At 42.3% G+C, this 254,760-nt stretch overlaps 14 protein-coding genes and 2 pseudogenes across 27 annotated transcripts; 6 read left to right on the plus strand and 10 right to left on the minus strand.

The window, feature by feature from the left end:
* Positions 1 to 1,833: 1,833 nt before the first annotated feature.
* On the plus strand, positions 1,834 to 11,966 carry LOC124046026 (calcium/calmodulin-dependent protein kinase type 1D-like). Of its 4 annotated transcripts, none has more exons than XM_046365964.1 (11): positions 1,834 to 2,006; positions 4,240 to 4,348; positions 7,823 to 7,948; positions 8,067 to 8,141; positions 8,521 to 8,783; positions 8,988 to 9,063; positions 9,460 to 9,651; positions 9,914 to 10,001; positions 10,335 to 10,651; positions 10,811 to 10,914; positions 11,054 to 11,966. In XM_046365964.1, exons 1-10 carry the CDS (start codon positions 1,865 to 1,867, stop codon positions 10,872 to 10,874), a joined length of 1,452 nt encoding a protein of 483 aa, XP_046221920.1. In that variant the 5' UTR covers positions 1,834 to 1,864; the 3' UTR covers positions 10,875 to 10,914; positions 11,054 to 11,966. The 4 variants fall into 4 exon arrangements, with proteins under 4 accessions (XP_046221920.1, XP_046221922.1, XP_046221919.1 ...); XM_046365966.1 differs by lacking the exon at positions 1,834 to 2,006 and adding an exon at positions 2,102 to 2,144; XM_046365963.1 differs by lacking the exon at positions 1,834 to 2,006 and adding an exon at positions 2,239 to 2,585.
* Positions 11,967 to 17,290: 5,324 nt separating this feature from the next.
* LOC124046028 (G0/G1 switch protein 2-like) lies at positions 17,291 to 18,347 on the plus strand. The gene is made up of 2 exons (XM_046365967.1): positions 17,291 to 17,436; positions 17,684 to 18,347. Exon 2 carries the CDS (start codon positions 17,699 to 17,701, stop codon positions 18,035 to 18,037), a length of 339 nt encoding a protein of 112 aa, XP_046221923.1. The 5' UTR covers positions 17,291 to 17,436; positions 17,684 to 17,698; the 3' UTR covers positions 18,038 to 18,347.
* Positions 18,348 to 18,662: 315 nt separating this feature from the next.
* LOC124046888 lies at positions 18,663 to 25,576 on the plus strand (annotated as a pseudogene). Its single transcript, XR_006841078.1, has 8 exons — positions 18,663 to 18,836; positions 19,965 to 20,124; positions 20,311 to 20,409; positions 22,199 to 22,261; positions 22,758 to 22,883; positions 24,330 to 24,399; positions 24,578 to 24,720; positions 24,972 to 25,576. The product of XR_006841078.1 is annotated as a transcription initiation factor TFIID subunit 8-like (transcript).
* A 519-nt stretch (positions 25,577 to 26,095) lies between these two features.
* On the minus strand, positions 26,096 to 27,867 carry LOC124046030 (protein pitchfork-like). Of its 2 annotated transcripts, XM_046365971.1 has the most exons (6): positions 27,643 to 27,867; positions 27,423 to 27,559; positions 27,105 to 27,203; positions 26,743 to 26,876; positions 26,322 to 26,439; positions 26,096 to 26,222 (listed from the first exon to the last, which is right to left on the minus strand). In XM_046365971.1, exons 1-6 carry the CDS (start codon positions 27,659 to 27,661, stop codon positions 26,154 to 26,156), a joined length of 576 nt encoding a protein of 191 aa, XP_046221927.1. In that variant the 5' UTR covers positions 27,662 to 27,867; the 3' UTR covers positions 26,096 to 26,153. The 2 variants fall into 2 exon arrangements, with proteins under 2 accessions (XP_046221927.1, XP_046221926.1); XM_046365970.1 differs by lacking the exon at positions 27,643 to 27,867 and having other exon boundaries at positions 27,423 to 27,602.
* A 901-nt stretch (positions 27,868 to 28,768) lies between these two features.
* Positions 28,769 to 34,864, minus strand: LOC124046029 (V-type proton ATPase subunit S1-like). The gene is made up of 10 exons (XM_046365969.1): positions 34,700 to 34,864; positions 34,282 to 34,408; positions 33,281 to 33,355; positions 32,712 to 32,905; positions 32,549 to 32,586; positions 32,318 to 32,403; positions 31,867 to 32,111; positions 31,055 to 31,108; positions 30,315 to 30,546; positions 28,769 to 30,209 (listed from the first exon to the last, which is right to left on the minus strand). The coding sequence occupies exons 1-10, from the start codon at positions 34,822 to 34,824 to the stop codon at positions 29,994 to 29,996; spliced, it is 1,392 nt and encodes a 463-aa protein (XP_046221925.1). The 5' UTR covers positions 34,825 to 34,864; the 3' UTR covers positions 28,769 to 29,993.
* Positions 34,865 to 36,007: 1,143 nt separating this feature from the next.
* On the plus strand, positions 36,008 to 47,890 carry LOC124046032 (rab GDP dissociation inhibitor alpha). The gene is made up of 11 exons (XM_046365975.1): positions 36,008 to 36,298; positions 37,480 to 37,587; positions 37,828 to 37,927; positions 42,072 to 42,206; positions 42,352 to 42,550; positions 42,748 to 42,879; positions 43,090 to 43,189; positions 43,366 to 43,537; positions 43,765 to 43,909; positions 44,479 to 44,533; positions 44,656 to 47,890. Exons 1-11 carry the CDS (start codon positions 36,254 to 36,256, stop codon positions 44,806 to 44,808), a joined length of 1,344 nt encoding a protein of 447 aa, XP_046221931.1. The 5' UTR covers positions 36,008 to 36,253; the 3' UTR covers positions 44,809 to 47,890.
* Positions 47,891 to 47,979: 89 nt separating this feature from the next.
* On the minus strand, positions 47,980 to 71,234 carry LOC124046033 (annotated as a pseudogene).
* Positions 71,235 to 71,371: 137 nt separating this feature from the next.
* Positions 71,372 to 99,884, minus strand: LOC124046031 (6-phosphofructo-2-kinase/fructose-2,6-bisphosphatase-like). Of its 3 annotated transcripts, none has more exons than XM_046365972.1 (14): positions 99,733 to 99,884; positions 87,738 to 87,863; positions 87,516 to 87,609; positions 77,759 to 77,825; positions 77,364 to 77,438; positions 77,114 to 77,170; positions 76,894 to 77,015; positions 76,379 to 76,586; positions 74,286 to 74,432; positions 73,932 to 74,036; positions 73,250 to 73,379; positions 73,011 to 73,073; positions 72,877 to 72,941; positions 71,372 to 72,767 (listed from the first exon to the last, which is right to left on the minus strand). In XM_046365972.1, the coding sequence occupies exons 1-14, from the start codon at positions 99,782 to 99,784 to the stop codon at positions 72,708 to 72,710; spliced, it is 1,371 nt and encodes a 456-aa protein (XP_046221928.1). In that variant the 5' UTR covers positions 99,785 to 99,884; the 3' UTR covers positions 71,372 to 72,707. The 3 variants fall into 3 exon arrangements, with proteins under 3 accessions (XP_046221928.1, XP_046221929.1, XP_046221930.1); XM_046365973.1 differs by lacking the exon at positions 87,516 to 87,609 and adding an exon at positions 90,364 to 90,530; XM_046365974.1 differs by lacking the exons at positions 71,372 to 72,767; positions 72,877 to 72,941; positions 73,011 to 73,073 and having other exon boundaries at positions 73,937 to 74,036.
* A 4,373-nt stretch (positions 99,885 to 104,257) lies between these two features.
* Positions 104,258 to 108,913, plus strand: LOC124046034 (UDP-glucuronosyltransferase 2A2-like). 2 transcript variants are annotated; one of them, XM_046365977.1, is made up of 4 exons: positions 104,258 to 104,718; positions 106,579 to 106,736; positions 106,981 to 107,180; positions 107,354 to 108,913. In XM_046365977.1, exons 1-4 carry the CDS (start codon positions 104,706 to 104,708, stop codon positions 108,597 to 108,599), a joined length of 1,617 nt encoding a protein of 538 aa, XP_046221933.1. In that variant the 5' UTR covers positions 104,258 to 104,705; the 3' UTR covers positions 108,600 to 108,913. The 2 variants fall into 2 exon arrangements, with proteins under 2 accessions (XP_046221933.1, XP_046221934.1); XM_046365978.1 differs by lacking the exon at positions 104,258 to 104,718 and adding an exon at positions 105,363 to 105,501.
* Positions 108,855 to 110,962, minus strand: LOC124046035 (P2Y purinoceptor 1-like). The gene has a single exon (XM_046365979.1). The coding sequence runs from the start codon at positions 110,527 to 110,529 to the stop codon at positions 109,546 to 109,548; it is 984 nt and encodes a 327-aa protein (XP_046221935.1). The 5' UTR covers positions 110,530 to 110,962; the 3' UTR covers positions 108,855 to 109,545.
* Positions 110,963 to 111,825: 863 nt separating this feature from the next.
* ccn5 (cellular communication network factor 5) lies at positions 111,826 to 118,513 on the minus strand. The gene is made up of 5 exons (XM_046364389.1): positions 117,937 to 118,513; positions 116,697 to 116,913; positions 115,230 to 115,478; positions 113,697 to 113,896; positions 111,826 to 113,283 (listed from the first exon to the last, which is right to left on the minus strand). The coding sequence occupies exons 1-5, from the start codon at positions 118,006 to 118,008 to the stop codon at positions 112,966 to 112,968; spliced, it is 1,056 nt and encodes a 351-aa protein (XP_046220345.1). The 5' UTR covers positions 118,009 to 118,513; the 3' UTR covers positions 111,826 to 112,965.
* Positions 118,514 to 134,898: 16,385 nt separating this feature from the next.
* On the plus strand, positions 134,899 to 166,357 carry LOC124046036 (adenosine deaminase-like). Its single transcript, XM_046365980.1, has 11 exons — positions 134,899 to 135,060; positions 152,917 to 152,978; positions 153,311 to 153,433; positions 157,532 to 157,675; positions 157,951 to 158,066; positions 158,964 to 159,088; positions 160,465 to 160,536; positions 163,714 to 163,815; positions 164,724 to 164,791; positions 165,060 to 165,189; positions 165,342 to 166,357. The coding sequence occupies exons 1-11, from the start codon at positions 134,914 to 134,916 to the stop codon at positions 165,441 to 165,443; spliced, it is 1,191 nt and encodes a 396-aa protein (XP_046221936.1). The 5' UTR covers positions 134,899 to 134,913; the 3' UTR covers positions 165,444 to 166,357.
* Positions 166,358 to 169,715: 3,358 nt separating this feature from the next.
* On the minus strand, positions 169,716 to 188,017 carry LOC124046037 (cAMP-dependent protein kinase inhibitor gamma-like). The gene is made up of 4 exons (XM_046365981.1): positions 187,798 to 188,017; positions 172,739 to 172,802; positions 170,802 to 170,986; positions 169,716 to 170,365 (listed from the first exon to the last, which is right to left on the minus strand). The coding sequence occupies exons 3-4, from the start codon at positions 170,956 to 170,958 to the stop codon at positions 170,283 to 170,285; spliced, it is 240 nt and encodes a 79-aa protein (XP_046221937.1). The 5' UTR covers positions 170,959 to 170,986; positions 172,739 to 172,802; positions 187,798 to 188,017; the 3' UTR covers positions 169,716 to 170,282.
* A 5,387-nt stretch (positions 188,018 to 193,404) lies between these two features.
* Positions 193,405 to 197,905, minus strand: LOC124045148 (alpha-tocopherol transfer protein-like). Of its 3 annotated transcripts, none has more exons than XM_046364392.1 (6): positions 197,851 to 197,905; positions 197,006 to 197,294; positions 196,551 to 196,732; positions 195,746 to 195,939; positions 195,468 to 195,578; positions 193,405 to 194,925 (listed from the first exon to the last, which is right to left on the minus strand). In XM_046364392.1, exons 2-6 carry the CDS (start codon positions 197,284 to 197,286, stop codon positions 194,641 to 194,643), a joined length of 1,053 nt encoding a protein of 350 aa, XP_046220348.1. In that variant the 5' UTR covers positions 197,287 to 197,294; positions 197,851 to 197,905; the 3' UTR covers positions 193,405 to 194,640. The 3 variants fall into 3 exon arrangements, with proteins under 3 accessions (XP_046220348.1, XP_046220346.1, XP_046220347.1); XM_046364390.1 differs by lacking the exon at positions 197,851 to 197,905 and adding an exon at positions 197,639 to 197,800; XM_046364391.1 differs by lacking the exon at positions 197,851 to 197,905 and adding an exon at positions 197,570 to 197,790.
* Positions 197,906 to 199,403: 1,498 nt separating this feature from the next.
* Positions 199,404 to 229,801, minus strand: LOC124046038 (hepatocyte nuclear factor 4-alpha-like). 3 transcript variants are annotated; one of them, XM_046365984.1, is made up of 10 exons: positions 229,649 to 229,801; positions 205,042 to 205,216; positions 204,673 to 204,797; positions 203,934 to 204,040; positions 203,431 to 203,586; positions 202,006 to 202,093; positions 201,670 to 201,822; positions 201,235 to 201,471; positions 200,873 to 200,995; positions 199,404 to 200,384 (listed from the first exon to the last, which is right to left on the minus strand). In XM_046365984.1, exons 1-10 carry the CDS (start codon positions 229,701 to 229,703, stop codon positions 200,242 to 200,244), a joined length of 1,362 nt encoding a protein of 453 aa, XP_046221940.1. In that variant the 5' UTR covers positions 229,704 to 229,801; the 3' UTR covers positions 199,404 to 200,241. The 3 variants fall into 3 exon arrangements, with proteins under 3 accessions (XP_046221940.1, XP_046221939.1, XP_046221938.1); XM_046365983.1 differs by lacking the exon at positions 229,649 to 229,801 and adding an exon at positions 206,681 to 206,870 and having other exon boundaries at positions 204,703 to 204,797; XM_046365982.1 differs by lacking the exon at positions 229,649 to 229,801 and adding an exon at positions 206,681 to 206,870.
* Positions 229,802 to 231,247: 1,446 nt separating this feature from the next.
* On the minus strand, positions 231,248 to 237,415 carry LOC124046040 (peptidase inhibitor R3HDML-like). Of its 2 annotated transcripts, XM_046365985.1 has the most exons (6): positions 234,582 to 237,415; positions 233,538 to 233,879; positions 233,071 to 233,189; positions 232,808 to 232,910; positions 232,427 to 232,542; positions 231,248 to 232,188 (listed from the first exon to the last, which is right to left on the minus strand). In XM_046365985.1, exons 2-6 carry the CDS (start codon positions 233,862 to 233,864, stop codon positions 232,047 to 232,049), a joined length of 807 nt encoding a protein of 268 aa, XP_046221941.1. In that variant the 5' UTR covers positions 233,865 to 233,879; positions 234,582 to 237,415; the 3' UTR covers positions 231,248 to 232,046. The 2 variants fall into 2 exon arrangements, with proteins under 2 accessions (XP_046221941.1, XP_046221942.1); XM_046365986.1 differs by having other exon boundaries at positions 233,538 to 237,415.
* Positions 237,416 to 254,760: the final 17,345 nt, after the last annotated feature.

The following is a 254,760-nucleotide window of genomic DNA, read 5'->3' on the forward strand; positions in this document are numbered from 1 at the left end:
ACATGTGAAAATAAAAATGTAAAGATCTAAAGATACAATATGTACATTTAACAGCCTGACCCTTCCACGTTGTGACTGATGGATGGAAAAATACAGTGGGGCAAAAAAGTATTTAGTCAGCCACCAATTGTGCAAGTTCTCCCACTTAAAAAGATGAGAGGCATGCAATTTTCATCATAGGTACACTTCAACTATGACAGACAAAATGAGAAAAAAATTCCAGAAAATCACATTGTAGGATTTTTAATGAATTTATTTGCCAATTATGGTGGAAAATAAGTATTTGGTCACCTACAAACAAGCAAGATTTCTGGCTCTCACAGACCTGTAACAACTTATTTAAGAGGCTCCTCTGTCCTCCACTCGTTACCTGTATTAATGGCATCTGTTTGAACTTGTTATCAGTATTAATAGACACCTGTCCACAACCTCAAACAGTCACACTCCAAACTCCACTATGGCCAAGACCAAAGAGCTGTCAAAGGACACCAGAAACAAAATTGTAGACCTACACCAGGCTGGGAAGACTGAATCTGCAATAGGTAAGCAGCTTGATTTGAAGAAATCAACTGTGGGAGCAATTATTAGGAAATGGAAGACATACAAGACCACTGATAATCTCCCTCGATCTGGGGCTCCACGCAAGATCTCACCCCGTGGGGTCAAAATGATCACAAGAATGGTGAGCAAAAATCCTAGAACCACACGGGGGGACCTAGTGAATGACCTGCAGAGAGCTGGGACCAAAGTAACAAAGCCTACCATCAGTAACACACTACACCGCCAGGGACTCAAATCCTGCAGTGCCAGACGTGTCCCCCTGCTTAAGCCAGTACATGTCCAGGCCCGTCTGAAGTTTGCTAGAGAGCATTTGGATGATCCAGAAGAAGATTGGGAGAATGTCATATGATCAGATGAAACCAAACTATAACTTTTTGGTAAAAACTCAACTTGTCGTGTTTGGAGGACAAAGAATGCTGAGTTGCATCCAAAGAACACCATACCTACTGTGAAGCATGGGGGTGGAAACATCATACTTTGTGGCTGTTTTTCTGCAAAGGGACCAGGACGACTGATCTCTGTAAAGGAAAGAATGAATGGGGCCATGTATCGTGAGATTTTGAGTGAATACCTCTTTCCATCAGCAAGGGCATTGAAGATGAAACGTGGCTGGGTCTTTCAGCATGATAATGATCCCAAACACACCGCCCGGGCAACGAAGGAGTGGCTTCATAAGAAGCATTTCAAGGTCCTGGAGTGGCCTAGCCAGTCTCCAGATCTCAACCCCATAGAAAATCTTTGGGGGGAGTTGAAAGTCTGTGTTGCCCAGCAACAGCCCCAAAACATCACTGCTCTAGAGGAGATCTGCATGGAGGAATGGGCCAAAATACCAGCAACAGTGTGTGAAAAGCTTGTGAAGACTTACAGAAAACGTTTGACCTCTGTCATTGCCAAAAAAGGGTATATAACAAAGTATTGAGAGAAACTTTTGTTATTGACCAAATACTTATTTTCCACCATAATTGGCAAATAAATTAATAAAAAAATCCTACAATGTGATTTTCTGAATTTTTTTTCTCATTTTGTCTGTCATAGTTGAAGTGTACCTATGATGACAATTACAGGCCTCTCATCTTTTTAAGTGGGAGAACTTGCACAATTGGTGGCTGACTAAATACTTTTTTGCCCCACTGTAACCAATTTGACAAAAAAATGGTCCCAGTATTTATTTTCAAATCTTTAAACAACAACATGACGTTAGAGCGAAAGAACATATAGTGATGACTATCACTGCACTGCTCAATAAATGAACCCCTGTGACATCTCGGCACCGGGCCCCTCCCTCCCCGAACCGTTAACGGGGATGGAACTGCGCGACCTAATCTCTGACCTGAAAAAACGAGTTATTTCCGTGGCTGTCGACACGGTAATCTGTCCAGTCCTCAACCAGGTTTTGGCAGGAGAGTCCGAGAAGAGCTACCTTCAGCACCTACAGTATCTCACTGGTAAGTCAAAGAGAAATCCGCTCCGCCAGGGTAGACTAAACTGCCTCCAGGGTAGGTCTATCTCATTCATGGAAGTCGGTCCATTAGTGCTTCTCGGTCTGAATTGAAGGATTGCCGCCACGTCCTAGAATATAGCTGGTGGGTTTTCATATTAAAAAGGTAGTTTCAACATAATATTTTTATGCCTAATGATAGACTATTCTGCGTGTGGATGATATTCAGATCAAAAAGGCTCATAGACCTACAACTCAAGTTAAATAATGTATCTGTAAAAATATTTTTGAGATTGTATTACAATCAGAAAAGTGTCAAATAAGATGTTTTTAAACAGGCTAATTGGAGTGATTGCGCAGGTGATCCTGCAGCCAACTTGGTCCATCGAGCGGCTTTGAGTGCACAGAAAAAAAAACACTGGATGTGCGACGTCCCAGCGAATGTCGGTCTTTAAATACAAAAGAACACTCAGTCCTCTCGCATTTTCCCACGGCGTTTTCTACCAGTGTTGTCCTTGCATTGGCCGGACTGCCTGCATCCCTAAAGGCAAAACTACCTGTGGCTTGAGTTGTTATAAACTTTCAGGTAAGGCAGTCCAGCTTTAAAAGACACCGTCTGAGAACTGTCTTTAAAGTTTAAACTTACCAAGAATTTAAAGTAGCCTAATGTGATGATCAATAGATTTACAACATCCGTTTAGAGATTTTTTTGTTTTATAACAAGGATTGACACTAAGGAATTTATACTCTGTATTTAATTCTGGCGAAAAAATAGTCATTATATTGTATTCTGGAATTGTGTGTACCATAACAGATGTCTGAAGCTGCATATCTATTTTATGACATGGTATAATTCTATGTTTACGCTGAAACGCTACCGTTCCATGGATGTACTGAATCTGCACTGATCTGGAAGTACTGATGTTGCTGCTTGGGCTGTATAATGCCCACATAATGACAACATATTGATGTGGGTAGACAGAGGACTTTACAGTGTGATATCAGGGAGACAAAGGAACAAAAGCATGACAGGTGGCTGTGGGAGAGAGACTGAGAGGGACAAGACAGGGACAGAGCTTCATCTTTTATCATAGTTGGTAGTAGCCAGAATTCTAGACATGAGAGGAGTGGAATAGTTATTCAACATTTTGGCTTTAAGCATATACTTAAAAATCAATAATCTTATGCTTGTCATGTGGCTACTGTATTACCTGACTGAGTGACAGATTTGACAGATAATTTGTCCGACAGTCTTAACAGGTTCAGAGAAGTTTTCATTTGTCTACTATGGTTTTGTCTATTTGGATATCAATGGAACCGACTTCCGAAGAAGATAGTTGGGAAGGAAATGTGAGAGGTAGTGATGTCAAATTTGCTTCCTACTTTCAAGAGGATTCCCTTTGTTTGTCTAGTTTCACATAGGAAAATCATCTTGCTTGTTTGTTACCATGTTCAGGATATTGTTTTTCTTTGGTCTAACAGCTACACTTTATTTCCCAAGGGTTGTTTTACATGTAGAAATGGATTGTTAATTCTGTCAAGCGCTCTGGACATGTTCCATAAATGATTGAATCCTGTCCTTGGCTTGGTTTGCCTCTTACACTGACTATTCCTGGCAAGGTCAGGGTCTACGGATCAGAAGTTTGTAATCTCTTATATAACGGAAACGAGGCAAAGCTACAGGGTAACTTGGCTGCATAAACTAGGCCTACCATAGCAGTAATCTTTCCCAAACAGTTTTGGTTGATCAGCCACGTTACCTAATTCTGAACAGCAAAAAATAAATACGTCAGCTAACCTCTGTAGATATTGCATCTATGGCTGGTTTGGATGTTCACTCAGTTCATCTCAGAGTAATACAGAATAATGGATGCTCAATGATTTTACCATTGTCTATGTCAATCATCTCTCAATCAGATAACTAATGATTTAGCAGCCTTGTTAGACAGACAGCGGTGTCAGACTGTCTGGCATTATGGTGTGCTGTACACGGGCCAATGGAATACAGACGTTTAACCTGTGTGGCTGCAGACAATGTGTTGATTTCTCATGACTCTGAGAAATGTCATAATCCAACAGGACATTGTGAGAGTGTATGGGTGTGGATACAGAAATTAGTATTTTGGGGTTTCGCAATAGCACTGCAGAACATATGTGAGTAGGAATCTAGGCAACATTATTATACTCGATTCTGAAAACTGGTGTTTAATGACATTCCTCTTTTTTTCCCATTGTTACAGAAATCCCTTTTAAAGAAGCAGACATGGGTCGTAAAGAAGCCGAATTTGACTGGAAGAAGACCACTGACAACATTCAGGAGGTGTTTGACTTCATGGAGGTTCTTGGATCGTAAGTACAGCCCACACCCACCTACCTACCAAAGGACCATTTTCCCTACCTCCTTAGAACATGCATGTGACCTCATTGAGGAAAGAGAGAGTGACCCTCATGACTATCCACTGGCTGAGGTGCATATCATGCAGTAGGTGTGATTGGATTACCACGAGACCTGCTTTACAGGTGTCTTATAGACAAGTCACTGTGGCAGCGCTGAGGGTATCAGTCCTAGACCTTCTGATGACATCTAGTACATCAGATGGCTCATCAGATCATTTACAAAATGGCCAATAGAAGTCATCTATGGAGCCATCTTTTGCTTGATATTCATTCAGTTTCAAATTCAAAACTGGATTTTGATTGTCTTTGGTACAATCTTTACAAAATACCACAAGAACTCTTCAAAGATTTTTTCCCCAGATGTTTTTGATGGCCTTGTAGAAAAAGTGAGTTATTGTGACCAGTTGTGTAAAGTACTTTACATAAAAAATACTTTAAAGTACTACTTATGTAGTTTTTTGGGGATATCTGTACTTTATTTTACTATTTATATTTTTGACTATTTTTTTACTTTTACTTCAATTTGTTTTTTACTCCATACATTTTCAACTGACACCCAAAAGTACATTTCGAATGCTTAGCAGGACAGGAAGATGGTACAATTCACAAACTTATCAAGATAACATCCCTGGTTATCCCTACTGCCTCTGATCTGGCAGACTCACTAAACAAATGTTTTGATTGTGAATTATGTCTGAGTGTTGGAGTGTGCCCTGGCTATTCGTAAATTTAAAAAAAACAAGAAAATAGTGCCGTCTGGTTTGCTTAATACAAGGAATGTGAAATTATTTTATACTTACAGTAAGTATATTTTAGCAATTACATTTACTTTTGATACTTAATTATTATTTAAAAGCAAATACTTTTAGACTTACTCAAGTAGTATTTTACTGGGTGACTTTTACTTGTAGTTCTCTATTAAATTATCTTAACTTTTACTCAAGTATGCCAGTTGGGTACTTTTCCCACCACTGACTGAAACTAAGTAATTTGAGTAAATGTTACTAACAGTTTCAAACGATTTTAGATAGTTTGTGTTGGATAAATATTTTATATGCGCATTGATTTTGCACCAGTCAAAATTGCCTCATTTTAGTGTGTCAACCACCATGACTTAATCCATGGGGTCAATCAAATGTTCTTGACTGAGCTGTCCGGTCTTACTGAAACGGTCATGTTGAGAGGCTTAGGAAGCGGTGGTGGTGGATAATGAATCTGGGGCTGGGCCAGAGGTAAATAAAGGTGTGTAGGCTACTGCTGCCTAGAGGTCTGACATCACTGTACTGTGGGAACACAGACTTGGCTGGACCAAGGATTGGATATGCAGATAAGAGGAAGCAATGTAGACAAACAACATTTGTGTGAACATATGTTTTGGAGATCATCGCCTCTTAACTAAGAATGGATGTTCTTTTGGAATTTTCCTGAATGGAATCTTGATGTTAAAGGGAGAAAAAAATGTATGGCAGAATGAAGACACGTTGACTTATTGTTGCATGATAAGTGATGTAGGTGTAACTTGTTCTCAGCAGAGACCTACTTCAAAAAGTGACAGATCACATCTGGGGAAAATATCACAAAACAGAAATGTATAAAATAAGTAAAGTATGGGGAAAACATAATACAAGAATAAAAGTAGCATTATTTTCTCAGAATGATACAACTCTCTTCTCTTAGGGCTGGGTGATAGCTTTGCCTAGTCAGGAGGGGTTAGCTTTGTTCTGCTGGTGTCAGGCTAAGGGTGATCAGGTGAAGGGCAGACTGACACTGATAATCTTTCTCTCAGATTGGAATAAGGATCAATGAGCAGAAAGAACAGGTAAACGGATGGAGAAAGCTTGCACAGGTGCTCTATAGATCCGATTACTGTACAGTGAAACACCTGTATGTAAACCAAGGCCCCGTGTTCTCTTGTTTCCTCTCTATAGGCCTAATTTATATAATTAATTAATTAATTAATTATAGCATGCACACAGAGTGGTTACTAGACTACGGTGTTTGACGATCAACATATCACCATAACAAATGAGCGCAGAGCAGTCCCTACTGTATTTCCTTCCTATGTTCCATCACAAGGATCTATCTCGGGGAATTAGGGAGATCCATTGGACGAGGCTTTATAAAGCTGAAACCCACGGAACACAACAAAAACACAATCTAGTTCCCTGGCAATCTGACATACAGCACAGCATAGAGGCTTGCAGTCTGTCGTTACACACCCGTCTCACATGTAGATATCATCGCTATCCTGATCGGTCCCTTTATCGTGGCTTATTTCAACAGCTGATGATGTATTCCGTCCGTCTTTTGTGTTTTCAAACTGTACATGAGGAGACAACAAGCTGACAACGAGTCTGACAACAAGCTTACTAATAGCTGTCTTGCATCCCAATTCCTTTCCACGGATGCTGTTTGATCGATAATATCCCTTGTGGGTCATAAGGAGAATCATGGGGTTCTCTGGGAGAAGATGCTGCGTAGTTTGGGAGAACATAAGTACGTCAGCGTGTCTGACTTCCGTCCTGGGGCCTACCTCTGTGCTCCATTTGAATTTAATGAGACAATGTGAGATGGTGTGAGACACAGCTGTCATAATAACTCTGCCTGCGTCCATGCTATAAAGACACGTTGGGACTTGGGACTGTCTGCTGCAGTTGAAGCAATCTGTGCTAATTATCTTTAGAATTAAGTTGGTTCAATCATTTGACCTTGCAGTGCTCTCATCTTGCATATGTGTTCCTTATACCTTCTTCAGTGGGGTAACCCAACAGAAAGGGGGCTGCACTTTTTGCGGTACAGTGTCTTCGGTCAGCCTCTCTCTCCAGGTTGTGTGTGATCCAATATATGATCTGGCCGCTGCTTGGGGTAGAGGTCTGTTTGTGATGGCTGCATATGCTCCCATTTGTCCACACCTCAAGCCTGCCTGCCACAGTGTCTGTTGCGTAAGGGATAATCAGGCTCATCCCAGACAATGCTGAAGATAGCTCGGAAACTGTACAGAACACTAAATTGAGTGAGCCCTTAAGCCACTCAATCCCGTCTTAGGCCTTAATAGGACCTTTTTCCACAGTATTCTGTTTTGATATCCTGCACCTCTCTCTGCTCTAAAATCAAAGGGTGCATGTAGGCCACCTGATACCCGAAGAACAATAGAAACCATCAACGGTGTATGGCAAACATTTATAACCTACAGCAGGTCCACAATAACTGTAGCCTACATCACAGCAAAATGTAGCAATTTTGATGAAATTACAGAAAAGGAGAAGATTAATGTCAGAAAATACATCTCAGTATCTCATAACGGTGCCCTTCATATTTTATTATGGAAAATGTCAGTCCTCCTAATAGGGTAATAAGCTGATTATAATTATTATTATAATAATAATGGAACCAACACTTTGCCTATGTGTTTGTGTGTTCATCCAGGGGCGCGTTCTCCGAGGTGTTCATGGTGAAGGAGAGGAAGACAGGCAAGCTGTTTGCCATGAAGTGTGTGAAGAAGAAGCAAAAGAGTATTCAGAATCTGGAGAACGAGATTGCCGTGTTGAGAAAGTAGGAGTTCAAATTGTCATTCAGTCCCATTTCAAATTGGATGACTCTTCCATACAGCTACTGTGTGTGGTTCTCACATCTCACATTCTAAACATGACCTATATCTTCTCACTCCCAGGATCAAACACGATAACGTTGTTGGGCTGGAGGATTTCTATGAAAGTCGTTCTCATTACTACCTTGTCATGCAACTGTAAGTTCGACATGTTTTTACCTTCTATTACAGTAGAATGGAGAAAATATTATGATAGTTATTTCCTTTAAAACCCTTGTGTACGCACAACCTCCACAAATAATAGTTATTGCCCATTGATTTAATGACAGCCACAATGTTCTGCCTGTCTGAGTTTGGGATCAGACAGCAACTTAGCACGCAAGTCATACGGAGAAGCATCATGCTGAATGTTCCCAATGCTGAGCCTGAACATGAGCAGAAGCTCATGGATTGAAGAGCATATGTCATCCACAAATGTTAGGCTGAGCAATGTTTCCGACAATCACTTCATGGTTAAGGTTAGGTTGAGTCAGCTTTAAGGGCTCAAGGTTAATGGCTGTTGTTCTTCTACCGGTAGCGTTGCTGGGGGTGAGCTGTTTGACCGTATCCTGGACCGGGGGATGTACTCAGAGAAGGATGCCAGCAGGGTCATCCAACAGGTGCTCCAGGCTGTACAATACCTCCATCAGAATGGCATCGTACACCGTGACCTCAAGCCGGAGAACCTGCTGTATTACAGCCAGGATGAGAGCTCCAAGATCATGATCAGTGACTTTGGCCTGTCCAAGATGGAGGACAACGGTGTTATGTCCACAGCCTGCGGCACTCCAGGATATGTGGGTAAGGAAGGAGACGTTTGGCCTCTACGGATAATTAACTGTGTGTACGGGTGATACACTGGGTCAAAAGAACCACACTCAAACACATAAGGGAGACAACAAAGACATTACGAAACCTAATAGCCTGTCAAATACCATACAACACTAGTTGAGGAAAATGAACTGAACTTGGAGAATTGTTCTTACTATGTTTCCCAACCTCCAGCCCCTGAAGTCTTGGCCCAGAAACCCTACAGCAAGGCAGTGGACTGCTGGTCTATTGGAGTCATCACCTATATCCTGTGAGTATTGCTCTCATTGATGACCTCCGGATATGTCAATATTGGACCAGGTCTATCTTGGAAAAGAGATTTTATCTCATTGAGAAAAACCTGTATAAATAAATGTAAAAAAGTCTACTGTAAGATGTAGTTGATTGCATGTAAAGACTATGTATCTGACCATGCAAGAGTGCATTTTGGGTTTAAGCTTGTTAGTCTAATCAAGGGTTATCTTTAGCATGATGAAGGCATCGTCATACTAATTCATTAGTGGCACTGGGCCGTTCCCTCAACATATACTGTTACAGTGGTGGAGTTAAAGCTCCACCTTGTGGACATTTAACAGAGAGACAAACACACACACTATCATTTCGTAAAGACACAAACTTACACAGCATTATTATTTGGTTTCTCTAGTCTCTGTGGATATCCCCCTTTCTATGAGGACACGGAGACGCGACTGTTCTCTAAGATCATGAAGGCACAGTACGAGTTTGACTCTCCCTTCTGGGATGACATCTCTGAATCAGCCAAAGATTTTATCCGCAACATGATGCAGAAGAACCCGAAGATGCGCTTCACCACAGAGCAGGCTCTCAGGCATCCCTGGTGAGTGTCATGATCAACAACATTATTGCTTCATCTATTTTTGTCTGTAACATCTACAACAACATATTCTCTGTGGTGTCCAGTGTGAGGTGTATTCAGGCTAGCCTGGAAACGGTTTCAGTTTCAATGACAGGAATGACAGACTGAATTAGTGAGCTGAAACAAAGGTGAAATATAGCAGGATTTAGTCTAGATTATGAGGCTAGATTCAGGCTAAAACCTGTCAGGAGATTAATGTTCTTTTCGGTTGTCTTTCCTTCAGGATCATTGGAAATACTGCACGGAGCCAGGATATCTACCACTCTGTCAGTGTCCAGATCCAGAAGAACTTTGCCAAGACCAAGTGGAAGGTGAGCCTTCCTCCCATACCGCTCAGAAAGGGTTCTGGCTCTCTCCCCCATTTTAGACATAATCACAGTGTGTTGTTTGTGTGTACGACACATCTGATCTCTTTCCTGATTTAAGGGCCAAGAAATACTGTAAACATCTACATGTTATTCAACATCTCTGATTACTCATAATCAAGTCAATATCAAGACCACTATAAAAGATTCTATGCCCAAGCTTTTCCCAAATAAAACCACATCGCCTAACTCATGATGATGGCTGTCACCTTGGGAGCGCATACAGTACTTTTTCTCTTAGCATGTTTCTCATCAACTGTTGTCGGTGTGTCGTTACAGCAAGCCTTTAACGCCACCGTGGCCATCAATCACATGAAGAAGCTGCAGCTGGCCCACTCTGAGCTGGTGGTCAAGGCGCAGACCCTCAACATGCCCACCATCCAGGTTATCGACGTCTCCTCCCCCGCCAATTCCCACAACCCCCCGGATCCCGATAGGCTGGAACCCAAAGGGAACCAAATTACCCTACCAATCAGCTCCAGAGACACGAAGAGCCACCAGCCCTTAAAGATCAGCCAAAGCGAGCCGGCACACGCCCATACCCTCGCAGAGACAGGCAAATACGCCTACCACTCTGAGCCTGCGAACCTTAATACGTAAGGACTAACCCAAACTCCCATATTTTCCTAAAAAGACGACTAGCCTCCATTCACTGTGCCTGAATGACCATTAAACAGTGGGGAATTTCCCCGATTTTAGCCTTTGCGCCATCCTCTTTAACTATCTGATGGATGACTTTGCGTCCCCTGTTTTAGGTACAGGGCAACGGCCAACCGCAATGGCCAAGTTCTCCAGACTGGAGTGTGCTCTGTCATGTGAAGGATCTTTGGAAGGACTTTGCGTGGAATTTTTTTACTAGGTAAATATTGAACTATTACACATGGCTCTTTATTTTAGTGCTGTAACGAGGTTGCATTATGGTAGTTCTTATTAGTAATAGATATAGATCATCTGAAGGTGGGATTGTGTTTGACTAAGTGTGTGTCCCTCCTCTCAAGGTCAGTCAGCTGACTTGGTCATGTCTGCTTCCTTCCTGTGGGCCAACCCAGGCACTGATACTGACAAGTGGATTCTCAGGATGGCCAGTGAGATCCAGAATCTGCCGGGATTCTGAAAATAATTCTGAACAGTGCCTAGAAACCTCCTTGAACACATTCTGGACATACTGTACACCGACAGACGTTCACACACATACATGTATATAACAAGGTATTGCACGATGTCCAGAATCCCAGGGAGGAGGGGCACTATGCTCACTAGGGACTGGGCGATGTATGTATTATACCATGAAGAAACAATTATTCACATAAGAATTTTGTGTTATAACCCTTGAAGGAGTTGATGTCAGGGAAAGGTTTGTTTGCGTCATGATGCGATGATGCGATGTGGAGCAAAGTTGAAAGTTGAAAGACAGCCAAATAAGAAATAGGACTACTGTGTACATGACTATAAGACTGACTTAAGTGGTGGTGCTGTTCCATGGTGTGGGGAGATGTTCGAAACAGAAGGCAGGTTTTGATGTGGAATATATGACCAACCAGGATTTTTATCCCTATGTACATTGATGGGGGAAGTTGATGGGGAACATTGAGTAACTAAACAATAGTGTTATCCATGTGCTCACTGTCAACTCATTACCAGTGTAAATACCACTCTTAATGATTTGCCAACTCACCAGCACTCATATTAATGAAAGTTGAGATTGTAAATCTAATTTATCCTTGTGCTGAAGATATTTGGATACTATTATTATGATTTTATTACTGTATTGATATTATGCCTCCTTTTAATACAAGGAGGTGAGTTGCTTCTGTCCCAAGCTCAGCGGAGCTTGCTGTTGGTGTTTTGTAAATATTCTAGATTGTTTTCTCTCTGTAGCTTCATTGTAAATAAATAAAATATGTACACAAACAATCCTATGTCTTTGCATTTTCCCTCTCTCTACGCTCGGTCATGTGACGCAATTCAGTGACCTAGATCAGGGCTTCCGAACTTTTTTCTCCAGCACCCCTAATAAATCTGTTATTGAGATAGCCTATATTAAATAGACCACCAGCTAGATTTAGTTTAATCTGAAGTCTCAGAATAGATCATACAGTATGGTCGGCTGAGCTGCAGGGGATAACACCAGGGGTTATTGATGAGACTGGATCAATGGCTTAGCCAGATAACTTCATATTATGAAACAAGTCTATAAAGAGGTGTACACATTTGTATTGTTAAATTAGCTAAACCCACTCACTTGGCTAAACTATAATTAAGCAATAAGGCCCGGGGGGGTATATGGCCAATATACCATGGCTAAGGGCTGGTCTTATGAGCAATGCGGAGTGGCCATATACTGCAAACCCCCAAGGTGCCTTATTTCTATTATAAACCGGGTACCAACGTAATTAGAACAATAAGTTTGTTTTTTGTTATACCAGTGGTACACGGGCTGATATAACACGGCTTTCAGCCAATCCGCATTCAGGGCTCAAACCACCCAGTTTATAGTTATTAATTCATTTCACAGGGGCTACAAGTGAAAGAGAAAGTGATACAGCAGCAATACAGGACACTTATTATCAGAAAACACATATGAAAGATGTTATTTGTCCCTATTATAATGTGCACCAAGTCCCCCACTTTAAAAATGGGAGTTTGTGGTATATGACCAATATACCACAGCTAAGGGCTGTCTCCAGGCACACCGCGTTGCTCATAAGAACAACCCTTAGCCATGGTATATTGGCTAAGATTTCCCAATATACCATGGCTAAGGGCTGTTCTTAAGAGCAACGCGGAGTGCCTGGAGACAGCCCTTAGCCGTGGTATTTTGGCTATATACCACAAACCCCAAGGTGCCTTTTGCAATTATAAACTGGTTACCAACGTAATTAGAACAATAAGTTTGTTTTTTGTTATACCAGTGGTATATGGTCTGATATAACACGGCTTTCAGCCAATCAGCATTCAGGGCTCAAACCACACAGTTTATAATTATGACTACCGCCCCGTAGCACTCACTTCCGTCATCACGAAGTGCTTTGAGAGACTAGTCAAGGACCATATCACCTCCACCCTACCTGACACCCTAGACCCACTCCAATTTGCTTACCGCCCAAATAGGTCCACAGACGATGCAATCTCAACCACACTGCACACTGCCCTAACCCATCTGGACAAGAGGAATACCTATGTGAGAATGCTGTTCATCGACTACAGCTCGGCATTTAACACCATAGTGCCCTCCAAGCTCGTCATCAAGCTCGAGACCCTGGGTCTCGACCCCGCCCTGTGCAACTGGGTACTGGACTTCCTGACGGGCCGCCCCCAGGTGGTGAGGGTAGGCAACAACATCTCCACCCCGCTGATCCTCAACACTGGGGCCCCACAAGGGTGCGTTCTGAGCCCTCTCCTGTACTCCCTGTTCACCCACGACTGCGTGGCCATGCACGCCTCCAACTCAATCATCAAGTTTGCGGACGACACAACAGTGGTAGGCTTTATTACCAACAACGACGAGATGGCCTACAGGAAGGAGGTGAGGGCCCTCGGAGTGTGGTGTCAGGAAAATAACCTCACACTCAACGTCAACAAAACTAAGGAGATGATTGTGAACTTCAGGAAAAAGCAGAGGGAACACCCCCCTATCCACATCGATGGAACAGTAGTGGAGAGGGTAGTAAGTTTTAAGTTCCTCGGCGTACACATCACAGACAAACTGAATTGGTCCACCCACACAGACAGCATCGTGAAGAAGGCGCAGCAGCGCCTCTTCAACCTCAGGAGGCTGAAGGAATTCGGCTTGTCACCAAAAGCACTCACAAACTTATACAGATATACAATCGAGAGCATCCTGTCGGGCTGTATCACCGCCTGGTACAGCAACTGCTCCGCCCACAACCGTAAGGCTCTCCAGAGGGTAGTGAGGTCTGCACAACGCATCACCGGGGGCAAACTACCTGCCCTCCAGGACACCTACACCACCCGATGTCACAGGAAGGCCATAAAGATCATCAAGGACAGCAACCACCGGTGCCACTGCCTATTCACCCCGCCAGCATCCAGAAGGTGAGGTCAGTACAGGTGCATCAAAGCTGGGACCGAGAGACTGAAAAACAGCTTCTATCTCAAGGCCATCAGACTGTTGGCCCCCCAATGGTGGAACAAACTCCCTCACGACGCCAGGACAGCGGAGTCGATCACCACCTTCCGGAGACACCTGAAACCCCACCTCTTTAAGGAATACCCAGGATAGGATAAGTAATCCCTCTCCCCCCCCTTTAAGATTTAGATGCACTATTGTAAAGTGACTGTTCCACTGGATGTCATAAGGTGAATGCACCAATTTGTAAGTCGCTCTGGATAAGAGCGTCTGCTAAATGACTTAAATGTAAATGTAAATGTGTTAAACAGCCACCACTAACATTGAGTGGCTGCTGCCAACACACTGACTCAACTCCAGCCACTTTAATAATGGGAATTGATGGGAATTGACGTAAAATATATCACTAGCCACTTTAAACAATGCTACCTAATATAATGTTTACATACCCTACATTATTCATCTCATATGTATACGTATATACTGTACTCTATATAATTTACTGCATCCATATGTAATACATGTATCAGTAGCCACTTTAACTATGCCACTTTGTTTACATACTCATCTCATATGTATATACTGTACTCAATACCATCTACTGTATCTTGCCTATGCCGCTCTGTACCATCACTCATTCATATATCTTTATGTACATATTCTTTATCCCCTTACACTTGTGTCTATAAGGTAGTAGTTTTTGAATTGTTAGCTAGATTACTTGTTGGTTATTACTGCATTGTCGGAACTAGAAGCACAAGCATTTCGCTACACTCGCACTAACATCTGCTAACCATGTGTATGTGACAAATAAAATTTGATTTGATAATTAGTCATTCATTTCACAGGGGCTACAAGTGAAGGAGAAAGTGGTATAGCAGCAATACAGGAAACTTTTAGGATCAGAAAACACATATGGAAGACGTTATTTGTCCCTACTACACTGTCCACCAAATCCCCCTTTTAAAAATGCTCCTTTAAAGCAGCTAGCTAATGCAATGTGAAATGACTTTTTGCCTTTCCTCTCATGTGGTACAGATGAGAAGGTCCTCACACGAGTGCTACATGCAGCGTGTTAGCTTTCTTACCCACCCTTCCACCCCACCAACCACAAGATAGTTGACTTGGAGCACAGATAGCCGAGACAGATTGCCTATTCAGGCAAAAGAGCGTGGCACAGAACCTAGAAATATGGGGCAAAAGTCCCCAAACAGTCTAGCAGTTTTCCTAAAGTAGCAAACATGCCAGTCCAAAGCCACAGCTTACTGAAACAGGGAGTCTGTGTAGTCAGTGTGGTTCTCACCTCACACGTAATGGTCTTCCTGAAAGTGTAATTGCAGCCATATTACGCACCATCACTTCAAGGAAGACTGCCACGGCCAAGAACCATAAAGAGGGGAAAGGTTGAGTCTACTTTGCAAATGGCATGAGAATACAGAACATGAGTGGGAATCCCAGGATTCCAGATAGTGATGTGAGACAATGGAATTTTATAGTGGACTTTACAACCTTGGTCTGACTGGCAGTCACATTTTGAAGAATGTGAGTGAGACTGGAGTGTGAAAAGTAGCCTGTTTAACAGTCACCAAGGTCTGAAAATGTGACACGTGTTTATTATTGCCGAAATGACAACACATGGCACTCTGTGACTAGTGACCAGATTATTTCACAACAGAACCAGACGACTGCCTTCCTCCTCTTGTCCTGCTTTGGGAAATCATGTCAAAGGGCATGGTGTTTCGCACAAGCGCACGCACGCACACACACACACTTATCTAGAGCAACTTACAGGGGCAATTATGGTTAAGTGCCTTGCTCAAGGGCACATCGACAGATTTTTCACCTTGTCGGCTCAGGGATTCGAACCGACGACCTTTCGGGTACTGGCCAAACGCTCTTAACCGCTAGGCTACCTGTCACCCCACATCCAATTTAACTTCATCAATGTATCAACAATGTCAATATATACTGTAAATCCATTTGTTGTGGACACCCATAGGCTAAAGCACTGGAGGTCTAAGAGGCATTGGGACTTCCATAAAGCTCTCTGTACTACTTTGTTTGATTAGGAATTAACCTAACACTGCAGCATTCCAACCAATAAAGGGGTGGTACAGAGATAAATTGATTGAGGGGGTAGTACTCTAACATTAAATAATTCTCATTGGATACAGGTCAACCTCTCCTGATGGTGTTTAATGTACACAGCACATAAACCGACCAACCACACAATGGTCAATGTTCAGCAACATGTGTATAGTGTTAGTATTAGCTCTCTTTATTCTTCATTGTGGAGTTGTCAATTCCCTAATATAAAATAATAGTAGACACTTTGCAAAGACTCAGGAGATAGAGTATTGGAAGTGGGTTCAGGTCGAGCATAGCCACTGCTGGTGTTTGTCTTACTGTTTCACAAAATGTTCACCCTTAGGATTAACTATCTGCCTAGTTCAACTTCAAAGTTTTGCAAGTAGACGAGACCCACAAAATGGGTCAGATTTTCACCTTTGACATAATTAGACTTTCTTTATTTGATGACACATCAGCAAGCGTTGGACTGCATTGTAGAACTAACACTCATTGCACTGTTTAGAAGCAGCAAGATTGATGGGTTTCTGTAGTTGTATTACGTAGCATCATAGACTACTACGCTGACTAGATAGTGGCTGATGAGTGATGAATGCTTTTCAAGTTATAATACTGCAGTAATACAGTAGCCTATACAGCACTACTACACTTATTAAAGATGCATTCCGGGATCCTAAGCACTTACAAATTTGTAACACATTGAACGAAATGCATAACAACTAAAAATGTCAGGACGTAACATATCCTACGAAATGGATGATGTTCAATTTTCGGGGACCGTTTTGGCTCGTGAGCACGACTTTCAAAACAACTGGCTGAAATTCTACAAAACCACACAATTTGTACCTCTGTTTCATGACTAAAACACATGTGACTCACGTGATATTACTTGCACAATATATCTTGGCAAGTTTTTTTTTTTCAGTGACCTTGCCTTTGTACCGACTCTTGGCTGTTTCCAAAACAGCCCTGGCTGCCATTATAGAGTGCATCAGATATTGAAGACATTGCCTCAAAGCAGTTGACTCCAACACTGCACTTCCTCAACACCCATCATCATGAATATTCATAATTTGACACTTTGTGGGAGTTGATGTGGATGTCTCCTTGTGTATAAAACCCAGAACCTCTCATTGCATCTTTGCTTGGGGATGCTTGACTAAGACGAAATCTAAGGAAAGCATTTAACAAGTCCCTATACAGGTAAGTACATTTAAATATTTTCAGCTCTGTTCTGTGCAGTCTTCATTCAATCTTATTCAGAATTGAAGAATGTAATCTACATTGTCTGAATATATTATCAGTGATATATTATTTAATACATTATGAATATCATAAAATGTACAGCGGTCAGTACTAATAATTACGCTAATTAGTTTTAGTTTAATTGCCACATTTGCAGAGTCATTAAACAGCCTATTAATTATGATATTTCCTTTTCCCTCAATAGACTGAACTTAAGACAATGGAGACCATAAACGAGATCATTCCATTCGCTAAGGAGATGCTGAGCCAGAGGCCCAGTCGAGGCATGATGAAGGTGTACCTGCTGGGTTCTACCCTGGCGTTTTTTGGAGTGGTCGGTGGGCTGGTGGAAACGGTCTGCATGCCATTTTGTGAACAGGAGCCATTAGATGAGGAAATGATCAAGCTGATCACAGAGGAGAAGAAGAGGCAAATGCTGGAGCCAGAGATAACCACTGTCGAGCCTGATGTTGTGGATGAGTTGCAAACAGAGATTGATGCTAAGAAGCCCCTGGAAGGTCGTCAGAGGAGGGCGTCTATCAGGTCACCTGCCTGTTGAAGATGCACTGCAACAACCTCTCATGTTACACACACTAATGAAACCAACACTCAGAACACAAAATGTGGTGAAATAAGCTGTCAACCAGGCAATCAAAAGAGATTGCACTTGGTGATTTTTGTCATGATAATTTGGCCATGTTTAGGGACCCCTTGACTTATTAATAATGAGAAGAGAAGAGGCTGAATGGATGGATGGACTGATGAAACAACAAGCTACAGTGATGACTGGCTGCTGGGCAGCAGAAGCTCTGTGACTGATTGAGCATTTGTATTTTCTTTTGGCTTCCTAATAAACCTATTTTAGGTTACCACTGGGTCATGAACTGGTTAATGTCAAACAGTGCTGTGAGTAGTCTACTGTAGCCTATCTAATTATTTATATAAACCCTAGATGACTGTTTTAAAGCCACTGCACAGCTATTTTTGTACTCCATTGTAAAAAATATTTTGGAAGCTATAGAAATGCATTTATAAATATGTATATTCGTTTTTGCTAAGTATATTCTATTACATACACAATGATGCATACATTTCAATTGTATTATGTGAACTGAACATAAAAACAAAAAAAATAAAGACATTAATAAAAACATTTTCCTTAAAGGAGTTTTTTTCTACCGGAAATGATGCCAGTGTTTTGTTTTTCTGCCTGTCGTGTGCCGAGCAAGCTAGGCGAACACTTTCGTTGTCAGAAAGGTGTGACTTTGTGAAATAACGATTTGGGAGCAAATAAACAACATACCGTGCAGATGGCGGACCCTGCGGTGATGGCGGGTGGATTCAGTGCTATAGTCGGGGTAAATAAGATTGTTTGTCATATGTAAGCTAACATGGCTACAATGTTAGCCATCATCAGGCTAGCTTGTCAACATAACGTTAGGTTAACTACAATGGTTGTAAATCGCCTGTCTCTGTCCAAATTAAACTAGCACATTAAAACAAGACTTTTTCCCAGAATTTTGCCTCAAATGACATCCATTAGCTAGCTAAGTTTAAACGAATGTTTTTATTTATTTAAAGGAAAGTCGGTTAAGAACAAATTCGTATTTACAATGGCGGCCTAGGAACAGTGGGTTAACTGCCTTGTTCAGGGGCAAAACGACAGATTTGTACCTTGTCAGCACGGGGATTCGATCTCACGTAAACTCGTACATCGCCTTGGTCGGTAAAGCACAATTTCTCCCCTTTCCAACAGAACCAATTACGTGACCTAAACGCTGCCCGTTTCAGCATAATTCAAGCAGGCATGAGCCCAATCGGGTCTTTTTAAAAATGGCGGGTGTGGAAGCGAAACTAATGCGTGATGGTGAGGAGAGATGTTGTGTGGGAAAATTGCTTTTTTTCACTCGATTGTCCAACATGTCACCTTATCGCCTCTAAAATGTAAATAAAACAGTAAAGAGTTTATATAATGTGCCATTACATACCTTTTTGAAGGTTTGTGTCAAATTTGAATCAGGTTTTTAGGGCAGTGCTAAAGTGATCTTATAAGTAAACAGCGGCTTTGAGAATGATGATCGCATGCAATGATGACGAGGTATCCCCCCTTACCCCAGTCACTGTACATTTCTTGTTTTTAAAGAATGATAGAAGTGCTACACCTGGTGGAGAGAGATTGTAAGCCAGAAATTAGTTGCTTTATGCATGCTGTATGTTACGACATGACACGTCAAGATGTAACGGAGGGTCCGTTTTTTAAAACTTTTCTCCAATACTATAGAGCCATTACCATGTCGATCAACGCTTGAATAGAAACCAAGTTTCTAACCACTAGGCTACTTCCCACCCCCGTTGTTTACTTGCTGTTCACAATCACGTCATGCCATTTGCAAACTGGGGTCAGTAATCCTGTATGAGCGTGTAGGTAGCTAGTTGGCTAACCATGAGGGAAAGTGTTTTCACACTGACATCTGTATGTTTTACAGCGTTCAGGGTGTGGTAAGGCGACGTCCAGCCCGGCAGAGAATTACCAGCTTGCCCGGCGTCGCACCCTCCAAGTGGTAGTGAGCTCTCTGCTGACAGAGTGTGGATTCGAGAGCGCAGAGAAGGCCACTGTGGAATCACTGACTGAGATGATCCAGAGCTGTATGTAACCATTGTGTGTTGATGTTTTTGAAAATGTAATTCATACATGTTTTGGATTAAACTAATAACCCTTTGCTGGCTTGAATTAAACAACAAGCCATGTCAAGTGACAAGCCCTTCATGAAATCACCACAATTGTCTGTATTACTGACCTCTCATCTGTGTCTATTCCCTGTACATTTTCAGACATATCTGAAGTAGGTCGTTGTGCCAAGGCATACTGTGAACACACAGCTCGAATCACGCCCACCCTCTCTGACGCTGTGGTCACACTCAATGAAATGGGTTAGTTTAACCTCAGGAAAGCAAAATAATTACAGCTTGAATTAGGATTGGGCGGTATACTGTATTTTATGATATACCGGTATTGATGCAGGGACCAGTTTGGGTTTTTACTTTACCGGTATTTGAATGTTTGGTTTGTTAAATGTGATACGCCATGTGTAATCAATTTTTATAGTTTACTTCGCTACTTGAGTCATCTCTCTCCGTGCCACTTTCCACACAGACCTTGCCACGCCCCTGTCACTCAAAAGGAGCACATTTGATGTTCCTCAACCACGAGATACTTGTGTTCAGTCTGCATGGTCAATGTAGCACATGCAACAATGTTGATGACAACAATGCTGTTTTCAATTTGCTTCTTAATATAAATCCACAAGCGTTCTATAATGACACTAATAGTTTGTGTTTCTTACATTAGCAAACAGCTAGTTTGTCTTTTCTTAGCAAGTTGCCCTAAATCTTGTGAGATGCTAATTGTTAGCCGCTAATAAATGTACTGAGTAAGAGCAAATGTAGCTAGCTAATACAGCTTGATAATACCAGTGATGGTGTAGACTTAAATCAGCATGTTTGTGCAACAGTATCTTCTAAATCAAAGAGAAATATGCAAAGCAAGAATATGTTAGTTACATGAAGTAGCTAAGAGAAAACATTCAATGTAGCCAAAGCTTTTAGGGTCCACTAGGAAACACTTAACACTTCAGTTCCTACCCTCTCACAATAACTCCTCCCTGGCATTTTAATTCGTTGTCATCTCAAAACACAATATTCAAAGTGCCCACTTATATTCTAACTATAGAATTAGAAAATTCATTATATTTCCATGATTCCAACATTTGTTCTAATTGGCCAGTCAAATCGCAATTGCAACATTTGGTTAAAAATAAGTCCTAGATTATTTGCCCATATCGTGCAGCCCTACGTGGCAGTGTGGACCTTATCTCAATTGTGCAGTGGTGTAAATTACTTAAGTAAAGATACTTTCAAGTACTACTCAAGTAGTTTTCTTTTTTGGTATCTGTACTTTGCTTAATTTTTTTACCATTTGACAACTTTTACTTTACTACATTCCTAAAGAGAAAAACTGTACTTTTTACTCCATGCATTTTCCCTGACACCTAAAAGTACTTGTTACATTTTGAATGATTAGCAGGACAGGAAAATGGTCCGATTCACGCACTTGTCAAGGGAACATCCCTGGTCACCTACTGGCTCTGATCTGGGGGACTCAATAAACATGCATGCTTTGTTTGTAAATTGGGTGTTGGAGTGTGCCCCTGGCTATCTGTAAATAAATCAATAAAAGGAATTTGAAATGATTTATACTTTTGATACTTAAGTATATTTAAAACCAAATACTTTTAGACGTTTACTCAAGTGGTGTTTTACTGGCGGACTTTCACTTGAGTAATTTTCTATTAACGTATCTTTACTTTTACTCGTGTATGACAATAGGCTACTTTTTCCACCACTGCAATTGAGTGCAGGAAATACAGAAATGATAAGTGCTGAAATTTGTTTTGGTTGAATTGAACAGTATAACACAATCAATGGAGAAAGACTCATTGAAATCACTTAATGTATGCGTTGCCACCCTAGGATCACTCACTACTCATAAAGCAAATGTAGAACTTGTATTATTCATAAACTAAAAATACCGTCATACTGTTAAAAAAAGTTTTAAATACCATGATATAATATTTGGGCCATATCGCCCAGCCCTAGTTTGAATATGAAATCTCTATTTAATTTGTCTTCATTAACTTATTTGTTTCACGTACCACCACAGGTTTCAATGTGGACACACTGCCAGGGTATGCCAAGAGATCACAGAGGATGGTTATAACTGCTCGTGAGTCTTTACTGTTAGTAGACCCTCAAGAGGCTGGTATTTACCCTGCTCCGAAGAGGCTGCTGCCCTATATACATAGACATGGAATCACTGACCACATTAATAATGGCACACTAGTCACTGTAATAATGTTTACATTGTGCTTTACTCATCTCATATGTATATACTGTATTCTATTCTACTGTATTTTAGTCAATGCCACTCCCGACATTGCTTCTCCTAATATTTATATTTCTTAATTCTATCCTTTTACTTTTAGATTTGTGTATTGTTGTGTATTGTTGTGTATTGTTAGATACTACTGCACTGTTGGAGCTAGGAACACAAGCATTTCGCTGCACCCGCAATAACATCTGCTAAATATGTGTATGTGACCAATACAATTTGATTTAGACTACAACTGGAGGACAAAACACAAGAACACTATAGAGAAAGCTAGTAACTGGTCTTAGAATGAAAGTAGAAAGACGCTTAACTGGCAATCTGTATTTTTCAGCTCCAGTGACGAATGCTCCTGTGATCCCAAAGGCCTTGATTGCTGGACAGAAACGCACTCATCCCTCCCACATCCCCAGCCACTTCCCGGAGTTCCCCCGATCCTCACACTTACATCAAAACTCCAGTGAGTCAACCACACTTCTTACCGTTTTCCAAGCCAGAAACATACTTGACTTAGTATTTATATACGGACACTTTTCCGAGTGGTCTAGTGAAAAGATTAAGATGAACAAATTGGTGAGTTTCCTCGGTTGTCTTTCTATCAGACGTTTCGGGAGCCTGTGTCAGATTCTCTCTGAATGACCTTCTTGATCCAAATCAGTCAGGTTTCAAGACTAGTCATTCAACTGAGACTGCTCTCCTCTGTATCACGGAGGCGCTCCGCACTGCTAAAGCTAACTCTCTCTCCTCTGCTCTCATCCTTCTAGATCTATCGGCTGCCTTCGATACTGTGAACCATCAGATCCTCCTCTCCACCCTCTCCGAGTTGGGCATCTCCGGCGCGGCCCACGCTTGGATTGCGTCCTACCTGACAGGTCGCTCCTACCAGGTGGCGTGGCGAGAATCTGTCTCCTCACCACGCGCTCTCACCACTGGTGTCCCCCAGGGCTCTGTTCTTGGCCCTCTCCTATTCTCGCTATACACCAAGTCACTTGGCTCTGTCATAACCTCACATGGTCTCTCTTATCATTGCTATGCAGACGACACACAATTAATCTTCTCCTTTCCCCCTTCTGATGACCACATACGCATCTCTGCATGTCTGGCAGACATATCAGTGTGGATGACGGATCACCACCTCAAGCTGAACCTCGGCAAGACGGAGCTGCTCTTCCTCCCGGGGAAGGACTGCCCGTTCCATGATCTCGCCATCACGGTCGACAACTCCATTGTGTCCTCCTCCCAGAGCGCCAAGAACCTTGGCGTGATCCTGGACAACACCCTGTCGTTCTCAACTAACATCAAGGCGGTGGCCCGTTCCTGAGGTTCATGCTCTACAACATCCGCAGAGTACGACCCTGTCAGGTCCTAATCCAGGCACTTGTCATCTCCCGTCTGGATTACTGCAACTCGCTGTTGGCTGGGCTCCCTGCCTGTGCCATTAAACCCCTTCAACTCATCCAGAACGCCGCAGCCCGTCTGGTGTTCAACCTTCCCAAGTTCTCTCACGTCACCCCGCTCCTCCGTTCTCTCCACTGGCTTCCAGGTGGCATCCGCTACAAGACCATGGAACGGAGCAGCTTACCTCCAGGCTCTGATCAGGAAGGGCAGTTCATCCATCGCCTCCCTACCACTGAGGAAGTACAGCTCCCGCTCAGCCCAGTCAAAACTGTTCGCTGCCCTGGCCCCCAATGGTGGAACAAACTCCCTCACGACGCCAGGACAGCGGAGTCAATCACCACCTTCCGGAGACACCATGATAGGTTAAGTAACCTCTCACCCCACCCCCTAAGTTTTAATGCACTATTGACTGTCCCACTGGATGTCATAAGGTGAATGCACCAATTTGTAAGTCGCTCTGGATAAGAGCGTCTGCTAAATGACTTAAATGTAAATGTAAATGATTACACTCACACGCTTCATGGCCAAGACTGGAGAAACACAGAGCCTCTTCAAGGATGATGTCACTGCCTTCCCATGTGAGCTTGTTGTTGTTGTCAAGCATGATTCACATTCATGCTGTTGAATTGAATAATCTGCACAAAAATGCTTCTAATATGGAACAGAAGTTCTGTTCCCGTTGATCTTATTTCCTACTAGAGTGTTGGGTACCTGTGTTTACATGGGTAATAATACTGATGCCTTTGTGGTTGCCAGTGATTGCAGAGCGGCCCAGCTCCATCCCGTATCTCAGTGCCCTGCTGCCCTCAGAACTGGAGCTGCAGACTCTGGAGGAGACAGACTCCTCTGAACAGGACGATCAGACCGACAGCGAGAACACGCCAGTCAACAACCTCAATGTGAGTCAAGGACATGGGTCAAAGGAAATATTCAACTTTGAGTCTTTATGATCTGCAGTGCAATGTGGTTTGGCCTATACAGAATGAACTTCAATAGAATAATCAAGGCCCTCCTAATGAGGGTGTTTACAAAGCCATTCATTGTTAAGAGCAGATCTATATTAAAATGTACCTGGTGTGTTGATTGCTACAAAAAAAACATTTGTGAAATTAAGTTTGTTTTCCTCATCTATGCCTTTAATCAAATTTAGGATGATCCTGGAGCTGATAAGGAGAATTCCGTGCTTCTTGCTGGGGGCGTGGTTCCCTTGGTGAAGGTCAGTGAAGAAAACATGATTGACAACCCATACTTGAGGCCAGTCAAGAAACCCAAAGTGAGGAGGAAGAAGTGAGAGTTTACTACACTTAGCTACTAATTTGGACTTCTGTCAGCCACAACGAAGAGTGAATTGTAAGAAGCAGTTAACAGCTCTGTGCTTCTGAGAAGTGGACCCACGTGGACATCTGAGGTCAGGGACTCCAACCTCTCAACTTCCTACATGGCAAATACTGCTCATTATGACACCCTTCACCAGTTACATTCATGAGAAAACAGACATTTGCTAAATGTAATATTTTTCAAATTTGTGGAATGGTTCTGTTGTGAAAGAAAATGTAACATTTGCTAAAATGTTATTTTTACCCATTTCCAAATTATGATTTCAGTCGTTTGTGAATAATGAACAGGAAATAAAATGTTTTGATTTGTAAATTTCAACATTAATTTACCCAAATGACACATTTTAGCCTATCGCCAAATATACACTGAACAAAAAAATAAACGCAACATGTAAAGTGTTGGTCCCTTGTTTCATGATCTGAAATAAAACATGTCTCAGTTCTTCCATGGCCTGCATACTCACCAGAAATGTCACCCATTGAGCATGTTTGGGAGGCTCTGGATCGATGTGTACGTCAGCGTGTTCCAGTTCTCGCCAATATCCAGCAACAACTTTAGTATCTGGTGTGATACTGCCATTGAAGAAGAGTGGGGCAACATTCCACAGGCCACAATCAACACCCTGATCAACTAACTATGTGCTGCACGAGACAAATGGTAGTCACACCAGATACTGACTGGTTTTCTGATCCACGCCCCTACCTTTAAGGTATCTGAACAGATGCACATCTGTATTCCCAGTCGTGAAATCCATAGATTAGGGCCTTCTTTATTTGAAATGTACTAGTTCCTTATATGAACTGTAACTCTGAAAAATCTTTGAAATTGTTGCATGTTACATTTAGATTTTTGTTCAGCGTACATGAGGCAAGAATTGGGCAACTTCACTCCCCACTTCGTATACCTTCAGATATTGGTCAATTGTGAGGCTATATTAAAGCTGAGAAATAAAATCACTTTATTTATGCTTACATCAGATTGATATCCAGAAGAGTCAGGAGTAGAACAACTGTAGATATGCCACCCGACTTCTTTGCTTCACAAACTCCTTGTCACAAAGCAGCTATGTATGACAAAAATGAAACGCATGTTATTACTGACAATACCGGTATACATCTCCATATTACTTTGTATAGTAATGCTTATGCTTACTTAAACCCACCTCTGTCCTCAAGGCTTTCCTCTCTAATGTGGGCAGTCTACCCCAGTCTGGGGAACCAAATTTCATAGGCCATGACACCTTCTGGTTCAGAGTAGTATCATGAGCATATGTCCCTGGGCTGCATCATAAAAACAGCTGTTAGTAGTCAATCAATTTGAAGAATAATACATGCAATACATTGATACGATATTCCTCAAACTCAACTCTGGACTTTGAAGACAGTTCCAATGCTCCCCCCCATTGTTCCCCTCTAATCAGGGACTTATTTTGACCAGGTGGGTGCAATTAATAATCAGAACAGAAAACCAGCAGACTCCGAACCTCATAGTGTAAGAGTTGAATACCCCTGCAAGAGATAATCAGTGTCTTCCTATTATGGACAGTTTGGAAAGGGTGCCACTCCCAATTAGCATTCACTCACCCTGGTTTGAAGTCAGCTGTAACAGGCTTGGTCCTGAACCTCTTTGTGGTGGAGCTGAAGGGGATTCTGCCAGGAGGGTATACTTTAGACCAGGTTCTGTCCTGCTGATACCTCTGAGGGGAAGGAGTGATTGTCTGGGTGGTGGGAGGAAAACATTTAAATGAGAAGAATATTCAGAGACCTAAAAATAGAAGTAAATGTTACAATATGCCTATAAGAAGATCATTTTTCAAATTGCTTTCAATGTAATGGTAATAGGTTGACTAATTTCTCACGTCGTTAGATACACCTTAAGATTTTTCAAAAACAAGTTGGCTATCAACATAAATCATGCATATTCTCATAAGGCTTTAACATCATACCTGAGCACAGGGCAGAAACCGTGCAGACGTCCTTGCAGCAAGAGTGTATCCTTTCTTACTCTCAGGTCTCTTCTGTACATCATATAGAATGGTACCAACCTGTTGGAACAATGACTAACGTGAAAAACCTCACAAGAGAATGTAAGGATTTCCTAATGTTATTTGAACTGGCTGTTTGAGTAGCTTCTGCAATGCATTATTTATTACCATGAGGAAAATAACCAAATTGGTTTGAGATCAACAGGATAACAGATCTTTATGAAGAGTGTGGATAGGTCATTGAAAGAACATGACAGTAAGCTGTTCAGAAAAACTCACATGATTGTCATAGCAGCCGGGACCACGGTGTGGGGCTCCCTCAAGTGAGAGCTTATTGCCCAGCCGGTTAGGTGCACAGTGGGTCGGAAACAACTTCCGTTCCTGGCAGCTGCCAAAGGCAACGCACCGCAGGGGAGCTATAAATTCAGAGATAAGATTGGACATTTTTAATTGACGCTAATAGATAAAAACGCAATGGGTGGACGCTAATCATTTTTACCTGCATCCAGTGCCGCCATGTTCCCTCTTCCTTTTGTTTATATTCTTACCGGTAACGATGGGAACCAGGTGGATGGATGGTATAGAAGGGATCCAGTTTTTGTCAAATTAACGTCAAAGGTAGATTTTTTTGGTGGGTGGGGATTTAAACTAACCCTAAGTAACCCTTTTCTTAACCTTCTACTAACCTGCTACGAAAAGTCAAATCTGACGTTATTTTGACAAAAACTGGATCCTTCCAGCTATGACAGGATGGATGCGCGGTAAATTATGCAAATACTTGGCTGGAAACTTCAGGTTGACGTGAATAGCTACTCTATTCTCCACTTTCAACGAATGACAATTAACGTGTTTACTTTACTTTTGCAATTTAATAATGTGACCATAATGCAATATTCATGTGATAATTATAATCAAACATATGTTATTTGGAGGCAATGTTTGGACAGTGTGACCAGACAAATAAAAAAACGGTTACACCTGTTTAAGCCAAGTTTGTGGGACATTTTAAACTACCAAAGCAGCTGTTTTTATCTCAATATCAAATCATTTCTAGCTAACAATTAAGTACCTTACTATGATTGTTTTCAATATAAATTGTCAAAAAGAATAAATATATATATATTCTTAGCAAAGAGCAATTTCTCAAGCAAGAACTTTGCTAGGACTGTCTGGGAATGTTCTGAGTGGGAGGGGAAAACTGAAAACTAGCTGTTATTGGCAGAGGTTTGGAACTCCATTAACCAATGATGGTGATGACATCAAGCAGGCCAAAACTCCATCCCACCAAAACAGGCTGAAATTTCAGGCAGTCTTTTCAAGCACCTCTTACACTAAAAAGGCATGTATTATTCCAACCTCATAGTGGATATATACATAAAAAAAACAGGAAAAACACTTGACTCTACAGGGCCTTTTGACTCTACTGATAGTGTTTAAGAGGGACATTTTCTATTCTTAATAAATTACATGAGTTGCTTCAAGATGGCAAAGCATTGGATTTGAGTATACATTTGGTACTGTATGTGTAGGGGCATGAGGGTCACTGATAGTTTTGACATTTCATGTAATTTCAGCATAACTTTACACTTATCAATAATAATAAAAAACAGGCCAGCATTGTTGTGTATTGTTGCATTGTTGTCTTTTTTGGAACAAAGTTATACAAAACAATTTGCACAGCATTCTGTGATCTCCAATTCATCCCACTGGCATTCCCAACAGCAATATTTAGGGTAGGGCTTTGTCAATAGCATAAGTCTGCACACATACGTTCAACTTCATATGTACATGCAATTCTTTCATTATATTGTTATCTTTTTAAATTACACAGCTGAGAAACTAACAAAGCAAGTGAAATACATCTAAATCAGTCCCACAACATGCTACAATCACATTAATTAAATTGGCAACAAAAGCTTTTCTCTGACAATTAGCAGTATTACTTGTACAAACAAACCCCTTAATTGGCACTCATTGAAACATGTGTGATCTGAGAATTTATCAAGGCAAAAGAGAAGTATTGACAGTACATCATGCAGTTTCCTTTGGGCAAGTGCAGATGAGAGGCTATGGAATGTACCGCATTGCAAGATAAAAGGGTAACACAGACATAGAAACACATGGATGGTGTCAGGGGAACACAGGCCGTGTCAGGGGAAGGCCCTAAAAATTGTCTGACACCAGCTACCCAAGTCATAGACTGTTCTCTCTGCTACAGCACGGCAAGCGTTACTGATGTACCACGTTTGGAACCAACAGCTACCTGGCCTATCTGCATTGACCCTTTTTGCACTAACTCATGACTGATCACATAAGATGCTGCTAATGTTGATTATCTATCCTGTTGCTTAGTCATTTTATCCCTACCTATATGTACATATTTACTTCATACTCCTGCTTATCTACTCAGTACTGGTACCCAAGTTATCATTACTTGCTGTGTATTTATTCCGTTATTATTTCTCTCTGCATTGTTGGGAAGGGCCCATAAGAAAGCATTTCACTGTTAGTTTACACCTGTTGTTTACAAACCATGTGACAAATACAACATGATTTGACAAATGCTAAGAGGATGGGAATGCTCAATGCTGACAATCAGAGAACAGGGTGGAGGTGGCTAAAATAAGTAAGCAAATGACAATAGAACATATCGAATAACTCATGAGCAAATCAATGTGGAGGGAACATAAGTTAGGGGAGTGAAGGGGATAGCCTGGTTCCAGATCTCTTTGTGTCATCTTGCCAACTCACATTGTCACATGGTCAATGTCACACGACAATGACCATAGGGGTAGGCAAGACAGCACAAACGGATCTGGGACCGGGCTCAAGGGCGTTCTCTTGTCTTCATTACTCCGACTGAGGCACTGAGATTGAGGGGCCTTTAGGGTCGTCAAAGCGGTCCATGGAGCGTAGCTGCATGATCATGTGCATGCCGTAGGTGAGGATTAGCAGCATCAGCAGAGAGGTGATCAGGCCCATCCAGATCCCTGGTGTGAAGAAGCCAGCACAGTCACTGGCATAGGAGAAATCTGTTGTCCTGTTCAGTATACTGAAGCCTTGGATCTAGATGGGGAATGGGGGGAATAAGCCAAATGAGTAACAAGGAATTAGAGAGTAAAGACTGAACACTTTTTGTTCAATGAACCCTCTAGAACACTGCATCAGTACCTGGAAGTCAGTGAAGAGAATCCTCCACTGGGTAGCATTCGGAGTGCGGGGCACAAGCAGTGCATTACGGAAGTTGTTGACATTCTGGCAGTGGAAGGAGTACTCTGCGGGGGCGTAGATGCCCCGGCTGCCATTGTAGATGGCTGTATCAGCATTGAATAGCAGTTCCACTGTGTCCAGGGTGAACCAGTTCCGTGCAGACACGGGGTAGCGCCGCTGGCTCATGGAGAAGCTAGAGAAGATGAGACTTGGTGAGGGTCATGCTTTAATTAAGCAATAAGGCCCGAGGGGGTGTGGTATATGGACAATATACCACGGCTAAGGGCTGTTCTTATGCACAACACGACGCAGAGTGCCTGGATACAGCCCGTAGCTGTGGTATATTAGCAATATACCACAAACCTTGAGGTGCCTTATTGCTATTATAAACTGGCCAATTAGAGCAGTAAAAATAAATGATTTGTCATTCCCGTGGTATACAGCCTGATATACCACAGCTTTCAGCCAATCAGCATTCAGGGCTCAAACCCCCCAGTTATGACACATTTAATGTGTGTAATCTCATGCTTAATATAGGAGTGAGAATGTACAGGAATTCATTGTTTATACATTGGACAGATCGATACATGCAAGAGCAAGGTGGTGCATTTTCATAGGAACTGATGCTCTGCACTTTGGTGTAATTTTTTATAATACTTGTTTTGCGTATTATCGTGATATAACTATATTATAATACTTACATGAGACGGAAGAGATTGTATGTTGGAACAGAACTTCCATAATCAAGGACAAGCCTGAGAAAGACGAGCACACGTTGTATTCAAAACATCTGCCATTATTGCATAGTGTAATAGTAATAATGTCACAAATAAACAAATCCCAATTTATTAAATCAACACACAATTGGGTAATTTGCTAGTGCTAAGAGATGTAACACTTGTACCATAAGACACTAATTAACAGTGGGACTATACTTTGTATAGTACCAGTCAAAAGTTTGGACACCTACTCATTCCTGGGTTTTACTTTATTTGGACTATTTTCTACATTGTGGAATAATAATGAAGAAATCAAAACTATGAAATAACAAATCTATGAAGTAACCAAAAAAAGTGTTAAAATCAAAATATATTTTATATTTGAGATTCTTCAAAGTAGCCACCCTTTACCTTGATGACAGCTTTGCACACTCTTGGCATTCTCTCAACCAGCTTCACCTGGAATGCTTTCCCAATAGTCTTGAAGGAGTTCCCATATATGCTGAGCACTTGTTGGCTGGTTTTTCTTTACTCTGCGGTCCAACTCATCCCAAACCATTTCAATTGGGTTGAGATTGGGTGATTGTGGAGACCCGGTTTACTTTATTGGTTAGTACATGATTCCATATGTGTTATTTCATAGTTTTGATGTCTTCTCTATTATTCTACAATGTAGAAAATAGTAAAAATAAAGAAAAAGCCTTGAATGAATAAGTGTGTCCAAACTCTTGACTGGTACAGTAGTACATAACAACAAGTGTCATGTCATAGTAAAAAGAGAGTATGAAGCTCACCGTGAATTTGTTTCATTACAGAAGGACCCAGCCGTGCTCACAGAGCCACCGGGAGCAAAGGTCAATGGACCGAGGTCAATCCATTCCAGGTTATTAAAGCTGACGTTGAGATTCTGGGCCCAGAGCATGATGCAAGGGCCACTAGTAGTGTTAAACATCAAAGGAGGTTTGACCTCATCAACAACCGCCTGCAGCAAGGACCGGCCCATAGAAGACTGGCCAACCATGGATGGCTCCTCAATCACCTAGGGAACAAGAAGGTAAGTAGAACACAATAACGTTTAAAAAAAATGTAAAAACATTATTGATAAGGCGAGTAGAACATAAAAGAACACCACATCACTTTATTTTAAGTCAGGTGAGTGGACAGTAGGGACTACAATGCTGAAAACCTGCTTAAACACATCATGTAGATTAGAAGCATATGTTTGATTATTTTAAAGTTACTTACTCGTGAGGGCTTGAGTCCAGTGTAAATAGCAGTGTAGGGAACACCCTGGGCTTTCATGATGCTCAGAACTTTACCAATGACCTCATCTAAGCAGATAGGAAAATGCACCACTCAAACATACTGTATGACACATTGAGTCACAGAAATAAGTAGTTATTGAATACATAAATACCAATATATAAAACAACAGGATTTGGACAAGAACAATAAATGGTCAAAACTTCAACTTACCATTGCTACGCAGGACTTCCTTACAGGACAGATAAGCACTGGAACATAAACAAAGAGCATGAATATACAATACATGCTTAAGTTACTGTACGATAGTGAATCAATCAAATAGTATTTTTCCCAAAACACTGGACTCTAGAAATATTTGGTTGAATTGTATTACCCAGTAGAATAGGGCAGGATGATAAGCAGCAGAGTGTTGTCTGATGCATTGAATCTGAGATGCGCCAGTGTGTCTGGGTCTACGCTGAGTGGGGAGACACCCAGCTTTTCCTGTAGCAGACCTGGGACTGCACTAGCACCAAGCCATGACAGGGCAGGCAGCACCAATGGTGAAGAGGAAGACTGTAATGCAGACTGGGAGAGAGAAAGGTCAAAGTTAGTTATCAACCTACATCTGGGTCTGAATTTATAAAGTGTCTCAAAGTAGCGCTGCTGATGTAGGATTAGATCCCCACTGTCATTGTGTTCTAAAACCTCTCCTCTGAGACCCCCCAGCGGTTCCCTGTATGATCTATTCCAGAGCCAGCACACCTGATTTAGCTTGTCAACTAATCATCAAGCCATTGAATATGTGAATCAGGTGGGGGTCTGGGGGTCCCAGAGTAGAGGTTTGAGAACTACTGATCATACATCACCACTCCAACACTGAGATGACACTTTATGAATATGGGCACTGATCATATTAGGATCCCAATACCCAGCCTCACCTCAAAAGGATAGAATACTTACCTCCAGGTTGGGAAACGCACTCTCATGATTGTTTCCAAAAACGCCCCCATACCTTGTGAAGTCATCTTTGCTCAGCTATGTTAAAAAACAAAATGCATATCAACAATGTCAGTGTCACCTGCTTCAGAGTTTGAGATTCATTAAAAACAGTACAATATAAAAAGCTAAAACCGTTGAGCATAGTATCATTATTACTACATATCTAAAAACGGGATGGTCTGAGAATGGGAAGTAGTAAAGGGGAAGTGGCACATTGTCACACCAGAATGAGAAACACCAGGCCAAGGCATCACGGGCTTCATTGCATTTCCATACAGGATTCACCCGTGTTTTACCCAAAAGGCACAGGCTTTTCTGTTTCCATCTACGTGGGCTGGCACCCGTGCTCACGGTGCCATGGCTCCGGCAGACCTGCTCTCACTTCGGGCCAAAGACTGTCCCCTGGTACTTTTCAGCTGACATTTACATAACAATAGGCAACTGTGAACAATAGCTAACGGAACTCTTTTACAAGTCCTCACAGTCAGCCCTAGCTATGGAAACAATTTCCCTAGTATACACTAGTGTCTACCTCTATCACTCCAGTGTCCCTGCAGATTGTAAATATGCTACAGGAATGTACTGACCCCGTATATAGTACACTTACTTTCTCATGTTCTTCTTATTTCTATTTATCGTGTGTCTTTTTTCTACCTTATGTTATGTTTAGTATTGTATTTTTATTGATTACTGCATTGTTGGGTTTAGAGCTAACCAGAAAGGCATTTCACTGTACTTGTGCACGTGACATTAAAACAACTAATTACAGTTAAAAAGCATACTGCACTTTAGCTGGCCTAGCTCTGCACTACTGCTCTCTAAAGCAGGAGTACAGTAGGTTATTGAAATTTGACATTACATACTAACACTGGCATTGATCAGGCTTCAAATAGTATTTGCCAAGTAGTAGACCATTTTTCATGGTACAACTGAATACAATTATGATTTATCTCAGGCCTGACCTTGTCCTGTAGGAAGAGAAGCACGTTGTGTGGGGCAGACCCCAGAGCAGAATTTAGGTAGGACACCAGCTGGTCATTAGATATTATGTGACCAGCAGCTGGAGATGACATGGGTGGCAAGGTGTACCTGGAAATATGAACAAAATAGTTTTATATCAATAGAATAACAAGACATCTAACTACTACAGTTGGACATAAATCAACAACTAACATGGCAATGATTAGAAATACCTAATAAAGATCCACTTTTTTAAGAAAGGACAAATGCATTTACCCTGATAACGTCATACGTCTTGTAAAACTGAATATAGCTACAAGGCTAGCTAGCAATCCAGCTGGAATGGTTAGTTTAGCATGCTAGCTAAACTAGCACATTGTTTAAAATCCCTTCGCTTTCAAACTAATAATACATATTTACCCTTCACTGGACCACATTACAAGTGGTACTTGACTGCTGCAATGTCCAGTAGATAACATGGCAAATAAAAGAGCAATAAAGGCCATGATAGTACGCAATTTACTTGACGACTCAGATCCTGCCATGGTAGGTTTTCTTTTCCGTAAAGTCCAAGTCACGTGGGGTAAATCAGCTGACTGTCATGGGAGTCAATGGAACACTTCCTTCTCACGCAGCCTGCCCTGACCCATCTTTTCACAAAGACCACATTGAGCTTTGATCAATTATTTACAGCGAATGGGAAATAATAACTCAATTCAACGTTAACCGTTTTCGGGGCCAAGCAATGTCACAAGTTGCAATATGCAAAGACATTTGTTTTTTACCAATAAAGCCCGATTTCTTGTGGCAATTTATTTAGCACCACAATTCGATTAAGATCTGTAACATTATAGAATCTCATTAGGTTATGGTTAGTTTATTTAAGTCGTAGCAGATGTATAGGCCTGTGATTGTATCAACTGTCTATCTGTGAACACCTGACAATGTAATTGCAAGATTGTTTATGTCTAATCTCAGGATATTGGTGAATATGATATAGGACTTTCAAAGTTAAACGGGCGCTATATTGTCCGAGAAACCTTTTGCGCTCTCCGTGGTCCTGAAACTTGAACCTGAGTGGCCTGTCAGAACGGGTTAAACGTTCCAACAATTAACCTGGCATCGGTCCATGGTGCAGATATGGGTGACAGCTATCGTGCGCATGTTTCCGGTCATCATTTTCGGTCCATACAATGGAATAGGCCATATAGTAGGCTATACATACACAGGCTAGGCAGTTGGACGTTTTCAGGCGTGTCTAATCTTGAGGATATAGTCTATAGGGCTAAAATGAATGGCTTTTATATGCCACCCAAATCAGGTTGATGAACGATTTATAGGCTACACAAAGTAGCCAACACAATGCCTAAATAAGCAAGATGAATGTTATGTAACACTTCGCACAGCTGATGTTATACACAGGCTAAATACATAACTATTTTCATAGTCTATCTGAGCTTTTTCATAACAGCAGTGTTGGCGGAGGAATACCAGTGCATCCGCAATTGCTGCACTACATCAATGAAAAAAGGACTGAATGGGGAAATAAAAATTAAAAGTCTAATCAGTCAAAAGAAGATAATTGAAAAATGTTAAACCTCCGGGAACATCATAGCATATTTATGAATACGCAAGCCTTTAATAGCATAAGTATTTAATCTCGAGTGTAGTGTGAGGAGCAGACGCAAGGGATGTGCACTACTTTCCGACGCGAAGGTATCGTTGCTGTTCCACAGCGTTCCACGGTTAGGGCCATTTTTGGTAGTTCTCGCCGGTGACAGTGTGTGGACCAGATTCCACTTATCAATTAAAACTGTTTATAAATAAATAAATACAAACTTAAAACGGCATACACTTGCCCAAAAGAAACGGAGATAAATTGCGTTCGTTCTTCCACTGGGTTTCTTTTCCTGTCAATTTCCCTGAAATTTCACAAGGCAAAAGAGGGCGAGACAGGAGAGACGGTGATACAACATGGATGAGGAATATGACGTGATCGTTTTGGGAACCGGACTCACAGTAAGTGCTTCATATTAGGGCTTGGCTTGGTGATGTTGCATACTAAACTTAACATTTATGAAGTTTGCCTATGTTCCATTATTCATCCAATAATGCAATGGATCAGAGCAACTGCGTCCATGGCTGACTTTAAGGAAATGTGATGATAAATAGCCTATCTGCACAAAAGCTGATAAGATATCTTTCTATAATAAATAAAACGATATAGCTAGGCTATTTATTTGGATACATTTGTGTTGTCAATGCATTCTTCATTCGTTGTGCAGCATCTTTAGGCGTAACCCCTGTGTGATGGTGTAGTGGGCCTTCATTGAACAGTATTTGAGCAGGCCTGAGAACGGTTTTAATTAATAGAACCTCTCCGAAGAACTGTATAATGTGTCGCCTGTTATCGCACAATGTGTACCGACTTTACAATGACAAAGCCGACATCTTACGATGGATGTACAATGTCATATTTTTTATTTATTTTTGTTTAGACAAGTTAATTATATAGCCTGAGTGAATATGAACAATATAATATTCAGTACATATGAAAAGAGAGCACAAGTTTATTTTCTTTATTTACATTACAATGATTTGTTTTTATGAGTAGGATTATTACTATTATTCTTATGGATGAGACATCCGCTCACGTGTGCACACATCTTGTCCCTCCCTCCTCCCTCCTACACCCCTCCTTTATCTCACTACTTCCTCTCTGTCTCTCTCCCTCCACACATCTCACTACACACACACACACACACACACACACACACACACACACACACACACACACACACACACACACACACACACACACACACACACACACACACACACACACACACACACACACACACACATATTCTTTCTCACTCTTTCTATCTCTCTCTCTCACACACACACACACACACACACACACACACACACACACACACACACACACACACACACACACACACACACACACACACACACACACACACACACACACACACACACACACACACACACATATTCTTTCTCACTCTTTCTATCTCTCTCTCTCACACACACAAACACACACACAGATACATACACACACACACATATTCTTTCTCACTCTTTCTATCTCTCTCTCTCACACACAAACACACACACACACAATTGCTTTTCCAATATGAATGTTGATTCATATTTTTCTTTTCATTTTGTTTAAGGAATGCATCCTCTCAGGGATCATGTCTGTGAATGGAAAGAAAGTGCTGCACATGGACAGGAACCCCTACTATGGAGGTGAAAGCTCCTCCATCACCCCTCTGGAAGAGGTAAGGGCAGGGAACATTGTGGATCTAATGGTCATTACTTTGTGTGTTAATATCTATTCAAATATTCAATCATATTTCATGTATTCCAATGTTTCACTCAACCCTCCATTGTCTATGTCAAATAATTATTCTCTTTTACTTTACTTTTATTTCTGCCCCCAGGTTAATAGTTTGCAATTTGTTAGAAAAATAATAGTCTTCATTGATGTTTTCACTCAAGCATATATTTTCCTTCCATAGCTGTACAAGCGCTTTGAGCTGCCTGACAGCCCTCCAGAGTCTATGGGTCGTGGAAGAGACTGGAATGTGGACCTCATCCCCAAATTTCTAATGGCCAATGGTCAGTTGTGGGATTTGTTTTTAGTTTACACAAGAGAGAGAGAGATACCATTTAAACCATTAAATTCATGAATATTACCATTAGCAAAACCAACCAGTACACCAACAGCCTCAATCATGACTCCTGTTGCTCACTACAAGGCAGGGATCATTAAATAGATTCAGGCCCGGGGGCAATTTTTTTCTTCAGCGGATGGTTAGGGGGCTAGACTTTGGAACAGATTTCCAAAATTAAAGTCACATGGAGCTGATTTGATGGTGTTTTGAGAGTCTTTCATGTCCAACAATAATATAAACAAATTATATATATATACACAAAAGTTATATATACCAGTCAAAAGTTTGAGAACACCTACTCATTCAAGGGTTTTTCTTTATTTTTACTATTTTCTACATTGTAGAATAATATTGAAGACATCAAAACTATGAAATAACACTTATGGAATCACGTAGTAACCAAAAAGGTGTTAAACAAATCAAAATGTATTTTATATTTGAGATTCTTCAAATAGCCACCCTTTGCATTGATGACAGGTTTGCACACTCTTGGCATTCTCTCAACCAGCTTCACCTGGAATGCTTTTCCAACCGTCTTGAATGAGTTCCCACATATGCTGAGCACTTGTTGGATGCTTGTTGGATGCTTTTCCGGATGCATCAACTGATGCAGCACTCCATCACTCTCCTTCTTGGTCAAATAGCCCTTACACAGCCTGGAGGTGTGTTTTGGGTCATTGTCCTGTTGAAAAACAAATGATAGTCCCACTAAGCGCAAACCAGATGGGATGCATATCACTGCAGAATGCTGTGGTAGCCATGCTGGTTAAGTGTGTCTTCAATTCTAAATAAATCACTGACAGTGTCACCACCAAAGCATCACACATCCTCCTCCATGCTTCACGGTGGGAACCACACATGCAGAGATAATCTGTTCACCTACTCTGCGTCTCACAACGATACGATGGTTGGAACCGCCGGGAGGCTGGCATCTCGTCAGAATTCTTCTGTCCAGTGTCTGTGTTCTTTTGTCCATCTTAATCTTTTCTTTTTATTGGCCAGTCTGAGATATGACATTTACTTTGCAACTCTGCCTAGAAGGTCAGCATCCCGGAGTCGCATCTTCACTATTGACGTTGAGACTGGTGTTTTGTGGGTACTATTTAACAAAGCTGCCAGTTGAGGACTTGTGAGGCGTCTGTTTCTCAAACTAGATACTCTAATGTCCTCTTGCTCAGTTGTGCACAGGAGCCTCCCACTTCTCTTTCTATTCTGGTTAGAGCCAGTTTGTGTTGTTCTGTGAAGGGAGTAGTACACAGTGTTGTACAAGATCTTCAGTTTCTTGGCAATTTCTTGCATGGAATAGACTTCATTTCTCAGTACATGAATAGACTGACGAGTTTCAGAAGAAAGTACTTTGTTTCTGGTCAATTTGAGCCTGTAATCGAACCCACAAATGCTGATGCTCCAGATACTCAACTAGTCTAAATATGGCTAGTTTTATTACTTCTTTAAATCAGAAACAACAGTTTCCAGCTGTGCTATCATAATTGCAAAAGGGTTTTCTAATGATCAATTAACCTTTTAAAATGGTAAACTTGGATTAGCTAACACAACGTGCCATTGGAACACAGGAGTGATGGTTGCTGATAATGGGCCTTTGTATGCCTATGTAGATATTCCATTAAAAATCAGCCGTTACCAGCTACAATAGTAATTTACAACATTAACAATGTCTACACTGTATTTCTGATCAATTTGATGTTATTTTAATGGACAAAAAGTGTACTTTTCTTTCAAAAACAAGGACATTTCTAAACATTTCCCCAAACTTTTGAACGGTAGTGTATATACAGTGCCTTGTGAAAGTATTCGCCCCCCTTGAACTTTGCGACCTTTTACCACATTTCAGGCTTCAAACATAAAGATATAAAACTGTATTTTTTTGTGAAGAATCAACAACAAGTGGGACACAATCATGAAGTGGAACGACATTTATTGGACATTTCAAACTTCTTTAACAAATCAAAAACTGAAAAATTGGGCGTGCAAAATTATTCAGCCCCCTTAAGTTAATACTTTGTAGAGCCGCCTTTTGCTGCGATTACAGCTGTAAGTCGCTTGGGGTATGTCTCTATCAGTTTTGCACATCGAGAGACTGACATTTCTTCCCATTCCTCCTTGCAAAACAGCTCGAGCTCAGTGAGGTTGGATGGAGAGCATTTGTGAACAGCAGTTTTCAGTTCTTTCCACAGATTCTCGATTGGATTCAGGTCTGGACTTGGACTTGGCCATTCTAACACCTGGATATGTTTATTTTTGAACCATTCCATTGTGGATTTTGCTTTATGTTTTGGATCTTGTTGGAAGACAAATCTCCGTCCCAGTCTCAGGTCTTTTGCAGACTCCATCAGGGTTTCTTCCAGAATGGTCCTGTATTTGGCTCCATCCATCTTCCCATCACTTTTAACCATCTTCCCTGTCCCTGCTGAAGAAAAGCAGGCCCAAACCATGATGCTGCCACCACTATGTTTGACAGTGGGGATGGAGTTTTCAGGGTGATGAGCTGTGTTGCTTTAACGCCAAACATAACGTTTTGCATTGTTGCCAAAAAGTTCAATTTTGGTTTCATCTGACCAGAGCACCTTCTTCCACATGTTTGGTGTGTCTCCCAGGTGGCTTGTGGCAAACTTTAAACGACACTTTTTATCAATATTTTTAAGAAATGGCTTTCTTCTTCCACTCTTCCAAAAAGGCCAGATTTGTGCAATGTACGACTGATTGTTGTCCTATGGACAGAGTCTCCCACCTCAGCTGTAGATCTCTGCAGTTCATCCAGAGTGATCATGGGCCTCTTGGCTGCATCTCTGATCAGTCTTCTCCTTGTATGAGCTGAAAGTTTAGAGGGACGGCCAGGTCTTGGTAGATTTGCAGTGGCCTGATACTCATTCCATTTCAATATTATCGCTTGCACAGTGCTCCTTGGGATGTTTAAAGCTTGGGAAATCTTTTTGTATCCAAATCTGGCTTTAAACTTCTTCACAACAGTATCTCGGACCTGCCTGGTGTGTTCCTTGTTCTTCATGATGCTCTCTGCGCTTTTAACGGACCTCTGAGACTATCACAGTGCAGGTGCATTTATACGGAGACTTGATTACACACAGGTGGATTGTATTTATCATCATTAGTCATTTAGGTCAACATTGGATCATTCAGAGATCCTCACTGAACTTCTGGAGAGAGTTTGCTGCACTGAAAGTAAAGGGGCTGAATAATTTTGCACGCCCAATTTTTCAGTTTTTGATTTGTTAAAAAAGTTTGAAATATCCAATAAATGTTGTTCCACTTCATGATTGTGTCCCACTTGTTGTTGATTCTTCACAAAAAAATACAGTTTTATATCTTTATGTTGAAGCCTGAAATGTGGCAAAAGTCCGCAAAGTTCAAGGGGGCCGAATACTTTCGCAAGGCACTGTATATATGCACATTATATATATATATATATTTATTTTATTTTTTCTTCTCAGAAAACTTTGGGGCCAAATCAAAATCTAACGCCAGTTGGGGAACCCTGTTACAGGGTGACCAGACGTCCCCAATTTCTGGGGATAGTCCCCGATTTTGGTGTCCTCTCCCCAGCTAGAGCTGTGTCTGGAAATGTCCCAGATTAGCCCTCAGAATAACACAGCTCTGAAGTTATATTGAGGCTGATTTTTCAATAATCAAAAGGTGTATCCAATCAGGCATGCATGTGAAAAATGTTACCTGTCCCTGCAAAGGCTACCAAACTTGGATGATTCTAAAATTACTAGATAGGCTAAGATTAAGGAAACTGTTGAGGGATAATCAATTTCTGTGTTATAACTAATAAAACTATTTGAAAGGCCTATAGCGAAAAGTGATAGTCAAATATAGTTCCATACAAACCCCCAAATTGTTCTGCTTAGCCCCCCCCCCATTTCCAAATATGGTCACCTTAGCTACTAGCCTTACTCACCATACCCATATGCAGACCGTCACCACATCATAGGGATAAGACGGGAGATGTCAATCTTCATCTCCATCGTGCCTGTTGATGAAACACGGTGAAATCTTGGAGTAATTAAATGAAGACCACCCTTTCTTGTCTGTGAATCCAATAAAAACAGGTCAGCTTGTGAAGATGCTGCTATACACCGAGGTGACAAGATACCTGGACTTCAAAGTAGTGGAGGGTAGTTTTGTGTACAAGGGAGGAAAAATCTACAAAGTGCCCTCAACTGAGACTGAGGCACTAGCTTCAAGTAAGTTTCAATGTGCTATAGATTGTGATGTGTGTTCACTATATGTACTACAAAATATGTGATATTAGATTTGTGCTCTTTAATTAGTATTGTTCTGCTTTGTACAGTATAGTATATTATGTCTTTGTCTTCACTACTTGTCCAGATCTTATGGGTATGTTTGAGAAGAGAAGGTTCCGGAAATTCTTAGTGTTTGTGGCTAACTTTGACGAGAACGACCCTAAGACCTTCGAGGGCGTCGACCCCAAAGTCACCACCATGAAAGATGTGTACAAGAAGTTTGACCTGGGTCAGGATGTCATCGACTTCACTGGCCACGCCCTGGCCCTCTACAGGACAGACGAGTAAGAGTACTTAAATCTATTACTAATCACTAATCTCCTAATAAGATGAGGCACTATCATCCCTATCAGGAAGTAATCTGACATTCCAATTCAACATTTATGCATTGGAATTTCAGTTTACTTCTTGAATTTAAATGGAATTGACCCCAACCCTGACTCTTATTGATCATGTGGCTCTCTCTATCCCCCAACTCTAGCTACCTTGATGTGCCCTGTTTGGAGACCATCAACCGCATCAAGCTGTACAGTGAATCCCTGGCCCGATATGGGAAGAGCCCCTACCTGTACCCCCTCTATGGCCTTGGGGAGCTGCCTCAAGGATTCGCCAGGTCTGTGTGTAAAATGTGTAATCCCTAAATCCTTATGGCCTGTCTTTAGTTAGACAAAGCTCTCCATGTTGAATTCTGATCACTCTGTCACAGGATAAAATGATCAAACTGACTAAATTGTAAATGTAAAATGTCTTCAATAGTGTAGAGCATTTTTGCCATATTTGATAATATAGTATAAATCATAGTCTCTCTCTCATACATTTTTAGGTTAAGTGCAATTTATGGAGGAACCTACATGCTCAACAAACCAGTGGAGGAGATAGTAATGGAGGATGGCCATGTGGTGGGAGTGAAGTCTGAGGGAGAGGTAAAATCGCAATTGAATCCGTTTTATAAAATCACAATCTCTTGACTATATAGTAAAGTGGTCAAGACTGTTGATAATACACTGAGGGAAACATATACAATTGGTAGAAGAGGGAAAATACATTATGTGAATATATTCGATTGACATTGTCTTCTATATTGTCCCTCCCCTGTCAGGTGGCTCGGTGCAAACAGCTGATCTGTGACCCCAGCTACATCCAGGACCGAGTGCGTAAGGCAGGTCAGGTGATCAGGGTCATCTGTATCCTCAGCCACCCCATCAAGAACACCAACGACGCCAACTCCTGTCAGATCATCATCCCTCAGAACCAGGTCAACCGCAAGTCAGGTGAGGAGTGGACCAAGTACAGGTTTACTAAGATGGGATGTTTCTGACTTCCTTTTGTCATGATGTAGAGATTTTCTCTCTAACAGCAAGTTTACCTCACAGAGACGATAATAAACGCAGTTTTTGTAGAGGGGAAAAAGAGAGGAAAAGAGAGTTGGAGAGAGGAATGTCCAATTGTAAAATCTGAATTGAATACTCAATGTTCTAACGCGTGTTCTCTCCTCCAGACATCTACGTGTGTATGATCTCCTACGCCCACAACGTGGCGGCCCAGGGAAAGTACATCGCCATCGTCAGCACCACCGTGGAGACCAGTGAACCTGAGGCTGAGATAGAACCTGCTCTGGAGCTGCTGGAGCCCATTGACCAGAAGTACGTTTCTTCTCCCTCTTCTTCTACCCTTCTCCCTCTTCTTCTACCCTTCTCCCTCGCCTTCTACTCTTCTCCCTCTTCTTCTACTCTTCTCCCTCTTCTTCTACTCTTCTCCCTCTTCTACTCTTCTCCCTCTTCTTCTACTCTTCTCCCTATTCTTCTACTCTTCTCCCTATTCTTCTACTCTTCTCCCTCTTCTTCTACTCTTCTCCCTCTTCTTCTACTCTTCTCCCTCTTCTTCTACTCTTCTCCCTATTCTTCTACGGTTCTCCCTCTTCTTCTACGGTTCTCCCTCTTCTTCTACGGTTCTCCCTCTTCTTCTACGGTTCTCCCTCTTCTTCTATGGTTCTCTCTCTTCTTCTACCCTTCCCTCCTCTTCTTCTACCCTTCTCCCCTCTTCTTCTACTCTTCTCCCTCTTCTTCTACTCTTCTCCCTCTTTTCTGATTGTCTTGTATTGTCCAAAACTGTCTCAGCTCGTACAATGTGTGCTATCACAAATTAATGAAATGAATAGCAATAAGGACATTTTGGTGAAATAATAACTGATGTCTCCCCTCTTTATCTGCAGGTTTGTGTCCCTCAGTGACCTCTATGAGCCCACTGATGACGGTACTGAGAGCCAGGTGAGTCAAACACATCTAGATATACACTACCTTCTATATTTCTATATGACTATTTATGAGACATGTTTTAGGACAAGGCATTGGAGTGAAAGAAAACCTGTGGGATTTTGTGTCTCATTCAGATATTCGCCTCGTCAGCCTACGACGCCACCACTCACTTCGAGACCACCTGCAACGACATCAAGGACATCTACAAGCGTATGACAGGCAGCGACTTTGACTTTGAGAACATGAAGCGCAAACAGAATGATGTGTTTGGGGAGGATGAGCAATGAGGAGGGAGGAGCATCAGGGAAAGGGAGAGGCGGAGAGAGGAGTGAGAAGGGGTTTTTAAATAGAAAAGAGGCCATATCATAGAGGGTAGGACGGTACAAAGATAGGGCTAGGGTACTGTAGGGGTAGTGTATTAAGCTGGGTACTGTATTTGGGAGATAGTGGGGGAGTCGGAATAAGTGAAGGTTCTAGGTAATGGGTGGTGATGGATCTAGGGAGTTCTAGGAGGTTCTAGGTTCTGTGTGTGTGGTTCTGACTCCTTTTGCTCATGTCCCTCCCTTTCCTGAGGTCTCCGTACTCAAACACATTTGAAACACTCACACACATCGTTCCAAGACTCACATTCCCTATATCTATCACTGAAATGCAGGGTTGATATGGTCTTTCATTCCATTTTTGATTATCTATAAACTACATGTCTAAAATATTATCATTAGAGGTAGACTGATTCATTGTTGTGGCAATTTCAAAGTATTTTTCTCATATCAAGGTCAATGACATTGCAAGAATGTCTGAATTCTGATGTAAAATGAATGAATGACTAACTGTAGAAATTTGAAGTGGAAACTGTTTTTGAAAAGACAGTTTGGTCATAAATAGTGATTTGCCTCTGCTCTGGATGTCACCTCTAATCGACATGCATGCATATTTTACACATAGTAGGATTGTACATAGAACATGATGACACAGCAGCGTTCTGAAGGCTGGGCCATTCTCACACTGATCATTCCATCCTGTCAACCCTGCTTTCACTCTCGTCTAACTTATTGGTCTGTTGCCCATCTTACTTATTTACATAGATTGCTCCTTTTTCAGCAAATATCTCTCTCGGTCAGACAAAATGTTTAAAAATGAAAAGTTATTGATATATCAATGGGCTGTTCTGTCAAACTGATAGTGCTCACTTTGCAGTGCTGTTGTGTTCCCTGCGCTAGCAGACAAGCTAACCGGTGGCTAACTGTTCTGTTGTCCCTAAAACCACGTTTTCTTTCTCTTGTCTGTTGTGTGATGTCCAAGGTACAGTTTTGAACGGTTTACGTTTGTATTTACACCATTATGAGTTTTATTTCGTAATCTTTGGTGCACATTTTCACTTGCTGAAGTTATGAAGTTTACTGAATTTGACACGGAAACATGGACGGATACTCCGAAGTGGACTTTGAGGTCAAACACTGAAAAAAGGTCAATTGTGGTGCAGAAAAGCGAGAGAGATTTAACTGTGAGGGTCTGTCTGGAGGTTAGGCATGTTGGTGAGGTTTTATGAGTAAGTATGGAAGAGTTTGTCTCATGGAATGAGAGCGTTTTAATCAAAAAAGGGAGGTCCGATCAGAGCACGACACGTTGAGATGCGAGGATGGTGATAAGAACCAATGTAGCTCGGGAATGTCGCAGACTTGAGATCAGGAAAGTGTCACTTTTGTGTTAAAGACGGCAGACTGAACTCTCGGCTTGTCGTGAAAGGAAGGACCAGATCATGTAATGATCAAACTAACCCTTGTTGTGTATGTCACACAGAGCGACTAATTCCCTTTGAACTCCTGCCAGGCAACCTTACAGTGGCTAGTGGAGGGAAAAACTGACACTCCCAAAATGTAAAACACTTAACAGGATGCAGTATTACAAAACGTCCTGAGGCCATGGTATAAAGTGCCTCCCCAGAGTATGAACCAATATGCTTTTACTTGGTTTTAGCCTTAATTTGGGGTCTTATTCAATATGTTCGGGTTCTCTAAAAATGCGATCATTTCATTCTATTTAAAAAACAATGTAATCTGCCGATTATTCCTGTCCTCCGAGCGATAATTGATGTCAGTTGATTGACTTGATGCAGCAAATGTCCTGTGTATTTCATGACTGCTAACTGTGCACATTGTATTTCCACTAACTACTACCCACACATTATTACATATAGATAGAATCTTTAGAATTCCAGTCCATCTATTCACATGGTATAATAACTCCAGTGGTCCTGTGGACTTGTCTGTGCTCCTACGTCAGTCTCCCCCCTTTCTAGCTTCCCTTAACCGCCATTCTGTCTGATCCTTTGGAGTTAGCGGTGTTTTTCTTCATCTATGTTTCCATATGTGTGACATTGTTTTGAGGTGTGGATCAGCGGCGTGGTTACTTATTTTCAGTACAGTACATATCAAATGGTGGGCGGCAAACCTTACCCTTCAAACATGATGCCAGTAACACGGTGGAAGCTAGTGTGAACGATTGCCTCTCCCTTCCTGTCGTCCCTCCATAACTATATCTCTAAACGACGCAGTTATCACAAGTTCGGGGTGGCTTTATGTGTCTTATTATTATTATAATGGTCTTTATTTATTCATTTCATTTCACTTATTCAACGTGTTCTTGTGGTGGAAGGTTGAAGTGAAACGCTGACTCTGCTTCTCTGCTATTCATTTGTTATATTATCATAACGGAACTGATCTGAGAGGGATGCATACATGCAGATGTCAATGTTTTTGCTTTGTTGTCGTTTACTGTGTCATGTTTCACCTGATTTAGTGGTTATTATTAGTGTTACGTGGGTTACGCATTATTAACAGGTATAACAGGTTGGGATGGATAACGGTAGGACGATAGCAACAGTCTCTGGCCCTCGATCATCGGGTCCATTTCACGCTTTTAACCTTTCAGAGACATGTCTGAAGACTGTGCACAGTTTACACGTTGTGTGAATTTCATTCTGGAATCATGTTATCTTGGTGATTACTGGAATAGTGTTAAGTTTTCTCTGCAAGCTTATCTAGTTATATTTGAACCCTTTTCCCCTTCCTCACCACCAGATGTTGTCTTCTCTTTTTTTCTCTTTTTTTAAACAAACGCCTACAATGTGGTTGTACTGTATTAATTTAAGAGTTTTTGCCTTTGACAAATGTTATATCGATGATATCCCTTGACATTGACGAAAACATCGGTCAGTCTGAGTAGCAGACAACTCACAGTCCTTTGTTTGATCACTAGTATGTGAACAATGCCTAATAATGTATTGTGTAACAAACAAATAAAATGAAACTATGAACGAAATGATAGAAAAAAATAATAAAAGCACATGGCAAAACCTGAAAAGTCAAATCCAAAGTGTCTGTGTTTCAACAGAAGTAAATGATTTTGTGTAAAACTTAATCCGATAACACCACGACGAGTTCCATAGACAATTGTTTTTAAATAAGATTTAGTCCTTTTATAATTTATACTTCACAATAAAACTGAAACAATTAAAATACAACTCTGACCCTCTATATAAAATGACACATTGCTAAAAAATCAAATGATCTATTCATATATTTGTTATAACATTGGAATTATAAATTGTCCTCATGAAGCATATGATTTTTTTTGCGAATGAGAGTTTGGATTTAGCTGTATGTCAAGATCAAGCAGCATTTGTCTGCAGAGGTATAGAGACAATTAACATATCTAACTGTTGCCACGTTAACAGCAGATGAAGTCTGTCCCCTGTTGTTATTTCAGAAAGACATTGGTGCAATGACCTCATCCCATCTCCTATATTATATTTCCATGTCTGACACCTATGAGAATTACCTCATCATTCTTTAGATTTCTTACTGGACTCAATCTCTGTCTCTCTCTCTCTTTTGTCTTTGTTTGTCGTTGTATCTGTCTCTCTTTGTGTCCCTCTCTCTGTCTCTCTCTCATTTTCATAATCATGAACATGAATTCATGCACACTTTCAGAGGAGAGAGAGTAATAACCCACTATGTGATGTTGGTATTGAAGGCTAGCCAGCAGCACACTAGTCACAGTGCTGTTTGTCCTTGCAGAGACACTGTATTTTCCCATTGGCCTGAGCTGCCCAGCTTTGAGGTGTTGGTAGCTAGATGAGTGGCTCGGTTCCAATCTCTATACTAGCATACCACTTGGTATGAAGCAATGTACTAGGCATGTGTATTCTAAGTGGAGTGCTAATACTGGATGGACATTTGAAAATAGTATTTACATGTTATCCACCAGGTAGCTCTGGTATGGATGACCCAACAGTTTCTCCACCTGTGCCTTGGGCACGACCCAACACCTGCCCAGGTGACGTTTCCTCACTGTGTCCTTCAGGGTCTTGTCCTGTAGGGTGATGGGTACGTGAATCGCCCCCCAGCTCAGCACCCCCCTGGACAAGACCCCATCTTTACTAGGCTGGGGCGGTGTGTCACTAGGGTCCTTCACCGGCGTCACACTCATGTCCGCATGCTGGAACTGGCCTGTTGGAAAGAGGGGACAATGAGAGGGCAGTCACTCACAACATATGTATAGTATTTTCCCATAGCCTTTTATACAGCAACACTTTAGGGCCAGGTGTATTTAACAAGTCAAGGAAACTGGTTTAAAGACAACGTACCCAGTAGGCCTTGGGTTGAAGGAGAGAGGCCTTGTCCATCAGTGATATAGAACCCGAGGTGCGCCATCTGCAGGTAGCTGGGCTGTTTGTAGTGGTGGAACAGAACCAGGAAACAAATATCCTTCGCCAGCTCCATCCGACAGCTCTGATGGAAGTCATCTGTGGTGTCCACGGATACCGCCACACCCTGCCTCGTTACAGATCCCTGCAGATTAGTGGGTAGGGTGTCCCGTCCCTCCCCTTCCACCACCACGGCGTCCAATGAGAGTGTGATCACTATGCCACCCAGCCCGCCGCGCCCGCCCATGGCAGCGGAGATGGTTATCTTGTCAAAGTAAGTGCGGGAGCGGTCCTCTACGTCTTGCTTGGACGGAGCCCACATGAGATGGCCGTCCACCGTGATACCTTGAGGGGAAGAGGAAGGCATGGGTTAGCTGTGTGTGTGCGCGCATATGAGTGTGCGTGCCAACTTACAGAATGTAGGTGTTCTTTAATGTGATCCCATTTTAATATACTGTGTGCCTATAAAATGTTATGGTCCTTCTAAAGTAGATTATAGGGCACATTTCTTAAATTCAATGACATGCCACTAATATAAGACTACCGTTCTGGACTTTTGTTTGTGGTAGTCTGTGCTGACTAACCTCTCTCTGGGTCTTCCAGCAGTCTCAGTACGTCGTTGGCCCTGCCGTCCACCGTGAAACACAGATTCTGTTTCAGTTTGGGGAGCTGGACCATAAAATGAGGGTCACCATCAACTAAAATAAAAAACATTGAACATAAAGACAAAGGTGAGAAACATATTTTACAGTTATATGTTACGTTACTGGTTATGTTATGTTACTGGTTAAAGTGTAAGCACCTTACCAGAAGAGGAGAAGACTCTGACAGAACTCAGTCTGGAGGTGGGGCCTGGCACTGGAAGGACAACAGGTACAACTGAGACTGCGTGTTATCTTTCTGAAGCACTGAAACCAATGACAGATCAGAGCCTACTAACATATCTGAAGTACATTGATCTTATGCTAGACTACACAGAAAAACAATGAAATACTTACAAAGATTTGATGCTGATTCATCCCCTGAAAAGATACAAATTCCGAAAGCGTGTTAAATATCTGTATCAACTGAGGGAACGTACAAAGTATCCCTATTGCCAACACAACTAAATAGTTCTACATATTAGTCAACTGTGACTTACAGGAATCATAGTTGAGGTCGTAGTCTTGGTCGTAGGTTGCATCATAATCTAAAAGATCCAATCATATGGTCATCATGAGACACCAGACAGACACAGTAAAAAAATATCCTCTCCCTGAGTTGGTCTGAGGGGCTTTCATCAGAATCTCTATAGGAGGAAACGACAGCTTTGAAGATACAACAACATACATGCTGTTGCAATGAATTGGTTTTTCAATGCAGGGAAGTAAGAGAGGAACTCACCTTTATCCCGGTCCATATCTAAGGTAGAGAGACATGGAGAAAACACAGAATGAGACAGTGATACACTAAAGGACTACTTCATCACTTTTTAACCTCCTACCCATTATCTCTGTATTCAAATACAGCATGTATCCCTTTCAAGAATTATATTTCAGGACATTTGTGCAACAGAGCTGAAACAGAATGATGAAATCTTCTGGTATGGTTGATTCACCTTTTCTATGGATCTGGATGGATGTGGAGACATCTGGTGGAAAGAAGAGGAACATGTCACAATTCAGCCAGAAATGGTGGATTGATAGTGCCGGTGCTGCATTCAGCATTCAATTGTACTAATATTTACAGGTACAAGATATGGACTGTAAGTTCATTACCTGATGCAACACAATTCATATAATATGCAATACTGTTATTTAATTAAAAATGTATCCTTTAAGACGAGTATTATCAACTTTACTTTGCATTGTAGTAGTTGAAGTTACATTACATTACATTTAAGTTCCAAGTGAGATTGACAGAGAGCGAGAAAACCAATCTCATAAATGGTATTGTAGCATCTGTCAACAGACTGTGGGACGCAATGACTAACAAGGAATATTGTTCTGGAGGGCTGGTTTTTGTAATTGATGATTTGGATAAATCACGATATCACAGTGGCTCACATCTTTAAAATTTTGGAAGAGGAGGGGACATTCAGCCCTTACACTTGCAGAGAGAGACAGGGATGGAGCTACCGCCCTACTTACGCCCTTTTCTAAAATATCTACCCTCAGAACTTAATCAAGCACCTGTGAGATTTTAGTTCTGAGTTTCCAAGATTAGTGGAATACCAACCCAGTAGTCCTGCAGCCTCCCACAGTTTAGGCCCGTCTGTGATGCCTGGCATGGGGGCAAATGTGGCAGAGACAAAGGTGGCAATCTGTTCCACATCTGAGACTGAGTCTGTGTTACCTCCCTGTGGAGCTGGAGTAGGGGCGACGGACAGAACACTGTACAGGAATGTGGTAACCTGAGGTGGATGGGCATCAGTGGCAGACATGGTGGCATTCTCTGAAGAGGAGGAGGAGAGGGGTATTCTAACTGGAGGGAGGACTGTTCTAACAGAGATGGGAAGGGGCGTGGCGGGTTTCCAAGGCTGTAGAGCAGGGGTTGGATCGGTTCTGACTGAGGTGGGAGTGGTAGTGGAGGTAGTGGTTTTCACAGTTGTAGGGACTGTAGTCTTAACTGTGGTGGGTGATGTGGTAGGGACGGTCTTTACTATGTTGGGTGGAGGGGTGGTTGTGGTTTTCCCAGGTGCAGGAGCGGCAGCTGTTTTGAACGAGTTGGCCAGGGGGGGTAGAGAATATCCTGGCGGGAGGGGCAGGGGCAGTTTTAGGAGAGCTGGGAGGAGGGGTGGGATTTTTTCCCGAGAGAGGGGCAAGGACGGTTTTGGCGGCACTGGGGCTGGGGGTGCTAGTCTTAGTGGTTTTCTTTGGGGATGGTGGAGCCACTGTTTTTGCTGGGGTGGGTGGGGTGGAGGCCTTTCTGGGTTGAGGTGGAGGTTGGGGATGGGGATGCTTGGTGACAAGAGGGTCTGGCTTAGCTTCGTTACTCCTGGGCTTTTTCACAGGGATGGGGGGAGGCTATTTCGGTGGCAGTAGTGTGGGCAACTGTGGTTGTTGTAGTAGCTCTACTCGTGGTGTTGATGGTGGTAGGCTTGGTGGTGGTTGTGGTGGCGGGTTGAGCTGTCGTAGTTGACGCTGTGGTAGGAATTTCATCTGCATCAGGCTTGACTACAACAAGGGAAGTAACCGGCGTGACAAAGTTGAACTTGAGGGAGAGGTTGGTTGCCTTCTCGCCCAGCAGTTTCTGCATGACCAGGTCGGTGCTGTTCAGTTTGGCCAGCAGCAGCTCTTTGATCGTGAAGTAAGCCCAGAGATGACGTACGAAGCTGGATATCCCACCCATGCCCCCAGGGCAGCCCATGGAGTAAGCTGTCCCATTCTCCTCTCCTTTAGACACCAACACGTCGTTCTCGATCTTCACTTTCTGCTTAGAGTCACTGGCTGTCAGAGACACCTAAGAAGAGAATAGAAGAGAAGCAAGGAGAGGAGAAGGGAAGAGAAAGGAAGAGAGGAGAAGAGAAGGGAAGAGTAATGAAGAGAAGAGAGGAGAGGAGAAGGAAAGAGAAATGAAGAGAAGAGAGTAGAGGAGAAGGGAAGAGAAATGAAGAGAAGAGAGGAGAAGGGAAGAGAAATGAGGAGAAGAGAGGAGAGAAGGGAAGAGAAATGAAGAGAAGAGAGGAGAAGGGAAGAGAAATGAAGAGAAGAGAGGAGAAGATAAATGAAGAAAAGAGAGGAGAGGAGAAGGGAAGAGAAAGGAAGAGAAGAGAGGAGAGGAGAATGGAAGATAAATTAAGAGAAGGGAAGAGAGGAGAAGGGAAGGGAATAGAGAAGAGAAGGGAATAGAGAAGAGAAGAGAAGGGAAGAGAAATTAAGAGAAGAGAAGAGAAGGGAATAGAGAAGAGAAGAGAAGGGAATAGAGAAGAGAAGAGAAGGGAAGAGAAATTAAGAGAAGAGAAGAGAAGGGAATAGAGAAGAGAAGAGAAGAGAAGAGAAGAGAAGAGAAGAGAATAGAGAAGGGAAGATAAATGAAGAGAAGGGAATAGAGAAGGGAAGAGAAATGAAGAGAAGGGAAGAGAAATGAAGAGAAGGGAATAGAGAAGAGAAGAGAAGGGAATAGAGAAGAGAAGAGAAGAGAAGGGAAGATAAATTAAGAGAAGAGAAGAGAAGGGAATAGAAAAGAGAAGAGAAGGGAAGAGAAGAGAAGAGAAGGGAAGAGAAGAGGATAGAGAAGGGAAGAGAAATGAAGAGAAGAGAAGAGAAGGGAAGAGAAATGAAGAGAAGGGAAAAGAGAAGGAAAGAGAAATGAAGAGAAGAGAAGGGAATAGAGAAGGGAAGATAAATGAAGAGAAGAGAATAGAGAAGGGAAGAGAAATGAAGAGAAGAGAAGGGAATAGAGAAGGGAAGAGAAATTAAGACAAGAGGAAACGGGAATAGAGAAAGGAAGAGAAGGGAATAGAGAAGGGAAGAGAAATGAAGAGGAGAAGGGAATAGAGAAGGGAATAGAGAATAGAAGAGAAGGGAATAGAGAAGGGAAGAGAAATGAAGAGAAGAGAAGGGAATAGAGAAGAGAAATGAAGAGAAGAGAAGGGAATGGAGAAGAGAAGAGAAGGAAAGAGAAATGAAGAGAAGAGAAGGGAATAGAGAAGAGAAGAGAAGGGAATAGAGAAGAGAAATGAAGAGAAGAGAAGGGAATAGAGAAGAGAAGGGAATAGAGAAGAGAAGGGAATGGAGAAGAGAAGAGAAGGGAATAGAGAAGAGAAGGGAATAGAGAAGAGAAGAGAAATGAAGAGAAGAGAAGGGAATAGAGAAGAGAAGAGAATAGAGAAGAGAAGGGAATAGAGAAGAGAAGAGAAATGAAGAGAAGGGAATAGAGAAGAGAAATGAAGAGAAGAGAAGGGAATAGAGAAGGGAAGAGAAATGAAGAGAAGAGAAGGGAAGAGAAATGAAGAGAAGCAAATAAAACAAAAGCTTTATCAATATCAATATTTCCCCAAAAATTAAATGTTCCATCAACTCATGGTAAAAACAATGGACAATTACAACATGATGTTATACCAACCCTCAGATTCCTGACCCCTGGCTTGACCTTCCCAGTGACCACCAGCTCTGAGCCCTGGAAGTAGTTAGGGAAGAGGGAGCGGGTGACGTCGAAGGCCTGGTCGTCCAAGTAGGTCAGCTGGATGTCTGACAGTAGCGGGCTGGCTACCTCATCGTAGAATCCCTTCAACTGGAGTGCCGCGTCTGTGTCCTCGTACACCATCCTCGCCATGCCACGGTTGTCCAGTGCCAGGCGCCGCAGCAAGGGGAAGTCGGCGTCGTCTCCGAAGGCTAGGCCAAACAGAGAGGCGGAACCCAGAGCGCTCTTAGCGTTGCTAAGGATAGATTCGCCGGACGTCACGCCGATGGTAGCTTCACCGTCCGTCAAGAAGATGACCAAAGGGACCCGACGGAAGCCACCGGAAGTGGACGAGGAGGAGGCAGAGGGGTTGACCAGTTGGGCGGCTGAGAGGAGGGCCGCGTTGATGTTGGTCCCTGGAGGATGAGAGAGGGAAGGTGGTGTGGAGAAGGGAAGGTGGTGTGGAGAAGGGAAGGTGGCGTGGAGAAGGGAAGGTGGCGTGGAGAAGGGAAGGTGGCGTGGAGAAGGGAAGGTGGTGTGGAGAAGAGAGGGAGGTGTGGAGGAAATGGAGGAGAGAGGATGCAGAAGAGGAGACAGAAGATGGAATACAGACCGTGTTTTAGCGGTCTTGTCAGGTTGCTGCAGATATAATACAATTCGAGCACATCAGACTCAATCCCACTTACATCCCTCAGCGATGATCCTCTTGACAAATTCCTTAGCGTCTCGTACGTTATTCCGCGTGGCCCTCACTGTGCGACCCTTCTTCCAGGTGAGGACCTTGTCTGAGAAGGTGATGATGTTGAAGTGGTCCCCTTCACGAAGATCTCCCAGGATAGTGGACATTGCCTGCTTTGTCTGGTCCACACCAATACAGAGCGAGAAGAGAAATGATCATTTTATTGATATAATGTAGTGTCAATGTTGTCATTCTTGTCTAAATGAATGAGGTGTAGCTGGATGCAATTTGAGAGGGGTAAAACATCTACTGTACCTGTTTGATCTTGGTGCCAATCATGGAGCCACTGACATCAATAACAAAGATGACATCCTTGGGGACCACAGGAAGCCCCCGAGGTGCAAAGTAGTGGGCAAAGTATCCATCAAACACCTGAGGCAGGCCAACAGAAGAGAAGAATCCCTCATTGGATTAGATGATTGCCTCGCTAGATACCGTCTTTGTACAGTATTTGTTGTGTAAGAGTTTGGGCCTACACAGTGTGGAGTGCTTGCGCGTATGTGTGTTTTGTGCGCTGACCTGGATGTCTCCCATGAGGTCACTGAGCTCTACATCGTACTGGATGATGTAGTCAGCGTTGAGTCCCTTCGAGGTGACACTGCTCTGCTGCTGCAGGCTGGGGTTGTAATGAACACGGGCACAACAAGGGTTCTGCTGGATCTCAGTGGAGGCTGGGGCTTCTGTCTCACCTGGATGGGAGAGGAAGACCAGAGAACACCCATGTCAATGTGCATGTTTGAGGTGTACTACATGTACATTGCATCCTACTATACAATACCTACTCATCACTGTGATCCAGATGAGTGATCATGCAACTTGCCTTGTTCAAACTGATCCCCTCAAACACGCTGCTTGTGTCAAAACTAACACTGCTTACTTACTTTGACGATAAACAATAACTGCTGCCTTTTCCTATGTTACCTGTGACAGTGTTGGAGAGCCGTCGGCTGGACTTCAGCGGGAGGGCCTTGACGAAGCGGAGTCCCGTCCTCTCTGCTATGCTGACATCCAGGGTGAAATTAGTGACCAGTCCTCCAGGCCTCAGGCCCAGGATCAGTTCATAGCGACCCAGCCTGCGGGGCAGCAGCTCCTCGTAGGACAGCGAGAAGGAAATCCGGCTCCCTGAGGGAACACTCACCGCCATGCGGAACTTCTCGATCTCCCTCTCCCTGAGATGAAGACACAGCAAGAGAGAGGTATTGGAGTGGTGGCGGTGGTAACTGGTGAAAGAATGACTTGGAAAACTGTGGTGAAATGGAAAGAATTTGAAGCAGGCAAGTACAACTGATCTGAGTAGAAGTGCTAAAAGATTTAAATGAGTGTGGTGGGTGACGGGTGTCCATACGTCTACAATACAGATGCGTTGTTGTACTTTTCCCCCAGATAAAACAAAGAAATCCGAAATAAAACACATATCAAAGATGGATTGTGGTATGAAATACTTTCTCAGACTGACTTGGTGGCAACGAGTCCAGCTGTTTTTCCTTGCTTCTTGGCTGCGTCATAGATCTTCCTGGCCACACCCCTCTCCTTCACCTGGGCGATGTGCACTTTGCCATTGGAGGTGCTGGGGGCAGAGGGAAGGATGAGGTAACACGTGTAACTCGCAATGGTCAGACTATGTTAAGGAACATGCATTGGCCTCATGGACGGTAAATATCTAGGTTTATTTGCGGTAAACAAACCTTCCTTGACGGCAACTAACTTACACTATTAGTCACACGTTACAAGGCAACAGAGTACTTCACCGCATTTGTGTTAGATGGAGGACAAACGTGTATCGTGCTGGTTCACAAATTAAGTTCAAAAACATGCTAGAGAGGAAAGGTAGGGTGAAGGGAAGGGTGAGAGGGGGGAGTCATTCCCCTCTGAAAATATGAGCTCTGTGAGCTCTGGTCAATGATTTGGTTGGGAAATGGTTCGGTGTAGGTTCCGCGGAGGCCATGAAAGGGTCTCAGGACATTATAATATCTCTTTTCAGTAACAATTTCTGTATCCCAAATGACACCCTATTCCATATAGTAGACTACTTTTGACCTGACCGTTATGTGTTTGGATAGGAGACGCACCCATGATAACTGAAAAATGCCCCCTCTGTGGCCCCTGGAACCTACTCCATACCCAACCAAACTGGACCAGAGCTCACACACCCTAATCCAAACCATACAGTTCCTAAATTCTCACCGCCTTTCTGTCATCATGTGATGAAGTGCTAAAATAAGGTCATGTCCTTTGAAAAAAATATATTTAAATAAAAACCAACAGGGACCAACCAAAATAAATCTCCAGCCTTGAAGCAGGTCTTGTTCCGGACACAGAGCAGAAGGAAATGGTGGGTTTAGCAGGGTGGAAAATAGAGGGGCCTGTATGTATGTGTGGCTGAGAGGGAGTGGGAACTGGGAACGGCTGCACATGAGTGACCTACACACAGAACACAAGGCCCCTCAGTCCCACGTTGTGAAACGCCACTGAACTAAAGAAACACAGTCACCACAGTTATTTTCCTTCTGGGTTAATTGGTGAAGTGTCGTGTGTGTGTGTTCCAGCTTTCACAGAACGTTCTGAAAAACCAAAAGTTTATTAGAGCTTGGTGAGAGCGTGGTTGTCCTATGCTAATGATCCAGATAGTCAACTAGTCTAAAGAAGGCCAGTTTTATTGCTTCTTTAATCAGGACAATAGTTTTCAGCTGTGCTAACATAATTGCAAAAGGGTTTTCTAATGTTCTATTAGCCTTTTAAAATTATAAACTTGGATTAGCTAACACAACGTGCCATTGGAACACTGGAGTGTTGGTTGCTGATAATGCGCCTCTGTACCCCTATGTAGGTATTCCAGCTACAATAGTCATTTACAACATTAACAATGTCTACACTGTATTTCTGATCAAACCCTAACCCTAAGTGACCCCAAACTTTTGAACGGTAGTGTACATTCCCACAACTTCCAAGGATGTGTGTGTGTGTGTGTGTGTGTGTGTGTGTGTGTGTGTGTGTGTGTGTGTGTGTGTGTGTGTGTGTGTGTGTGTGTGTGTGTGTGTGTGTGTGTGTGTGTGTGTGTGTGTGTGTGTGTGTGTGTGTGTGTGTGTGCTCGTACGTGTGACAGAGAAAGATGTGTGTTATTAAATGCATGCATCAGAGAGTTAGTCCGCATGTAAAACTGTCTATTTTCAAGAGTTTACATCCCCCATTTGATTACATGTAAATGGATATGTGTGTTGGCTATGTGTGTCAGTATGTGTTTGCATGTGTGTGCGTGCAGGTCTGCGTAGCATGTGTACCTTGGCTTGTTTATATATACCTTGGTAAACTTCGCAGGTGAGGGGGGGGGGGGCACAGGGCATGCTTCTGTCATTTTCTCTACTAACTTTTTTACATATTTACAAAGCATGGTATTCATCTGCTTTTAAGATCCCCCAGACTCCTCCCTCTTCTGACCCAAACCCAACCCCAGGCTCCTCGTTGGGTCTTTAATGTTGACTTATTTATCTTGTTTATATTTAGCATTTTTTAAAGGAGAGTGGCAGAGTGGTTTCCAGCCTTCTTAGTAGTCAAATTATATGTCTCCCCTCCACACCGAACGGAATGTCAGTTCCTGACATAATTCCTCTGAAATTTTTATTTTGGGGAGTATGTCCGGAAACCGCAGACCTCACTGGCATTTGGGATTTATTTTGTTTATTTACTACCAAGCTTTACCCTCCTTTTAATTAAAAAAAAATCTAGGACCTCTTATCTTATACTTTACCCCCCTTCACAGACCAAAATAAATTTTTGACCCTGAAGAATATTAGCCATTCTGTGCCATTCTGTTTGTGCTATTATGCCAACTCCTTGTCACTCATCGTCAAGCAGCAAGAGTTGGCAACAGCGAAGAAACTGGCGCCCAGGATAGAGGGATTACATCATTCCAAGGGAAGGAACAATTAATTTGATTATAGGCCCACTTCCTGGGATGAAGTGACTAAAAGAAAAATAGAGGTGAGAGAGAGAGAGAGAGAGAGAGAGAGAGAGAGAGAGAGAGAGAGAGAGAGAGAGAGAGAGAGAGAGAGAGAGAGAGAGAGAGAGAGAGAGAGAGAGAGAGAGAGAGAGAGAGAGAGAGAGAGAGAGAGAGAGAGTGAGAACTAGCTGGCTGGTTCTCACTCATAGCCTCTCCTGCTGCCTGTGAGCTTGTGTGAGTGAGGGGTACAAAAAACAACATTTCCTCCTCTTGGGATAATAAAGTAAACTTCACTTGACTTAAAGTGTGTGACTGACTCACATTGTGAAGTTGGAGATGAATGCTGCTGAGGGCAGGTCCACCTCAAAGGCTGCCTCCTTGGTGACAGCTAGCTGGTTCCACACAGAGCTCTGGATGGTGGTGTGGGAGTAGCGAGACATGACAGAACACCTCACATGGTAGTCTGTCACCTTCAGCTGGGAACAGATGAATCCAGAAAACAGTCATCAAAGAACATTCACATTTGATCTGATGAAATCGTTATATGGCTACCCAAGTACAAAGCCAATAGCGACCTCAACAATAGGTTTGGACCTCTCGGTGTAATTGCTAAGGTGTTTGACTGACAGTTGCAGAGACGCAGGTTTGAGTACTGATGGGGATCTTTTGTGAATGAAAACCCAAGTATTACCAGGCTTTTTTTAACCAGACTTCAGTGCCTTGACAAGTTTAGACAAATGTTACAAAGCCACAGTCTGCAAGATATCCCTCCCACCCCGTTGTTTACTTGGATAATTCTGGGCCCTGCTGGGACCAATCTGGTCAGCTGGGCCACATTACTGCCAGGTCGGGACACAGCCAGACCTGAGCTACTGAGAGACTAACAGACTGGTTTCTAGATACTTACCAGTATCAAAGACAGTGGACAAGCTTTCTGATACAACGGACACCGAATGCTTGATGATCTACAATCTATCATTGGCAACATTCAAAGCATCAAATAAAATGATGGCTCCACTGAGATACAGTACTACTGTAGGGTTTCTCATTCTGTGTGGCACACAGGTTGAAAATACAGATTGCAATGAAAGTGATAGCTAGATCTACACTCACAGCATGATTTCCTCATAACCTAAAACTGGCATGTTTGATCATCATGTTTCTATCCAGATGTCATCAATGATGTCATTAAAGTCCCAGGATTGGCTTATTTCAAAGGGCTTAATGTGAAGCGTTTCTTGTATTGCTAGTAAAACAATGTAGGCTTGTCTTCTCCCTTATGGGTATACAACTGGCAAAAAATCATCTCTAGCACACATGGAGGTTAATGTCAAATCAAATCATATTAGTCGCATGTGCTGAATACAACAGGTGTAGACCTTACTGTGAAATCCTTACTTACGAGCCCCTAACCAACAATGCAGTTTAAAAAAAATACAGATACGAATAAGAAATACAAGTAACAAGCAATTAAAGAGCAGCAGTAAAATAACAATAGATAGAGTATATACAAAGGGGTACCGGTACAGAGTCAGTGTGTGGGGGCACCGGTTAGTTGAGATAATATGTACATGTAGGTAGAGTTATTAAAGTGACAATGCATAGATGATAACAACAGAGAGTAGCAGCGGTGTAAAAGAGGTTTGAGTGAGGGGGGGGGGGGGGGGGGGGCAATGCAAATAGTCTGGGTAGCCATTTGATTAGATGTTCAGGAGTCTTATGGCTTGGGGGTAGAAGCTGTTTAGAAGCCTCTTGGACCTAGACTTGGCTCTCCGGTACCGCTTGATGTGCGGTAGCAGAGAGAACTAGGGCGTTCCTCTGACACCGGGTGTTCCTCTGACACGGCCTGGAGGAGATGTCCTGGATGGCAGGAAGCTTGGCCCCAGTGATGTACTGGGCCGTTCGCACTACCCCCTGTAGTGCCTTGTGGTCGGAGGCTGAGCAGTTGCCATACCAGGCAGTGATGCAACCAGTCAGGATGCTCTCAATGGTGCAGCTGTAGAACCTTTTGAGGATCTGAGGACCCATGTGAAATCTTTTCAGTCTCCTGAGGGGGAATAGGTTTTGTCGTGACCTCCTCACGACTGTCTTGGTGTGCTTGGACCATGTTAGTTTGTTGGTGATGTGGACATCAAGAAACTTGAAGCTCTCAACCTGCTCCACTGCAGCCCCGTCGATGGAAATGGGGGCGTGCTTGGTCCTATTTTTCCTGTAGTCCACAATCATCTCCTTTGTCTTGATCACGTTGAGGGAGAGGTTGTTGTCCTGGCACCACACGGCCAGGTCTCTGACCTCCTCCCTATAGGCTGTCTCATCGTTGTCGGTGATCAGGCCAACCACGGTTGTGTCATTGGCAAACTTAATGATGGTGTTGGAGTCGTGACTGGCCGTGCAGTCATGAGCGAACAGGGAGTACAGGAGGGGACTGAGCACGTACCCCTGGGGAGCCCCGTTTTGAGGATCAGCGTGGTGGATATGTTGTTACCTACCCTTACCACCTGGGGGCGACCCGTCAGGAAGTCCAGGATCCAGTTGCAAAGGGAGGTGTTTGGTCCCAGGGTCCTTAGCTTATTGATTAGCTTTGAGGGCACTATGGTGTTGAATGCTAAGCTGTAGTCAATGAATAGCATTCTCACATAGGTGTTACTTTTGTCCAGGTGGGAAAGGGCAGTGTTGAGTGCAATAGAGATTGCATCATCTGTGGATCTGTTGGGGCGGTATGCAAATTGGAGTGGGTCTATGGTTTCTGGGATAATGGTGTTGATGTGAGCCATGACCAGCCTTTCAAAGCACTTCATGGCTACAGATGTGAGTGCTACGGGTCAGTAGTCATTTAGGCAGGTTACCTTAGTGTTCTTGGGCACAGGCACCATGGTGCCTATTTAAAACATGTTGGTATTACAGACTCAGTCATGGAGAGGTTGAAAATGTCAGTGAAGACACTAACCAGTTGGTCAGCGCATGCTCGCAGTTCACGTCCTGGTAATCCGTTTGGCCCTGCGGCCTTGTGAATGTTGACCTGTTCAAAGGTCTTACTCAGATCAGCTGCGGAGAGCGTAATCACACAGTCTTCCAGAACAGCTAGTGCTCTCATACAAATTTCAGTGTTATTTGCCTCGAAGTGAGCATAGAAGTACAGTTGATGTCGGAAGTTTACATACACTTAGGTTGGAGTCATTGGAGTCAACCCCTCCAAAAATTATTTGTTAACAAACTACAGTTTTGGCAAGTCGGTTAGGACATCTACTTTGTGCATGACACAAGTTATTTTTCCAACAATTGTTTACAGACAGATTATTTCACTTATAATTCACTGTATCACAATTCCAGTGGGTCAGAAGTTTACTTTCAGTAAGTTGACTGTGCCTTTAAACAGCTTGGAAAATTCCAGAAAATTATGTCATGGCTTTAGAATCTTTTGATAGGCTAATTGACATCATTTGAGTCACTTGGAGGTGTACCTGTGCCTCTTCGCTTGACCTCATGGGAAAATCAAAAGAAATCAACCAAGACCTCCGGAAGAAAAATGTAGACCTCCACAAGTCTGGTTCATCATTTGGAGCAATTTCCAAATGCCTGAAGGTACCATGTTCATCTGTACAAACAATATGCAAGTATAAACACCATGGGACCACGCAGCCGTCATACCGCTCAGGAAGGAGACGCGTTCTGTCTCCTAGAGATGAACGTACTTTGGTCCGAAAAGTGCAAAACAATCCCAAAACAACAGCAAAGGACCTTGTGAAGATGCTGGAGGAAACAGGTACAAAAGTATCTATATCCACAGTAAAACAAGTCCTATATCGACATAACCTGAAAGGCCGCTCAGCAAGGAAGATGCCACTGCTCCGAAATCGCCATAAAAAAGCCAGACTACGGTTTGCAACTGCACATGGGGACAAAGATCGTACTTTTTGGAGAAATGTCCACTGGTCTAATGAAATAAAAATATAAGAGACTGCTCTTCTCTGTATCACGGAGGCGCTCCGCACTGCTAAAGCTAACTCTCTCTCCTCTGCTCTCATCCTTCTAGACCTATCGGCTGCCTTCAATACTGTGAACCATCAGATCCTCCTCTCCACCCTCTCCGAGTTGGGCATCTCCGGCGCGGCCCACGCTTGGATTGCGTCCTACCTGACAGGTCGCTCCTACCAGGTGGCGTGGCGAGAATCTGTCTCCTCACCACGCGCTCTCACCACTGGTGTCCCCCAGGGCTCTGTTTTAGGCCCTCTCCTATTCTCGCTATACACCAAGTCACTTGGCTCTGTCATAACCTCACATGGTCTCTCCCATCATTGCTATGCAGACGACACACAATTAATCTTCTCCTTTCCCCCTTCTGATGACCAGGTGGCGAATCGCATCTCTGCATGTCTGGCAGACATATCAGTGTGGATGACGGATCACCACCTCAAGCTGAACCTCGGCAAGACGGAGCTGCTCTTCCTCCCGGTGAAGGACTGCCCGTTCCATGATCTCGCCATCACGGTTGACAACTCCATTGTGTCCTCCTCCCAGAGCGCTAAGAACCTTGGCGTGATCCTGGACAACACCCTGTCGTTCTCAACTAACATCAAGGCGGTGGCCCGTTCCTGTAGGTTCATGCTCTACAACATCCGCAGAGTACGACCCTGCCTCACACAGGAAGCGGCGCAGGTCCTAATCCAGGCACTTGTCATCTCCCGTCTGGATTACTGCAACTCGCTGTTGGCTGGGCTCCCTGCCTGTGCCATTAAACCCCTACAACTCATCCAGAACGCCGCAGCCCGTCTGGTGTTCAACCTTCCCAAGTTCTCTCACGTCACCCCGCTCCTCCGCTCTCTCCACTGGCTTCCAGTTGAAGCTCGCATCCGCTACAAGACCATGGTGCTTGCCTACGGAGCTGTGAGGGGAACGGCACCTCAGTACCTCCAGGCTCTGATCAGGCCCTACACCCAAACAAGGGCACTGCGTTCATCCACCTCTGGCCTGCTCGCCTCCCTACCACTGAGGAAGTACAGTTCCCGCTCAGCCCAGTCAAAACTGTTCGCTGCTCTGGCCCCCCAATGGTGGAACAAACTCCCTCACGACGCCAGGACAGCGGAGTCAATCACCACCTTCCGGAGACACCTGAAACCCCACCTCTTTAAGGAATACCTAGGATAGGATAAAGTAATCCTTCTCACCCCCCTTAAAAGATTTAGATGCACTATTGTAAAGTGGCTGTTCCACTGGATGTCATAAGGTGAATGCACCAATTTGTAAGTCGCTCTGGATAAGAGCGTCTGCTAAATGACTTAAATGTAAATGTATAACTGTTTGGCCATAAAAACATTGTTATGTTTGGAGTAAAAAGGGGGAGACTTGCAAGCCAAAGAACACCATCCCAACCGTGAAGCACGGGGGTGGCAGCATCATGTTGTGGGGGTGCTTTGCTGCAGGAGGGACTGGTGCACTTCACAAAATAGATGGCATCATGAGGTAGGAAAATTATGTGGATATATTGAAGCAACATCTCAAGACATCAGTCAGGAAGTTAAAGCTTAGTCACAAATGGGTCTTCCAAATGGACAATAACCCCAAGCATACTTCCAAAGTTGTGGCAAAATGGCTTAAGGACAACAAAGTCAAGGTATTGGAATGGCCATCACAAAGCCCTGACCTCAATCCTATAGAACATTTGTGGGCAGAACTGAAAAAGTGTGTGCGAGCATGGAGGCCTACAAACCTGACTCAGTTGCACCAGCTCTGTCATGTGGAATGGGTCAAAATTCACCCAACTTATTATGGGAAGCTTGTGGAAGGCTACCCGAAACATTTGACCTAAGTTAAACAATTTAAAGGCAATGGTACCACATACTAATTGAGTGTATGTAAACTTCTGATCCACTGGGAATGTGATGAAAGAAATCAAAGCTGAAATAAATCATTCTCTCTAGTACTATTCTGACATTTCACATTCTTAAAATGAAGTGGTGATCCTAACTGTCCTAAGACAGGAATTTTCACTAGGATTAAATGTAAGGAATTGTGAAAAACTGAGTTTAAATGTACTTGGCTAAGGTATATGTAAACATCCGTCTTCAACTGTAGCTCCTCTGGTAGGCTTGTGTCACTGGGCAGCTCTCGGCTGTGCTTCCCTTTGTAGTTTGTAGTCTGTAATGGTTTACAAGCCCTGCCACATCGACGAGCATCAGATCCGGTGTAGTACAATTCTATCTTAGTCCTGTATTGACGCTTTGCCTGTATGATGGTTCGTCGGAGGGCATAGCGGGATTTCTTGTAAGCTTAAAAGTGGCAGCTCTAGCCTTTAGCTTAGTGCAGATGTTGCCTGTAATCCATGGCTTCTGGTTGGGGTATGTACATACGGTCTCTGTGGGGACGACGTCATCGATGCACTTATTAATGAAGTCAATGACTGATATGGTGTACTCCTCAATGCCATCAGAGGAATCCCAGAACATATTCCAGTCTGTGCTAGAAAAACAGTCCTGTAGCTTAGCATCTGCTTCATCTGACCACTTTTTCATTGATCTAGTCACTGGTGCTTCCTGCTTTAATTTTTGCTTGTAAGGAGGAATCAGCAGGATAGAATTCTGGTCAGATTTGCCAAATGGAGGGCGAGGGAGAGCTTTGTATGCGTCTCTGTGTGTGGAGTAAAGGTGGTCCATAGTTTTTTTGCCTATGGTTGCACATTTAAAATGCTGATAGAAATTTGGTAAAACGAATTAGCATTTTCTTGTTTGCTTATGGCGGAATACAGCTCATTCAATTCTGTCTTAGTGCCAGCCTCCGTCTGCTGCGGAATAGTCACCACCACACATATTGATATGATTTAGAAGGGGATCAATGTTCAGTGAATGCTATCCAATATTATCACAGCCCGTCTACACAGGCAGTTGTTGCGTGTGTGCGAAGATATCTTACTGGTCTCGGTAATGATACATTCCACTGGGACTTTCCATGAAGCTCATACTCACCAAAGGTTTTGCTGGTTTGCTCTGGCGTCTCACTCTCTGGGGAGAAAAACAATACAGAGAAAGTTAATAAAAGTGTAATGAATCCTAACTATAGGGTTGAGCACAGCAGAGCTGTAGCGTTTGAGCGCAGCAGAGCTATAGGGTTTGAGCGCAGCAGAGTTACGGGGTTTGAGTGCAGCAGAGTTACGGGGTTTGAGTGCAGCAGAGTTACGGGGTTTGAGTGCAGCAGAGTTACGGGGTTTGAGTGCAGCAGAGCTATAGGGTTTGGGCGCAGCAGAGTTACGGGGTTTGAGTGCAGCAGAGCTGTAGCGTTTGAGCGCAGCAGAGTTATAGGGTTTGAGCGCAGCAGAGTTACGGGGTTTGAGTGCAGCAGAGCTATAGGGTTTGGGCGCAGCAGAGTTATAGGGTTTGAGTGCAGCAGAGTTACGGGGTTTGAGTGCAGCAGAGCTATAGGGTTTGGGCGCAGCAGATCTATAGGGTTTGAGCGGAGCAGAGTTACGGGGTTTGAGTGCAGCAGAGCTATAGGGTTTGAGCGCAGCAAGCGCAGCATAGCAATAGGGTTTGAGAGCAGCAGATCTATAGGGTTTGAGCACAGCAGAGCTATAGGGTTTGAGCGCAGCAGAGCTATAGAGTTTGAGCGCAGCAGAGCAGAATACAAGGTTGTAGTTTGTTATGTACACACCAGGGTCCTGACAGTAAAATATTGCTGGACTCCTGTAGTTTGGAAACATTTTAATTAAAACAAGCCTTTTGAACATTGTGCAAAGCTTAAAGGCTTTAAAGTCCAATGCAGCTGTTTTTATCTCAAAATCAAATCATTTCTGAGTAACAATTAGGTACCTTAATGTGATTGTTTTTTTTAAATGGTCAAAAATTAACAAAAATAGTATCTAAGCAAAAAGTAATTTCTCAAGCAAGAATTTTGCTCGGACTACCTGGGAGTGGTCTGAGTATGGAGGGAAAAACTGAAAACTGGCTGTTATTGGCAGAGAGGTTTGGAACTCTCTTTCTTATTGGTTTATTAACTAATTTACCACCTGGTTATGTCACCAGGCAGGCTAAAACTCTATCCCACCGAAACAGGCTGAAATTTTAGGCGGTCTTTTCAAACAGCTCTTGCACAAAGATGGCATCATCATTTTTACAATTTAACAGTATTATTCCAACCTCATAGTGTGGAAATATATATAAAACACAGGTAATTGACGTTGATGACTGCCCTGGCCCTTTAATAGATGTATAACAGCTTTATAGCAGTGATTTAAGATCATACAGTTCCCCTAACGCCATAGTAGAGGGTTGAAAAGTATTGCGTTAAAGTAGATTTAGGGTATATTGTTCATTCAAAGACTTTCAACACACCACACCATTATTATGTAATTTAACCTTCCACCCAATTCTGTCTACCCACATTTGTACTACTGTATTCTGGAAAGATTATGATTTAAAATGTAGTACATTTTGGTCATTATCTAATATAAGAAATTGTATTTAAGCGGGCAACTTGTCTTGGAAAAGTAACAAAATACTACCAAGTACTGTAGTTAGTTTACAAAATCCCCTCCTTTTAAATGAATCTCCAGGATCTATGTGTGGGGTTGGGTCAATATTTCTGTGTCAAAATAGGCTGAATCAAAGCTATTCATGAATGAAGGGGGGACTGGAAATAAATGCTGTCACTGTACACAGAGGGATAGTGAGGTGCACAGTGCACAGGCTCAGTTTCAAATGTTCCTTTTGCTCACAAATCACTGCTGTGTCAATCCATTATCACATATCCTGGAGATACAACGCAAACAAATAACATTAGAGGGTGACTGCACTTCTTGATTTAGCCTCATTTTGAAGATTGCCCGTTAAGAAATGCAAGCGGCCATGACTAAAGCCAAAATGAGAGTTATCTTGGGGCTGTGGTTTGATGTGTTTGTGTTATGTTCGCATATCGTACACTGGCAGGTACTGTTGTTTGTCCCTCCTGAGTCACCGTAGCAACAACATAGCTACTTCCTCAAAATAATCACTTCCTTAAAATAGCCAGAATAAGAAAATCTGTGATTCATTTTGATGTTTTTGCCAATTTTACATCTACTGTAGCTAAGGTATTTGGTGCAGTATTCCTCAAGTTAAAGAATGTGCATGAAAAACTAGTCAGTGCACTGCGTACAGTTGAGTGAGTAAAGTCTGGCTGCTCTAGCAATCACCGTCACAAAGCCACACCAGCCCCATTCGAGTTAGTTCTGAGCAAGAAAGTGTAAGCTATATAGAAATAATGACTTTAAAATTGAAAAATTATTCAACTAAATAATGACTTATAACATCCTAATCAAAGGTGTAGATTTCATCTCACAAAGGGAGAAATTTCAGTGCCCACAAAAACTGCATTTGAATTCAACATTCTTCCTTCTGTATCCTCTATGAAGTGCAGGACACGTTAAAAGGGAGTGTGACAAAATGTTTTATTTGGCCCCCATAAGAATATAGTTTTATAGCCCTGTCATAGCCCTTCTAAGGATAGCTTTTCCACTTCCTATTTAATCTTGTTCTTGTGACTGACTGGGTTTGAACCCGGATCTCCTGCATGTCACAAAACTATTAGTCTACTTAGCTCAAGCCCATAGGGATGAGTTCAGGAAGCTAACACAAGTCTTCAAGTCTCCAGCAAGGTTACTCATCAAAAAAGCGTGGACCTCGGTTACATTTCACCCCCTTTTGACTCACATTCACTCCTTGAAGGAGTGATCTCCTTGACCCAGAATCGCCCAGAATGCACTGCGCGGCCCATTGACGACACTGTAATGGAAAACTGTAATGTATACGGTAATTGTAGGTGTCATCAACAGTATAAAAAATAAAAAATAAAAAAAACTCTGAAACGTTTTACTGCAGCATACTATACATTATGGTCATTGTGGGAAAATTGCTGTATTTCGACCCCACAGGTTGTACCATACCGTATCTTGGGAGCGCCAAAAACCTTTTCATCATTAGTGGGTGCATGGCATTGTTGTTTCTGAAGCATTAACATATTTTGAGGCGTGTCTTGTAAGAGGCTCTATTTGTTGCACCCGTAAGTGAAAGCCTGTACTTGAACCGAGAATCTCTAGTGGCACAGCTAGCACTGTGATGCAGTGCCTTAAACCACTGCGCCACTCGGGAGCCCGGAGGCAGCTAGTCTTAAAACTGAAATGGTTCAGCATTTTGCCATGTCCTTTTGGTCTGTTTTTCCTGTAGTTGCTGCCAGTTTGGAAGCTTTTGTTAAGGCCTCTAGAAGTGACAGTAATATAAAACCCTAAATATGAATTAATACTGTAATGTGTAAACACTTTACCTAGCAGCCAACCTGCTTGCACCAATCCCTTGTAATTACAGTAACACACTGTGAAATACAAACTCTACACTGAATTAATATCATCCATTCATTCAAACTATGGTAGCATTGACTTTTATCAGTATAATACAGTCAATTCTACGATATTGTGCTGTATGTCAGTACACAGTACATAATTTGATACCATATACTGTATATTACAGAATGTATACTGTAATATTAAATACGTAATTTTACTTGTCACCGAGCTGCCTGTAAATTACAGTCAAATTCATGGTAAACCCTGTGGACCCATGGGTAACGTATAATGGCAGTAAATACGATTCAAATTGAGTTTCCCCATGTAAAGTCGTAATCTATACCCAACCCTCCAGTAAATCCTAAGGAATTTACAAAATGCCGTTTTGGATGATCAAAAGTATGCTATTTACACTTTGTAGTGAATTTTGACTCTAGGCTATTAATCTTTCTGACTCATATCGACGCCACAAAAATCGATTAAAACCAGAGAAGTTGGTTCGAAGCGGCAGTTGATCTTTATTAAAGAGAGGAGCACCTTTCAATGTGCAGGGCTTCATTCTGAAGTGAACATTTTTTTCTAGATTTTTTTGGGTAATTGAAACTTTATTTTTAATTCATGTAAATGTAGACTTTACTGTATAGTGTAGGCTATATCATGTGTTTGTTTCCAATGCGTAATTGTATTCACATCTGCCATCCATCCTATAGTAACGTGCAGTCCTGTACATGTTCTATATAGTTTACCCCTCACTTGAGTGCAACAAATACATATTGCGTGCAAAATTGAATGTAGCCTTGTATGAGGAATACATTTTTCGTTGAACTGGGAAAAAATGTTATTTTTTAAAATTAAACATGATTTTGTGAGGCTGTCATGAGTATGTTATATTTTTCCAAGAGTTTCCGATATTACTCGTCCCAATAGGAAGATAAAATCATTCGCACCTGTATTGGTATTTCTTTTGCTCCCAGGCGTGCTCCGTATTCCTCTGAAAATCCCCTCTGCACTGAGATTACGAAGAAAAATAAAACACACAGGATTTTTAAATCCACTGTCCCCATGTTCATTATACTTTTTAGTCTCCCGAGATGAAAAACGTTATGTTGCCAGTGGTCTCAAGTTGCCAGTCAGTGAGAGAGATCCAGTGCAGGTACGCAGGACGAGGTAGGACAAACCTCACATTTTCCTAGTTCTTTTTCAAGAGGCAGTCGACTCGTTCATCTCCCTCCCCTTTATTTTAATACATTTGAAACCTCGTATATAATAACAGAAAATACATTTATATAATACATACATATAATACAATTATAATTTATATCTGACAGACAGATAATCAGATGAACATTTTAAAGAATATCAGTGCGTGCAGAATTAGCAGGAGTTGAGTCCCTGTGAGTTCAATAGGGTAGCCCTCCTTACGTGTACATACTGGACATTTCGCGGACTGTTGCCATCGGTTAGTGAGCATGAAGAGAAATGACGAATTATTCATCAATGAATGTCGACAATTTGAAAGAAAAACATTCCAATCTCTCTTTGCTGTCGCCCCTTTCTCATTTCCAAAATGGGACCGTATAATATATAGGATATCCCACCCCTGACATACAAATGAGACATATGAGAAAAACAACTCTTTACCATTTGACTAAATTATATTCCATCATAGGCTACCCCACTCGTTCTTGAATAGTCAGAATATAACATCTCAAGTGTGACCCTATAAATTATAGCTTCAATTATCTGCAAAACAGATCTCTAAAATTGGTTATGCAATTTATTTTAATTAGACTATTTCACCAATCTAGTTCCAGTCAGTCAGTTTAATAAGCTCGTTGTCTTAACAATTGCGCTATTTTATACGTTTGTCACAGATATACTTATTGTCAACATGTTGACTCAAAAATATGTGACCAGTACAGTGTTGCACATCTAGCCAAGCCAAAGGACCCTGCAGAAAAGTTGAATTGCAACCAGCATTGTGTTTGTTTGGGCGCTGTGTCTAGGGTTCTGACACCTAGCTACCACATAAGTATCATCAATAATCACAAAATGTCTCCAAATATAATATTTCTTTATTCATTTAAAGGCCCAGTACAGTCAAATGTGATTTCCCTGTGTTTTATATATTTCCACATTATGAGGTTGGAATAATACTGTGAAATTGTGGGAATGAGGTGGCAGGTAGTCTAGCGGTTAAGAGTGTTGGACCAGTAACTGAAAGGTCGCTGGTTCAAATTCCTGGAGGTGACTAGGTAAAAGATCTGTTGATGTGCCCTTGAGCAAGGCACTTAAACCTAATTGCTCCTGTAAATTGCTCTAGAGAAGAGCATCTGCTAGATGATAATCTCCTTTTAGTGTAAGAACTGTTCGAAAAGACTGCCTGAAATTTCAGCCTGTTTTGGTGGGATGGAGTTTGTCCTGCCTGGTGACGTCTCCAGGTGGCAAATTAGTTAACAGACCAATAACAAAGCCAGTTCCAAACCTCTCTGCTAAATAACATCTAGTTTTCAGTTTTCCCTTCCCCAGTCAGACTACTCACGGACAGTCCTATCATCATTCTTGCTTGAGAAACCAGTCTTAGCTAAGAATCTATTTTTGTTTCTTTAAAAAATGGTTTTTAAACAATCACAGTAAGGTACATAAAACAAATAAAAACAGCTGCATTAGACCTATAACACTTCAATAGAATGGATTACCTTTTGAGCTTTACTTTCAATTAAGTATGATCATTTATCCTGCAGCCTAATGTAAGAATTGCCTGGGAAAATGTTTGATTGACAACATGTTGGGCCACTTTCACACTATGCCAAACTACTTCTGACACCACCTGTCTGACTGCGCCTCAGTAAATGTCTGGTATGAGACACCAGGGTCAGAGTGAGCAGACCGAGGCATATTGCTTGTACATTATAGGTCAATAAACAACACATGCTCATTCAGTAAGTTGCCACGGAGGAGGAAGAAATCAGTCAATTTTCCCCCTCAGTGTTTCCATATGCAGTGGGGTTTGTCATATTTGATCTTGTATTCATCCAGTCTTCTCCCTTGTCTTCCCCCCCCCCTTTGCCCCTTGCTGCCTTTGACAAGGTTTAATCTGAAAAGGTACGCAGTCATAACTGATTGAAAATAATGTTAATAGCATCATTATTGTCCTAGAGTCCATCTCCTCTAAATCAGGGGTGGCCTACTCCAGTCCTCGAGGGCCTGATTGGTGTCACACTTTTTCTCCATCCCTAGGAAACACAGCTGATTAATCAAATTTCATTCTAAACTGAAGATCATGATTAGGTGATTATTGGAGTCAGGTGTGTGAGCTGGGGCTGGGGCAAAACTGTGACACCAATCAGGCCCTCGAGGACTGGAATTGGCCTCCCCTGCTCTAAATCATATTCAAAAGTGGTCAGGAATAGTCTTCAAGGCCTCTTCTGGGTCTCTAGATACGTCCACATTCTACAACAACAATAAAACAAATGGAGTCAGTGTTAGATTTGTGGAATCTATTATAAAAAATAAACAAATATTGTGCTTGCAATAAATGTACATGTTTTGTAAAGCTCACCCCAGGTCTCTCTCTGTGCGTGTTGACTGCCTCAATATTTAGGAAAACATGCTCCACTTTACATCCTGTATCAGGAGCGAAAGAGCCATGAGTGAATTTGAAATTCTGAAATTATTCATTTGACAACAACTTACCATAGGCCACCGGTGTAAGTTTGAGCGCCGTATGAAGAGGACATTTTAGGTATGGCAACTCGTCTGGGGAGAGAAAAGGATGTACGTCTTAAGACCTAGTCTCTCCTGACAGCCTTGCAGCCAGCACACATGCAAGATTTGGTTCTGGGTGCTGAGATCATCTTTGACCTGACAAGCGTCATTATCTTAAGACAATACCAAATAAACCCATGTATTGTTGAACTGTTGTCCAACTGTACCTGAGGTTTTGTCTAGTAAGTAGGCCAACAGACAACGCATGACAGCTTGGTGACACACAACCAGCACATTCTCCTGTCTCTCCAGCTCCATAATCACTGGCTCCAGACGGTGGACCAGGTCTTCATATGACTGTAGTAGAGAGAAGAAAAAGAATCGGACCAAAAAATACTTTTCCCCACTATTGCACCAACCTGAACCATACCATGCAATACATTTTCTTTCTTGCCTTTCCAGCTCAGCTTGGCTCAGCATTGTGAATCAACCCAGAGACAGATAATATGGGTATGTTATGAATTATCTTCCCCAGTCACTCAGATCCACCATCCACCAAGTGTCACCTGAAATATTTCATTACAGTATTGTTGCAAATTGGAATGATAGCCCCGACCGGGACTCGAACTCAGTGGGTTCCTGCAACTGTCAGTCCAACACCTTAGCTGTTTCACCGGCAGATTCAAATCTCTTGACAAGGTAGTAGCTAGGTGTTGTACTAAGATCGCTAGGTGTTGGAGTAAGATCGCTGGGTGTTGGAGTAAGATCGCTAGGTGTTGTACTAAGATCTCTAGGGTCTGTACAGTACTAAGGTCGCTACAGTATGTCTGAGAGTAATGTACAGTGTATGTATGTTTTGTGTGTATTTGGTGAGCAATGGAATGTGTGGTGAATTAAGACGGGTCCTACCTCACCCTTGGGGTAACGGTAGCGGTACTTGTCCTGGTCTCTCAGTGCAAACTCCTCTGGGTGGTTGTCCTGGATCTCCTCATACGTCATCTCCTCACACACACCCTGACGAGGAACGGACGGTGCAAGGAAGTGGTCAATGAGTGGTACAGGCACGCACTATGATGAGTAACCTATCCTGAGACCCGAAAACTTCCGTTAGCTCATCGGGTTAATGCCTTATCTTTAGCTCAGTAGGCTACTACATACAGTCTTATGGTGTACAGGTGACCCAATTGGTCACACATTCACTGTGAACTGTATATACACTCACATAAAATGTAAGCTTAAACTCAGAAGTAAACATTGACTTACTGCATCAATCTCGTTGAGAGCCTTCCACTGCTCATAGGGGATCCCCAGATGCTCTGCAGTCTGGATGGTCCTCTTCATATGACTGGTCCACACCTTCAGATCCTTTATATGCTGGCTCTTTATGAAGGTTCCCAGGGCAGTGGCATACTACAGGGGCAGACCATGTTCACAGGGAATGGGGGTGATTGTTTACATAATATTTTGCTTTATTGTCCATTTTCTTTGCAGATAATAAAACTGTATATTTGTTCTTTCAACCTAACTCTCTTAGACATATTGTAAATGCCACATGCACCATGCTTTATGGCTTTCTCTTGTCTACTCAAGGGTGGGACTAATACATTAATACATTAAGGCATTGGGTGGAACAATAGAACAACTCATCAATGAATTTGGAAAGTATTCAGACCCCTTGACTTTTTCCACATTGTTACGGTACAGACTTATTCTAAAATGGATTAAATAACAAATGTTCTTCAATCTACACACAATACCCATAATGACAAAGTGAAAATAGGTTGACACATTTTTGCAAATGTATTAAAAATAAAAAACAGAAATACCTTATTTACATAAGTATTCAGACCCTTCGCTATGAGACTTGAAATTGAGCTCAGGTGCATCCCGTTTCCATCATCCTTGAGATGTTTCTACAACTTGATTGGAGTCCACCTGTTGTAAATTCAAATTGATTGAATATGATTTGGAAAGGCACACATCTGTCTATATAAGGTCCCACAGTTTACAGTGCAATATCAAAGCAAAAACCAAGCCATGAGGTCAAAGGAATTGTCCGTAGAGCTCAGAGACAGGATTTTTGCTGAGGCACAGATCTGGGGAAGGGTACCAAAAAATGTCTGCAGCATGGAAGGTCCCCAAGAACACAGTGGCCTCCATCATTCTTAAATGGAAGAAGTTTGGAACCACCAAGACTCTTCCTAGAGCTGTCCGCCCTGCCAAACTGAGATATCGGGGGAGAAGGGCCTTGGTCAGGGAGGTGACCAAGAACCCGATGGTCACCCTGACAGAGCTCCAGACTTCCTCGTGGAGATGGGAGAAACTCCCAGAAGGACATCTCTGCAGCTCTACACAAATCAGGCCTTTATGGTAGAGTGGCCAGACAGAAGCCACTCCTCAGTAAAAGGCATATGACAACCCCCTTGGAGTTTGCCAAAAGGCATCTAAAGGACTCTCAGACCATGAGAAACAAGATTCTCTGGTCTGATGAAACCAAGATTGAACTCTTTGGCCTGAATGCCAAACGTCACATCTGGAGGAAACCTGGCACCATCTCTACGGTGAAGCACGGTGGTGGCAGCATCATGCTGTGGATATGTTTTTCAGCGGTAGGGACTGGGAGACTAGTCAGGATTGAGGGAAAGATGAATGGAGCAAAGTACAGAGAGATCCTTGATTAAAACCTGCTCCAGAGTGATCAGGACCTCAGACTGGGGCGAAGGTTCAACTTCCAACAGGACAACAACCCTAAGCACACAGCCATGGCAATGCAGGAGTGGCTTGCAGGAGTCTCTGAATGTCCTTGAGTGGCCCAGCCAGTGCCCGGACTTGAACCCGATCGAACATCTCTGGAGAGACCTGAAAATAGCTGTGCAGTGATGCTCCCTAATCTACTTCACAGAGCTTGAGAGGATCTGCAAAGAAAAATGGGTGAAACTCCCCAAATACAGGTGTGCCAAGCTTGTAGCATCATACCCAAGAAGACTCAAGGCTGTAATCGCTGCCAAAGTACTGAGTAAAAGGGTCTGAACACTTATGTAAATTAAATATTTAATTTCTGTATTTATTTTTTGCACAAAACTGTTTTTGCTTTGTATTGTGTGTATGTGTGTATATTGATGAGGGGGGGGGGGGGGGGGGGGGCGTTTAATCAATTTTAGAATAAGGCTGTAACGTAGAATAATGTGGAAAAAGGGAAGGGGTCTGAATACTTTCCGAATGCACTGTATATCTGGATTAAAACAATAATGTCATATTAGTCTCTGTTGACAGCCTTAACATTAGAATGTTCACGGATTAGGTTCTGGGGGGGCGAGATACATGTCATAAAGACCGAACCTGTGTGGCCTACTGACCTTATGACCCCTGGGAGAGAGTCCGGAGTCTCCCCCAATGCGACCCAGCAGGTTCATATTGCTCTCCCCGTGGCGGCTCAGGTAGATGGAGCGCGGCGTGACATGGATGTTCATGAGGTAGTAGACTATCCGGCTCTGGATATGGTCCCGCACACAGTTCACCAGGTACCTAGAGCCCACGTTGAAGATTTTGATGTAAGACAGGCGCCTTTGTAGGGGAAATATAGAGAGAGCCACATAGGGAGACAATTATTCTCTCCGACAGGTGCATGACACGATTACATGTAGGGGAAATATAAGGAGACAGAAGAAGAGATGGATTTTTTGTTAAGCAAGTCTTTTTTTCAGTTGAGTTCTTACTCTTTCTCTAATTCATGGAGAACAGCTGTTAGCGTAAAGCTTGGTCCCAGATTTGTTTGTGGCAATGACCATACAGGAGTTGGCCAGACAGCACAAACAGATCAGGGACCAGGCTGGTTGGCATAATCTCGGAAGCATCAAGGACAGAACTCTACCTGTCTTTCTCATCGTCCAATGGCACGTAGGTTTGCTTGTAGCACTCGATACGTTTCAGGAAGTCTGCCAGTGCCTCCTCCTTGTCACAGTTCAGATAGTCTGGGCTGCTCACCTTCACATCCTGGGACAAATGTCAGTGTCACAGTGTAGAGTTTAACATCTTAGAAACATAGAACCCTCTGGTATTTGAGAGTGAAGTTTGAGAGGAGACTTTCTCACCGCGATATTCTGTGCAATGATGTCTGGATCATCACAAATGGACTCCACAAAAAATACCTGTGAGGAAAATTCAGTTGTTCAGAGAAAGTGAGCAGTGTTCATTATTCCAAAGTTTTTTTTTTCTAGAGTTCAAAATTGAGGTTTAATGTATATCACCATCTGAATATGTATCTAGCTGGTGCAGTTGTAGAACAGTTGTTTATTAATGATATATAGTAGCAGTTACAGGACTGCCTGCACCTGAACCTGCCTTATAGCCTTTTTCCTTGGCAAAGCTCACAATGGAGACCCTCCTCTCCCGTGTTGTGTTGGTGGCATCAAACACCTGGAGGGAAGAGGACATTCCACTCACTGTCGCAGAACTTTGTGGACTCTGATGCTAGGAGGAACTCTGATGCTAGGAGGAACAGTGGGCACAGTGTATTTATTTAACCATTATTTCATCTGTAACTCCCATAGTGGTCATAATCCCTTTTTACCCAGGAGGACCTTGGGAGTGTACAGTATTTGATGTCCAGTGTGTCTGTACAGTATGCGTGAAGTTCAATGCCCTGAGTACTGTCATTTTCACTCATATATGAGGTATGGTGTGTGTCTGTCGACTGTCAGCTCAGAGGGACAGTTTTAAGTTGTCCTCTTACTCACAGCTACTTGTCCATGTTCCTTTGAGAAGTAGATAACTACATCTTTAAGGGCATTTGAAGCACAGGCCCTGAGAAAGAAAATACAGGGCGAAATCATTGGATTAACAAACCACAGAGAAGGTAAATCGTACAACACAAAAGGACATAGCAAATCAATTGTTACATAATACTACACATAAACCACCACAGTCCTAAGGAGCCTTCCTCTGCCCAGGCGTTGCTGATGCATGCCAGATCTTACAATACCTGGACAGGTATTTTATGTATCAGCTAACCACATCATATGTTATAGCAATTTGTCAGTCGATGACAAAACTGATGACGTGGGCACGCAAACATTGGCCGGTGCAGTAGGAGAACGCTGCTATAGACTGTGTCCGAATTGTCACACCACAAATTTGAGATCAGAATTTTAACAACCACAGTGTAAGAAAGCCTGTTTCTTTATGCACTCAATGATGACGTCCCAGCTATCACAGGCTGGCAGAGTGTTTAGTGCATTACCAAGTGCAGCTCGCCACCTACTGCTGTGAACACAAATGTCAGTTTTGGACATTATTTTCTTTCTGACCAATTTATTAATCACTGTACGCGAGTACCAAAACTGTATGTAAGGTATACGTTTCTCCGATGATAGTTGTCAATAGTTTAAGAATATTTTCATCATTATTACAGCATTATGTGTCTCGTTTTTATGCAAGCTTTATTTTCGCCTGTAATTGTTAGCTGGTTAGTGTAATGTTGCTAGCTACTTGTATTTTAGTTTCAGTCATTGGATTATTATAACAGATGAGTTGTATCTTGTTTGTTACTGCTAAGTGAATGTGCCTCATCTTAGTATTGATGCCATTGTATTCATGTTTATTATTTTCAAACCACATCTTGTATGGATACATTTACATTTAATTGGATAATCACAGCTGAGTGACATGGCACAGAAGTGCAAACATTGTTCATCTCCAATCAACATTACAGAACCCTAAACTGAGGAACTGTCTCTTTCACCGTCTCTCTAATAGTGTAACGCCCAATGCGGGAGATGAGAAGCAGGTACAGGGAGTGAACCATTCAATATAGACGGACATGCAACGGAACAAGAACAGCGTCTGGACAGAAACACGACAAAACAATGCAACTTCAGGGAACAACACAAGAGGAGCAGACACACTACCGTTCAAAAGTTTGGGGTCACTTAGAAATGTCCTTGTTTTTGAAAGAAAAGCACATTGTTTGTCCATTAAAATAACATCAAATTGATCAGAAAGACAGTGTAGACATTGTTAATGTTGTAAATGACTGTTGTAGCTGGAAACGGCGGATTTAAAAAAATGGAATATCTACATAGGCCTGCAGAGGCCCATTATCAGCAAACATCCCTCCTATGTTCTAATGGCACGTTGTGTTAGCTAATCCAAGTTGATCATTTTAAAAGGCTAATTGATAATTAGAAAACCCTGTTGGAATTGTTAGCACAGCTGAAAACTGTTAACTGCTAATTAAAGAAGCAATAAAACTGGCCTTCTTTAGACTAGTTGAGTATCTGGAGCATCAGCATTTGTGGGTTCAATTACAGGCTCAAAATGGCTAGAAACAAGGGGGAAGTTTCAGAAGTTTCTTCTGAAACTCTTCTGAAACTCTTCTGAGGATCTGTTGACCCATGCCAAATATTTTCAGTCTCCTGAGGGGGGAAAGTTTTTTTTGTTCCTTCACGACTGTCTTGGTGTGTTTGGACCATGATAGTTCGTTGTCTCGACCCGCTCCACTACAGCCCCGTTGATGTTAATGGGGGCCTTTTCCTGTAGTCCACAATCACCTCCTTTGTCTTGCTCACATTGAGGGAGAGGTTGTTGTCCTAGCACCATACTGACAGTTCTCTGACCTCCTCCCTATAGGCTGGCTCATCGTTGTTGGTGATCAGGCCTACCACAGTTGTGTTGTCCGCAAACTTAATGATGGTATTGGAGTCGTGCCTGGCCACGCAGTCGTGGGTGAACAGGGAGTACAGGAGGAGACTAAGTACACACCCCTGAGAGGCCCCAGTGTTGAGGATCAGTGTGGCAGACGTGTTGTTGCCTTCCCTTACCACCTGGGGGCGGCCTGTCAGGAAGTCCAGGATCCAGTTGCAGAGGGAGATGTTTAGTCCCAGGGTAGCTTAGTGATGAGCTTCGTGGGCACTATGGTGTTGAACGCTGAGCTGTAGTCAATGAACAGCATTCTCACATAAGTGTTCCTTTTGTCCAAGAGCAGTGTGGAGTGCGATTGAGATTGCATCATCTATGGATCTGTTGGGCCGGTATGCGAGTTGGAGTGGGTCTAGGGTATCCGAGAGGATGCTGTTGATGTGAGCCATGACCAGCCTTTTACAGCACTTCATGGCTCCAGACGTGAGTGCTACAGGACCGTAATCATTTAGGCATGCTACCTTCGCTTCCTTGGGCCCAAGGACTATGGTGGTCTGCTTGAAACATGTAGATATTACAGACTCGGTCAGGGAGAGGTTGAAAATGTCAGTGAAGACACTGCCAGTTGGTCCGCGAATGCTTTGAGTACACGTCCTGGTAATCCACCTGGCCCCGCGGCTTTGTGAATGTTGACCTGTATAAAGGTCTTGCTCACATCGGCTTCCGAGAGCATTATCACACAGTCATACAGAACAGCTGGTGCTGTCGTGCATGCTTCAGTGTTGCTTGCCTCAAAACGAGCATGAAAGGCATTTAGCTTGTCGGGTAGGCCAGCGTCACTGGGCAGCTCGTGTCTGGGTTTCCCTTTGTAGTTCGTAATAGTTTTCAAGCCCTGCCACAGGGCGGCAGGGTAGCCTTGTTATTCCCTAGGGAACTGCAGGTTGCCTCGGGAAGGCACTTGAACCTAGCAGACTCAGACACCTGCTCACCACGCAGCATCTGAGGGAAACACGACACGACAGGGCGATACATAGACACAGCACGGTGAACAATAGACAAGGATCCGACAGGACAGGAACGGAAAACAAGGAGAGAAATAGGGACTCTAATCAGGGAAAAGGATCGGGAACAGGTGTGGGAAGACTAAATGATTGATTAGGGGAATAGGAACAGCTGGGAGCAGGAACGGAACGATAGAGAGAAGAGAGAGAGGAAGGGAGAGAGAAAAAGGGGAACGAACCTAAAAAGACCAGCAGGGGGAAAATGAACAGAGGGAAAAGCAAAATGACAAGACAATCTAAGACAAAACATGACAGTACCCCCCACTCACCGAGCGCCTCCTGGCGCACTCGAGAGGAATCCTGGCGGCAACGGAGGAAATCATCAATAAGTGAACGGTCCAGCACGTCCCGAGACGGAACCCAACTCCTCTCCTCAGGACCGTAACCCTCCCAATCCACTAAGTATTGGTGACCCCGTCCCCGAGAACGCATGTCCATGATCCTACGTACCTTGTAAATAGGTGCGCTCTCGACAAGGACGGGAGGGGGAGGGAAGACGAACGGGGTGCGAAGAAAGGGCTTGACACAGGAGACATGGAAGACAGGATGGACGCGACGAAGATGTCGCGGAAGAAGCAGTCGCACAGCGACAGGATTGACGACCTGGGAGACACGGAACGGACCAATGAACCGCGGAGTCAACTTACGAGAAGCTGTCGTAAGAGGAAGGTTGCGAGTGGAAAGCCACACTCTCTGGCCGCAACAATACCTTGGACTCTTAATCCTGCGTTTATTGGCGGCTCTCACAGTCTGTGCCCTGTAACGGCAAAGTGCAGACCTCACCCTCCTCCAGGTGCGCTCACAACGTTGGACAAACGCTTGAGCGGAGGGAACGCTGGACTCGGCAAGCTGGGATGAGAACAGAGGAGGCTGGTAACCCAGACTACTCTGAAACGGAGATAACCCGGTAGCAGACGAAGGAAGCGAGTTGTGAGCGTATTCTGCCCAGGGGAGCTGTTCTGCCCAAGACGCAGGGTTTCTGAAAGAAAGGCTGCGTAGTATGCGACCAATCGTCTGATTGGCCCTCTCTGCTTGACCGTTAGACTGGGGATGAAACCCGGAAGAGAGACTGACGGACGCACCAATCAAACGACAGAACTCCCTCCAAAACTGTGACGTGAATTGCGGGCCTCTGTCTGAAACGGCGTCTAACGGGAGGCCATGAATTCTGAACACATTCTCAATGATGATTTGTGCCGTCTCCTTAGCGGAAGGAAGTTTAGCGAGGGAATGAAATGTGCCGCCTTAGAGAACCTATCGACAACCGTAAGAATCACAGTCTTCCCCGCAGACAAAGGCAGACCGGTAATGAAGTCTAGGGCGATGTGAGACCATGGTCGAGAAGGAATGGGAGCGGTCTGAGACGACCGGCAGGAGGAGAGTTACCCGACTTAGTCTGCGCGCAGTCCGAACAAGCAGCCACGAAACGGCGCGTGTCACGCTCCTGAGTCGGCCACCAAAGCGCTGGCGAATAGACGCAAGAGTGCCTCGAACACCGGGATGACCAGCTAACTTGGCAGAGTGAGCCCACTGAAGAACAGCCAGACGAGTGGAAACAGGAACGAAAAGGAGGTTACTAGGACAAGCGCGCGGCGACGCAGTGTGCGTGAGTGCTTGCTTAACCTGTCTTTCAATTCCCCAGACTGTCAACCCGACAACACGCCCATAAGGAAGAATCCCCTCGGGATCAGTAGAAGCCACAGAAGAACTAAACAGACGGGATAAGGCATCAGGCTTGGTGTTTTTGCTACCCGGACGGTAAGAAATCACAAACTCGAAACGAGCGAAAAACAACGCCCAACGAGCTTGACGGGCATTAAGTCGTTTGGCAGAACGGATGTACTCAAGGTTCTTATGGTCTGTCCAAACGACAAAAGGAACGGTCGCCCCCTCCAACCACTGTCGCCATTCGCCTAGGGCTAAGCGGATGGCGAGCAGTTCACGGTTACCCACATCATAGTTGCGCTCAGATGGCGACAGGCGATGAGAAAAATAAGCGCAAGGATGAACCTTATCGTCAGACTGGAAGCGCTGGGATAGAATGGCTCCCACGCCTACCTCTGAAGCGTCAACCTCGACAATGAATTGTCTAGTGACGTCAGGAGTAACGAGGATAGGAGCTGACGTAAAACGTTCTTTTAGAAGATCAAAAGCTCCCTGGGCGGAACCGGACCACTTAAAACACGTCTTGACAGAAGTAAGAGCTGTGAGAGGGGCAGCAACTTGACCGAAATTATTTAATGAAACGCCGATAGAAATCAGCGAAACCTAAAAGCGCTGCAACTCGACACGTGACCTTGGAACGGGCCAATCACTGACAGCTTGGACCTTAGCGGAATCCATCTGAATGCCTTCAGCGGAAATAACGGAACCGAGAAAAGTAACGGAGGAGACATGAAAAGAGCACTTCTCAGCCTTCACGTAGAGACAATTCTCTAAAGGCGCTGTAGAACACGTTGAACGTGCTGAACATGAATCTCGAGTGATGGTGAAAAAAATCAGGATATCGTCAAGATAGACAAAAACAAAGATGTTCAGCATGTCTCTCAGAACATCATTAACTAATGCCTGAAAAACAGCTGGCGCATTGGCGAGACCAAACGGCAGAACCCGGTACTCAAAATGCCCTAACGGAGTGTTAAACGCCGTTTTCCACTCGTCCCCCTCTCTGATGCGCACGAGATGGTAAGCGTTACGAAGGTCCAACTTAGTAAAGCACCTGGCTCCCTGCAGAATCTCGAAGGCTGATGACATAAGGGGGAAGCGGATAACGATTCTTAACCGTTATGTCATTCAGCCCTCGATAATCCACGCAGGGGCGCAGAGTACCGTCCTTCTTCTTAACAAAAAGAACCCCGCCCCGGCCGGAGAGGAAGAAGGCACTATGGTACCGGCGTCAAGAGACACAGATAAATAATCCTCGAGAGCCTTACGTTCGGGAGCCGACAGAGAGTATAGTCTACCCCGAGGAGGAGTGGTCCCCGGAAGGAGATCAATACTACAATCATACGACCGGTGAGGAGGAAGGGAGTTGGCTCGGGACCGACTGAAGACCGTGCGCAGATCATGATATTCCTCCGGCACTCCTGTCAAATCGCCAGGTTCCTCCTGAGAAGTGGGGACAGAAGAAATGGGAGGGATGGCAGACATTAAACACTTCACATGACAAGAAACGTTCCAGGATAGGATAGAATTACTAGACCAATTAATAGAAGGATTATGACATACTAGCCAGGGATGACCCAAAACAACAGGTGTAAAAGGTGAACGAAAAATCAAAAAAGAAATAGTCTCACTGTGGTTACCAGATACTGTGAGAGTTAAAGGTAGTGTCTCAAATCTGATACTGGGAAGACTACCATCTAAGGCAAACATGGGCGTAGGCTTGTCTAACTGTCTGAAAGGAATGTCATGTTTCCGAGCCCATGCTTCGTCCATGAAACAACCCTCAGCCCCAGAGTCAATCAAGGCACTGCATGTAGCACCCGAACCGGTCCAGCGTAGATGGACCGACATAGTAGTACAGGATCTAGATGAAGAGACCTGAGTAGTAGCGCTCACCAGTAGCCCTCCGCTTACTGATGAGCTCTGGCCTTTTACTGGACATGAATTGACAAAATGTCCATCAAATCCGCAATAGAGGCACAGGCGGTTGGTGATCCTCCGTTCCCTCTCCTTGGTCGAGATGCGAATACCTCCCAGCTGCATGGGCTCAGTCTCTGAGCCAGAGGAGGGAGATGGTTGCGATGCGGAGCAGGGAAACACCGTTGACGCGAGCTCTCTTCCACGAGCTTGATGACGAAGATCTACCCGTCGTTCTATGCGGATGGCGAGAGCAATCAAAGAGTCCACACTGGAAGGAACCTCCCGAGAGAGAATCTCATCTTTGACCACTGCGTGGAGTCCCTCCAGAAAACGAGCGAGCAGCGCCGGCTCGTTCCAGTCACTAGAGGCAGCAAGAGTGCGAAACTCTATAGAGTAATCCGTTATGGATCGATCACCTTGGCATAGGGAAGCCAGGGCCCTAGAAGCCTCCCTACCAAAAACTGAACGGTCAAAAACCCGAATCATCTCCTCTTTAAAGTTCTGGTAATTGTTTGAACAATCAGCCCTTGCCTCCCAGATAGCTGTGCCCCACTCTCGAGCCCGGCCAGTAAGGAGTGAAATGACGTAAGCAACCCGAGCTCTCTCGCTAGAGTATGTGTTGGGTTGGAGAGAGAACACAATATCACACTGGGTGAGAAAGGAGCGGCACTCCGTGGGCTGCCCGGAGTAGCAAGGTGGGTTATTAACCCTAGGTTCCGGAGGCTCGGCAGGCCAGGAAGTAACAGGTGGCACGAGACGAAGACTCTGGAACTGTCCAGAGAGGTCGGAAACCTGAGCGGCCAGGTTCTCCACGGCATGGCGAGCAGCAGACAATTCCTGCTCGTGTCTGCCGAGCATGGCTCCTTGGATCTCGACGGCAGTGTTACGAGCATCTGTAGTCGCTGGGTCCATTCTTTGGTCGGATCCTTCTGTTATGCAGGTGAATGAGGACCCAAAAGCGACTTGGCGAAAACAGAGTCTTTAATCCAGTAAAGTAACTTTACAATCAAAAGGCATAATTCTACTCGTAATGACGAGAACAGACTGGAGACTTGATCAAGAACTGCAGGTTGCCTCGGGAAGGCACTTGAACCTAGCAGACTCAGACACCTGCTCACCACGCAGCATCTGAGGGAAACACGACACGACGGACTAGTAACCAAAAAGTTGCAAATTCATATCCCTGAGCTGACAAGGTACAAATCTGTCGTTCTGCCCCTGAACAGGCAGTTAGCTTTGTATGCATCTCTGTGTGTGGAGTGAAGGTGGTCTCAAGTTTTTTTTTTCTCTGGTTCCACATGTGCCTACTGGTAAAAATGTGGTAAAACTGATTTAAGTTTCCATGCATTAAAGTCCCCGGCTACTAGGAGCATCACTTCTGGGGGAGTATTTTCTTGTTTGCTTATGGACTTATAGAATTGGTTGAGTGCGGTCTTAGTGCCAGCATCGGTCTGTGGTGGTAAATAGACAGCTACGAATAATATAGATGAGAACTCTCTTGGTCGATAGTGTGGTCTACAGCTTATCAAAAGGTACTCTACCTCAGCGAAGCAATACCTTGAGACTTCTTTAATATTAAACATCGCTCACCAGCTGTTATTGACAAAAAGACACACACCCCCACCCCTTGTCTTACCAGGCGTAGCTTCTCTGTTCTGCCGGTGCATGGAAAATCCCGCCAGCTCTATATTATCCGTGTCGTCATTCAGCCACGACTTGGTGAAACATAAGATATTACAGTTCTTAATGTCCCATTGGTAGGATAATCGTAAGTCATCCATTTGATTTTCCAATGATTTCATGTTCGCAAGTAGGATGGCAGTGGGAGTTTACTCGCTCGCCAGATTCTCAGAAGGCAGCCCGACCTGCATCCTCTTTTCCTCCATATTTTCTTCGTGCAAATGATGAGGATTTGGGCCTTTTCCCGGGAGAGCTCGTTAAAGGAAAAAGCTTCTTCCACTTTGTGGTGAGTAATCACTGTTCTGATGTCCAGAAGTTATTTTCGGTAGCAGAAACATTATGTACATAATAAGTACAAAAATATAAACCATATAAAAAATATAAAAAATAGCACTAATGGTTAGGAGCATGTAAAACGTCAGCCATCCTCTTCGGCACCATCTTAACAGCGTCCGTCTCCTTTACACACCCCTGGTGTGGTTCCCTAACAAGTTCAATTAACACTTTTAGAGTTGATGCTGTTAGACGTTCTCAGTGTTATGAGATTTTTTTGTTAGTGAATGTGAATGTGACCATATATTAAACATTTCATAAGGCCTTTAGTTATGGCCTAGTTATCCTCAACATTGTGGTCTGAAAATCCTGTCTTACGGGCCACATCAGACATGCAAGTCACAATACACTGGTTTGTGAAGTGATTAGTGATTCCTATTGAAATCCAAGCAGAGGGAGGATATTCAGCAATTGGAATATTTTATCACCCACAACCTGCATTCAAAATGGGGTGAGGTGAAGGACTTGACAAATAAGATTACCCAACCCATCTAAACTGGAACAACCATCTCGGTAACAATAAGTCCAACCCCTACAAATTGTATTGTTTAATATAAATTAATAAATCAATGTGCATGAGGAAGCACAGATATTAAAACTAATTATTATAAAAGTAAACCTGCAACAAAGCATGCTGGGAAATATGATAATGAAGACCCTCCCATGTGTTTTTTACTAAGAGTTTTTAAAATGTAATTTATTTAACTAGGCAAGTCAGTTAAGAACAAATTTGTATTTACAATGACAACCCACTGTTTCTAGGCTAACTGCCTTGTTCAGGGGATTCGATCCACTAGCCTTTCGGTTACTGGCACTCCAACACCCTAACCACTAGGCTAGTTAACGGAAATGAACTTAACACAGTCGAGTCATAACACCATGCAATGTTGATTCCACTGCGATTGAAAAAAACACTTCATATATTCACCACGTGGTGTCAATTTCCCTGGTGTTAACCCCACTAGAATCAACACTCAGATATAGCACTCAAAAATATTTACCTCAACACCGAGATTTGAACACTTGCAAATTTGCTGTGAACCCTTTTCCCTATATACTGTTGTGCACTGCTACTTTGACCACGCACAAAAGGTAGTGGAAAAGTCTAGCATTATAGGGAAATAGGGTGCTAGTTCAGACGCAACCATAGCTTCATAACATAGACAGAGCAACCCGTCAAACCTGCAGCATCACGTACTTGCGAATCTGCATGGCCTCCTCATTGTCCGGTCTGAAGAACTCAAAGCTCTTGTAGCTCTGGACTTCCCTGCGATACTGGCCCAAGTTGAAGACTAGACGATAAGATGATAGACAATAGGGGCCGGAGAGTGAAAGACCATCAACTCCAGTCCTCAGTGACGTGCATGGGCATTCAAGCACCCCTCAGATCATTGAACTTGGCTAGTGTGTGTAAACTGACCTTTTGTGGGAACCCCTATCCAGTTGAGGTAGCGGGTGAGCTTCTTGGATATGTATGTCTTCCCCCTGGCAGGCAGTCCAACCATCACAATCAGAGTGGGGGAGTTGGTGAACTGAGGCACGGAGGCTGGGGATAAACAAGACAAACACCATAGGAATCTATTGTACATGCCTGGTGGGTAAATAGAAGGGTTATCTATGAACACTTTGACAACGGCACAACTCAATGGTGGGAGTAAACACTACATTCAAGTGTGTGTGTGTGTGTGCGCAAGCATAATGCTCTCACCATCTCATCAAGAGAGGGCACCAGGGGAGAGAGAGCTAAAATATCAGTAAACCAGGGCACACCTATCAGATCTGCTCCTGAGTGGAGGTGCAGTCTAAGGCACTGCATCTCAGTGCTAGAGGCGTCACTACAGACCCTGGTTTGATTCCAGGCTGTATCACAACTGGCCGTGATTGGGAGTCACATAGGGCGGTGCACAATCGGTCCAGCATCGTCCGGGTTAGGGTTTGGCTGTCATTGTAAATAAGAATTTGTTCTTAACTGACTTGCCTCGTTAAATAAAGGTTAACTAAATAATAATAGAAATACAAGATCTCCCAATGGAATTGATTGAGTCATCATTGTTACCATGCTATGTCTTACCAGAGGTATACAAATGTGTTCTGCATAATAATCATGGCCCAAGTAATTAGTCAACTCCTTTGAGAGTGTAGTCCTACCTCACTATACCCTGAGCACCACAGAGTATCCCATGCAGTCAGTCACATGGGTGACAACACCACCCTGAGGACAGTACAATACCAGCATCTTGTTCAGCATGCGATTTCATCATAGAAAGACAAAAACTGAAACAGAAGTGTTCCACGGGATATATTAGACCAGTCAATAAAGTCAAGCTCAAACTGCATATATCCATAAACTCCAGATATAATTTCTCATTTCAGAAATTTAAGCAGCTCCACTTACTCTAGCCTACTGACGGTCGATACTAATAGTGGCTAATATTTAACATGATAGAAATAGGAAACAGAGAAAGTCTGATAGCCTAGAATATATAACATTCGAGAGTGCCCATTCCTGCAAGTTAAAAGGGCCGTACAATTTAAATTCTCTATAATGTCACAGCATTTTATAAACTTTACTGTGGGAAAGTTGATATGATATGCTTTAGTTTGCTGCCATAGGACTGATTTCACATTTGTCTCTAGCGATTAGAAGGTTAAAGAGATTTAAAACAAGTGTCATCTAGGTATACAATTCCCTATCCAAACGGCTTACTCATTAACCAAGCTCTTATCAAGTTGTAAATTACATTGCATGGAGAATGGTGTAATTTCTATTTTTAAAAACATTCATTATTTCCTCTCGCAGAAAGGTGGTGGAATTCTTAGGGAATTAATTCAAGGTCAGAATACACATCTCTGCCACACCGTCATTTCTTAGATCTCCACCCCGAATTAATAGCGGGTGAATAGCATGCTATTCTCATGCTTAAATTCAAGGTCAGAATACGCATAATGAGAACATTTGGGACCATTGACATATACGCTTCACCTGGGTCACAATCGGGCCCCTAAGCGGGATGATTTACAGTAGGAGAACCAGGATATATAGAAGGATGATCCAGGTCCTCCCTGTGTACTCTGTATGAATGGTGACTGACTGCAGCGTCGGCATAAAGTATCCAGTGGTGTAAAGTACTTAAGTAAAAAATACTTTAAACACTTAAGTTGTTTTTTTGGAGGGTATCTGTAATAACAAAAAATGTACCTCACTAAAGAAGAAAATAATGTACTTTCTACTTTTTACATACATTTCCCCTGACACCCAAGTAAAAAATTGTCCCAGTCGTGTACTTATCAAGAGAACATTCCTGGTCATCCCTACTGCCTCTGATCTGGCGGACTACCTAAACACAAACGCTTCATTTGTAAATTAATGTCTTGAGTGTTGGAGTATGCCTCTGGCTATCTGTAAATAAAATTTGAACAAAATGTGTGCTGTCTGGTTTGCATAATATAAGGAATTTGAAATGATTCCATTTACTTTTAATACTTAAGTATATTTAAAACCAAATACTTTTATTAGACTTTTACTCAAGTTGTATTTTACTTTTACTTATTTCACTTGAGTCATTTTCTATTAAGGTATCTTTATTTTTAAAAACCATTTTAGTACTTTTTCCACCACTGACAGTATCCATGCCAATGGTGCCATCCATGCAAGTCACGGGACAGTGTTAAAGTAGGACAGCAGAGAGCAGCACTGTAATCCCAAGGCCCACTTATTCCATTGAGAGACAGATGCCTGCCATCGGCGTGATGAAGTTTATTCTCACGCACAGGGCATGGGGAGGAGAGAAGGAAGCTATATAGATATATGAGTGTCACAATATGAAACAATCAGTCTTAACTTGGCAACAAGAGCAACACTTGAACACTCATCCACCTGTTGTTTCAGATAACTTTCCCATGACTCGTACTAATGAATGAATTAAGAAGTTGAGAGGAAAGAAGCGAGAGAAAACAGACAGGAGAGAGGGAAATAGAGAGAGACCGAGAGAGAGAGAAAGAGAGACCTTGACAGAAAGCCAGGCTGAGTGGTTCTTCTCACTTACAGCCTCTCCTGCGATTTAGCTTGCAGCCTCCCATCCCCAACCATGGCACCCAGATCATGAGCAGCGGAGTCTGCGTGAGCTCATTCTTCTCCTGGTTTGTGGTCATGTAGGCATTCGGCAAAGCACAGACAGACAGAGTCATGCAACACAGCACAGTCCTCCCGGCCCTGTGCAGTGGAGCGAGTGTGAGTGTGAGTGTGAGCGAGGGAGACAAGAGGAGGAAGACAGAAGCTTGTTTCAATGAATTCTTGCACGGTCACCTGACTGTTGCCAAGGAGAACGAGGGGAAGTGGGAAGGTGAGGACCTCTAGGATAACGCCCCAAATGGCACCCGATTCTCAATAGTGCACCGTTTTTTGCCATGACAAAGGTTCCCTGAAGTAGTGCACTATGTAGGCAACATGGTGGATGTTGGGACATTATATATAGCTCTTTAGCTTAGCCTTGCTGTTTCACTGCTACTCAGCTGTTAGTGAGGTACATGGCCAGAGGAAACTCAAATATCCAGCCAGTAGGGAAGAGGAATCACACAGTCACACACATCTGTGTTGTGGTGGTGACATGGCACTAAAGCATTAAATATATCAGCCCTTTTGAGAACAAGCTCATGAAAAATGAACAGTTTAACCAAAGTTAACTCTCACTGTATAATGAACTGATCAGAACATTTTATGTCGTGATGCTATGGTTGATCTATTTCACTTGACAACATGCTGTATATATATCACTTGCGCTTAGAGACAGTGCGGTGTTACTCAATTATGCCACAAGGTGGCAGTTGGAAGTCAGAGTTCACAGCTCCCCTTGGAAACGTTGATCTAAAGTAGAGGAACGATCAACTGGCTCTGTTACTGATAGTGCAATGTCACCAGATGTGTGATTCCTCCTCTCTATTGGCTGGAGTTTGTAGTTTCCTCTAAAGTAGTGCCCTCTGGCCCTGTTCCTCACTAACTGCTGAGGAGCAGTGAAACAGCGTGGCTAAGGTACAGAGCTAGTGGACATCCCGAATGGCAACATATTCCCTAAACAGTGCACTACCTGAGAGCCCTATGGGCCATGGTCAAAAGTAGTGCACTGGTATATTTAAGCAACGAGGCAGTGTGGTATATGGCCAATATACCACGGCTAAGGGCTGTTCTTAGGTGTCACGCAACGCAGAGTGCTGGGATACAGCCCTTAGCCAGGGTATATTGGCCATATATCACAAATCCCGGAGGTGCCTTATTGCTATTACAAACTGGTTACCAACGTAATTAGTGCAGTAAAAACTCTGATATACCACGGCTGTCAGCCAATCAGCATTCAGGGCTCGAACCACCCAGTTTATAATTACATTTCGAAACAGTGTGGTGTTCATTAATTATGCCACAAGGTGGCATGTGAAAGTCAGAGTTCAAAGATAAACTGGCTCTATGGCTCTATGGCAAAAGAAACAGACAATATGTTTGCTGCTGTCTTTCAGCTCTGGTGCAATCATTCTCATTCAGACAATATCTGGTTTTGTTGACAGTAGTTCAACAAGTTGCTAAGGTAATAAGGCAACACGCTCTCACAGTCTCACGTTAGAATTTGACGTTCACCCATGTTTCTCAAATGACACATTTCAAAGTTGTTCCAAGTGTCAAATTTCAAAGTGTTTAAGATTAAGTTTAGGCATTAACTCCGAATGGTTAAGGTAAGGGTTAAGGTTTGGGATAGGATTAAAACAAAAATATCTAAAACAACTTTCTATCGCTGGATTCAAACATGCAACCTTTTGAACCAGAGCCAGATGCTTGCGCCCATCCACCATCCCCGTCCACAATGCCCTGCCAGTATCATGGGTGACCTGCCTGAATAAAGTACTAACCAGATTAAAGAATTAGACAGCCGACAGCCTTATATGAGACATGTGCAGTCCCTGATCTGATCTCATTACAACTCAATTAATCATTTACAAGCATTTTGCTACGCTACACCCGCAATAGCATCTGCTAAAGAAGTGTATGCAACCAATAACACTTGATTCAATTTAATCCAGTGGAATTTTAAAGGGAAGAGGATTATGGATTAGATCATGTGATAAATAGATCATATATCCTGCCAGCAGGCAGGGAAAATTGTTTGAAATGACTTCATGACAACAAGAGTACAACCAGTTGTAAACTGACATTTTCAACCAGCTTTGCCTGTATCCTCTGGCTGCTTATATATACAGTATCTTACACCTGACAGTTTTGTAGTCTTACATTTAGTGGCAACATTATTTGGATCATTTCCACTGTGGGGTTTGCTGTAACAATTGTGACTTACAACTTATCAAGGCTGAAATGGGCAAAAAAACAGGATACTGTTCAATAAAATTGTGGTCAAATTCTAGCAGAGACAGACAGACAATTAGTTTGTAAATGAGTCTGACAGCATCTTGGCCTGTGCCAGTACTCCCAAACAGGTAATGCCAAATAAAATACAATTTTATTGGTTACATGCACATGGTTAGCAGATGTTATTGCTGGTGTAGTGAAATGCTTGTGCCTCTAGTTCTGACATTGCAGCAATATCTAACATGTAATCTAACAATACCACAACAACTACCTAATCCACACCTATAAATATATGGATGAGCAATGACCGAGCTGCATAGACAAGACGCAAAAGATGGTATAAACTACATTATATACATATGTGATGAGACATTATTAAAGTGGTATTACTAAAGTGACTAGTTATCAATTTATTGAAGTGCCCAATGATTTCAAGTCTGTATGTAGGCAGCAGCCTCACTGTGTTAGTGATGGCTGTTTAACAGTCTGATGGCCTTGAGATAGAAGCTATTTTTCAGTCTCTCGGTCCCAGCTTTGATGCACCTGTACTGACCTCACCTTCTGGATGATAGCGGGGTTAACAGGCAGTGGCTCGGGTGGTTGTTGTTCTTGATGATCTTTTTGGCCTTCCTGCGACATCAGGTATTGTAGGTGTCCTGGAGGGCAGGTAGTTTGCCCCCGGTGATGCGTTGTGCAGACCACTCTCTGGAGAACCCTGCGGTTATGGGCAGTGTAGTTTCCGTACCAGGCGGTGATGATTCCTGATAGGATGTTCTCAAGTGTGCATCTGGAAAAGTTTGAGGGTTTTAGGTGAAAAGCCAAATTTCTTCAGCCTCCTGAGGTTGAAGAGGCGCTGTTGCAACTTCTTCACCACACTGTCTGTGTGGGTGGACCATTTCAGTTTGTCTGTGATGTGTACGCCGAGGAACTTAAAACTTTCCACCTTCTCCACTGCGGTCCCATTGATGTGGATAGTGTGGTGCTCCCTCTGGTTTTTCCTGAAGTCCACAATCATCTTTTTTGTTTGGGCGTTGAGTGAGAGGTTGTTTTCCTGACACCACACTCCGCGTGCTTCACCTCCTCCCCGTAGGCTGTCTCGTTGTTGTTGGTAATCAAGCCTACTACTGTTATGTCGTCTGCAAATTTGATGATTGAATTGGAGGCGTGCAGGGCCACGTAGTCATGGGTGAACAGGGAATACAGGAAGGGGCTGAGTACCCACCCTAGTGGGTCCCCAGTGTTGAGGATCAGCGAAGTGGAGATGTTGTTTCCTATCTTCACCACCTAGGGGCGGCCCTACATGGTCTCTGGACCTATTTGGGCGGTACGCAAATTGAAGTGGGTCTAGTGTGAAAGGTAAGTTGGAGGTGATATGATCCTTGACTAGTCTCTCAAAGCACTTCATGATGACAGAAGTAAGTGCTACGGGGTAGTAGTTATTTAGTTAAGTTATATAAGCCTTCTTGGATACAGGAACAATGGTGGCCACCTTGAAGCATTTAGGGACAGCAGACTGGGATAGGGAGAGATTGAATATGTCCGTAAACACGACAGCTGGTCTGCGCCATGCTCTGAGGACACGGCTATGGATGTCGTCTGGGCAAGAGTCATCCACGGAGAAGGTGAGCCCACAGTCTTTGGTAGCGGGCCGCGTCGGTTGCACTGTATTATCCTCAAAGTGGGCAAAGAAGGTGTTTAGTTAGTGTGGAAGCAAGACGTCGGTATCCGTGACGTGGCTAGTTTTCTTTTAGTAGTCTGTGATTGCCTATAGACCCTGCCATATATGTCTAGTTTCTGAGCCATTGAATTGCGACTCCACTTTGTCTCTATACTGACATTTCGCTTATTTGATTTCCTTGTGGAGGGAATAACTACACTGTTTGTATTCGGCCATATTCCCAGTCAACTTTCCATGGTTAAATGTAGTGGTTTGCGTTTTCAGTTTTGCGCAAATGCCGCCATCTATCCACGGTTTCTGGTTTTGGTAGGTTTTAATAGTCACAGTGGGTACAACATCTCCTATCCACTTCCTTATGAACTCACCCCCCGAAACAGCGTATACATCAATATTATTCTCTGAAGCTACCCGGAACATGTCCTAGTCCGCGTGATCAAAACAGTCTTGAAGCGAGGATTCCGATTGGTCAGACCAGTGTTGAATAGTTCTTGTCACAGGTACATCCTGTTTGAGTTTCTGCCTATAGGAAGGGAGGAGCAAAATGGAGTGGTGGTCAGATTTGCCGAAGGGAGGGTGGAGGAGGGTCTTGTATGCATCGCGGAAGTTAGAGTAGCATCGTGAGTGCTGCAATCAATATACTGATAGAATTTAGGTAGCCTTGTTCTCAAATTTGCTTTGTTAAAATCCCCAGCTACAATAAATGCAGCCTCAGGATATATGGTTTCCAGTTTGCATAAAGTCCAGTGAAGTTCCTTGAGGGCCGTCGTGGTATCTGCTTGAGAGGGGATATACACGGCCGTGACAACAATAATGAGAATTCTCTTGGGATATATTATGGTCAGCATTTGATTTTTAGGAATTCTAGGTCAGGTGAACAAAAGGACTTGAGTTCCTGTATGTTGTTACAATTACACCATGAGTCGTTAATCATGAAACATACACCCCAGCCCTTCTTCTTCCAAGAGAGATGTTCATTTCCGTCATCGTGACGCACAAAGAATCCCGGTGGCTGTCCCGACTCCGGCAGCATATCCCGAGAGAGCCATGTTTCTGTGAAACAGAGTATGTCGCAATCCCTAATGTCTCTCTGGAAAGCAACCCTGGCCCTAATTTAATCTACCTTGTTATCTAGAGACAGGAAATCAGCGGGTAATATACTCGGAATCGGTGGGTGGTGTGTGCGCGCCTCCGAAGTCTGACCAGAAGGCCGCTCTGTCTACCTCTTCTGCAGAAATGTTGTTTTGGGTCAGCCTCTGGAATCAGTGCCCGTAACACAGCTGGACATTCTTGTATCTTTAGTGTCAGACCTCATACCAACTGATACCGATTTTCCTAGTCGGCTACATTCTGGGCAAATAGAATTGTATGCCTATTGTCAGTTGGCATGTTAAAAAAGGTTATGTTATGTAACGTAATATTCTGCAGTAGCCTACAGACAGTGTTTATGCCTTTCAGTAATGATCACAGTGTCTAGATCTGTTTTTGTTAGTAGAGCCCAGGAGAGAGAGGAACATGCTATCCTTGCCGGCTGAGAGTTTGGCCTATTAGGAATTTAGTCTGGCCTCCCTGCTCCAAATAGAGTGACAGGGATAGACATTACTGTAGCAGCTGAGCTATGATTGGGCAGCAGCTGTAAACCACAGCTAAGTGCAAGTGTGTTCCTGGAAACACTGGGACCTCTCTCTCTCTCGCTCTCTCTCTCTCTCTGCTGTCTAAGAAAGCCTTTCACAACACACTGTTCTGAAGGACCACCATTGAAAAGTGTTTCTTCGAGTGGAGAGAGAGAGGGGAGAGAGAAGGATGGAGCCATAAGGGTGAGATTGAGAAATAATGCTTAAGTATCCATCATGATGTTTTAATGCACTTCAACTCTTTGATATTTACCAGAGCTGACTTCACTAAGTCCTGTGGATAAACTCTCACATTTTGCCAGTGCTGGAGTTTCAGAGAGCTGACAGAAATAATCCTAGCCTGGGGTGGCAGGTAGCCTAGTGGTTAGAGCGTTGGGCCAGTAACCGAAATGTTGCTGGATTGAATCCCCGAGCTGACGAGGTATAAAAAAAATCTGTAGTTCTGCCCCTGAACAAGGCAGTTAACCCACTGCTCCCCAGTAGGCCGCCATTGTAAATAAGATTTTGTTCTTAACTGGCTTACCTAGCTAAAAAAAGAGAACCCAAGATTAGAGTCATAGAGAGGAATCATCATTTGCACACGTTGGACAGACACTGTGGCAACACACCGGTCCATGTGGATAGAGGAAAAGTATGTCTGTATAATGTTGCATGTTCATATCTCTTTCCCAGTGAGAAAAACTGGTCGCAATGACATCAAAGCAACCTGGTTTCTGGTTGTAATGACATTACAGCCAGCTTACTGGGATATGACTTTACATACGTCTCTGGTGTATTTGCTCTAATATTTGCAAATATGTGTGTGTGTCTCTGTGTGCAAAGTGTGTGTGTGTGTGTGTTTGTGTGCACAGACACGTGTTCATCCCAGGTCTCTAAAGAGGAGACAGGCAGGTGTCAATATCTCCTCTGTGGCGTCCAGACCTGACCATTCACCGCGCCCCCGTCCCCGTCCCCCTCTCCCTAGCCCAGAGGCAGCCTACCTCATGCTCTGGATTCAGAGCTGGTACCCACAGCGGAAAAGTCTCATTGGGGCAGCTGCCTGCTGAGGCAACATGGGATCACAACGTCCTGTTCCCATCTTGCGTCTCACATTTCTGTGTCCCATACTGAGTTGTCATCATAACCTTTGGATATTACTAGAAGGGGTTCCGACATGAATTTCACATCTACTCAGTCCTGAAATATATTCTGCTGCTGTGTTGCTCTCCCTTCTTGCACGTGTTGCCTATGACAGACTGCAGGCTGTTCTCTCTCTCTCTCTCTCTCTCTCTCTCTCTCTCTCTCTCTCTCTCTCTCTCTCTCTCTCTCTCTCTCTCTCTCTCTCTCTCTCTCTCTCTCTCTCTCTCTCTCTCTCTCTCTCTCTCTACACACACAAAATGTTTACTTGGAACATAATGTACTTAAGGTGGTTGAGGTTCCATTCCATATGATGGCACGAGGTATAAGGATGGCAAGATGGTTCATGACATTTTGCAGTTGGTTGAGCAAGACAGACCGTCCCAGGACAGGCCCCAATGATCTGATCAGGTTCCATACGGGGAAGCATAAACATGTTTCCAGTGAGCTTGGAGGGTCCTGGTTGGGCAACTGGCCAAGTGTTGCTGACTAGCTTCATTCATTCACAGATAGTCTACTAGCATACTACACCGGTCCCGGACCATGTTAAGCATACTGTATGTCAACAGAGCACAGGACCAAAACTAATACTACTGGGTAGTTCAATGAAATTAGTGCATTTTGCATCCCTTTGATATTTTGAGTAGAAATTGTGCACCAATATTGACCACATGGAGAATTTAATCAATCAGCTTTTTAATATGAATCTTGACTCGTTAAAATGCCAAAATTCAGCAACCCTCTTTGACATAGTCAGGTCATAGTGTAAAAGCAGGTGAGCTGGTTCTACTCTTTTTGGCCATTTTGTGTTGTGGTGGAAAACTGAGCGGGTCGAGCATAACACGTCAACCCTGTTAACCCATACTGTACGTCCACAGGCTAGAAATATTTTAACAATTACAGTTTTTTTGTGTGAAGCTTGCATTTAATTGCCACTCCCTGTTGCCCACAACAAACTTCCATTACCCCTGTCAAAATGGGATTCATGGCTTATATAAGATGAAATCATCAACCCTGTTACGGTCAACCTTGTTACTTTATTTGGCACTTAGTACCCACTGGGCACACCAAGTCATTTCAATGTGGAAATTTAGGTCCAATTTGGTTGAGACGTTGATCAATGAGATTTCAACTTTTATTCACCCACTCAAAATACAGACAGAAATTTGTTGAATTTCCAAAAGTGTTATCACAGCGCTTTCAACCATTTAAAAGCACAACAAAGTTCAAATGTGAATGCAACGTCAGATATTTTGTATTTACTGTATTTAACAACTTACTGTGTTACTGTCTAATAGCATAACCAAATGACCTGGAATGCAATTGAGATAACATAAAAAATACATGGTGCAAGTGACCAATGCTGTTCAAACTTCTGGCAGATTATCATAGCAATTGTGAAGATCTCCGAAGACCTGCGACCTTTGCATGCTATCTTGAACATGCACACTTTCTATGATTACATAAGTAGTTACAGTGGGCTAACCTCAATGTGACTTAGCCTAATAAATCATTTATGTTGGATTTACTTCTCCATCACAACCAAACATCTACATTCAAGAATATGAGTAAATCTATTCCAACTTTAAATGCACTTTAAATAAAGTTTGATTTGATTTAGTTTAGTACTATTCTTTAACTTATATTTTTGGCTGAAATTAAGATGTGAATCCAACATATTAATGATTAACTTGAAGATTACATTTTAAATTAACCAAAGCTTGAAAACCTAGGCCTTTATTGTCTATGTTTAGTTGAAGCCTGGGTTGAACTGAAACAATACCTGATAATGACTTTACAAATGCTATATAGGCCTAAATAGTATTATTGATGATGACTTATAAAGTATGGTTGCATTTCATTTGCTCTGTTAAACCTACACTTTGGAATGACTTCGATAGCAACAGTGAATATGTTTAGTTATTAAGAGATCTGTCAATAATGATTCTCTCGATAGTGCATTGATAGTAGTCAGTGACAAATATAAAAGCTAAGCAGGGCTGGGTTTTTTTCTGACAGTGGATATAACGTTGAAGCTCTGACGTTGTTTCAAAGGTGAAAATTAAACATATTTTATAGGTTTGTTTATGTTGACAATTGGTTACAATGATGACAGTAACCCGTGGTTGAATTTAAAAAAAAATTAACCTCTTGAGATGGGAAAACGTGTTTTTTTTATGAAGTTAAACATGTGCTCTTAATGGCAGAATGTTAAAGTCAGGTGGAATCAAGTTACACTTCTCAAACGGCACCGAATTGGTGGAACAACCATTGGGGAAACAACAGAAGATAAGAGTTACCAGAGGGACAGACCTTTCCAAGTCCTTTCCCATTTGGTCTGTGTGTCCATTCTTTTTCAATTCAGGCGGCTCAAATTGAAACCCAGAGAACACGTTGTCCTGTCTGTTGTCCTCCTGTATATTGTACTGTCTGCATCACAGGGTGCACCAAGTCTATTTTTACTCACATGCACTTCTGTGCTGCTGGACTCAATCCCCTGAACAACAGGTGCTCATAACATGTGCATAGAAAACACTAAACCAGCAGAGTAAAGTTGGACTTTACTATACTATCTCAGAGCTTTTACTACTCCTCTCTCTCTCAAAAGAGATATTGCTTGTTTTTCAATGATCGGTCTCACCTGCACTGTCACAGCGGCGCCTCATCATGTATTCCATATTGGGCAGTTCCATCCCTGTCAATATTCTCAGTGTGGCTAAGAGCAGAGTGCACGGTCTGAAGAAGACTAGCGGGTGGCTATGGAGCTGCTGCCAGATGCTCTTCTCAATGTAACCAAACCTCTCTGCCAAAGCCTTTCCTCCCCCTTCACCCCCTCCTCCCTCTTTCTACGACACGTGGACATATGATAGTGGCACTGGGCTTGTCCTTTAATGTTTTCCAAGCCTTGGGTTCACAGTTCACAACCTACAAATACAGACACATACACACAGCCAGGGGAGTGAGCTCATAACAGGGGCAAAGGTCACCAAGGGGGTTTTAACCTTTTCAACTCTGTCGCTCCATTTATCATTCTGACCTGAGTTGAAATAATAGTTGAGATCTTTTAAATACTATTAGCGTTTGCTTCAGCCTGCCTGTAGTGCCAGGTGGGTGTAACGGGTGTTGTCGTCTGAAGAGGAATAATCGTACCAATGCGCAGCATGGTAAGTGCTTATGCTTTCTATTGAAACTGACCACTATAACAAAATAACAAAGAGAATAGCCGAAACCGAAACAGTCCTGTCAGGTGCAGAAAACACTAAACAGAAAATAACTACCCACAAAAACCATGTGGGAAAAAGCTACTTAAGTATGGTTCCCAATCAGAGACAACGATAGACAGCTGTCCCTGATTGAGAACCATACCGGCCAAAACAAAGAAATAGAAAAACATAGAAAAAAGAACATAGAATGCCCACCCAAATCACACCCTGACCAAACCAAAATAGAGACCTAAAAAAGCTCTCTAAGGTCAGGGCGAGACAGTGGGAGGGGTTTACAGTTCCGTGACTATTCTTTTGGTTCCATTGCACCAGGCAAGCTCAATCAAGCCCAGCTAGCTGACATATGGAATTGTTTTAAAGATGGTCATACTATGGATCATTTAGCTATTTAGTTTTTTTTTTAATGTACTCAGGAAAATATATATACAGTGCATTCGGAAATTATTCAGACCCCTTCCCTTTTTCCACATTTTTTTATATTACACCCTTATTCTAAAACAAATTAAATTAAAACATGTCCTCATCAATCTACACATAATACCACATAAGGACAAAAGTGAAAACAGGTTTTTAGACATTTAAAAAAATCTAAATTGAAAAAAATATACCTGTGTATCTTATTTACAGTACATAAGCATTCAGACCCTTTGCTATGAGACTCGAAATTGAGCTCAGGTACATTCTGTTTCCATCGATCATCTTTGAGATGTTTCTACAACTTGATTGGAGTCCACCTGTGGTAAATTACATTTATTGAACATGATTTGGAAAGGCAAACACCTGTCTATATAAGGTCCCAGAGTTGACAGTGCATGTCAGAGCAAAAACCAAGCCATAAGGACGAAGGAATTGCCCGTAGAGCTCCAAGACAGGATTGTGTAGAGGCACAGATCTGGGGAAGTGTACCAAAACATTTCTGCAGCATTGAAGCTCCCCAAGAACACTGTGGCCTCCATCATGGAAGAAGTTTGGAACCATCAAGACTCTTCCTAGAGCTGGCCGACCCATCCAAATTGAGCAATCAAAGGAGAAGCGCCTTGGTCAGGGAGGTGACCAAGAACCCGATGGTCACTCTCACAGAGCTTCAGAGTTTCTTTGTGGAGACGGGAGAACCTTCCAGAAGGACAACCATCTTTGCAGCACTCCACCAATCAGGACTTTATGATAGAGGGGCTAGACAGAAGCCACTCCTCAGTAAAAGGCATGACAGCCCGCTTGGAGTTTGCCAAAAGGCACCTAAAGGACTCTCAGACCACGAGAAACAAGATTCTCTGGTCTGATGAAACCAAGATTGAACTCTTCGGCCTGAATGCCAAGCGTCAGGTCTGGAGGAAACCTGGCACCATCCCTACGGTGAAGCATGATGGTGGCAGCATCATACTGTGAGGATGCTTTTCAGCTGCAGGGACTAGTCAGGCTTGAGGGAAAGATGAACAGAGAAAAGTACAGAGATCCTTGATGAAAACTGCTCCAGAGCACTCAGGACCTCCGACTGGGGTGACGGTTCACCTTCCAACAGGACAATGACCCTAAGCACACAGCCAAGTCAACGCAGGGGTGGCTTCGGGACAAGTCTCTGAATGTCCTTGAGTGGCCCAGCCGGTGCCCGGACTTGAACCTGATCGAAAATTTCTGGAGAGACCTGAAAATAGCAGTGCAGCGACGCTCCCCATCCAACCTGACAGAACTTGAGAGGATCTGCAGAGAAAATGGGAGAAAGTCGCCAAATACAGGTGTGCCAAACTTGTAGTGTCATACCCAAGGAGACTCGAGGCTGTAATTGCTGCCAAATGTGCTTGGTTGCGGATACAGGTATTCTGTGTGTGTGTGTTTCTTTTCTTTCCTTCTCCCCTCACAGGTGACAATCATCATTCCCCAATCAGTCGCTAATCAGAAGACACACCACCTCCTGTTTCCATTACCCTATCCCTGTGCCTTGGTTTAAAAACCCTGTCTGTTGTTTCCTCTAGAGCTCAATCTCTCTGTCAATGCCATCTGTCTGTTGATCTCTTGTTTGGTTTTTGCAACTACATATCACTTTGTCCCCACCTGTGAGTATTGTTATTTTGTTATGGTGTTTGTTTGATGGTGGGAAAAGGGGGAACCAAGACAAGTTGCCTATGGGCCTACACTACCCGTAGGACTACTTTGTCTAAGAACACTAGGTAGAACTGGGCGGACCACCCACTGTATTTTTGGTTAGTTAGCTGTTGGTGAAGTAGGCTAGTCTAGCTTAGGGGTATTTTTGGATATTTGTTTCTTTCCTTGGGTCCAGCTCAGCCCCTTTTCCTGCTCCCCTCATTACCGTGTGTTATCAAATAAACCATAAGTGTTTGACGGTAATTTAATTGTCTGTGGTTATTCCGTTCTCACTCTTACTTTTTCACTATAATTTGCATGAGTTATGTCATGGGTCTCGTTACCATCCCTCCCCTAGACAGTCGGGCCAAAAGGTATTCGTAACATGCTTCAACAAAGTACTGAGTAAAGGGTCCAAATAATTATGTCAATGCTGTTTTTAATTTTGAGAATAGAAAAAAACTGTTTTTGCTTTGTGGGGAGGGGAAAAAACAGGGGGAAAAACAATGAATACTTTCTGAATGCACTGTATATCGTTTTTTGATACATATTTAACCCCTTTTTTTGGTAGGCACAAAACTACCTTCATACATCCATTTGTTTTTTAAAAACGGTACCAGTTACCAGAAGACAACACTTCTGGGGGTCGTAGAGCAAAACGGAGAACACCATTGTTTTCGTGAGAGTCTCCCCTTTCCATAGAGTGGTAATAAATTTGTAGGTCAAACTGTTCAGGTGCTACAGACGTTTACGTGAGAAGACCGATTTTCGGGATGTCTTATGGTCTGACAAACACAGCTCTAGCTCTGCCACATTTCACCACAGAAATGTGACACTGGTGGATTCAGACGCATCCAATGCAAAAAAAAGAAGAAGATTTCTCTAGTTTAAACTGATTAATTTTGATGGTGATTTCTTTCTTATGTAACTTAGATTGACCGCACTGCTGCATCAATCGACTCTAGGGGTTAACCTGTCTCCTCCCCTTTATCTAAACTGATTGAAGTGGATTTACCAAGTGACATCAATTACTTGGATTCACCTAGTCAGTCTATGTCATAGAAAGAGCAAGGTGTCCTTGATGTGTTGTGAAATCAGTGTATGTCATACTGCGTTATACAGCATATTACTGCGTTATACAGCATATTACTGCGTTATACAGCATATTACTGCAATGCACATTGAAATGCATAGGCTACCATTAGCTGCATGTGTAACGTCTTCCACAAAAGCATGGTATTTCTGCAGCAAGTAGCGTGCACAAGCTATATTCTTGATGTGACGCCCCAAAATAATCCAGTGAAATCTTACCGCTATGCAGTGGTAATGCAGAAGACAAGGTACAGTGGTTTAGTTTTGCAGGAAAGCAAAACATCGAGCGTGCCTAGCTTTATAACCAAGACCCAAATATGCTGCTCCTATTGTAAATAGTTGAAAGTATTGACTTTGCGTTATGTTAGCCTTTTTGGATTAAGAACAGGCCTTTTTCTTCACTAAACATGTCTGTCTTCGTTTGTCAACATCACATCTACCAACATACTCCCCTCCCACACAGCCTTGGAGGGTAGCCAGGAAAACTCATCATAGCTCCTCTGGTTTTCCAAGAAAACGTTCTGTTGATCAGACATGCAGCTATGTAAAAAAACGTAATTTGTTTGATTTGAATCCCAGTCACACTCAAGTACTCAGTCAGGAATTTGCCTCCCTAATCTCAATAAGACAGTTAGGTGTGTTATGTTGTAATGACTTGCTAGCTGCACAATGTGTTACTGTACTGTAATGATCCCTTGGGCCACCACACAAGTATTGACATTAGATTTGATTCAATTCCATTTGGCGAGGGTTTGAGGCGATGGAAAGATATTCTTTATTCTTTGTTTGGATCCCCATTAGCAGACACCTTGGCGACCGCGAGTCTTCATGGGGTCTGAAATGTATATCAACAGAGAAACTGAGAAGAGGCCCTGGGTTTGGAAATGTTGAAGTCTGAAGATTAGAGTGAAACCTTTTCAAAACAACATCCATCCAAGAGAGGAAACGAGAGTACAAGACAGAAAGAAAGAAAGGCAGAGGAGAAGGGAAAGGGAGAGAACAACTGATGGGCTGCTATGTGCTCTCTGACCGTCGGATCTACTGACTGGGAGTACCCTCATCAGTGACGGACTTGACTGGCCTGAACAAAGTGCAATGATACAGTTAAAAGTATTCTTAGTGGAATTCATAGATGACATATTCCCTTTCAGTGTAGTTACTCATTCACTGTGAGTGAGGCTCAGACAGGATAGCTGTATGGTGGAGAAGAAGCAACCAGATGGATTTTAGAGGTAAGGATTTACTTTGCTGTATTTGTAAATGATCGTTTCCATTGGAATTCCATTATTTCCAAGGCCAAATAATATTCATCCAAATACTTGAATGACTGATAATGCTTGAATGACTGATGGTAAGTCCCGTTGACCATGTAGTTTGGGTCATGTAATAATGTTAGTGAGATCTTTTTTTGTGATATCCCAATCGGTAGTTAGCAGTCTTGTCCCACCACTGTAACTCCTGTGTGGAGCAATGCGTCATCCGAAACACTGCTTCCTGACACTGCTCGCTTAACCCGGAGGCCACACCAATGTGTTGGAGGGAGGACACACCGTACAACTGGCGACACAAGTCAGCGTGCATGTGCCCGACCGGCCAAACCCTCTCCTAATCCTGACGACGCTGGGCCAATTGTGCGCTGCCTCATAGGTCTACCTGGTTCGCGGCAGGCTGCGACACAGCCTGGGATTGAACCCGGGTCTGTAGTGACACCTTTAGCACTGCGATGCAGTGCCGTAGACCGATACGCCTCTCGGGAGGCGAGATCAAAGTTCTTTGTACATTACATTACATTTTGAAATGTATTAGAGCCAATCATTTGTTTAAAATGTCAATCATTTTACTAAAATGTTGCTTGTATCTGATCCTGCACATCTCTCTCTAAATCAGGTGGTTTGTGTTGAAACTTAATCATAGTGTCCTGTACAGTAATACTGTGCGTCATTAGATATAGTTTGGGGTAAGGACACATCCTGCAGCATAAAGAGGTCGTGTTCCTATCTGCTGCTGAATGACTGGTAAGGAATAGAGTGGGGTGTACTTTACACAATACTTACTGAGGACTACAAAACTCTTCTTGGCAGAACAACTGTGTCACATCAAATTAATTTAATCTTTGATCTGAGGCTGGGCTGGTCTTAGTTTTTTGGGGGTCCAAAGCAAAATTTTGCTTGGGGGCCACCCACCTCACGGGTAAAACATTTGAATGGTCCCCCTCTTGAGGTCAGAGAGACGCAATTGAAGTTTTAAAGAACATTTTCTGCAATTCTACACATTTTGCCATGAGGTGGAGAAAAATGTTGCAGGTTTCAAACTAATTTCATGCAATTCTACTCATTGTGCCATGCAACAGGCAGAAACCGTTTCAGTTTTAAAGCAAATTTTCTACAATTCTAAAACATTTTCCATGAGGTGGAGAGAATTTAGCAGTTTTTAGAACATTTTTCATGCAATTCTACTCATTTTTTCATTGAGGCGGGGAAAAGAATATGCAGTTTTAAGCAATTCTACACATTTTGCCATGACTTATTCCTTGATCATAGATATCTGAGTCAGAGTGACTAACAAAATCAATGGGGGCACCCTGAAGGTCAGGGCCCCTGGGAACATGCACTGCGTGCCTGATCAGTAATTCTGCCAAGAATACTGTAAGGTGTATTTAGCTAGCAAGACTAACTTACCAATTTAAAAAGTTTGAGCTGACATGGGCAAGACAATTCAAGAGAAAAACTGCTGACGTGCTACCAAATTTCGAAATTGCACCTTGTGTATTCTACGACTCTAACACTCAACAGTAAGTTGAGACTCCGACTGAATTCCTAATATGTATATATTTTTTTCTTTAAAAAACAGTTTATGTCGCTTATGCCAGAGCATGCCCTGATCTAAGACTCACTGACCCTTGTAAGCTTAATGTGAAAAATAACTATGGTGTTTAAAGTACATTCTTAGTTTATGGATGTCAATTTACTCATTTTTACTGTTGTGTCCCAGTTAAGTGTATTTCAGTGTCTTTACAATGTACAGTATTTTAGTGTGTTTACAGTGTATCTCAGTGTATGTCAGTCTACTTACCCCACTGTCTCTCTCCACAGTGATGAGGTCCTGTGTGGCCTTGGTGCCTGTCCTTCTGCTCCTATCCTCCCTGCAGCACACCAGTGAGGCTGGAAGGGTCCTAGTCTACCCTGTCGACGGCAGCCACTGGCTCAACATGAGGATACTGGTGGAGGCGCTTCACACCCAGGGTCACCAGGTCATTAAGCATGAGACAATCTCATGATATGAGAACAAAACAATATGTACATTGGACTTTAATTTTTTTTTACTGCAATACTATTTATCACATGACTGCCCATAAAAAATACAGTTGAATTAACATTAATATTAGGATTTATGATTTGCCATCGTTGAGAAACCTTTGAAATGTTGTTCAAATAAAAATACAAATGCAGGAATGTACCGAACCAAGAGCTGAGTGTACTGTCTTTCCCTTCCAGGTGACCATTCTGCGCTCCTCCACCAGCTGGTACGTGGCTGAACACTCCCCCCACTACACCTCCATCACTGTGCCCCAGGCTCAGCCCCAGAACATCGAGAGTCAGGAGTTCATGGCCCACTTCCTGAAGAGGTCGCTGGAGATCCAGCGGGGCAAGGGCTCACCCTGGGCCTTCCTGCAGTTCTGTGGGAACCTCTTCAGGTACAAATATAGCCCAAAGGCAGGACTAACAGAGCCAAAATTCCTCCCCAAAGCAATGGAATTGATGCCAATTTGCATTTTTGCACAAGCTAGTTCATTGTTTAATGCTAATACATGCCTGATGTTTAAATTGTGTTTTTGTCTGTTTACTTTGATTGATCTAATCTGTTCAGCATGCTGAGGCAGAACCAGGAGATGGTGGCCGAGCTGGTCGTCACCATGTTTGAGAACCAGACTCTGATGACAGATCTGAAAGAGGCTGAGTATGACCTGGTCCTGACTGACCCAGTGTTCCCTGCCGGGGTCCTGGTGGCCCACTACCTCCAGCTCCCCCTGGTTCTCAATGTGCGCTGGCACCTCAGCGGGGAGGGACATTTTGCCATCGCTCCCTCGCCACTATCCTACGTCCCTCAAATATTCTCCCGCAACTCTGACCTGATGAACTTTGCACAGAGGCTGAGTAACATATTCTACCACTGTCTCAGCTACTACATGTATCGTTACGTCTCCAACCCGCCTTACCAGGCCGTGTGCGACCGCTACTTTGCCCCTGATGAGGTGGACGTCATATCCCTTATCCAGGGAGCTGATCTGTGGCTGATGAGGGTGGACTTCGTCTTTGAGTTCCCTAGACCCACCATGCCGAACGTGGTCTACACTGGTGGGTTCCAGTGCAAACCCTCCAAGCCTTTACCTGCAGCTTTAGAGGAGTTTGTCCAGAGATCTGGAGAACACGGGGTGGTGGTGATGTCACTGGGGACTCTGTTGGGTGGACTGGGTCCAGAGATGACAGAGGTCATAGCCTCAGCCTTCGCCCGGCTGCCCCAGAAGGTGGTGTGGAGACACCTGGGAGAGAGGCCTTTGTCTCTAGGCAACAACACCCTGCTAGTGAAATGGCTGCCTCAGAACGACCTCCTGGGTCACCCCAAAACCAAAGTGTTCGTCACACATGGGGGCACCAACGGGATCTATGAGGCCATCTATCACGGAGTCCCATTGTTGGGTATCCCTCTCATCTTTGACCAGTTTGATAACATGGTGCGCATGAAGGCCAGAGGAGTGGCAGAGGTTATAGAGGTTACAACGTTAGAGGTGGAATCCTTAACACAGACTCTGATGGGCATTCTGGATGAAGAGAAGCCCTACAGAGAGAATATGAAAAGACTATCACGGTTGCACCACGACCGGCCTATAGAACCTTTGGACAGCGCCATCTTCTGGCTGGAGTTTGTTATGCGACACAAGGGGGCAGCTCACCTACGTACAGAGTCCTATAAGATGCCATGGTATGTCTATCATAATGTGGATGTTCTTGCACTGCTGCTGGGCTCTGCTCTGCTTGTTTTGGTGTTGCTTGTGTTTTCCTGTATGTGCTTGGTAAGAGGATTACGAAAGAGGAGAAAGTCCAAGTTGGAGTGATTATGTTACTTATGGCCTACTTACTTAGTTATTACACAGCTTACAATCCAAGCATACAGTAGATAGATATGGGGAAAGCAATTGCAATTGCAATTGTATTTTATGTAGAGAACCTTCCTAATATATCAAAGATATAGGTTATATATATTTATTACATGCACTTTTTGAATCAAGGTTTTTTGGGGTTATTATGACGCAATCCTGCATTTGCCGTGTATTTTCACTCATGTTATCAATTTTATAATACACAGTGTAAATGGTGACCATTTTTTATTTTGAATAAAATGAGAATACGTTCAAATGATGCGGAATAAACAGCGAAAGTCTTCTTGATAACTTTGCATTTTCACGTCAATACTTCACAAGCCACGTTTTAAAACCTTATGGTTCAGGTATGCATCAGGTCACCACACAGGAAATCCTCACGTGGCGATAACTCTACATCTTGAAAGCAGATTTACACCTTTTGTCAAAACAACGTTTCCTGTTCTTCTGCAAATGCATTCACAGCACTTGGTGTTTTCACATGGCTCTTATCGTATCCTTAATACAAGGCATCATAAACCAATACAGCCTACTGTGTGCTTAGTTGCATCTGTCTGGCAAATATTATACATTTACAACATCTTTACATCTATCCGTTGAATATACTGTATATTTACAATATATTTACATCTCTTAGATACAATGAATAACCAGGAATGTACACTCATGCAGATGACCATGCAAGGAATACAATGTACTTTCCATATCAGCATATTTTATAGTACAGCTGAGTAAACACAGCAAACACACAAGAGACCTATAGAAATCTGGGAACTGTACTTTGAACTTCCCTATTCAAACAATAATATGCACCGTAATAAACACATTAGAAATTGCTGAAAGAAAAGCAGAACGACTCTCAAGAAAGCAAACAAAGCTACACTGCTATTTCAATGTGAGTTCATAACGGTGGGGTTTGTGTCTGGATGCGATGGTTGAATAGCAGAGGCACAGACCGACGAGCTCGTTCCCAAAGCCTGGTGATATGTACGAGCAGGTTTCCATTGTTGTGGATGTAAACCAATGGGTTGATGGCACTGTTTAGACACACGAGTGATCGGCTGACTTGGTGAGCAATGTAGATGCCAGCAAACCAATCCTCACACGTGCCATTGCTTTTCAAAATCCTAGTCTTCAGGTTAAGATTTCTGAATATGTGATACGGTATGTAGCAAACTGAGAAGAGTAAAGTCACAATGATCACCAGTTTTAGGCATCTCTGCTTCATCACTTGGTCAATGTTGGGGTTGTTAAAGAGGACCACAGCCACGTGTCCATAGCATCCCAATATGATGAGCAGAGGGATGAAAAATCCAGCTACTGTCCACACAATACTGTAGTCCAGGTAAGCCTTGGTAGAGAAGTTGAAGGTGGTGTCAACGCATTTGACTTTCCCTGAAGAAGAGTTGAGTAATGTTTTGTCAAAGAACATATCAGGAATAATCTCAATGCAGACGAAACCCCACACTACAGCTGTGATGACTACAGAGTGGCCCCTTGTTATCCTGCCCATCACTCTCAGTGGGTGGACAATGCTCAGGTACCTGTATACACTAATACATGTGAGGAAACCAATACTGCCATACAAGTTCAAATTGAAGCAGAATCTTGTCATCTTGCAGAAGACTTGTCCAAAGGCCCAGTGACTGCCTGCTGAGTAGTATGCAAACAGAAATGGAAGAGTGAGCAAATACAGAATATCTGCAACTCCAAGGTTCAGAACAAAAATGTTGATATTTCCAAATTTCTTCCAGTTCGCAAACAAGGATTTTAGTCCCCAGCAGTTACCAACAAGGCCGACAATAAACACGGACATATACACTGTAGGTAAGAACGTGTGAGTAAAGTCCATGTTAATGTGTCCACAGGAAATGTTTGTCTTCATTTTCTTTCCTCAACAAAATATTTGATTATAAACAGGTCGGTCTTGCCAAAGATATTATAGCTGGATGAGTATAACCTGTATAAATAAATCAAGTTGAATGAAGTCAGATTCTCGGTTTCCTAGTACTCCTCAGTTCTTTTCAGTGCTCCGCGTCAGTGTTTTCTATTTAAACTTGTTTGACATTTCCTTGTGGTCTATGTGACAAACTGTATCACTGACTCATACATTAGAATTATGAGATCAATAGGGGTTGCTTTCCTGTTTCTCGGTAGGCATGCAGAAGAGCAGACACACCCAACTACACACAGAAAACCCATGTACGTAATAATAATATAATATATGCCATTTAGCAGACGCTTTTATCCAAAGCGACTTACAGTCATGTGTGCATACATTCTACGTATGGGTGGTCCCGGGGATCGAACCCACTACCCTGGCGTTACAAGCGCCATGCTCTACCAACTGAGCTACAGAAGGACCGTCACACACACACACACACACACACACACACACACACACACACACACACACACACACACACACACACACACACACACACACACACACACACACACACACACACACACACACACACACACACACACACACACACACACACACACACAGATAAGACAGCCTATAGGAAGGTCAGAGACCTGGCAGTGTGCTGCCAGGACAACAACCTCTACCTCAAAGTCAGCAAGACACAGGAGCTGATCGTGGACTGCAGGAAACGGAGGGCCGAGCCACGCCCCCATTCACATCGACAGGGCTGTAGTGGAGAGGGTCGAGAGCTTCAAGTTCCTCGGTGTCCACATCACTAAGGATCTATCATGGTCCAACACACACCAACACAGTTAGAGGGCACGACAACACCTCTTTCCCCTCAGGAGGCTGAAAATATTTGACATGGGCCCTCAGATCCTCAAAGAGTTCTACAGCTGCACCCTTCAGAGCATCTTGACTGGCTGCATCACCGCTTGGTATCTGACCGCAAGGCGCTACATAGGGTAGTGCATACAACCCAGTACATCACTGGGGCCGAGCTCCCTGCCATCCAGGACCTCTATACCATGCAAATTGTCAAAGACTACAGCCACCAAAATCATAGATTGCTTCTTTTTTTTTTTTTTTACTCATATCTCATTGTAACTATATTTGCACTGATACTGTGAGTCCAATGGAAGTCATTAGATACTGCAAATAAGAAGATACTGTACATGGCTTTCTGACTTTGGGAAGCTACGGCGTATATTGTGGATGTTAAAAGCTATCAAATAGCAACACCCAAATCACTAACAAGTCATAAAGGAGTTTTAAGGGAAAGTTACATCACAAATTACAACAATCGAATCTCAATGTAGTAATATCATTAATGAATAATATGCAATATACAAAGGAGCTCAAGCTTTACATAAAAAAGCATTGTGAATGGAAAACTGTTTAGGCAAAGTATAAAATCAGTGATACAATTGTACAATATTTCAAAAAGCATTTGAATAGTTTATATTTACAGCAACATTGAAAATAAGTGCAATTTCATCTGACTAAGAACACAAAATAGACACATTTATAAACAAACAAACAAACAAACAAACTGATATAACAGATGGCATTTGCATGTCAAGATACAGTATCTATCAACTCAAAGGTTGGTGTCATTCTGCAAAATAAATTCACTCAAATCAAAGTAACAACACTTGAGTCTAATCCACTCAACTAAGTCAGGTCAAGTGGTCAGGAGAACATCTGGGGCCTAAAATGAGTCAAGAAAGACAACAAATGACTGTCATCTGGTCTTCTACATACAGCATAAGACTACAGTTGGTCAATTAGTCATAAATGCATTTGTTGTGTTACAGTATTTAACTTACATATGCTAGATAGAGGCTAGTATTTTTCTGCACTCTTGCCAACTCCTCGTGGAGTTGCCGTGCCTAATGTTCGGCTTGACAATGACTCTGTTGTGGAGAGAAACCAGGCTAATATTGGGGTCAGGGTAGCTAACTAGGGTTTCCTGACCTATTCTTTTCCCCATGAGGTCACCTTCTGAGATGTGATAAGAGTGGAATAGAGTGGGAGGTCTTAGTGCAGACGGAGCTTGTCCATTCATATCAGGGCTTTCTTCCCCCGACTCAGTCACAGCTTATCACCTGGAAGATCTTTTCACTTCCCCTATCTATCCTATGAAGGGGGCTACACCTGCTGGATCAAGCCATGATAGACAGAGGCTCCGTTCAAATAATCATACTGGTATACCACTTGTATGGACATTGGAACACAGCAAAGGTGTTGCTCGCAGGTCCTGTCTGGACATGTCTCAGTATGAGCATGTCAGTACATGGAGAGGGGTAGGATAGGAGGTGGAGAGCCATCGTGGACGCTCCAGGTTCTCAAGGAGGCATAGGGCCCAGAGGATTGACCTGAACGTCAAGTCTAGCCCCACACGGCAGGGCTCCGGTGAGAGCGTGCGGAGCCTGAGTAGGGTGCCGCTGCATAGGGTCCTGTAGCGGAGTAGGGGCAGTTGTAGTGACAGACACAGGACTGGATCATCATGACTGCCCGGTGAAGACGCCTGCCGGTGGGGCAATGGAAGGCCACCATGGCCGTGCTGATCTGGTAGGGGGTACAGCAGCGGGCGTCGGTGCACTGGCCGCAGTACCGGGGCCGGTAGACCCGTGTGCTGTAGCAGCCCTGGTGCACCAGTCTCACTGGCACCACTGACTTGTAGCTGGGCTCACAATGCCGGGCCCACTGGGAAAACAGATCATCAACGTTAGGCTGCTAAATGAGCTCATGGTTGCTGAGAATAGAGGTTAATGTATGTATTATTAGACTGGGAATGAACTCAAATGTACTTATTGAAGAAAAACACATTTACCCTAATCCATCTACTGTACACATTCTTATATCTGTGAGAGATATTTTTTCCACCTCAAGCATTTTCCAGTATGACCATTTCACAGACTGAGCAATGGGCACTTTACACCAATATAGTAGAGTCTAGGTGACAGGAACACACATTTTAACACATACATGAGGCTTACGTATGTCTCCTGTTAACATAACCTATTAACCCCAAATGACACTTAAGGTTGGGGTAGACGTGGAGTTAGGGTAGGGGGGTAAAGACGTGGGGCAGAGAGTCTGGAAAGATATTAACTCACCATGGGGTTCCTGTGTGGCTGGAGTGCCTGACAGGGGCGGACCTTACAAAGACGGCTCTGCATCTCGAGCCGACAGGCTGGGTTCTTGTTGGAGACCCGCGTGGAGACCCCAGCGCCACAGGTTTGGGAACATGCACTCCACTCTGTACTCTGGTCTATACAGTTAGAGGGACCCGACAGGCCTGGCCACAAACTGGAGGCTGGAGAGAGGAAGCCAGGATAAAAATGAGACCGAATGGTGAATTTCCTGAAGAAAACTTGAGCTGTCTAAAATAAGAATAATAAGTACGGGGAATAACAGTAGTGTGCTTCGAGCAAACACACTAATGGGACAATGAGGAATGAGTGACTTGTCACGAGATCCAGCTGTTAACAACTCAATCAGAGCCAAGCTAACTCATCTGCCATGACTTCCCTGGTAAATAGGTTTTTATCAGAGTGTCTCAAATGTCATAATGTCTCTTAATGAATCAATTGGCCTAAACTTGTACAGGAACTTCCTGTCTTTTCGTAGCACAGAAAAGCAGTGCTATCTGGATGAAGATCAATCCCTAAGATAGCATATCTCCGGTCGAATCTGAGTCATAATAATCAGCAGTTTCTTTGGCATTGTTTCTGTAACACAGCATGAAAAAAACCGTCTAGGCTTTGAATTCAAGAACACTTTGAACAAAATGTTCCATTGCTATTGACATGGCTTGACTGTGTGACAGTGTCAGAAATTCCAGATGTTCTTTTTTTCCTTAGCGGTTTTATTTTCCTAACCCGTTTTTGGGACTATTTCAGACTCCTTGGGCTTATTGTGTTTAATTGTTGCGTCGCCTAGCCATGGGTCTTGTTATGAAACTAGGCATTGGTCCCAAAATGGCACCATATTCCCTATTTAATTCACTACTTGGTCAAAAGTAGTGCACTACATATGGAATAGGGGGCCATCTGGGACGCAGATTTGGAAACAGGGTCGGTGTTGGAACCGGGCTTGTTATTTTGACAATAATGTGCATTTTCATCTGGCCAGACTTTTCCAATGAAATGCGGGGGTTATATTTGGACATTGTGCCTTTTCATTTGGCCAGACTCACCACAATAAAATGCAAAAGATCCCTCAATAAAAGACCTCAGACTATGAGCGTCAGTGGCAGAGCTCATGTAAACGTGGGAAGCTAAATATTGCCCTACAGCTTGATCGACGGAACAACATTTGTCATTCTTATATTCAATAGTGTGTAAAAGTGCTATGTATAATTAGCTAACATCTAAGCTGGACAAACACCATATTCTTCATGACTGTCAAGCTAACACCAAAAAGAATGGTTTAGGATCCACAGGGAAGCATTTTATTGGTTCCCTCTCAAGATGGTCCAATCGAAATACGTAGCAGAAACCTGTGTCAGAACAGAGGATGACTAGCCTGGTACCAGATCTGCATATAGTAGCTAATGCCAACCACCATAGGGAGTTGGCTATACAGCACAAACATATCTGGAACCAGGCTAGAATATGACTGTTAAACTGGACTGATATCTCAGTTACCTGTGATGGCATCCTGAACGACTGTGTTGTCCATGTTCTCACAGACCCACTCCTTGCAGCACCTCCCAGGCAGCTGTACCCTTTGGGGGTGTGGGCAGTCTGGGTTGGGAAGATTGACGTCCTCAGGGCACAGGGGCACGCAAGTCAACCCTCCCCCCAGGCAGCGGCACTGAGTGGCACAGGAGGGCTGGAACACCTGGCCATCCTGATAGGAGACCCCGTTCAGCTCACAGCCCAACTCCTCCTGACCTGGAAGGGTGGAAACAGAACAGACCTGGTTTCAAAAACTATTTGCCTGCCTGGAGTGCCAGATGGGTAGGGTTTGCATTTTGGGACTATTGGATTACTTCATCAAACCATGAAAACTCAATCAAGCACAGATATTTGAAATGATTTAAACTATTATTTGAATCCAGGTCTGGGAACAGGACAGAGAGACCCTCTTAGAGGCTCTTTACCCTGGACTGGCAGCCCCACCCTATCCTTAACCCTAACCCATACACATACCCTGCACCCTGCTCTGTTCTGGACTCTGGAAAAAAAATACAATTACTCACAGAAAGAGAGAAAGAGGGAAAGAGAGAAAGAGAGAGAAAGAGGGAAAGAGAGAGAAAGAGAGAGAAAGAAAGAGAGAGAGAGAAAAGAGAGAGAGAGAAAGATAGAGAGAGAAAGAGAGAGAGAGAGAAAGAAAGAGAGAGAGAAAAAGAGAGAAAGAGAGAGAGAGAAAGAGAGAGAGAGAAAGAGAGAGAGAGAGAGAGAGAGATTGAGAGAGTGACAGAGCTTGTGTAAGAGTGAGGTAAGGAAACAAGAGGATAATGTCTACTGCCAAGACTCTGGGTTGTTATGTGATGTTATGGGAAACCATGCGTTCCCAAATGGAACCCTTTCCCCTATTTAGTGCAGTACTTCTGGTCAAAAGTAGTGCACTATGCAGGGAATAGGGTGCCATTTGGGATGCACCCCAGTTCTGAGGAGACTGAGGAGTCTGTTTTCCAATCCGTGTGTGTTGTCTCGGCAATGTATCATTCTCGATGGGCAGTCAGAGGAAATGTGCCAACAACACCACTGAAAATAGAGGTTCAGATGTTTTGGAGGAACAGTCAAACTCAAGCCCCTGCGCTCTGCAGGTGGCTGGATCAGTATATGCCCTAAACAGATTGTCTGTTTGTCCCTCTCATACAAACAGTCAGACATACACTTCAGCTCCATGTGCCATCCCTTTCTGTGTTTTTTTGTCTGCTAGCCTGGTCGTTTAGAAAAGGGTGATCACTGTGCAGAGCCTGTGGTCCAGTGGCAAAACTTCCGGGACAAGCACATGTGTTATGACCCTGGAGACCAGACAGGATTCAATCCCTGTGTCCACCCTTCCCACTGTTTATCCTTCTCATCTAACCCCCCCCCCCCTTCTGTTTACATTACTGTCGGTAATAAAGCCTAAAACAACAGGAGGAAAAGGCTGGCACTCACTGACACACTCTCCAGGGTCGCCGGGGAAGCTGGCGCTGTAGTCACACTGCAGTCCTCTCTGGCTGTCACACACATACAGATCGCTGCAGGCCTCGCCCTGCTGCCGGGCACACACCTGGCAGCACTGGCAGCCGTCCAGGACCAGAGGGACTCCTGCTGGGCACTGGGGCATGGGGTTGGGGCACTGGCATGGTCCCGGGCACAACTGACACCACACCTAGAGTAACACAGGGAGCAGAGGTTAGAGGTTAAAGCAGGCTGAGGTTAGAGCAAGAGGAGTAGGAGGTCAATTGGTTGTTGTTGTTGTCATTGTCATCATAGTCTTCATCATTACGACCATTATCATCATCGTCATCATAATCATCCTCATCACCATATTTGAAAAATGCTGCCGTTATGTTCTGAAATAAAAACAGCCTTTCCTTGACCAATTGTAAGCACATTAATATTTGGTAGAAGTACTTTGTTTGGGGAACACTATGTCCAACACTGTCTGGTCAAAATAGTCCTGCCTTCAATTACATACAGTTAATGGAGCCAAGCCACAGCAGGCAGCCTATGGACATACTGGCCGCAATTATTCACTGGTGGAGCAATGTCATGCCCCCATGGACTCAAAAACATAATTTGTCGTCTCTACCGCAACTATGCAATGCAACATCAAACATTCATCATTCATCAATATTTCTAAACATGTATCATTAATATTCATTATGATCTGTATAAAGTGTAAAAAACATTTTTTTAAAGACCATTTCTAAATGATAAAACACAAAATAATAAAATACTTAGCAGTGTACAATACTGTTACATCATGCCATGAATAGCTAGCTACTTGTACATATATTACATATTGGCTATGCAGTAAGTTACAAATATGGTAAATTGACTATGGAGTAAGTTACAAATATGGTAAATTGACTATGGAGTAAGTTACAAATATAGTAAATTGACTATGGAGTAAGTTACAAATATGGTAAATTGACTATGGAGTAAGTTACAAATAAAAAAAACAGCAATAACATAAAAACAAAATCAGTTCTATCAAAACAATCTTCAACCACAGCCACCTGAAAGCTTCTGATAGATCTTTCCGTGGAATCAATGGAATCGATCAATGGAATGCAGTTTCGTTGATTTCCACAGACAGTTCACATCCTGAGCAACAGGTGTAAGCTACAGGTACAGTTCACCTCCAGGTACACACAAATAGAAGAGCAGAATAGTCGTTTGGCCTCACCTGCAGTGAACCCACACAGAGCAGCAAAGCCAAGGCTATCACATTGTCACCGAGTTGTCTTGAAATTTCCATTGGAACGTCTTTAGGTTGATTGAACTGACCCGTCTGTCTAACCTCTGAAGTGTGATGGTAGTGGTGCTAGCTAGCTACCAGTGCTGCTTGCCTGTTTGCTGACTGCTCATTCCTCTGCATGGCTGACATTTATCGAGTCTATGCTGTGATGTCACAGGCTGACCGCCGTGTAAACAGTCACTGGAGCAGGAGCAGAAATGCTTCACATTCCTACTCCCTGTTGCCCATTTCTACTTCCAGACCTTTTTCTCCTCCTACCTCCTCCCTCCCATCTCTCTCCCCCTCTAGCTGTTATCGATTGAAACAGGGAGTTTGTTCGTTATTTCCTCATTTCAAAACCGCATCAGATGCAACTGAATTCAATGACGTATTCTAAATCAACCTGCAGTTGTAATAATGAGCCTCTTATAATTCCAACCTCGTCGTCCTCTGGTTGCCATGGTGCTGCAGCAGCATGTCTGATGTGAGGCTGAACTTGAGTCGATGTGACCAGTCCCATTGTGAAAGAGAGGAACTCAAAACAGAAACACTAGAGTAAAGTAAAGTGAAAGTAAACACTGTCCGAGAGTTCCATCCTCAGAGACCATGAGGACACAAATGTGCTTCTGAAACGACACCCTAATTCACTACAGAGTGCACTACTTTTGACCAGGGCCCATGGGGCTCTGGCTAAAAGTAGAGTACTATATAGGGAATAGGGTGCATTTCGGGAAGCACATGAGGACACGTACTAAGTAGAATTGCCCAGCAACCACAGCAAAGAAGCAGAAAACACTAACATCTAGCCTAAATTAGAGGCTGTTATTATGACTGGAGAGAATACTTGGGGCGGGTGAAAATTATTTCTGTAAAAGTCTAGATTATTTGCTTCTTTTATCAATGAAATAGGCCTACCATTACTTACCATTAGCGTTGAGGAGTAGTGAACTACATGTAGTTATTCAACTACGTTTTCCAGTAGCTTGGTGGTAGTTGAACTAAATTAAAATATTGGTATTTTCAGTAGTTAATTTATTTTTTGCCATGTAGCAGTGTAGCTAATTACTGGAACTACATACTTCTTTGTTTGCATAAATTAAATACAATTTGTGTTTAATACACATTCTGTTAACATCTGATACCAGAGTGATCTATCTATGACATTTCAGATTTAGATATGATACTTTTTTACGAAGTAGCTTGGATGTAACTACTTTTCCAAAGTAACTTCAGTTAAATAAACTATGTTTTTCTTAGGGGTAGCTTTGGTGAAGCTTCTTCCAGTGTGAAGTAATTGGTACTTTGGTCAACTATGATTTCAGAGTAGCTTCCACAACACTGTATACCATTGAAATATTTTTGGTAAAGAAATAGATCTGATAATATATTGAGTACTACTTGGGCATGAGTATTCAGGATTAATTCCTTGGTCCATTCTCAATCATGAGAATTCATGAAAACAGTTCACATGGAGAAAGAAGGGACTGGGGAATGAAAAGAAAGGAAAAGAGATGGTTTAAAAATAGAATGAGACAGATGAAAGTATGCATGTCCAATACAGGTGGGAGCCAGGTGGTTAGCCAGTTAAAGCAGACCAGACGTGAACTGATCGCCAGTTTGCTCTAAACTTTGTTCTCCCCTCATTTTTATTTACTTTTCATACTGTCCAAGAAATACAGGATTTGAAACGCCCCCAAGCATATAGGCAAGGCAAAAGCCCTGCTGTAACACACAGCGCACATTGGACATTTGGAGGAGACCTTGCTTCAGGGGCAGAAAACAAAGGGCCTACAGTATTCAACTTGTGGCAATAGTGTCAGGGTTGGGGAGTAACTGTTTACATGTAAAGTAGTCCAATTACTTAATCGTATTACATTACTGAGTTTGGGTAATCCAAAAGTTACGTTATTGATTCCAATTGTGGACAGGTAGCTAGTAACTGTAACGGACTACATTCAGAAAGTAACCTACCCGACCCTGAATATTGTTTTGTTTTGTAATAAAGTATGTATATTTCAAACAATGCTTGTTCAAACATACAGGTGTAGCAAAGATATTACAATGTTCAAGTTTACGTTTAAGTTGATTGGAAATGTCATTATTTGTCTTACTGTATGCGGTAATAAAAGGATGAATTAAAGTGATGACAAAAAAGACTTGCTTTAAAAGAAAATACAATCAAAGAAGCAAAACAATGCCATCGTGAGCATCAAATCATCATATACTTAAGTAAAATGTATATCTACAAATACCAAAGGATTGTGAAAGCCAAGTAAGCCCTACAATCAATCAATCTTTCCAAAACCCACAGGGTTTGGTTGGAAAGCTAAAGGATAATAAAGTATTACTGTGACTGAGTCCCTCAGGGCACAATACAATGACCCCATTCAGTTTAAGAGTGATATTGTTTTGCTATGTAATGGTATACAGGAGCCCTATTTGATTAAATGTTGATTCAATCACACATGGACTGTAGGGCAATGCTATGAAAATATTATGGCTCCTATCAATGTAGAAAATAAAGCATTGATCAAAGTGTTGCGAAATGTAAGCGAATCTAGCCTACTGTACCAAATCTGCCACTATGGAGCTAGCTAGAATGGCCAACATATGTTCAAGAAAAGGTTCATTCAACGTTCAGTAAATATCTAAAAACGGCATTGAATATTCAATAATGGTCAAACATTAAAAAAACTGTAAAATACAAAGTAGACATACAAAGTAGACATACAAAGTAGACGAAAAAGAGAGTTGCGGAAGCCATAATTGCATCCATTTATTCCACCGTAAATCAAATGTTCTCACCTCTCATATTTCTCTCATCAGCTAACCAAGCGAGTTGAGGTATTTATGGTTAGTGGGTTTGGGTGGCACTTAGTTGGTGTGCTCTGAGGGATCTGAATGTGAATGAAAGTCAATAAGCTGTGGCCAGCAACAGTCACAAATAATACACCTCACCTCTCCCCCAGGGCAGTATCTGACACACATGCACACAAACACACACTCACAGTGCCAAGTGCACTCTGAAGTTGGTGTCTAAGGTTTTGGCACAGGTGCATCTCTGAAACAACAGCCTCAGGCCATGTTTAAGCTGACAAGACTGGCAGATATGCTTGTATCTTCAAGATTCGGAAGACACATTGCCTCTCTCTCTCTCTGTGTGTGTGTGTGTGTGTGTGTGTGTGTGTGTGTGTGTGTGTGTGTGTGTGTGTGTGTGTGTGTGTGTGTGTGTGTGTGTGTGTGTGTGTGTGTGTGTGTGTGTGTGTGTGTGTGTGTGTGTGTGTGTGTGTGTGTGTGTGTGTGTGTGTGTGTGTGTGTGTGTGTGTGTGTGTGTGTGTGTGTGTGTGTGTGTGTGTGTGTGTGGTAATATTAGTTCAGAAATAGCAAAAGTGGTCCAGCTTCACGTTAGAAAATACTAAGCGTGTGCAAAGCTGTCATCAATGCAAAGGGTGGCTACTCTGAGTAATATAAAATTTAAAATATATTTAGATTTGTTTAACAATTTTTGGTTACTACATGATTCTATATATGTTATTTAATCGTTTTGATGTCTTCACTAGTATGCTACAACATAGAAAATAGTAAAAAATAAAGAAAAACCCTTGAATGAGTAGCTGTGTCCAAACTTTTGACTGGTACTGTACATTGACTCATTATTCCAGTGAAGCTCATGGCAGAGATGATGCCCGACATCGCGCTCTTACTGCCAACTTCTAAACTAAAGAGAAACTCACAGGCCAAGTATTCCTGATTCAGTGAAAATAAGCCTTAGCTCTTCCACATTCCTCACTCAGTCTGGAAGAATAAAAGCCCAATGAACGATGTGAAAGATGTGTTTTCCTCCCAAGGTTTACTGTAAATTCATCCAACTTCAACATTGAAACAATGTGTTCTTTCTTAACGGTTTAAGCTCTGAAATGTTACCAAATGACTATGCCTAAATCACTGTCGACCAAGAGTTTGTAGTATACATGATTACTGCAATGCATGAAGCCTCTCTTTATGTCTTTCCACCGAGCTAAAAGGTGCACCAAACAGAGCATCAGCAGGAAAAGGTGGAGGTCTCAGTCTACACATGGATTTGAACAGCCTGGTTAGGAATCTTGCAAGGAGGAGGATAGGGAGGTTGCAGGTGCAAAGTTTGGCAGGCCAGAAAGTGCTCTAACATTAGCATAAAGTAATGCACACCAGCTGGAGAGAAATACTATTTTAAGTTCGGGGTGTACTGTACTACAAGTGTGGCCCTGGACATGTGTTCCTGCGTGAAGATCGCTTGCTGACTTCTTGAAATCTATAGGAAATGGTACAATTGCATATTTGTTACATCATGCTATATTGTCTGTATATTGTCTGAAATTGGCACAGTACTGTCAGAAAACCCAAATAAATACTTTTCTGGTAACTGACAATTAACTAAGAAGAGGGAAAACAAAACAAGCAATGATACAGAATCAAAACAGGTTTAATAAAGCCACATTTTGTCAATCTTTAATCCCAGCTGTGGTCCAGATGTGCTTAGACAGTTCAGCTATGTAGACACAGAGAGCTCTCCAACTCTCCAACACGGAGGGATAGTCTCCGGCAGCCAAGATGTTTTGCTATTGAAGGAAATGACACCTAGATTCCAGGCATTCCAGTTCAATGTGTGAAAATCACATAGGCCTGTCACAGACACTCCGGAACAGCTAAACATTCTGATAAGGACAGTGTCCTGACCGGGAGGTCACCTGGTGACGTCAGTAGGGTGGGGCACTACACTCTCTCCCAGGTGTTGTCCCAAATCGCACCCTATTCCCTATTTAGTGCACTACTACAGGCCCCTGTCAAAAGTAGCCCATTACATAGGACATAGGTTGCCATTTGGGACGCAGGCCTAGTCTGTCTGTTCGGAAACTCCTGTCGACTACCAGGAAGCACCCGCCCACCCACCTTGATAGCCGCAGTGGCAGGTTTATTAGCTAGGAAGGTAGGAAGGCAACACTGTCTGTCTCATTTGGCACGGTCTGAGCAGCAACATGGATGGAAATATTTTTGTTCAGGTCTGTGAATGACAATCTGTGTAAACTATGATTTGCCCTGTAATATATAGAGAGTATATAGAAACAGGATGGTTAGAACAAAACCAGGACAAATAACTTGGACGCCAACCAACAAACTAGTCATTTTGGGCAGCCAGGGTTCTCAATTATTCATTTTAACATCTTACAGTGGGATTCACAGAATCTTTAAGTAGCTCGAAGAACCAATCTCACAAGTCTGTTGAGTCGCTTGCCCTCTGGGCATTTTCACCCCCCTTCCTCACAGAAAAGTTCTACTCTAGCTCTCCTCAGCACGACATGATCTGTTTTCCTGTTCAACTGGAAGGCTACGTCAACGAGCAAAGGTTTTTCAGCTTTCGTCTTTTGTGTTGGGTGAATTCACAGAAAGGAACCTTTTCGATTTGGTTAATCAGCTTTTCCGCTCTTTTTTCCTTTTGTCGCCTGTGGTGGCTATCGTGAGACTTGGCTAGCTAAGCTGCAAGGATAGCTATTCTACAACAACAAAAAATTATACCTGGAAGGATGGAATTACTAGCGCTTTCTCATTTAGGTCAACCCACTGACGTTTCGCATTGAATAGACTGACCGTCTGCTTATCAGACGAGAGCCACACTTTGGTTCATCGCAAGACCCACATGGTGCTAGCTTCTCTGGCTAGCACTGTGCTAACAAGCTAGGCTATTAGCTCAGGTGGTAAATGGGAAGGGGACCTCAATGATGACGATGGCATGAAAGACTCCCTCCAGGCAGCGGAGGAGGAAGAGGACGAGGAGGCGCAAGCCATTACCTCTAGACCCTCTTCTGCCCTTAGCGGGGCACCTGTGGCAGATGACAGATATTCACTTATCGATGTCTGCAAACGAGCAGCCGCCAGACTCAGCGTTGAGTGACCTGAACCCATGAGGGGTGGCAGTGCAGAGAGGGACTGGTATGATGGGAGGTAACTCCCCTCTCGCACCCTACCAGGCAAACAACTCCTCTCAGCTATTCCAGATTGTGTGGCAGATGCCAAACATAATTGGGACAAACCCTTGACTGGCAAGGTCCAAATCAGACTTTTTGACAGCATGAATGTCAAAGACATGGAGGAGCTGGGCCACGGCAAGCCAACGGTGGTCGAGCTGTCACTGGCCAGCCACCTCAACCCTAGTGCCTTGTCACCGACAAGCAATTCTCACCCTGATAAGACGGACCACTTCTCAGCGTCCTTCTACCAAAAAGTCAACGTTTCTGCTGCACGTTCTGTACGGCTGTCGAATGTTACATCCCTGCTGCTGGCTTACCAGGCTGATTTAATGCTAGAGATTCACAATCTCCTAGTTGTCGGCAAGCCTAACCCAGACATTTGGGATGAGATCTGTGTCATCACAGATCTCAACCTCAGAGCCTCCAGTGGTGCCATTCAAGGCTTTTGCAATGCCATGAGCCTTGCAGTGTTAGGGGAGAGAACCTTGTGGCTCCACTAGTCCAGCCTGTCTGACAAGGAGAAAGCAGACTTCCTTGACGCTCCTGTCGAGCCAAAGGAACTGTTTGGAGAAGGAGGTTGACCCCTTCAACTTCTGGCTGCCCTGTAGACCCGGGAATCATGGCTACCTGGCGTACACCTCTGTTGTATTCAAGCGTATTGCCAAGGACACCGAGCAGAAATACAGAAGGTGCTGCGGCATCACTAGTGAGCTAGAGTCTGTTGACCTGTGGGCTACTCACCACCAGAGCTGGGAACTGTCGCTCATGTGCAGTCCAGCCCTGGATCTGGTCCACGGTTATGAAGGGGTAGAGACAGCAGTTTGCTCTGAGTCCACCCAGTAGCAACTGGCGACTTGACACGCATACTAGAGCAGGATGGCTCCTCTTTATTACACAAAGGGGTTATCAGGGTGATACCAGCCGCCGAGAGCCACCTCGGCTTCTACTCCCGGTACTTCCTGGGTTCCCAAAAAGGGAGGAGGGGTTCTCACCATTATGCTTATGTTCAACGTGCTGTCTCTCTCTATTTGTCAAAGCAACTGTTTCCTCTCAGTTGACCTGTGGGACAATTCAAATAAGCATCCTGCCAGCACACATGAGATTTTTAAGGTTTGCTTTTCAAAGCACAGCCAACAAATACCTCGCTGTCCAATTTGGGCTGGCGCTAGCTCCCCGAATGTTCATCAAGTGTATAGAGGCAGCTCTCACACCACTGAGAAACAAGGGGCTGAGAGTCTCCGTCTACATAGACAATCATCTGCTTTGCTCCCCATCCCGGGAGCAAGTGTTACGAGACACGACTATCCCACGTCTCCGAGCCAGTGTTCAATATCAATCGGAAAAACAGGTGTTTTGTGCCAAAACAGGGAATAGAAGACCTAGGTGTGATGCTGGATTCTCTCTCTAATCAGGCAACACCCTCTGGCGACCGCATCGGGTCGTCCCAACGTTTCCTCTCCCTGTTCCACAGGGGGAGCTCGGGTCACATTCAGTACGTGCGTCTGAGTGCTGGGGTTGATGGTGTCCGCCATCTCAGTAGTACCCCTTGGCCTACTGAGGATGAGAGACTTCCAGTGCTGCCCAGCATCTGTGTACACAGCATCACCTCAACCGTCAGATAGAGGTGACCTCTGCTTGTCTTTCAGCTCTCTGTCACTGGAAGAGCCCCTTGGTCTTTGTTTTGGGCACTCCCCTAGGGGTAGTGGCAACGGGGATAGTGGTGACGCGTTACTTACGGGCTGGGGCGCTGTTCAAGAGGGGAATTCAATAAACGGACTGTGGATCCCAAAATGCTGAATTTCTCATATAAACTACCTTGAATTGCTGACAGTGTTTCCTACTCTGAGACACTTTCGTCCCTCCCTTCGAAATTATCACGCCTTGATTAAAACAGACAATACGACTGTGGTGGCATACATTAACCGCTAGGGTGGCACTCTCTCCCTGTGCTTACACAGACCATCAATCAGAATTATTCTGCTGAGCAAAGCACACCTACTGTCACTACACTGCGCGACTCATGTCCCAGGCATACTTAACGTAGGAGTGGATTTATTGTCCACAGGGAATCTCCAACAAGGGGAATGGAGATTCCATCCTCAAGTGGTGAAACAAATCTGGGAGAGATATGAACAAGAATCAATATATCTCTTCTTGTGATGCAAAAATCAGAGCAAAATGCTTGGCACACAGAATTAAAAAAGTATTGTCAGATATTATTCATCCTAATCAGACAGTTTTTTTTTACATGGACGATACATTGGAGATAATATAAGACAAGTACAGGAAACAATAGAACACTATGAAATATCGGGGACACCAGGCCTGGTTTTCATAGCTGATTTTGAAAAGGCTTTTGATAAAGTACGACTGGAGTTTATATATAAATGCCTAGAATATTTCAATTTTGTCGAATCTCTTATAAAAAGGGTTAATAAGGTTATATATAGTAACCATAGGTGTAAAATAATAAATAATGCCTACATCTCAGAAAGTTTTAAAATATCTAGAGGAGTAAAACAAGGTTGTCCACTATCGGCGTATCTGTTTATTATTGTCATCGAAATGTTAGCTGCAAAGATTAGATCAAACGATAATATTAAGGGATTAGAAATCCGTGGCCTAAAAACTAAGGTGTCATTGTACGCTGATGATTCATGTTTTCTTTTAAAACCACAATTGGAGTCTCTCCACGGCCTCTTAGAGGATCTAGATACTTTTGCTATCCTCTCTGGATTAAAACCAAATTATGATAAATGTACCATATTACATATTGGATCACAAAAAAATTCACATTTTACATTACCATGTAGTTTACCAATTAAATGGTCTGACGGAGATGTAGACTTACTCGGTATACAAATCCCTAAGGAAAGAAATGATCTCACTCCAATAATTTTTTATAGAAAGTTAGCAAAAATAGATAAGATCTTGCAACCATGGAAAGGAAAATACCTGTCTATTTGTGGAAAAATCACCCTGATTAACTCTTTAGTTATATCACAGTTTACCTATTTGCTTATAGTTTTGCCTACACCTAGTGACCTGCTTTTTAAATTATATGAACAAAAAATATTCAATTTTATTTGGAACGGCAAACCAGATAAAATTAAAAGGGCCTATTTATATAACGAATATGAATTCGGTGGGCAGAAATGATTCAATATTAAAGCATTAGACCTCTCACTAAAGGCATCAGTCATACAAAAGTTATACTTAAATCCAAACTGGTTCTCTAGTCAATTGGTACGAATGTCTCATCCTATATTCAGGAAGGGCCTTTTCCCCTTTATTCAGATTACACCTGCTCACTTTCAGTTGTTTGAAAAGGAAATCATCTCCAAAATATCTTTATTTTTTAAACAAGCCTTAGAAAGTTGGTTGCAATTTCAGTTTAATCCACCTGAAAGGACAGAACAGTACAACAAATATTGTGGTTAAAATCAAATATACCGATTGATTAAAAAAACTGTATCGAAGAAATTTTTAAAAAGGGTATACATTTAGTGAATGATATCATAAATAGGACTGGTGGAGTTATGTTACACATGCAGCTAACACAGACATGGAAATGTCTGCTCTACCCAAAATTACAACCGATTAATTGCAGCATTACCACAAAAATGGAAGAGGCAAGTAGAAGGGGGAAAAAGTAAGGAACTTGTATGCCGGCCCTATATTAAAGAACAGAAATGGTTAAAGAAAAGTGTGATAAATAAAAACACATACCGATTTCATTTAAGGACCAAAAAACTGACAGCTGTGCCTTATAAATTGCAAAATAGTTGGGAAGAGATATTCGATGTACCCATTCCATGGCACATGGTTTATGAATTGATATGCAAAACAACGCCGGATTCAAAACTTAGAAGTTTTCAATATAAATTACGATACAAAATTCTTTCAACTAATAGAATGTTATATATATGGGGGGATACAATCTTCCCAGCTCTGCAGATTCTGCTGTGAGGAGGCAGAGTCATTAGATCGTTTATTTTGGTATTGTCCATATGTAGCTCATTTTTGGTCACAGGTCCAGGAATGGCTGAAGAATTGCAACATTTGCCTAGAACTAACACTACAGATAACAATACTCGGTGATTTGAAAAGCCATAGTCAATCAATCAATAATATAATAATTATTTTAGCAAAAAAAAATATTTTAATTTACAATCTGCAGAAGCTATGAGAATAGGAAGGTTCAATTATTTTGTGAAGCATCACAGCACAGTTGAAAAATATATGGCAAGTAAAACTCCGAAATGGATGATGTTGAGAGACAGATGGGAGGGGTTGAGTGGAGCAGAAGGGTGAGACTAATAACAAGATAAACAATGTAGGGCATAAGGGATCTGTACAATGTATATAGGTTCGGAGATTTTGTGAAAGAGCATAGTTACAAATAGAAATCAAACTAGATGGACATCAGAAATAGAGGAAGGACTAAGAACAAACAAGAGAGAACTATTGTAAAGTCGACTGTGTCTGTAGAGTGTGTATACGATGTATGGATTGAAGGTAGAAGCAGAAGTGTTTATTAGTTTACTCCAATTGGGGGATCGGCGGAAGGGTTTGCGGGGAATAATAATAAAGGTATATCCTTTAAAAAAGTATGTATGTCTATACAGGTATGTGTATATATATATGTGTATATATATGCATGCGTGTATGGATATATATATTTACCCCAACAAATATGGGGGATTGGAAATGATGCAGACAATTACATTGGAAGGAACATTCTTTCCCCAATATTAAGCTGATCCACCCTCAAAAAAACAAAAAAAAAACATAAAAAAGATCTCTTCACATTGCAAAGAAAACTCCCCGTTGTTCTTCACGCTAGCAGGAGACACACCTCTGGGGGTGGATGCACTGGCACAGCCTTGCCTGAGGGTATTGCTTTACGCTTTTCCTCCCCTCAACCTCACACTCCCCACTGTAGCCAGAGTGAGGGACGAATGCTCATCCCTCATCTTGGTAGCCCCACAATGATATGGCAAGCTCTGAATAGGGGGGATTTTAATGCTGGATGCGACAGGCCTATCTCTCTGTCATGTAGACTTTCCAGAGTGCTAAGGGTTACTTCGCCAAGCTCACCGTATGGAAAAAGTTGGTGCGTTTTTGAGAAGCGGTGTGACCAAAAGCAGATCATTCCTTTCCAATGCTTTGTGTCTGAGGTTATATGCTTTCTGCAGGACATTTTGTACAGAGGGAGGGTGTTCTCCACTGTTAAAGTCTACATAGTTGCCATCACGGCCTGTCATATCGACATCGACAATAAGACTGTGGGTAAACACCCCTTGTTATGTCATTTCGTGAAGGGAGAGCTTTGCTAACATATCTATTCTTTAAGACTGCTTTACTGGTTGCCCTTCCATCCGCAATGTCAGCTCACCTCACCGTTGGTACCTGCATTTATGCCTAAGGTCAGCAGCAAATACAATTGCCATTGCCTCGCCTGTTTAAGGGCATTTCCTTGCAGGAGATTTGCGATGCGGATTGTTGGGCATCCCCTCATACTTTTCTGAGGTTCTACCGGCTAGACATCACTACACAGTCTTTGGCGCAGTGTCCTCAGTGTCCTTTGAGGATTGAAACCTTGAGAATACCTGGCTTCAGAAAGCATGTGCGATACGGGAGTTGGCCATATATTCCATATGTGAGATATTGAAACAAATAATTGAAAGAGAATATTATGATATTATGAGTGAGATATCCCCACCACATTCCCCTACTCACAAGAGTGGCTCTTTAGTATGAGATGAGGGGCTCCCTGATTCGCCACTTGACTTGTCTGTCTCTGACAGACATGTATGATTGATTCTTCAAGCTGCTTAGAGATTCGGTGAATGCCAACTGTGAGATATCTCACTCATAATATCAGAGTACCGGGGTTACGCAAATAACCTTCAGTACACAAAGGTATCTGCTTATGGAAAGATAACTACATCTGTTTATGGAAAGGTAACATACTGTAGAAATAGCCGTGTGCAATGCATTCAGACACACCTAAACCAACAACACATCCATTTCTAGCCGCAGTTACTACAAATAACTGGAGAACAAATAAATACGGTCCAAGGACCAAATTCATCTGTGAGACCACTTCCTAACATGTGGTGAGCTGTGTCAATATTTTTTAGCTGAGACTGTGCCCTTTACTACAGTGGTGGAGATGTACTGTACTGCACACAGCATACTGAAGACATCTAACACACTGAAACCACTGAGAATTCAACTGAGATTTAGCCTTTATTACAATGCAAACCACTGCTAAAATGAATGAACATGTGATGACAGATGTGTCCGGTAGTGGGCTGCTGTGAAAACGCATGACATATTGTGTGACACAATGCACATGGAATGTTATGGGAATGTTTCAGCCAACAAAGTTGCTGTGAGAGAAGCTCAGCTCGGGAACGTGTGTGATGGATCACACCTCTTTTCGTTGCTGAGGGCCCCAGAATGACACACACTGGCATTGAATTACAACTTGTAACTTACAATTTGAATGGCATTATCAATCATTCACTGTGAGTTTGAACTCAATGAGGATACACATTCAATGAGGGCCGCAACACTGTGTTATGAAGGTTTTATTACTCTGAACAGGCTATGACACAGCCAGTCAATGCTTTCGAGTTAATATAGTACCCAGTATAATTCCAGGTCAGGTGACGTTCCTTGTCTCTTGCCATGTTTTCAGTTCTTTTGTCATAAAATTGTTCAATTTGATTTGGCAAAACCATTGTCAGAACTAGTATCAACAACCATAATACTTAAATATCCCGATTATTTGCGGTTTTGGCTCTTTCTTGTCTCAGCCCTCACTCCAGGGAGGAGAACATGTGTACATGTTGTAAAGTGTGACATTTTTTATTTAAAGGGACAGTTCACTTCTTTAAAGTTTATTTTAGATGTTTTTATTTGTGGGTAACCACTATCACACACATGACCAGACTCAATCAACTTGAACACAAAACAAATCTCTGTTTTGTATAGAACAAAAACAACATGAGACATATACAACTGCTTTTTGATGTATCACACACAACACAGGTTAAACATGTACTGTGAATATGAAGCCTATGATGATCAGTTCATGTTGACAAAATGTGATACAGTAGGCTACCTGTATATCAAATACGTAGGAATACTACAGTAGATTACAATGATAAAATACATCTAAAGATGATCATAATAGTGAGGCTCATAAAGTTCAGTCATACTTACTGTATCTATGCAAATGTAAAGAGTTCCTGGTAGGACTAATACTGTAAGAAGTAGTAGTATTAAGTAGTAGTAGTATTTAACACTACTAGTACTTATTAATCTTACCAGGAACTCTTTACATTTGCATAAATAAGTATGACTGAACGTTCAAATCAAAATCAAATCAAATCACATGTTATTTGTCACATGCGCCAAATACCTTACAGTGAAACGTATACTTTACAAGCCCCTAACCAACAATGCAGTTTTAAGAAGAAAAAAAAGAAAAAAAAGTATAATAGAAATATAACAAATAATTAAGGAGCAACAATAAAATAACAGTAGCGAGGCTTTATACAGGGGGTTCCGGTACAGAGTCAATGTGGAGGCTATATACAGGGGGTTCCGGTACAGAGTCAATGTGCAGGCTACATACAGGGGGTTCCTGTACAGAGTCAATGTGGAGGCTATATACAGGGGGTTCCGGTACAGAGTCAATGTGCAGGCTATATACAGGGGGTTCCGGTACAGAGTCAATGTGGAGGCTATAATACAGGGGGTTCCGGTACAGAGTCAATGTGCAGGCTACATACAGGGGGTTCCGGTACAGAGTCAATGTGGAGGCTATATACAGGGGGTTCCGGTACAGAGTCAATGTGGAGGCTTTATACAGGGGGTACCGGTACAGAGTCAATGTGGAGGCTTTATACAGGGGGTACCGGTACAGAGTCAATGTGGAGGTTATATACAGGGGGTACCGGTCCAGAGTCAATGTGGAGGCTATATACAGGGGGTACCGGTACAGAGTCAATGTGGAGGCTATATACAGGGGGTTCCGGTACAGAGTCAATGTGGAGGCTACATACAGGGGGTTCCGGTACAGAGTCAATGTGGAGGCTATATACAGGGGGTTCTGGTACAGAGTCAATTTGGAGGCTATATACAGGGGGTACCGGTACAGAGTCAATGTGGAGGCTTTATACAGGGGGTACCGGTACAGAGTCAATGTGGAGGTTATATACAGGGGGTACCGGTCCAGAGTCAATGTGGAGGCTATATACAGGGGGTACCGGTACAGAGTCAATGTGGAGGCTATATACAGGGGGTTCCGGTACAGAGTCAATGTGGAGGCTACATACAGGGGGTTCCGGTACAGAGTCAATGTGGAGGCTATATACAGGGGGTTCTGGTACAGAGTTAATGTGGAGGTTATATACAGGGGGTTCCGGTACAGAGTCAATGTGGAGGCTATATACAGGGGTTCCGGTACAGAGTCAATGTGGAGGCTATAAACAGGGGTTCCGGTACAGAGTCAATGTGGAGGCTATATACAGGGGGTTCCGGTACAGAGTCAATGTGGAGGCTACATACAGGGGGTTCCGGTACAGAGTCAATGTGGAGGCTATATACAGGGGGTTCCGGTACAGAGTCAATGTGGAGGCTATATACAGGGGTTCCGGTACAGAGTCAATGTGGAGGCTATATACAGGGGGTTCCGGTACAGAGTCAATGTGGAGGCTATATACAGGGGGTTCCGGTACAGAGTCAATGTGGAGGCTATATACAGGGGGTTCCGGTACAGAGTCAATGTGGAGGCTATATACAGGGGGTTCCGGTACAGAGTCAATGTGGAGGCTATATACAGGGGGTTCCGGTACAGAGTCAATGTGGAGGCTATATACAGGGGGTTCTGGTACAGAGTCAATGTGGAGGCTATATACAGGGGGTTCCGGTACAGAGTTAATGTGGAGGCTATATACAGGGGGTTCCGGTACAGAGTCAATGTGCGGGGGCACAGGTTAGTCGAGGTAATTGAGGTAATATGTACATGTAGGCAGAGGTAAAGTGACTATGCATGGATAATAAACAGAGAGTAGCAGCAGTGTAAAAATGAGGGATGGGGTGGGTACAATGCAAATAGTCAGGGTAGTCATTTGATTAACTGTTCAAGAGTCTTATGGCTGGGGGTAGAAGCTGTTAAGAAGCCTTTTTAACCTAGACTTGGCGCTCCGGTACCGCCTGCCGTGCGGTAGCAGAGAGAACAGTCTATAACTAGGGTGGCTGGAGTCCTTGGCAATTTTTTGGGCCTTCCTCTGACACCGCCTGGTATAGAGGTGCTGGACGCCAGGAAGCTTGGCCCCATACCAGGCGGTGATACCTTTGAAACTAATAGATGACTGAAACCCTGTTCACAATTCAGAAATATTTCATTAGTGGCAATCAGCAGTAGAAATAATAACAAAGCATGCTCCCCACCCCTGTTTTGGAATGGGGGCTGAGAAATGTAACCCCTCTTAAACTCATAGACAGAGGTATGGCTGCAAGGACTGACCATACATGATATCAAAAGTATAGTTTTAACCATGCTTTGAGGCTGTATAGCATTTGTTTAGATTTACTTTGTTAACAAACACTGGAGTAAAACAAGTTTATATTTTGGGTTCTGATGGGGTACAACAGTTGAACTAAACTCATGAGGCATTTAAAAGTTATATTCTTCCAGAATCAATGGACACGTGTCATTAAGTCCAAAAGTGGATGTAGCAACTGCTGATTGCCCCTTTAACTGCATACTCATGGGAATTTAAATTGTGACAACCTCTCTTATCTATGTTAACATACCTTGCAAACCTAAAGGGTTGAATCTTGGAGGTCCCAAGGGCATTAATGTAATATGTGGAGGAAGCAACCTGTGCCGGAGTAGAAAAAAAACTACACAATTGTGAGGTTTGATTGAAGTTGGAAGTCATTGGCAGTCTAGTGTCTTAAAATGTGTATGTTTCCCATTGTACACTACAGTCACCGGTTTTTAACGGTATATACTATAGAACCATGTATATTTGAAGGCAGCCTTCAGATTACAACCACAGGGGGGTGCTACATCCTAATAGTGTTGTGAATTTCACACCACACTGTTTCACTTTTATAACCTAAATAATCTGTGTCAAATAATAGGCATTATACAAAAAAATATGCAACTGCAACTGTTTTTTCCCCGAGTGGCACAGCGGTCTAAGGTATTGCATCTCAGTGCTAGAGTTGTCACTACAGACCCTGGTTCGATCCCAGGCTGTATCACAACCGGCAGTGATCGGGAGTCGGGAGTACATCTCAGTCAGTTTATCAAGCACAACTCACAGTTAAGACTGACAAACATGGAACCTGTCATAATATGCTCATCATGCTGATCTTTAACTCAAAGAAGAGCACATTCAATAGTGGCCCCAGGGCAGGCCCCACAAGCTCCTGTAAGAGGACCTGACACATGGGTCCCATGGATGTACCCATTTCCCTTACACCACAGTGTGGCACCACCAATACAAATGTAATGGTTTTGATGTAACATTTATCATCATCAATAGGCCTTTATGTGTTTCCTTACCAGAAGTACAGTCCTGGCTATAGTAGCTCTGGACAGGATATAGGCCTAATCAGGTCATTGTTAACCCTCTACGCATTGGATTAACCTGTGCTGCTAATCTTACACACCACAACTATTCTACTGGTTACATCGTGGAAACATTGTAACCATGAAATATCCATAGGTCTTAATAGATGTATAGAGGTGGAGAAACTCGATTTACGAGCGCGTTTATGCCAAATACCGACTGGAACATGGAATAGCTGTTGAATTCACGTCTGTGCTCAGTGTTGTGGTGGGTTGGATCAAGGCGTGTCGCGCTAGCCATGTAGGCCTGCCTATATAATGGGAACGTTAGTCCTGGCCGGGAGAAGCTTGAAGTCGCGCCATTCATTCTGTGCTATCAGCAGTTTCACATTCATCGGCAGTCACAGGAGAGCTTTCACAATGGCAGAACACTTTACAGAGCAAATAGTATTTAACAAACCAAAGGTAAGTTACAAATGAAGAACATAATGTGTCAGGCAAAGCGAATTTTGCAGTAAATTATTCACTCGTATTACTCAACCACGTTCTTGTATTTAGGAAATATACCAGTTCACTCGGCTACTTTGTTTATATGGTAAGGTTTCACTTCGTTAATTCATCTGTTTGATTCTAAAACCCCGGATGCACATGGTTAGAAGAAACGAAAGGTAGTCTACAGGTTAGGAGAAATCACGCAGCAGGTTAGGAGAATTAGGTTAAGGTTAGCGAAAATGCTTTCCTAACACTGCTACGAAAATCACTTCGGACAAAGTGGCAAGTTTTTAAGGAGTCCCAGTCTACTACTACAGCAGAACTGCCGTCATTGCGCAATTAACCTATTAATTTGCACAAGCCTCGCCGAGCAACACGTTAAATGGAGAATGCATAGCCTAGATCGGTGTTACTCACTATTTTTTGTAAGGGGGCCACTTTGGGTTCAGACAATCATTCAGAGGCCGGCACAGAACTTAAATTTGTTGTACTTTTTCTACCAATATTCTCAATTGAGAGCAAATTCGGAGCAATAGAGCACATGCAATTGATTTGATTACAGCACATCACAAATATATAAACTCAGTAAAAAAAAACACGTCCTCACTGTCAACTGCGTTATTTTCAGCAGTCCTAACATGTGTAAATATTTGTATGAACATAACAAGATTCAACAACTGAGACAAACTGAACAAGTTAAACAGATGTGTGACTAACGGGGGGGCATCAAAAGTAACAGTCAGTATCTGGTGTGGCCACCAGCTGCATTAAGTACTTCCAGTGCATCTCCTCCTCATGGACTGCATCAGATTTGCCAGTTCTTGCTGTGAGATGTGAGATGTTACCACACCAAGGCACCTGCAAGTTCCCAGACATTTCTGGGGGGAATGGCCCTAGCCCTCACCCTCCGATCCAACAAGTCCCAGACATGCACAATGGGATTGAGATCCGGGCTCTTTGCTGGCCATGGCAGAACGCTGACATTCTCTTCTTACAGGAAATCATGCACAGAATGAGCAGTATTGCTAGTGGCATTGTCATGCTGGAGGGTCATGTCAGGATGAGCCTGCAGGAAGGGTACCACGTGAGGGAGGAGGATGTCTTCCCTGTAATGCACAGCGTTCAGATTGCCTGAAATGACAAGTTCAGTCTGATGATGCTGTGACACACCGCCCCAGACCAAATCAATCCTGCTCCAGAGTACAGGCCTCAGTGTAACGCTCATTCCTTCGACGATAAACGCGAATCTGGAACCGCGACTCGTCAGTGAAGAGCACTTTTTGCCAGTCCTGTCTGGTCCATCGATGGTGAGTTTGTGCCCATAGGCGACGTTGTTGCCGGTTATGTCTGGTGAGGACATGCCTTACTACAACAGGCCTACAAGCCCTCAGCCCAGCCTCACTCAGCCTATTGCGGACAGTCTGAGCACTGATGGAGGGATTGTGCGTTCCTGGTGTAATTCGGGCAGTTGTTGCCATCCTATACCTGTCCCACAGGTGTGATGTTCGGATGTACCGATCCTGTGCAGGTGTTGTTACACGTGGTCTGCCACTGCGAGGACGATCAGCTGTCCGTCCTGTCTACCTGTCTTAGGCGTCTCACAGTACGGACATTGCAATTTATTGCCTTGGCCACATCTGCAGTCCTCATGCCTCCTTGCAGCATAACTAAGGCACTTTCACGCAGATGAGCAGAGACACTGTGCATCTTTCTTTTGGTGTTTTTCAGTCAGTAGAAAGGCCTTTAGTGTCCTAAGTTTTTATAACTGTAACCTCAATTGCCTACCGTCTGTACGATGTTAGTGTCTTAACGACTGTTCAACAGGTGCATGTTCATTAATTGTTTATGGTTCATTGAACAAGCATGGGAAGCAGTGTTTAAACACTTTACAATGAAGGTCTGTGAAGTTATTTGGATTTTTATGGATTATCTTTGAAAGACAGGGTCCTGATAAAGGGACACACACACACACACACACACACACACACACACACACACACACACACACACACACACACACACACACACACACACACACACACACACACACACACACACACACACACACACACACACACACACACACACACACACACACACACACACACACACACACACACATATATATATAATAGGCTACGTCACATGTATAAGACCCATATTAAGGGTTACCTCAGCAGTTGGATGAGTGAAAATGTCCCTTCTGCTCCTTGACTGAATTCATTCTTAATGTTTCGTCTGTTGCTGCTATTCTTGTGAGGCAATCCAGATGTGCATTGGTCAGTCGGTTTCTCTGTTTTTGTTTCACAATGTACATTGTTGAACATTTTGCTTCACATAAATAAGTGCTGACAAAAATGTTTACCTTTTGCACACACTGCTTCAGAAGTGGATGCTTCAGAAGTGGATACTCTGGGTCTTACACAAGGCTCCAGAAATGGGTAACACCTGATCTTAGTTCACTTTGAAATGTGTAATTTGCCTGCAGCTCACTCTCTATGTCAGCACGGTCAGGACAGAGGGCTGTGATGACTGGGGTCAGAGATGCCATTGGCGCATGGAAGGGGTTCTCAATGAAGTTGAAAAACTCCTTGTACTCCATCATATCCTTGAATCTTGACTCAAACTCCAACTTCAACTCTTCCAACACACGCACAAATGCATCATAGCTAAAATGTTGCGGTATGTCTGGGTTGGATGTGGTGACTGCTTCATTTTGGGAAATGAACAAACTGTCTGTCAGTTATGAACAGTGTGGTGATTTTTATTTTGAAATGCTGTGACCACACGCAGCATTTTGTCCAGAGTTTTATCTTTCCCTTGGAGCTGGAGATTCACCATGTTCAGGTGGCAGGTGGTGTCAGTTAAAAAAGCCAGCTTTAATATCAACTGTGGATCATCCACTTTAGTTCTTCTCCTCTTTCTTGCAACAAATTCACAGATTTTGAGGGAGGAGAGAGGAATCTATCCAAAATTCTGCCAGGAGACAGACATCTCACCTCATTGTGAAATATCAAGTCGCCGTATTCTGTCTGGTATTCCTCCAGCAACTCACAGAATTTCCGGTGGACATGTTTTGTCAAAGTGGGCATGACGTGACTGGAAATGTCACTCTCTAAATGTGCTTGTTTAACACAATTGACTGCCTTCTGGCAAATAAGACAGTGAGCTAGACCCATCATGCAGTACAAAACAATACTTGTCTGTCCATTTCTCTTGGAACTTTCTGTGTTCTTCTTGAATCGACCGCATACCTCTCTTAGCTACGTGAGCTGCATTAGCTAGCTTCATTTCCCCGCCGCCATCTTCCTGATTTTCCTGGTTCTCCGGCGGTTGTTCGTTCATAGCTTCCCCCTCATTTTCATTGTCAATGGATTTACGTTTCTTTTTTTACAATAAATCGATCCATGTCGACCAGACTGCAAAATGAGCTAGTAGCAAACTGATATGTGTCAGTCGCTGTAGCTGAGCAGTTGTGTTCTATTTCGACCTTTATGTTCAACAGCTGTGCTATACTGCTATCCATCTTCCGCCCAGGGAACAATGGATATATTCAACAAAAGTGATTCAGGCCTGCATTAAACACATTTAATTGAAATTGCGTCATTGTTATGTATTATGAATGGAAAATAGGTAAATCAGAGCGAGCCACAAATTAATGGCTCGGCCTGCGGGCCGTGCAATGACTACCACTGGCCTAGATGGTCTACATTTTCTATTGATATATTTTGTCAGTCACTTACTGAGGTTTTACATAGCATGCAGTATACTTAAGGAACAGAGTACCACAGTATGAGTCATTGTACCAATAAAACCCATTGCGCAAACAGGGAAATGGTTCCAATCGTTTTTCCACTATTCATTTCTCCCATCTGGGATTTTAGAAACACTTACAATAAGGGCTGTTTTGTGTATGCTCGAATAAATAACACACGAGCACAATGATTAACACATGGGACTAGACCCGTAATCATCTGCGCAATCCTCAATGGCACAAAAACAGGTACTCGCACGCACCAACAAACATTGGAGCAATAATCGACCACCCAATGGAAACCAAATGGCACACTTATACAAGTACTAATCAGTGTGAATAGGGGACAGGTGTGCGTATTGAAAGTTCCGGAGGGATCCGTGACAGTTTGATTCCCACGGGGGACCAGTATGAAAAATGATGCACTCACTAATGTAAGTTGCTCTGGATAAGAGTGTCTACTAAAATGGAAAAATAATAAATAGACAGACCATTTCAGTTTTCACATTGAAATACATTGCATTTTCAAAGTATTTAAAGAAACTGTAAAACATATATCAAGCAAGTATTTTTATATTCCACAAATATTATCAGATTACCAATGTAATTAGACCAGTACACTTTTTTTGTCATACCCATGGTATATGGTCTGATATCAGGTCTTTCAGCCAACGAGCATTCAGGGTTCGAACCACTAAGTTTATAATGAGTATTAGATAACATGCCACTGTGGTGATGGATGGTTGAATTGGTATGTGCTTTACTGGTGGAATCAGACTGATTAATGTGTTAGGCTGTAGGATATGTACTGTGTATGTAGAGTATAACATAAACAAAATATAACACCAGTAAAAAAATTCCCCTCTACCTAACTTCCCTTCACAGGCCCTTCAGTTTCCCTTAAATCCCGTTAGGTTGGCTGCTCAGCCTACCTTAGTTATCCTAGCCCTGCCATTCCCAACCAATTAGAGCGCTTGGAAATGCTCATCTAGTAGACACTTGCACCCGCCCATTCAGGTCAGAGTGTTATCGTCTTCCGAAGGGAGAAGACTCATGTTTCAGATAACTTTTTATTGTCGACAGTGACACAAATGTCTCTGAATGATGTGCTTGCATTGAAATTTAAGTTGCAGGGGCGTTTTAATGGGGGTGTTGCATGCTTTCTAATAATAATAATTACCACTAATTACTTAATGTTACTTTGATAAGTTTCAACCATATGTTCTACTGGATGGCTGTAACATTTATTTGAATGTTAGAGTTGCCAATACTGGTTTGTGTATTGTTTATTGAATATAGTATTATTTTGTATTGCCATAAGTGTCTTTATTGCATTGATTGCACAAGTACTATTGTAGAAGTGGTTTAATTGTTGTATTGTTAAAACAGTAGGGCTAAAACGGTTCTCATGGTTCGGTACGATACGGTACAGTGGTGTCAAGGTACGGTACAGTGGTGTCAAGGTACGGTACAGTGGTGTCAAGGTACGGTACAGTGGTGTCAAGGTACGGTACGGTACAGTGGTGTCAAGGTACGGTACAGTGGTGTCAAGGTTCGGTACGGTACAGTGGTGTCAAGGTACGGTACGGTACAGTGGTGTCAAGGTACGGTACGGTACAGTGGTGTCAAGGTTCGGTACTGTACAGTGGTGTCAAGGTTCGGTACGGTACAGTGGTGTCAAGGTTCGGTACGGTGCAGTGGTGTCAAGGTTCGGTACGGTTTCAATGCATCGACAAAATAAACGCCTGAGAAATATGTCATTTGTATTTCCATTTTCCATTTATTATAATAGTAAACATGGGTAGCTTGAATTCCCAGGAGCAGATAGAAACAAAGGGACAACAAAAAACAGCAGTGCCTGTCTTATAACATGAAATTAAATAGTCATTTAAAACAGAACTTCAACAAGAGTGCATAGTCCAGCAGCATATATCAAAATTAAGTCCCATAGCAGTGTCTTAAACAAACGTGGACCACTTGAGACTGGTTACTTGGAAAAAATAACAACATTTTCATCAGATTTTCAAGATTTTCTTTAAGAAGATTAGTCTATCCACATTATCTGCAGCTAGCACAGATCAGCTTGCTGTGACAATGTCAGAGGGGCTGTGGAGAATATCCTCTCGCTAGGGACAGAGGTCCCAGGCACAGCCAGGTAGCACCTTGCTAACATGGCAACATGTTAACCCTTTGGTCTTCCACCATGTAAGTGGATCAGCATCCAGGGGAATACAGTCCACTTCCCTGTATGAGGTCACCTCCTCCTCTATGACCTTGACCTTTGAGTTGGTTCTCTGCTCCTGGGTCGTGAACAACTCCCCAAAATGCTCCGCCATGGCAGACTTCTTTTCTGGAGGAGAACGTCTGCCGTCTCTGGAGAGGGGTTGGCTCGTGGATCTGTGGCTTGACCCTGTAGAATTAAATTAGGAATTTTCATCTATCTTTTAAGTGCCTTTAAAAATATGATTTGTTGTTAGAAATATATATCAGACACTATTATGACAATTACAATTATTACTTTGTAATGAATTGTTAAATCACTAATTAATCAAATAATAAATGTCACGTGAACAAAATAAATACAATACCTGTTGTATGTTGGTCACAATCTCTGCTGTGAGTTCATTGTCGACTCTCAGACGAGCAGTAGCATCCAGGTGCAGCAGGGACTAGAACCGGGGGTCCAAAGCGGTGCTCTTGTGTAAGAAGTCTTAGACACCACCAGGGTCAGCATATCTAGGCTCCAGGTTAACTCTGATCACAGTCTTGACATCCCTTCCTGCATGTTCATCTTCATCGGATGCCACCGTTGAGTTCAGGATCATTGTTTTTCATAGGCTTGACCATGGAAACCGATGAAATGCTCTTGGTGCATATCAGTGTTGTGACTGTTTTGAGACGTTTGCACACTTTGATAACTTCCTCTGCTAGTCTTATGTCATTTTCAGACAAAGTCACTATCTTTGACATTCTTCCTCACAGCTTGATCAGTCAGTGTAAGAACACACTGCAACTTTCTGCTCAAGGTATCTCTCAACCATGTCATGGCTTGAAATCCATCTAGTAGGGACATCTTGAATTAGTTGGTAGTTTGGCAGCTCCAGCATCTCCTGTTGTGTCTTGAAAACATGTGCAGCAGTTGTGCTGTTATGAAAGAAGGATTACCACCCTCCTGATCTTTGCTAGAAGGCAAAATAATGGATTCAATGACATTGCTTTTTGAGATGCTAGATTAATACACGTTAAACATGTTTCTGAATCCCGTATTCTCTAACACAGAGAAGGGTCTCATATCTGCCGCTATGAATTTTGCTATCGCTGTGTTTCACCAAGCCCCACAGATTGGCACTTTTGGGTGATGCCGGCGCAAATGAGTAGTCATGTTACTCGTATTATCACTTAAATAGGCTATCGGCAATGAACAGAGCCTACATGTTGTAGATGTTTAATCCACCACTCGTTGGCCATCCTTGTTACAGTTTACAGGGAAACCGAAATGTTCCCAGATGGCAGACCTGAATGATACTGGGGTGTCTTCTAGTTCTGGCTCGTCAATGCTTGCCATGTTGCTCCTTTGCATGTAGCTAACTGCTAATTCCTTCGTAAGCCAATTGCTGCTACAACGGTCTCTCAGCTCTGTTCCTGCTGGAGTGAAATAACTAATGAGCAGAGCTGCATACAGCTACAAGTCGAAACTTTTTTATTTTTTTAAGACAACTTTATTACTTAAGTGGATATTTTTCCCACGTTAATTTATACGCCATTGGTTTATGCAATAATAAAAATAAAAAATTACAATTAAATATGTATATATTTTCCTAGCTATATGATTAATGTATTGTTCAGTTCGCAGTGTGTACAGTGCACCCTGGACCCTGTTCCGAACGGTTCGATAAGAATACACGAACCGTTTCACCCCAAACAGTCTTTGGCATGCACACGCTATCTCAGCTTTTTCCATAGTTGCCTTTTATTATCCAGGCTGTAACACATCTGGCCATGATTGGGAGTTGTCCCATAAAGCGGCGCACAATTGGCCCAGCATCGTCCGGGTTTGGCCGCCGTAGGCTGTCATTGTAAATAACAATTTGTTCTTATCTGACTTGCCTAGTTAATTTTAAAAAATGAAGAGGTTTATTGCCTTGGATGAGCTTCTAAATTCATCACAGACTGTTCTTGGCGCTTGCTCATGCTCTGAGTAATTTATGACCCTGTGGCACCTTGCCAGATCTGATAAAATTGCAGATTCTCGCACCAGGCTGGAGAGAGGTTGTCAATCCAAGTAATTTGTTTTTCTCTCTCTCCAAGAGTGAATGTTTATGTTGATGCTGTGTTTATAGCCCTTTATAGACATGTTGTAAGCTTAATGCTGTTTGTCAATTAATCATCTACATGTACAGTACCAGTCAAAAGTTTGGATGCAGCTACTCATTCAAGGGTTCTTCTTAATTTGGACTATTTTCTACATTGTATTTTATATTTCAGATTCTTCAAATAGCCACCCTTTGCCTTGATGACAGCTTTGCACACTCTTGGTATTCTCTCAACCAGCTTCATGAGGTAGTCACCTGGAATCCATTTGAAATGAATAGGTGTGCCTTGTTAAAAGTTAATTTGCGGAATTTATTTCTTTAATGTGTTTGAGCCAATCAGTTGTGATGTGTCATGGTAGGGGTGGTATACAGAAGATAGCCCTGTTTGGTAAAATACAAAGACCATATTATGGCAAGAACAGCTCAAATAAGCAAAGAGAAACGACAGTCCATCGTTACTTTAAGACATGAAGGTCAGTCAATCTGGAACATTTCAAGAACTTTGAAAGTTGAAACTGGTTCTCATGAGGACCACCACAGGAAAGAAAGACCCAGATTTACCTCTGCAGAGGATAAATTCATTAGAGTTACCAGCCTCAGAAATTGCAGCCCAATAAATGCTTCACGGAGTTCAAGTAACAGATACATCTCAACATCAATTGTTCAGAGGAGACTGTGTGAGTCAGGCCTTCATGGTCAAATTGCTGCAAAAAAACACTACTAAAGGACAAGAAGAAGAAGAAGAGACTTGCTTGGGCCAAGAAACACGAGCAATGGACATTAGACCGGTGGAAATCTGTCCTTTGGTCTGATGAGTCCAAATTGGAGATTTTTGGTTCCAACCGCTGTGTGACGCATAGTAGGTTTACAGATGATCTCCGCATGTGTGGTTCCCACCGTGAAGCATGGAGGTGTTATGGTGTGTGGTTGCTTTGATGGTGACACTGTCAGTGATTTATTTCGAATTCATGGCACATTCTGCAGCGATATGCCATCCCACCTGGTTTGCGCTTAGTGGGACTATCATTTGTTTTTCAACAGGACAATGACCCAACACATCTCCAGGCTGTGTAAGTGCTAATTGACCAAGAATGAGAGCGATGGAGTGCCTCATCAGATCTGGCCTCCACAATCACCGGACCTTAACCCAATTGAGATGGTTTGGGATGAGTTGGACCGCAGAGTGAAGGAAAAGCGGCCAACAAGTGCTCAGCATATGTGGGAACTCCTTCAAGACGGTTGGAATAGCATTCCAGGTGAAGTTGGTTGAGAGAATGCTAAGAGTATGCAAAGTTGTCAAAGGATGGCTACTTCGAAGAATCTCAAATATAAAATACTTTTTCTTACTACTGTACATGATTCCAGATGTGTTATTTCGTAGTTTGTCTTCAGTATTATTCTACAAAGTAGAAAATAGTAAAAATAAAGAAAAGCCCATGAATGAGTAGGTGTGTCCAAACTTTTGACTGGTACTGTATGTATATTGCATAGTTATAACCCTTAACTAATACTGTTTACATGTGTGCAGATATTTGTCTTCTAGAACCACAACAATAATAGTACAAGTCATTCGATTTACCACAATCAGACATATACCAAAGTATGTGGACAACCCTTCAAATTGATGGATTCGGCTATTTCAGCCACACCCGTTGCTGATAGGTGTATCAGAATCCAGCACACAGCCATGCAATCGCCATAGACAAACATTGGCAGTAGAATGACCTTACTGAAGAGCTCAGCGACTCAACCTGGGACCGTCATAGGATGCTACCTACGACCAACAACGGCTCAGCCGCGAAGTGGTAGGCCACACAAGCTCACAGAATGGGACCACCGAGTGCTGGAGCATGTAAAAATCGTCTGTCCTCAGGTTGCAACGCTCATTACCAAGTTCCAAACTGCCTCTGGGAGCAACATCCGCAGTACAACCATTTGTAGTGAGCTTCATGAAATGGGTTTCCATGGCCGAGCAGCCACACAAGCCTAAGATCACCATGCTCAATGCCAAGCGTCGGCTGGAGTCGTGTAAAGCTCACCGCCATTGGGCTATGGAGCAGTGGAAACACGTTCTCTGGAGTGATGAATCACGCTTCACCATCTGGCAGTTTGATGGACGAATCTTGGTCTGGCGGATGCCAGGAGAATGCTACCTGCCCTCATGCATAGTGCCAACTGTAAAGTTAGGTGGAGAAGTAATCATGGTCTGGGACTGTCTTTCATGGTTTGGGCTAGGCCCCATAATTCCAATGGAGGGAAATTTTAACGCTACAGCATACAATGACATTCTAGACGATCCTGTGCTTCCAATTTTGTGGCAACAGTTTAGGGAATGCCCTTTCCTGTTTCAGCATGACAATTCCCACAAACACAAAACGAGGTCCATGCAGAAATGGTTTGTCGAGATCTTTGTGGAAGAACTATACTGGCCTGCACAGAGCCCTGACCTCACTAATGCACTTGTGGTGTTATAGCAGCAAAGGGGGCAGCATATTAATGCCCATGACTTTGGAATGAGCTGTTCAATGAGCAGGTGTCCACATACCTTTGGTGATTGTAGTGTATAAACATATTCAAATGGTCCCCAACACACATAGCTGTTTCCAAGTGTTCAGTATGGGCCTCAACATCATGTTCTGACCAGACCGTACTATAGTGGGCAGAACCAAACCAATATGGGGGCATTCATAGCCGACTGCTCAGAAGGTGAGGGCATACCAGCCAACCGTTTCAACATGGTCCTTCTAGACGGATTTAGCTACCAACAGTTTTTTACATGGTCCTTCATTCCGCCAGATACACCGGTATACCATTATTAGATATAGGTAGGACAACCCGTGTGTGTGTGTGTGTGTGTGTGTGTGTGTGTGTGTGTGTGTGTGTGTGTGTGTGTGTGTGTGTGTGTGTGTGTGTGTGTGTGTGTGTGTGTGTGTGTGTGTGTGTGTGTGTGTGTGTGTGTGTGTGTGTGTGTGTGTGTGTGTGTGTGTGTGTGTGTGTGTGTGTGTGTGTGTGTGTGTGTGTGTATATAGAAACCCTGTATGTCCATTTGATTATGTTACACTAACTGTGTAAGGAGGTAGACCGTAAGAAAGGGGCAGGACAATGACTTGACACATTCACTCTTTCTCTTATCGACCACAGGTCAACTATCCATGTGACATAAGCATATACTGTGCATTACATAACATGTTGCGTCGTTTGATGAGTCTTGATTATGTATTCTGTTACTGCCATGCCTGCCTGTTACACACGCTAACAAGATAAAGTTGAAATAGACATTTTCTTTCGGTTCCTGTATCTATGTAAGTGGCAAGAGCACAGATTATAAATAGCTATCTTTTCCACTGCATGGACAATCGCGGGCAAATAAATTGTCACCCTTGCACTTTTCCAAAAGAAATCATGAACATTGCACTCCAAAACATCTTGATAATCTGCTGAGTTCATGATATCCTGCACACGTTCAAGGCCTCCAGTGACAGAGGCAGCAATGTGACCCAACAGCCACAGAGTTTCTAAAACCAGGTGCACGATTTCCAGAAATGCTTGCGAAGCAGACTAAGCAGATGTGGCCGGGGTTTGGGGTTTGAGAAGTGAAACATTCTTCCTTAAATTGTTCATGTTCTCTAAATCTAAAGGCAGAACCTAGATTGGAGCCAATGTCTTAAGTAGTTGAACATGTTATTGCTTCAACCTTGTGAAAGTGTTTTAGTCAAAACAACTTTTATATTGAAGGAGTGCCTTTTGATTTGACGGCCTGCAAACTGTGCAGTTTGGCGCGAGACGACCGTTTGACCGATGTGCGTGAGCTTAGCTAGCCAACGTCGCCAGGATATCGCCTAGCGTGATCGGGGGTAATTAGAGGCAGAAACTGCTTCTCCAATCTTCATAATGTACTCCCTTTTGAAACAGCATTATCAAACCTCCCCATGTTTGATTGTAGGGAGAATGTATGAATGGCTCAATTGGTCATTGGAAAAACATAGGAAGACCCCACTGCTGAAGAAGACAAAAGATTTGTACTTCTCAAAAACCCAATCAAACAAGACTAAATCGTGGGGGAAATGTTCTGTGGACAAGTGAAACAAAATGTGAGCTTTTTGGCCATACAGATCAGCACTGTGTTTACTGACAACCAAATGTAGCATTTAATGAAAATAATACCCTCCCTACAATCAAATGGGGGAGGTTTGCTAATGCTGTGCGGGTTGATTTGTCTGCCTCTGGTACTGGGAACCTTAAATGTGCAAGGCATCATGAAATCAGCAGATTATCAGGTGTTTTGGAGACCAATGTTCAACCCAGTGTCCAAAAACTGGGTCTCCGTTGAAGGTTGTGGGTCTCCCAGCAGGACGACCCCAAACACACATAAAAAAACACCCATGAATGGTTCAAGAAGAGGTTCTGGAGTGGCCAGACCTGAATCACATCCATAACCTATGGCGAGATCTGAAAACAGCAGTTGGTGGAGGTCACCCTTCAAACATTGAAGAATTAGAGACGTTTGCTGCTTAAAAGTCGGCCAAATTGCCAGTTGAAAGATGCAGCAAAATGCAAGGGTGACAATATATTTGGCCACAACTGTATGTCCCTGTTGCTATTGCTCATGGTTAGTAAAGTAGGAAAGCACAGAGGAATAGCCCATGAGGAAATAAGTTGTTACTACAATGCCAGAAGATGACCTCACCTCTAAATGACTTAAACAGCTGTCTTAAACCTGATCTGTCTATGTAGCCTAGAGTGGATTGATGCTCTGACATCATTGCCCATGTTGTTGTTGAGGTAGAGAAGCTCTCTGCTTGAAAGTCTCTGTGAGATTGTTTGTCTCCCAGCCTTGATAGACCTGTAATGGGCCTAAACAACAGAGACCGGAGAATATCTGTACTCCTTCAAACTCACTAATGTTATTGAAACACTGTCTTCTTCAAATCCGCAATGTATAACTCATTGTTCAAATTATACACATGACACATTATCTAAGCACACATTCCCTCATCCTTTTGTCTGTTTCTTTCTCGCAAAGGCATGTACACATACGCAGGCACATGCTCGCACGCATGGAGGAGTGTATTGAATAGGGATGCTGTAACAGTCATGGGAGACTTACACCCTGGGCATGTTGTCAGTGTGAAAAGTGGTTGTTGACAAAAGCCTTATTATAGGAACCTCTGTACAGCCGAGGATCACATTGGTGGTAAATAACCACATCATACTCAGTCTTGCATTTAAACCACTCTAGTGCTGGAATAATACATGTGTATTGACTGATAGGTTTTATGTCTCAATCCGAACACAAAACCTAATGGCTCTGTGAGGAGAGATTACAGCTGTTGCTGTAAATTCATGAAGGCCTTTTGGTGTACTCTGACGTAGTTTTACTAGGGTGTGTAGTACACTGTGAAGTCTACCGAGTCATAGCGTGTTCAGACAGGCTCCACATTCTTTCTAAGGATGTAAATCAGGGGTGTCAAACTCATTCCACGGATGGCCTAGTGTCTGTGTTTCCCCCCTTTTAATTAAGACCTAGACAACCAGGTGAGGGAAGTTCTTAATAATTAGTGACCTTGATTCATCAATCAAGTACAAGGGAGGGGCGAAGACCCGCAGACACTCGGCCCTCCGTGGAAAGAGTTTGTCACATGATTGAAATGTTTCTCAGGAACTGATTTTATTTCCCTATATTCCATAAGGTGACATCCAGAGAAAAATGGATGTTGTGTTCAACTAGTTAGGATTTAGCCTTCATATGGTAGGCCAATGCTGTGCCCAAGATAACCCTGTTGGAGACACATTTGTATTTACAGTGCAGTCTAAAAATATTCAAACCCCTTGACAGTTTCCACATTTTGTTACGTTACAGCCTTATTCTGAAATAGATTAAATATTGTTTCCCCCTCATCAATCTACAAAAAATAACCCATAATGACAAAGCAAAAACAGTTTATTTTTATTTTTTGCAAATGCACTAAAAAAACGGAAATATTACATTTACATAAGTACTCAGAGCCTTTACTCAGTACTTTGTTGAAGCACCTTTGGCAGCGACTACAGTGTTGAGTCTTCTTGGGTATGACGCTACAGGATGGGCACACCTGTATTTGGGGTATTTCTCCCATTCTTCTCTGCAGATCCTCTCAAGCTCTGTCAGGTTGGCTGGGGAGCGTCACTTGCCAGCTATTTTCAGGTCTCTCCAGAGATGTTCGATCAGTTTCAAGTCCTGGCTCTGACAGGGCCATTCAAGGACATTCAGAGACTTGTCCCGAAGCCACTCCTGCATTGCCTTGGCTGTGTGCTTAGGGTTGTTATCCTGATGGAAGGTGAACTGTCGCTCTGGAGCAGGTTTTCACCTAGGATTTGTCTGTACTTTGTTCCATTCATCTTTCCCTCTATCCTGACTAGTTCCCCAGTCCCTGTCAACTGTGGGATCTCATATAGACAAGTGTGTTCCTTCCAAATAATGTCCAATCAGTTAAATTTACCACAGGTGGACTCCAATAAAATTGTAGAAACATCTCAAGGATGATCAATGTATCGTTACTTTACTTTCATTAATCTGATGCCTGTTATTTATCTAATCAACTAACTATGTTTAATTGTTACCCAATTTGAATTAATAGTGTAATTCACTCATTAGGACTTTGGGGCACAGCGGAACGCTTGTAAGGCTCTGATTGTCCAAAAGGGGACCCCGTTTTCCGTCTTCTACTGTTGTTCACTCTGGAAGATGCTCCTTGGAAGATAGGATAGCCAGCCGTGTCGATGGTGATGAAAGTAGCGTACTACATTGATTTGAGAAGAGTAGTATGGTGGAATGGTTCGAAGAGTAGTAGGATGGTCCCACTTAAATTCACTTTTCTAGATATTTGTTTTAGGACAGCTAATCAGCTGTACCAGTGATTGTCTGAGAGGGTTTTCTTCTCCAAATCATGTTGGTATTCAGCGTTCAAACCACTCTGGCGTGAGCTGCAGCTCGACGCTTTTCTGGTCTGGGAGTTGAGTTTATTTTCTTCACCTCGTGTTGAGGTTCAAAGTTCCAATCATTTCAAATGTGTAGCTAACACTTCACGTTTTTTTCTGGTCTAATGTTAACTTCTTTACCAATCCTTCTATGCACTCTGGTAGAAGGGGGCGGTTCCATCAGACTGACACACTCTCTGACCTCACTCGGGACGTGGCTACTTACCATGTGTAAAGTTTATAGGAGACAAATTCTCATGGCTCCTAAAATCACATTCAAAACGTATGACAAATGATGAAAGTATTTTTGTTATTTCATTTACAACGTTAAGGATGGAGACTTCATACATGTAGTGTATATACTTTTCAAGTTACAGTATTTCCTTTATAACCTTTTTAATGACATCACAAAATATCAACCCATATGACATGACTATTATTTAGTTCACCACTGACCATTCCCCACATTCGTCTGTTAGAAATATTGTTCCAGTATTCGCTTTAGGACGTGTTAGGGTTTCGGCGGGAAGACTGTTTGTATAGATGAAGCACATCCCTCTCTTAACCAAATCACTTTCATAATTCATATTGCCCTGTTCACCGCCGAATCCAGGAATTTCACGTATATACATTCATGATTTCTTACTCAAAGCGGGCGACGGTTTGTGTGCAAAGTATATGGTTACTTTAGGTGAGAGAAGTTTCTGAATGTACCAATGTTAAGTGTCTCTGTCCCTTTTCCTCTCCATCTCTTCTTTAACAAGCATCAATGTTGTTGTCATTCCGCTATGGACCTGTTATCAGCGTATTACATCTCCAGTCAATAACCGGTGCGGAGTGTGTATGTTTATCCTGTGTTCCCATTTAATTAGCTTGTAAATAAATAATTAAACCAATTTGTGTCATACTGAATCATAAGTAAGCCTCAGGTTTTTGCAGATGCAAGGAGGCTACGACTGTTCAGAATGATATGATACGAGGTTATGATTAATAAGTTGACTGTTTATAGATGTGATGGGTAAATACCTTTTTCGAGTTTAATTCGGGAGATGGTAACTCTTTAAAGAACCACTCTCGTGGTGCCTCAGATCCTAATGAGTTACTTGTTACATAATTAATAAAAAATTGGGTAACAATTAAACATAGTTAGTTAATTAGATAAATAACAGTCTTCAGATTGATGTTAAAGTCAAGTCACGACACATAGGGCCTACCGTGATTTTTGCACTGTTAATTACATACATTAAATTATACTAAATTAGACCACCTTCACATTTCCTAGAGAAAACATATTAGTATTTCAAGGCGTTGGTTTCCTGTCATACCATTGTTAGTGGCCGGGATCATGTCAGACCATAATTATCACACTCGTACTAAACTCAATATGTAATAACCGTAATGGTATTCCCTTCAAGAGCCAACCTGTCAGACAGGTGTAGGATCTTAATTTAAAAAATAAATAATTTATTGTTGAATTTTAACTCTTTTTCTCCCCATTTTCATGGTATCCAATTGTTTAGTAGCTACTATCTTGTCTCATCGCTACAACTCCCGTACGGGCTCGGGAGAGACGAAGGTTGAAAGTCATGCGTCCTCCGATACACAACCCAACCAAGCCACACTCCTTAACACAACGCGCATCCAACCCAGAAGCCAGCCGCACCAATGTGTCAGAGGAAACACTGTGCACCTGGCAACCTTGGTTAGCGTGCACTGCGCCCGGCCCGCCAAAGGAGTCAACTGGTGCATGATGAGACAAGGATATCCCTACCAGCCAAACCCTCCCTAACCCAGACGACGCTAGGCCAATTGTGCGTTGCCCCACGGACCTCCCGGTTGCAGCCAGTTACAACAGGGCCTGGGCGCGAACCCAGAGTCTCTGGTGGCACAGCTGGGTCTGCAGTACAGCGCCCTTAACCACTGCACCACCCGGGAGGCCGTAGGATCTTAATTTGACCAGTATTGTCATAACAAAATAGTACTGCAGCAACAGGATTTGAACGTTTAGTCCATATGTACTTTCCGCCAACGCAATGTTGCTTGATCAGTGGTTAGGCTATTAGCTAGCCAAAATTTAAGCTACATGAACAGTGCAATACTGTAAAAATAACCAATTGTTAGTGCAGGTTTTCAGTAAATCCTATGGTGCAGAGAAAATTCCCAGCAATAACAGAGTAATCAAATTAAGATCCTACACCTGTAAACTGTAAGATGATAAAGATGGCTTAGAACTTTTCAAGGTTCTTTCCTGTTGCTCGTCTTGGAAGATTTGTTATTTCTTAGGAATACATTACCTATATTCTCAATCTCATCCAGTATGTGCCTCAGACGGTCAAAAGATAACAAAAACGATACATTATATACGTTCCCTTTACAATCAAATCCTCTGGTCATGTTTTATTAGTTGTAACTGAGGCTTGGGGTGACCACAGTCAATCTGCCCTGTAGTCAGCTGGTGTAGAGTAGCTGGGCAAGATTTAGCACTTTCATCTGTCAGCTCTGATGGAATAAGGGCCGAGCACTCAGTTGCTCTTCTTTGAACCTTCTCTGGCATCCCTGGCCTTTTCACCGACAGCAAAAACTACGGTGCCCAGTCATCCACACTGCATTCGTTATAGATGTGGTCCAGCCAACGTATTGCACTGAACCACATCACACAACAACACATGCTCTCTCATTTGCCAATGTTTAGTCTATTGATTTGTTTGAGTTCATCCTGATTGTCTGTACTTCAATTCAGGCTAAATTACTCTATAGGTCATTAGGTTAAAGTACATTACATTTTGAATTTTGTCTCATCTTCAGATTGAGCTGCATGTGCATCTTGATGGCGCTCTCCGAGTGGAGACCATCCTAGACGTTGCCAAGTAAGTCTATAAACCTGTTGAATTCTTAGTATTTTGTTTAAATAGTGTGTTTTATTACAGGTTTTGCAAGTTCTCTTTAAACATTAACTGTCAATTTACCTTTGGTAAAAGGGCTATTAGACTCAAGTGACATGGTTTATTAGGTTCATGTGACACATTGTTCTTTCAGTATCTTTCGTTTGGAACATGTAGGCTTAGTTATGGGGCTATTTTTAAACTAGCAATTTCCTTTAAGTCATTAATATAATTAATTGAAATGAACATTGAGCAGCTGTGGCTACCTATTGCTGGTTCTACTTTTAAAGTCCTCTGTTTCTGTATGTCTGTACCAGGCGACGTGGGATCCCCCTACCTGCATACACAGTGGAGGACATGAGACGAATCTGTGTGATACACCAGCCTGCCACCCTCACAGAGTTCCTCAGCAAGTTCGCAGAGTACATGCATGTTATTGCGTAAGTACCCTGAACATGAAGATGGCTGAGATAATGAGATGCTGACTACTGCACGAATCCCCTGAGCTTTTGCTTTCATACTGTTGTTATCACCGGGAGAAGTTGTCTCACGATGTCAAACTCAATAGCAGTGGTGGAAAAATTACCCAATTGTCATACTTGAGAAAAAGTAAAGATACCATAATGGAAAATGACTCAAGTAAAAGTGAAAGTTACCCAGTAAAATACTTATTGAGTTCAAGTCTAAAAGTATTTGGTTTTAAATATACTTAAGTACCAAAAGTAAATGTAATTGCCAAAATATACTTAAGTATCAAAATAATTTTGAATCCTTTATATTTAGCAAATATAAAGGCACGGTTTTCTTGTTTTAAAATGTATGGATAGCCAGAGGCCCAATCCAACACTGAGACATAATTTACAAACAAATTATTTGTGTTTAGTGAGTTCGCCAGATCAGAGGCAGTAGGGATGACCAGGAATGTTCTCTTGATAATCGCATGAATTGGACCATTTTCCTGTCCTACTAAGCATTCAAAATGTAACTAGTACTTTAATAGTTTTTTAAAAGAATGTAGTAAAAGTAAATAAAAAAATAGTAAAGCAAAGTACAGATAACAAAAAAAACTACTTAAGTAGTACTTTAAAGTGTTTTTACTTAAGTACTTTACGTGTTACAGCACAAGATGGTGTCAAGGGGCTAAACTACCAATCATAACTGCTGTACAGTGTGTTAGGAGTTAAGAGTTTAAATGTGTTTGCATGACACGGAATGCAATCAACAAGCTTTTAAAGACTGTCATTTAGAACTGTCATTTGTAATGATTGTGAATTGAGTGAGTTAAATAGCAGCCCAATTGAGGTACCTTCACTTTTAAGACCAGCACTTGATAGGTCTTCTTCCTGGTTTGTGAGTGAATGTAACGCAGACAGAGACAGTATTATACAATGTTTCCTCTGGTGGCCAGACTAGGGGGTCAGTTAGTTGAAATGCAGATCATGCAGCACAGAGGAGCACGTCATGATGCCAGCAGGTGTTTCTTTGGCAACCAACTGAACTCAGACAGAGTCAAGGTTGTTATGTATTCCATTCCCATTACAACACAACCTTATATTTAACCCAAAATCTACAGTACCAACATATTTCACATTTTGGCCCCCCAGATGGTACTTTTGAAAAAAAGCAACAATCCTAGTAAAAATCTAACCTCAAAACCAGTACATCACTGGGGCCAAACTTCCTGCCATCCAGGACCTCTATATCAGGCGGTGTCAGAGGAAGGCCCTAAAAATTGTCATAGAATCCAGCCACCCTAGTCATAGACTGTTCTTTCTGCTACTTCACGGCAGGTGGTACCGGAGCGCCAAGTCGAGGTTCCAAAAGGCTTCTTAACAGCTTCTACTCCTGAACAGCTAATCAAAGGGCTACCCAGACCCCTCTTTTACGCTGCTGCTACTCTTTGTTTATAATCTATGCGTAGTCACTTTAACTCGACCTACATGTACATATTACCTCAACTAACCGGTTGACTCTGTACCGGTACCCCCTGTATTTAGCCTTGCTTGTTATTTTGCTGCTGCTGCTGTTGAATTATTTCTACTTTTATTTTAAACTTTTTCCTGAACACTTTTTTTTTTTTTACATCTTAACTTCTTAAAGTATTGTTGGTTAAGGGCTTGTGGGTAAACATTTCACTGTAAGGTTGTTGTATTCGGCGCATGTGACAAATAACATTTCATTTGATTTTAACACGTGATGTTTTTATTCTCTGCCAGACTAATCAGCAACCTCCCACAACTATGAAAATAAACAATAATGGTTTGTAGTCGTAGCCTCTAGCCAGGACAGAGCAGCTGCTAGCTACCGGTTATGCTGAATAAAGCATTCTTTATGAAGTCCTTCCCTTAAAAACCTTTTGCTGCGTCTGGTGCTAACCCCCCCCACACACACACACACACACACAACAAAATGGGGAACTTGATAGCTGCGTTTGGCTCATGCAGGATTTTTGTGTGTTTAGATGGATGGATAAGCATGGGGGTGGGGGAACAAAAAGCATTCAGACCAGGCCAGTTAGCAACAAGCGTTCGTGTTTTCACTTCCAGTGTAAAAGCCGGAAGCAGTCTTTTTTTTTCTTTCAATCATGTGATGTGAAACAGAATCTGTGTTGTGAAGTCAAAAAGCAACAGAGAGGGAAACGGCGCTAGGAACATCTGAGTGAGTTTGCAGACATTTCCCACCACTCCAACATACCCATTACTCCACAGGGACTGTTGCAGAAATATAAATAGTAAATCAAAGTACAGATACCCCCCAAAAAACTACTTAAGTACTACTTTAAAGTAATTTTACTTACGTACTTTAGACCACTGCTCAAAAGTGAGCGTTCGATTAATCTCTTGATCAATGAGTGTTAGGGTGAGTTTGTTTTATGCTGGTAGTGTTACAGCACAAGATGACGTCAAGGTGCTGCACGACTCATTTGTGTTCGTGTCAAGTTCAGTTTACAGGAGGTTGTGCTCCTCCACCAAGCTCTTTAATCAGCTTTATTATTGCAGATGGCTCTTAGATGGAGATGAAAGTTCAATCTGTAGAGCGCCATGACAGGGAGGTGACATGTACTGTATGTACTGTTTACTTCCCTGTTTTATTTCAGCAAGAATCATAACTGCTGTACGGTGTGTTAGGATTCAAGAGTTTAAATGTATTTGCATGACACGCAATGCAATCAACAAGCTTTTAAAGAACACGTGATCACCTAATTTGTTAAATTACGGCTAAAATATGAAAGTGAGGGGGAGCTTTGTATTGGGACTGTCATTTGTAATGATTGTGAATTGTGTGAGTTAAATAGCAGCCCAATTGGGGTACCTTCGCTTTAAGACCAGTGCTTGATAGGTCTTCTTCCTGGTTAGTGAGTGAATGTAACGCAGACAGAGACAGTATTATACAATGTTTCCTCTGGTGGCCAGACTAGGGGGTTAGTTAGTTGAAATGCAGATCATGCAGCACAGAGGAGCACGTCATGATGCCAGCAGGTGTTTCTTTGGCAACCAACTGAACTCAGACAGAGTCAAGGTTGTTATGTGTTCCATTCCCATTTCAACACGACCTTATATTTAACCCAAAATCTACAGTACCAACATATTTCACATTTTGGGCCCCAGATGGTACTTTTGAAAAAAAGCAACAATCCAAGTAAAAATCTAAACTCAAACCTCACCCACTGCTCAGACTAACGTGATGTTTCAATTCTCTGCCAGGCTAACCAACAACCTCCCACAACTATCAAAAGAAACAATTATGGTTTGTAGTCGTAGCCTCTAGCCAGGACAGAGCAGCTGCTAGCTACCGGTTATGCTGAATAAAGCATTCTTTATCAAGTCCTTCCCTTAAAAACCTTGTTGCGTCTGGTGCTACCCCCCCCCCCCCCCCTACACGACAACAACAAAATGGGGGAACTTGCTAGCTGCGTTCGGCTCATGCAGAAGTTTCGTGTGTGTAAGTGGATGGATAAGCATGGGGGTGGGGGAACAACACACATTCAGACCAATCATGTGATGTGAAACAGAATCTGTGTTGTGAAGTCAAAAAGCAACAGAGAGGGAAACGACGCTAGGAACATCTGAGTGAGTTTGCAGACATTTCCCACCACTCCAACACACCCATTACTCCACAGGGACTGTTGCAGAAATGGGCACAATATAACGGAATGATATGCACTCAAAATCCAATGAAACTACTATTACAAATGACTATAATATTCTATTATCAATAGAATATTATAGTCTATGATCAGATTACCCTTCTGTCATTCAGAGACACACTACTACCCTTTTACTAACCCTGCAGGCAAAGAGGGAAAAGACGCAAAGAATAGTTGGCCGTTCCTAGAACATTTCCTTTGTTTTATGTGTGTCCTAAATCAAGTTGTTTTAAAAATTTATTTGTATCTGGATGAGCATAATTTGAGGAAATCCCCCAACAACGTAGGGCCTTTTGTTGCTGACTAACAATTAGCATTTTACCCGCCATCTTTGATTAGATATTCGTGTTGTTTCTCTTGGCCTTCCACGGATTTTGTATTACCTTTCCAGTGGCGACAGAGAGGCGATCAAGAGGATAGCTTACGAGTTTGTGGAGGACAAAGCCAAAGAAGGGGTCATCTACGTTGAAGTTAGATACAGCCCACACTTGCTGGCTAACACTGACGTGGAACCCATTCCATGGAACCAAGAAGAGTAAGTGGATATGATATGTTTCTGAGTTGGTAAGGTAGCTGGCAGAAAAGTGTGAATTTGAAACATACTGCATTAGCGATTGTCACACTTGAATATATGGACATGTGCAATACAGTACTTCTTTGAGTTCCTTGTGCTCTCCAATGGCAGAGTTTTGTATTGTTCATCTCATTTGTATCTGTTCTTGTCCTCAGAGCTCAAAACGTATAACATTCAACATAGAAATGCATTCAAGGATTCTCGCGGTCTTGATTTCACTCGCTCTCTTCTCCCAGAGGTGACCTGAGCCCAGATGAGGTGGTTCACTTGGTGAACCAGGGACTGGCCGAGGGAGAGAAGGCGTACAAGATCAAAGCCAGGTCCATTCTGTGCTGCATGCGCCACATGCCAAGTAATGCCCTCACTGTCCTGTTCATGCTCCTGTCCTGTCTGTCTGGCACGACACATTCCCTCCTCGTTGTCTGTAGTTAATGTCTGTGATCCTTATCACACTGTAGGAGGTTGCAAGCCAAAACATCTCACATTTAAAAACACCTCCCACACATTTCTCTCGTTTCATTCCATCCCCACTCAACTGTGTTGATCTATACTTGACGATGGTTGTGATGCTGTGCACATTTATTTATTTTTCTCCTTAGCTGATGTTACCATTTGCAGACAGTAAAAAAGGGGCTCTTGTTTGTGTATTGTATCACTGAATGAACAATTGAAAGTCTCATCTCCTACGTTACAGTACAGAATGGAGCTAGCATTGTCTCCCATACAAAAGATCCCCTTTCAGGGCTTCCCAAACTCGGTCCTCGGGACCCCAAGGGGTGCCCATTTTGGTTTTGGCCCTAACACTACACAGCTGATTCAAAAGACCAAAGTTTGCTGGTTAGTTTATTACTTGAATTAGCTGTGTAGTGTTAGGGCAAAAACCAAAACGGGCACCCCTTGGGGTCCAGAGGACCGAGTTTGGGAAACGCTGCAGGTATTCGTTAAGTCATTTGGATTGATGTAACTTTCTGACTTACCAGAGCATAGTATTTGTAATTACATGTAACAAAATGTCAGTGGCTATTTTAGGCAGACATTCCATACATACTTTTAGCTTTTACTGAGATGCTTGGCCTATTACACATTCGTGGACTACAGCAGACCATTTAGATAACCATTAGGTCATAAATCTAGCATGAAAACATTTCAGAAACATCCCCAGAAATCAAACATTGTGTTAAAAAAAATCTTATCTGTTTGACCTTACTGGGTTGCTACTGCTAATAAACGTGTGTGTTGCGTTGCACAGGCTGGTCCATGGACGTGGTGGAGTTGTGTAAGAAGTATAAGAAGAACGGAGTGGTGGCGATTGATCTGGCAGGAGACGAGTCACTCAACTGTGAGGCCTTCCCAGGACACAGGATGGCCTATGAGGTAACTGCCTAACTTTGAACCCCTCCTATCCAATTCATACTGTATGTGCTCTAGTCAACTGTTTTATCATTGTCATGCAAGCATGCATGGTTAACGGAAATGCTAAAGGACTAGAGTTGTCTTTAGCACATCGTATGCAGGATATGAGGTTAACCACTGTCCTACTATCATGCAGCATACCATGCTAGGTTTTATGGCTTAAAGGTGAGAGCTCAAACTCCAACTTTCTCAAAACTTAAAGGAGTGGGAGCATAGAGCGAAGGTGTTCTGAAAACACTAAGAATTATTCACATTTGATTGTTGCAGAACCGATGTTGCAGAACATCCGGACATGTTGCAGAACCGCAGACATTTAAGTCCTGCAATTGGTTGATGTATTTCCTAACGGGCCAATTACTTGCACCTTTCTTGTCTTTATAATGAATGGAGTTGCTCTGTAGCAGAACCCATTCAGTACATAGAGGCATGACGGTCACTTTAGAGACACATTTGATGGCGAGATCATTCTTGTGAGCCATTTCTTGAAACCCAAAAACTTTCTTAAGAATAACAAAGGACTTTCAACAATAAAACTATTCGCGCTGTGGTAAAGTGAGCCAACTTTAGAAATACTATAAGTCGGTAATAAATGTAGTAATAACAAGCCGACCAAAAGTTGACATATGTCATTTCAACAAGAATTTTGTTCGTACTGCTTGCATAGATCTATTTTTCATGTTTGTGGTGTAAATGAATACGAGACCGTTAAATCATTCCCTCAGGACAATATCTGGAAACACTGTGGTAAGTTTGACCAGAGGCTGGAGTGATACATTTGGACATGCCAGGGCAAAATACTAGGGGCTGGTATCTCAGAGCCAGATTAAGCCTAGTCCTGGACTAAATGGCACTTTCAATGGAGAATCTCCATTGAATATAAGGATGCCTTTTCGGCCAGGACTAAGCTCCATCTGCATCTGGGCAACTGGCCTTAAGAGAGTATTAAAAGAGAGCACTGCACTAATAGAGACTGTTAACATAACTGAACAAGCTCTAGATGGATTTTTTCTTTTTTTTGAAGCGTTGCTGGAGTTTGTCAAAATCTGATGTTTCTCAAATGTTGTTGGTGAGATGAAGTCCTTTTCAGTCTAGCCCTTGGCAAAAAAAAGAAATAAAAAATATCTCCCTACTCGTGACAATAGCACAAGGTCTTGGAATCTCTGAGGTCTTGGAACAATCTTATGACTGTAGGTCATCCATGTATAATTACATAGTTTCAAGACAATGAAAAGTATTTAGGTCAGGAACTAACTGCATTGCTAATGTAAAACCCAGATAGTTCTCTGGTTAACTTGGTGTTGATGCTTTTCATTGACCTTGTTTGACCTTGTTGACAGGAAGCAGCAAGATGTGGGATCCATAGAACAGTCCACGCAGGAGAGGTGGGCCCTGCCTCGGTGGTGAAAGAGGTGAGCTTTCCTTTCCTTTATAGTCTTTGGGGAACACTAAATATGTCAATTTTAAATTACATGTCTAATGGCTGTTCAGCTTGACCCAAGACTTCCTCTACTGCGCAACACACAGCAGCATTATTATGTTATAAGTGATTGCATTGTGAAAACCTTTTATAACAACTTAAATATGTATTTCAGATGGAAACAACTAAACAACTCCGTACACACAGCACACTATCCAATTTCATGTCTCCCGGAAAGTCTTCACTAGCCTATGTGACTTCCATTCTATGGAAGCCATCTTTTAAAATGTTGCAACCAAAGACAGCATATTACCAGGCGTAGGGTGAACTCATTTGAATTCAATCACTTTTTGACAGCACCCTTTTTGATTAGAACGAAGCCTTCCATACATATTTGCCCATTGTAGAAGTGCTCAAAAAGTTTACTGATGCCGGCTATATTCAACCAGCAATAGCCAGAGCGAATTTACCAAGTACCCCATTTAACAATGTCCATACTCCAATGTCCATACTCCAATTACTTCACAAATAGTACAGCTAATGCCATTACGCTGATAGAACTCTAACATCAATACACTGGTGTATTGAGCTAAATTGTAATTATTCACCTGCCTCATGCCTTTTGCACACAATGTATATAGACTCCACTTTTTTTCCCTATTGTGTTATTGACTTGTTAATTGTTTACTCCATGTGTAACTCTGTGTTGTCTGCTCACACTGCTATGCTTTATCTTGGCCAGGTCGCAGTTGCAAATGAGAACTTGTTCTCAACTAGCCTACCTGGTTAAATAAAGGTGAAATAAAAAAATTAAAATATTCTTCATCTGCCAACTCACAATTACATCCCTGAATTCTCTAAGATTGGATTTTTTTCTTTCAGCAGGGCCGAATTGGTAGAATGCTTATGCGCTTCTATTAGTGTTTTTATGGCTTTGTTCGTGTCCCTCTCTTCTATGAATTTATTTCCGCTCCTCTCTCCTCAGGGTTTTAATATATGCCAGTCTTTTTCTGAGACTATCTCCCAGATCCTGTAGACAGTCATATAATGCTTTAACCTGATCTCTAACAAATGATCCATAAAGAGACCACTCTTGAAACTACAGTATGTACTTCTACATACGGGTTGTTTAAGTTGCATCTCAATGTACTCCGAGTATTACTAATCGATTAATCACACTTTTTTTTCTCATTCATGTTTTTTTTCATATCTTCACAGAATCAATATATTATCACATAGGAAATCTAGTTTGGAAGTCTAGTTTCCATCTGGCTCACACAGGTTTGGATGGTTCGGCCCCCAAAGGTTCTAGCTATACATCCGGTACACACAGATTTGGATACTCACGTTCTTTTGATCATAACCAGCTCCCACAGGTTTGGATGCCATTGTTAATTGGTCATACTGACCCTAGTCATCATCCGATACACACAGATTTGGATGTTAACGTCAGTTTTCTCTCTCTCTCAAAAACAAAATGTTTCTAAGAAATGTCAGTCTCAGCCTATTTATCTGTCTCTGTTCGGAACACCGTAACCACCCGCCTGACACCCTCCTTCAGATCCTAGGCAGGCCCCGTGCACGGTTAAAACCAGGTCCTCAGGAACAGTCAGCAGATGGAGTTATATGTCCCATCTGGGTCGCCAAATATTCTGGTGGAATTTTCTAATCAAGTGAGAGAGACTTTGTCATTTCTTCAATCATCTTTATTCAATATCGATTTAATTCTTGCAATAATGAAACCGTCGACTCAGCAGCCTTGACTGTTGAGTCGAGAGCCTACCCTTTTCAGACAATGCTGTTCCTTATACAACTCATACCAAGATTGCTCAGTCATATCTGGTTCAACTCCCCCCCCCCCCCCCCCGTATAGATTGGGGGCACCTTAAGCCACTTTGGGTTCATCCTGTTGTCATCTGCCTCTGGTGCTGTCTCCCAGATGCCAGGATAATTAGGAATACTGAGACCTTATGTTCCTCCAGGCTCTTTCTCTCAGTGAGACCCACCACATCTGATCTATGGAATGCCAGCTGTAGGTTTTTTTATCACCAAACCATCAGCCCAGGCTCCACAAATACTCCTCTCAGTTAACTAGTGACTGGGTGTATTGATAAACCATTCAAAGTGTAATTAATAACTTCACCATGCTCAAAGGGATATTCATTGTCTGCTTATTTTTTATTTTTTTACCCATCTACCAATAGGTGTCTTTTTTTGTAAGGCATTGGAAAACCACTCTGGTCTTTGTGGTTGAATCTGTTTTAAATGCAATGCTAGTCTGAGGGACCTTACATATAATTGTGTGTGTGGGGTACAGAGATGAGATTGTCATTCAAAAATCATGTTAAAACACTATTATTGCACACAGTGCGTCCATGCACATTTTCTCTCCTGAACTTATTTACTGTAGGCGTGCCATAACAAAGGGGTTGAATACTTATTGACTCAAGGCATTTCAGCTTTTCATTTGAAATACATTTGTAAAAATTTTGAAAAACACAATTTCACATTATTGGGTTTTGTGTGTAGGTCAATGACATCAAAAACAACAACAAAAATCACAATTTAATCCATTTTCATTTTAGGCTGTAACACAACAAAATGTGGAACAAGTCAAGGGGTTTGAATCCTTTCTGAAGGCACTGTATCAAACTCAACCATTGATCTTTTCCAGTGATGAAGACATGGATGTCTCCTAGTAGGGTGGGGTATGCAAAAATGGGTCAACTTTAAGCACTTCTATGTTTTGAAATTCAGGTCCAAAAGGTCCTTTTCTGACCACTTCTTTCATGGGCAAACATGTATGGAAGGAAGGTTTCGTTTAAATCATATGGATTTACCCAACAGCCAGTAGTTCTGTTGACGTGTAAATTAAGATATTTGTACCTGTTTGTGCATAGCTGCGGAAATTAGGGGTGCTGAGGGTTCTGCAGCACCCATTGATATATCACAATTTAAAAAAGAATGATAGAAAAATAATGATAGAAAAAATATATAATAATCACAATTTGGGCACTAGGTCTTTATTACTCCCGTATGAGCGGATAACAATGTACTTGAGAGCAGAGCGGGGAGAGATATACCCCTCCCCAGCCCAAAACATCTTTAACATGATTCCTCTGCCATGCCTTTGAATTGCTTGGTGACCCATATCTGATGTCTTCTTCAGGCTGTGGAGGTCCTGAAAGCAGAGAGAGTAGGACATGGATACAACACACTGAAGGATCAAGTGTTGTACAAACAGCTCCTGGAGCAGAACATGCATTTTGAGGTAAGAATGTGCACGTTACTTTTCACCTCTAATGAAAGTTACATTGAGCTTTGTAGACACAGTATATTACATGATGTATCACTCACTTTATCTCATAAAACAAGCCATACACACTGTGTACAAAACATTAGAAACACCTTCCTTAATATTGAGTTGCACCTCCTTTTGCCTCAATTCGTCGGGGCGTGGACTCTACAAGGTGTTGAAAGTGTTCCGTAGGTATGCTGGCCCATGTTGACTCCAATGCTTCCCACAGTTGTCAAGATGTCCTTTGGGTGGTGGACCATTGTTGATACACACAGAAAACTGTTGAGAGTGACAAACCCAGCAGGGTTGCAGTTCTTGACACTCAAACCGGTGCACCTGGGACTTACTACCACACCCTGTTCAAAAGCACTTACATCTTTTGTCTTGCTCATTCACCCTCTGAATGGCACACACACACACACATAATTCATGTCTCAATTTTCTCATGGCTTAAACATCCTTTTTTAAACTGTCTCATCTACACTGATTGAAGTGGATTAACAAGTGACACCAATAAGGGATCATAGCTTTCACCTGGATTCACTTGCTCAGCCTGTCATGGAAAGAGCAGTCATGTTCCTAATTGTGTATATCCTACCATGGATGCCTGTATGGCAAGCTAGTGCACAGGGACCTCTGGTGGTCACGGAGAGACATCACACATCTCATCCGCTAGCAGTACATCTGACTACGTCCCGATTCACCCACTCCTTATTTTGAAGTGTGCACTTCTACACTTTCTGGCATGGATTTAACAATGGTGGAAACTTACACCAATCATATGTTGTTGTTTTTTTACCAATGAGTGGGAGTGTGCAAGGGCACACTTCTGGAAAAGGTTGGCGACTATAGGTACATGAAGGAATGCTGTGTGATTTCAGGTGTGTCCCATATCCAGCAGACTGACTGGAGCCTGTCATCCAGACTTCACCGAGCATCCTGTCATCACGTAAACTGTCTTTCACTCCCTATATTATTTGAATGATACGTCTTTGGATCAAGTTTTCACCAATTCATGAAGATCGCAGTTAAAGGCTCAGCTTGTTTCATTTTCGTTAAGGTTTACTTCATCGCCTCGGAATGACGTGTGTGTGTGTGTGTGTGTGTGTGTGTGTGTGTGTGTGTGTGTGTGTGTGTGTGTGTGTGTGTGTGTGTGTGTGTGTGTGTGTGTGTGTGTGTGTGTGTGTGTGTGTGTGTGTGTGTGTGTGTGTGTGTAGATTCAGGAAGGATAAGGCCAACTACTCTCTGAACACAGATGACCCTTTGATTTTCAACTCCAACCTGCACTTAGACTACAGCACTGCCCAGGAGTACATGGGTTTCACTGAGGAGGAATTCAAGAGACTGGTACAAAGCAAATTTGAACTCTTATTCCAATTTGGCATTGTAGTTTAATACCGTGAAATACAATCTACCACTGTTGATGATACCACGTGTCAAATACTACAGTATACTCACCTTTGTATGGTTGAATGTTTCTCACTCACCTTGTTTTCCAGAACATAAACTCCGCTAACTCCAGCTTCTTGCCTGAGAAGGAGAAGAAGGATCTTGTTAACGAGTTGTATGAAGCCTATGGGATGGTGGAGAACACCATCTGAACACCACTGATCAGATCCGCTTAAATGGCAACACAACAAACCAGGAACCAACCACTTTAAACTCTTACTTCCACTCTGGAATGTCTATGCTCCTATGTGTACATACATTGAACTAGCAATATGTTATTGTACTGCTGTACATAGCTTAAACGCTCTCATTGCAATGGAGAAAAAAACCCGGTTAATTAGTATTCCATCTAACTGTGGATCCCACTGATAAAGCAGTTGTTTGGCCTACTGTGGAATTGGTGCAGAGATATAAAGATGTTCTTAAATGATTTATTTCAACCTGATGGTAAACAGTACAATCTGTTTGGTCATTCTCAAAGTGAAACTAACAACTTACCTTGCCTCATCAAACAACAAGCACTTTATATGCCTCAGTCAATTCTCAAAGTACTTTTTGCATCCGGTATATATCATATATCATTAATTGAATGTAATAGATGTATACTATCCATTTATGCTTAAAGGTAAGTACTTTTCATCTACTGGTGGTAAAGGAAAGCTATTGTGTACTATATATGAGTTGTGCCTAGGTCAAGTGAGATAGGCCAATAGACCGTTTGAATCACCATGCCCACAACTTACTTTTTTTTTTTAAATGTGGGGATGCATGAGGTTTACCCGCTATATACCAAATATTTTCTAAACATTTAATGTTGTTGTAGTTATAGTTGACCACTAGGTGGCGAACTATCTACTAGCCATTTCATTGTAAGACCGCCGACTAAAGTGGTCTTACAGTTTGAAGAATAACTTATGTAATATGTTTTTCTCTGATTTTGTAGCGTAACACATTTTATATATTTTTACTAATTTGAAAGTAATTCAATGTACTATACATCTCTTCTGTGGAGGAGAATGATGTTAAAATACAAGCAATGTCTACAATGAAACACTTTTGCATCAAATGGTCTTTTCATTCTTGAAACGTATCAGTATAAAACTACAAGATCGACATCACCGCGCTATACACAATGTAGTTCAAATGTAAAACCACATTTCATGGCAACCTCCGTATTGAATCTCTTACTGGAAATGCACACATATGGAGAATCAGCAGGACCCAGGCACTTAGAGAGCTTCCTGATGAGTAACACTTCACTAAAACGTGCTTCTTCTCCTTTATCGAATAAAGACTTACTGTAAATGGAAGTTCAGGTGCTCCTTCCTATTGGTCGAAATGTAACCATTGGCTTCCTGTGACCATTCCAATGCACACAAAGCTGTTTATGGTCATAATTATAAGTGCAAATATTAAACTTCCACCAGTCTTGTGTTTCTTTGAAGGGGCTAACGCCATTGTTTAAAAAAAGAAGAGTGGAACCCCCTAAATATACACTAAACAAAAATATAAACGCAACATGTAAAGTGTTGTTCCCATGATCCATGAGCTGATATAAAAGAACCCAGAAATGTTCCATAATTAAAACATCTCTCTCATTCTGTGCACAAAGGTGTTTACATCCCTCTTACTGAGCCTTTTCTCTTTGCCAAATAATCCCTCCACCTGACAGGTGTGGCATATCAAGAAGCTGATTAAAGAGCATGCTCATAACACTGGTGCATCTTGTGCTGGGGCCAATAAAAGGGCACTCAAATTTTGTTTTCGCATTTTGATGGAGCGTGCAATTGGAATGCTGACTGCAGGAATGTCCACCAGAGCGGTTGCAAGATCATTTAATTTCCATTTCCCTTCGATAAACTGCCCCGAACGTTGTTTTAGAGAACTTGTCAGTACGTCCAACCAGCCTATCAACCTCAGACAAAGCGTATTGCGTTGTGTGGGCAAGTGGTTTGCTGATGTCAACTTTGTGAACAGAGTGCCCCATGGTGGCGGTGGGGTTATGGTATGGGCAGGCATAAGCTACAGACAATGAACACCATTGCATTTTATCAATGACAATGGGAATGCACAGAGATACCATGAGATCCGGGGGCCCATTGTCGTACAATTCATCTACTGCCATCACCTCATGTTTCAGCATTATAATGTACTGCCCCATGTCGCAAGGATCTGTACACAATTCCTGGAAGCTGAAAATGTCCCAGTTTTTTTCCATGGCCTGCATACCCTCCAGACATATCACCCATGGGGCATGTTTGGGATGCTGTGGATCGACGTGTACGACAGCATGTTCCAGCTCCCTCCAATATCAAGCAACTTTGCACAGCCATTGAAGAGTGGGATAACATTCCACAAGCCACAATCTACAGCCTGATCAACTCTATGTGAATGAGATGTGTTGCGCTGCATGGGGAAAATGGTGGTCACACCAGATACTGACTGGTTTTCTGATCCACGCCCCTACCATTTATTTTAAAGGTATCTCAAAAACAAATGCATTTCTGTATTCCCAGTCATGTGAAATCCATAGTTTAGGGCCTAATGACAACTTAAATTGGCTGATTTCCTTATATGAACTAACTCATTAAAGTCTTCAATTGTTGTTTATATTTTTGTTCAGTATAATTAGCATAATACAAAAGTCACCATAAAAATCTGTCCATTTAAGAGAGATGTGGAGACCCCTTCAAATTAGTGGATTCTGCTATTTCAGCCACACCAGTTGCTGAAAGGTATATAAAATCGAGTACACAGCCATGCAATCTCACTGCTCAAACATTGGCAATAGAATGGCCTTACTGAAGAGCTCAGTGACTTTCAACATGGCACCGTCATAGGATGCGACCTTTCCATCAAGTCAGTTTGTCAAATTTCTGCCCTGCTAGAGCTGCCCCGGTCAGCTGTAAGTGCTGTTGTTGTGAAGTGGAAACATCTAGGAGCAACAACGGCTCCGCCTGAAGCGGTACCTCCGAGTGCTGAATTGCTTAGCGTGTAAAAAATCTTCTGTCCTCAGTTGCAACACTTAATACAGAGTTCCAAACTGCCGCTGGAAGCAATGTCAGCACAATAACTTTTCGTTGGGAGCTCCATGAAATGGGTTTCCATGGTCGAGTAACCACACCCAAGCCGAAGATCCCCATGCGCAATGCCAAACGTCGGCTGCAGTGGTGTAAAGCTTGCCGCCATTGGACTCTGTAGCAGTAGGAAACGCATTCTCTGGAGTGATGAATCACGCTTCACCATCTGTCCGACGGAGAAATCTGGGTTTGGCGGATGCCAGGAGAACGCTACCTGCTCCAAAGCATAGTGCCAACTGTAAAGTTAGGTGTAGGAGGAATTAATGGCCTGGGGCTTTTTCATGGTTCAGGCTTGGTCCCTTAGTTCCCATGAAGGGAAATCTTAATGCTACAGCATTCTGTTGTAAAAGTTTGGGGATGGCAATATCCTGTTTCAGCATGACAATTTCCCCGTGCACAACACGAGGTTCTTACAGAAATGCTTTGTCGAGATCGGTGTTGAAGAACTTGACTGGCCTGCACAGAGGCCTGACCTCAACCCCATCGAACACCTTTGGGATGAATTGGAAGGCCGACTGCGAGCCAGGCTTAATCGCCCAACCTCACTAATGCTCATGGCTGAGTGGAAGCAAGTCCTCGCAGCAATTTTCCAACATCTAGTGGAAAGCCTCCCCAGAAAAGTGGAGACTGTTATAGCATCAAAGGGGGGGGACCAAATCCATATTAATGCCCATGATTTTGGAATGAGATGTTCGAGGATTAGGTGTCCACATACTTTTGGTTATTTAGTACATCAGTTTTTTTGCATTGGATGTGTCTCAATCCACCGCATCCGCCGATGTCACACTTCCGCATCTGCAGTGAAAGGTGGCAGAGCTGCAAAACTATTATGACCCTTCTATGGAAAGATGAGACTCATGAACAAGATGGGGTTCTCCGTTTTGCTCTACGACCCCCATAAGTGTCTTGGGACTCGTCTGAATTCAGTACAGCTGATCTGCCAACTTCTGTCTGTAGCGTCCGAACAGTTTGGGCTACACACCAATATGACCCCTCTGTGAAAAGGTGAGACTCTCACGAACATGTTGGTTGTTTTGTTCTAGGATGCACACAAGACTTGTCTTCAGGTCCCTAAGTACCAGTTGAAAAAAAATGAATGGAAGTATAAATGGAGACTGTTTAGTGCCCAAAATAAGGGGTTGAATACAATGTAAAAATTGTATTTAAAAAAATATATTTAATCTCTCTCAGTTATAGGATAGGCACTTCAGTCCCCCCCAAAAAATCTAAAGGAAGTTTGTTCTGTTGTTCCTTGTAGTGAATCTGCAATTCAATTAGTTTGTATGGGCTAATAGCAGTAAAGACAAAAAAAAAAGTTTTTTGTTAAAACAATTCCATATAGCCTAGCACTTACTACACATTTTATTGCACAAAGAAATTCCAATTACAAAGATATCAGAGAACCATTTGAAATAAATATGACCTCCATTACAGTACATTGTAATTGCAACTTCATGTGTCCTTGTAAAAGAAAGGGTAAACTAAGGAACATTTTTAACTGGGCCACAAACATACACATAACAAAAGGAGTAACAAATGATTATAGATTCTGTATAGCTCTTCTTCTTGATGGGAGTTCGGTCCAAAGTTCTGTGCTTTCTCATAGTCATATGAGAACATTTCCTTTACCACTGTATTCCAGCAGCAACTATAGGCCAGGATCAGATGTAGTCCTACTTGTCAACTGTCAAGTTCTGTCAACTCCATTTCCCACAATGCCAATTGATAAAGGAGAAGAAGTATCATGCAACTGGACCAGCAAAGCTCCATCAGAGCTACACAGTGAGAGATTATGTCATCGCTGTTGAGGAGTAGGATTCAGGCAGGCAGGACAACCAGTAGATCCCCTCTCTCCATGTCTCCTGCTGTCCCTTCCTGTCTGTGTCCCTCTCTCCTCTCCTGTGAGGTGGTTTACGATGGGCCCTTGACTCCCTGGGCCTCTTGGCTGGTTGACCCTTCACCCTCAGGGGCTGGTGATGCACCAGTCTCTCCTTCTGAAAGACAAGAGGAAACATGGTCCATTAAAAAACACAGGAACCACAAAGGATATTTTTCCACATAAACTGTTTCATACGGCACAAGTGAACAGCAAATAAGGTATCGTTTAAAAAAAATGGTAATAAATGTGAAAAAATTTCAAAAAAACTGTTGTCATTATGGGGTATTGCAATTTTAGAATAAGGCTGTAACGTAACAAAATGTGGAAAAGGGGAAGAGGTCTGAATACTTTCCGAATGCTCTGTATAAGTCTAATATCTATATCCATGTTTTACAGGTATGTCAATTGTAAAGTAATTTTGTCTAATGTATTTTTCATTATATGTTGGACCCCAGGAAGACTAGCTGTCGCCATTGGCGTCGGCTAACGGGGATCCTAAGAAAATCATAAACCATAAAGACACCTCCTGGTTATATAGCATATATGCTCACCTGCAGCCTTCAGGTCCATCCCTTCCATGCCTTTGGTTAATTCACTGGTGCTGGCTGCTGCCCCCTGTCCCTGGATGTCAGGTACTGCGTTCCTGCGGCCTGTACGATCACAATTGATGAAGTCAGAGTACGACGTTGTTGTCTCCACATCCATCATCTGTCCATGACCAGAAACCTCATTACACCTGCAGAGAGAGGGATAGAGAAAGTGGGAATGAGAGAGAGAACACAGATGATGCAAAAGGACATCAATACACACTTGGGCTTTTCAAAGTCCTACTACCCTGCCAAACACAGTAGTAGCCTGGTTATGCATCCACCATAGCAGCTGGAACTGTGTAAAAACGTAAAATAAACCGTTTGGTTCTGGTTGACACACTAGTCTGAGGGGTATGACTCTGTCAATGTTGAGCCATACAGGTCTGTGCCATTCTGTAGCAACAGTGAAGGAGTTCATTATTGCCATTTGTATTTCTGCACAGGGGCTAATGGAGCTGGTGTCAGTGTTAACTCACCAACCTAATTACAAAAACAAAAGAACAGAAGCGCTGATCTGGGACTCAAACCTTCAAGCCCAGCACTCACTTCGGCCGTCTAAAAACTACCCACACAAACAATGCAAGCTTGCAGGAAGTTCCTCTTTATAGGAAATAAGGAGCTTTTATTGAAGTAAAAACACAAGAAGTGATCAATATAAACCAAAGTGTCTGACTGTGCTTATAAAGCCATTCAAAAGGGCGGTGGCCGGCCGGGGGAGAGAAAAAAATAAAGAAAATAATGAGCTCAGCTCACATTAGCTATCGATTCCTCCCTGCTCAGTCTTTTTCTTCTTAGGCCATATTAAATTGGGTCATGGATCCTGCCAGGGACTACAACACTGTACAACTGGTGGTTCCTAGGAGAAAAGGAGGGTGGAGGAGAGAATAAGCTGCTCTAGAAAGAAAAGACAATCATCTACTTTTCAGAGGAGGGGCCTTTCCTCTGGAAAAGAGATGGAGACTGAATCCATGAGCTGGTTAAACCAGACTGAATCCATGAGCTGGTTAAACCAGACTGAATCCATGAGCTGGTTAAACCAGACTGAATCCATGAGCTGGTTAAACCAGACTGAATCCATGAGCTGGTTAAACCAGACTGAATCCATGAGCTGGTTAAACCAGACTGAATCCATGAGCTGGTTAAACCAGACTGAATCCATGAGCTGGTTAAACCAGACTGAATCCATGAGCTGGTTAAACCAGACTGAATCCATGAGCTGGTTAAACCAGACTGAATCCATGAGCTGGTTAAACCAGACTGAATCCATGAGCTGGTTAAACCAGACTGAATCCATGAGCTGGTTAAACCAGACTGAATCCATGAGCTGGTTAAACCAGACTGAACGCTGCACTCACCATTGTTTGAAACAACTGTGACATGTAGCAAAAAAAATGTGGACGCCAAGCTATGAATTTGTTGGCCCGGTGTGTCGGACAATTACAGGCAGCCGAACGAGTGGACCTATCCTACTCCCACACTTCCCTCCTCCTCCAACCACCATTAAGAATCAGCCATGGTTGGCCTATGGTCAAGAGCCTCGTAGTGGCACTCAAAACAGCATTACAAAGAGTTGATAAGAGAACTGAATGTCAATCTCGAGCATAACAAAGTTCTACATAGTTTGATAGTCAAGGTCGGGTCGCCACAAATAAGCAACTTTGCCTGCCAAAAAACAACAACAACGTGTCAACGGATTCAACAAAACATTGAACCCTGAAGAATTCCTGGAGAAAAACTAAGTTGGCAGCAACAGCATTCTCTCCTTCCATTTTAGCAGTGACACAGTAACCCTGGGTCGGGTGGTTGTCAAACACTTCACTCACATTCCTTTAGTATCACTCAGAGGACCTCATTCAGAACGGCTTCCTCTCTACAGATATTATAAATATTATAATTACCCAGTGTCCGTCGGTATGGGGCAAGGGCAGCTGTGTCTCTGCTGCTTGAAAAAAGAGGAATGAGCTGCAGGGGAGAGAGAGACGAATAGAATTAGATTACTAGAAAAGACATTTGCATTCAAGTCAACACTCTAATGGGTGGACCGGTGACCTTATTAGTCAAATTGTCATGGTCTGAAAGGTTTTATCCGTCCTCCCCTCCAGGAGAGGACAGCACCCCAGGAAATGTCACTGAGTGTAGGGCTTCCCTGGGCTAATCCAGAGCACTCATCATCCACCCATCAGCTAGTACCATGACCATGCTTCTCACAAAGAAACATCCAAAAATAAAACTAAATACCTCCTCTAATCTATTTTCTCTGCAGACAGAAATTGTGTTTAAAATGTACCTTAGATCAACATTAGAAAACTTGCTAATGCAGCACTTTCTCGGTGAAAGATGTTCCGTTGTTGTCTGCCTCGCAACAGCGTTTGGGACCTTATCTAATTGCCATTTTTGTGGTCTCATGAGGACTTACCCACACATGCTGCTTTTCAGCCTCACACACACACACACACACTTGATCATTAACAAGCTGGTTTCCATGGAGGGATGTTCTGATGTTCTGCCCTTTAGCACATTTACTCTGCTCTGTTCCATGCTGCTGTGGAGGCTTAAGGCTGCAGCATCTCATTGAAACTACTGTGTGTATGTGTTTGTGTGCCTAATCTACATAGAGTATACATAGACGTGTTATTATAATGCATGGCACTGTCTGCTTGAGGCAAACAGTTTGTTACTGTAACCAAGTTCTACCTCAGTTCGCCACTTCACTTTCACTGTAGTCTATGGCTTAACAGTTTGTTTTCCCAGTGCCACAGTTTGAAAGTCACAATGGTAACTCAATACATTAGCCTTAAGGGCTCTCTTTATGTCCTGAAAGGGCAGAGCAGGGGAGGAGAGGAAACTGTACCCAGCTGCAGCTTTTAACATTACCAGAGGTCAAATGTGTGCTTTCAGCCCAGACAAAACACCTTAACTCTCTACGGGAAACGACTACTGTAGAGTGCAGTACCAGTCAGTGTGATCTGTTAGTTTAGCTCAGTGCTCGCTCTACTGCAAGACACTAATGTGTGTTTACAATGTTCTGTGAATCTGAGGAAGCTATGATTCTCGGAACAAGAGGCGGAGCTTTCATTGGCTCCATTTACAATACATCACTAGTTGAATTTGTGAGAGGGGGAGAGAGCAACCTGAAATCAGGGGTAGATGTAACATAGTAAACGTAAAGCCGAGAGACTAATTGGTATACGTTACATTTTGCATGGCATATATTAATTTGTGGATGTTCATTTCGTATGGTATTTGTTACGAATTGCAATTTGTACAATATGTTACAAAACTTGCTAAATGTATAATATGTTACGAATTCCGATTTGTTGTGGCTAAAGCTGTTAGCTAGGTGGCGATCATTAGCTGGGTTAGGGGTTAAGATTAGGAGTTAGGTAAAAGGGTTAAGGTTACGGGAAGAGTTAGCTAACACGCTAAGTAGTTGCGACGTAACTAAAAAAGTAAGATGAAGTTGTTGCAAAGTTGCTAATTAGACAAAATGCTAAAGTTGTGACGAGATTTGAACACGCAATGTTTGGGTTGCTAGATGTTGGCGTTATACGGCCAACCAACCGTACTTTCGTTTTGGCCTTAAGTAACCTTAGTCGGATCCCCGAGCTGACAAGGCCAAAATCTGTCATTCTGCACCTGAGCAAGGCAGTTAACCCACTGTTCCCCGGGCGCCGTGAATGTCGATCAAGGCAGCCCCCTGCACCACTCTGATTCAAAGGGGTTCGGTTAAACGCAAGACACATTTCAGTTGAAGGCATTCAGTTGTACAACTGACTAGGTACTCCCCCTTTCCCTTACCAAACGTAACATACAGTCTGAGTGTCCTGGGTTTACGTTTACTATGCTACGTCTTTGAAACCAGGCTGGAGCGAGAGAAGGCTCTTGATTGAATAAAAGGCTTTGTTTACAGTATATGAACATCACTGACAAGACAACATGATGTAATAGGACCACCACCACACACATGCACCAATAATCATCAACAAATTAAATGACATTGTATTGGTCACATACACATATTTAGCAGATGTTATTTTAGCCTGTGAGATCAGCCAGGGAACCGAATGGATATGAGTCAGCAGAATGTCCATAGTGCTTTCACTGGCCATTAGGGAGAGATGCTGGTCCAATCACACCGGAGCCTTTTAAGCCTGATCACTGTAATAAACTCTACATTACCTGCAATAACCTGCACAAAGAAAAGCCGCCTTGCTGTCTTCTAAACCCCATTAGGGCAGTCTCCTGCCCAATTTGAAGTCCGGCAACTATTTCACTGCATTTATTGAGTAGAGGGGAGAAGGCCTAGGCTACACATGACTTAATCCAACTCTCTCATAGCAACAAGCTAATCTTCTGTGACTATTCTTAGCTCCTGCCTGGTTGCTTTGGGGATCTGTTCATTATATTTAAGCTAGAGTAATGGAGAAAATTTTTTACAGTGTAATTATTATAGGCTAAACATGTTAGCTAGACTATAACAATGATCAAAACAAGAGCCCTTCACTTTTAAATAGCAGAACAAAGGGTATGCTTTGCTGATATTGGGATGAGAAACCATAGGAAACCATGTGCAACCAGCTGAGTAGGACACTCAACTTCCCTAATATTCCTGTTAAAACAGGAATGCCAAGTCCAGCCAAACACCAAAAAGCCTTTATAATCAAACCATATGCCACATTCATTCAGACTTTTCAGACAGAAAAAGTTCTACAAGTTACCAAAAATAATTTGAAGTAAACAAACATGTTTTATTAAAAATAAAAAATAAAATGTTTTGAATTTTACCCCTTTTTCATGGTATCCAATTGTTTTTAGTAGCTACTATCTTGCCTCATTGCTACAACTCCCGTACGGGCTCGGGAGAGACGAAGGTTGAAAGTCATGTGTCCTCCGATACACAAACCAACCAAGCCACACTGCTTCTTAACACAGCGCGCATCCAACCCGGAAGCCAGCCGCACCAATGTGTCGGAGGAAACACTGTGCACTGCGCCCGGCCCGCCACAGGAGTCGCTGGTGCGTGATGACCTCCCGGGTCATCCTGGGTTGCGGCCGGTTACGACAGAGCCTGGGCGCGAACCGAGTCTCTGGTGGCACAGCTGGCGCTGCAGTACAGCGCCCTTAACCACTGCACCACAAACTCCAGTTTTAGAACTCCAAACTCAGTGTGTGTAAAGCAGACAGCAGTCCATCGAGGCTCTCTCCTTCCCCTCCTCGGAGCCAGGGCTTCACCGAGACACTGGGAGTCTGGGTGCTGGCCGTTCTCATTCCGTCAGCAGCTACTGCCTGCCTGTGTTGACTACCAGCCCATTCCACAACACTGAGTTGTAGTATTTCCTCCAGCAACAGGGTTAGCATTGTTGTTCTACACAGCGCTTCCATTTCTTAAATAAATAAAATCAATAAAACAGTGTCTATTGAAAACTGGTGGCGAGTATGTGCTCTGTATATCCTTCCTCTTTTTATGAGGCCGCCGGACTTTGGTGCGAGTACTTCATTTCCCCTGTTAGTAGTGAGAAGTATAAAAGTTAAATCAGAAAGATAGCCTGGTGTGAGTTGAGGGAGAACTTGCAGCAGTTTGCGTTTGTGAAGTAACAAATTCCCTGACTGACACAGGGAGGCTTAGGCTCCAACATCTTTGCCAAGTTTAATTTAGAAGAGTAACTAAGGGCTTTTTCAGAACCTCACAACAGCAGTTGCCCTCATTGCTCCCTGTGGCGCACTATGTAAATCCCTATGTAAATCTAGCCAAATCGTTCCCATAGCTACAGACCTAGCCTATCATTAAGGGATAATACACTACTTAATGCAATCTGTTTTCTCCCTCTTTTGATGCTGAAGAAACCATGTTGATTGGCAATATCAAATGAACGATCATTTGGATCATTGTGTGTTGGCAATAAGTGGTGGGGTGAGCTGAGCAGTGCTCTGAGGGAGTAACAGTGAAAAGGAGAAAAGGAGTTTGTGTTCAGCAGCGCACGCTGTAGCAAAACATTTTGCAACAGTAAACAAAATCTTTGATCTTATTGGACAAGTTCCGCTGGTAATTTACTGTTTCAAAGGGACTGTTTCAAACAACACAACCATTCTGCTTTAGGACCTTCAGCTGGAGGATGACATCACTGGGGCTTCACCCGTCGTCCTTCACATGACTCACCACATCTCAGGAAGTCCTTCATAACTTCCACATATTCTCAAGGCGCCTAATCAACTAACACAGCTTCCCTGAAAAACTTGCTGCTCCCAGGCCCACTGAATAAAAATCAACCTCATCTACTGTAACACACCAATGGCAGGCCTGACATCCACTCGCGTTCTGGAATTTTGACTACCTGGAAACTCATACATTAATTAACATCTAAACAGCCTTTTGAATCTTTTAAAATCCTAGTAGGCCAATGATCCTGAGGACGTCAAACTAACACAAAGTTTATTATTCATCTTGCTTCATAGGTTCTTCAAGGCATTTCAGAATCCTCCTTGATGCCCAAAACCAGAAGGCAAAGTTAAGGTCATGAATAAGAATAAAATAGTCTCACAATACATTCTTTACAGTAGGCCATTCTGTTCTCTATGTTGGCCTAGTTCAGTGTGTTACAGGCTACCGAAAGCTAGGTCAATATCAGTGCCTGTGGACCACGGGCTTAATGCATTATAACAATGTAGGGCCCGTGGAGATGCATAATTGTTGGTCTTCTCACAATGCAACCACACCACATGACCACAATGGAATAAAGTGACTTCCATCTTGAGGGCAAAGCAGCACAAAAGCAGAAAGTGTATAGTACCTCTGGTGAATGAATGTCCTCCATGAGTGGAAATAGAGAGGAGAAAGGAGCTGTACAATTAAATAAGCTTTTCTATTATCTTCTCCAGAATACATTAGAGGGATACGTGTGTAGATTACCCTATAACCCTGCTCCACTTTTTGTAGGCACTAACCGAGGCTAACTCCACCCTGGCTCAGTGTCCAAAGCCTATGGGGAAATTTATGGGTGTTTTGGTTAAATGACTAAAATAAAGCCTGTGGTAAACACAGGCTGAGGAGATCTTATAAGTTGTGTTCTATAAAATAATCTTTATCGGCTAACGTCAGCTAAACAATTAAAACGCTAACGATGTGCTAACATTTAAACAATAAAACTATAATTCTGGTTGCATGCCTTTCACGTCTAGCTAACAGGCTTCGCTTGCCTTATCAGACGGCCTCAATGTCTCCTCTGGACAACATTGTTCAGGAAGCGATAAAACGAGCACCTTCCCTCTGAAGAGATATGGTTGCAGCCTGGAGTAAATCAACATACTATCCTTGCGTTTTCGTTCAAGCTGGTAAGCAGAAAGCTAACTAAACTAACTAGCTTTTTGTCAGACTAGTGGAGCGTAGACTAGTTTGCGTGGTCCGCGTTGTAACGTGAAAAAATATGCGACTAATGTTGTAGTTCCATCCATCCATCTCTGGCCGTTAGCGACTAATTAGTAAATAGCTTGAGCACATAAAGGCTTCATAATTCATAAAAAGTTCATGTTAACTGACTATCTCATAGAACAAAACATACAAGATCTTCTAAGCCTGTGTTAACCTCAGACCCTATTTTCGGCGTATATCCCAAAACACTATTATTTTCCCCATTAATTTCCCCCACAGGAATAGCCAACGAACCAGAGATAGAAAATACTAACTTTACTTCGGTTTTTTTAGGACTACACGCTGGCGAGCTCTATACGTGTACTGTAGCAACATGGCCTGCCCAGACCTATAGAGCAAGGGGCTTCCCCAGTCCGTGTGTGCGTGTGGAGGACAGCCACAAATCACAGCTGAGGCTGAGTCAGAAGCAGGTGTTAACAGCTTTAGAAGAAAACTGCTGATGTTAACAGTCCAAAGAACTCACTCATCTCTGGACGTCATAGAAAAGCTGCATTCATATTGGAACTGGTCTCCCCCCATGCTGCTAAATCACCATCGATTTACCATCGTAAATCAAAATGTTTAATGGGGATTAAAACATTTTTAATGTACTTTTGAGACAGACTGGGAGGATAAGCAAAAGGCACAATCACTTACACTCTCCTCTTTTCTGTTGCAGAATGAGTTTATAGGAAAAAGCTAACGAGTCAGGACACCCATAATGTGAGGCACAAAGGCTCTGGTCAAAAGTAGTGCACTATATGGGAATTAGGGTGCCATTTTGGATGCGGCCAGAAACTCACTGGAGAAGAATGTTTCTGATATGAAATAGAAAAAATCTCTGAAGTTCTCCTGAAGAAATGTTCCTAAAACAACAGTGACTAAAACAACCTTGACAGAAAGTACAATTTGTGCTGCTTTTCTTTAGAGTAAATGTCATCGTGCTATCTTTCTAAGCCAGCTAAACAAACACAGATCTGTTTCCGCCAAATGAAATATGATATGGCCTACCTAACAATGCTGAACATGTGCAAGAGTAAAGTTGAGGATGACATGTTTTTTTTTTACGAACATTTACCAATAATCCCCGTTTGTTACTTTAAATTGAATGCACATGTATACGTGTCAAGCAGAGCCCAGGTTTCCACGACAACAATTTAGGAGTGTTTTAATGACGCATCTTCCCTTCAACAACAGAAACCACTTTGTTACCAATTATTTTTCACTAGTCTTGTTCAACTAAAAACGTCTCATCTCCACTTTTTAAGTCACTCAAACAAAACGATTTTGAGGTACATTTATAAAATATTTTGCCATAGGTGCATATATATATATTCTAATAAATTATATCCATAAACATTTTTATATATATACATTTTTTTCTCTGACCATGTGGATTATTTATCTTTAAGCTCCCATACTGATATAGATCTCTCTCTCTCTATATATATATATATATCTCATATATATATATAGAGAGAGAGAGATATCAGTATGGGAGCTTAAAGATAAATAATCCACATGGTCAGAGAAAAAATATAATCTATATATATATAAAAAAAAACATTGTTCAGTGGGGCAAAATGCCCCCAGGGCAATCAACACAAGTCAAATGGTACCTATATTAGCATTTTCCAAATCATGTCCAAATCATCTAAGTAACATTGAGTTACACAATCAACAGATTGTTTTTGTCCAAATCATCCTAAAATATCTGTTGATTGTGTAACTCAATGTTACTTAGATGATTTGGACAAAAACAATGTCAAACTATATTAATGTGCAATTTTTTTTCTGTCAGAAAACAGACATTTCCCTTAAGTTACCTTACTGATAGGACAGAAAGAAAAAAAGGAGTGCTGCTCTCTGATCAGCTTCCTCTATTCAAAACTTACCTTAACATTATAATTATTTCACAATACTAATGACGGATCAGCTCCTAGAGAGATATTGCCACCTTCGGCTGCAAATATTGAGGTGGCTTATTCTAATGCTTACTCAATAAAAATGCAGAAAATCACCGATTTGGCACATCATTGCGCACGTTAGGCTACACACATCATGCAAAATATAGAGACAAATTACACAGTAGCCTACAAGTAGCAAAATAGTGATTGAACATGAAATATATTTCAATATGATTGAAAAAGGCCAATACCGTTTATTTTAATGCAGTCATATCGGATTTCATTTGAAGCTTCTCTTTAAATGCCGCTTGTTTGTATAAATTGCAAAGACATTGGCAACTGTGTGTTTGTAGTCAACTTCGTTCTAAAGTTATCAGAGGTCACAGAGAGAAGGCTAAATGTGATTCTATGTTTAGCAGAGATTTTCTGTGTATGAAGTGAAGCGGGGGAGGGGGGGGGGCAAATAAGCATCTAATGACGCACAGCTGTTCTATGAGTGGACTGAGGAAGGCGTAAGATAACGAGTATTTTCAAGTGAAACGATAAAGGGGAATTTCAAAAATGGTCAACTTCATATTCATTATTTCCATCACTACCTGAATATCAACATACTGTATGTGAAAATGGCACATCTATATTTTGTAGTGCAATTAGTATGCAATTAACAGGCGATACCTACTCATAATTGGTTAAAATTACAGGATGCACACCGATGTCATTGGAAACACTTATCGTCTATCTTTTTTACTACAAAACATAGGAACGCTCCATTTTCACATATGTTGATGTCGGGGTGATGCTGGAGATGATGAATATGAAGTTGAAACACTGACATTTCCCTTTAATACCGATGATTTTGGGAAACAGCTCTGAGATTTAATGATGCTCCTACAAAAGGTTCTAAAGGTCAACTTACATGCTGACCACACCACTCACATTGCCGAATAAAATGCACACATACATATTATTTAATCATTGCACCACACTGCTCACGAGCGTCTGCATGGCCAGGCACTAAAATAGCTTCTATTTGTGACGCTCAACGCGCTGAAAGTCCGGCCTCTCCCATCTCCTCATTGGTTGTTAGTAGCACATACACACGTGGGTAATTGAGAGATGAACTGAGGTTCCTGAATGGCGCAGCGGTCTAAGGCACTGCATCTTAGTGCTAGAGACTTCACTACAGACACCCTGGTTTGAATCCAGGCTGTATCATAACCGTCCGTGATTGGGAGTCCAGTAAGTAGGGCGGCGCACAATTGGCCCCGCGTCATTCGGGTTTGGCCGGTGTAGGCAGTCATTGAAAATAAGAAATTCTTCTTAACTGACTTGCCTAGTTAAATAAAGGTTTTAAAAAAACTGAGGTCCACACTCCAGTCGGTTGTGGTAACGCACCGAAAGTTGGTGGCCAACCGCCATATAAAGTCCAAAATATGAAGAAGCCTGAAGGAAGGAGAGACGACTGGAAGCCGTTTTATCTGTGGATTAATTGTCGGAGTAGAGGACCTTGTGAATTTTAGGTAAAATAACAATCCAATGTTTATATCCCAGGACAAATGAGCTAGCGACAGCAAGCTAGCTAGCTAAATTGCCATACATGCTTAATGCTTTTCGACCCGTCCCCAAATTAATATAAATGGTTCAGATTTGGTTTTGATATTTCAACCCGAATGTCCTGATCGCATCCGGTGTGGGTGGGCAAAATCAAATTGTCTGGTCAGCATGTTAGCCTTAAGATGTTTTTTGGAGGGGAAACCGAACACAGGCGACATTGCAAAGACGAGACAAGCAGATAACTCTGAGAAGGAGTCAAGAGAGTGGGAATATTTAGACGTCCCTTTAGCTCTGTTCACTATCACGGTGGTAGAAAGGGATCATGGTGACAGACTAAGTAGATTTCTGCTCCCATATTTAACATACAACTCTGCTAGAGTTGTTTATGGACTAGCTTATCCAAACCACCCCGTCAGACTTCAAAGTAAAAAGAGGATGGGACTGAACAGGACCAGCATGCTTTACTTCTTAGAATAAACAAGGGGAGGGAAGAGAGGAAAGAATGCATGTTTATTATTGTGGTTGTGGCCAAATAAGGCAATCTGTTATTGGATCATACTGGAAAACACCCTGTTATGCATGTATGTGTATAGCGACTGAACTGGTATCTACACAAAACAACTAGTAGGTTGCAGCTTTTTTTCAACACCTGTTACCGTAAAGGTCCTCCCCAACCAAACTGAACACATCTCAATCACTTACCGGGGCTAAAACATATCCACAGCTGCACCAGGTCTCGCAGCCGCAGCCTTGTCCTCTCCAACAAATCTACCAGGATGTGGATGTCTAGTGATTCAATATGCTTTGTAAAGAATGAGGAGGGTGGAAGTGAAGGCACAACATTCCCCGTAAGCAGCAAGTCTTGAAACAGCAAACTTGGGTCACCATTATGGTTTGTTAGAAGTAATCAAACCACCTCTTCACTATAATAACTACTAAATGTAGTACATGAAGATTATTGAGAAATGTAATCTTAGTTGCTAGTTATTTACTCAGGTTACCCAGTCATGTTAATGAGTTTTTAAAGTCAATCATTAGCATTATTCTAAGAGGGCCTCAATCATACCCGCTTAGCACTAACTAACCAACCCTTTACATGTTCTTAATGACTAAGCCTACCTAGTTATTTTGCTAAACCAATTAGCATCTAGACTTCCTGAGAAAGTTTGAAAACACAAAGTGATGTGTAATATGAAAATCATGACTCAACTTAACTAAAGTAATGCCACGATTAAGTTAGAGATTTAAGCAGCAAACAAGCACATTCGGACAAATCTTAAGTCTGGTCTACAGACGAGGTGTGTGTACGCGTATCTATGATGTCTTTGTGCAGTAAAATACATTTATCTTCCTGCCAGTCATTTGGTCATGAGAAAGTGAAGGAGCTAAAAACAGACACACAACCAATGGTCCTCCAGTCTGGTCTAACTACAGAGCATATGCTCTACAAGTCCATCAAATTTTCAGAGAGGGCTCACTAGTAATTTTGAAGGTAAAATAAATTATGAGCACCACCAACACAGTGAATGGGAAAATGGATTCAAAGAGAACTCTGCTGGTGATTTGCTGAATGTACGCTACTAAAAGGAGGGCTGCGATTGGTTAATGACATACACTACCGGTCAAAAGTTTTAGAACACCTACTCATTCAAGGGTTTTTCTTTATTTTTACTATTTCCTACATTGTAGAATAGTAGTGAAGACATCAAAACTACGAAATAATATATGGAATCAGGCAGAAACCAAAAGAAATAAAGTGTTAAATCCAAATATATAAGATTTGAGATTCTTCAAATAGCCACCCTTTGCCTTGATGACTGCTTTCCACACTCTTGGTATTCTCTCAACCAGCTTCATGAGGTAGTCTTTCTGGAATGCATTTCAATTAACAGGTCGGCCTTGTTAAAAGTTAATTTGTGGAATTTATTTCCTTCTTAATGCGTTTGAGCCAATCGGTTGTGTTGTGACTAGAGGTCGACCGATTATGATTTTTCAACGCCAATACCGATTATTGGAGGACCAAAAAAAGCTGATGGCGATTAAATCGGCCGATTTGTATTTATTTTTTATTTGTAATAATGACAATTACAACAATACTGAATGACCACTTATTTTAACTTAATATAATACAGCAATAAAAATAAGTTTAGCCTCAAATAAATAATGAAACATGTTCAATTTTGTTTAAATAATGCAAAAACAAAGTGTTGGAGAAGAAAGAAAAAGCGCAATATGTGCCATGTAAGAAAGCTAATGTTTAAGTTCCTTGCTCAGAACATGAGAACATATGAAAGCTGGTGGTTCCTTTTAACATGAGTCGTCAATATTCCCAGGTAAAAACTTTTAGGTTGTAGTTATTATAGGAATTATAGGACTATTTCTCTCTATACGATTTGTATTTCAAATATCTTTGACTATTGGATGTTCTTATAGGCACTTTATATATATTATTATTATATTATAGGCACTTTAGTATTGCCAGTGTAACAGTATAGATTCTGTCCCTCTCCTCGCTCCTACCTGGGCTCGAACCAGGCAGACATCAACAACAGCCACCCTCGAAGCAGCGTTACCCATGCAGAGCAAGGAAAGACCAAAGAAATGCTTCAGAGTTCAAGTAACAGACACATCTCAACATCAACTGTTCAGAGGAGACTGTGTGAGTCAGGCGTTCATGGTAGAATTGCTGCAAAGAAACCACTACTAAAGGACACCAATAAGAAGAAGAGACTTGCTTGGGCCAAGAAACAAGAACAATGGACGTTAGACCGGTTGAAATTTGTCCTTTGTTCTGGAGTCCAAATTGAAGATTTTTGTTGCCAACCACATCTTTGTGAGACACGGTGTGGGTGCTTTGCTGGTGACACTGTCTGTGATTTATTTTGAATTCAAGGCACACCACATCATTCTGCAGCAATACGCCATCCCAACTGGATTGGGCTTAGTGGGACTATCATTTGTTTTTCAACAGGACAATGACCCAACACACCTCCACGCTATGTAAAGGCTATTTGTCCAAGAAGGAGAGTGATGGAGTACTGCATCAGATGACCTGGCCTCCACAATCCCCCGACCAACCAAATTGAGATAGTTTGGGATGAGTCGGACCGCAAAGTGGAAAGGAAAAGGAGCCAAGAAGTGCTCAGCATATGTGAGAACTCCTAGAATGTTGGAAAAGCATTTCAGGTGAAGCTGGTTGAGAGAATGCCAACTGTGCAAAGCTGTCATCAAGGCAAAGGGTGGATATTTGAAGAATCTCAAATATATTTAGATTTGTTTAACACTTGTTTGGTTACGACATGATTCCATATGTGTTTTTTCATAGTTTTGATGTCTTGACTATTATTCTACAATGTAGGAAATAGTAAAAAAATAAAGAAAAACCCTTGAATGAGTAGGTGTTCTAAAACTTTTGACCGGTGGTGTATGACATATTTTATACGTAGAATATCTTTAATAGTACCTGAGAGCCCACTATGGAAATGTAACACGTCTAAAGAGTATTTTGTTCCAAACAATATGTCTAAAAAAGGTACTTTTCCGATAGTAATATGAATGTTTAATGTTGAAAAAATGTATGTAAAAATTGTTATTTAAGAATCTGGACATACTCCATATTTGAGAGCACACGATAAGGAGTATAATGACACCAAGATGTCGTCTGTATCATGTACAGTTCACAGATCATAGGGTCTTGCATGTATAGCTCTAAAAGGGTCTAAAATGTCCACTTTTATCATGATATTCTCAAACACTGTGACACAAATGTAAAAAATACATAAAACATCCTTCCTCCCAATTAGGTTCTTCTGTGAGAATTGCCAGAACAACCAGAGACACCAAAAATAAGCCTATCCTGGCGTGGGATCACCCAGGTAACCAGATTTACACCAGAGACTAAAATAATGTGCTTCCTGAGGGAAGAAAGTGATGGCCACCACACCCAAAACAACAACCATACACAACAACACAACAACCCAACAAAACACACACACACAGTACTTTACACTCGCCCAGAGTAGGCCTACTCTACAGTGGATTCAATCTGAATTTTTTCAGGCTTATAATGTTATAGTTACCTTGGCAGCTATCAACATACACACAGATATGACATCCATTAGCTGAAGTGGGAGTTGTAAAAGAAAGAAGAGAGTGGTTCTGCTGGTGCTACTGCAGATACACAGTACAGGCTTACAGTACATTAGCATTATTGTTGATCCATGAAGCCTTAACTTCATCTGAAAGATAGAAAATGACTCATGCTTTTCACCCCTGGTCTTAAAGGTGTGTGCAGGCCTTTGTCCAAGTTCATATCATCTGATTCAGCTAATGGTCTTGTTTATCAAGTGATTGTGCTGCTGGCCTTGGAACAAAACCCTGCAAATACACATGGCATCCCTACAGATCCAAGAGGGAACATTGACCAAAGCAAGAGGGCTATATTTTTCTAGCAGAAACATGCAGAGGGTGTATCCACTAGAAACCAAACGACAAGTGAACTTGTCCACTAAGAAATTGTTTTTTTGGTTACAGTTCACACTAATTAATACACCCCAGGTTCACTGGGGCCTCCCTTCATCTACTACTGGGTCAATAGGCAACATCTCTATTTACACCAACACACCCAAATGATAATCATGTGTTCATACAGATAACCAGATACAGCTGTACCTGAAATCCCCCAGCTGTACCAGAAATCCCCCTGTCAAGGCAAATTGTAAACTGCATATGCAAATGTGATGATCATGATCTTAACAGAGGGTATTTGTTGTGAATGGTTATTTTAAAGAGGACTATGTGAAAACACCAATAGCAATCCTCTTTAAAGTGAACTCTTGGGGTAAACAAAAATAATTAATAAAATAATAAAAACGCTGTTCTCTTTGTATTGATGCTGCCCTTGCCTTTGAAAGAGGACTCAACTCTTTTCCCAGTTTACTTCACCATTTTGTGGTCCGAGTCCCCTTTGCATTCACTATGTTTAGAAAGGAACCAATATTTTTTTTCCAACATTCACTCAATGCAGGACAAGCCATTCCGTCAGAACGTGTTATTGGACAGCTAGATATACCTACTTACATTTTGGAAGCTAATAGATGGCGCTTATTATTTGACCCTGCTGGCCATGTATGAAAGTTTGAACATCTTGAAGAACAATCTGGCCGTAATGCCCATGTACTAAATCTCCACCCCGCACAGCCAGAAGAGGACTGGCCACCCCTCAGAGCCTGGTTCCTCTAGGTTTCTTCCTAGGTTCCTTTACCTTAACCATTTAAACTGTCAACTTCAATGGGGTCCCAGGAATCCCAGATAGCAATTACCTTTATTTTGTACGCTATTTTGTGACTCTCACCAAATATGTTGTCGTCTTCTCACACTATTCAAACCCCACAATCGCATAAACAGTTTATGAAGCTCGCTTAACATATAGAACACATAGTGCAAACTAATAATCTGAATGTATTAATGTATCAAAACGACACATATATTTCGGAATTTCTGTGCATCCAGGCGCTAAGTTGACAGTCGCTAACCAATATCCCAAAACAGCACACGTTTTCTTCGAAGTTCCTTTGGAATGTTCACACTGCACACAAAACATGACTCGAACTGCACTGACTTCAAACAAATTGGCTGATAGGGGCCAAGTGTGAAAACGCCCATTCTTTTGAATCTGTCATTTTACAGGATCAGTTTTATCGGTGCTGAAAGCTGAACTTATTTATGTGTTTACATGATTATGGTGCGCAATACGCAAAACTGAATCGAATGTTGAAATATTGGACGAGTACATAAATCGCCCAGAATACTGAGACAATAATAGGCATTGATAGGCTATTTCACCAGACGACAGTACTTTCGGGTCAGATAATATAGCCGCTATATATAGGAACTCCAATGAGCAAAGAAACAAATAAAACGTCCCTCAAATCCCCAAATGCTTGTCGCTTTGACGAACACACGGCCTGCATCAACATAAGAATTGTAGGCTAATTGCTCTTAGTCTAAAAGCACATCGGCCGAGGTCGTGCCGCTACAATCATTTTCACAACAATGTGTTATACTGTAACCAAAATACACATTTACTAACCTTGATTCGCAAGCCTTTCTTATCTACTTGTTACAATCGGATCAAACACCAATTAAGTTTCCGGGATCATCTGCAACACGTAATGTAAATCTTATAAGGACGTTGGTCTGGATTAGTGATAAAAAAGTATCCGAAAGCGGGATGTTTCTCTGGGAACCTCGGGGAAACAATGAGGGAAGGGTACTTCTCAAACAGCTGTTTCCAAAATGGAGTTAGCCACCCCACAGCCAATCAAACACCGTCTTGTGTTTCAGGCGTATTATTGTATTGTGTTCTGTTCTGGGCCCGGTTTCCCGATATCGATATGGAATTTAGTATTTTCGTGATCTTTCCTACAACGGACCGAACGATTTAGGCAGAGAAAACGGTCGTTGTTGGACCATGTGTCAATGCTGACAGGATCGAAATAAATGGAGTGCTGCTCTCAGATTAAAATATTTCCTTAACATATAAAACGTTTAAAATTGATTTAACACACGAATCTTTAGGGGGCATTTTGCCCAATAGACAGGGGCGTTTTGCCCTTATAGTGGCGCAAATAACAACATAAATTGTCCACTTTTTCCCTTCAAAATGTTGTTGCCCAAGGATAGCCAGTATGCACATATCTAAATCTTACCAAAAGTAGCTTTTTTTCTAGCCTCCTTTTTTCAATTTTCGCCTAAAAGACATACCCAAATCTAACTGCCTGTAGCTCAGGCCCTGAAGCAAGGATATGCGTATTCTTGGTACCATTTGAAAGGAAACACTTTGAAGTTTGTGGAAATGTGAATGTAGGAGAATATAACACAATAGATCTGGTGGAAGAAAATACAAAGAAAAAAACAACCAGTGTTTTTTTACCACCATCTTTGAAATGCAAGAGAAAGGTCACAGTAATAGTGGTTGTAATTGTCCACAAGTGTCCACAAGATGGCATCTTAGTGTCCACAAGATGGCAGCAGTGCATGTGCAACGTTTCAGATGGATAACTTGAAGTGTGACTGAACCTCAAGACTTTTAGTGTGAAGTCCCCAGGTACATTTGGACAAATCGTGAAGGAGACATTCACATTAATATTACATTTTTCTGCAAGAATATCATCAAATCAGTATACTTGGACTTTGATTTAGCTTTCCAAGTATTAGTAGCCATATCATAAGCTCAAAATTTGCAAAACAAACAGTTTTCATAACTTCATAACTCTGAAAGTCCTTGTAATTTTTATCCAAAATGAAAAGGCATGTGATTGTACAATGTTAGTAGCTACATTTTACAACATATACATGGTGTCCAGATACTCCCATAAAGCCCAGCTCATTGACTATCTAGCTAGCTTTGCTTGGCCCCGATTGGTGCTTATTTGACAAAGATACAGTCATTCAAGTGATGGCCGCCCGAGTAATCGGCGTGCCTTGAAGGCGTCGCTCTCTGACCAAATATGGTGTCCTATAGGATATACTACATCCCTAATGAAATAGTGAAGTCATGGTACCTTCTAGGATCTCTGAGGAATAGATACGAATGTGATTTTAGTCGTTAAAACAATGTTTAGGGTGAGATTTTCACAGATTCCTTTCATTGCAAATTGAACAAGTAGAAATACAAAATCGATTGTGCATGCTATATGGACCTTTTTAGGATAAGAAAAATCATTTTATCTCACAAAACGACACTTCATGTTATCTCTGGGATTCTTTGGATGATAGATCAGAGCAAGATTTCAGAATGTAAGTACACATTTCACCTTCAGAGGTGAATTTATCAAACCTATCGCAGTGAAAAACTGTTTTGTTGTTAGGAGCTCTCTTCAAACAATAACATGGCATTTTTTTCACAGTAATAGCTACTGTAAATTGAATAGTGCAGTTATATTAACAAAAATTTAAGATTTCAGTTTACTGAAATATATTGTTTCTCTAAATTCTGTGATCTTGAAATAACATGCTGCATGATTTACAACTGTCCTGTTGACGGGACACCGATCCTAAGAAGTTTTAATTTAAGGAGAACAGTTTCCCCCAAGTTACCCTACTGATATGATCGAAAGAAAGGGACTACTGCTCTCGGATCAGCGTTCTCCATTCAGATCTTACCTTAACATTATAATTATTTCACAATACTTACGATGGATTAGCTCCTAGAGATATTACCACCTACAGCTACAAATATTGAGGTGTCTTATTCTAATGCTTACTAAATGCACTAAATTACCAATTTGGCACATCATTGTGCACGTTAGGCTACACATCAATGAATCTATTGAGACAAGTGACAAACAGTAGCCTTCAAGTAGAAAGAAAGACATTTCAGTGTGGTCTACTTGTGCACCTGACATTAAAATGAGAAACTTAAAATAGAAGTCAATTCAAAATGCAATGTATTTCAATATGATTGAAATATGCCTATAGTCTACTGTTGATATTTTAACACAGTCATCTCGGTTTTCATTAGATTATGAACATTTCAAGTGCAATGTTAATAATGGTTTTGGGAACCATCTCAGCAATTTAACGAGAGGACTATGGAGATTATAATGATGAATTTAGCCTTAATTAAGGATCTGACCCTTTTTTTCATTTTTTTTGCCAAAAATGACATACCCAAATCTAACTGCATGTAGCTAAGGACCTGAAGCAAGGGTATGCACATTCTTGATGCCATTTGAAATGAAAAAAATTGAAGTTTGTGGAAATGTGAAGCTAATGTAAGAGAATATAACACATTAGATCTGGTTAAAGATAATATGAAGAAAATACTGTTTTTGTTTTTGCATCATCTTTGATGAGAGAAGGGCCATAATGTACTTTTCCAGGTTATGCACAATTGAGCTTTTGGCCATTAGATGGCAGCAGTGTATGTGCAAAGTTTTAGGCTGATTCATTGAACCATTGCATTTCTGTTCAAAATGTTGTATCAAGACTGCCCAAATGTGCCTAATTGGTTTATTAATACATTTTCAAGTTCATAACTGTGCACTCTCCTCAAACAATAGCATGGTATTCTTTCACTGTAATAGATACTGTTAACTGGGCAGTGCAGTTAGATTAACAAGACTTTAAGCTTTCTGCCCATATCAGATATGTCTATGTCCTGGGAAATGTTCTTGTTACTTACAACCTCATGCTAATCACATTAGCCTATGTTAGCTCAACCGTCCCACGTGGGGACACCAATCCCGTAGAGGTTTTAATATGCATTTGGAAGACCGGTCCATGTTCTAGTCTTCATATGCATACCCTAGGACATGGATCATCAACTAAATTAATTTCCAGGACAATTTTTACTTGGCCAGAACATAATTACAAATCATTTCTAGACTGCAAAATTGACCGCAGGAAGCCCATGCATATATAACATTGGACTAAAACATAATCATTTTAGACCTTGCTTACGTTTGTATATGATCACATATTATGTGTGGGAATACTTCGGAACCGATTCCCAAATTTAAAATCACTTGGAGCCGATTTGCTGGTGTTTTTAGTCTTTTATGTCTAACAATAAAATAAACACTTTTTTTGCTCAGAAAACTTGGGGGGCCAAATAAAATCCCCCTTGGGCCAAATTCGTCCTGTGGGCCGCTAGTTGGGGAACACTGCCCTAAGATCTCTATGTGCCAACCATCCTCTAGGCCTAATGGACATGTAAGGGTTTTGCAGAATACATAACATCTGCATTTGAAATTAGTTTATTAATCTTTTGATCAATATGTTTACTCTACAATATGAGGGAGGACATCTGCATTGCATTGCAGACATGCTTAGAAAAATACATGTTTTAGCTAATTACAATATAAAATTGTGCAATGTAACAATGACAAAATAAAATATTTTAAAAACACTTTGGCCTTTCATAAAATAATGAATAATAGGCCTATATATATATATATATATATATATATATATATATATATATATATATATCCAGTACCAGTCAAAAGTTTGGACACACCTACTCATTTAAGGGTTTTCCTTTATTTGTACTATTTTCTACATTGTAGAATAATAGTGAAGACATCAAAACAATGAAATAACACATATGGAATCATGTAGTAACCAAAAATTGTTAAACAAAACAAAATATATTTTATATTTGAGATTCTTCAAAGTAGCCACCCTTTGCCTTGATGACAGCTTTGCACATTCTTGGTGGCAATATAACCTAATCTATAAATGACCTGTGGTAATAATAAAATATTTGGCAAAAACTGACATATAGCTCCAGTGTTGCTGGATGGGGTCCCCTATAGAACTGGCTTCTGTACCCTGGGTTTGCAATTAAAACAAAACATTATGGGCTAGTTTTCAAATCACAGATTAGGCCTAGTTCTGTACTAATGGAGAATTTCCATTGAACATCCTTTTTAGTCTAGGACTAGGCTTAATCTGTGTGCAGGAAACCAGCCTGAAGTGTTGTCACTATTGGTATAATGCAAAGAAAACATAAAGCAGGTATCTGTCTGTAAATATGAAAATAATGATCTGTCTGTGGATTCAAACGTATCTAGAACAATGCATTAACTAGGCTGTTTCATGTAGATAAATGTCAGCTATGTTGACGTTAATATGTAATATTGTAGTTACTATTTTTGAACTATCCACTATCTACAATGCTAGTGGGTGAAATCAAATCAAGATGAACAAGAAAAAAACAACCTGGACTCAGGGGTAGATGTAAGATAGTAAACACAAATCTGTCTCCCCCCATTTAATATATTGGCTCCCAAGTGGTGCAGCGGTCTAAAGCACTGCATCTCAGTGCTAGAGGTGTCACTACAGACCCTGGTTCGATCCTAGGCTGTATCACAACCGGCCGTGATCGTGAGTCCCATAGGGCGGCGCACAATTGGCCCAGCTTCGTCCGGGTTAGGGGAGGGTTTGGTCGTCATTGTAAAATAAGAATTTATTCTTAACTGACTTGCCTAGTTAAATAAAAACAATTACAAAATATGTATGGTATGTATTAATTTGTGGATGTCCACAATCCATTTCTTATATGTTACAAATTGCAATTCGTGCAATGTCTTACAAGTTGGCGATACATATGATATGGCCCGTCTGGTGTTCAACCTTCCCAAGTTCTCTCACGTCACCCCGCTCCTCCGTTCTCTCCACTGGCTTCCAGTTGAAGCTCGCATCCGCTACAAGACCATGGTGCTTGCCTACGGAGCTGTGACGGGAACGGCACCTCAGTACCTCCAGGCTCTGATCAGGCCCTACACCCAAACAAGGGCACTGCGTTCATCCACCTCTGGCCTGCTCGCCTCCCTACCACTGAGGAAGTACAGCTCCCGCTCAGCCCAGTCAAAACTGTTCGCTGCCCTGGCCCCCCAATGGTGGAACAAACTCCCTCACGACGCCAGGACAGCGGAGTCAATCACCACCTTCCGGAGACACCTGAAACCCCACCTCTTTAAGGTATACCTAGGATAGGATAACTAATCCCTCTCACCCCACCCCCCCTAAGTTTTAGATGCACTATTGTTAAGTGACTGTCCCACTGGATGTCACAAGGTGAATGCACCAATTTGTAAGTCGCTCTGGATAAGAGCGTCTGCTAAATGACTTAAATGTAATGTAAATGTAATATGTTACGAATTCCATTTTTTTGTGGCTAACGTTAGCTAGGCTAGAGGTTAGGGTTAAGTTTAGGGGAATGGTTAGCTATCGAACATGCTAAGTAGTTGCAAAGTTGCTAAAGTTGTCTGTGATGTGGTTCGATACATGTAACCTTTGGGTTGCTAGACGTTTGCGTTATACGCCTACCCATCCTCCCCACTTTAGTTTTTGGCTTAAGTAACCTTCTGTCTTATGTAACCATACCAAATGTAACATATCATACTACTATAATTCTAGTGTCACAGATTTATGTTTACTATGTCACGTCCTTGAAGCCAGGCTGTATTAAATGATCAGGACTAGTAAAATGTGTCTTAATAAGAACGAATGCACATGTCATACTGTAGGCTAGGGCTCTCAGTAACTCAGACATTACAGGTCTTGAGTGGCTCAGTTAGTAAGAGCGTGACACCACCGATTGCAAGTTCATCACTGGTTTCAATTCCTGCAGGGATCACATACACATGCTAAAATTGTAGGCTATCCACTCATTGCACTGTAAGTTGCTTTGGATAAAAGTGGCAACCTTGCATGGTTACAAATTAAATCCCATTCATAACCCCTTGCACATCTATCATCATCGAAAATAGATTAAGGCAAAGTATGGATCCAGTAAGGCTACAACATGGTGTTTGAATACAACCATGCAGAGGAAGTCTAACAGGAACAGCCTCAGTACATGTATTCTGAGAAATTAAGGAGAAAGCGGAAGTGAGTGGCATTTTAAATGGGCACAGTTGATCGTCTTCCTCTATAGGAAATAAATGTAACACTGGAAATGGTTTGAAACCGATAGGCAGCTCCTATTAAGCATCTTTGCCAGAACCTGAAGCTGCCTTATGCTTGGCCATGTAGCAGGCCCTGAACTCGTAAAGCGTCTCCCATGTCCATATATTGTATTAATTATGATCTCAAAGGTAAAAACCAATCCTATATCAGCACACCTACTCTGAGACGCTTTTTGAATATGGGCCCAGACGACTATTTAGCTCCTCCTGTAGTGATTTCTACTAAATAACATTGAAAACTTGCCCCATGGGACCATGATAAAACATAGATAAATGTTTCAAAAGAAACAGTAGTGTTCTCATAGCCTAGTCCCAGATATAGTTGTGCTGTTTAACCAACTCCTATGGCCATTGTCACATAAAAGACTATAGGCGTTGGTAAGACAGCACAAACACATCTGGGACCAGGCTAGTGTCCTCACAGTAGTTAAACGAGAGAGAGGTGATGGTCAGTATCAGTAACAGTAGTAGAGCTGAGAGCGTAGACCCCTGAAGGTGTCATCATCCTGGGCAGCACCACCAGGCTGCTGCCCTTCATACAGCATGGAGTTTGGGAGAACTACGCCCTCTAGAGGATCTGGCTGGCAGAACTCCACTATAAACTCCTCCTCCGAGTCCAGTAATGTCTTCGACCAGGCTGACATGTCGAGGTGGCCGGCTACCCCACCATACTCCTCTGGCAGGACGGATCGAGGGATGTTGCGGTGCAGAGAGTGCAGGTCTGACCCATGGAGAACGTACTGTATGAAAAATAAAGGGAATTATGTTAAGCTGATGTGTCACAGAATCACAAAGGAGCATACAGTACTTAAAGTACTCCTGTTCATTTGATTAAGTTAATTCATCATGGCTTTTAATACATTTGAATTCACTTCAAATCATATCACTGTTAACCCCTGTATATAAAAATAAAATAAAGGAGAGCAGCACACTCTAGGAGCTCAGATGCAAAAAATGTTATGTCCAACGTTTCGACAGACACGCTGTCTTCATCAGGGTATAACCCCTGTATATAGCCGTGTTATTGTCTTTTGTTGTGTTACTTTTTAATTTGTATTTAATTTTTTTCTTTAGTTTATTTAGTAAATATTTCATTAACTCTATTTTCTTAAAACTGCAATGATGGTTAAGGGCTTGAAGTAAGCATTTCACGGTAAGGTTTACACCTGTTGTATTCAGCACATGTGACAAATAAAATGTGATTTTATAAAATTAAATCTGAATGCAGTGATCAAAATTCAAAAGGCTACTGTGTACAGAAAAAAAGGAAGATAAGACTCACCCTCTCTGCCATCTTCTCCTTCAAAAAAGGCTTGATTATTGCAAAGATCCCTTTGAAAATCCGGGGTTCATTTATGATGTTAACAGCCTTGATTCTTATTGGGAAGCTATCCTGAAATGCAACATTGAAATTCAAATCAATTTATATTATTTACAAAATACACAAGCCAAGAGTATCTTCCTTAAGGGTGTTTGATAAGATAAATATTTGAGATCTGATTTGAGTGTACTTTGATCTTGTTGTTATGGGTGATAATATCAGAACAGTAATAAGGTTACCTGAAGGATGCTGACAACCTTCTTGGCCAGGAATGGGCCCGGATTGGATGCCTGAGACAAGCCCACCCCAGTGTAGTCTGCTAAAATGACGATCCCATTAACCTGAGTCTCCTCTGGCTGAATCAGCTTCTCCAGAGTCAGGTAAATTGCCCGGATGTTGTCCTCAAATGGATAATCATTCGCTTTCCATTTTCCTGTTGTAAAATAATTTGTATTTAGTAACACCAAAGAAGGTCAAGCATAGGACAATTTTAATCTGTTATATCAAGGCTATTGGCAGACATGTTTTCAAGATTCCAATTTTTGTTTTTGCTGTATATGTTTATGAGCAGCTATTAGCTCCTATGTCATGCATTATAGTGTATTATAAACTGGGTTGTTCGAGCCCTGAATGCTGATGGGCTGACAGCCGTCATATATCAGACAGGATATCAATGGTATTACAAAACATTTATTTTTACTACTAATTACATTGGTAACCAGTTTATAATAGGAATAGGGCACCTCGGGGGTTTGTGGTATACAGCCACTCCGCTTTGCGTCGTGCCTAAGAACAGCCCTTAGCTGTGGTATATTGGCCCTATACCACACCACCCTGTGCCTTATTGTTTCATTATACATAGCCCATAGGGCATTGTAAATGATCCATTTCCATCCCCTATGGATTAAATAAAATGAGATTCTATTCTTCTATTCTTCTACGATGAGTATGTCCATATGAAGTGTTACCAAATAAAGATGAAAAAAAAATAGAGCCCTTCTTGGACATGGAAATACATTAGATAGTGCGAGCTAACACACTGACCAGGTCTGAGACAGAGGATGTAGCGTCCATTAGGGTCTGGATGGGGCAGGACAGTGAGGAAGCCCAGGTCTAACACATGTTTGATAGTGGAAGGTTTCAGGTCCTGGAAGACCTCAGGCCAGGCCCGCCGACTGGTATGGTAGTTAAGGAGAAGCTGCATGGCACGGTCATAGTCAAACTTCCTGGTGGTTGGACAAGGACATGGGACAGGACAACATTATGTTAGCTTCAAGATAGAACATCTTCAATAAGAAGAAACCAGGGCCCATATTCATAAACAGAATTAGAGTATGAGTACTGATCTAGGATCAGTTTTGACTTTCAAATCATAATTACATAATTATATGGACCGGGGGCCTGATCAGAACAGAACAGATCAGAACTCCTACTCTGAGACGCTTAGGGACAGTTACCCAGAGAATTGTGGCTAGGTACTGTAATACATCATGACATACCTGGCCCGTAGGAAGCGCAGGAGGAAGGCATCGTCCAGCCTGGTCCGGAGGTTAGGCTGCTCCTTCAGCACCATGTCCCTAAGGGCCTGCACGTCTCTCAGCCTCCACTCGGGCTTCTCCTGTAGCTCCTCCCGGGCTTTGGCTACCAGCTCAGGGGTCAGAGTGCAGGAGTAGATGGGTGGCGGAGGGCCGGGGAACCTGTAACCAGCCGCTGGTGGTTCCAGAGCAGGAGGAGACCCAAGATCAATGTGCCTCATAGGTGCACTTTCCTCAGACATCATTTTGGCCACTAAAATATAAACAAATACTAAATACATGTCTGGATAAAACAACACAGCAGAAATATTCGTGGTACAAGAAAACCTGGACAGTAGAACCACATGAGAAATACCACAATTACCACAGGACATCTCTAAGGTTGTTATCAGCAATTAGTCATACACGGTAGCCACAAAATTGTGTGTATTCTCTAGTCTAGCCTACAGCAGTGGCCTAAACAACATAAATGTCACGACAATATCTTGAAAACACTGTATTGTAAACACTATCCTGCATTTCCCATACATTCTGCTTTTGACCGCGCTGCACTCGAGAAGCTGTGCTTGCAAGCCACTGCGGATTCTGAATACCAACCAGTATGACGATGTTTTTTTTTGTATTTTCAGAGTCAAAAGTGTCCTCCAGACGAATGCTTAGTAAATCAAAACAGAAGCTGCCCACAACAAACCAACATTTCTGGGTTTCCACTAGTTACCACAGCCACAGACAAAATTGGCTGTATCGTAAAAATGAATTAAAACAAAATTTGCATTTTGGTCTTAACTTAAGGTCAGGGTTAGGCATACCGTTATCAGTGTGGTTACTGTTAGGGTAAGGTTTAAAATCACATTTTGAGAAGGTAAATTGTAGAAATGGGCGGGGTTTAAAACTTTGTGGCTGTAATAACTTGTGACGACCTTCTTTCTGGCGCAATCCGCGGCGAGTTCCGGGTGGCGCGAGATTCTTTCTCTCTTTGGTTACTCTGAAGCATGTGATGAGCTGCGTCATTCAGTACTTGCTATAGTACATTTTAAAAACAAATCATCATCAAAATTATACATCACCCCCTAAATAGGCTATTAATGAATTGTGTTGGCTTTAGTTTTTTTATTCGGATACATATTTATACAGAGGAAATTTAAATAAATGTATGCACTTTATATTTAATCATCATCAGAATAAAATGGTTAACCTAGGCCTTCTATAATGTGAAGTATAGTCCATGCGCGTGATATGCACCTGATAATGGGCAGGTTTTCTGCGGTCATTAGATCCGATAGATGGCGCAATTGCACCACAAACGTTGGTTGATTGGCCTAGAGACTGAGCAGGCCTAGAGACTGAGCAAATTGGATTGAACGCTTGCGTTACAGTTGTCCCATTTTGGCTTCAATTGACAGGTCATAGAAATTCTAAATAGACAATAGCCTTTTATATTGCATTGTCGCTGCTACACGCTCCTAAACATGCCTGTAAGACCACACTACTCCACACACTGGACCGCAATGAACTGGTAAAATATTTTATTTCACTACACTTGTTAAACAAAACTCGATGTTGGCCTATTGCTGTAACGAGAAATGGAGGGAAGGTGACAGAGATAACCAATAGAGCCTGGAAGAAATGGGTGCACCAACAAACACAAACATGTAAATGCCTTGTCTTGAACCTATCGATGAAGATATTACTGACTTTTTCTTTAGCTTACTCAAGTAGAAAAATAATCTATGAGAAGCTTTATTTCACAGCTATCTGCAATTACTTTATGACATGTTATCAGCCTGAAGAAACACCCCGTGTACTATTTATCCTGACCATGCACTGCCACGTATGCCACGGCTTTTCATTCGTCAGAGACTAAAACAGCCGACAATCAATTCAAGCTGGTTTTGAAATGTCACTTTAATTCTTTAGCCAGGGTTAACCCGTCCTCGATAAAGAAACATTGAACATCATTATGGTCATTGACCATTATCCATATCATAATACCATGCTAATAATAATTGAGAAATACACATCTTGAGGATTGTAGGCTATCTTCAATACCATAGCTTAGTAATAACTAAGAACAGTAAAATGAAGATAACAAATCATCTAGTTTTCTCATTCACTTAACTTGTTGTACAATATTGACTTTGCCAGACAAATGTGTGATAGATATAGGGTGACAGGAGGAGACCTCTGAAATAATGTAGCAAATTATTTTTTTCCTTCTGACATAAAATCAGGGTTTATTAACAGTGGATAGGCTATGCCTTCTACATTTTTAATTGAGATGGTATTGGTCTCATACCATATAAATAAAGGTTCCATTAAGTACTTGTATTGTGTCATTTAAATAAGGGGCAGTGCAAAGTGATTTAAAAATAAACATGGACATTTTATTAATCTTCACATTGTAAGGTGAACCATATTGCCCATCTTTCCAGTGTAAGGCAGTATTGAATGAAAGGCACAGTTTATTCTGTAATTTAGTAGTTATAATACCATGACACAAAAGGATTCTATAGTCAAACAAAATACACTAACATGGTCTTTACAGTAAAACTGCAAATATTTTGTTATATCTAAACACCAATGCTATGCATTTATTTCAAATGGGAAAACATTGTGAGTTCCTCAACCTGTGATTGTCTTTAAGCTTTTATGAGGTGGCTCCACAGAAAGTGTACAGCATTAAATGGACTGAGCTGTTTTAATTCAAACATTTAAGCACGTTACTACAGAACTAAATAGCAATGTTTTAGAACATATAGACAGGGACATATTAAACCATATTAGACAGGGACATGTTTCAATGAAACACAAATCTGTCATACGGCAAGTTGAATAGAACTTGAAAAAGTAAAAAATAATAATAATTCTGAACCAATTGACTACCTATTATATAGCTATGTCTGTCACATTATTACATTATTTAAAAACATGACAATGTCATTTCTCATCTCTTGTCTGCTTGATACTACATTGTACATGTAATAATATTATTGGGCTTATGTACCTCTGGTGGGGGTCAGTTGACTAATGCATCCCAACTGTACAGTACACTCCTGAGATTTGTTGAGAATAAGTGTTTCTCACATATGAATTGTTTTTCATCTATATACTGAGTATGTATAAAGAAATAAGAGATACTAGCGAAGATTATGAAATTGTGAATGCTTTGTTGGATGGGGTTTGTGGGGTCCAATTCTGTGTTAGATGGCTTCTTGTTTGGTGATGGTTGGCTGCGGGACAGAGCTAGTTTGCTTGGGCACGGTGGCTATAACCCCTTGAGCCATCTTATAGTGTTCTGAACTGGAGGCTGTGGGAGGAGAGGGAATTGGAGTTTCAGGAGTGGCTGCAACAAACCAGAAAGAATCAGTTAGTGGAGGAATAACACTGAACTACGCAGTCAGTTAGGTACACAGCAAAGCAGCATATTTACCTTGTGGCATGACATTACTTGGAAAGAAAACTCTTTTTTTTCAGACAAGGAATAAGCACTTTTGTGAAATTTCTGAGGGCATTAAAAATGTTTTTAAAAAATAACAGACGTTTTCTTTGACAAAGTAAGCCTGATTAGTCTCTCTGAAGAATTTAGTGGATTATTCTGCCAAGCTTGTTTGTCCTTCCAACTACCTGACTGTTGCAAATGGGAGTGGATTGATGCCACTGAGCCCATCGTTGGTTGAGAATCACAGGCATTTTTAGGTACATTTTGTGGTCGGTGTCCCAGGCACAACTTTCAGTGCTTTTGAATCCAGGACTAGGCTTAATCTGTTTTTGGGGAACCTGCCCTCAGAGCTGGACATTTAAAGTCGGGCATATGTGGTTATTGATACTCACACATTTGGACGTTATGGATGGGAGTAGCCATGTTGCTGGCCACAATGACATTGTTGCTGAGGTGTTCCTGAACCAGATGTGGATGCAGAGAGTGAGGTGTGTGAGTTGTCTCGTTAGCAGAACCTGAGGGAAACCACAAAACATGCAAAAATCACACAAACAGTTAGTTTCCTCATTCACTGTGACACTGTCCATTGGTAGTACAGTATGATAACTAACTAGCATGTTATCCTATTGAAGAGTGTACACTTCTTTAGACAATAGAACTCCTGGAAACTAGTTTGTACTCAATTCTTTTGGCATTACTTTTGGCCATAGATTTAGAATGGTTGTTTCTCAGTAACAATATCAAGACGGCTAACCTCCTAAGAGCATCTCTTGGAGCAGGTTGTCAATCTTGGCCATCCCAAATAGCTTGACAAACTGTATCTGTTCGATCATCTGCCAGGTGATGCTCTGTAGTGTGGGCAGCAGCAGGAGCAGTTCTCCAAAGCGCCCCCGGGAGTCATACTGCCGGTCGTTGATGTAGTCCTCTAGGCTGACCTGAATCTGGTAACGCATCCGCTTGATCTTACTGGGGTCACTCAGACCTTTGGCATCTGGAGCAGGAGAGAGTAGGTGTTTGGTCAATAGCTTGGTCACTCACTGCCTGGTCATATTGCTCGTAGAACAACCATTTCTAGTCAATAGTTTTGTTACTCACGGGTAAAATCATTTTTTATTTTTAAACACAAAAGTTACTGCCCTCGAAGGATAGTCTGTTTATTTTAAAAGTGATGTTGTGTTTCATGTAGTACCTGGATCGAAGAAAACAATGGCTTTCAAACAAGCATATTCATTGTCGTCTATCTGGTGCTCCTGGAAGGACAGCACTAGCTCGTCCAGAATCCTAACTGCTACCCGGATCACTTCCAACTCGGGGCAGTTCCGGGGAATAATGTGGTCATTTCCTATAAAGAACAGAAAAAAATAACTGTCTTGTAGGGTAGGATCACTATTATTACTATTATTACTAGTATCACTATTATCACTAGTATCATATTATTGCTATCATAAACTATTCTGACAATTATAACTAGTCTGTTATATGACATATGTGATGTACTGTAGCTAAGATGTTATCTTGACTTTACCTAATAGCAGGAGGTCCTTGTACAACATAGACCTCTTTGCAACTCCAAGCAGAAGATGCTCTCCAGCATGAGCTCGTAGCAATGCCACCTGAAACAAAGTAAAGTCATTTCATTATTAGCTTTAACCTTGAAACTGTCTTGCAGCAAAACACCTCTTACCAGCATACATGCTAGTCTCCATGTTAACTGTCTTTTCTATGAAACCATGTATTTGATAAGACATGGGAAATATTCAGGGTTGGGGAGTAACTTATTACATGTCATCTGATTACAAAATAGCTTACTGTAATCAATTGTTACCAGCAACAATATTGTAATCAGATGACAAATACTTTTAAAAAACTAGATTACTTATTGGATTACTTTTAAATTCAGAAAGGATGTTTGTCGAAAAAAATACATTATGTTTTCTCAATTACATTGAATTCAGCATTGAAAAATGTTTTAGTTTGTTCCACCTGAGCGAGTCCACTATGAAGACACACCAAATGCGTTTGATTTATTTGAGATTTTTTATTGAACCAGCAGGGAGTCATACAGAAGAGCCCTGTAATTATGTTTAGGAAGAATATTTTCACAGTTTGATGGATCCTTTTTGTCTTCTTGTAATGCCTCTTAAGGGGAAAGTAATCAAAAGTAACTAAAAGTAATCAGATGACGTTGCTGATTACAATTTTGGACACATAACTAGTACATGTAAAGGATTACATTTAGAAAGTAACCTACCCAACCCTGGAAATATTATACCTCTTATGCCACTTATACCTAACCATTAAACAAGGAATCTTTCCCACCACCTTTTAGGTCACTGAAGAGCTGACCAGAGTCAAGTAAGTGTGTGAAGATACACCTGTTGGATCCCTCACTAATTCAATTTCAGCAAATAAGTTACCAAGCCCTGGTCATCACAGTGTTAATGATTCTGGAATGGTTCTGAGCACGGATAGAACTTTCAAACCAGCTCATCATATTCTAACTGGTGATTCAAATACATTAACCCCTTCTTTGAATTCAGAGGTCTTTAAAAACAGCAGCAGCACTCCCTCCTCAAGATGCTGATTGGAGAGATGTATATTCCCTGGACACATAGCTTTAAGTTGTTCTTTTTAGGAATGACAATAATACTCCAACATCATTTAAAAAAAAAATCCCAGCCCCCGTCCCCAAAGGAGGCCTTTTGCTTCTTGCTAAGCCTCCATTGTAAATATAACTGTTGTGCTTAATTGACTTGCCTGGTTAAATATAAGTTTAATAAAATACTTGAATTATCTATCAGACTGGTTTCCTGCCCTATATTGCAGGCTTTTTAGTCCAAGACAAAATGGCCCATAAAGTGCAATACCCCAGAATAAGAGTAGTATGGTTTAGTCCAACCTAGTTTAGTCCAGTCCACTAGACACTGTAAAGTCTAGTGCAATGTCTTACCTGGTCATCCAGAGGCAGATCACAGAAGGCAGGGATGTACTTGGCCCATTCCACCAGCACCAGCAGCTGCTGTTTCATTGATTCACACACATCTGTGATGGTCGCTATCTTTTTCGTCCTGATGTCACCATTCAGTATGGGCCCAGGTGAGGATATCTACACACACACACACACACACACACACACACACACACACACACACACACACACACACACACACACACACACACACACACACACACACACACACACACACACACACACACACACACACACACACACACACACACACACACACACACAATAATAAATTTGCATTTGCTCTTATGACTTACAAATTGTACCTATTCATAGACAAGTTATCAACATCACTTATTTAACCAAAATAAATTCAATTCCATTCCTTTCAATACAATTTTTTTTACCCATTCTGGGGCAATTTAAAATGACTTTAAAATGCTTACAATGATTTCGATTGAAATAGCCATATCCATGGGCCTTACCTGTCTTGAGAGTACATCTGCCTGGATGAGTGCATTGATAGATGGTAAACTGCTGTCTTCATAGCTAGATCTTCTGGTGCTGATTCTGTCTCTTTCGTTCTGTACAGCTGAGAAACAAACAAACCATAGCTATCAGGAGAGAATAGATCCTTGATTGTCTATTATTCACCAGAAACTGTTCAGACAAAGCACTCCCCATACTGTCATTCTGACTCAACTTGACAAACCTTCAAAGTCATACAACTCAAATGTGCCATTCTTTTCATAATAAATGGTGCATACACTATTATCTGACACTCATTAACAATTATTATGGGGATATTATCATTGACTTTAGAGGGAGACAAAAGTCTCCCAAGGTTGATGTGTTTATCAGTATGTGTGGCTATAATTCCCCCACAGAACTGTTTGCTCAGCATAAGCTGGTCATAGACTTTAGTGCATCATGGAGTCAACATTAACAAAGTGCTGGTCTCCTGGCTCTTGCAACATACCTCATACCTCAGTCCCAATGGCTCTGCTTGGCTCTACAATGTTACGATAGGGACTGGCTGATAAAAATGGGACGTTCTAGTTCTAGGATATCCTTTATCAGAGATTTTGAAATAATAACTGCTAGTTTCATCACGTTCTTGTACAAAAAAAGTAGAGACTGAGCATAACACGTACTACCACAATATGACCACATAGGCCTCAATCATCTCAATCATTTTTTCAATCTTTCACTCTTGTAAATTACCATTTGAATGAAGTTGAATGAATTGTATACCTTCTTTTTTCATGCCAGCTCGAAAGCATTTCTTCAATCGACAGTATCTGCATTGATTCCTTTTGTCTTTGTCCACAATGCACTGTCTGTTGAACCTGGAGAAGGAAGTTAGAAAGAACGCTTTAGATGAATTGTGTTGCAGTAGAGAGAGCGCTGTTGTTGAATATGCCAGCGTCATTATTGCAACCGTCTGTTTTAGTCATTCTTTCGTTGTTATCTCTGGCTCTAAAGGCATCAATCAGCAATTGCAACTTTGTCATTATTCTTGCAAAATGGACCGGAATACGGTGGCTCTGTTGTTTGCCCTTGCGTATAATGTACTATAAGCCTGATCCTCACCTGCATGAGTACATGTGATTTTTGCGAACACTCCGGCGGAAAAAACCTTTGCAGCCGTCACAGCTGGAGGCCCCGTAGTGCTTTCCCGTGGCCCTGTCCCCACATATGGCACACAGGGCGACCACACCGAGGTGGTTGGCTGTGTTCATGTTGGCACTCTCAGCCGGTGAGGAGTCTGAAACAACAGACAGAGCGATATTGTGGGTGCTAGACTATGTAAAGCATTTTGAGCTGTGGAAAAGTGCTATATCAATCCAGTCTTCCTCTTAACGTCAGGAGGTCTTTGGGTCATCAATGTTTGACTTAGGGAAGAGGATATGTATGTGTGCAGTGGGATAAGTAGTTACTAGACATTTTTGATGACTGAATGAAATCATTCACAGCTTGGAACTTTTTGGAAGTTAGCCTTTTAGTATAGGGATGGATGGTGTGGAGTGACTAGTTGAAAAGAGTTAGAAAGGAAATGTTATGTGATGCTGAAATATTTGTTATTTTTAGCAGAATGTGAAAAAGTCATGTTCGACTCTTAGCTCTCTCTCAGTAATTGGTCAATATAATGACATAATATTATATTCAGTCATTAACTTAACATATTTTCAAAGCAAGCAGATACTTTGATTAGTTTAATTTAAAAGGTGAGAACACCCGGCATCAAATGATTGCATTATGATCAGTGTCATTGCTTGTTAATCAAATGGGCTAATAGGACTATCATCAGGCTACGGTCTATTACAGTAGTATTTACTGTCTATCTGAGTAGTAGCTGAAATCCCAGTCAAGGTAAACAGTAACTGATCCAGGCTTGATTACCTCTGGAAAGGCAATCAGTGGAGACAGGCAGTCTCACCCTCCCTCAAAGTCATCAATGAGATGACTGGTTCAATCAATCATACAGTATGGAAGGTTTCTGCCAACACTTTACATTGAGTTACTCACAGTTATACCTGTGTAGTAAAGCTGTAATTATACTAGTAAAAACATTTATTGTTGAAATAAACTAAATACCATGTACTGTATGCTGTTTACGTATCATTAAAAATCTGAATATTTATGTGTATAAGCCAGTACAATGAGTAAGAAATAACAAAGATGATATTGGCCATGCAATTCGATTGTCTTTCAAGGGTCATTGCCTTTTCTTCCTCAGACGAAATTGTTTAATTTCAGAATCAAGTTCACAGCCGAATGTCATGGGAGACTAGAAAGGCCAATCTTTCACTTTCAAAAAAGCTATCATGCTGTCAAAGAACTCTGAGAAATGCTTTTTCTTATTGTATGGACCTTGAAATGCGTGGGAACATGAATCATATAATGAATATCTATTCGTTGTAACTATATTTTAGGTCAAATATACAGTCTACAAGTTACAACAGGATAAGGTCATTCTCTACCAAACAGTTGTTTCACCACCAAATCATCCAGATGCATTGGGTGTATTGTGCAAAACCCCTGAATGTTTTACTATTGCAACAAAAGGTGATCATATTATCAGAAAAGCACATTCTCATCCTTTTGCATCCAATACAAGATTGGACAAATGACAGCTACTTTTGATGACATCAACTTAAACCCTCTGTCCAAATGTTTAGTAGCCAAAAGTCTCAAAAGTTCAACCAGGCAACGTATGACTCTGACTCACCTGTGCCCATGGAGAGCACTTGCATGTTTTCAAATTCCAATGTGGTGTAGGCTGGGTCCAGGGCGTCACTATAGTCTGCCATGTCCATGTCTACCAGTGCTTTGGACAAAAAAATTCCCTCTCAGCTACCTGACAGTTGATCAAAAAGACTTGTCCATGAAGCTAAGTGCCTTCCCTCCTCACTCCCCAACCCCCCCCCACCCCCCCTGCCCACCCGATTATTTGGCCAGGCTCCTCCTCCTAAAAGTAAAAAGAGATACCCCTATGCAATGGGGACAGTCTCTCCTCCAGAGCTCTGGAGGAGTAGGCCATGAGAAGCCTGGGTCAGACTGACAGGAGGAGCTTCCTCCCAGGCTCCCAGGAGGGGTGGGGTGGAAGTCTGGTTGATGTTTAACTAGACTCCTTCTCTATTGGAGAATCATGGTTGTTTTTCTCTCAAACATAAATTGGATCTCTCACTCTTTTCCGCATCTCTCTCTCTTTCTCTCTCTCTATCTCTCTTTCCCTCTTTCTCTTTCCACATTGCTGTCAGTAATGGATCAACAATTATATCATGAGAGACATAAAATTAATGTTGAATCTCAGCCAAATCATTGTGCTTTACTTGCTTGAAATCACCTCTTGTTGTTTCCTGCCATTTAAAACCATCAGATACCTAAATGTCTTTGACCAAAGAATTGGAAGCTCAAATTGTAGGCCAAAGCACTCTTAGCCAACTCCTTCATCAGGGCACCAAAGAGCATCTTTTCATATGAATTCTTATTGCAATCTGAGAGCATACAGATTATTTTGCCTTTTAGCTAGATGTTTTAATCAAATCTATACTCAAACTGAAGAGGGGTGCAGCTCAACTGGAAGTACTGCATCATGAGGACGACTCTGCCTACAGTCTGGATTCAGACCTACAGACCTATTTTCTACATTGTAGAACAATAGTGAAGAAATCAAAACTATGAAATAACACATATGCAATCATGTAGTAACTAAACTCATCCCAAACCATCTCAATTGGGTAGAGGTCAGTGGATTGTGGAGACCAGGTCATCTGATGCAGCACTCCATCACTCTCCTTCTTGGTCAAATAGTCCTTACACAGCTTGGAGTGTTGGGTGTGTTGTTTCATTTTCCTGTTGAAAAACAAATGATAGTCCCACTAAGTGCAAACCAGATGGGATGGCATATCACTGCAGAATGCTGTGGTAGCCATGTTGGTTAAGTGTGCCTTGAATTCTAAATAAATCACCAACAGTGTCACCAGCCAAAAACCCCAACACCATCACACCTCCTCCATGCTTCACGTTGGGACCACACATGCAGAGATCATCCGTTCACCAACTCTGCATCTCACAAAGACACAGCGGTTGGAACCAAAAATCTCAAATTTGGACTCATCAGACCAAAGGACAGATTTCCACCAGTCTAAAGTCCATTGCTCATGTTTCTTGGCCCAAGCAAGTCTCTTATTATTATTGGTGTCCTTTAGTAGAAGTTTCTTTGCAGCAATTTGACCATGAAGGCCTGATTCACGCAGTGTCCTCTGAACAGTTGATGTTGAGATGTGTCTGTTACTTGAACTCTGTGAAGCATTTATTTGGGCTGCAATTTCGGAGGCTGGTAACTCTAATGAACTTATCCTCTGCAGCAGAGGTAACTCTGATTTTTCCTTTCCTGTGTCGTTCCTCATGAGACATTTTCATCATAGCGCTTGATGGTTTTTGCAACTGCACTCGAAGAAACGTTCAAAGTTCTTGAACTTTTCCGTATTGACTGACCTTCATGTCTTAAAGTAATGATGGACTGTTGTTTCTATTAGCTTATTTGAGCTGTTCTTTCCATGATATGAACTTGGTCTTTTACCAAATACCTTCTTCTGTATACCACCCCTACCTTGTCACAACACAACTGATTGGCTCAAACGCATTAAGAAGGAAAGAAATTTCACAAATTAACTTTTAACAATCACACCTGTTAACTGAAATTGCATTCCAGGTGCCTCATGAAGCTGGATGAGAGATTGCCAAGAGTGTGCAAAGCTGTCATCAAGGCAGTGTGTCTACTTTGAAGAATCTCAAATCTCAAATATATTTTGATTTGTTTAACACTTTTTTATTCTACAATGTAGAAAATAGTTTAAAAAATAAAGAAAACCCCTTGAATGAGTTGGTGTGTCCAAACTTTTGACTGGCACTGTACGTCCACATGTAATATGTCTGGTAAATCTCACTTAATTCTTGCATATTAAACCAGATAAATAACTATTTGCTGGATTTTCTTTTGTTGCCTTTATGTAAAAGAGTTAATTGTTTCACAAAATTCTGTACGCACATAACAAAGTAGTGTGACCCAACTCTTCCAAAACTTTTTTTTGTTCTAAGAAACTTATGGTCAAATGTAATGCTTTTTAGAGTGCTGTTTGGTCACTAATGTCATTGGTTTGTCACCACTATCCGGCATCCGCCCAGTACCCTGCCCTGAACTTCAGTCGCGGTCACTAGCCGGCTACCACCCGGTTACTCAACCCTGCACCTTAGAGGCTGCTGCCTATGTACATAGACTTGGAACTCTGGTCACTTTAATAATAGAACACTGGTCACTTACATACTGTTGTAACCATTTCATTTGTATATACTGTATTCTAGTCAAGGCCATCATATTCAACTATTGCTGTACATATAGTATTCTATCCACATATTCTTCAAATATACTACATATTCTATCCACATATTGTCCATAATGTCTTCACATCCCATCCCATCCCACACACACACACACACACACACACACACACACACACACACACACACACACACACACACACACACACACACACACACACACACACACACACACACGTACATATATATACAGTGCATTTGGAAAGTATTCATACCCCTTGACTTTTTCCACATTTTGTTGTTACAGCCTAATTCTAAAATAGATGAAATTATTTTTTCCGCTCATCAATCTACACACAATACCCCATAATGAAAAAGCAAAAACAGGTTTTTATAAAAAATGTCAAATGTATTCTAAATAAGAAACTGAAATAACACATTTACATAATTATTCAGACCCTTTACTCAGTACATTGTTGAAGCACCTTTGGCAGCGATTACAGCCTTGAGTCTTCTTGGGTATGACGCTACAAGCTTGGCACACCTGTATTTGGTGAGTTTCTCCAATTCTTCTCTGCGGATCCTCTCAAGCTCTGTCAGGTTGGACGGGGAGTGTCGCTGCCCCTCTATTTTCAGGTCTCTTCAGAGATGTTCGATCGGGTTCACCTCTGGCCTCTAGCTGGGCCACTTAAGGACATTCAGAGACTTGTCCCGAAGCCACGCCTGCGTTATATTGGCTGTGTGCTTAGGGTTGTTGTCCTGTTGGAAGGTGAATCGTCACCCCAGTCTGAGGTCCTGAGCACTCTGGAGCAGGTTTTTTTATCAAGGATCTCTCTGTACTTTGCTCCATTCATCTTTCCCTCGATCCTGACTAGTCTCCCTGTCCCTGCCGCTGAAAAACATCACCACAACATGATGCTGCCACCACCATGCTTCACCGTAGGGATGGTGTCAGGTTTCCTCCAGACGTAACACTTGGCATTCAGGCCAAAGAGTTCAGTCTTGGTTTCATCAGACCAGAGAATCTTGTTTCTCATGGTCTGAGAGTCCTTTAGGTGCCTCTTGGCAAACTCCAAGCGGGCTGTCATGTGCCTTTTCTGAGGAGTGGCTTTGGTCTGGCCACTCTACCATAAATGCCTGATTTGTAAAGTGCTGCAGAGATGGTTGTCCTTCTGGAAGGTTTCCCATTGCCACAGGGGAGCTCTGGAGCTCTGTCAGAGTGATCATGGGTTCTTGATCACCTCCCTGACAAAGGCCCTTCTCCCCCTGATTGCTGAGTTTGGCAGGGTGACCAGCTCTAGGAAGAGTCTTGGTGGTTCCAAACTTCTTCCATTTAAAAATTATGGAAGACACTGTGTTCTTGGGGACCTTCAATGCAGCAGACATTTTTTTGGTACCCTTCCCCAGATCTGTGCCTCGATACAATCCTGTCTCGGAGCTCTACGGACAATTCCTTCGAACTCATGGCTTGCTTTTTGCTCTGACATGCACTATCAACTGTGAGAACGTGTATGGACAGGTGTGTGCCTTTCCAAATCATGTCCAATCAATTAAATTTACCACAGGTGGACTCCAATCAAGTTGTGGAAACATCTCGAGAATTGTCAATGGAAACAGGATGCACCTGAGCTCAATTTCAAGGCTCATAGCAAAGGGTCTGAATACTCACAGTATCAGTCAAATGTTTGGACACACCTACTCATTTTGAGTAGGTTGAGAGAATCCCAAGAGTGTGAAAAGCTGTCATCAAGGCAAAGGGTGGCTACTTTGAAGAATCTCAATTTTGATTTGTTTAATACTTTTTTGGTTACTACATGATTCCATATGTGTTATTTCATTGTTTTGATGTCTTCACTATTATTCTACAATGTAGAAAATAGTCAAACTAAAGAAAAACCCTGGAATGAATAGGTGTGCCCAAACTTTTGACTGGTATTGTACGTAAATAATGTATTTTTGTTTTTATATTTAATACATTTGCAAGCATTTCCAGAAACCCTGTTTTTGCTTTGTCATTATGGGGTATTGTGTGTAGATTGATGAGGAAAAATTGTTATTTAATACATTTTTGAATCAGGCTGTAGCATAACAAAATGTGGAAAAAGTCAAAGGGTCTGAATACTTTCTGAATGCACTGTATGTGTGTGATGGGATGTATTCAAATTATGGACAGTATGTGGATAGAATATATAGTATATCTGAAGAATACGTGGATATTATACTCCGGACTCCTAATATTTCTATATTTCTTAATTCCACTATTTTACTTTTTAGAGTTTTGTGTATTGTTAGATATTACTGCACTTTTGGAGCTTGCAACACAAGCATTTCGCTACACCTCGCAATAACATCTGCTGAACATGTGTATGTGACCAATAACATTTGATTTGATTTGGTAGGAGCCTATGTTTTTAGGACCACATTGGGATTGGGATACGAGTCTCAAGCCATAACGGGTTCATTTTGGGGAAAGCAAGCACCGTATTAGAAAGCTTTCAGCAGGATTTACCAAACTAAAGTGGCTTAACAAGAATTTGAGAACAGAATGCGCTGCGAGAAAAGTATTATAATACTCGAAAGTGTATCATAAGTTCATAAGACGACATCATCTTTAAAGGTCTAATACAGTCAACATTTATATAAAGCAACTGATTTTTAGAAAAATGAAATGTTGCAGAATACGCAAATAAGCTGGCCCCACTGTGTAAGTAAATGTGACATGGTAAACAGCAGTGTTGTATTTGAAGAAGGAAGGTGCCAGTACAAAGCGATAGGTCAATGATCTTGGGTTCGCCGAGACCTCAGAGCAGTAAAACGCAGACTGGTGAAGTTGATAACTTCCCACCCAGAGCATATATAGGATTCAGCAAATAAAATCTCCTCCCGAATCAAAACATTCCTGTGGTTAAGTCGGTCACAGTGATACGCCTGATTGTCCACTACAACCGGTCAGATGGATGAACACTGATTTAGAATCACAAAGAAAATGTCACTGAAGAATCTTCACACTTCTTTGAGCTTGAGATATGATGATGTGTAGCCTGCCACAAATTGTTTTATCAACGGATGACACGAGGTGGTCAAATAGAACATGCGACTAATCTAGGGCCTCACCAGAGCTACTAGGTGTATATCATACAAGTAAGTCTGAACAGAGGTCATTACAATTGATTACTTCTCCACATCTTTGGTAGACACAGACTCTAGTGGAACACCCCTCAAGTGCCCATATTTGTTCATATTTGCTTGAGCACCACGGCAGCAATGATCATGAAGCACTTCGTTTGAGTTCCCAAACAGCACTCTATTCCCTATACAGTGCACTACTCTTGGCCAAGGCCCATAGAGCTCTAGTCAAAAGTAGTGCACAGGGGAATAGGGTGCCATTTGGGCCACAAGCCAAATACTGTTAGAACGCCCCTCAAGTGGCCATATTTGCTCAATCACCACGGCAGTAATGATCGTGAAGAACCAGAAGGTAGCGAGAGGGAAATCTGTGTGACGGAATGAGGGGAATGAGTCACTTAGAATACATCTTATCTCCTTAGCCATTAAATGTCTTTATTATCACCAGCTCCTATCTAAATTTTCTGTGAACTCGTCCAAGAACAGTCATATACTGCTCTATAAAGTGTAATCTGCAAGGTTAAGGTTTTCTTATTCACACTCAGGCAGTGACAGACTCTTCGGGTATAGAAAGATACTGATTGCTACTTTTTGGATCCTCACCTTAAACTGACATAACTTGTCTACGTTTTAGTAACTTTCAGTATTTTACTAATGATCATTTATCTCATGTTGTGCAAATGGGAGATTTTTAACTAAATGTGGGAGTTCTGGAAATGTCATTTTCATGTCATTCACATGCTGCTAACACGATTCCATGTCATAGTACGCTAAATATAATCGCCAATGATCATTTATCATCTCAGTAACTATATGATCTGTCATGCTTTTTCAAATATAGAGAGTGCTATTATATGATGTCGTATGTTTAACATTAGTTCCTGTTAACCTGTATGTCGTACATTCCCACGGCACAGAAACGGCAACGATGGGATGGGCAGAGGTTATCATAGAGCAGCCGAAGGAGCCTCCTGTGAGTATCTTATCACAGAGTAATCAGAGAAGCCTGCTGATTTAACCAGTTCACTTTAACCTGTTTTAACCTGCACCGGCAACGACCCTAACACAAAAGTCAGGAGACTAGATCTCTAGCCGTAACATGCAGTCCATATAAACGCTCAAAGTGAAATTTATTCTAGACAAGTCATTTATTCCTGTGAAACACACAGGCATTTTTTTCAATGAGGTTATTCCAATTTTTTTTTAATGTTATGAAGGGTTAACATGACATAACGTGTTCCCTCACGATCCCTTTTGACACAGGCAGTCCTCGTCACATGCATATGAAGTAGCCATGTTCATCTGTCTATGACGTGTGTATGGAAGTCTTGTCCTGTCAGTCTTATAATCAGTCGCTCAGTCTTATAATCAGTCGCCCAAACAGCCCGGGGGCTAAAAGTCAAAGGACTGACTGCCGGAGAGACCTGATGTAACACCAGTGTAATTCTCCCCTTTGAAGCTAACTTCAAACTCCAGTTTGTGAACAAAGTCCTGTCTGTCTTCTGAATAGGAATCTGAATAGTCCGACCACTGACCAAACTCCATTTGTTAACCACTGCCTATTTGTACCTTCCACTGAATGACTCTTTTTCATTCCACACGTCCGATCCCAATGGAAAGAGCTAGTGAGGATACAAAACAAATAACTGGAGGTAACAGCCGGGGGAAACCAAGAGTCAATGATATTTGGAATATACTCTATATGGGAACATGTTATTTTTAGGAGAGCTTCAAGCGCAGGGACAATGTAAGTGTTTTTGATGTGTGTACGATACAGTGCTGTAGATATTGATAAGAAGAGTGGAAGCGAGAACAAGGAGGCAATGTGCTCGTAGCAGCATATTTTAGGCCAGTGTTGAGCCTGCGCTGCCTCTGTCTGTCTGTCTGTTAGATGTAGGAGATACCATGTGAGTAGTAGTAGTGTCATGGCAGGCGAAGACCTTGTCAACAGATGATAACTATCTGCAAATCACACATCTTGTGCAACTACAAGCCCCTTCGGCTGACCAGTGGGATTATCACTGTGTCTGTACTGTTGGAACATAGTTGACTGCATGTCTTCATGTTGACATTGGTTGAAATTATTCTTATATTTGGTGTTTTAGTGGTTGCTTTAGTGTTGATGATACAATTGAAATGTTGTGTTTACAAGTGAAGGTGACAATGTTGACTTGATTCTCCTCCCCTCTGTTTTAGCTAGCACTGACCAACACTAATTCCTCTTGTGACTGTTTGTTAAAACGTACATCAGAAAAGAAACATTTCATTTTTCCAGATATGCTGAGGTGAAATATATATATATATTTTTTACTCAAAACAATTTTGTGCAAATTCCTTGAGCAACACTGAAGCTCAAACTTGCAGTGGTAGTAGACTCCCAGAGGCCTACACAGTAAGAACATGTTACTCTTTTCAATGTGCCTTTGTTTTTAGACAGCTTTTAGTCTGCCACCTCAGGTTGGAGCAGAGAACCACAGAGAGTTATGATTGTGGCACCATTGGTCAACTTCAGAGATTTGAACGTGTATAATTTGGCCCAAGCTTTACCATTAATTCAAGTACAGAGGAGGAAACAGCAAGAAAAAGTGAAAATGCATACATCTTCATACGAAAAACAACTGAGATTGTTCAAATAGTTATCTGAAACAACTGAAAAGTTGTCATAGACCTGACCCATGACTGTTTGTTCTTAGGGTAATGATAAACTACTAGGATCTAATTTTGCTCAGCCCCCATAACCCCAATAGTATTGGGAAATAAACACATTTGCAAATAGAGCTTCAAATGAGCTAGAAATTGAGGAAGATTATTCCTTGCTCACAGTCCCACACTCCAATTTACCACAGAGAAATCCTATTTGTTTGTCACTGGAAATCTCTAAACAATACAAGAGACTCATATTATTGTAAAAGTAAGGTTTAGACTTCCACTAGATAATCATAAATCATTTGTTAAAGCAAGATTCTCTACAAAATAAAACGTTAAAAAAAGGTGAAGTTATAAAACTCCTTCACTCTGTTTCTAGATAACTTTCAACAGTCAAGGATTTGACATGTAAAATGTAGACTACCGTCTACACGCAAAACCTTCGAAACTAAAACAGACCACCATTGGAATATATTCTTACACATCCACCACTAGTTGTTTTTTTCCACCATGCGAGAGGAAAACTCAAGTAGCCCCATGTCTGTACACTAAATAAGTAAACAATTGCATCAATAAACATTTAGCGCGATGCTCCACGTAAATCAATTGCAGTGTCTTGATAAAGCCCTTTAATCATTAACCACTGTTTTGCTGAGAATTCATTTTGCCTCTTCCTAGCCCAATCCTATCTGTCAGCACATGGCTGCCGTGACCGGTTATCTCTGTCTGCTGTAATAGGTTCTTTCTTCTGTCATCAACCAATCAATAGTCATTTGACCTCATGATCAGGAAGAAAACACAAGATACTATAATAGAAGGATTTCAACCTTATCCTTCATCTTCACAAGAATTGTTTTAAAATGAACAAATACCTAAGTAGCATCAGAAGCTAAGACAGCAACTGACATTGGGTGCCTCTTTCATAAACTCAACATTCAAACAAACTAATTGGCCCCATTATGACAGTTCATCACCCTTTCACCTATATTCTACTGACTGAGCTTGATGAACAGTTCAACTCTATTGGAGTTGAAAAAGGAGGCCTAGTGATGAGAAGGCCTAATGTAGGCCTAATGATGAAGTAGATGTCACAGACTGACCTGTATAATTGAGAATGGAATCACTGGGTTGCAGTGACACCTTGTGGACAAAGGATTCAGTATCCCATTATTTTTGTAGGTGATAGCCATTTGCCCAGAAGACAAGTCATGTGTGCATACATTCTACGTATGGGTGGTCCCGGGGATCGAACCCACTACCCTGGCGTTACAAGCGCCATGCTCTACCAACTGAGCTACAGAAGGACCACAACTTTGCGGGGGACGTTCAGCTTTTAGAGCAAATTAGTTCATTGGCAGTTTTCCCATTTTTTATGAATAATCTCAACATAGAAGGTAAAATGATACACAACAACAATAATACACTGTATAACTTTACCTTTTACATGACCAATATGGTATCACCACATCAATAACTACTGACCTATCATAATGTGTCCATTTTCATACACAGCAAAAATGATCAAGTCAGAATGTGTTAATTCAACTAACGAACGACACGAATCTTCGTTCTGTGAGCAATCCGTCCTCAGCTTTACATCGGCTGCTCTTGGAACACAGTCCCATGGTTTGAAACGTAAACAAACAGCCAAGTTGCTTGTTGTGTGTTGGAGTTAATCTACCGTACACACTGATTAAATTCCTCTCTCTGTAGCCATCAGCTAGGTACAAGTATGTGTAACAGGTCATATGGTCAATATCTGTTGAGCGGTTGTAGTCGGAAAGTTATAGTGCTACAGTACTACAGTCATAGCACAACAGTTCTAGAACTACAGAATACTTGTCTGTTACATGTGTTCCTGACTGTACCTGGAGTGGTGAGGTGACCATGTAGTGTTCCATGCTTCTCTCCATACATCCTCCTGACTGTGGATAGCTGAGCCCTGACAGTGACCAGGCCCAGTGACGAGACCGTAGACCAATCAGCCTCCCTCTCCCCTCTCACTGGGAGCACACTACAGTGCTCACCCAGGCCCTGCCCGGCCCTACACGAGCAGAGTGAGGGTGAAAGAGTGTGTGTGGGAGTTTGTTTGTGAGGGACGGAAGCTATGGGGCTGTAGCCGGCGGGGATGTAGGGCCATAAGCTAAGCCACTTACCCAGTGTGTGTGTGTACGTGCGCGTGCGTGTGTGTGTACTTGTTTTTCTACCATATCAGGACCCCAGTGACCGAACAATTCACCCACATGTCCTGACAAGGAAAGAAAACTTTTTTTGAAAACTTTTTTGAAAAGTGTGTGTGTGTGTGTGTGTGTGTGTGTGTGTGTGTGTGTGTGTGTGTGTGTGTGTGTGTGTGTGTGTGTGTGTGTGTGTGTGTGTGTGTGTGTGTGTGTGTGTGTGTGTGTGTGTGTGTGTGTGTGTGTGTGCGTGCGTGTGCGTGTGTGGGGGGGTGGGGGTGGGGGTAGGGGTAGGTAATCTTATAATGCCTGGCACAATGAGATTTGATTGGAGTGTAATACCCCCCATCCATGCACACTGCTAATGGGGAGATCTGCTTACCTGGCTTTAACACTAACACACACACATCTAAATGTAGATGTGTCTGTAATTTTGTGTGCTGCTATTTTGGCTAGGTCTCTCTTGTGAAAGAGATTGTTAATCTCAATGAGACTAATTTTGTCAAATGAAGGTAAAATAACAGAAAGAAAGAAAAACATCTAGACCATGTTAACTTAGTATATGAGTTGAGCCCAGATCTTGAAAAGAAATGCCAGTCTCAATTTGACTTCTATGGTTAAAAATAAAGGATAAATAAAACTAATGCACGCACCACTGTTCAAAAGTTTGGGGTCACTTAGAAATGTCCTTGTTTTTGAAAGAAAAGCACGTTTTTTTGTCCTTTGAAATAACAAATGTCAACAGTGATGAGGCGACTGGGATGCTGGCCTTCTAGTCAGAGTTCCTCTGTCCAGTTGTCACGACTTCCGCCGGTCGTCGTGACTGGCTTTCTAGCTGCCACCGATCCACGTTTCTTTTTCCATTTGTTATGTCTTGATTGTACTTACCTGGTTCTCATTACGTTATTATTATTTCCCTATTTAAGCCTCTGGTTCCCATGATGTTTTGTGCGTGATTGTTCCTGGTTTTGTGTTAGTCTTTTGTGTTAGGGTTTGTTTTCCCTGCGTGGATTTATTGGCTGATTATTTTTCAGAGTAAAGTATGTTATTTTACTCAGTTCTGTGTCCTGCTCCTGACTCCGTCCTCACGCCTGCACAACTGACACTTGACACCAGTGTCTGTGTTCTTTTGTCCACACTGTATTTCTTATCAATTTGATGTTATTTTAATGGACAAGAAATGTGCTTTTCTTTCAAAAACAAGGACATTTCAAAGTGACCCCGATATTTTGAACGGTAGTGTACATGGCGAGGAAAAGTTCAAGCATGTAGCCTGTCCAAGCATAGAGAGCTGTCATGAAATAGCTGAAGAATGACGAATGAGATGGTTTTGAGATGATGAATAGAGAGAAACAGGATGTGTCTGTCTGTGACCTAAAGCATACGTCTAATGCTCCAGATTAGAAAACTCTCTCCACTTTAGAACTGTGTTGTGCCCAGTGTCTCTTTCCAAAAACCCTTCATTCACATCCTGTCATTCTCGTTAGAGGGATTTGTTTTAATTTTGATTGATGACAGTATGTACTACTGTAAACTGAAGTGATTGACACGATCAGCATTCACAAGCACTGCCTCCTAGCAGACAACAAGGTGTATTTGGGTCGTACTGTATATATGGCCCGTACGCCAAACCTTATTAAATAAAGGTTAAATACATATATATTTTTAAAATTACATTCTGACTGACAGTAAACATACAGAAATTGCAGATTGCACCCAGTCCTAAGCAATATAAAGGTGAATTAAATTGCATTCCACTAACTTTAATTATATGTTAACAAATGTGAGGGCTGGCCTGTTTGAGGTTACTTGAGTTGCTTTTGTTCATTCTTGTCCTGTCACTGATAGGGCAGGAAGTTGACTGGTTCAGCCAATCAGAGCCCACCACAAAGTCATTCAGCATTTTGGGTAAACAGATCCGTTCGCTGAAGGGCTGTTCTATGGCTTTTGTTGTGTTTACATTTGCCAACTGATTCTGCAAGCATCAGAGCGCCAGTAGTAGTTTGTCCAAGTTGTGACGGTTGAGCAATTCATCTCAATATATGACCTGAAGCTAAGTGAAATATACATTTGAATTTTACACTTGAACGTATGGTGGCTTGTTGCCTCAGTCAGCAGTACAATCGGTTTGAGAGGAGGGTTCATAAATGACAAGAAAACCCTCCATCTTAGCTGTTTATTATTGTTATGTGGCTGTTGATAATTGTTTATAGTGTTGATATTACTGTTGAGGAGGGACTAGCTCTGTCCAACCCCATAGAGACGCAGACATATCACGGATATTACAGATATTACAGACGTATCTCCTTAACTCAGTTCAATAACAGGAACATCTATGTAGATTCACTTCTCGGTTTGATCATTGCACTGCTTTTAGCATGGTTGTATTTACTCTATGTGTGTAATAAACTGTTAATAAATAATGGCATAGCCTTCCATCTCAAATGACAGATCTATCCTGTCCAAGTCCAGAAAAACGGATGTTAATGTCAAAAGTCACATCCCAGGATGGCTGATAGGGCTTCTGATTTGGCACCCTATTCCCTATATAGTGCACTAAATCTGGTCAAAAGTAATGAACTGTATACTGTAAAGTAGGGGTATTTAACCAGGGGTCGAGATACTGCTGGGGGTCCGTGAATATATACAGTATATATTATTATTGACTTTTTCCACATTTTGTTACAGCCTGAATTTAAAATGGATTAAATGTAGATTTTGTATCATTGGCCTACACACAACACCCCATAATGTCAAAGTAGAATTGTTTGTTGACATTTTTACAAATGAATTAAAAATGAAAAGCTGAAATGTCTTGAGTCAATAAGAATTCAACCCCTTTGTTATGGCAAGCCTGAATATACTGAATAAAAATATAAATGCAACATGTAAAGTGTTGGTCCCGTGTTTCATGTGCTGAAATAAAAGATCCCAGAATTGTTCCATATACACAAAAAGCTTAATCCTCTCAAATGTGGTGCACAAATTTGTTTATATCCTTGTTAGTGAGCATTTCTTCATTGCCAAGGTAACCCTTCCACCTGACAGGTGTGGCATATCAAGAAGTTGATTAAACAGTATGATCATTACACAGGTGAGCCTTGTGCTGGGGAAAATAAAAGGCCACTATAAATGTGCAGTACAAAACTGCACATTTATAGTGGCCTTTTATTTTCCCCAGCACATTACACAGATGAGCCTTGTGCTGGGGAAAATAAAAGGCCACTATAAATGTGCAGTTTTGTCACACAACATAATGCCACAGATGTCTCAAGTTTTGAGGTGTGCAATTGGCATGCTGACTGCAGGAATGTCCACCAGAGCTCTTTCCAGATAATTGAATGTTAATTTCTCTACCATAAGCAGCCTCCAATGTCATTTTAGATCATTTGACAGTACGTCCAATCGGCCTCACAACCGCAGACCACATGTAACCATGCCAGCCCAGGACCTCCACATTTGGCTTCTTCACCTGTGGGATCGTCTGAGACCAGCCAGCCGGGCAGCTGATGAAACTGTGGGTTTGCACAACCGAAACATTTCTGCACAAACTGTCTGAAACTGTCTCAGGGAAGCTCATCTGCGTGCTCATCATTCTGACCAGAGTCTTGAGCTGACTGCAGTTTGGCGTCGCAACCGACTTCAGTGGGCAAATGCTCACCTTCGATGGCCACTGTCACGCTAGAGAATGGTGCTCTTCACAGATGAACCGGTTTCATCTGTATCAGGCAGATGGCAGGCGTATGGGTGAGCGTTTTGCTGATGTCAACATTGTGAACAGAATGCCCCATTGTGGAAGTGGGGTTATGGTATGGGCAGGCATAAGTTACCGACAATGAACATAATTCCATTTTTATCGATGGCTATTTGAATGCACAGAGATAACATGACAAGATCCTGAGGCCCATTGTTGTGATTCTTGCTACGTAAGCTTAACTTTCTGAACATTCGAGACGTGTAGTCCACTTGTCATTCCAATCTCCTTTGCATTAGCGTAGCCTCTTCTGTAGCTTGTCAACTATGTGTCTGTCTATCCCTGTTCTCTCCTCTCTGCACAGACCATACAAATGCTCCACACCGCGTGGCCACGGCCACCCTAATCTGGTGGTCCCAGCGCGCACGACCCACGTGGAGTTCCAGGTCTCCGGTAGCCTCTGGAACTGCCGATCTGCGGCCAACAAGGCAGAGTTCATCTCAGCCTATGCCTCCCTCCAGTCCCTCGACTTCTTGGCACTGACGGAAACATGGATCACCACAGACAACACTGCTACTCCTACTGCTCTCTCTTCGTCCGCCCACGTGTTCTCGCACACCCCGAGAGCTTCTGGTCAGCGGGGTGGTGGCACCGGGATCCTCATCTCTCCCAAGTGGTCATTCTCTCTTTCTCCCCTTACCCATCTGTCTATCGCCTCCTTTGAATTCCATGCTGTCACAGTTACCAGCCCTTTCAAGCTTAACATCCTTATCATTTATCGCCCTCCAGGTTCCCTCGGAGAGTTCATCAATGAGCTTGATGCCTTGATAAGCTCCTTTCCTGAGGACGGCTCACCTCTCACAGTTCTGGGCGACTTTAACCTCCCCACGTCTACCTTTGACTCTTTCCTCTCTGCCTCCTTCTTTCCACTCCTCTCCTCTTTTGACCTCACCCTCTCACCTTCCCCCCCTACTCACAAGGCAGGCAATACGCTCGACCTCATCTTTACTAGATGCTGTTCTTCCACTAACCTCATTGCAACTCCCCTCCAAGTCTCCGACCACTACCTTGTGTCCTTTTCCCTCTGGCTCTCATCCAACACCTCCCACACAGCCCCTACTCGGATGGTATCGCGCCATCCCAACCTTCGCTCTCTCTCCCCCGCTACTCTCTCCTCTTCCATCCTATCATCTCTTCCCTCTGCTCAAACCTTCTCCAACCTATCTCCTGATTCTGCCTCCTCAACCCTCCTCTCCTCCCTCTCTGCATCCTTTGACTCTCTATATCCCCTATCCTCCAGGCCGGCTCGGTCCTCCCCTCCCGCTCCGTGGCTCGATGACTCATTGCGAGCTCACAGAACAGGGCTCCGGGCAGCCGAGCGGAAATGGAGGAAAACTCGCCTCCCTGCGGACCTGGCATCCTTTCACTCCCTCCTCTCTACATTTTCCTCCTCTGTCTCTGCTGCTAAAGTCACTTTCGACCACTCTAAATTCCAAGCATCTGCCTCTAACCCTAGGAAGCTCTTTGCCACCTTCTCCTCCCTCCTGAATCCTCCCCCCTCCTCCCTCTCTGCAGATGACTTCGTCAACCATTTTGAAAAGAAGGTCGACGACATCCGATCCTCGTTTGCTAAGTCAAACGACACCGCTGCTCACACTGCCCTACCCTGTGCTCTGACCTCTTTCTCCCCTCTCTCTCCAGATGAAATCTCGCGTCTTGTGACGGCCGGCCGCCCAACAACCTGCCCGCTTGACCCTATCCCCTCCTCTCTTCTCCAGACCATTTCCGGAGACCTTCTCCCTTACCTCACCTCGCTCATCAACTCATCCCTGACCGCTGGCTACGTCCCTTCCGTCTTCAAGAGAGCGAGAGTTGCACCCCTTCTGAAAAAACCTACACTCGATCCCTCCGATGTCAACAATTACAGACCAGTATCCCTTCTTTCTTTTCTCTCCAAAACTCTTGAACGTGCCGTCCTTGGCCAGCTCTCCCGCTATCTCTCTCTGAATGACCTTCTTGATCCAAATCAGTCAGGTTTCAAGACTAGTCATTCAACTGAGACTGCTCTCCTCTGTATCACGGAGGCGCTCCGCACTGCTAAAGCTAACTCTCTCTCCTCTGCTCTCATCCTTCTAGATCTATCGGCTGCCTTCGATACTGTGAACCATCAGATCCTCCTCTCCACCCTCTCCGAGTTGGGCATCTCCGGCGCGGCCCACGCTTGGATTGCGTCCTACCTGACAGGTCGCTCCTACCAGGTGGCGTGGCGAGAATCTGTCTCCTCACCACGCGCTCTCACCACTGGTGTCCCCCAGGGCTCTGTTCTAGGCCCTCTCCTATTCTCGCTATACACCAAGTCACTTGGCTCTGTCATAACCTCACATGGTCTCTCCTATCATTGCTATGCAGACGACACACAATTAATCTTCTCCTTTCCCCCTTCTGATGACCAGGTGGCGAATCGCATCTCTGCATGTCTGGCAGACATATCAGTGTGGATGACGGATCACCACCTCAAGCTGAACCTCGGCAAGACGGAGCTGCTCTTCCTCCCGGGGAAGGACTGCCCGTTCCATGATCTCGCCATCACGGTTGACAACTCCATTGTGTCCTCCTCCCAGAGCGCTAAGAACCTTGGCGTGATCCTGGACAACACCCTGTCGTTCTCAACCAACATCAAGGCGGTGGCCCGTTCCTGTAGGTTCATGCTCTACAACATCCGCAGAGTACGACCCTGCCTCACACAGGAAGCGGCGCAGGTCCTAATCCAGGCACTTGTCATCTCCCGTCTGGATTACTGCAACTCGCTGTTGGCTGGGCTCCCTGCCTGTGCCATTAAACCCTTCAACTCATCCAGAACGCCGCAGCCCGTCTGGTGTTCAACCTTCCCAAGTTCTCTCACGTCACCCCACTCCTCCGTTCTCTCCACTGGCTTCCAGTTGAAGCTCGCATCCGCTACAAGACCATGGTGCTTGCCTACGGAGCTGTGAGGGGAACGGCACCTCAGTACCTCCAGGCTCTGATCAGGCCCTACACCCAAACAAGGGCACTGCGTTCATCCACCTCTGGCCTGCTCGCCTCCCTACCACTGAGGAAGTACAGCTCCCGCTCAGCCCAGTCAAAACTGTTCGCTGCTCTGGCCCCCCAATGGTGGAACAAACTCCCTCACGACGCCAGGACAGCGGAGTCAATCACCACCTTCCGGAGACACCTGAAACCCCACCTCTTTAAGGAATACCTAGGATAGGATAAGTATCCCTCTCACCCCCCCTCCACCTTTAAGATTTAGATGCACTATTGTAAAGTGACTGTTCCACTCGATGTCATAAGGTGAATGCACCAATTTGTAAGTCGCTCTGGATAAGAGCGTCTGCTAAATGACTTAAATGTAAATGTAATGTAAATGTTGTGCCATTCATCCACCTCCATCAACTCATGTTTCAGCGTGATCATGCACAACCCCATGTCGCAAGGATATGTACACAATTCATGGAAGCTAAAAATGTCCTAGTTCTTCCATGGCTTGCATTCTCACCAGACATGTCACCCATTGAGCATGTTTGGGAGGCTCTGGGTTGACATTTAGGACAGTGTGTTCCAGTTCCTGCCAATATCCAGCAACTTTGCACAGCCATTGCAGAGGAGAGGGACAACATTCCACAGGCCACAATCAACAGTTTGATTAACTCTATGCGAAGGAGATGTATCGCGCTGCATGAAACATTTGCTTAACAAGTCACATAATAAGTTGCATGGATTCACTCTGTGCCATAAAAGGATTTAACGCTTGATTTGTATTTTTTTATTGAAACATTTTTTTAGTGCACCAATTTCGCGGTATCCAATTGATAGTTAAAGTCTTGTCTCATTGCTGCAACTCCCGTACAGACTCAGGAGAGGCGAAAGTCGAGAGCCGTAGTCCTCCAAAACACAACCCAGCCAAGCTGCACAGCTTCTTGACATGATGCCTGCTTAACCTGAAAACCAGCTGCACCAATGTGTCGGAGGAAACACTGTACACCTGGCAACCGCACCCCGCCTGCCAGAGGAGTCACGAGTGCGCAATGGACAGAACATCCCTGCAGGCCAAACCCTCCCCTAACCCGGACGATGCTGGGCCAATTGTGCACCGCTCCGTGGGTCTCCAAGTCACGGTCGGCTGCGACAGAGCCTGGACTTGAACCAGGATCTCTAGTGGCACACATTGCAGTGCCTTAGACCACTGTGCCACTCAGAAGACTTTACCTTGATTTTTGAATTACTACCTCATTTCTGTACCCCACACATACGCTTATCTGTAAGGTACCTCAGTCGAGCAGTGAATTTCAAACACAAAGACCAGGGAGGTTTTTCCAACGCCTTGTAAAGAAGGGTACCTATTGGTATATGGATAAAATAAAATAAAAGCAGACACTGAAAATCCTTTTGAGCATGGTGAAGTTATTAATTACACTTTGGATGGTGTTTCAATACACTCAGTCACTACAAAGATACAGGTGTCCTTCATAACTCAGTTGCTGGAGAAGAACGAAACCACTCGGGGATTTCACCATGAGGCCATTGGTGACTTTAAAACAGTTATAGAGTTTAATGGCTGTGATAGGAGAAAACTGAGGATGGATTAACAACATTGCAGGTACTCAATAATACTAACATAAATGACAGAGTGAAAAGAAGGAAGTCTGCACAGAAGAAAAATATTCCAAAACACGCATCCTGTTTGCAATAAGGCACTAAAGTAAAAATGAAAATAATGTGGCAAAGAAATATACTTTATGTCCTGAATACAAAGCATTATGTTTGGGGCAAATCCAACACAACACATCACTGAGTACTACTCTTCATAGTCTCAAGCATGGTGGTGGTTGCATCATGTTATGGGTATACTTGTCATTGGCAAGGACTACGGAGTTTTTTTTAGGATAAAAAGAAACGGAATAGAGCTAAGCACAGGCAAAATTCTAGAGGGAAACCTGGTTCAGTCTGCTTTCACTGGAAGACAAATTCACCTTTCAGCAGGACAATAAAGACAACACCAAATATATACTGGAGTTGCTTACCAAGATGACATTGAATGTTCCTAAATATTTTACAGTCCAGGTATGTAAAGATTTTAGAGATTCATCCAGAAAGAGTCAAAGCTATAATCGCTGCCAAAGGTTATTCTCACATGTATTGACTCAGGGGTTTGAATACTTATGTTATTGAGATATTTTGGTATTTCATTTTCAAAAAATGTGCTAACGTTTCTATAAACATGTCAGGGTGGCAGTTGACCTAGCGGTTAGAGTGTTGGGCCTGTCCTTCTGCCCCTGAGCAAGGCAGTTAACCCACTGTTCCCCGGTAGCCTGTCATTGTAAATAATAATTTGTTCTTAACTGGCTTGCCTAGTTAAATAATATTTAATTTGTCATTTTAGTGTGTGTTGATGGGTCACAAAATAAATATATTGAATTCATTTTGAATTCAGGCTGTAGCACAACAAAATGTGAAATAAGTCAAGGGGTATGAATACTTTCAGACGGCAATGTATTTAAATACAGTACCAGTCAAAGGTTTGGACACACCTACTCATTGAAGGGTTTTTATTTTTACTATTTTCTACACTGTAAAATAATAGTGAAGACATCGAAACTATGAAATAACACACATGGAATCATGTAGTAACCAAAAAAGTGTTAAAACAAAATTATTCAAAGTAGCCACTCTTTGCCTTGATGACACCTTTGCACACTCTTGGCATTCTCTCAACCAGCTTCATGAGGTAGTCACCTTGAGTCCATTTCAATTAACAGGTGTGCCTTGATAAAAGTGAATTTGTGTAATTTCCTTCTTAATCCGTTTGAGCCAATCAGTTGTGTTGTGACATGGTACCGGTGGTATACAGAAGATAGCCGTATTTGGTAAAAGACCAAGTCCATATTATGGCAAGATTAGCTCAAATAAGCAAAGAGAAACGACAGTTCATCATTACCTAAAGACATGAAGTTCAGTCAATGTGGAACAGTTCAAGACATTTAAACATTTCTTCTAGTGCACTCTTCAAGTGCAGTCATAACAACTGGACTACCGAGTGGCACAGCAGTCTAAAGCACTGCATCTCAGTGCAAAAGGCATCTCTACAGTCCCTGGTTTGAATCCAGGCTGAATCACATCTGTCCATGATTGGGTATCCCATAGGGCGGCGCACCATTGGCCCAGTGTCATTTGGGTTTGGCCGGGGTAGGCCGTCATTGTAAATAGAAATTTGTTCTTAACTGACTTGCTTAGTTAACTAAAGGAGGATAAGTTCATTAGAAGTTCCAGCCTCAGAAATTGAAGCCCAAATAACTTATTTGTGGAGTTCAAGTAACAGATACATCTCAACATCAACTATTCAGAGGAGACTGTGAATCAGGTTGAATCGCTGCAAAGAAACCACTATTAAAGGACACCAATAAGAAGAAGAGACTTGCTTGGGCCAGTAAACATGAGCAATGGACATTAGGCCAGTGGAAATCTGTCCTTTGGTCTGATGAGTCCAAATTTGAAATGTTTGATTCCAACCGCCTTGAGATGCAGAGTAGGTGAACAGATGATCGTTGCATGTGTGTTTCCCACCACGAAGCGTGGATGAGGAGGTGTGATGGTGTGGGGGTGCTTTGCTGGTGACACTGTCAGTGATTTATTAATAGTCATAAATAGTCATTTACAACATTAACAATGTCTACACTGTATTCCTGATCAGTTTGATTTTATTTTAATGTACAAAAAAATGTGCTTTTCTTTCAAAAACAAGGACATTTCTAAGTGGCCCCGAACTTTTGAACGGTAGTGTATTTTCATTCGTTGAACACTTTTTTTGGTTACTACTTGATTCCATATGTGTTATTTCATAGTTTTGATGTCTTCACTAATATTCTACAATGTAGACAATAGTAAAAATAAAGAAAAACCCTTGAATGAGAAAGTGTGTCCAAACTTGTGACTGGTACTGTAGGTCTGAATCCAGACTGTAGGCCGAGGCCCCTTCATGATGCAGTACCTCTTGACTTGGACATACATTTTTGCCAACATATTACTAACCATTGTTTAACCAGCTAAACAGCTGCTATATGCGAATGTGTTTGTAGTAGGGCTGGCACAATTATTGTATAATAGTCGTCGTAATCGTCTTAATACATTCATTTTAGGAGAAGGGGGGGTTTAAACTTTATATTCAAGTATTTATAGTTTAACCAATAGCAGTTTTTCATTTTTACATGAAGTTGGTAATCATTTTATGAGCAGAATGGCACAGTTGGGAGGAGAAGCCTCCTTTCCAAAAGTGGTCAAAACTATTATTTTTTGAGACGGGTGTAACCAAAGCTGTGTTGTATTAATTAAGTACTGTATGTCGTTGTTGTATTCAGTAGGTATGTCTTTCAAATATGCATTATGATGCATTACAAGCTCAAAATATTTTTAAAAAGAAGACAATTATGCCAAAAAACTGTTCATTTACATGACAATTCATCATTACCCAAAATTCCATTATCGTCACAGCCCTAGTTTCACGTTACCTTTCTAGTATAGGCGATCTTAGAGTTTACACTTCTTCCAATTAGAATGTGGGGAGGTCAAAACCATGAAAAACTATCTACCAAATCTATTCATTTTGAAATGTTGATTTACTTGTCCTTGCCATTATAATTCACCGGATGATAAGACAAGATTTTTTTTAAACAAAACATGTTTTGCAAACATGATGGGAGTTTAAGACACTGCTGTAAAGAAATAAGGTGCAGCCCAGGTAATGTCCACCAGGGACAAGAACTCATAACTGCAGGTCATGGCTGTGACATACTAATGCCAGAATTAGTCTCCTGATGCATGAGACATTATGTCAGCACTACCTCAAATTAGGAGGAGTGACCTTGTGACATTGTGATCTGCAGCATTTTTATGTCTGCATAGAGAAACATAGTATAAAGATATACAGTATAATAAAACCAGAAAGAACCCAACAGTTTTGAATAAACAATGACGCTACTCTAGTGTGCCCTTCTTAGGATGACTAATATCCCTAGTTTGGTTGGGGAGTTTTACATCTCCCAGACTCATATGTAAATCATACCATGTGTGGTAAATGACATAATGAAAACCAACCCCAAGCTATTTACACAGTACACTCCCGAAAAGGCATGTTTTGGCAACTTTATTGTAATTGGATCAGAGGTTGCTGATGTGGTTGGATGCTTTTCCAGTTTTACCCAGGTGGTTCCCATGTGTTTTTCAGGTGAAAGCCCAGCGTTTCAGGCCTCACTTCTTCACACCTTTCTACTATCCTGGCTATGATTCCATCCTGATTCACTCTGACTCGGTCTTTTCCAGTCATCAAATACTACCCACTGCCTATATTGCACCTTAAATCCTATTATTCTACTTTTCAAAGCTTTGACTTCCCAGGTTCATATTAGTCTGAATGGAGTCTCATCCGTCAGTCTCAGCTTATTGTGGGGCCCTTTTTAACAACCTTCCCATCGTCTCCACACCTCCTTGATTGCGGTCGTGTCAAAAACACAGACAAAAATGACGACGATTACATTTTCTACATTGAATGGACCTGCCTGCCAGAAGAGAAGCCCTCTGCAGTGTGTATTGCCAACCACAGTTTAAACAAAGTCAACAGCTGGTGTGAGCTCCACCATAACGCACCGAAACCGTGAGATGATAAACGAAACTGTGTACTCACCATCAGCGAATGGAATCTCCATGCTTGTACTGACTTGTGAGTTTACATTGACCATGTCTCTCCTCCCCCTGTTTCTTTCAAATGTGTCTTTCTTTTTCTCCTGTATTCCTAAAGTTCTAGGGTTTCAAATATGGAAGTTAGCGCCCGCCTGCGTTATAGTGAGAAAGGTAGTGTTGATGCAAGGTAAGGCCCCAGCCGTAGGTAGGTAGGTACTCCTAGCTGTTATCTTATTGATTTTCCTAATCTGGGCAAATGTGGGTGGAGAGGTTAAACAGTAACCAGGCTCGTATAGAGACCAGATCTATATGACAGGCAGCTGTCGCTATAGCAACGAGATGATAGAAGCTCAAATACGGTCTGTAGACAAGTTATGTATTTCTTTCTGTATTCAATATCCAAAATTTTATTAGTGTGCATTGAGTAAAAAGGAAGGAAGGACGAATGGGGGGCTGCATTTGTTCAACCACGGCGCGAAAGGGGGAAGGCGGAGAGAGGGACATGAAAGAGAAAGCTGGATTGGAGCATGGACAGAGGGTGATACCTCCCCACCTTCAGACGCTGAGTGTGAATGAAGTTAACGTTTTGGTTGAAAAAACATATAGTCTGTCCAGGTTATGCAATGCACAGACAAACACTGGACAAATACAGTTTGATACAAATATCCCTGTGGGTGGTAGCAAGGTGACAACATATACAGGTCTCACACTGATATCATTACAAAATAGAGCATTTGTTTTCCTTGTGGGGACTTTCACTTTTGGTCGCATGTATGGGTCAGTTGCTGTCCCGAAAAGGAGTTTCCCATGTTGCTTTTCCTGAAAAGGAGTTTTCCCACGGAATCAGATGTCCTCTGAAAACATCGAAATATTTATTGATTGATTAGGTGTCATAAAGTTTCACTCCAAAATATTTTACGAGCATGAACATGTAAAGAGGAATGACACATGCAGTGCAGATTCATCAAACATACATTTGTGACACATACTACAAGGTAGAATATTTTGTATTAATATGAACCATTGTGACCATAAAATAAAAGAGACAAATCACTTTATATTTGACTCCCAGACTCTCATTGTTAATGGATATGAACCAATTGAATTGTATAGTTCCCGGAGTGTCCATTGCACAGATATCCCAATGATTCTGACCATAAAATCCTCATTAGTCCAGTTTTATAGCAGAGACGGACACTCTCTCCGGATGAGTATGGAGAATCAATGAGGTGGAAAAACATGACAGCAGAGCAGATCCCCTAGCCTCCTTTGGCCTCCTAGTTAAATAAGCAAAGATGCAGGCAGGGAGCCATTTGAGAGAATATGCACAATACAAGCCTGTCACTGTGTCCATTTGATAATATCTACGTTCTTGTGCGTACATGAATAGACTACATGAATTGACATCATACAACTGTAAATGTAAAATGGGATTGATTGGCTGTTGCTAGTGACAAACGGCCATGCAAAGATAATTCGAAGAAAATCTATTAAAAGTCTCGTGAAGTCCTCCTTTTAAGACAGACAGAGGTGAAAAAAAGCACCCTGGAACTGTAAGGTTCAATAAAACACCCATTACTGAGGTAAACTCCTTTCTTTTTTATTCAAAGAATGCTTGACAGTGTTGTCATTTTCAGGCCAATCATGACCTCTAATAAGTGAATTACAATGTTATAAAAGATAATTGGTCTACAACAGAACAATTCATAAAAATGATCTATGTCTCTAAATTTACAGTAAACATGTATTATACCATTTTAAAAAATGAAAACAGTGAACTATAAAAGTGCTTCATTTTCAATACAAATAGCTTCGCAAAATGTCACTCGAGCCGAATAATCAACCAAAAACAGTGCAAACAGTTTGTGGACTTAGCAAACACGTTGGCATAGCCCTACAAATATATTGAACTCATCTTCTCAACATTTTCAATAAAGGACATAATCAGATGAATACAACATAATTCCCTTGTGGTTTTAGGTAGCTGGGTTCTGTATGTCCTGGCCCCAAATGGAGCTTTGCAACCCAAGAGTTTATAATTAGGCTTATTTCCATGCAGAGGAGGGAATTGACACCATCATGACCAGGAGATGGGGGGGGGGGGGCTTGCCTAAACATCCAGTAGGTGGTGCATCAAACACTTGTTAATAATAAACACAAAAATAGTGGTACTGTAATTTAATCACAGAAACTTTTTTGTCATTTTTAGTTACTTCCAACTTTGCAAAACCAGTTATTGTTTTTTTTAAATTACTATTATTATTTAGAAATTCTTCGCATCTCACACATCTTCTCTTGCAGTTTTTTTTAAATGAGATCAATGGAATGGTTCAACAGGAAACAGTTAATCATTTAAAGTCTTCCATTAAAACAGGGAAAATGTGACTGACGTCCAACTTGTTTTAATATCTTTTTCGTCTCTTGGCTTTGACTTTTGAACCAGCGGAGGAACACTGGTTTCTGTTACACGAACCTCCATATTTTGATGGACAAGCAGAGCATGGTTTGCCACTCTTGTAGGGAGCCTCTCCAACCCAGTTCCCTCTGGAAGAGCAATACAACGTGGTTAACTACTGATCTTGTGTGTTTGTTTGTTTCCTTTTATGATTAGAGAATATTCACTTCAATGTAAGGTTCTGATGAATATAGCTTGTACATTGAAAAATAAACGTATTAATCTCTAGTGGGTATATTCTATAGATTTGGCTTTTTTTGTGTTCATCATAACAAGACAGCTTACTTTTTCTATGAACAGAGAAGGATTTGTGTGTACATTACTTACTTGATAGAGTAGTTGCAAACCAGGAACACTGCTGTTCTCCAAGAGCTCCCATACACGTTCATGTTTGAACACTTGTTGATGGCACATCCCATCCTATTGGTATTGGCCCATACCATCTGAAACAGAAAGATGCAATGTATCAATTTGTTGACGCAATGTGTAGTTCTCATAGTCATCATGATTAATTGCCGACAAGTTCTCACACACAGTCACCCAATTTCTTACCAATACAAATATCAACTATACCAGTACAGTACTTATCTTCTGTAAATAGAAGACTATGGATAGAACACATCCCAGTCAAGGATAAGAGCGTCTGCTAAATGACTTAAATGTAAATGTAAATACATTCCCATTTAGTGCAATATCTAAGCCACACACCTGTGTATAGTGGGAACAAACTGGTCCACTGCATGTGTTGGGGTAGGAGAATGAGTTTTTCTCATCCTGCCAGGACCTCACCAGCTCAATGACTGATCGGTATCTAGGGGAAGAAAGACACATTTTGGATTTTCAAAAAATACCAACCGACTTCATATTTGACCAGATATACAATAAGACAGTGTTCTTTAGGCAGCCATTGTTGAACCAAACATTCACATAAGCAACATGGAAAGAAGAGGGACAGTTCAGTTCTACAGTACCTGCCAGAGTTGATGGACAGGTTTTGGCCCATATATCTCATGGTCTGTGAGGGTCCATGATCCCATATGCAACGGGAAGCCCAGGAATCTGCTGATTTTGCCAGTTTCCCATCCCACACCTAAAGCATGGAGAGAGACCAGCAGTTCAACACCTCTCAAAGATAAAAACTCATTAACCCTGCCCCAAGCATGAAGGAAGGCTTTACAGATGTCCGCTGGTCCTATCTGTCTAGCGTCTCCTCGCCACATTGTTATACTTGTGTGTACATTACCTACGGGACACTTGACTTACTCAATAAATATACGTGATTAAACATCGACAAAAGATATTTCTAAAATGTCAAATCTAACTCTAGTGTAGAGCAAAAACCCCAAAATTATGTTTCAGATTTTTTTCAGATTTGTCAGGCAGTCATGCATCAGTCCCTTGTTTTCCTGCCCCGGTACAGTAGATGTCGGGGCCTCACCATGATCTCCATGTTGGCAGCTTGAGGGAAGACCTGGGAGCGGACACGGTTGTGATAATCCAACAAGGCATTCATTTCTCTGGAGGAGATGGCTCTCCTCCTTCGGCTACGAGGCATGTCGATGCTAGTAAGATTCCGATTACTCCAGTCAGACTCTGCCTCGAAGGCAGACCTAGTTAGTTGGAGAAGGTCTGTCTGGTTGGATTTGGACAGAGACAGCACAGCAGCAGCTCCAGTGTAAGGCATTGACCAGAAGATGGCAGCGAAGAGGAGCTGAGCGCAAGCAGCACCCATCTCTACCCTCTGGATGGAGTTTTGATAGCACATGGTTCTAGTAGACTTCTGTTGAGTGGGGAGAGGAGGGAAAGCATGTTGAATAAATATATATGTTTTTAGAAACTGTCATAAGCTACAATATTAGGAGTCAAAAGAGCAACAATTATTGGGGAGAAAGCTTCTATTAAGTACTGTTTGTAATTCCTGTGCAAAGTGTTGTCTGAACTCTATGAACATACTTATCAATGTATAATGAATTAATTCATGATTATAAGTCAGAATCAAGTTTACAGAGGTCAAGAGAATACAAATGTTACATTCTTAACTGTAGTTTGTTTGTAGTTAGGCAAAAAAAAATATATACAGTAGAAACTGATAGCAAGAACCTTATACAGTCACAAAATAATATACGCAAATCACTATCAATATTTAATTAATATGTCAATTGTACAGTCAGAATGTTGTCATGAAACTTGTTCATTTTAACATACATAGTCATACCTAAACTGTGAAAAATGATAGGAAGCCTTATAGCTGAAACAATATTTTTACACAAGTATCTGTAATCAATATAATTATTTAATTTGACATTCTAATTCACAATGGAAAGTTATAAATGTAATATTCTCTACTAGCATCAATGAAAATGTATAATTACCATTCTTATTGCTTAATTAATCTCACATTCATCACAGTCTCTACTATATTTAATAAATACAAATGCCATGCACACAAAGCAGCAATGCCACTGACCCAGACAGTACATACCTTTATCAGTTATTCAAGCCCAGTAGAGTAGAGCAGAGTAAAGCAGCCAGCTAGGAGATGAGAAGCTCAGCAGATCCACACTTAAACACTAGCCTTTGCAAACAAGACTGTTTGACATATGTGGCAGGGAACTTTAACTGGGCCAACTCTCTCACAGGGTATCTGACGCACTCACAAGCCCTCCTGTCTTTTCTCCCTCTTCCTTTTTTTTCTCTCACAGAGGGTTTCTACCCAGGGGCCAGAAAACAATTTGATATATGTTAATACACTCATTATGAAAACTCACTGTACTGGCTTCCAAGCCCTGTAAAAAAAACACAAGAAAGATTTTCTAGTAATCATTGAAATACTGTATATGTGTTTATATATTCTGTTTCTATAGAATTCATTGCACATGAATATCTCTTCTTCTCTTGTATTTTCGTGACGGCTAATATTACTTGGATTTTTTTAAAATCCCTGAATAATAAAGATTTTTCTTTAAATCAACTATACAATGAGAGTTTTCCATCAAAATAATTTGTGGGTTGGGACATTTGAGTGATATTTCATTTGAGTGCTTAGGTCTGCCTAAAGAACTGTTTGTAATCGTAGAGCACATGCTTTGGCTGCCCCTCTATCTCCACAGTTATCCCCAAGTTGTTTTAATAAAACACAATAAAACATTTCAATAAATAAGAAACATGCTTCCAGGGAATGAACGGAGAGAAGAATGCATATTAAGCATTAAAAGGTCCCATTTTGAAAGTGCCTGACACTGTGGAGTCAGCGTTCATCTCCAGCTGTCCCAGTGGATTCCAGGCATGAAGGTTCCTAGAACCTCTGCCATTTGTAATATACTGTACCTCTCGACTACCATGGCACTGCCAAGGTACACAGCACCAACTGTCAAAACTCTACCAGCAGTGTGGGGTCAAAGAGATCGCCAAGACTCTTGCCTCCTCAGTGGAGCAAATATATAAGGTCAAAAGAGAGGTACAGCAACTGTCCAGTGGGAGCACTCTGATTAAATCAGTGGTATTTAGGCATTAAATCAAAAGGTTTTCATACCATATATAGTCACACATACAGTTGGCATGTCAAATGGTTACACTTGCATATTACATTTCTTTCTAGGAGACTGTCTACAGTATATAGTACATGAAGTACTGTATTGTGTGTGATGGAATTGCTTGCCTACAAGAATCACTATACTGCACTTTTGTTTCAATAACTTTAGTTTCAATACTTCAGTTTCAAACACCATCACAGTCTAACCATTGACCACCCAAACCTCTGAATGTATGCGATGAATAATGAATGTCACAGTTGGGAAATACCTTGGATGTATGCCATGGAATCGTATGGAAAAGTCTTTACTTTGTGGAAGATTCATCCACCCTCTACCCCCATGCCATGCCCAACGAAAAATATGTTCTGTGTACAGAATGACCAGCACTCTTTAACTAAGGCATTCCATTGAGTCTTTCTCTCACTTTGAGTGGATGGGGAAAGCACAGGATTTCGGTCAAATTGGCCTAAATGCAAACTGAAATAGGTTTAGATTTTTAATCCAAATAAAACCCCATCATTTTGTCAGTCACCCAATTATCTCAAGGAAATATAATGTACTTCCTGAAAAGCTTATATACTCACTATAGTATCATAAACATCCCCTTCCACAAAATCATTCAGGTACAACCATACTGATGCCTGCTATAGGTACTATAACCAGACATATGCCAGTGAACTGTGTGGTGACATTATTGACTCTCCCTAAACTTTGGCCGCATTGGCTCATCTTGACATCATATTTATCAGGATAAGGTAAGACCCAGATGCAGACTGTGTCGAAGTAACAATGTTTATTATAGCAACAGAGGCAAAGGTACAGGACGGCAGGCAGGCAGGCTCAGGGTCAGGTCAGGCAGAGGTCGGAAATCCAGATAGTGGCAATGGTACCGGACAGCAGGCAGGTTCAGGGTCAGGCAGAGTGGTCAGGCGGACGGGTTCAAGGTCAGGACAGGCAAGGTTCAAAAACCAGGAGGGCGTGAAAAAGAGAGGCTGAGAAAAGACAGGAGCTGGCCGGACAACCACTTGTAAGCTTGACAAAGAAGACGAATTGGCAACAGACAAACAGAAAGCAGAGGTACAAGTACACGGGATAATGGGGAAGATGGACAACACCTGGGGTGGGGTGGAGACAAGCACAAAGACAGCTGAAACAGATCAGGGTGTGACAGTACGTATGGCGGAGAGGTCCGGGGCACCTTCAAATTCCCCAGGAAGACGTCCCAGGGCAGGTTGTGCTGACTTTAGGCAATGGGCCTGGCAGAACGGGCTTTAGCCCATGATGACACCAATAGATCAGTTAATGAGGGGATTGTGTCGTTGGAGCCAGGAGAATCCCAATACCAAGGGAATCAGAGGGGACTTGATAAACAGGATCTGGATCGTCTCGCTGGGGTTCCCTGACACCTGTAAGTGGATGGGAGTGGTGTTGTGAGTGACTCGGCCTGGAGAGCGCCAGTCCAGCGCTCTAAAGTCCATGAGAATGGAGAGGGGCTGAGTGGGGACGTTCAGCTCAGACGCCAGGGTAGCATCCAAAAACTCTCGTCGGCCACAGAGTCAGTGAGAAGATATATACTTTCCCAAATAATGACCTGGCAAAAAGAATAGGCCAGACAGTGTGAGAGTAGTGTGTGTCCATGGGACGTCAAATTCAATAAAGCAAGCTTGAGAAAGAAGATTGTTGGTATTATAAAAATAGGTACTCCGTCTGTACAGGAGCACGACAGCATAGACTGCGAATATACAGTGCATTCAGAAAGCATTCAGACCCCTTCACTTTTTCCACATTCTGTTACATTACAGCCTTATTCTAAAATGCATTAAATCGTCCGTCCCCCACAATAACCCATAATGACAAAGCAAAAACAGGTTTTTAGAAATGTTTACAATTTCATTTAAAAAAATGTAAACTGAAATATCACAATTATTTTTTTATTTCATCAATTTTAGAATAAGGCTGTAAGGCAACAAAGTGTGGAAAAATTGAATGTGTCTGAATACTTTCCAAATTCACTGTATGCATGTAATTCCTTTCTATTAAACAAAGCTTTGGTGTTTAGAAAAGCTGTTGTGGAACATCTGTGACCTCTCTACCTCAGATGTGCAAAAGATGTTTGGAACCTGCAAGGTGAAGTTTCAGATACTCGAGGTCACTATCTAAACACTAAATTGTACAGCCGTCACTCATGAAAAGCTTATATAATTAAGTGACAGTTTAAATGTCTGTTAACTTTGGCGTTAATAGTAGATGTGGGATGATGAAAACACAGGGTATGAAGCAGAATCAGCATTCTGGATTCAGTGTTCTCATCACACATTGACTTGTTGTGAGTCCGATTGACTTCAGAGGTTTTTACATGTTTTATTCTGTAAATCATTCTGTAAACTCCAGGTTGATTTAGACCAGTTGGATCAGCATGGTGACTGATTAGGTTCTGGATAAGGTTGTAGAGATTTCCAGAACTCTGCTCTGTGTGCACCTGAGTGGAAACACAAGCATTTTTACTCTTTTGAGTTACATCTTACATGCTTTTGTGATCTGCAGGTACTGTAACTGCCAAAATAAAGGAAACACTTGAGCAAATGTGTGTGTGTGTGTGTGTGTGTGTGTGTGTGTGTGTGTGTGTGTGTGTGTGTGTGTGTGTGTGTGTGTGTGTGTGTGTGTGCGTGCGTGCGTGCGTGCGTGCGTGCGTGCGTGCGTGCGTGCGTGCGTGCGTGTGTGTCTCACAGTCACCAGATCTCACCCTAATTGAACACTTATGGGAGACTGGAGCAGCTCCTGAGACAACATTTTCCACCACCATCAACAAAACACCAAATTATGGAATTTCTACTGGAAGAATGGTGTCGGCCCTATTAAGACCCTTTATGTTGCTGATTCCTTTATTTTTGTATTTGCCTTTATGTTTGTATGTAGGTTATGAAAAGCAAGGTGCATTCATTTCCCTGCCTGTTGATTCATTACATTTTCCTCCTCTTTTTTTCCCCAGCCATGATCAAATACATGCAAAACATTTCATGTGTTTAGAACTGGATTACTCAGATATAACCTATGTCCCAATTTCAAAGCCTTCAGAAATACCTCATCACGGTCTAGTAAACTGTTGTCAGACTCTTATTCAGTGTGCTCCTTCGAAGAGTCAGTGTAAACTCAAGAAGGCATAGGAGTTCACCAAAGAGCTATTAGCCCGCATCTGGGTCAAGGTTTACCTCAAACCCTAGTCTCAAAATAGGTGTTTCTCCTTTTGAAGCACTATATAGATGTCTCTAATTTTGGATAATGCGTGTGAAGAAATGTTTAGTATATTGTCCGTATGTTTCATAATAGATAGGTTGTTTAATGAGAATTTCCACTATTCCATTTTCCTACGTTAAAATCTATTTGTCCTGTGTAAGCATTGTAAATCGTTTATTTTCTACTCTCTTTTTTTCTTATAAAACATGTGATTTATGTGTTGCTATTGTGCCGGCCCCTAGTGGCCAATATATGAACTATTTGTGAGTCAAGTAAAGGGTTTTGCATGGTCAGTCTGACGTCTGTAGTGACCTACAGAATACAGCATTTACTGTAATACGGCCTCTGCAGAAGGCAGGGCATTCATACGTCTTGCGCTTTGCATAGCAGCGCATAGGTGTTGAGCAGCACTGTTATGAAGGAAGTTGTCAAAGAAGTGAGTTTGTATTTATACAGGACCCTCTACCGTCAACCCACTCATGTCAATGTGGAGCTATATGGAGTAGGGTGACCAGGCGTCTCTGTTTTTGGTGGCCTGTCCCCGGCTGTGCCTTAAAAACAGACCGGAATATTTTACTTGGCAAGAAAGCCCGGGAAGAGCCTACCGGTTGACGTCTCAATCGCGTTGTGCTTGTTTTGTCCAGCAGAGGGGGCTGCTCGCTACAGCAGCTTCATTCACTCTTCTTCTACTAATTACTTGCTCGCGATAGTTTTAGAGAACTGCTGTGAAAAACTCGGCCAGAAGCTAGCATTTGTCAGGTGAATCCACAACATCACCACAAACGTCTTTTCAAGCCAGGTAAGTTACAATCGTTTGAGATACTAGCTAGTGATGTTATAATGTCACAATTTATTATATAGATAGATTATCTGCTCTATAAGGTTTTAAATATGTTATGCTAGCGAACGTTAGCTATGTAGACTAAGTTAGCTAGCTACTGTTATAGCTAGGTTAAAAAACCTTCCCATTAAATGAATGAACAATTCATTCTGATAATATTTTTGTAGATTAACATTTTAATGGTTTGGCATGATAATAAGTAGTGTGAAAAATAGTTAGAAATGTTCATGGATAACATTAGCTGTGGAGAGGAAGGAGAGGAGGAAGACTGGATAGGAAGAAGAGTGAAGGAGACAGAGGAGGAAAGGTAAAGATATGATTACAGAGCCTGCTAATTTATTTTTCCAAACAATGTTTTTGAGATAAAATACAGAAATTAGCAAGCGATGGGAAGCTGTTAACCAAAGTATTTTATCTAATAGTATGCTATTTATTAATACAGATTGGAGAGGAAGGAGAAGGGGAAATTAAGGGAGTAAAAAGAGTGAAGCAAGGAGGGTGTAGAAGAGTGAGGTGGAAAGGTGAAGAGAAGGAAAGGAAGACGACACATTTCTCCCTGTAAATTAACACATTTCATAGTGCAAACGTGTTAAATTATATCCATGGTATTTAAGTGATAATGCCCGAGAAGCCAGTGTTTGGAGGATCTATTGGCACGGTGTTGTTAGGCCCGAGATGAAGTGGAGAACAGGTATTGTGCCGAAAATCTCCCCCCCTGCCAGAATCCCCCCTCCCCCTCTAATTTCCTTAATTTTGTGGCTAGAGTCAAATACTTTCTGTGACACACATCAGAGTCAAATACTTTCTATAGAACAAACTTCACGTCAGGATAGGCAACCAAAATTAATAATTAATATATGTGTGTTACATTAAACATAAAGGAGGGAGTAAAATGTTGGCAAGCAATAAACATTTCAGAACAACTATGGCTGAATTATTATCCTTACACTTTCAAAAATACTAGTAGAATAAGACATGGGAGAGATTATTATTTATAGACATACAAAAATCAGTAGAGGATTTAGGTATGGGTATCTTGCCGCCCCGGGTGCGGGCACGGGCGCTGAAGGGGGACGCTTTACAAGTTAGAACAGCCACATACACTTGAAACAAATAGCCAAACCGAAAACTGCTGACAAAAATGCTTTCTGCTACTAAGATCAATGAAATGTAGGCTAAACTGACAATTGAGCGAAGAGCAGCAATCTCAACTAGCAAGCAAGTCGCAGCAATGACGAAAGCGGGGGATTCTGGCACAACACCGGCATTACCACTTAAATTCCATGGCTATAATTTAACACGTTTGCCGCTATGAAATGTTTTAATTTACAGGGAGAAATGTGTTCAACATCCTGGGTTACCAATTGGTTACGGACATGTTCAAATGATTGACATATTTTTATTTAAAAATGTTATATTGATGAATTTATTCATACATATTTCATCCTTCCACAAGATATAGTCCTGACACAAATCTAGAGTTGCTACCCAAGCTGGCTGATCAGTCCGTTTGCTAGAGACCCGACCCCGTCATTCAGTCTTTTGGTTTTATATCTATGGACGCGACCCAATCGTTCGTTCTAAATGTCCCATTGCAATACTGGCTGGCAACTGTGCTTATCCCATGCTTGCTAGCTAGACAACTACAGATAACTTATAGTCACGTCAAAAAGTCCTGCCAGAATAACAGCAAAGTAGCTGTATTTGCATTTGTTTATGTCTCACCCTGATCTGTTTCACCTGTCTTTGCCCTTGTCTCCACCCCCCTCCAGGTGTCGCCCATCTTCCCCATTATTCCCAATGTATTTATATCTGTGTACTCTGTTTGTCTGTTGCCAGTTCGTTTTGTTCGTCAAGCCTACCGGTGCGCCTGTATTTTTTTCTAGTTCCTGTTTTCCCGGTGTTGACCATTCTGCCTGCCCTGAGCCTACCTGCCATTCTGTACCTTGTCACATCACCTTGGATTATTGACCTGTGCCTGCTGTTCTGTACCTTATGGACTCTGATCTGGATTACTGACCTCTGCTTGCCCTTGACCAGTCATTTTGCCTGCCCCCTGTTCTAGTAATACACTTTTGTTACAACGACACTGTCTGCATCTGGGTCTTCTCCTGAAAACTAGTTTAATCTGTTTTCTAGTGACATTTATTTGGATACATCCATAACAATGAGCTAATGATGCATGATTTCTCCTGGCATAGAAATGTGCTCTCTCCTCAGGACAGTTGTTCAGAGGAGCTAGAAAACAACACAGCTAACATAATCACTTGAAACTGAAGCCGGAAAGACTGTAAGCTAGCTGCACTTTGTTTTGCCTTTTTTCAATTGACATTTTTTTGTGGTTTTGTGGTTACAAAACGTCCTTGCTTATTTCAATGGCTTGCAATGAAAAACTCAATTTCATTTAGTTCCAAACAGCAGCATGATTAAATAACATACAGGGGCCTCAGTGCTGTGTAAGAAAGATACAGTTACTGCTGCACACCATTTTTACACTGTCTTTTTCCATTTACACAGCCTGATAACAGTTTGGTTATCTTTTAGAGTTCCATCAATGGTATTTTTTTGGTGTTGGTTATGGTAGAATGATGGATGACCATGAGTACACAGGAGTGCCAAGTCTACAATTGACAACATACATTTATATATAGCAACAAGCACACCCATGTTAGTTCTACCACATAAACTCAGCAGAAAAAGAAACGTCCTCTCACTGTCAACTGCATTTATTTTCATGTGTAAGTATGTGTAAATATTTGTATGAACATAACAAGATTCAACAACTAAGACATAAACTGAACAAGTTCCACAGACTAACAGAAATTGAATAATGTGTCCCTGAACAAAGGGGGGTCAAAGTAACAGTCAGAATCTGGTGTGGCCACCAGCTGCATTAAGTACTGCAGTACTGCAGTCTCCTCCTCATGGACTGCTCCAGATTTGCCAGTTCTAGCTGTGAGATGTTACCCTACTCTTCCACCAAGGCACCTGCAAGTTCCCGGACATTTCTGGGGGGAATGGCCCTAGCCCTCACCCTTCGATCCAACAGGTCCCATACGTGCTCAATGGGATTGAGATCCGGGCTCTTCGCTGGCCATGGCAGAACACGGACATTCCTGTCTTGCAGGAAATCACGCACAGAACGAGCAGTATGGCTGGTGGCGTTGTCATGCTGGAGGGTCATGTCAGGATGAGCCTGTAGGAAGGGTACCACATGAGGAAAGGAGGATGTCTTCCCTGTAAGGCACAGCGTTGAGATTGCCTGAAATGACAACAAGCTCAGTCCGATGATGCTGTGACACACCGCCCCAGACCATGATGAACCCTCCACCTCCAAATTGACCCCGCTCCAGAGTACAGGCCTCAGTGTAACGCTCATTCCTTTGACGATAAACGCAAATCTGACCATCACCCCAGTTGAGACAAAACCACAACTCGTCAGTGAAGAGCACTTTTTGCCAGTCCTGTGGTCCAGCGACGGTGGGTTTGTGTCCATTACAACAGGCCTACAAGCCCTCAATCCTGCCTCTCTCATGCTATTGCGGACAATCTGAGCACTGATGGAGGGATTGTGCGTTCCTGGTGTAACTCGAGCAGTTATTGTTTCCATCCTGTACCTGTCCCGCAGGTGTGATGTTCGGATGTACCGATCCTGTGCAGGTGTTGTTACACATGGTCTGCCACTGCGAGGATGATCAGCTGTCCATCCTGTCTCCCTGTAGCTCTGTCTTAGGCGTCTGACAGTACGGACATTGCAATTTATTGCCATGGCCACATCTGCAGTCCTCATGCCTCCTTGCAGCATGCCTAAGGCACGTTCACGCAGATGAGCAGGGACCCTGTGCATCTTTCCTTTGGTGTTTTTTAGAGTCAGTAGAAAGGCCTATTTAGTGTCCTAAGTTTTCATAACTGACCTTAATTGCCTACTGTCTGTAAGCTGATAGTGTCTTAACGACCGTTCCACAGGTGCATGTTCATTAATTGTTTATGGTTCATTGAACAAGCATGGGAAACAGAGTTTAAACCCTTTACAATGAAGATCTGTGAAGTTATTTGGATTTTTAAGAATTATCTTTGAAGGACAGGGTCCTGAAAAAGGGACGCTTATTTTTTTTGCTGAGTTTAGTTACCAGTTCTCTCATCACACATCAAAGGAGTGGAAAAATGTTGAGAAGCAATATAAAGTGGATCCTTCAAACCTGCGCAGTAGTAGCCTATGGAAGTAGAAATGTTGGGGGATGGTGTTATTGGTGTGTTTGTGTATAATGTAGGCTACAAGCTTATGGGAAAAAGTCCTTCTCAGACAAACTTATTCCCTCAGTCAGTACATATGAGCAGTCTCTGCGTGAAGCCCGTCATTTAGCATAAATACAAGATAGGCCTGCTCTCGCTGCTCCTGCTGCTGCCATGTAATGAGCCGTTTGGTTTTTCATGTCAGCAAACTTTGTCCAAACTTTGTTTTGGCAGCCAGAAAACAAATTTACCCAGTGATGTAGCAGTGAGCTTTTCCCGGACCGACCGGTGATACATAGAGAGACTGAGGGAGACAGTGACAATTGGAACATCATTCCTGACGGAATTTACAGGAATTGAAGGAATTGAAAACTCTGCTTTCTAACATAAACTTTCAGCCAGGCATTTAGCCACAATGAATGGTTTAACAGGTGTTAAGAAGGTCCAAAAATGACAATGTTATAGAACATTGCACACAATGAGGCCTCCCTCTGGAACGTTTGTCTACGTTTTACCTACGTCAGTAACCTTTAGAAAGACAAGACACTGTTATTCCCAACACCGCAAGTAGAAAACAGTGTGGTCGTGTGTATGTTAAAACTGGCCACAAAAATGTAAATGGATGTTACAAACACTGTAGAGAGTAAACTATGTTAAAGGCTACATTTGTAATGGACTTGAAATAATCAGCATAATTTTAGGCTATAATGTGTACCAGACCTGGGTCAAATACATTATGTCAAATGCATCAAATAATTGAGCTGTGCTTGATTTAGTTGGCCTCGTACAATGGAACCAACAGAATAGTCCCAAAAGTTCAAACAGTGTGAAATTAATTTATCATCGGTTCTAGGTGGCACATACTGCTAAAGCGGTTTCGAGCCCCCCTCACATAATACTTCTCGAGTGGCAGGAGGCCTAGTGGTTGGAGCTGTGGGCCATTAACCGTGAGTTTGCTGGTTCGAGTACCTAAACTGACAAAATCTGTCAATGTGCCCTTGAGCAAGACGCTCAACCCTAATTAGCTTCACAGGTGCAGTAATACTATAGCTGACACTGTGAAACTGCACCTATCAGATGTAAATGACAATATATATATATATATATATATATATTGTGTATATAACTACACAATCCCTAAGGCTAAAATGACCACTCTTTTAAAATATTGTGTCATTTAGTAGTCAAAAAACAATGAATAATGCCAGACACTAAATCTGGTAGACCTGGGCCCAAATTATTAGAAATATTTCAAATACTTTGAGAGTTTACTTTTGCCTGTCTGGAGTGGCAGGTGGGCGAGGTTTGCACTTTCGGGTGTTCTCCATTTGTTCCATTGCAACTGACAAGCTCAATCAAGCACAGCTCAAGTATTTTAAATTATTTTGAATACTATTTGAACCCAGGTCTGGACTGGTGATTTATGGTTTGGATCTCTGCTGAAGCATGGCTAACTGTCCAATAAATCTGACCAGACCTTTCTTCAGGAAAGCTTGAAGTGGGTCGGCCTGAAGCCTGGGAGGATGAACCCTAGACCAAACAATCAGGCCAGAGACAATCCCACCCCCTGGGCTTGCAATATGACATCATCTGTCTGGGTCTAGACAGAGCTGACTGTGGCCTTGCATACAAAAGCACACTGTGACCTCGTAGTGTCTAGGTAGTGCCAAAGGCACGGAACAGAAAATCACTGCACACTGAATGGCCCCCGTATTTACCTTTAGGGAACATAAAATAAACCTTACAAAAACTGTATTTGAGGTCCCTTAGCCACAGCATTTAAATGTTAGCCAGCTCTCTCCTCTTCACCCTGGCTACATCAGCAGCTGGTGCCTTCAGGGAAGGCTCCACCTCTGTCACAGCAGACACTCAACGGTCTCTAGAATGTAGCCTACAGCATAATATATATTCCAATCAAGGTGCACAAATGGAGAAACAAACATGGTAGTAGTACTGGGTACACATGTTGCTGCTTCACAAAATAGATCAGGGGAGACTGAGGCAAAGAGTGGTATGCTTTTTAAAAAAGTCAATAAACACATGGACAGTAAAATAGATGGTAACCATCATGCCTGTGGAGGAATGCCTTTAGAGTTGGCACCCTGTGAGGTCAAGTCAGTCAATTTTTTTAAACAAACTCACCTGTCTAAGTTTTGTACATACATACTCTCTTGATCATTGGTGTTGCTACCATGCTGGGTTGTCATGTGTTTCTGCCATGCTATGTTGTCTTAGGTCTCTCTTTTATGTAGTGTTATCTCTTGTCGGGATGCGTGTTTTGTTTTATATTTTTATTTATTTATTTTTCAATCCCAGCTCCCTTCCCTGCAGGAAGCATTTTGCCTTTTGGTAGGCCGTCATTGTAAATAAGAATTTGTTCTTAACTGACTTGCCTAGTTAAATAAAGGTTAAATAAATTAAATTAAAATCATTGGGCCAAGTTGTCTGCAGGATAGCATCAAATGTTTCACTTCCTGCACTGGATTTGGAAACAGGAGACAAAGGGCTGTGAGACATGGGTTTAATCCTAGACACATGAAAAGTGGGATGTATACGGAGGGTACGGGGCTAATGATCTTAGAGATGGGGCAAGGGCCAATAAATTAGGGGGAAATTTTACGGGACTCCCCGGGTGCAGATCTCGGATAGCCATACCCTCTGCCAGAGACGATACCGGGGCAGTCCGCCTGTCGTCGATACCTGGAGGTGGTCTTGAGAAGAGCCGACCGGAACCTCTTCCAGGTACAAAGACAGCGGTGGACAAACATCTGACCCGAGGGTATGCCGACATCTTCCTCTTGCTCAGGGAAGAGAGGGGGCTGATAACACAGGGAACACAAAGGGCGAGAGACCCCAGAGAGACCAGAGCAAGGAAGGGTGTTGCGGGCATATTCAACCAACACTAGTTACTGGCTCCGGGTAGTGGGGTTTGGCGCAGACCAGGCAGCGAGTCGTTATCTCCAGGTCTTGGTTGGCTCACTCCGACTGGCCGTTGGACTGGCGTTGGAACCCGGAAGACAGGCTGGCCGAGGCCCCAATGAGTGTGCAGAATGCCTTCCAGAACCGGGACGAGAACTGAGAACCCCGGTTGGAGACCATGTCCACTGGGAGTCCATGGATCTGGAAGACGTGATGCACCACGAGCTGTGCTGTCTCTTTGGGTAGCTTGGGGAGAGGAGTGAAGTGGGCTGTTTTGAAAAACCGGTCCACTGCTGTCAGGAAGAACAGGCCGAGGTTGAAGGAGACCAGCCGGAGCTTGCCGGGGAGTTGTTCTGCACACAGATCATGCATGCGGCGACAAACGCAGACATCAGGAACCATGGTAGGCCACCAAAAGAGTGGTCGCACAAAGGCCAGGGTCTGATGGGAGCCCGGGTGGCAGGCCAGCTTGGAGGAGTGGGCCCATTCCAGGACCGAGGAGCGGACAGTGTCAGGAACAAACATCTGGTTATCTGAGCCTCCCCCTGGGGTTCGGCTGGGAATGCTGCACCTCACGAACATGCTTCTCTATTCCCCTGCTGAGTGCCGTCGCAAGGATGGTCTCGGGTTCCGGGGGCGTAGCGTGGGGCTATAGTGGCATGACAGCACATCCGGCTTGACATTCTTGGATCCCGGTCGGAATGAGAGGGAGAAGTTGAACAGGGTGAAAAGCAGGGCCCACCGAGATTGCCTGGAATTGAGATGCTTGGCGGTGCGGAGTTATTCCAGTTTCTTGTAGTCTGTCCACACAATGAACGGATGTTCCACCCCCTCCAGCCAGTGCCTCCACTCCTCCAATGCCATCTTCCCCGTGAGAAGCTCACAATTCCCCACATTGAAGTTCCTCTCCATGGCATTGAGGCGATGGGAGAAGAAGGCGCAGGTATGTAATTTGAGGTCCAGTGCACAACTCTGGGACAGGACAGCCCCCATTCCGACATCCGAAGCATCGGCCTCCACCACAAACTGGCGGGACGGGTCAGGATGAACCAAGATGGGAGCTGTGGTGAAACGGTGTTTGAGATCCCGGAACGCCTGGTCAGCAGCTGGGGACCACGTGAGCGGAACCTTGGGAGAGGTGAGTGCACACTGGGGAAGCCAGGGTGCTGTAACTCCAATCCACCACGGCTCTCACCTTCCCGGGATCCACCTGTACACTCCCTGCAGTGATGGTGTAACCCAGGAAGGGGATGGTGGACCGATGGAATTCGCACTTCTCTGCATCACAAAAAGCTGGTTCTCCGGGAGGCATTGGAGAACCTGTCGGACGTGGAGCACGTGTTCTTGGTGGAACGGGAGATAACGAGGATGTTGTTGAGGTACGTCATTCACCAGAGCCTGAAGCCCAGCAGCGTTGGTAAGGCCAAATGGCATGACCAGATACTCGTAGTGACCACTGGCCATGTTGAAAGCAGTCTTCCATTCGTCCCCTTCCCGTATCCGCACCAGGTGGTAGGCGTTCCCGTAGGTCCAGCTTGGAGAACACAGTGCCCACCTGGAGAGGCTCGAAGGCCGGTGAGATGAGTGGTAGTGGGTAGCGGTTCTTCACCGTGATGTCGTTGAGGCCCCGGGAGTCGATGCACGGTACAGGGTTTTGTTCTTCTTCTGCACAAATAAGAACTCTGCGCTGGCAGGGTAGACAGAAGGATGGACGAACCCTGCAGCTAGGGAGTCCTCAATGTAGGTCTCCATAGCCTTGGTCTCTGAACCCGACAGAGAGTACAGTCGTCCCCGGGGCGGAGTGGTGCCTGGGAGAAGGTCAATCCCGCAGTCATAGGGTTGATGCGGCGGAAACAAAGTGGCCCGGGCCTTACTGAACACCTCCCGGAGTCCTGTCACTCCGCGGGAATGGCGGAGAGGGCCGGGTCAGGCTGTGCTGACTTCAGGCAATGAGCGTGGCAGAACGGCTCCAGCCCACGATGGCACCAGCAGACCAGTCAATAAGGGGATTGTGTCGCTGGAGCCAAGAAAATACTGTGGGAACCTGAGGAGACTTAATAAGCAGGAATTGGATCGTCTCGCTGTGGTTCCCTGATACACATAGTTTGATGGGGGTGGTATTGTGGGTGACCCAGCCTATAGTGCGGCCGTCCAGTGCTCTAACGTCCATGGGAATGGAGAGGGGCTGAATGGGGATGCCCAGCTCGGACTCCAGGGTAGCATCCATTAAGCTCTCATCGGCCCTAGTGTTGATGAGTTCCTGTTAGAGATTTCGACTGGTTCACCCAGAGCAAGATGGCATGAAAAGGGGTATAAGTAATGGGAGAAGAAAAGTTCTCTGAATGGCCCACCAGATTACTCGCTCCTATCGGAGAGCCTGGTCTTTTAGTAGACAGTTGGCCACAAAATGACCAGTAGTCCCGCAATACAGGCAACTCTTCGTGTGAAGCCTGTATAGCCGTTCGGCTGGAGACAGCCTCGCTCTGCCTAGTTGCATCGGCTTAGGAAGAGGTGAATTGGCAGACTTCGGAGACTCTCGGGGGAACTCGGGTAGCCTTTGGTTCTCTCGGCAACAAAGCCGTTGGGGACTTCCGGGATGTCTCGGAGGCGCGGTGGAAGCCCTGGGCGAGGAGTGAAATCGAACCTCCTCTCCTTCCTTCGCGCCCATAGTCGCCTATCGATCCAAATAGTTAAGGCAATGAGCAGGTCAAGATCCGTTGGTAGTTCCCGGGCTGCAAGCTCGTCTTTTACTTCCTCCAATACTCTGTGCAGGAACGTGTCGAACAGCGCTTCCGTGTTCCAGGCACTCAGCTGCCAATGTGCGGAAATCCACCGAATAGTCTGCCACACTGCAGGAGTCTTGCCGACGCTGGAGTCACTTCCGGGCAGCCGGAGACAAGCACAATGACAGGTGAAACAGATCACGGTGTGATACCAACGATACTGTAGAAGCCGCCTGCTCTTGCTTGGCAAACATATGGATCCATCCAACATGTGTTAACTCTGGCTGCTCACCAATCCAGAAAATGTTACATTGACAAATGATCTGAAAATACTTAACTAAACCCAAGCCAGGTATCAGTATCACCTTTATCATTCTGCTAAGGACACAGAGTTAGGACACAGAGACTACAATGGCCTCTGAACAACTGCAAAGTAGGCATAGTAAATGTGGCAGGTAGCCTAGCAGTTAAGAGCATTGAGCCAGTAACCGGAATGTTGCTGGTTCGAATCCATGAACTGACTCGGTGAAAAATCTGTTGATGCAAGACACTTAACCCTAATTTCTCCTATAAATCGTTCTGGATCAAAGCTTCTGCTAAATGTAAAGTAGGTTAATCTCACTGTTAAACAGAATGTCAATCTCAATCTCTGCTGTAATGTGCAACACATAAAAAAATATTCCGTAGCGCTTGTCAAATATATAAAAAATTCTCACATGCGCCAAATACAACGGGTGTAGATTTTAAAGTGAAATGCTTACTTACGGACCCTTTCCCAAGAATACAGAGTTAAAAAGTAAAACTTTTAAAACAATAAAAAAGGAAATAGTAATGTAACACAATCAAATATACAATAACAAGATTTCCGGTACTGACTCAATGTGCAGGGGTACGATGTAATTGAGGTAATTTGTACATGTAGGTTGGAGTAAAAGTGACGAGGTAATCAGGATAGATAATAAACAGAGTAGCAGCAGTGTATTTAAAGAGTGTGTATGTGTGTGGCGTCAATGTGTGTGTGTGTGTGTGTGTGTGTGTTGGAGTGTCATTGTAGTATGTGTTAGTGTGCTGGTAGAGTCCAGTGAAATTTGACTCAAGATTACAATTGGACGTCCAAATGTAACTAGCATATTTCCTCCAAACTGTGCTTGCCTCTGCCAGACATGATTGAAATCTGTAACCATTTCATTTAAAACACCAATATTTCATCTCAACCCAGCCCAGCCCAGCCTGCATAGTCTGGCATGGATTCTTGAGACTTGAAAGTGATTTCAAGAACAACAGCCAAACACAAGACATGATGGGGGAATTTCTAAGAGAAGCTTGCTCGCCAAGTCCAAGTGCATCAAGCTACATTGAAGTATAGCCTAATTCTGAACTCTAAAGTTGAATATCCCTCATGCTTAGATTGTCATCTATGGACCATGTGATTATGTAGCCTGCCCTGGACCCATACTGTATCCCATACTGTTATGTACCCCAATCAACCCAATATGCCAATATTACACAATAAAACAACATATTATGCTGTAACAAATATAGCAGATTTATTACATTAGCAAACAAAAAAAACTAAATGCATGCCTAAATTTTGTTCAGATAGATTTACTTAAAAATTGTACTGCATTATACTGGTAACAACTACAAGTGACTAAACTGTTAGCTCTAAAGCCATATATGGGACCATATCTATGTTCTCTCAGCCTTATGTTCCCCGAGTTCTATGTTCCCTCAGCCCTATGTTCCCTCAGTCCTATATTCCCTCAGTTCCCACAGCCCTATGTTCCCTCAGCCCTATGTTCCTTCAAAAACCCACAGCCCTAAATTCCCTCAGTCCTATGTTCCCTCACTCCATGTTCACTCAGCCCCATATTCCCTTAGCCCTATGTTCCCCGCACCCTATGTTTCCTCAGTTCTATCTTCTAAACCAGGGGTCGGCAACCCCAATGAGAGGAAGAACCTTTTTTTTTATTATCTAGTATTTTTGGAGCTACACGGGGGGGGGGACATTATAGACAAGAACTTGATATTATTTTGATATTTTTCACATCTTTGATGTAAACAGGTATTTTGATCCACTGTTGCATGAACAAATAAATAAGGACCATTTGGTACAGGAAAAACATCCTTGCATGTTTTCTGACGCTTCCTCTGATCATATCTGAACTGCTCTTTCCTTATTAGTCTTATCCTGATTTAGATTATGTTTGTAATTTGGAAGCAACTGAATTGCAAAGTGGTCAGATGTGCTCACTGGTGGCTTCTGCAGTGACTTTAGGGTTCATATAGACATTGGCCAGTCAAATTCAAGGACTTTAAAATCATTTTTCAAGTACTTAATTATTATTTTCAAAGGCCTACATTTTATAGTAAATTGTTGTAATATACAGTGCATTCAGACCCCTTGACTTTTTCCACATTTTGTTACGTTACAACCTTATTCTAAAATGGATTACAGTTTTTTTCCCTCATCAATCTACACACAATACCTCATAATGACAAAGCAAAAATAGTTTTTTAGAAATGTTTGCGGAAATATCACATCCACATAAGTATTCAGACACTCAGTACTTTGTTGAAACACCTTTTGGCAGCAATTACAGCCTTGAGTCTTCATGGGTATGATGCTGCCAGCTTGGCACAACTGTATTTGGGAAGTTTCTCCCAATCTTCTCTGCAGGTCCTCTCAATCTCTGTCAGGTTGGATGGAGAGTTTCGCTGCACAGCTATTTTCAGGTCTCTCCAGAGATGTGCGATCGGGTTCAAGTCAGGGCTCTGGCTGGGCCTCTCAAGGACATTCAGAGACTTGTCCCGAAGCCACTCCTGCGTTATCTTGGTTGTGGGCCTAGGATTGTTGTCCTGTTGGAAGGTGATCCTTCGCCCTGGTCTGAGGTCCTGAGCGCTCTGGAGCAGGTTTTCATCAAGGATCTCTCTGTACTTTGATCTGTTCATCTTTCCCACAATCCTGACTAGTCTCCCAATCCCTGCCACTGACAAACATCCCCACAGCATTATGCATGGTTCACTGTAGGGATGGTGCCAGGTTTCCTCCAGATATGACGCTTGACATTCAGGTCAAAGAGTTCAATCTTGTCCTTCTGGAAGGTTCTCCCATCCCCACAGAGGAATTCTGGAGCTCTGTCAGAGTGACCATCGGGTTCTTGCTCACCTCCCTGATCAAGGCCCTTCCCCTCCGATTTCTCAGTTTAGCCGGGCGGCCACATGTTAGATATTGCTGCACTGTCGAACTAGAAGCACAAGCATTTCACGACACTGATAATAACATCTGCTAACCATGTGTATGTGACCAATAAAATTGATTTGATTTGAAGTCAACGGTGATCTGTCAGAACCTGAGAGTACCCTTTTGGACATCAATGTTGAATTCAAGAGAGATCTGTCAGAACCCGAGAGTATCTATTTGGACGGCAACATTCCAGAAGAGAAAAGTGATCGAACTGGGTAGGTACCTCTTTGGTTGGCATACAAATCTGAGCACTTACATTTTCAATCTCAATCCCTAAGAGATATGCAAGTGACATCGCACTAACATGTAAGAATTATACTATTCTGTGAATGGAACTCAATATGGGGTCATTCAGAGTGAAAATTGAACTATTCTTGTCATTAGGTTTGTGGCGGTCTAATTGTGCACTTATTTCAGTGATGGGATTGTGAAGACGAGGATCCCAAGGCACAGCCTGGCTCCTCTGGAACTGGGTATGGGGTTATTCAGAGGGGGGGAAAAATGATATTCTTCTGTTAGGAGTGTGTATCGGAGGCAAAGTCAGGTGCAGGAGAGCAGAGTGTAGTGAACAAGGCACATTTTTTATTAAGGTCAAAATGACAGCACAAAATAACATAAAGTGTGCCCAAAACACGGAACATAGACAAAAAGTAATGCGGGTAACAATATCCACAATATCAAAATACACGTGATGGAGAACAGAGGAATAAGTACATATGAATTGATTGGGGAATGAAAACCAGGTGTGCAGGAAACAAGACAAAACAAATGGATACATGAAAAATGGAGCGGTGATGGCTTGAAAGCCGGTGGCGTCGAACGCCGCCTGAACAAGGAGAGGAGCCAACTTCGGCGGAAGTTGTGACATCTTCTCATTGCAGATAGGCAAACTTTTGATATTTTTTCAGTGATATAAAGACAGAGAATGAAGTCCAGGATTCTGAGGCCCAGTCCCGCTCCTCTACAATGTCAGCGAACTGGAAATGCTCCTCACGCGCGCATCACACACAAACCTCACCACCACACAGACCAGGCTTGTTGTCCCGGAACCCAAGGACTCCTCTCAGGCCAGGTCTCTCTCCATAGAAAAGCAGAAGACATTCCTGTTCTCCCCATCATACCAGCCAACTAGGCATGACACAAGACCCCTGAGATGGATGTAGTTGTTTGGGACCATGACTATGACTGGAGCGAATCAAACCCGGGGGCAAACTACCTGCCCTCCAGGACACCTACACCACCCGATGTCACAGGAAGGCCATAATGATCATCAAGGACAACAACCACCCGAGCCACTGTCTGTTCAACCCGCTATCATCCAGAAGGCGAGGTCAGTACAGGTACAAAGCTGGGACTGAGAGACTGAAAAACAGCTTCTATCTCAAGGCCGTCAGACTGTTAAACAGCCACCACTAACATTGAGTGGCTGCTGCCAACACACTGACCCAGCCACTTTAATAATGGGAATTGATGGAAATTGATGTAAAATATATCACTAGCCACTTTAAACAATGCTACTTAATATAATGTTTAAATACCCTACATTATTCATCTCATATGTATATGTATATACTGTACTCTATCATCTACTGCATCTTTATGTAATACATGTATCACTAGCCACTTTAAACTATGCCACTTTGTTTACATACCCTACATTACTCATCTCATATGTATATACTGTACTCGATACCATCTACTGCATCTTGCCTATGCCGTTCTGTACCATCACTCATTCATATATCTTTATGTACATATTATTTATACCTTTACACTTGTGTGTATAAGGTAGTAGTTTTGGAATTGTTAGGTTAGATTACTCGTTGGTTGTTACTGCATTGTCGGAACTAGAAGCACAAGCATTTCACTACACTCGCATTTACGTCTGCTAACCATGTGTATGTGACAAATACATTTGATTAGATTTTTTA

The sequence above is a fragment of the Oncorhynchus gorbuscha genome, linkage group LG10, assembly GCF_021184085.1.
Source record: "Oncorhynchus gorbuscha isolate QuinsamMale2020 ecotype Even-year linkage group LG10, OgorEven_v1.0, whole genome shotgun sequence".
Taxonomy (NCBI): domain Eukaryota; kingdom Metazoa; phylum Chordata; class Actinopteri; order Salmoniformes; family Salmonidae; genus Oncorhynchus; species Oncorhynchus gorbuscha.

What these genes read in the sequence shown, in the direction of transcription:
- LOC124046028 (XM_046365967.1), top strand. Translation starts at nt 17,699, where the DNA reads ATGGAGACCATAAACGAGATCATTCCATTCGCTAAGGAGATGCTGAGC.
- LOC124046031 (XM_046365972.1), bottom strand. Translation starts at nt 99,784, where the DNA reads ATGGAACTGCCCAATATGGAATACATGATGAGGCGCCGCTGTGACAGT. An exon ending in TCTCTCCCAGGGGTCATAAG is followed by an intron (nt 74,433 to 76,378) that starts GTCAGTAGGCCA and finishes CTGCCCCTGTAG; the next exon opens with TATGCCACTGCCCTGGGAAC. An exon ending in ACCGTTACCCCAAGGGTGAG is followed by an intron (nt 73,380 to 73,931) that starts GTAGGACCCGTC and finishes TCTCTACTACAG; the next exon opens with TCATATGAAGACCTGGTCCA.
- LOC124046038 (XM_046365982.1), bottom strand. Translation starts at nt 206,768, where the DNA reads ATGGACATGGCAGACTATAGTGACGCCCTGGACCCAGCCTACACCACA. An exon ending in CAGATGTACTCTCAAGACAG is followed by an intron (nt 203,587 to 203,933) that starts GTAAGGCCCATG and finishes GTGTGTGTGTAG; the next exon opens with ATATCCTCACCTGGGCCCAT. An exon ending in CCAAGAGATGCTCTTAGGAG is followed by an intron (nt 200,996 to 201,234) that starts GTTAGCCGTCTT and finishes GGTTTCCCTCAG; the next exon opens with GTTCTGCTAACGAGACAACT.
- ccn5 (XM_046364389.1), bottom strand. Translation starts at nt 118,008, where the DNA reads ATGGAAATTTCAAGACAACTCGGTGACAATGTGATAGCCTTGGCTTTG. An exon ending in TCTGTGTGGGTTCACTGCAG is followed by an intron (nt 116,914 to 117,936) that starts GTGAGGCCAAAC and finishes GTGTTACTCTAG; the next exon opens with GTGTGGTGTCAGTTGTGCCC. An exon ending in CGTTCAGGATGCCATCACAG is followed by an intron (nt 113,897 to 115,229) that starts GTAACTGAGATA and finishes TCCTCTCTCCAG; the next exon opens with CCTCCAGTTTGTGGCCAGGC.
- LOC124046026 (XM_046365963.1), top strand. Translation starts at nt 2,441, where the DNA reads ATGTCGGTCTTTAAATACAAAAGAACACTCAGTCCTCTCGCATTTTCC. An exon ending in TTCATGGAGGTTCTTGGATC is followed by an intron (nt 4,349 to 7,822) that starts GTAAGTACAGCC and finishes GTGTTCATCCAG; the next exon opens with GGGCGCGTTCTCCGAGGTGT. An exon ending in GAGCCTGCGAACCTTAATAC is followed by an intron (nt 10,652 to 10,810) that starts GTAAGGACTAAC and finishes CCCCTGTTTTAG; the next exon opens with GTACAGGGCAACGGCCAACC.
- LOC124046030 (XM_046365970.1), bottom strand. Translation starts at nt 27,587, where the DNA reads ATGTCCAATCTTATCTCTGAATTTATAGCTCCCCTGCGGTGCGTTGCC. An exon ending in GGTTTCTGCCCTGTGCTCAG is followed by an intron (nt 26,877 to 27,104) that starts GTATGATGTTAA and finishes CCCACCACCCAG; the next exon opens with ACAATCACTCCTTCCCCTCA. An exon ending in ACAGCTGACTTCAAACCAGG is followed by an intron (nt 26,440 to 26,742) that starts GTGAGTGAATGC and finishes TTTATGATGCAG; the next exon opens with CCCAGGGACATATGCTCATG.
- LOC124046034 (XM_046365977.1), top strand. An exon ending in TTCACACCCAGGGTCACCAG is followed by an intron (nt 106,737 to 106,980) that starts GTCATTAAGCAT and finishes TTTCCCTTCCAG; the next exon opens with GTGACCATTCTGCGCTCCTC. An exon ending in TTCTGTGGGAACCTCTTCAG is followed by an intron (nt 107,181 to 107,353) that starts GTACAAATATAG and finishes TAATCTGTTCAG; the next exon opens with CATGCTGAGGCAGAACCAGG.
- LOC124046035 (XM_046365979.1), bottom strand. Translation starts at nt 110,529, where the DNA reads ATGAAGACAAACATTTCCTGTGGACACATTAACATGGACTTTACTCAC.
- LOC124046037 (XM_046365981.1), bottom strand. Translation starts at nt 170,958, where the DNA reads ATGATGGATGTGGAGACAACAACGTCGTACTCTGACTTCATCAATTGT. An exon ending in GATGGACCTGAAGGCTGCAG is followed by an intron (nt 170,366 to 170,801) that starts GTGAGCATATAT and finishes CTTGTCTTTCAG; the next exon opens with AAGGAGAGACTGGTGCATCA.
- LOC124046032 (XM_046365975.1), top strand. Translation starts at nt 36,254, where the DNA reads ATGGATGAGGAATATGACGTGATCGTTTTGGGAACCGGACTCACA. An exon ending in GCCCTCTACAGGACAGACGA is followed by an intron (nt 42,551 to 42,747) that starts GTAAGAGTACTT and finishes CCCCAACTCTAG; the next exon opens with CTACCTTGATGTGCCCTGTT. An exon ending in CTGCCTCAAGGATTCGCCAG is followed by an intron (nt 42,880 to 43,089) that starts GTCTGTGTGTAA and finishes ATACATTTTTAG; the next exon opens with GTTAAGTGCAATTTATGGAG.
- LOC124045148 (XM_046364392.1), bottom strand. Translation starts at nt 197,286, where the DNA reads ATGATGTCTGAGGAAAGTGCACCTATGAGGCACATTGATCTTGGGTCT. An exon ending in CTGCGCTTCCTACGGGCCAG is followed by an intron (nt 196,733 to 197,005) that starts GTATGTCATGAT and finishes TCCAACCACCAG; the next exon opens with GAAGTTTGACTATGACCGTG. An exon ending in AGGTTGTCAGCATCCTTCAG is followed by an intron (nt 195,579 to 195,745) that starts GTAACCTTATTA and finishes GTTGCATTTCAG; the next exon opens with GATAGCTTCCCAATAAGAAT.
- LOC124046040 (XM_046365985.1), bottom strand. Translation starts at nt 233,864, where the DNA reads ATGTGCTATCAAAACTCCATCCAGAGGGTAGAGATGGGTGCTGCTTGC. An exon ending in CTGCCAACATGGAGATCATG is followed by an intron (nt 233,190 to 233,537) that starts GTGAGGCCCCGA and finishes TCCATGCTTTAG; the next exon opens with GTGTGGGATGGGAAACTGGC. An exon ending in GTTTGCAACTACTCTATCAA is followed by an intron (nt 232,189 to 232,426) that starts GTAAGTAATGTA and finishes TTGCTCTTCCAG; the next exon opens with AGGGAACTGGGTTGGAGAGG.
- LOC124046029 (XM_046365969.1), bottom strand. Translation starts at nt 34,824, where the DNA reads ATGGCAGGATCTGAGTCGTCAAGTAAATTGCGTACTATCATGGCCTTT. An exon ending in GTAATGTGGTCCAGTGAAGG is followed by an intron (nt 34,409 to 34,699) that starts GTAAATATGTAT and finishes TCATATTTCCAG; the next exon opens with GTACACCTTGCCACCCATGT. An exon ending in ATCCTGCCCTATTCTACTGG is followed by an intron (nt 32,587 to 32,711) that starts GTAATACAATTC and finishes TTTATGTTCCAG; the next exon opens with TGCTTATCTGTCCTGTAAGG.
- LOC124046036 (XM_046365980.1), top strand. Translation starts at nt 134,914, where the DNA reads ATGGGAACGTTAGTCCTGGCCGGGAGAAGCTTGAAGTCGCGCCATTCA. An exon ending in TAGTATTTAACAAACCAAAG is followed by an intron (nt 135,061 to 152,916) that starts GTAAGTTACAAA and finishes TCTCATCTTCAG; the next exon opens with ATTGAGCTGCATGTGCATCT. An exon ending in GAGTACATGCATGTTATTGC is followed by an intron (nt 153,434 to 157,531) that starts GTAAGTACCCTG and finishes TTACCTTTCCAG; the next exon opens with TGGCGACAGAGAGGCGATCA.